The sequence below is a fragment of the Anguilla anguilla genome, chromosome 10 (assembly GCF_013347855.1).
Source record: "Anguilla anguilla isolate fAngAng1 chromosome 10, fAngAng1.pri, whole genome shotgun sequence".
Classification (NCBI taxonomy): Eukaryota; Metazoa; Chordata; class Actinopteri; order Anguilliformes; family Anguillidae; genus Anguilla; species Anguilla anguilla.
The window spans coordinates 35,545,532-35,830,631 of record NC_049210.1 but is presented as its reverse complement, the minus strand read 5'-3'; the positions used below and the strand labels follow the sequence as shown (position 1 = coordinate 35,830,631).

General features: G+C 46.0%; 10 protein-coding genes across 24 annotated transcripts; 4 read left to right on the top strand and 6 right to left on the bottom strand.

Annotated features, from left to right (window-relative positions):
* The first annotated feature begins 2,138 nt into the window (after positions 1-2,138).
* On the top strand, positions 2,139-6,283 carry LOC118206331 (uncharacterized protein C2orf81-like). 2 transcript variants are annotated; one of them, XM_035378935.1, is made up of 4 exons: positions 2,139-2,217; positions 2,891-3,126; positions 3,866-4,075; positions 4,997-6,283. In XM_035378935.1, exons 2-4 carry the CDS (start codon positions 2,893-2,895, stop codon positions 5,885-5,887), a joined length of 1,335 nt encoding a protein of 444 aa, XP_035234826.1. In that variant the 5' UTR covers positions 2,139-2,217; positions 2,891-2,892; the 3' UTR covers positions 5,888-6,283. The 2 variants fall into 2 exon arrangements, with proteins under 2 accessions (XP_035234826.1, XP_035234825.1); XM_035378934.1 differs by having other exon boundaries at positions 2,156-2,231.
* On the bottom strand, positions 2,797-12,861 carry LOC118206328 (zinc finger protein 660-like). Of its 2 annotated transcripts, none has more exons than XM_035378930.1 (4): positions 12,625-12,861; positions 8,135-8,896; positions 3,587-7,565; positions 2,797-3,408 (listed from the first exon to the last, which is right to left on the bottom strand). In XM_035378930.1, the coding sequence occupies exons 1-3, from the start codon at positions 12,665-12,667 to the stop codon at positions 6,661-6,663; spliced, it is 1,710 nt and encodes a 569-aa protein (XP_035234821.1). In that variant the 5' UTR covers positions 12,668-12,861; the 3' UTR covers positions 2,797-3,408; positions 3,587-6,660. The 2 variants fall into 2 exon arrangements, with proteins under 2 accessions (XP_035234821.1, XP_035234820.1); XM_035378929.1 differs by having other exon boundaries at positions 3,822-7,565.
* Positions 12,862-15,622: 2,761 nt separating this feature from the next.
* On the top strand, positions 15,623-20,899 carry LOC118206335. Of its 2 annotated transcripts, none has more exons than XM_035378941.1 (5): positions 15,623-16,303; positions 17,816-18,313; positions 18,831-18,983; positions 19,088-19,178; positions 19,382-20,899. In XM_035378941.1, exons 1-5 carry the CDS (start codon positions 16,255-16,257, stop codon positions 19,593-19,595), a joined length of 1,005 nt encoding a protein of 334 aa, XP_035234832.1. In that variant the 5' UTR covers positions 15,623-16,254; the 3' UTR covers positions 19,596-20,899. The 2 variants fall into 2 exon arrangements, with proteins under 2 accessions (XP_035234832.1, XP_035234833.1); XM_035378942.1 differs by having other exon boundaries at positions 15,655-16,303; positions 18,855-18,983.
* Positions 20,900-21,497: 598 nt separating this feature from the next.
* On the bottom strand, positions 21,498-26,445 carry LOC118237149 (tektin-1-like). Its single transcript, XM_035435612.1, has 8 exons — positions 26,277-26,445; positions 25,289-25,584; positions 24,849-25,014; positions 24,262-24,384; positions 23,877-24,020; positions 23,018-23,237; positions 22,179-22,375; positions 21,498-21,657 (listed from the first exon to the last, which is right to left on the bottom strand). The coding sequence occupies exons 2-8, from the start codon at positions 25,476-25,478 to the stop codon at positions 21,498-21,500; spliced, it is 1,200 nt and encodes a 399-aa protein (XP_035291503.1). The 5' UTR covers positions 25,479-25,584; positions 26,277-26,445.
* Positions 26,446-40,166: 13,721 nt separating this feature from the next.
* On the bottom strand, positions 40,167-46,656 carry LOC118206336 (aquaporin-3-like). Its single transcript, XM_035378943.1, has 6 exons — positions 46,484-46,656; positions 43,406-43,532; positions 42,908-43,045; positions 42,572-42,690; positions 41,976-42,193; positions 40,167-41,533 (listed from the first exon to the last, which is right to left on the bottom strand). The coding sequence occupies exons 1-6, from the start codon at positions 46,589-46,591 to the stop codon at positions 41,353-41,355; spliced, it is 891 nt and encodes a 296-aa protein (XP_035234834.1). The 5' UTR covers positions 46,592-46,656; the 3' UTR covers positions 40,167-41,352.
* A 15,464-nt stretch (positions 46,657-62,120) lies between these two features.
* nol6 (nucleolar protein 6 (RNA-associated)) lies at positions 62,121-77,280 on the bottom strand. The gene is made up of 26 exons (XM_035378889.1): positions 77,043-77,280; positions 76,292-76,510; positions 75,393-75,509; positions 74,606-74,785; positions 73,947-74,115; positions 73,360-73,494; positions 72,900-73,063; positions 72,258-72,378; positions 71,905-71,963; positions 71,639-71,740; positions 71,423-71,538; positions 71,142-71,319; positions 70,850-70,972; positions 70,328-70,476; positions 70,044-70,119; positions 69,792-69,932; positions 69,569-69,686; positions 67,577-67,731; positions 66,973-67,136; positions 66,722-66,874; positions 66,538-66,635; positions 66,061-66,185; positions 65,689-65,778; positions 65,102-65,302; positions 63,231-63,332; positions 62,121-62,532 (listed from the first exon to the last, which is right to left on the bottom strand). Exons 1-26 carry the CDS (start codon positions 77,085-77,087, stop codon positions 62,383-62,385), a joined length of 3,450 nt encoding a protein of 1,149 aa, XP_035234780.1. The 5' UTR covers positions 77,088-77,280; the 3' UTR covers positions 62,121-62,382.
* A 787-nt stretch (positions 77,281-78,067) lies between these two features.
* On the bottom strand, positions 78,068-84,945 carry arsk (arylsulfatase family, member K). Its single transcript, XM_035378933.1, has 8 exons — positions 84,055-84,945; positions 83,671-83,800; positions 83,262-83,421; positions 82,241-82,523; positions 81,615-81,786; positions 81,217-81,441; positions 80,539-80,754; positions 78,068-78,645 (listed from the first exon to the last, which is right to left on the bottom strand). Exons 1-8 carry the CDS (start codon positions 84,181-84,183, stop codon positions 78,377-78,379), a joined length of 1,584 nt encoding a protein of 527 aa, XP_035234824.1. The 5' UTR covers positions 84,184-84,945; the 3' UTR covers positions 78,068-78,376.
* Positions 84,946-85,068: 123 nt separating this feature from the next.
* On the top strand, positions 85,069-112,558 carry ttc37 (tetratricopeptide repeat domain 37). Of its 2 annotated transcripts, XM_035378885.1 has the most exons (41): positions 85,072-85,415; positions 86,251-86,342; positions 87,298-87,441; positions 87,963-88,054; positions 88,247-88,322; positions 88,439-88,588; positions 89,542-89,640; positions 89,963-90,071; positions 90,204-90,344; positions 90,494-90,595; positions 91,105-91,235; positions 91,453-91,539; positions 92,141-92,247; positions 92,621-92,747; positions 93,338-93,517; positions 93,703-93,827; positions 94,058-94,308; positions 95,022-95,124; positions 95,545-95,727; positions 96,195-96,333; positions 96,568-96,646; positions 97,333-97,394; positions 97,501-97,557; positions 97,788-97,856; positions 98,029-98,103; positions 98,309-98,450; positions 98,819-98,912; positions 99,128-99,205; positions 99,436-99,560; positions 99,771-99,894; positions 100,259-100,474; positions 101,255-101,327; positions 101,767-101,820; positions 102,683-102,794; positions 103,372-103,500; positions 105,578-105,702; positions 106,745-106,909; positions 108,994-109,146; positions 110,458-110,588; positions 111,219-111,348; positions 111,909-112,558. In XM_035378885.1, exons 2-41 carry the CDS (start codon positions 86,253-86,255, stop codon positions 111,978-111,980), a joined length of 4,701 nt encoding a protein of 1,566 aa, XP_035234776.1. In that variant the 5' UTR covers positions 85,072-85,415; positions 86,251-86,252; the 3' UTR covers positions 111,981-112,558. The 2 variants fall into 2 exon arrangements, with proteins under 2 accessions (XP_035234777.1, XP_035234776.1); XM_035378886.1 differs by lacking the exons at positions 105,578-105,702; positions 106,745-106,909; positions 108,994-109,146; ... (1 more) ...; positions 111,219-111,348; positions 111,909-112,558 and adding an exon at positions 105,177-105,537 and having other exon boundaries at positions 85,069-85,415.
* A 331-nt stretch (positions 112,559-112,889) lies between these two features.
* On the bottom strand, positions 112,890-122,268 carry fam81b (family with sequence similarity 81 member B). Its single transcript, XM_035378937.1, has 9 exons — positions 122,094-122,268; positions 121,503-121,573; positions 120,611-120,818; positions 119,817-119,935; positions 118,527-118,656; positions 117,459-117,565; positions 116,228-116,363; positions 115,564-115,759; positions 112,890-113,528 (listed from the first exon to the last, which is right to left on the bottom strand). Exons 1-9 carry the CDS (start codon positions 122,190-122,192, stop codon positions 113,395-113,397), a joined length of 1,200 nt encoding a protein of 399 aa, XP_035234828.1. The 5' UTR covers positions 122,193-122,268; the 3' UTR covers positions 112,890-113,394.
* Positions 122,269-128,748: 6,480 nt separating this feature from the next.
* Positions 128,749-281,577, top strand: LOC118206315 (multiple C2 and transmembrane domain-containing protein 1-like). Of its 11 annotated transcripts, XM_035378897.1 has the most exons (23): positions 157,533-157,633; positions 158,304-158,414; positions 177,567-177,681; positions 195,578-195,720; positions 197,593-197,672; positions 200,375-200,486; positions 202,687-202,725; positions 206,121-206,291; positions 207,003-207,133; positions 210,338-210,524; positions 218,793-218,886; positions 226,604-226,706; positions 228,600-228,702; positions 229,092-229,193; positions 229,629-229,703; positions 231,357-231,476; positions 242,687-242,806; positions 256,378-256,434; positions 264,117-264,218; positions 273,538-273,647; positions 274,893-275,002; positions 275,467-275,564; positions 281,266-281,576. In XM_035378897.1, the coding sequence occupies exons 2-23, from the start codon at positions 158,373-158,375 to the stop codon at positions 281,335-281,337; spliced, it is 2,286 nt and encodes a 761-aa protein (XP_035234788.1). In that variant the 5' UTR covers positions 157,533-157,633; positions 158,304-158,372; the 3' UTR covers positions 281,338-281,576. The 11 variants fall into 11 exon arrangements, with proteins under 11 accessions (XP_035234783.1, XP_035234782.1, XP_035234785.1 ...); XM_035378892.1 differs by lacking the exons at positions 157,533-157,633; positions 158,304-158,414 and adding an exon at positions 128,749-129,807 and having other exon boundaries at positions 206,124-206,291; positions 281,266-281,577; XM_035378891.1 differs by lacking the exons at positions 157,533-157,633; positions 158,304-158,414 and adding an exon at positions 128,750-129,807 and having other exon boundaries at positions 281,266-281,577.
* The last annotated feature ends 3,523 nt before the right edge of the window (positions 281,578-285,100 follow it).

The window sequence follows — 285,100 nt, the reverse complement described above, 5'->3', positions numbered from 1 at the left end:
ATTGAGATCTGAGAAAATTGAGAAGTCTAGGGATGGAAAAAGGTGAGAAACACATTTATCAGCACTTCCCGATGGGGGCTCTCCGCCAAACTTGTTTAGGGGTGAAAGTGTGGAGACAGAGGAGAGTGTGAGAACTGTTGAACTCCTGGGTTATAGTACATCTACATCCAGTCTGTTTGTATTGCAACACATTGAATTTGAGCACAAATGCTGACTGTTGCTCTTAGATCCTCAATTTTGTTCACTCTTGCCAAGTGTGCGACGTTGAGCTGAGAGCCACATATTTTCACAGTTGCACTTGAATGTTGTTACTTTTATTCAAATACCATCATTACTTTTCTCTGTCGGCATTTAAGTTCCAAACCGACCACAAACAACATATCTATCTGTACATCATTAGGACACATCCACACAGTGTGGTATTGAGTCGTCATTTTTTCTTGCATTGCATTCTGCTGAATAGCATTATTATAATACAGCTGAATAGCACAACGCACCAGAGCGAATGGACCAATACAGCAATAGCTATATTGTGCTGTGAAGTGGCCCGTGGCATTGACCTGCAGTAGAACAGCAGAGAGCATTATTGAATTTTGCACGGAATTGGATACTGCCGCCAGTTCATTACTCCTGCCGTCCTCTGAACACAGTGACCTTAAAGCCGTATTTATGGTCCCGTTTCGCTGTTATGCGTTACATAATGGTATTAAAAACACCAGCGGTTGGGGGGTTCCCATCGATTCGGCTTGTTTTCCTTCCCTTGCGTATTCCATGAACCCCCGCCCCTCAACCACCCCCACCATAATTCTGTCTGTTGCTGCCTATGTGTGCTATGACCACCCCCAACAGCATTAAATTATACTGTGCCAAGGCATCTATACAGCTTAACCCTCATAATAATGTAGTTATCGTGACATGTAGCGCAGAGCTAATGCACAAAGCGCTTGCCTGTCTCGATTAATCCCTATACTACTGTAATGCTCTTTGCTTAATAATTCAATAGTCTGAGTCTGGATACATGACCAGCCTGACAGATAGCATTCCCTGCTGTGTTAGTGCCATGGAAATAAAATTGATTTAATATAGAGGAGGGAGATGTGATACGTTTTCAGTTTCTTTTTATTTTTTTATTGCTCAGATTTTTTTTGCTGCCGTATTGTTGTAACTTTTTTTCTTCTTCTATTGTTCATGTCCTGTATCTATTTCTATGGTCATTGTAGCCTTTGTCTCCGTGACTTGTTTGTAGTAAGTGCATGCACACACACATGCAGGCACATTAGATTGGATTTTAGTCATTATTCATCTGTTGAAAGACCTTTGCCTTAACTTCTCAGCATGGTCTCAATTTCACGTGGAAACATCCTCTTCAGTGCGATTGTGACAGATCATGAATTATGTTCCTATGAGGAAGTCCTTACAAGTGACAAAAAGTAAATATTGAAGCAAAGCAGACTGTTATATACCATATGAACCTGTAAATCAGGGTTTAAAATAATTTAAAAAACCAACCAAATAATATTCAGTTATGGCATACCATTTGACAGAAACATGATAAATCTGTCGCAACTCAGCTTGTAGTAAGCACACTCAGGAGCCTTAGCAGGTTTTTAATCAAGTGATTGCAACTTCATAGGAACAGGGTATTCCATCTACCGGTGAAAATGTGAAATGCACTGATCTCACAGACGCCAAACCTATCGCACAAAAATGGTTTTGTTTTGTTTTGTAATGTTATGGAACTGCGAGGATTTTGGTAAAAAATATATTCTTAATCTGAACGACAACAATAACAGCAGCAACAACAACAACATAAATAAATAAATAAATACAGGCTAAAGTGAGCGTGTAACAAATATTTGGTTTAAAAAATAAAAAAAACACGTGAACCAGCGTCAATGCGTTATGTCCCCACGAATGGCGTGAAATCACCCAAGACATTGTATTGAAATAAAACCATTGTACTGTAACACTAAATAAACACTCTCAAGAGACATAGTCTGAAGGTTAAAATTAGCCACATTTATATATTTATATGTATTATTAAACGTTTTGTAAAATATTTTCTCTCATAACAAATAGCCTACACATTGTTTCAAAACGTTTGGTATTGCTAGGCAACCTCGTTACCATGCGTCACGGTAAAGTGAAAGTGTCAAACAGCGTTAGCCCTTGTGCCACCTTCTCAACCATTAACACGACTTTCACCAAACTTTAGAGGTAATTAACCTATGGTGAGTGAATGCTGTTCCATTTGATTCCTATGGTTACGATGAGTATTTAGCTGTGCATGTGACAAATTGATTTACTGCCGGAGGAAGTTGTCACAAACTGCGCTGAAGAAGCATCCAAGTAAGATTGGTTTAACGGTGGGAGGTAGTAAGGAATATTATTGTAGGTTGTTTGCATACATTGGGCAGCAGGAGATGTAGATTAAAGGAAGATCCAAGTTTAGTATGAGACCAAGGCCCTTCTATATAATGTCTTAAGAGAAAAAAAGACAAAGCCAGGAAAGCAGATTTTCGGTAGCTGACAAATCTACATGAGCAAGACGAGGAGAAGCCAGGATGAGGAATGGGGTTGATTAGGGTGATTAAAAAGTGTAAATCAAAGGTGCTGCAAGGACACAATTCTATCGTTGCAGCTAATGCAGCACCTTTGCTTCGTACTTTTTACAAGCTTGCATGAAAATTATCACAATTTTACTTCACTGCAGGTCACTAACCAGTTTACACCACTGGCGAATTATCTTACACACTTGCGCGCGCACACATTCAAAAGACTCTAAGTGCAATAATACAACTTTAACATCTCTTTAAAAACCACAACCAGAGAAGTATGTTCGATTTAGAGTAGGCTATAATCATCAGCGATGGCCCCTTTCTGTAAGCAGCAATGCCTCCAACCACACCAAAGTCCCGGACGAGAAGGGGGCGCGCTTCCGCATCTCCAGCGCCTGTCCCGGCGCCAAGTCCTGCCACAGGGGATGTTGTCCCGGGGCGTCTCACCAAATCCCAGTGGCTCACAATGGTGACGGGGGAGGAGGGAGAGGAAGCCGTAGCGGAGACTTTGGATGAACTGATGAGCTGCGTGATGGAGAAGTGCTACAGTGTATATTTGTACAGACAGGTAAGACTAACGGCTATCTGGGTGACAAGTCTTAGGCACTATTTTGTGCCGTTACTATATTTTCTGCCCATTAGTCGAGGTCAATTGAGTTCAGAAAGGGTATTCACACAAATTGCTCAGTATCGAGTTATTCTTTCAGTTCATTAGTATGGTGGCAGATCTTGACGGTGATGCGAAAGAAATCAATGTCTTCTGATAATGGTAATGAACCTGTCCTTCAAGCAGCCGAGTATGCTGAAAAGATCTGAGTCACAGGAATGAGGTAAATGTGCTTGTAAAAGCCTGTGGATAAAAGGAAATCCCTACTTCAGAGGGATACATGTGGTCAATTTGCATAATTTAGTTCTATACCTGTTTTAAAGTTTCATGCCATTTCTGGCTTGTCGTTTAAATTCTATGCATTTTAATAAACTAAATATTACCTGCTGTTGCAATACATTAAAAAAAAAAAAGTATTTACCCCCTCTTTTTCATCATCTTTGTTCATCTGCCTTAACAAATGAAGTCTTTCCAAAGCAGGGATCAAACACACAACTACCAAGCACATACTTGAACAAAGAATTAAAAACATATATAGCCTTGTGGCTGCATATTTGTGTATTAATGCCAATCCCTAAATGTGGAAAGTTAAGAGACGGATTCACAAAATCCCAGCAGCAGACTGATCTCTGCGACCCCCACAGCAGTGGGAATACCTTCGAGCTTCGCCATGGAAACGTCTCCCCTTCCTCTTGCCCAGCTCATTCCATTCACGGTGTCCAGAGCACGAGACACCCTGGTGCGGGTGCTGGAGTGGCAGTTCCTGATGCAAGACCGAGGCGAGGGACAGGATGGCGCCCCCTTGTGGGCGGAGGACGCAGAGCCCCAGGCGGGTGTGACCGATTCCTGGGCGGAGGGCTCGGTTCCGGTATACTCCAGCTCACCTGCACCACCAACCTCCACCGCACAGGTAACCACACACTGTCTCAGGCCGCTTGTGTGCCAGAGAAAACCATGCACACCACAGATCCCAAACTCAAATCCTACAGGGTCGCTGTCTACTTGTTTTTAATACACACCTGCACTTAAGCACTTAATTTAAATCACTGATTGGGTTAAGAGTTTGCATACCTTGTTTTCGATTATTAATCTGGCCATGATTGAAAGTAAATGACAAAAACCAGCACAGACTGTCCCTCCATGACCAAACGATCTTTGGCTGAGGATCTGATTGCGATGCAGCTTTATTTCTTGAAGACAACTCAGGTTCGAGCCAGGTTAGGCAACACTTTTTCCTGAAGTGCCCAAAATATTTCCTAATTTTTTTTTTCTCCATCCAAACTTTTAACAGCACAACTGAATTACTAGGCTTAATGAATGCAGGTCCAGGAGATTGCCAGCACAAATTCTTAATATAGAAAGCTGTTATCAAGTGAGATCAAAACTAACACGTTATAACCAGGGCTGGTTTCAGACTGAGATGCATTTAGAAAACATCTTTCCTAATGTTAGAGGGGAGAGGGGTGAACTATTGGTTTATGGATTAGATCATGACTTTTCCTATTGGTAATGCTTGTAAATGCATTAGCTCATTGATTCATGTTAATGTACATTTATTCAGACTTGGTGAGAATGAGACTTTTTGCTTTAAGTGATACAAAGGGTGCATTCTTTTGGAAAATAAAGGCGTCTTAAAATAAAACTGATTATAAAAATTGTTCCTTATAATGAGACTTCATTCAGTTCTGCGAAAACATTTAATCGAAAGACGTTTCCTGAAAATGAATGATGCTGAAACAAAAAATAAAAATACAAACCTTACTGAATTTATTAACAGAAATAAATAACTTGACTCGTGTAGTGAAGAAGCTCTCTGACGTTGTGTCCACAGGAAGGTCCACATGTACCAAAGCCACTGCAGAGGATAACAGCGCCCCCTGTTGGTAAGGCAGGAACTCCACAAACTGAAGACAACATCCAGACATTGAGCATGGCCACCGCTGTGCACAGTGATCCTGATAAAGAACAGAGGGGGAGGGCAGAAGAACCAGGTGCCGGGGACAGCAGACCCACAGATCCGTCACCACCCGCCCCCCCGAGGAGGAGGCAAGGGAGGGGGAAGCGGCAGCCCCCACTTGAAGCCACGCTGCCCCCACCCGAAGCAGCGCTGCCCCCACCCGAAGCTGGGCTGCCCACCCTCAGGACACCCCGCTCTCCCCTCCTGGGGGGGTCCCTCGGCTGCACCCCTCGCCCGGACGAGCGGGACCCGACCGCCGGCGTCTGGAAAGGCGCGCCCCTGCCCCGACCCCCGGGCGCCCCGGCAACACAGAGGCTGAACCCCGCCCGCCTTCCGCGCCGATACCTCTGCCCCGGGTTCGAGGTGCTGAAGCCCAGCCCCGTGCCATTGCCCTCCAGGAAGAAAGGGGGCCACGATGCCCAGGCTCCGATGCCCTACGAGGGGCTTTCCAAGTGGGGTGCCCCAGGCGGAGCGGTTTGCGTGTTCTCCACCAGAAACATCCAAGATGGCGGGCTGCCCCAAGGCTTCACCCCCCTCTCCGCCAGCCTGCTGCTGGACGCCATGAAGCTGTCCCCAGGGGTCTCCATCCGGGGCCCCGCCAAACCCCCGCGGGAACGCCCCTCCCAGCCCGAACGGAGAGCGGATCTGGTGCCCGTCAGAGGTACCCTCCCCGTCCCCCCGCTGAGGCGGGACCTGCCCATTTTGGGACCGCCCCTACAGGCCGTCCCCTTCCTCTCGGCTGGAGGAGTGGCGGGGCCCGTGTGAGGATCACGACTGATGATTCGCCGTGCCTCGCTTAAAACGAGACTCGTGCGTTGCTGTGGAAACGGCAATAGGAAAAACCAGCATTTCACCACTACGGATTTCCTTACTGCTAAATGATGATTCCATTGAGTTGTTTTAGCTCAGCTTGGTGATATGTCAACAATTATTTTCCCCACATGAAATGAAATGTACTAATGTAACCCACCGGCTTTATTTTTCTGTCAGTACTTCAATGGGAGAAGCTAACATGCTAACCGAACGTTGTTGAATGGTAGAGCAACTGATCTGTACAAATTAAATATTCCAGCAACTGCAACGAGTGACTACTCCAGCTCGGGTGGTCCAATCATGGATTGCTTGTACCATTTCAGAAATATCATTTACAATATCAAGTAACATTCAACTGAAGTGCTTTCAATTGCCCTTTTACGTTCCTCTTTATAGAGGGTTAATATTTTTCGTACCCGGACAGACATCAATATAACAGACCTCAATCCGTATCAACGACAAAGTTTTTTAGTTTTTTTTTTTTTTTTGGTTTTTTCAACCAATGAAATGTGTGCATCTTGCCTGAAGAGTCTCCCTTTAGCAGCATACAATGCAAATTTACACCAACTTCACAGTTTTATTCCCACCGATTTGCCTTTTCAAACTGTGCCTCTTTGGTTTGGCCTCTCGGCACACAGCTGGTTTGGTGGAAGCAGATACATCCGCCTGTCCTCGCGTCCCCCTGTCCGTCCGTTTCTCCGTCCGTCCGTCCATCCGCCCGTCCGTCAGTCGCCGTCGCCGTGCGTCCGGCTGTGCAGCTGGAGGCTCCTCATGTGCTTGTAGAGCCTCCCGCACTTGGGGCAGGGGAACGGGGCCTCGCCCGTGTGGATCATCAGGTGGGCCTTCAGGCTGTTGCTGTGGCGGAAGGTCTTGGGGCACTGCGCGCAGGCGTAGGGCTTCTCGCCCGTGTGCCGGCGCAGGTGGATCCGGTAGGCCCCCAGCTGGCCGAAGCGCCGCCCGCAGCCCTCGCAGCGGTAGGGCCGCTCGCCCGAGTGCACCAGGGCGTGGTTCTTCAGCACCTTGCCCTCGCGGAAGCCCTTGCCGCACACGCCGCACACGTAGGGCCGGGCCCCCGTGTGGCAGCGCTCGTGGATGCGCAGGCCGCCCAGGCCGCGGAAGGTCTTGCCGCAGTCCTTGCAGCCGTAGGGCCGCTCCTGGGTGTGCACGCGGGCGTGGACCTTGAGCCCGCCCGGGTGGCGGAAGGTCTTGCCGCACTCGGGGCACTGGTGCCGCCTCTCGGCCGAGTGCACCAGGCGGTGCGTCAGCAGGTTGCCCGGGCGACTGAAGCAGCGGCCGCAGTCCTCGCAGTAGTAGGGCTTCTCGCGGGTGTGGGTGCGGCGGTGGTCGTGCAGGTAGACCAGGCGGGCGAAGGCCTTGCCGCACTCGGGGCAGGGGTACGGGCGCTCGCCCGTGTGCGTGCGCTCGTGCAGCTTCAGGTGCCCGCTCTGCCGGAAGCCCTTGCCGCACCGGGCGCAGCGGTACGGCTGCTCGCCCGAGTGGATGCGGCGGTGGGTGGCCAGGTTGGTGGCGTGGCGGAACCGGCGCCCGCAGTCCGGGCAGGGGAAGGGCAGCTCGCCCGAGTGGATCAGAGCATGCGAGCGCAAGTGGACCGAGCGCCGGAAACTCTTACCTGGGGTGGGGGAGAGGGAGGGGGAGGGGGAGGGACAGAGAGTGAAAGAGAGGAGGGTTAAGAGGGAGGGGGGAGAGGGGAAATGAGAAAGGGGGCGAGCGAGAGAGAGAGGGGGGAGGGGGAGAGAAAATTTACACAGTTAGCCAAAATGTGCTGGTGAACAAGCTCTGGAAATGGGCAATGGAACTGGGATGTTTTGATTTTCTAAATTGACATTTAAATTATTATTATTATTTTTTTTTTTAAGTGCTCTGCAACTATTCTTGAATAAACTTTGCAACACTAACTGTAATCATATTTAACGGTAAAGAAACATTTACATAAGGTATATGAACATTATGATGCATGTACGTACAATGTAATTATCAATGTGCATTTCCATTATGTGAAGTACCAGGTTAAATAAAGGTGGACTGAAAACTGAGAATGTCTCTGTGCTTCATCATGCACACATTTTAAGACAAAGGAGAAAAAGAGGAAAATAAATAAATAAAAGTTAATAAAATTGCTCACAAATTGGACTACCCTAGAAGAATTCCAAACAGGACCAATCCCCCCCTGCCACTCACCGCATTCGGCGCAGCCGTACAGCCGCTCCTCGGTGTGCGTGCTGGCGTGGCGGTTCATGTCGCAGCTGCGCGCGAAGCGGCGGCCGCAGTGCACGCAGGCGAAGGGCTTCTCGCCGTTGTGGATGCGCTGGTGCGCCCGGTAGCTGGCGTTCTGCGTGAAGCGCTTGGGGCAGAGCTGGCAGGCGAAGGGCCGCTCCCCGGAGTGCGTGCGCAGGTGGTTGGTCAGCACGCACGAGTAGCGGTAGCGCTTGCCGCACACCTTGCAGGCGTAGGGCCTCAGGTCGCCGTGCGCCTCCTGCTGGTGGTCCTGCAGGCCGGCGACGCTGGGGAAGACGCCGTCGCAGTTCTGGCAGGGGTACCGGCCCGCGCTCCACTTCTTCCGCTCCTCCTCCTCCTCCACCGCCCCCCTCCTCCTCCTCTCTTTCCCGACCTTCCTCGCCGCGGGCTTTTTGGGGGCGGCTCCCTTCTTCCTCTTCGCTCTGGCCTTCTTGGTCGCGGTCGCGGCGCTCGGCCTCGCCTTGCGGTTCGCCGCGCTCGCGCCGTCGCGGTCGCCTAGCACAGCCGCCGCCGCGCCCGGCCCGCGCCTCCTCTGCGGTCCGCCGCTCTCTGGCCTCCCGTCCCGCTCCCTCTTGACGTAGACGAGCAGCGACTCGCACTGCTCCTCTTTGATCTCTGTGAGGTCGATGGGCTCCTCCTTAATCTGGGACAGCTCTTTCCAGATCGTGTCCCCGACCTCGCCCAGCTCCGAGAGGCAAGCTCTGCCTGGAAGGACGTATTAAAAACCACCAATCAGCTGCAATTAAGCCTAAACCAGGGCTTTCACGCTAAAATTGGCGCACACGTTACTGAAGCGCAAAACACCCATGTCTGGTTTGTCAAAAATCTTCGTTGGTTCCTTAAAGACGTCCAGGGTGTTTGCGAGGCATTGCTTTCCCCTGCTAAAACAGCACTGACCATCCCTTAAAATAAAGTTTACTTCCTGGAATAATTCTTACTTGTGCCTAATGAGAGGTTCCAGGATTTTACATGAGATGGAAGTTAAAATAACAGGTCTGTAGATTTCTGGGTCAGCATGATTCCCCTTCTAACATATTTGTATAATACTCCCCTGTTCCCAGTCAGACACTATTTCTAGAAACTTCTAAACATGCCCGTCAGTGTTTTTTATATGATAATCCTCTTGAATGTGTGCCATCAGGCTGACCTCATCTCACTATCCTTAAAAATATCCTGGATATTGTCCCTATAAGCTCTATCAGCAATATTCTTATTACAAAGCAAAGCAAGAAAAGCTTACTTATTTCAAATGCAAAATGCAGTTCTTTACTTTGCCCCCTTTCAACTGCAATATGAAAAATGCTTAGAATTACTTTTTGGATGATTTGCATTTCAAAGAGAATTTTAGGTACCCTTATTCATTTCAATAACCTTATTATAATATACTTTATGTCGCTCCAAACTGTTTTTAATAGTCTGCACATTGTGAAATTGCTTGTCTCCAACATTCCTGTAGATTTATTCATGGACTGTGGAGACCCTATATTTCTGAACTTTCAGAATGAATTTACACAGTGCATAAAGAATAACCCCTTTGAGTTTGCTACAATTTTCTTTCACCAGGTTTGCTACCTAAAAGTTGTAGCTGTTCCATTCTACTTATATACTCTCATCTTGTCAGTTTGCTTGAAGTTAAAAATGTGCAGCAAGCGGCCTCTTTTTACATCCATTTAGAAGCTATTCATAAAAAATGGTGACTTATTTCACAGATCGAGTGATCACAATGTTCTTGATTCAAATCGATTCATACCACGGGGAAGAATCTATTTCTAGAATGCATCTTGCACACATAATATCAGGACCCAAGTTCCCATCATAAAGTTTTAATGCTTACAGTGCCAAACTCGGTCAGTGGTCAAACATTTTTTTAAAATCCACAACCAACAATTTCGGTGAAGGCTGAAAACCAACAAATAATACAAAAATAATACCCCTCGACCCCCGTGATTAATCTGTGCTCCTCATTTTAGAGACTTAAAAACACAGAACCTGCACACACCAATTTTTTCCAGGCCATCTATTTTTATTTCATTTGAAAAAAGTTTCTCCAAAAGAGATGGACAGTGGACAACAGAAATAAATTTCGAATTGGTGTCAACACAGATGCACCGGATTTATCTGAACAGCTCACGTCCATCTGTGGTTCTGTAGTCTCTGGTCAGGCCACAGAAATGCATGATCTCATTCCCATCTAATGCCCACGTCCTCATTTTCGAACCTTTTTCTTCTGCATATGAATGGGCTCGCATGACAAAAAGAAATGGACTAAATAAAGAAAAATCTCGATCCCCACAAAATCCCAAACGCTGCCTCGCTGTCTCGCAGCTTCTCCGTCTCTATAAACCCCTAGGCAAGGTGCCCAGCAACAACTCGTGTGCTTTTCTTCTGCAGTGTTCTTTGCTTGATCCCCTCTCACCAGGGTTTCACTCTCCAGTTTCAATTACACAGGCAGCGCTCCCATGCTCTCAGTAACAGATTCTCTTCTCCCTGCCATCAAACCACTCCTTCTCCTTGACTTCTCTTGCCTACCTGTGAAACAACCCCCCCCCCCCCATCCTCTTTCATTCACATCCTGCAGTGCCAGAGAGACTGATGCGACAACCGTTTAGTTCTTAAAAAGAACTAAAGGTAAAAAATAAAATAAAATAAAAAAAGACAGGAGGAGGACAGTACTGTAACCAGTGGGGTTGGGAATAAAAATTAAAGAGATTTTTAAAAACAGATTTACATTCCTGAGTTAATAGGTTTGAATGTCAAATTTTAGGCCCTATATCCTACTTGAAACATAAAGTAGCACAGCTACTTCTTGTTCGGATTATTCCAATCAGGCTCAACCTGTAACCATATAACACAGTGGATATTGTAGACCAGTGGTTCCCAACCTTGGTCCTGGAGTACCCTTGTGTATGCTGATTTTCGTTCTAACCACAATTGCAAGCCAATAATTTTAATTTGTTAATTTCTCTCAATTAGGCACTTTTCACATCTAGAGGGATTATCTACCATCTTAAACCACAGTCAGAAATAGCTATGTGTGCCATTAAGAATAAAATCCCCATGGTCATACTGTGCTTATTGTGCTAAAAATCCTGCTGGCTTTCATAGCAGCTAAGACGACAGCAGAATTCATTTTCATCATAGTTAGTGTAGTTCCTTGGAAATCCACAGAACAAGCCTACAAGGTCATGACTGCATGAGACAGATGCCAGCAGCTTGAAACCATAAACATAAAATTGACCAAAAAAAAGAAAAGAGTGAGAAGACAGATTGCAACACAATGACATTCTCGTTTCAATATATGATTGATTATTATTATTATTATTAATAATATTATTACTACGTGTAATGTTACTCTGTTTTAAGAAACTGACGAGAAGAGTAGGAAATGATTCGTTGCGTCAGTGGCAGAATTTGGCATGAGGAAAATAACTATGAGAATTGCTTGACAAAAGAGTAATACGGAAATGCATTAACATTCTCCCGACAGACACATTCACTAAACTTAAAACGCTATGATTTTTTCGTGTTTAAATCATGAGCCTGGATTCAACCAGTACGTTATAGGTTCGAATCTCAGGGTGGACGTTGCTGTTGTAGCCTACTCTCGAGCAAACCGGTACGCCACCCAGCTAGCTCAGAAAATATCACTGGAACACAGCTGAAGGGGCCTAAGCCAACTGATAAATCGTCGATTAAAAAAAAAAAAAGTTCCATTCTACCGGTGCCCTGTGAAAGAACAAAATAGCGGTGCCCCACCCAGAATAAGAAACTCCAAATCTAGCCAGCTTCTTGGGCTGGCTCCTACGTACCACTAAATGCATGCAGAACTACATTGCAACTAGCTATATAGTTAGCTTCAAACAAGAGTGTGTAGCTAGTAGGCTAATCGTAGCTACCTGTACATCCCCAATAAGCAAGCACAATAAGAACCGGACCGACGCCAATGAAGGTAATGGCTATCGATGGATTCGCAACATGTTTGCTAAGATGAATTAGCAAGATTCCAATTTAATTGAATTCGCCAGCTCCCGTGACAACTTTATTGTCTTATGTTACACATAGACGGTTCATTGCACACGAGGAATTTTCCAGCATGGGACATAAACTAGAAAGCTAATGTTTGCAAATCTGCAGTGCAGACGGTTCTCCAATGGGGCGCCATCAGCACGTTCAGCGACGCACTTGCTAACTACAGATTCTACCAAAGCATTACTTTCACAAAAATATCATAATTTCTCCAGATAAGAATCAGGTTTGTCAGCTGGCGACTTCGGGAAATTACGTCAAACAGCAACAAAACAGCTTCATTACCGATCTAGCTAATTGCTGCACTATAAATTACACACCCATGCAATGGATTGCAAACCAAATACGCGTTAAAGAACAGCCGGCAACAATTCATTAATACTAATATTTTAGTATACTAACGTTACCTTTTGGGTTTTTAATCGGATGCTTCCTTTGCCTTGTCATCATTTTTCTCAGTATTCTGGGGGTGCCTTTCTGTCCACGCGTTTCGCTAACTCTAAACAGGACTAACGTTGGCTAAAACGCATGCATTCCAAGAAGCACACCGCGTTTGCCCCCGAATCCTCGTAGAACGCTCCAGCTTCAAGATAACCCTGACCAGCCATGTTCGTTTTAGTCTCGTCAGTGTATCCGTAAATCTAAACCACCCCCTCTACCAATCACATATTATCGACACGTTTCACGTAGGCTACTCACCAAGCCCCTGTCACGCCCACCATCCGCAGATGTATAACTAGATTGCCAATATTGCAAATAAAACATCTGAATCTGAAATACATTCCTTCCTACTTCTTTAAGTGTCTTGGAAAGGAGCCTAGCCTGGTGCAACTGACATGATTTGCCATTTTCCTCAAGATTTCATTAGTTTTACATGATCAAGGATATTGGACACCAGACAACAAAAACAACCCAAGGATAAATAGTAAGTACAGTGAAATAAATAATAATAAAAAGAAGAACAGGTTTGTGTCAGTCACATTCTGAAATTTGGCACCTGTAGCCTGGACCGAAATAATATTTCTTTTTTTTTCTTTATAGGAGAGCACATTTTGGCATTTTTGGATTAAAAAACCTCGTCCTTATGCACTATTAATGTGTAACAATAGACCAAATATTATTTTGCTTTAAACCAAAACGAATAAATATGAGATTGTTTCTTTTCATGAAAACAGCATTCATCTTCCTATACCTCTTGCTGCAGTTGTGAATGAAGCTGCAAACCTCGGATAGTATTGATAAATATGCTTGATGTGCTATTGATGTGCTATTTATTTTTTATGTCATAGTTATCACACTCCGGAAGCCTGCTTTTCCAGCTAAAAAGTACAGTAATGTCATGAACATTGTGAATCTTTTATCTGCTAAAAACAAATGTTACACTTCACAATCTAAACACTAGGTGGAAACGACGGACTGTTTTGCCTCTGAAATGGACCACATTTTTCAAACAAATCTGCTCCCTTTCTGCAAGCCCTTTAATGCCAAGGATTCAAGCTATTATTCTTTTCTATTTAAAGACTATAATACTGCCAAGTGCCTCAGGCCAGAGCTAGATGGCAGCAGAAGATGGGTCTCAGTAGAGTGCATACCTCCTCCAACACTATGCAATTGTCTAGATATGCCAGTTCCAAAAGTCGATCATTTCTTCCGTATCCTTCACATGAGGAGATGCACATATTTTGATGATTGTATCTTAGATTGGACATGCGATATGCCATTTTAAAATCTAGCTACTCTTAAGCGTTTTAGTCCGTTATTACAAAACCACATGGCCAATTAACACATTTGTTCAGTGGCTGGAAATGACCTCTCCACCCCCTCCCCCCCCCCTTCCTGATAGTGCACAAAGGTGCATGGTGTTACATGAGTCCCTTCAGAAGTAACATGCCTTTTTGTTGTTAATAAGCTCTTTCTTGCCTGATGACCAAGTTTCCCACAAAGTTTCATGCAAATCTGTTAATAATTTTTGGAGACACCCTACTAACAGACTGACAGACAGACACATGGCCAGGTGGAATGGAGCAAAAGTAACTGTTGGGGGACATAATTAGATTTACTGCACAAGTCAAAATATTGTGGGGCTTGTCCACACACTAGAATAACGCCTTAACAGAAAGAGCAACCTCACAGTCCCCTATTTGATGGCATTTCAGTCTTTATATTTACATTTGTAATATTATGTTTTATGCACCAATGAAGGTCCATCAAACAGAAACATTTGCATTTTTGTCCATTAGTCCTTTTCTCTGACATTAAAAAAAGCACTTATGAGTACTGTCATGCAAAAAGACTAATCAGTTATTTAAATGAGGTGCTTGGCATGTTTACTGTTTTTGGAGGAACTCTTCTTTGTTGCACAGAATTTGACTTCTCCACAGGCCTTGAAATTGGCAATACTATCGTCTTGTTGACAGTGTCCAGTGTGCATTGTGCAGAAGCGTCAGCGTCCAGCTTTTAAACTTAAAAAATGAGTGCAGCAGGTCTTTCCTCTTCCGATTGCATTCTTTGATCAATGTTATCCCTTGTCTTTGTTTGAATAGTTTGCCCCCCGCCCCCACAAGCTGGATCATTGGGGAAACAGTGGCCATATCCTTCCTTTCCCTTTTGGCTGCCGCAGAGAAAGATGAAAGACATAGTCCTGCAGAGTACCCGGTGGAAACCCACGTGGACATGGGGAGAACATGCAAACTCCACACAGAAAGGCCCAGGCCTAGGATTCAAACCCAGGACCTTCATGCTGTGAGGCAATAGTGCTACCCACTGCACCACTATGCACAACCATTTTGTGCCTAATTTTGAGTGCCCAATTAAAAGGAAATGGCTCTTTGTTTCAAACTTCAAAAATCATTACTGCAACTAATATAGGCCTATATACCATAAGCAAAATTACAAATAAATATGGTGCAGGAGTTGCACTTACATTTCACTGAACAGCCCAGAGGTAACCGCATGATTCTGATAATAACACTCGAATGATCGGAACTTCGTTCAATTTGGGGTCGAGGCTACTGTAAAATCCACTGTCTAGTAATGGGCGGCGCCACCACCATGCATTTTAAGCGTTACAACCTGTACATCCGCAATTTGATTCGCAATAGGTGACAGATGTTGTCAGGTACTGTCATCTGGACTTCTGCACTGCAAAAATTCTGCACTGGACTTTGCGATCTTAAAAAATCTCCAAACAAAAAGTGCCCATGAGGTTACCTAAGCATGCTGGCTGCGTTTCAAACGGTTCTCACCCAGAAGCCCTATTTTAAACGGACTTAAATCACCCCTTCCCCCTTTAATTTAACCACAGTCCTCACGAAGACAATAGATGGCCCATATATCAACCGATGGTGAAGATTCCATTTAGAGTTCCACTGTTGAGGGGTCTATGAACATCGTTGCCAAATCGCTGCATCATTTATTCCTTTTCTTGTGTCGTTGGAAAAGATACTGTTTCTTTTTTTCATTCTAGTGTACTCTGAGTGTACTACGAGGCGGCTGGGTTTCAAAGAGGAAGGGGAACGCCCCCCACCGAACTGTACACAATAGCTTACTGAAGAACAGACCTTTCGTGATGTGTGCAGTTCATGTCTGAAAGCAGACGTTTCACTCCTGTCTAATTAGCATTCTGTTCTCGTCCATTCATCGTACTGCCCATTATTCCAAAGTCTTCAGCCAAAGCATGGACGTACGCTTTAAACGTGCGAGCTTGGTATATTTCAAGACATTCTGCCGCAAGGAAAACATTGTACTTAACAACAGTGTAGCCTACTAGTACTGCAGCTGCAAAACAGTGCACCACTCTACACTCTTAGCTACATAGCTAATCAAATTTATGGTTGTTTTTAGTCTGTTTTTTTTTTAACTAATGAGAAAGGAAGACAGATTCACATTCAGGCGGAGTGGGAAGAAAATCATTGAATAATCAGTTCTCAGTGTTTTGAAACCGTTTGAACTTTTTCTAACCAATTTTGCCTCGACTCGCTTTTGCATTCCCCCACGGAGAGCGGTTGCCACGGGATACACGTGAAGTTTCCCCTGTCATGGAGAGAGGAGTTTGTATTATCCCTGTGGTCGTTCTCATTTTCCAGGGTAAGAACTGTGTCTACGTCTTATAATAAGTTGGTGCTCCGCGTTAGTTAGTACAGAATTTAACTGTAATTTCCTATTTGTTGTTTTGAGTGAGCTAACCTAACTTGCGAAATAGAACGGTGACTGCAGTCAGCCGAGAAACGAAGTGCTTATTCAGCGTTTTGCAAAACACGGGTTTATTGTCTCACACAAAATAAGACAACTATCCTGCAAAACCTTCTGTAAAAATGTGCATGTTTTGTTGTGGTTACGATAAGTTGGAAGCGCACGCAGCAACGACGCCGTTCCGCGGAGGGATCAAAACAAGTTAACAACAACCATTGTGCAAAGAGGATAAGAATGGGAAGAGTTGCGAAACGTGTGTATTCGCTGTTGTGCAGAAATGAAACGCAGATTTATTTATTTAAATTAAGTTACAGTGCACATGTGGTCCCTTTTTGAGACTTATAGACTCTGTTGCTGTTAAATTAACACTGAACATTTTTACCCTGTAGCAAAATGCAGGTGCACTGTGTACAAAAATTTGCTGGCAAGAAATCACTCAAGCTTGAGAATTATTTTGAAATACCATATTGCTTATAAATGGGATACAACTATACTATTCCATTAAATTTATGGCATTGTATTTTTCAAAAGGCTATAATGAAATATATTTTTATTGCAGGATATGTCAGAGGAAAATAGCCCATTTATTCTTCCAGAGAAATATCATTTTTATGTGTTAACTGAATTGCTTTATATATTGTTTATTTTGATTGCACCTTTTCCAGGCTGAAATAAATGTAAAGTCAGGTTCCATTTTAAAATGTAAGATAACAGGTAGATTCGACGGGGTGCCTTGCTGTCATTTGGCACTTACACTGTGACAAGAAAGATGCGTGCTGCAGTAAACTAGGATAACAGTTGAGGTTTAAGGCCTTAAGACATACCTCTCACTTTGCTGTCAGACTGTTCACCATGATTTGTAGGAGCTCAGCTAATACTTGGGCTAATTCCCATTTGATGCCCTTCTGGACCACAGCAGGGTGTCCTAAAATAGGATTGGGAGATTCTGACTGTGTTCCTCTTTATCACCTCACCTCAATGGCCACCCAATCTCCAAGATTCCCTCAACGGATCGTGAAATGAAAAGTGTGTGGAGATGCTAGGCTTCTCTGTTGAGTCAAGCGTGAACAGATAGTCATTTAACAACTTCTTCGTACCAAAAACAGTTTGTTTTACCAACAGGAGTTCTTACAGACCTTTATACAGTCGTTGAGACGGTTTAAAAGGGGAAAAACACAGTTTATAGCCGAGAGTAAATATACACACTTAAGCATTACTCCCTTTCATCACTGCAGCACACTTCGGCCTCATAGGTTAATAGGGGTTTTCCGCTTAATATACAGAGAGGTGCATAATGTGTCCTATGTCGTAAAACGTGAAATGAAGTATGTAGGCTACTGTACACCAATAGGCCTCAGGTCATTACAAGCGCTTTGTCACATGGCTGTGTAACCCTTTTTGTCTCAGAGGCGGTGGGGTTTAGCATCAGGAATGAGCAGCTGGGGAGGTGTATGCAGGCCCTGGGGGGTCGGCTGGTATTGGAGGAATGCAGGCCGGACTCAGGGCCCCAGCAGTGGGAATGGCGACCCCACACCCAGGCCCTGGTCAGCGTTCAGACGGGGGAGTGCCTGAGCGCGTTGCAGCCCCAGGAGCACGAGAGCGTCCGTCTGCAACCCTGCGGGGCAGGGGGTGGGGAAGGGGGCGGGGAGGGCCAGGCCTGGGGCTGCTCTAAAAAGGGCCACCTCACCCTGTCGGGGACCAAGGGGCTGCACCTCAGCGCCCACCAGGACGGCGCCAAGGTCCTCCTCTCCCAGGAGCGCGGGCGGGGCAGCAAGTGGAGGACCCTGGGAAACCGCACCGTTTGCAACGAGCCTGGGGGACCGCACCACTGGCATCGCCACGGCAACAAGCCGACCCCGACGCCCGCTGCCGACACCAGCTCCGCTGGCGCTAATGCCGGGCAGAGTAAGAGCAAAGCGGCCGGAGTCCGGCCGTGGGAAGAGGGACGGCGACGTAGATCTCATTCCCGCTAGCATTAGCGGCCTCACGGCTAACCGTAGCATGCTAACCCTGTACTGTCTCATCTGGCTGTTTAGACGAACCCTTCACCCACTAAAGTAGAACGCCATTTTGAGGATGTCAGTAGACTTGGCTTTAGCCCTGCTCCCTCAAACCTCATCATCATTTAAGCACTTGACACCAACCTAGGACATGTGACCTGTCTCCATGCACAAACAAAATACGTTTCAACAATCTGCTACGGATGGCAGCTTTATTAGCGGCTGCATGAGAACTAATGGGACCAATTGTGGTGCCACTTCATTTAGGCGCAATAGATTTGAAAACAGTCCTAAAAAGTAGAGAGGAGGAGGTGAGCACATTTTCGACTAAAATCTATGAATTCTGGGGAAAGCAAAGAAAAATGTTTCTCAAAATCAAATGGGCGCACATCTTCTGTGCCCTGTTCTTATTTTCGCTTTAGGTCACATTCTTGCGATTTTCACAGATGCTGTGGCTGCCCCAAACCCAACTGAAAGTGACCCAGAGAAGAAGCTCCGCTCTCTGCCTTACTCCACCAGAGACCCAGGCCCAGACCCACGCCCGTCCACCACACCTTTTTTCAGCCAGGAGTACGGTAGGTCCCCCCAAGGTCATGGGCTAAGTCAAGTCAGCAGTAAGGCCACTGTGTAGGTATTCTGATCTGATCCTTCTGCCTGCTCCCGTGTGTTGAGTTTACAGGGCTGGGCTGGGAGGTGGCTATGCTAGTTCTTACCTCCTTGGCTCTTGTGATTGGACTGCTCGTCCTCGTCCTCAGCATTTACTACAACAGGTGAGACAATGACTGCAATGCTTCCATCCGTAAAACTTGAGGGAAATGCTCCAGGTTGTGTCTGATAATAGGGCCTACCCTTGCTGTTATTGTTTTACTCATAATAATGGTTCCTTTGATGGTTGAGCTGCTATGATGTCATACCCGCACACAGCCCATCTCCTTCTCCCATTGATTATTTTCTGGCCCGTTTAACCCCTTAGGAAGAAGAAGGTGATGTGCGTGGTGAAGTCGTACACCCCGACCGGGGAAGCCAGCCTGCAAGGGTCCCCGGTGCCCAATGAGAGGGCACCCCTTACCCGTCACCCGATGAAGCCCCCCCGATCCCCCTCACTGCAGAGAGGAGAGATCCTCATCGAATGGAAGGACGGCACCGTCACCCCCCTCTTCGACACCCACACCTATTTAGCAGACTGAGTAGAGCGCACACTATATGTAGAAATACAGATTAATAGTGTTACATACCTGCCTGAGTCTTAGTTTATGATATGCATTTCATCAGTGCGGACTAGTAGGCTTAAATACCATGTTTAATTTGCTTTCTTCCAGTTTATTAACATTCACATTTGGGCTTGTGTCTGGGAAACATTCCCAATGTTCTCAAAAAAAAAAGGGACTAGGGCAGTTTGCGCAATCAAAATACAGAATTTTTTTTAAAAATAAGGAAACCTGTCTCCATTGAATTGTGAAACGCCTCAACATGAATGTAACATGATGCATGTCCTAGTCTGCCGCCATTTTATTTGTAACGTGAAATGAAATGAGTTTTTCACTGTCCTTGTGGGACTGTTCGTGTGGATCCTCCAAGATCCTGAGACTACTCCAGTAGTGTCGTATTTTTACTGTTGCCATTGGTTGGCATGTGGAAGCTTCAGCAGTATTAACTTTTTAACAAACTGACTGGTAGCATGTAAAGTAAAGGCAATAATAACAAAAACTTTGCTTTAACATTGCTGAACAGAAGTTATTTAATACTTGTCTCTCCTGCCTACAGTATTTGAGTTAAGATGCACAGAAACTGTTCAGAATAAAACTGGAAATGCTGTAACCGAGAACGTATTTATATGTGGTGGAAAAATTACTCCAAATATACCACATACGTACATTTCTAATCGTTAAGTAATAATCAATAGTAATATTAAATCAGAATATTTTTTTAAAAAATTGATTATTTTAATGTGTATAGTGTTGTAACTAAAACAATCTACTAAAACATAACTTATACCAAGATTATATAATGCAATTATTTTGAATAATATGCTGTTTTTACACCCTTTTCTTTTTACACTATATGGTTCTTACTGTTGTACAAATAATTTTTTTGTAGTTTATGACCCAGGTGAAAAGATTAAAAAAGTTTCCTTTATGCTTTTTTGCCTATGCTTTAATAATAATTTTAGAAACTTGTCTAAAGTCTTCCTTGTTATTTTCATACCAAGAGTCTACTAAGGGTGCTTTTACTGCAAACCACCCTGAAGAGAAGTGAAAATGAATCTAAATTCAATAAAGGATGTGCTTAAGTAAATTTAATAGGCAGTCTAATTGTGAAAAGCACTATTACACAGAGCATATGGTATTTATACATCTGTTAATACGTACACGTGAACATGTGAGCCTTGTATTTAAATGCTGGACCAGAGCAAGAAAGAAGAACGCTTTGACTGTCCCGATATTGGAATCATTGTAGCCTAATTACTTAGTTAAATTTCACTGTGACCCTTCTCATGTACTGTACCTTTTCCATGTGGGTCTTTGGGGCCACATTGCTGTTTTCTTTATTTTCACTTTTGAGCTCCTTAATCTCTGTAGGCACAAGCCTCCCAATACATTCTCCCATATTCGGCCATTTTAACGTAATACAATTCAGTTTACCGTGTGTAAAACTCATAATGGATAACAGTGCAAAGCAAAGGAGATGTGTTGAAATGTGCTCACTATGTCAGTGCAATGGAAAGACGTCTAAACACGAGTCATATACTACACCCGAAAACTCACTTTATCTAAATGAACAGAGGGTAAACGAAAAGTCATGCATTATAAATGCCTACATTGTCATAGGTCTATTCATCACAAAAGGCAAAAATTGAAAATATATTTATTTCTACAATTCAAAATCACAGTCATTTAAAAAAAATAATATAATCAGTCCCACTGGTTTCATAGATCTCTGGGACACAAATTTAGATCCAGTTAAACAAACCTGACGTGATATAAAAAACAGAAAATTTACATTCAGAATCAGGCGTTAAGTAATCGGCTATATCCTTTCATTAACAATCATTTGCTAACACAAATGTCCGCATCCTCTCATGGTCCTCTTTAGAAACTGTGACAGTTGGCTTTCTGCTGTAGCAGTCCGTAGGTCGCCTCGTTGTTCTTAAGGGCGTTTGCCCTGATCTGGATCTGCTCCTCCAGGAACACCTGGCTTCTGTTCAGGGATCGAAGCTCTACTTCCATCAGAGAGAGGCTCTCACTTAGCCTGTGGATGGGGGGGAGGCGGGGTCCAAAGTGTTGTAATAACAGTGAGAAAGACATAATCAAACACATACGGTGACCTACATACGTTTGGGACAAAGTCATATTTTTTCTTAGTTTAGCTCTGTACTCCACAATTTTAGATTTGCAATCAAACAATTCACATGTGGCTAAAGTGCAGGTTCTCAAATACCAACTGTTATTAAAGAGTATTTTTACACATTTTGGTTTCACCAGCACTTTCCATTCATACAACCCCCCTATTTCAGGGAACCATAATGTTTGGGACGCATTAATGTTACGTAAAATGAATTAGTCATGTTTAGTACATGGTCGCATATTATGGAGGGCACTGTACTTCAGTATATATATCCAGCCGTAATCCTGCAATGTAAATGCTATGTAAAAGTTGTGTAAGTCGCTCTAGATAAATGCCTGTTATGTAATTTCTCACTGTACACACAAAGTGTGACAGTGAGTGGAAGAGGGTTAGGAGAAATGGATAAAGCTCTGCGTTCTCCTTACCCGCTGATGTAAGCAGACAGCTCCTGGACCATCGCTAGCAGCTGGACCTGCGCAGCGTCCTGGCACTGCTCTATCCCGGGCCTCTGACTGCGCGCAGCCAGCTGCACCTGCGCAACGCTCAGCTGCCCCTGCTTGGCCTCTATGCTCTCTCCAAGAGATGCCATGTTGTTGTCCACGCTTTCAGTATCTGCCAGCACCTGCAAAAGACCAAGAAATATCATTAGATATTATTAGTAATCAGAAGGTTGGTCAGGGTAATAACTCAAATAACCATGTACAGATGTCTTGGGGAAAATGTGTTCCGGCACAAAAACACATGTAAATATTAATGAACACAATGCAAATATGGCAGTGGTGTATGCTTGTGATACAATAATAACACACCTATACTGTAGGTCTAACCATATTTGTATACATTTGTACACATTTTCCTGCAAGTGAGCATCCCCATCTGCAAAAGTCAACCGTTAATCTCGGTTTTGGAACTTAAAAAAACCTTAAAGCAGCCCATCCCACTGGTGCAAAATCTGCCAAGCAGATGTTGCTTTTAGCAGCAATTCACCAGTTACTGCACAGGACAACAACACAGCATAAGCAGGTGGCACAAGCAGATTGGGTGCCTGATTGGCCAAGGGAGTCAGTGTAGAGAAATGAGGCATGGAAGCACAGCCTTTCCTCGCTGGGCAGTACTTATCGATAAATATGTGTCACCCTGCAGGTATTCCTGTCCACAGTTTGCAGACGCATAAACAGGATTCCTCACTTATTGGAAAACTAGTTTTTAAGGTGGATGAGCCCGCATTTCCCCCCCTAACATCTGAGAGCCTCTTTCCGCGTACTTTGGCTAGGCTTTCTTCCATCTCTTCTTTGGCCTTCCTATTGTCTTGGGTATTTTCCTCTATGGCGCCCCCTGTGGCCTGGTGCTGCCGGCGCAAGTCCGTGGCCGTCCGCTCCAGCGTGCTCTGCGCCTGGGCCCTCAGGGATATCGAGTTCCTCCTCTGCTGCTCCAGCTTAGACACCTTCATGTTGGTGATAGTGTTCCAATCTTCTGAGCTCACGCTGAAAATATATAATTCAAATAAATAAATCTTTATTATTTTTTTCTTGTTGCAATGCCTTTTCAACTTTTTCTCCTAATCCAGAACGCCCAGTCTGTCATGCTAATTACTGAAATCTCTGCTATTGATTCAAGAGGGTAGAGATAAACATGCGCTCTGCTGTGAAACACATGACATAAAGCCTCTTAAGACAGTGGGGCCCATCCATGCACTGAAACGTGCCTTAACAGGATTCGTCTCCCAGCTTCAAATCGTTTAAAATGTACATAGATTCAGTACCATATATTCTTCTAACATGAGTGTCTATGGGGGATTTAGTGTACAGACAATAGTCCCTTCATTCAAAGTCCTGGAAATGATGTGAAAATAGCTCAGTTGTGTAGAGCGTGATGAAATAATCTGAATACTTAATGAACTTCATTACCCACACTCACACAAGCTCTTGTTTTTGTGAAGTCTTTTTATTTACCTGCTGTTACCCCACCCAGAGAACTCAAGATGGAATGAAAAGTGTGAATTCCTATGTGTTCTTTAGCAGAACTATTTCAAATGCTTTGTAATTCTTGGTTAACAAACTCAATTCTTCCAGGTGATTGACACTTTGTCACACTGTATTAGGCCACCTATTCTCCCTCTTTACCCAGGAGTAGTGAGGTCAGGCTCCTCTGCATAGACCACATTAGGGGGTGGTTTGGTGAGGATACAGCAGAAACTATCAATCTGCTCAGCCTGGAAGTTGTCCTGTAGGTCCCTCTCCAGGAAGTACGTTGCAGAACGATTGAGCCTAGAGGGGCATTCACAGACATGGAGAAAAATTCAAGCAACTTTTCCTGACAATTAAATGCAAGTTGCAAGTTTTAAACACAGTTTCTACAATCACCAAAACTGACTAACCAAAATATGTTTGTGAAGAAAAAGAAAACACCAGAATTAAAGAAAAGTGTTGACTGAATCCAGGTGAGTACTTCATTATTATTGTATTAACATCCCATCCCCCCCACCACCAAAAGAAAAGCTTGATTCACCTGGTCTGCTCATTGGTCTGTTTCAGTGTGCAGTGTAGCAGTGAGATCACTCTCTCGATGAGCTCTCTTTCCTTCATCAGTTCACTCTCTACCCTGTCAGGCGATGCCCCCACATATTTTTGCCTGCGGACACACACAGGCTTGTCTCTCCACAGGGTCGCCAGAGTGAAAAAAATAATGCAAAAAAAAAAACAACCAAAAAAATAAATAGTGCCTGGCTTGCTTGGTCTCGTGTAAAGAACAGTTGAATGAGTGTACATATGAAGTCAGCTCGATGTAGTGAAGACTAGCTGATAGCTTGAATCAAGAATTATCCCATCAACGAACAGCAGGGTTGGCCCAACTGACCACAAACAAGTCATAAGAAGAAATGAAATGCATCCTATTACAAACATGTATGTAATTATCAGTGATTCAGCCTGTAATTCATTTTAATTATACACCCATTAAAGGCTGTGTTAGTGTGTCCTGTTGATAATGGCAGCTGCTGATCAATAAGTGGATGACCAGAGCGGGTGATAACTGACCATTCAGAGGGAGGAGGCAGATCTGCATTATTAATGTGTGACACTGGGGGGCGCTGTCACCTTTCAGCCAAGCACAGCAGCGTGATCGACAGGGCCTCAGAGCAGCTCTCGATCGCCCTCTCCAGCCTGGTCCCGAGCATCTGGAGCGCCTCGATCTCCTCCACCATCTCCTCCAGCTTCCTGTAGAGCTCCCCCCTCCACATCCGGACATCCTGGATCCTCTGAGCTGAACGTAGAGAGGGAGAACGGTTGGACGTTTACTGGAATTGACTATTGTGCCATATTAACACGCACAGCCCATTCCACTAACCTACTGGATAAATTCCCAGGGAACAGACATTTTATGTTTGACAGAGCAATTACCTGCAGACTAAGACTAAGTCAGGATTGTATATCATTTTCAGTGACTCAGCAGTGTATTTATATTTACCGCTGAGTCACTGCCTCAGATCTATGGACTAATATGAAAATGATTTCCTAGCGGTAGCATTGATTGCTACCAAGCTTCTTGTTGATGTCCTCTTGCATGCGCTCTGTAGCCTTGTTGGTCTGGTCCACCAACTTCTGGGTCTCAGCCATGACACGGTGGGCTCGCAAACGAATTCCCTCTGGATATCCATAATCCCTCTGGCCTCTCAACACCCATTCTGGGGCCAAAAACGCTGGCGGCATCTCATTCATTTTTGACATCGTCTACGTGTCTTTTCTTCTGCTGTGTTTGAAAATTCTGAACCTTGTTTATCAGACAAGGTTTATCTCCCCCAGAATTGTATTAAAGCTTTATCTGGTTTTCTTCCTGAAAAACAGGTGACACAGTGGTTTAATGGCAAATCTGTAAGGTGAGATAGGTGATCTGACATTCTATTGCCCTGTGTCCAGTTACTTTAGTGCTTACACCTTGGGGCTGGCCTGGATATCAGATCTGGGTAGTGTACTACATGCACTGTACTGAGGGTCAGAGGTTTTGGGATTTGGATTAGGCTGGACCTCAGATGCTACATAGTAGGCTACTCAGATGTCTTGTCAATGTTATGTTTGCTAGCCTATTAAACACAAACTACTTCAAAACGCCCTCTCCTACGATATTGACACGCAACATTGCTCAATTATTCATGTTAGCTACTATTCCTATTAGGTTAGCCGGCTCATTTACAGCTGACTTGAGACATATTTTCAAATAATACACTTTCATCATTCCAGTTGATCAAAACTTTTTTTTTTTTTCACCGAACCTAATTTTCGATTATTTCGTTATAATATCGTGCGGGTTTCTTTAGGCCACCAGGCATTTTATGTTTCATTTATTAGGCCATCTCTTTGTCCTACTTTCTTGTATGAAAGATGCTACTAAAATAAAGTTTATAAATCAAGGCTATTTATTATCGTGAAAATATTAAAATGTTGTTGATCTTTATTTCATTTTTTAAACGTTGCACAAAAGTCGGCCTACCCTCTATACTAGGGATGCTTTGACAATTGCCTGCTTACCTTGGAAAAGTCCGTTTTCAGATAGAATTCTTAATTTCAAATTTAAATCGTTAACCATTTGTTAATCATTTGACGCGGCAATGCTATGGAACGCTGGCATTGTAACGTAGCGCTATCACGCAGCTGACTGCAAATATCATCGAACGCTATATCGACGGATTTTTGTGATGCATGCTTGGTTAGGTCAGGTGACATGGAGTACGTCTGCAGCCTTCTAGACGGGGCTTGTGAAATTTAATTATTTTATGAAATGCAAAGAAAATTAAGTTAATTGATATTGTGTCATAAAATGTAGGACTTGAAACCCCCAACAACGAGCAGATACGTTAGTGGTCAATCAATGAAGCTTTTAATAAGAATCAAATGGACGGATATAAAATAATCGACTTTAGGCTAGAAGCTGGGGAACCACTCAGACAAATGGTTTGAGGCTTATTGAGAGCTGTCCCTCCCACTGGCCAGATCAAGTGCATAGTGCCCCGCCTTTTAGCCAAGGGCACCACCATCTCTCCTTCCTTTAACAGTAGAAGAATCAGAAAGTTCCAATGTTTTGAAGGGGCCCCCAAATAATTTTTTGCCTAGGGCCCCTTACACTTGAATAGCACGCGGCTAATTCCTATTTGAACAATACAAAGAAAATTTCCCCCTTTGAACCACCAAAGGTAACAGTGTTACTGTCATTGGCCATGTACAGTATAATGATCTTTATACATGGTGAATGGAGATGGATTAGCAGTTATTTGATTTATTTGCCTAGCCTTATACTCATTTATGCAATTCTGAATGTGAGTCTTTCACTCTGCCAGTGGTACTCTTGGTGCAATTTTGCCTGTGTTGTGTCCACATAGTGGTAATGTAGAGAATTATTTTCGTTAAGGGAGCAACGCTTTATAGCCACACTAAATGTTAAAAATGGGATTACAGTTTTGCTTTTAATAAATCTCAAAGAATCTTGTAACACACTTAAGCAACCATGAGATCCCATCTGGATGTTGCACTGCAGCCTTGTTGCAAGAACACTGATCGAAAATTATCTGGGGTGATGAGGGAGGGCTTTGCCCTAATTTTTGGTGGGTTTGTTTACACCATCAGCTTTTGGGAGCTGTGTCTCAGTGCAGCCAGTTCTGTTGCACAATGCGAGCAGCCAGATGTTAAAGTATTAGCAACACAAAAATGTTTCCCTCAAAGGCTGAAGAGAGTTGGCCAGGTTTGACCTTAAAAGTATTTTAATCCATAAAGGCTGGTTTTGCTTGAATACCAGCTGTCCTTATGCGAAGGAGACATGAGGACCTATCTAGTGTTTCTTGTATGTGTTTCCCTGGTTAGGTCACATGCTGTACATTCTGTGGTAGCGATGCTGCTGATTAATATGAGTGGATGTATGTGCCTGTGACACACGGATAAAGGAAAAATGAAAAATCCTCCATCACCTCATAAAACAAGATCAAACACTCATCATGTTGCCTGGCAAAGGAATTTCCCCACATGAGGTGAATGGTAATGCGTGTGTGTTTGTGTGTGTGCAGTGTGGTGTATAAATAGGATGGACAGTGTAAAATGTTTTGTTGTTTTGACTCTGTGCTGCAGCATATTGGATCTGAAATAAAACAATGTTTGTGAGGTTTAATTTGAGGGCATTATATATGTCATGTCATGTGACAGATATTCTGTTAAATGTAAAAGTACTGGAATGGTGACAATTTTAGACAGGTGTGTGTGTGTGTGTGTGTGTGTGTGAAAGAGAGAGAGAGGCAGTCATGTGGATATTACATTGCAGTACAAGATGGAATGACATGGGTATCGCTCTACCTCAATATTCACTCATTTTACACTACGTGCAATACTCTGAAATCACCCAAAGAGGGCAGTCAATCGCTGTGACCAACCTAATAAGCACACATGCTAATGCCAGTGTTGATCAGTGTTGATGTGGTACAGCCTACAAAGTTATACATGCTCAAACACAATAAACATAATAATAAACATAATCAACATAATAGACCTCAGGAGCCTTTACACAGTTTGGCAATTATTTACCTGTAGAGTCGGTTTGTACACTGGTATTTTGCAGTTAGACAATTACAATCAATGACTTCACCTCAATTACCTAATCTGACAACATTGTCGGCTGACAACATTGTGCTCATAAGCAGCATGTGAAGCGAACCACCATGTGTTCTGTAATAAATCAGCAATGTAGAATATTGGTGTAAATGTGAAACTATCTCTTACCAGTTTAATGCTAATGAAATACCTTTAATGCAAACCCCCACCCCCAAATAATTGTAAACATAGACATCAGGGCCTCTACATTTTTCAAATATTATGCAGCTAACTAAGTGAACCAAATCATTGAACTTGTTGTATAAATAGGTGAATGTTCCACATTATGTTTTAGTCTTTTTGGTGAATAGTACAATACATCAACACTCAATACATTGGCAGGAACTACGCATACCTATTAAACCGTATTTTCTGGAAGAGAAAAAAAAAAACTTTTAGATTAAATGGACAAACGAATACGCATATTATGTGATGCACTCCACCAGGACTGTGTTTATCCTCAAGTACCCCTGGACACATTCCGCGTATTATTCTGCAGCGCGTACTGAACCAGTTCCAAGAACCGTGTGAGAAAGCGCCTGCCGCCAGTGGAAAAAGAAGCATGGTAGGCGAGCGTGATTCACAGCCGTTGAGAGGGTGGCACATGGGACGTCATTCCCTGCCAAGCAATGACTGCCAGAAAAAAGGATAAAAAGACAAAGGAGGACAGGTTTCCGAGACTAGAACACCCAGTCACACGCCCACAGCACCGAGCAAGTCCACGCAGGGGTTGGAAGGCGTGGAGCCCTTGTCGAAACTCGGTTCGACAACACGTGTAAGGTGTTTGGCTTCGCCCTTAAACTGGGTAGATTTAAAGTGAGTGCATCACACGTGATCTCGGTATAATGTTCTATTACACATGAGGGGTTTAAAGATTATACTTTCACACGTTTTTCCTTTAATGGAATATATTTACTTTATTGTTTTCTTTCATGAAATGGTCTATGACTGATTTTTGGTTCTCGATTGCTATCTCTGAGTGATTTATCTGTTGCTCTTTTTTTCCCCAAAACCTTTCAAATCATGTTCAGATTATCTGGTGATTATCAGTGGCCTGCCAAAGAAAGTATGTATGTCAAACAATTTCTAACAATTTGTACAGATAAAATCAATTCATACACTTGATGTTGCATGCTGGCAATTGCCGAAGCCTGCATAATGTTGTGGAAATATTTTTCCTTGTTTACATGACAAGTAACTGCCAGCATTCAAGGATCATGATAGCACTTGCATTTCTAGGAAACTAACACGTGACATATTTTTTTCTATACGCCAATTAGACATTTACTGAACAGGCAAACAGACCTCTCCTACTACTTACATTTGTTGCTCTGAACCTTAATCGACCGTTTATTTATGTAGTTTCCTTTATTTAAGAGGAAAGCATGAGAGAGTCTGTCAATGAGATCACTCTTGAAATAACAGCCGGGATTTTGAGAATGGAACCAAGGAAAATAATTTGTTGGGAATATTCTTGGTCAGCTCAGTGAGCACTTTCAACAAAAAATGAAAAATTTGTCGTAACAAATTCACAATGTACGTGTTAAGTACATTTCTTGTGACTCTCTCTGTATTGTAACAGAGCCTAACATTCAAATGTGGAGCTGGTGCTTTGAACACGACAAAACACTAAAGTGTGTATTACGAGTATTTAAACAGTTGAAAATATTTGACTCAAATCAATACCTGTGAAATATTTTATGCAACTGCTGTAAATGTCAATGGAATTTGCTAACTCTCACGAGCCATCTAAATTCCCATGATCCTCCAGTGGGTCCCAATCTACAGTTGTCCCACTCGACTGTAATGTCAGAAAGCCTCAGTTCACGCAAAGGCTGGAGCCAAAAGACGTAGACACTTCCTGTGATGGCATGGCTCTGTGAATTATTGTCATTTTCATCATTAGGATGCGCAGTCCCTTGGTGAAGCACCCACTGATAAGGGGTAATTGCTCCGTCCTCCACCCTCTGGCCGCTGTCATGGTCCGGTCAGATTCCTGCAAAGCTAACCGAGCTCTCCCTTACCCTCTTGACTTGAGCTGATGTAGAAATTATTATTTAAGGGTTGTGAGTCAGACGTTCAGTTATTGCAAAGTACAACAGCAGGTTATTAACGCCGTTGTATCTGTCAAACTGTCTGCCTGGAACTGTCCATAATATATGCACACATGTGTGCACGCACGCACACACACACATGCACACACGCACACACACACACACACACACAAGAGTACTCAAGAGCCTGAACTCAAATAGATCCTATATTTGGGACTTTAGTCAGTTGTTTTGACTTCTAACATTGACTCTGAACCAGTACTTTTTTTTTCCAAGGTTAGAACACAAACAAACAATGAAGAGCAAAAGAAAAAGTATATGCGGATGAAAAAGCGAGGCATTGAATGTGGAATTTGACAGAGACCACACCCTATCATGCTGTTGCAGATGCCCCATTATCAAGGGCTCATGGGTGCGGTAGTCAACTGTCTGGAGACCAACAGTCTTTTCAGGAAAAAAAACAAACTCCATTTCGAGGTTTATTAAGATCAAGCAGAAGCCTGTATTCACTGAATACAAGCTTCTGCAGACTGCTGTTTTGATACATGTATTGCCTTTGGGCAATGTTCAGCAAATCTTTCAACTCCGGTTTCTGTGAGTCCAGAAATGAAAAGGTACTCTACTAGAGTTACACAGAACATTTGTTTTGTGTGTAAACAACAAAAGGACATGGGTAACAGGTAAATACATACAGTACCTTATAACTGGTATAACTCTGAGAAACTCTTTGTTTCAAACCGGATATGGCAAAGACGAGCATATTCAAATAATATTGCCTCTAATTAATTTGGTATCAAAAAGTACATTTGAAATCCCAGTGAATGGATGTTTGTCACTATATGACCAAAAGTATCTTGACACCCATTGGTCTGGGGCTGTTTCATGGTTTGGGCTAGGCCCCTTAGTTCCAGTAAAGGAAAATTGTAGTGCTACAGCCTACAATGACATTCTAGATGATTCTGGGCTTCCCCAACAGTTTTGGCAAGGCACTTACCTGTTTCAGCATGGCAGTGCCCCCAGGCACACAGCAAGGGCTTTATAGAAATGGTTTTGTCGAGAACGGCGTGGAAGAACTTGACTGGCCTGAACAGAGTCCTGACCTCAACCCCATCCAGCACCTTTGGGGTCAATTGGAAAGCCAACGGCAAGCCAGGCCTAATCGCCCAATCAGTGCCCGACCTCACTAATGCTCTTCTGGCTGAATGGAAACAAATTCCTGCAGCAATGCTACAATATCTAGGCCTTACCTGAAGAGTGGAGGTTGTTATAGCAGTAACAGGTGAACCAACTTCATATTAATGCCCATAATTTTGGACGAGATGTTGGATATCAGGTGTCCACATACTTTTGGCCACGTAGTGTAGATAAGGGCAAAGGCTGCTCCTCTGGGTTCTCATTACGGGACCGGATGAGTACCTTTTCCTGGAACCCCTGGCCACTGCCTCCTCTCCCTTCCCGCCCTCAAGAGATTAGGCAACCGGACATTTCCGAAGTGCGCCTTTATCGACCGTATTACACACGCCAGTGAGCTTGCCCAACGGCACAAGTCATTCAGAGTTCACTCAGACAAACAAGCAGGCCTGGGAGATATCCAGGCTGGTTATTACGTTCAGCTGCTCCCACCAGCGACGCAAGCTTCCAGTGGCTAACCCCAGCGCATCCAGGCTCTGTTTCAGCGCTGCAAGGATTCACGGATTCACTTAAAAACTTTATTTTCTGCTATTGCTGCAGAAAAAATTCATTCTGAATCTCATTAGTGCAGATGTTATGGCCCAGTCACCTTCCAATCATCCTGAAAAGACAAGCCAACCAATGAACACTGTTAGTGTACACAGCTATGTCAGGAGTTTGCTGAACAGGTGAGATAGGTTCCTTCATTCACCACTTAATAAGACTAAATGAATTAATCTCCACCTAGAAGACAGATACACTATCTTCAATGCATTCGGTCCCCATGAAGTTTTCTTGCACTCGATGACCACTGAATCAGTTAGTTGAATATTTCAAACCACCAAAACCTCCCTCTAGTCCAGCCAAACAGAACATATCTCAACCTATACCTTTGTAGCAATCAAAATGAAGAGTCTGGTTGTTTACAGACAACTATTGCAGATATTAAATGGAATGGGTTCACTTCATTGAGAGGTTAATGCTCATTGAATGCGAGGCTTTAAAAACAGTCTAGTTTCTAGCTCCTTCCCCAGTCGTTGGGAGGAACTCTGATAAGCATGAATAAAAAGCACTAAATTATTTTAATTAACAAGAAATATTTGAGAATTTTTTCATATGAAGTGGAATTTCACAGATTTTTCTGGAGAAATCCTTTCCAAATTGGTTATAGAAAAGAAGAAAAAGACATTCCTTTATGACAGCAGAAGGGTAGTCCCATCCTCGGAGAGGTACATGCCTGTCACCCTTAGGCTGCGTAAACCTGTAGCCTAAGGGTGGAACAAGTAAAATCCACTGAAGATTTCTTAATCCACTTTAACAAAAAACAGAACCCACTGTGAGGTCACCGTATGTACAAGTAGACAGTGAAGTCAGTGTTGGTGTGCTGGCAATGCCTTAAGGATAGACCTTTCTTTGTTGGAGATGTAGCAGCCACCAGAAGCTTCTCTGTGTTCTGAAATGGGGGAAGGGGGGGGCGGGGCCTAGGGGAGCAGAGTTGTGATATGTTGTCAGATATGTTGTCAGATATGTTGGCGCATTATGGAAATTAGCAGAAGGTAAATTCCGTACAGATATTAAGAAGAGTTTGTGGAATAGCCTACCAGGTCACGTAGTAGAGGCAGAAACTCTGGGGATTTTCAAGACTAGGCTTGATACGGTGTTAGATACTATCTAGTCTGTAGTTAATCAGAGCACTAATTTAGTCAGGAAAATGGCAAGCATTGTTGGGCATTATTTTATCATGGCATGCATTCTAGCTGTAGCCAGAATCTAACTGAGACAACTCCTCAAGTATTGGTGCTCACCTATTCTTTGGTGCCCATGAGGATATGTTTCTGAATAGTTTAAAAATGAGGATCTAGGGGTACAGAATGCTTTTGAAAATAACCTGATTTTGACATAACTCTATTGAATTCTTTTTTTTTTTCAATTGTGGGTGCAGTTTTTAAATTGAGGTTCATTTTAGATTATTTTAGATTGTTACTTAGAAGGGTTGTGGGATTGAGACCTTTTGCCAGCAGCTTGCCTAAAAGAGGTATTTATGACATGTGCAACCAGTTTTGGCTTTAATTTGATTCTAAAAAATCACTAATGATTGGAAATTGAAGTCCCAGTAAAGTCTTATGTACTATGATCACCAAAAATGTTCACTAAGTATTGTTTTCTCAAGGAACAATGATAGAAAGTTTGAGATGTCAGAATGTTACAAACGTCAATGCAACCACCACGTCCGCAAATGGCCTGTCTTCCATGTCTAAATTTGTGTGTTGAGATTATCACGTTATCGGGTCGTTGTGACGCCCGCTATTATCCTTTTGTCTGTTTATTCAGTCACGGAGTTGAATAAACACAGAGCCAGTGGCGATGTACGCAGCCCGATGCAGACCACACGTGTTATTGGATGTTTTAGTTTACATTATCAAGCCAAGATTGTCTGTGAGTGGTCCCAACCGACACACCCACAACCTGTAAAAAAAAAGAAAAGAATTGGGGAGGGCAATAAGGTTTATGCACGGTTCACTTGAAAAGCAAAAACTTCTATTAATTTTTTTTCATGCTTTTTAACTGCATATAAGTGTTATGCCACATCATCTCTTGCGATCGCCTAAAATCCAACCAATCACATTTTAAATTAGATCAGAAACATTTAAGATTCCAAATAAAGTTCCATTTTTTTGAACTCCTTAGAAGATAAACAGTGGAAACATGGTGCCCAGGGGGATGATACAAGGGGTAATGTGGGGCTGCCATAATTGCAGACACAATTTGAATGGAGTTAATTCGTGTTCAGAAAAAAACATGTGCAAAAATAAATGCACAGACAAATGGCACTGATTATATCTGCACAAGTATGCAAGAGAACAAATAAAATCATGTTCTGCTGCACTGTTAGCTCACCAGTGCATTTTTGAGGAATATCTAAAGATGTAAGCCAATTCAAAACCTCCATGCATCTAGCCTCCACTATGACAGTAGTGACTATAAAGCAACTTACTTCTTTGGAGTGAAGGTCGGTATCTCAGGGAAAGTGATTAGTTGGACATACTAAACTGGACATATAATAATTAAATCTGTAAAATGATACAGACCTGGCTCATCCAAGCATAAACTGCCCAGGTTTCATTTTCTAACAGTTTCCAGATTATTAATGGTTATGAATCTTTCTTGCCAATCCTGTTAAGCAAGTGTAGTTCGTGTTCAAAAGCGGATTCGCACTTCAGTATTCAGGGTTCACAGATTAATCTTTTCTGACCTTTCAAAGGTTACAATTTTCATACCAGGTTTACTGTCTGCAACAAAAGCAAATCCAGATTAAACTGGATAGATCAGGAATGCTGATCATAGTCCAAAATAATATTATAGGTGTAGCAGAGCGAATATCTGTCTAATGGTACTTTCTTTTGTTACAATTGTGTACAAGTCACGCACAATACAAAAACAAGGGCAACAAGAATTGGAACGCAACCTAAAATCCCTTGTGCCCAAAGCAAAACATAACAAAGAATTTCTAAAGAAATTTCCTCCAACATACTATAAACAAACTCTTTTATTACAAAGACACAAAAACTAAACCCAAAAACCACAAAATACACGTACAAACGGTCATAGGTGTTGGACAAAACAGGTAAGGCCAAAGCCGGGCCTACAGAAGACTACTAACCCTAGTCTGCAATAAATAGTCATCTTTCTCCCGATGAAAACAAGAAATGGCAAGTCTTCCACAGGCTTCCTACTCTGACCTAAAACCTAACCAAAACATGCACATTAAAGAAAAAGAACATTATTCGTCCAAACAGCATAGATAAAAACACAAAGAAATAACTAAAACAATGCCATGAGTTTGTATCATAGCACATGGTCCAGACACTAAACTGCTCCACAAAAGCCTCTCCTTGTTCTTCAGCTGCAGCAGGCTTATATTGGGCCACAGGTAGGTGAAGTCAATCAGGCAATTAGTAGCTCGTTGAGGTGGAGCACAGGTAGGGAGAGAAGCACAGATCACATGCAGGGGGTTAGGTTCAGCACCTGCACATAATACAATACAAACTGTGCTTTCTGAGGTTAATATCACACTTATCAATTAGCATTGGTCCTCTGTGCATTCTTGGTGATACTGCATTCTTGTCTTTACAGTGATGTTCTACACTACTGCATGTCGCTGTGGACAAGAGTGTTTGCTAAGTGACCATGATGTAATGTAATGTGCAGTCGCACATGTGTGATCTGGTTCACGGAATAAAGGAAGGTACTCAAGTTATTATTGTTGTCTCGTTATTCTATCATTGTTCCCACCTGTGTCTTGTTATCCCCTCCTTTTCTGGGTTGATTGTTTTTTGAGTTCACCTGTGTCTTGTTACCCCCCTGTCTATTTAAGTTCTTTGTTCCCTTAACTCGGGTGCTGGTTCCTTGTGTTTGTTGGACTTACATGTATCTGCCTGCCTGTGTTTTTGACCTGCTTGTGTTTGTTTCCGACTTGTGTTTGTTTCAGACCGTATGTACCTGCCTGTGTTTTTGACCTGTTTGTGTTTCTTACTTTGTTTCCGCTTGTGTGTTTCTGTGCGTTTCTGCCGTTTGTTTTCCGTACTGGTGTAGTTCTGTTTTTGTATTTTTTTTAGTTTTCGTTTTATGCCCCTCGTGGCTCTTTGTTTGTTCTGCTTTTTATTTTTTAGTAAAGTCTTGTATCAACTTTTTGAGTTCCGTGTTTTTTCCCACTCTGCGCCTGGGTCCCACCCCCCGTACCGTGACACCTGTCCAGACTTGATATCCAATGACTATGTATAGATTTGGCATTTGAAAACATAAAACCTTAAAATACAAAAATATAACCCTTTCATGCTATGATGATGGTCCCCTGGATGCCTTTGAGTCTGGGTGGGGGTCCCTGGATTACAAAATGTTGAAAAGAAGTGAATATCTAAAGGAAAGGAGCTAATAGTCTGGGTGTGTCCCTGTGGTGATCCCTGACACAGAAACAGTGTCTGTGTATGGTTGTTTATGCGCTGTTCTGTTTCAAGAACTACTAGAACAAGCTGAATTCATGTTATTTCTGTCTCCATGGCAGCATGCTACAGCTGTTTGGAACACAAATTGTCTTTGGCACAAAAAGACAGTTCATGAAGGCCAACACGTCAATCTTTGGTCTGTATCCCACAATGGCCTCTGCATATATTACATAAGACTCGTTGGAGGGCCAGTGCTATAAAACTGAACTGTTACGCATTCCTACACCCCCCCTTCCCCCCAAAAAAATCTTCCATCTGTATATTTCAGCATATCCCCAAGAAGTCCTAACAATGGCCAGTTAGTTGTTTGTGTTTCCCCTTCCTCCCAGTTTCCTCTGAATGCTTAGTAACTATTAATTTGAGATCTATAGGTCACATGAGAAAGATGTAGGATGATTTGTGAATTGTGCCATCCAGTTCAGATCCAGGCTATGCCACCCAGAAAAAGGTAGTAAGTCTGCTATTAGGGTGGCAGGCCCCAGCTACTCCCTGTGTGTTTAAAAAAAAAAGTAATGGACATTTATAGAACAAAAGATATTAATGAATGTGGTACTTCATAAAGAAAAGGGTTTGAAAATCCATCCTCAAATGTTTAAATGTTTCAAATGTAATAATTTAATCCATTTTCTTGGAAACAGGTTGCGATAAAACCACTTCTGCTGCAGCTATTACAAATAACTCAACAGTTCAACGTCGACTGTATGCGCAAATATCATAATAGATGAAGACCAAAAAGAACTGGAATATGACAAATGCTAAATTAATTGACACATCTGACTATATTCCTTTTCACAGCACATACACGCTGTAACATGTACCTTTTTAGTTCAGTGACCCACACATTTTGAATACAAAAAAAGCAAAGCAGAATCTGTTTCGGCAAGTACTGATATTGGCTTGGGGATTTACTGTGGGTCCAGCATTATTTCAGATTTCCGTTGAATGTAAGGCCTGATACAGGAATTAAATGCCACTGCTTGCATAGACTTGATGGTATGAAGCCAAACAATAAATTTCGGTATTAGTATTATTACCGCTGTCTTTATTAGGATGATTTTGCATCATTCAGCACCGTACATTACACCGTATGAAAAACCCCACATGCTCAGACTGGCAGGGTCATTACAATCACAAGAGCAAGCCCAGACTAAGCAGCTGGCTCTCACAATGCCCAAGAATGTGCCATTCCAGCGTTTCAGACACGCCGGATGATCGCCCCGAAGATACCCTGAGCTTCTAGGAAAAACGCTCGATTAGAGTGCGGTGGGTTTGTGGGTTTCCTGAACTCCAGCATCGAAGGTCATCCCTGGCATTGGTTGATGTTTCTTCGCCGGTCAGTCGGACCGGTTTAACTGTATCGAGATATTTCGCAAGCAGTGCGTGAGTAATGCCGAAGTCTGAAACGGGTGGTTTTTTTTTATCACATTGTGCAATCGCTCAGCCCTAAACTGCCCTGTACTGTTTTCTCTCAGTCTTCCAATGTTTATTCTTTATCTTTGTCCCCTTTTTTCTTAATAAGATCCCCATTTTGTTAGGCCCGTGAGTGTCTTCCATCGCAGTGTTGATGCAGGAGAGCGCAGAGTAGAACGGGTTCTCCCCAAAAAGCGCACTCCCTCCCCAGTCACTTGTTCCTTTTTTACATGCAGTCTACAGTCAGCTAGCTAATCCCCACAGCCACTGCACGGCTGAAAAGTACTTTTATTACACGCTTAGTGCAGGAGGCTGCGGGTGCAGGTCGACCTGGGAGGACGCTATCCACTAACGTGCTAGAAAAAGCTGAGCCAAACCCTGCCAACTTAAACAGCCCCTCCCTGGGTGATACAGCAGCCAATTATGTTGCCCCCAGGGAGACCCCTGGTACCGGAATATTTGAGATTCAATTCCAAACCGTTAGTGCACTGGGGCGTTACTGCACGAAGGGGCTGGAGCTTTAGTTGGACTTCAGCTTTTTTCACCTGCTATACTTGCTTGCCCTGTTTCAGATGTGCCAAATTTCCTGTGAACAGCTTACTGTGAGGCTAAACCCATGCCCAACCGCCTACACACTAAATAATTGTATGTTTTTTGCTGGCTGCCTTCCCCAGAATTGCCAACTCGATTAACTGACTCAATTTGAGATCACAAACTGGTGTGGGAGGGCAGATTTTAGATTCTATGGGTTCTGTCAAAGATGGGTAGCCAATCAGCAGTCATCTCCGTGATCTTTATGAACTTGCGACAGGTTATGTAAGTTGTTTAATCACAGAGCGGCCTTGTTTTTACTTGTAGTCGTTTTACTTGGCGAGAGATGTGTTCAGGTAGCGTGAGAGAGAGAGAGAGAGAGAGAGAGAGAGAGAGAGAGCCCGAAAGCGCATATCTCATGAAGAAGGTGTGAGAGTTGGCAAACGTGGTCTTCCCTGCACAGTGAACAGAGTAACTGTGATGCATGCTCTAGCGCATCAGATCCTCACACGGCGCATCTGCATGCACTCACAGCGCAAAAAAGAGCAGCGCTCAGCATTAAACCGGGTTTAAGGAGGACGGTATACAGGCGGCTTTCTTCCAGATGCCGCATAAAGTGCGTTATTTACGGCGGTGGAAAGGGATACAGGGAAGCATGGCAGCGAATGTTAATGTTCACCTTGCTCGAAGCAGAAAACCATTTCATTCAGGATGATGCACCACACTTGGTTTGACTGATCCAGATTGTGGGCGGTTTTCTGGGACTGACAACTTTGGTGAAAAAATGACCAACCCAATGAATTCCCAGGAAATCCAGCTATTGGGAATAATGGCAGTGGGGGAAATTCAGAGGACAGGTACATTTTTCTTGGACCCAGACATTCAGGGCTGACTTGAGGTAATGCCGTGAGGAACATATGTTTTTTTTATGCACTCCCTGCTATGCAGAACTCACACACATCCTTACTTATGCAATTGAGATAAGCAATGGCTTATCTCTGAAATGGGTTGTGCTGAACATAATTAGATTTGCTCATCCCATCTCACGTCAACAGGTGGAAATTGCCCCGAGTTCCCTTTCCGTTGCTTTTCCTTCCTCTATAAAATTAAAAAATAAACTGCAATTTCCTTTATGGAAACCCATTATTTGGAGCCACAAGACATGGGTAACTTTAATTATAAAATAGCTAAAAGCTTATATGCCCTGCGATAGATTGGCGAGTGTCCAAGGTGTATTCCTGCCTCCCAACGCACACTGGGATTGGCTCCAGCATGCCCACAACCTTAACCAAGATATGCGGGCATAAATAATGAATGGATGGATGGAAGTTTATACGGTACATTTAAAGCGGATTTTTTCAGTTTCTCAATTGCCTAAATCCCTAAATTAAACTACGGCTTGTAAGAAACAACAGACCCAGGAGTACACTTAAACATAGGTCTTACGAGGCACACTTTCATTTGTAAAATGATAAGGGAAAGGCATTATCTTGAGTTGATGAATAACCCCACCTGAAGGTAAAGAATTCCAAAGATGATGAAAGGTGAGACAGATGGGAACAGCACAGCCAAACAAAACAAGCCTGAAACTTCATCCCAAACTCTCAACTCAACCCACATTTATAAGAAAAAAAAGCCTTTATTGTAACACAAAAACAAACAACAAAATCTCCCTGGCCCATTAAACGTACAAAACATTTTTCATAAAATACAAAATACAAATGCATTGCATTGCAATAGAGCTCACGATAAATGCCTTTTCGTTTAAGTGAGAATCAGGAAAGTATACAAACTCTGAGATTAAAAGCAGTAACAGTATTTACAGCTTTGCCAGGAAGCTTTTCGAAATGACTTTCCTTGGCATGGCCTCTTCAGAGTACAGACAGCAAGCAAGGTAAAATGATTTACAAATCTTTGAAATTAGCTCTTTTACATGGGATGTGCTTTTTTGGTCATTTTAAGCATAAACACTTGACATTGACATACTAGCTTTGGAATCCAAGTTGATAGATATTTTTTTGTTAGAATTAGTGCTGAACTTTTTAAACATATTTTGTACTGTTGTGATTATGGGGGAATATAGATCTATTTTTTCTCTCTCTCTCACTCTTGACCAGGACACATTCACATACCAAAACTCAGTATGTCTACACTTACCTCATTAGTCAATCGAAAGGACACAGCACCATCAGTCCTTTAAAGCACTACCAGGTGAAATTTAAAGGATTCAGACAAAATTAAAACCAATTTGTCGCAAATGTTAACAAAAACGATTACGTTTTGCTCTGGAAGTTTCGTAAAGAAAAGCATTTTCTATACAAATATATATAAATCTACTATACATTATAAAACAGAGAATACTGTCTGCACAGGGATTCAAAACTAAGTTACAGGATTTCCTTGTTTTTGGGAGAATATCAGATATCAGAGAATTAATATAATTCTATGTCAGTGCAGACAGGGAGCAACCATTTTTTTTTAAATTGGTGGAAAGCCTGGATTGTGATCAAATCAGGAAAAAACCCCGCCCCCACAAATCAAAGAGCTGCAAGAAGATGAAGTGGGTAGAGGAAACGATGGGTTTGTGCATTGTCCACAGGCACTGAAGCTGGAGAACGGACACACACTCTTCAGGTGTTACTGCCCCAATCCCATCAGGACAAGTGACTGCAGTTTGAGTTCAGTGAGCCAACAACAGGGGGCACTGCCCAGTCAAGAGGTAAGGGCGTTTATGACAGGTGAAGGAGGGGCAAAACAAGGAGGTGGGGTAAGGTTTTGGATAAGACCCAAGGCTATGTGTCGGTCTCACGCCGCATCTTTGGTCGCGACGTTCGACAGCTTGATACGCTCGTCTTCTGTCGCCTCCATCTTGTCCCGCGCCTCTCCCTCCACGTGGAAACCCACCGTCAGCTGGTACACCAGCACCCCTACCACTGTGCCCAGGAAGGGGGCAAAAATGGGCACGAAGAACCAGTATGAATGGGCCCTGTGGGTGGAAAGAGAGAGAGAGTGGGTGAGACAAGCAACGTCTATTTCACAATGTTGCCTTGCTAAGTACAGGAAGGGAGGAAGTTGGGTGTTGATAGTGCACTATTCAGTAGAGGGGGTGAGGATAAGGTTTCACTGAAAATGAGTCGATCATTGGACGCAGGCTCAGCTATTTTTACTTCCCATTAGATAGAAAAGCTGTTTGTTTATGGGTCGAGACTGGGCCATATTTTCTTATTAGCCAATATGATTTCCAACACTCCCATAAAAAAGCATCTTTGTATCTTTGTTAAGAGGACTATGCAAATAAACTATGTTACTGAGATGGGATGGACATATGCTTTGTTTGGGAGGTAGCGATACGAGGGGCTATCCCTCCCTCCCAAACAAAGTGATGTCGGTGGGTAAAGGGTTCCAGAAAAAGAGGGGAACACACTCACGTGAACACCTCCCTGCCCCAGCCTGCCAGAGCGGTGAAGAGACGGGGTCCGAAGTCCCTGGCCGGGTTGACGGCGTATCCAGAGTTGAAGCCCATGGACAGGCCGATGACCAGCACCACAAAGCCCACGGTGAAGGCCTCCAGGCCCCGGGGGATGGGGTTGTTGTAAGGGTCCACGATCGCCAGGATGCACACGATCAGTGCCGCCGTGCCAATCAGCTGCAGCCACAAGCCAAGTGTTCAAATTCTCACAAAACTCTATGAGCTAGGGAGTGGCTACAACATTGTTCCCACTTGTTTGACATTTTTGGTTGCCGATCTATTTTTATAACTCATGCCCCACCTACAACTGGGGTAAAAATCTATTTGTTACTCATGCCCTACATTACAGATTACAGTGAAAATGTGCAAGATAGATACAATTTACCACAAAAATGTAAGGCAAAAATGACTAATTTAAGGGCAGGTAGTCATTTTGTTATGAGTGATAAACTAATAGTTGAAATTCTATTATCATAGATGTACTCAGGAGCCAGGAGGTTGTTGTTGCACTCTGAGGAAAGTGCCTGTCTGACATGTCAAAAAAAAAAAACTTACCTGGTCAAAGAAACCATTGAGGAGGGTCAGATGATTTGAAGGGTAGGTGGCAAAGATCCCGGCTGTGGCTTTTTCCCCAACAACAATGAGATCGTTTTTGCCGAAGTCCCACATTGCATCTGGAGAGAACACAGAAACATGAGCACACGGTCAGAGCAATTCAGTAATTGCACCTTTGTGATCTTTGTCTCATCCCAAAGAGCCCAACTCAATTTGACCATATGAACATGCACCATTGTATCAGGGACCTTATTTAGGCTGAAGCCTAAGATCTGAATTCCCTTGTTCCTCCACTCAAGTCCCAACTGTGGTGTCAATCACCCCAAACAAACTCACCGTAGTACAAGCCGAAAATGACTCCAGAACCCAAGAAGGCCCCCAGGGTTTGAAACAGGAAGTACACTGGGAACTTTATCCATGGTTCTCTCCCGAGTAGGCACTGGGCGAAGGTCACAGTGGGGTTCAGATGGCCACCTGTGGGCCAGAGATAAGGGGGGGGGGGGGGGGTTAACAACAGAACTCATCCCTCGCTCTCCTAGAAAAAGAGGCTCAGATGGAGGCCTCTGGTCTCATCTCAGAGCTTGGCTGGAAACGTATTGAAGGCCGAAGATGCTTTCTTTGACCCGTGATGGCGAATGCCTTGTGCTAGTGGCTGAAAATGGACCGCCATACATGTGTTTCTATGCATGTTGTGCCAGTAAACCAGCATGTGTCGACCAGAAAGCCTTAACATGACACGCCGAAGCATGAGCTTGTGTTTCTGTGCTCTGCTCATTTGAAGTGCTTTCAGATTGGAGACATCAGAGGAAACGCCTGTAGCGGGAGATGACTCACCTGAAACCTGTCCGCAGACCAGGATACCCAGAGTGGCGCCGAAGCCGAAGGCGAAGTTCACCGTGAGGAACAAGCCATGAGAGCCAGCGCTCAGCACCACCTGGGCCACCGCGCCACAGCCGAACATCTGCAAAGGTGGAGGTAGAGACCCAGAACTGAGTGAGGATCATCTAACACTAACACTCAACTGTGTGTCTTTAACATGGAGACCATCTCATTCCAAACACTCAACTGTGTGTCTTTAACATGGAGACCATCTCATTCCAAACATTCAACTGTGTGTCTTTAACATGGAGACCATCTCATTCCACCTACCAGCTGTTTTGACTTTTTTTTTTAGTTAATCTTTCAGCTTAGTAACATGTAATTCCACACCCTAAACTGAAATAGCTCAAATGGGTTCTTGAGTCACCGCACTAACAGAAGTGAGAATGATTCACTGTTGTAGACTGTGATTGACATGAGTCAGTAATCAGAAAGAGTTGTAAACTGTTAAACTGGGAGTTAAGTGGCCTGTGTGTACGAAACTGAACAGGCAGAGGGATTTTTGGGAAAATCAGCACTACTAATGCCCAAAGACTAGGCTAGCTGTTGGTTTACTGCTTCGTACAGGGTCCATCCGCTAAGGGAAAACAGAGACAGGAAAACTGTTCAAGGGAAGGGAAGAAGGTGGAGGCATTGGAAAATTTTGTAAAATGAGTATGATTGAAAGATCTTAGGATTAATTTGCCTTCTATTACTTAAGTCCCTTCGACTGAAAGGCATGCATTGGACTTAGAGGACTGACAAGGCAGACAACAATGACCTTTTCTGTAGACCTGAAGGACCTTCCTGGGCCAGTAGCCCCGAAGGCCAGGAGGGGCGTGCCAAGCATGAGCCCCACCGACAGGCCACCCTCATCAAAGTGACCTCCAGGGACAAAGAGCGCTTGTTCGGGGGATGTTTAACCATCACTACCCTTGTTCTGTGTAATGCAACTGACCCACCCGCCCCCCCTTCGGTTCATACATATCGCACCATGTGATTGGCCTCATCCGTGTCAGGGATAAGGTAACATAGGGGCCCATTATCTTAGCTATCCATTTTGCAAAATTCCCGGAAAATGAACACCATCCAAGCATAGTTTTAGTCATACTTTCGAACATCTACCGTGAATCACATGGGATGCTGTTCAGCCCACTGCCCACATGCAGGAGAACTAGCAAGATGATGCACCTGATGTGTGCACACAGTCTGACCTTACTCTCTTACAATTAGCCTGTCAACACTATATTTGTGTGTGTGCATGAGTGCGCATGTGCGCTCGTGTATGTGCATGTGAGCGAGCGTGTGTCCAAATAAATAATAGAAGAACTGGGATTAAAAACAAAAAGAATTAATCGTCCAGCCACACCTGCAAGCCCTGCCATGCATAAGGCATGACGGGACGTGATTACACACGCTTCGGTGTCACTCTCCATTGTGCTGGATTCAGTGCGGTCAACAAGGTGAAATAGTGCATGACTGAGGAGGATTATTAATTCTTCTATTTCAGGCGTGCATCTGCTTTCAGAATCCTGGCGTGAGCCACACCTTGAGAGTGAGGGTCACGTGGAGCATCAAAACCGAGAGTCTGCCATTTCGGGCAGAATACCTCAGAGTATTAATACGTAGACATACCCAAAAATAAAAAGCTGCCAACAAATTAATACAAAGAAATGTATTAATCACAGGGGTGCAGTTTCCCCCGAGGGCGAAAGATGGGGCGTGTTGTGAATCATTCTCTAATTGCCTTCTGATGGGAAAGTGCAGAAGCAGAACCCTAAAGATGTTTCCGGAACAGTTTTAGGGTGCATTAAGTCATTGACTTACAGTAAAGGGAACTCAGCTGAACTGGGGTCAGCAGTGCACTCAGCTCCTGAAAAGCTTCGTCTACACTCCAGAATTATTAGTGATGAAGCAAAACTACACCGTCCGCTCCAAAGCGTGATGAGTTAGTTCATCGCGGTCCGCGGCCGGGAGTCTGGATTTACTTATTTCAAAAGATAAAAGGAAGATTTTTATCTCTGTAAATTTTGATGATGATGATCGAATTGCACCCCGGGGGCAATTGGACGGCTCCCTCATCCAGCAGAGCCTGGCTCTGCACGCCCAGGGGTTGCGCAAACCGCGCGAACGAACGAGCGCGGACGCACGCGGAGAAGCTTCCGTCAGAGCTTCAGAAGCTGCCGTTGCTACGGGCAGCATGCGCAGACGCCATCAGTAACACCTGTCCATGATTATAATAACCCTCTCTCTGTGTGGGAGAACTTAACATTATATTACATTTACAGGCATTTAGCAGACGCTCCAGAGCGACTTGTCTACATTGTATAATTTATATTGCATCCATTTATACAGCTGGATTTATAACGAAGCACAGTAGAGAGAAAGAGGGATGGTCATAATTAGTAAATATTTTCCCTGGAAGAGCCACTCCCGTACTGGAATATCCAGCTGCTCTTCCCGTTTCTCATAGTCTGCCCATTGCCCTTCAGTACACAGGCCAACACTTCTTGTCTTGGCTTAGCCTCAGAACACCTGGGAGCATTGAACTACATAAGCAGCCCAAAAGCCATGCCTGTGCACGTACATATAACTGTACCACTGGAAATATGAGAGAGAGAGAGAAAGAAATAATCTGTTGCTGCACTGATTGGCTAAGATTTGCAACAAGCAGTGCGGCTGTGCACTACGAGACCTTACCAACCAATCTGAGCATCACAGAAATAGTGTGCATTGCAGATTTATAAGAAAATGTAAAAAATAATAATTGCACATTTCTGTTCACTGTGCATGCTCTTTGATAACACATGCTACATGCCAAATTGGGAAAAGTACTGAAACATTTAAGATGACAATATCGCTCATTCACATCATTGTATTACAGCTAGGAGGAAAAACACAACCGCAACAACATGCATGATATGCACATTTGGTACAAAAACAAGCTTTTTAAACTGCATAGTAGAGAGTCATCTTCACAGACATGTCGCTGTGCGCCAGGGGCCAGCGTGTCGGGACAGTGGTGCTGTCGGAGAGAGGACGGCGTTCGCTCACCACCAGGATGAGGGTCCCCAGGCACTCGGCCAGGCCTTGCCTAAGCAGCCGGTTGCGGATCTGGAACGTCCGGGCCAGTTTGTCCAGGTAGAACTTCTGCTTCCCCATGGTGCAGCTGTGGTGAGTGACTACCAGTGACAGTGAAGTTATCTCCAGAGGATTTCTGTTTGACACGGGTGATGGAGTGGCCTCTTATAGGGCCAGAAGTGACCCTCCCAAGAGTCAAAGCCGGCCTCCTCGAACAGTACACACCTCCCTCTCTGTCATTATAGACCTGCCCCCCCCCCCCTCCTCCCCCACACCATCACCTCCACCCGTTTCCTCCCTCCCACACCACACCTTAATACATGTTTTACCCTCCCACAAACACAGACTCTCTCTCTCACTCTCTCTATCGCTCTCTATCTCTCTCTCACTCTGATCCTATCTCTCATTCTCTCCGTCTTCATCTCTGTCTCTGTCTCTCTCACTCACTAAATCTATATATAAATTCTCACCTTCTCTCTGTCTCTATCTCTATATCTATTGCTCTCTATTTCCCATCTCATTCATTTTCTGTAGGACTGCAGATTATTCTTCCCTGTTTCCTATTTCTTTCTTTCTTTTGCGTGGCCACAGGTGTGACTGCACCTGTAGTGATGTATTGAATATTCTGGGAAGAAATGTAGAGACAGACAATCGTGGCACAGCTGATCACTTTGTGCAAAAGGTCACAGTTGACTGGCAGTCAGTGGCTCACTGTTCCAGCAAAAGCTGCAGTCAAATACAGGGTAAACGCTAACCCAGACAGCTTGTATACGACTTCACAGTTTTGATAGCAATCGGGGAAGTCTGGCTACCAGCTGTGTGGTGCTGTGTAGAAGAGCTATCGAGACTGACAAAGTAAATTTCCAAGCGCCACGGTACTGCCTCGGGGCACTGCCTGACTCATCTGTCAATCAAAGGCAACATCATCTGGGTTTACATCAGTACAGTGACAGTGTTGCGCAACGTCACATCCCACCAGCAGGAAGGAGGCCGTTTCCCACCAAATTTAAGGCGAGGCTCGGTGACGAGGACATCAGGGAATGAACGTGCCAGACGTGCTTGCCGGGGGTTGAGGGGACATGAATCACAGAATTAAGGCGAAGTTCAGGGCCTGCGCCTCGCTGGTCCTGTAGCGTAGGCTACCGATTCTCCTCCCCGGCGATCTGTCTACGTCCGGCCTGATGCTGAAGTCGAACAAACTTCAGTGTGCACACCACTGACAGCGGCCTGTTGTGTCCTGGCCGTCGAAGGCACGGCCAGTGTTTGATTGGTTCATCCATAAATCCATCCATTTCCGCAATTGCTATCCCCCCCCCCCCCCCCCCCCGGATAAGAGCGTCTGCTAAATGCCTGTAATAACACCATTCAGACTGTATCTTTAAAGCAGATGCAGCCTGAATGCAGTATTCATTTGCTGTTTATGAATGCGTAAATGCTAATGTCTGCGTTCACGTTAGTGCCTTGTGCTCAGCAATAGCAGGGATAGTAAAGACATATTTATCTTGTCAAATTTAGAAATTTTGGCCCATTTATCAATTTATCATGGGGAGTAATTATAATAGAATCAAACAAAAAAAAAGCATAACCAAGCAGTTATTTAATGCACCACAGACACACACATCCTTGACTCCTTTTGTGATTTGGGGCTTTTTAAGCCCCAAAGTGTGAAACTGCATAATCTTAGCCACCACAGTTAGCTTATTGCACAAATCCTGTGAAGTAGACCAGGATTTAAATTTGATTTTGATAAAGCCAGCGTACTCAAACAACCATCTCAGCTCCACAGTGTCACATTACTTCCAGCTTAGCAAGTGGACTGCAGTCAACACTCAATGCTACACTAAAATAAATAATAAATCCAGAAAAGCTACGTTGCTGCACAGTCTGACCATCTCAGTAACACTGACTGAATGTGTACTATACAGTAGTTGATGCTTTCCCTCCCGGTGCCAGTTATAACCTGACAGAACAGGTCGTAACGGACGCGCACACAATGCCTTGAGAAAAATGCTGAAATCATATTGCGTCAGGCTTTTCATATAAATTGTATGATCACAGGCGTCAAACCAGTGCCCGCCGGTTTTTGGCGTGTTCTCGGCACAAGTCTTTCATTCAAGTCATTGATTGGCCAAGGAATCCACACGCCCTGTTCTCAAGGCCTTAATTTGGAGCTGATTGAAAGAAAACACAAAAACCCGCAGACACTGCGCCACCCTTGTGATTCAGTTTGACACCCCCGTGTTAGATTGGAAAAATTATACAGAATTGCAGTGCCAGTTCTTTGGTTATTGAGAGCATGTGCCTTTGCTTCCTAAAAGGGAACAAAGGGTTTCTGCTGGGTTGGGGTGTCAAGTAACACCGTACTGTCCCCTGTCCCGCCCCCCCCCCCCCCCCCCCCCCCACCCCATTGAAGAGGAATCCATTTCTTCCTCATTCAATGAACTTCTTTCTACCTGGTTAGGACATACATTTCTTTACAATACATTATGTTACATTTAGCAGACACTTATCTAGAGCGACTATAATGTAAGAGTAGATAAATTAGATTCAACCTGATTTATATTTGCAATACTGTCAGTACACAAGTCTCTGAGCAGCAAATGTATATGCATATGCATGTATATAAATGTAATGAGTAAAGCACTAAAATTAGCTATGCTATCCAAGAACCAAATTTCAGAACCCTGAATATATATTTATTACATCCATAACAAGCCCATAAAAAAAACAATCAATAGAAATGCCATAGATACAGTAGATAGAAATGCGAGGGAGTGGAGATGGGAAGAGAGACAAAAATGAAGTCTGAAGAGGACATGCCAAGCATTGCCCATGTGGAAGCATTTAAAGCAGTGGCAGCGCAAAACCTGCATTTACGCACAGATATGCTTCAGTAAACACAAATAAAAAGGTAGGGAAATTCAAACCAAACACAACAACATGCGGACAGCACATGGGGAGAAAACAGCATTACGTGCCACAGGCTGCCCCTGGTGGTTATTCTGGGATGGTAAATCCCCGAGCAGGTGCACAACCGACCCATGAAAATGATGTTTCCCTGGGCATAAACACAGCGGGATGTAGACAGGAGGAAAGAGGGTGGGGAGGCGGGGCTTCTTGCTAGCCTGCCTGACCAGTTCTTACGAATCAGAGGTAACTATTGACCCAGAGTTTAAGCCAGTGGGAGGAGCCAGAGGGAGATGGATGTCTGCCGCGTGACGTAGAGCTGCTCCGTACCGAGTGGCGAAAGGCGAAACTTCTGCGCATCGTTGGTGGTTGACTCACACCATCACCAGGTAAACATCTTAGAAAGGTCAGCAGCATCATCATTCATTAAAAGATCATTTGTGACCCTAATGAGCGCTGTCTCAGTACTTTGATGCTGGTGAAAACCTGACTGAAACTTTTCAAAGATATGGTTGTTTTTTTTGTTTTTGTTTTTTACAGATGCCAAAAGTTTTTTCCAGAATTTTTCAGATAAACGGAAGAGTAGAAATTGGCCTGTAGTCACTGCAATTTGACAAAGCCTGGTTTTTTAAAAAGAGGCTGGACACAAGCTGACTTAAACCAAACAGGGACACAGCCAGAGGATAAGGAGGTATTAGTAATAGAAAGTAAATTAGGGGCTACTACTTCTAATATGTCTATGAGAAATTTGGAAGGTATAATGTCAACAGGACTTGAGGAGAGTTTCACAATGTGTGACACAATATCCATTAGGCCATGATAAGAGATTGGAAAAAATTGGTTAAGAGTGGTATGCTCAGGGCAAACTATGTCAGCGAAGGACACAGAACAGAGATAATAGGTCAGACCGCAAAAAGGATAAAACCTTCAAACATTTCTCACTTGAAGATTCTCATACTAAAAATGGCTTGGTTTAAAAGCCAATCAACTGTGTTGAATAAAAACCTAGGGCTATGGATTAACATGGATTAGATCAGAAAAGCTCTCACGTTCTGTCAGTAATGGCACTGGAGTTGAGTGTTCCTTCACCTACGTTCCACCCTCCCACATTCTCTTTTCCAGGGAGAGGGACCTGTCTTCTGCTTAACTCAGAGGAGCAACAGTATTTAAAGCTGAGGTGCAGACAAGCTTAGAGCAGCTCACAAATCTATCTACATCAGCAATATGGGTGAGTTACTAATAAAAAAATTCAAGAGCACATAACACGTGTGTGGTCCTTTATGACATCATGGAGGATAGTATCAAAAACAAATCTGCTGAGTGATCAGCAACATGGAAATCTACCAGGTTCAACAGAGCCAATATTTAGACCATAAGTAAACACAAGCTCTAAAGTATGTACACAGTTATGTGTCAGACCCAGAACATGCCGTGTAAAGCTGAAAGATTCTTGATATTTAAAAAACAATCGATAGCTAAAGAATTAGATGGAACATCTATATTAATTTTTTAATTGCCGGCTATGATGATCCTTTTGAAGGGAAAGTACCACAGAAGAAAGAAACTCTGAAAATTTTGGGAGAAAGCCTGTGTCCGGCCTAGGATGGTACACTGTAGATGACCAGGCAGAGGGTGGAGGGAGTACAAGTGATCTTAAAAATAAAAATCTTATTCAAGTGGGATCTTAAATTAAGGAGGCTCAATTTCACCCTGGTGCTAGGTAAGGGGTCTAAGGATAAGGATCAAGTAATAGGCCTAATGTAGACAACCTCTTTTTGGTATTGACAACATAAATGCAATGAGATTTAAAAGGTCTGTGCCCCAGGATCACTGAGATGACAGCATCAAATTTAGAATATATATTTAAATATATTTAAATTACATTTTGTCGACGGAGTGACATCTTAGCTGTATGTGAAACAACAGCCACTATTGAAAGTGGAACTAATCAGCTAGGGACTAGGACCCGGGAGACATGCACCGGTCAGTACGTATCCAGTTGCAATTAATAGTACCTAGCAGGCAGCTGGACAGATGTTCATGTGAATGGCACATGCCACAAATAAAGTTGTCAGACAACATGAGTGCCCCAGTTTTGTTTGGGTTCAGTCCATCAGTACCAAAAAGATGCCCTCGTTCCCAGAAGAGGTTATAATAGTCAATGAAACCCGTGCTGTGAGTGTCGCAGTCAAGCCGGGTATTTAATTTCAATAGTCTACTGAAATGGCCAATTCCATGCCAAAAAGTGGGGATTGGACCAGAGATGAAAACTTTGGAGGGTGTTGAAGAGGCTCTCAAAGTCACGTTTTAAATCCTCATATCACTGTTTGTGCATGTTGAATGATGATTTTATTGATGTTAGGATGGGTTGGGACAATGTCTGGTATAATACTTTGGCAGCAGTGTCTTGTACTTTGGCTCCAGGAAAGCAGTTTAAGTGCCCTGTTCACCCACGCATTCCTGATAATTGAGTCCCAGATGATTAATGTCGTCTGGGAATCCGGCAAAAGGGGGTGGGTAGGGGCCCCGCGTGGTGTCAGCCTGACAGGAGGCTGAGATGGAATCCAGCCGTGGGACCTCTGGGACTGGACATTTGCTGGCCCCAGGGAAGTAGGTGAACGAGGGGGACCAGATTGAGGCTTATGGGGGGGGGGGGTGGGTGGGAGAGGGAGGCTTCTCCAGCTCTTCGAGAACCTAGTAGCAAGTTCCCCAAGCAGGAGAGGCTCTGGAAGGGAGGCACGTGGAGAATGCTTCCCTTGTTGTTTTTCCCCCCAGATGAGGATCCATTGGACTGGATCAGAAGGTGTCAAGCAGGCTATGGATCTGGGCTTCGCTCCCAGCTTCAGCCGAGGATCCTCCACCAGGGATAGATGGACATTGGTGGTGTTGGTGCCCTGCCAAGGGAGGGTTGTGTCCATCTCTGCCCCTCAAGAGGTTGCCGCCAGCAGGAGGGAGTCGATGAGCTGCTCATCATCTTTTATTTGGCGAAGCGTGGATATTCTGCCTTTGACTGCTGTGATCTGATGATTCCAACAGATGCAGCCAGCACAGTATGGAGGTGAGGTAAGTGAAGGCATTGTGTTATAGTCCCGGTTTGGAAGATGTCACAGGACCCAACACTGGCCAAAAAACTGGACCCGATGTGATGATAAGGTTCCGGTAAGCTTCTGTTGTCAGGATCACAGTCTCCTAGTAATTAAGCTTCTCTTCCACAGGCTAGCATGAAGGTAAACTGCGAGCCCCATAAAACGGTAATCCATACGCAGTTGCGTATAATTACATCGGTTTGGCAAAAACCAAATAAAAACTGATGAAATCCCTGAACGATCAGTTAAAAACAACAGCAATGGAGGTAACAAAAATGCTAGAATTGTGGTGGTTGCTTAGCTGTCAAAACCAATGCCAGCCAATTCAATCTCCCATGGGTCCTCCATGAAGCCTTTGCCAAAAAGTCAGTTTGCCAGAACGTGATTTAAGCTGTTGAGCCCTGGATCATTTTGACTAACACAAAAGAGGGGAAAGATCGTGCAGACTGATATCTCTGATGTAACTACACACTGCAATATGCAACTCAATGTTTACAAAGCACACCTGCAATCAGAGTAGCCTGCAATCTAACCACCTGTTTTTCTGGCCTTTTTGTGTTCTTCTCCCCTTCACCTGATGACGATTAAACATGGATTTGTGTGTCATCCTTTTCATGGATTGCTCCATTAAGCATTGAAGTTCATGTTAAGCTTTGGCATGGGTTTTGACCACAGCTAAGCCGGGAACACGATACAAATTGTTTCTGTGTAAACACACTTTCTCAAATACTGACTGAGTCAATAGAGGTGTGTATCACAAAATATTGAATGATTTACAGCTGATACACAATGCAGTCCCCTGACCTGGTATCATGTCTAGCAACAGTAAGCGTCTTTGTGACATTGTGACACCTGCTTTTGACCAGCATCAAAGGTGCAAAAAATAGTGTGAGAGAGAAAGACCAAACATTGTATTATTATGAATCAAATGGACAGTTCAGACAACTTCGACTTAGTTCAGACAAAGTGCAAATTAAAAGCAGGGTGTTAGCCTGTCTCATTGGAGGTTAGTATTTCCTCTGCACCAGAAGCAGTGGTGGACTCACACTTTGGAGATCACACATGCTAATTTGGTGGTAAAGTCAACCATTTTCAGAAATATTGTAGTCAATTCCATTCCCTCAGAAATTACAGTGATGGTGTTTTTGATATCTAAATTACAGTTTTGCACCTCCTCCTTTATTTTGTTATGGACCAAGAGTCATTCTTATAATAGCCTATATGACCAAGCAGCAACTCCCTCAGTCACGTCTTGTTGATTGAAACTTTGCATTTGACACGTTCAGTCTTGCAAAGAAAGTTCTACTCAACAGGTTGTTTATTGCTTTCAGTCTTTTGCCTTGTTTTGGGTGATTCACTGGTTGTTCTGGTAAAGACAATGAGGCGGAAGTGAGTGAATCACAGTTCTGACTAACAGTCACAGTTGCCGGCAGCTGCATTTGCATGCAATCAAATAAATCAAATCACATCTTGCACGTACACGAGCCCTACAACCACAATAGCTAAGCATGGTCTTCCAATTCTGTTACAGAAGGCTTTTATCACTTTACTTTTATAATTTTATAATCATAGAATAAAGCATTTTACTTATTATTTGCTGTAGCACAATTCAGTGGAAATCTCAAAGCACAAAGGCACAGTATCATCCAGCTGATTTCAGTTATTAGTTATACTTCCTGGCTGAAGAATTGTGCTAATTAGAAAATCAAGGTGATTGGAACAAAATACAGGGGAGGACCCCCCGCGCCCCCGTCGTCGTCCTGCGTCACGGCTACCAGGCTGATTGACATCGATTCATGTTGTGACTACCTATAATAGATCAGTGTTATGTACTCATTGAATTACTAACCTTAAACAAAACGTCTTTTTTTTCCACACTAATTGATGTTATATCGACCTCCTTGTCCAACATTGATTAAATATCTAACAGATGTCAAAATGTTTTGTGGATTTACTTTCTGAACCTGGATTTTCCACCTGTGCCTGGAGGAGTACCAGCATGCACAGCTTCAGAAATGTATGAAATCAGCTGCTACCCTGCCAGAGAACAATGCGATATGATTGGCAAGTGGAGACACGGTAGGGAATGCCAGCCCCTCCCCAGCTTATGCTATAGCCAATTGTGCTTTGCTCCGCAGAAGTCATGGCTAACGTTGGCATGGTCCAACCCCGTGAAAGATCTGTTAGCAGGATCTGTGGTCAAAGTGGTCAGTTAATAATGCTTAAACATTACATTACATTACAGACATTTAGCAGACGCTCTTATCCAGAGCGACCTACACAACTTTTTACATAGCATAAAGGGTCTTCAGGTCTTGACAATAGTCAGGTCGGGTGGTTTAAATCCTTCTTCCAGCCAGAACTTCAATCTTTAACATCCAGAACAGAGAACAGCTCCTTTGGACAGAAGAAGACAGCTGGAATATTTCAGGCTGATATGGCGTGAGAGTCTCCATACTGGCTTTGCATCTGGGAAGAGGACCAGTGGGAAAGCTGTGCTCGTTCATGATCAGAGCCTCAGGCCAGTTCAGGGGTTGGATTGCTCACCGCTGGGCCACTTCCATTCACTTTCTCCTGATTCAGGAACGGTAATTAAACAGTTCTGAGGTCACTCAATCCATGAACCTCCTCCCCACCGCCAGCCTCTCTCCATCACACACATACATGCACACACTCTCTCTCTCTCTCTCTCTCTCTCTCTCTCTCTCTCTCTCACACACACACACACACACACTCTCTCTCTCCCTCTCTCTCTCTCTCCATCACACACATACATGCACACTCTCTCTCTCTCCATCACACACATACATGCACACTCTCTCTCTCTTTCCATCACACACATACATGCACTCTCTCTCTCTCCCTCTCTCTCTCTCACACACACACATACATGCACACTCTCTCTCTCTCTCACACACACACACATACACATGGCACACTTGTCCCTGCTATGCATCAGTTTTTCTTGATGCGCACACATCTCATTATTGCTGCAATGTGTTTAAGTAAAACTTTCCACTGTGTACAGATGTTTCAGGCAGCTGATCTATTTGTCATCTGTTACGTACACAATGCGCTGTCAAAGTAAAGTATTCTGAATTACGCAACACAATTTATTAAATGCCAAAAACCCTCTGAAACATCAGCAGCACAGTTTATTAATGGTGTTTGCTTTAAAAAAAAAAAAAAAATACAGTTCTTGAAGTCATATGCTATTAAAAGCCAATTTTTGGGGTAAACAACCTAAGACAGTGGCTCCCAAACTTGGACCTGGGGCCCCCATGTGTATGCTGGTTTTCGTTCCTACCACAATCGCAACCCCATAATTTTAACTAGCTGCTAATTTTTCTTGATTAGGTGCTTTTCATGTTATTTACCCTCTTAATCCATATAATGTCAGAAATAGCTTGTCACAAAGAATTAAATTGCCATGTTGATATTGTGCTACATTGCAAACAATTCCATAAAAAGAGGTAACTTTTTTTGATCAAATGAAAAACAATTCAATAGGCTCCCAATTCGTTTTTTGAACATGTTTTTATTTAATAATTTTTACTTAAACTTATTAACATAATGCAGGTTTGAATCATTATCATTTTTTTTGTCTTTGAATACTGCATAATCTTCCAGATGGTTAATTTTAGTGGCCAGATGTCCACACTTTCAGCACTTAGAAGCCTATTGATTCACCTCAGTCTTTAATTTGAAGTTTTATCTATTTATTTATGAAATCTTTTGCAATATGACACAATGAGCACAATATCAACATTTTTATGGCACGCAAGAGGGTAAATAATCCCTCTGAACATGAAAAGCACCTCATTAAGAATGAAATGCTGGTTTTTGTGGTTTGAATGAAATCCAGCATACACAGGGGGCCCCAGGACAAAGTTTGGGAACCTCTGGCTTAAGAAGTAGCCACTGATATAATTTCAAGAATCTAAACTATGCAAGTGTCCAGCATCCTTTACTATTGAATAATTATAGGAGCCTCTTTTCTTGGTATCATTTTAGGGATCCAAATTTTATGTATTATTTATTAGTGACAAATAAACTATTAAGAATGCACGTTAGGTAATGTGCCAATCACAAAGTGTACAGAGATTTACTTGAAACATAGTCACAAGATGTCGTGATACATTTGACCATATATCCTGCTTTGACAGGGCAAAAGTTTATTAAAACCCCATTTTTTCAATCAACTGAGAAAGGAGTTTTGAAACTCTTAGAGACCTGGTTTTTCAAACCCCCTAAATTTGTAGCAGCACACTGTAGCCCACACTTAAGGGCTTTAGAGTGCTTAAGAATGCTTTATTTAAACAGTATGTGTGTTGAGTCAGGTGTTATGAAACAAGGAACTACACAGGTACAGGAAACAGTGTGGCAAGCACCAGTGTTCGAGTAAAATCGATCTGTCTCCTGATGCCGCAAGTCAGTCTTTTTTTTGTCATAAACAAACGCGCATCAGGAATCACAGGAAAGAACAAGACTTACTGGACCTCTTAAGACCGAACACCTGTCAGTCTACACCCAATTATGTGTTCCAGTGCCTGGAAATAATGGGCAGGAATAAAACTTTTGGTGTTCTTTTCCGTCCAAATTCAGAGCCTACTGTAATCGAACTCGAAGGGCAGTGATCTTCTCTTTAACATTACAGTATGTGGTTTTACAGGAAATCTGAGACAAATTCCAGCAAATTAATCCCCCCAGCTCCCCCCCCTCCCCCCCTTTTACTCCCTTCTTCCTAATCATTACTTACCTTGTCAGTGGTTGTCCCACGCACAATACTGAATCATGTATTTGGAAAACCCCGTTTTTTTAAAACACACCATGAATCCTTCAATGTTAAGCCAGCTCAGAGTTGAATGAACATTGAAGTTTATGAAAAGACATAAAATGTACTATGTATGTATAAAATTCACCCTATCACAGTTACTTCAACACTACATTTGCTGTGCTCCTTTCACTTGATAATCAGAGCAGTAGGCTGCCACAGATTATGTGGTTAACCCTTAGTGATATGGCATAGACTGCAATATATCCTACAGAACAGGGGCTTTCTGGAAAATATATATTTCTCACAACAGTGTAACATTTTGTAACATTTTAAAGCCACAATAATGAATACATTTAACAAGTGCTAATATATGTGATAAGTAATAAGTGATGGTATATTTTCACAAATATTCAGTTTCCATAAGGAATTATATATGGACAAGGGCTTGGATTGTATATGTAGAAGAGTGACTAACAACCATTCCCCTTGAATATACAGTAATGGAAATGATATGCACATTCTGTACTGACATTACAGTGTGAACTAATGTTTACATTATGAAATGTAATCATTATCAAGTGTTTTTTTTTTTACACTGTTTTCAATGCGTGGAACAACGTGTCACGTTACAGAGTAGAAGCAGGAGCACCTGTGTTTTCAGTTCAAGGCTTGATGTAGTGTTGGATGCACTGGTGTTGGACTAGGTAAAAGATAAAATGAAGTTCTCTAATGCTCTTGTGTGTGTGACTTAGGGGAACTAGTGTCAGTATAAGAAATTAATATTATTAATGATTTGTTTGGCAAAAAAAGAGCTGAAAAGTTCCTTTTAGTCAAAATCCCAGCGCACAAATATGCTTGTCACATTTTAATACATACAGCACTAATGTGACAGGGCACAAGCATTTAAACATGCAAAAAAAAAAAAATTATTTCAAAATAAACCACCAAAGATGGGCATTTGAATTAATTTCTGGAATGACTGATAAAAAAGCAAACTGTGAAAATGCTATGGTAACACAGAAATAGATCTGTAAATGCAAAATAAAACTATTCCTTCTGTGACAGAAACAATATTGGCCACCTTTGTTCCAACTCATTCGTTTCAAGTCAGGAATGTATTTCTAGTATTTTGATTAAAACAATATGCTAATCGAATCAGTGACAAGTAGAAAAAAATATGTACAATTTGCTCAATCCCTCCAAATCACTTTGGAGACCACATGTAAAGATTGCCAGGTGCACTTGAGGGTGAGCTCTGTCCTCTTTCCCTGTTAGACGCATTTAAGAAAAATCAGTTCCCCACATAAAGGATAAAATTTATCCCTCAAACAAAACCTTCCTGACAAGCGTATGCTTATGTTACGTCAGCAAAAGCCCATTACACGCGACATGTTCATGTTTAAAAGACAAAAAATAACAACAGTCACAATTGCCAAACTGTCAATTTCCTGATTAAGGCATGTATGATTTTCTTTTTATTGCTGACTCGAAACTTTGCTAACATGTAACAACAAACCGCTCACCCAAGCTGTAATGCACGGTAGGTCCGAACATATTCGCCTCTGGGGAGTTATGGGTAATTGTGCGGGTGTCCCCTCACAATAAAGGAAGACATTTTTCGGTGTAAGCAAGACAGACGGCGCAGTCTGAGAGAGAGCGCAGAGTGCTGACGGCACAAAGAACCGGAGATGTGTAAAAAGAGATGTGACATCCACACCTCAGCAGCACACCTGCAACACTGAGATGGAACAGGGATTTTTCCCAGACACACAATCAGGCTAATGCACACAGTCTCCCTCCCACACACATGCTCTCTGTCTCTCATATTTTTCCCATATTCCCAGGTGTCCAAATATATGTGCACACACAGACTAACACACTCTCTCTCGCTCTCTCTCCATCAATCTCTCTCCCATATTCCCAGTAGTTCAGCTATGTGTGTGTACACACAAAAATTGCCTCGGTTTTCTTACCCAGTTCAATGATCCCAAATATTTTATCTGAGGCCAAGTGAACCAATGGAGATCAACCTAGTTTTGCAGGTGGACTGCATTCATGACCTGAATTCTTAAGACTGATATTACTTAAATACACAAGCACACACTGCTGAAGCCTAGATTGGCGGCCTGTCCAGGGTGTATTCCATTACATTACATTACATTCATTTAGCAGACGCTTTTATCCAAAGCGACGTACAAAAAGTGCATTTTCATGATCGTAGACAACTGCTGAACACGGGTTCAGTAAGGTACAATTACTTATTTTGTAAAGCTATTTCTAGCCGAGAACAAAGAACACTATCCTGGTCTAACATCTGCAAAGCCAAACTAGGCAGAAGAATAAGCTAGAGTATTAGGACAAATACAATTTACCAAGAAGTGCAGGGATGGGGCAACATGTAACAAGTGACAGGAAAAAGGGTTTTTTTAATTATTTTTTTTATTTTTATTTATATATATACACAGCGTGGTGGTGGTTATTCTAGGTATAGTCTGAAGAGATGAGTCTTCAGGCCACGGCGGAAGATGGATAGTGAGGGGGAGGTTCGGAGAGGGACGGGGAGTTCGTTCCACCACTGGGGAGCTAGGGTGGAGAAGCTCTGTGATCCCTTTGGGCGGGTGGGAGGGGTTGCAAGACGCCCTGCTGCCGCAGAGCGGAGTGGTCGAGCAGGCACATAGAAAGTATTCCTGCCTCTCGCCCAATGCATGCTGGGATAGGCTCCAGCACCCCCGCGACCCTGCCCAGGATAAGCGGGTATAGATAATGGATGGATGGATGGACAGTGCTAAAGCTCATCTGCGTGAGTAGTGTAGGTATTAAAAAAACAAGTCAAAGGGTTGCAAAACGCCAATGCAACGCACCCTAATAACAATGCTTCAAACCACACATTACCTGGGAAACGGTTGAGTTTGAGAAAATGCTATGTAATTACCTTGATCTGGCAATAATAAGTAGACTCATGCACCTTCCTTAATGTAATGCCAAGAGCATGGTAAAATGCTTCTGGGCTTCTGCGATGCGTCATTAATGGACTTCCTGGCTTTCTGATAACATGAAGATGTATATTTTATGAAGGCATCACAGACTACTAGTTTGTTAAGTTTTGACAAACAAGCAAATGTACACACACACACCTCCTGCCTACTCAATTATAAGCAATGTCCCTTCATTTAAAAGTAGTCATTAGACAAATAGGCTCATCCCTGTAACAAAGGGCAGTTGAGCATGTCTCCAAACTACTCCTGAAGCCCCGACAATTTCTCTGAGCACTTTTATTAAAAAGTCATGACTTCAAAAAAACATAAATTTAATACAGGGCGGAGCAACAATAATTTAAGTGATTATTTTTAAAATTCCTGTCCTTTTTGAAAAACAACTATAAAATTTAGGTTGGAAGGAAGGTCAGGAAATGTAAATATTTTCAGGCTTTTCTTTCAAAAATCTGCAAGGCCTCATTGTTGTGTTGTGCTGGCCAGCCCACTGATCGCCCTCAAAGCCCTCCATGTTTAATGCCTTTAGAAGAGCAGAGAAGAACATAAAGGATCTTCCCCTAACATTAACATTTTAATCACTGTTGTAGTTACGAGGATTCATCCATTTGCAGCCATCACTCCGGGCCTAGGAGGGGCAGTAACTGCCAGGTGGGACTGATCCACCCTACTCTGCTAATGCCACTTATGATTCGCCCACATACTCAGGTATTAATACTTAAATGTCCCATCTGTGTCTATACTTGCCATTACAGGTTACTTTCATTTTTAATCACATTACATTTAAACTGTTCTGCATTGCTGTAAACAAACCAAGAGACAGACAACGTAACATCACAGACTAGAACAGTGACATCTGCTGGGCTATTATGTAATGGCAGTTGGACACTGCAAGCTGGTGCGAATATCAAGGATTTTTTAAATAAAAAAAACCACAATCACATGGTAGTTTAGTTCATAATGAATTCAATGCAACCCAGTTCAGAAGAAGCATAAATGCGGGCTTTCCTTAGACCAAACTGCTGCATTCTCCTGGCTGGTGGGTACGGGGTTTTCCAGTTCATGGTCTGTTGCACCTCCTTGCACAAGCGGGCATGCTACAAAGACACACTCAAAGGATTGTGGGTAATTCATGGAAATCACAGAACTTGCCAAACAAGGAGGAAATACGTCATTTTCGCAAAGCGATAAGAACCCATAACAAGGACAGAGACAGTAATCCCCAGGGGCATAAGAATCATTTGCAAAGAGAAACTGCGATGGAGCAATCATCCGTAAACAATGCCTGGGACAAGTTGCTTCTTGCCATCCAAAACTGGCTTTGAGCTGAATATTCGCATGCTGAAACTTTTATGTTGTCTTAAGTGCTCCATATCTGTGTGCAATCAAGACATTCCAGACTACAGACATGGCGAAACAAAGCCAAACCTTCTTTGTTCGCATTCCATCTCTGCAGGTCATTCATAGCAGTAATGTTTAGGCCAAAATCAAAATCAAGTGCGACTGAATTGCGTGCAAAACTCTTGGACGACACAATCACCAAATACAAAACAAAACTACATTTTGTCCAATATTTCTAACCACCAGTCCTTAATTACTGGTGTGCAGGTGCTTAAACTTACCGCAAGTCCAGTTTAGCAGTGTGACCTCACCAATGGTGGCGGAGAGTGACCTCACCAATAGCAGCAAAGAGTGACCTCACCAATAGCGGCAGAGGTGAAAGGCGTAAAACGTTGACACCAAAAAGCTAAATCTCCTCTTAACTAGATTCAGACTCTTTATATTGACTAATTAAATATTAAAGATGGAGACATGGACTGATAAATATTTAATTCCACACTAATAGGAAGTTTTTTTTCCATGGTTTGTAATTTTATTTGTTTTACAAACGTCACTGATGCACAACTGCACGATATGGGATGGTTTTGGAGAGAATGGGTCCTTCCACATTAATCTAAATGATAAATCACAAATCATGACACAAAAAATGAAAAGACAAACTCCTTGCCGAAGAAGAAATAAAAAGTAAATCAAAGCACAAAGAGAGTAGTTTCTTCTGGAACATGGTGAGGGGTCATGGGTCAGAGGGACAGTGGGTAGTGGGCTACATCCTCACACCACCCATCTCTCAGTCCTCGGCTCCACCTTTTTTACAAGCCCCTCCCCCAAGATGCGGATGTCCTCCAAGATGGCCTCCACATTCGGGACTGTGCGCGCCTCCTCTCCAGTCACCTCCACTCGTCGGGCACTCATCTGTGAGGTCTTCAGGAAGGGGCAGAGGCAGAAAACATTTTCATTATTTATTGTACACTTTTTATACTCGACATCAGACAACAAACTTTCCCAGTGAAGTACCCAGTTACCTGTATAGGTGTCTTAATTAAACAGGGCTTTGAACTGCACTTCTTACTGCCAAGTTTTCCAGGACAATTTTGGAAAAACAATCAAAATATCATTTTCTGCCCTGATACTGCAAATAGTTATTTTTAGGCAAATCAAATGCCAATGAATTCCCGAACTCTGAGTTTCCATTATACCCATAGCAACCTGAAAACATGGGAGACAACACCTTAAAGCACCTCTGAACACTCTGCCCAAACCCTGAAATTTCCCCTTTCAAAAAAACAAAAAAAACATTTCCCCACGGATTTCCAGGAATCCGTTGGGGAGTTCTCGGGGGCAGACATAGGCAAATACGTCATCCAGCCTGTCAGTCAAGAGGTCCTCTTCAAAAAGTTCAACAAAGCGATCACAGAGCCTTATCCACAGAAACCAAACAAACCAAACAAAAATGAATAAAGGTAGCCATTTCCATTTACAGACACCCTGTATACTGTATTTAAACGACTGCCTCCAGCTTTGACGGCGAGATAATGAAATGCGGTGCTCGGAAGCCGCGTTTTTGCACTTCCTCGTTTCGAAAGAGCGCAGTCTTGTCCCGACAGGCCCTCTGCTCTTACCTTAAACGGCAGCGGGGCGAAGGCCTGCGGTTTCCACAGGACCGCAATCACCGTCCCGCCGTACGGATCGCAGAAAAACATCGCCAGTTCCCCGAAAGAGTCCTGGGAGAGAGGAACAGACACCAAAAGCCTTTGAGAACGGGCGTCCCCTAATAACCCGACAGACAGGCAGCTCAAAACAAACCACAGAGAAGTCTACGTCTTTGTGACCCGGTAGACTAGGACAAAGTGCAGTACAAACAACAAGTACAGTAACATGAGATTTAGACAGAATAAAAAAAAAACGCAAAATAAAAGCAGGTGATACCATGTAAATATCAGGACCAGGATAGTTTTCTTTGTTCTTGGCTAGAAATAGCTTTACAAAATAAGTAATTGTACCTTACTGAACCCGTGTTCAGCAGTTGTCTACGATCATGAAAATGCACTTTTTGTACGTCGCTTTGGATAAAAGCGTCTGCTAAATGAATGTAATGTAATGTAAATACCTTTGTAATTATTATTTAGAGTTATACATCTTTCTTTCACCATCTTTGTCGGCGTGATTTTCACTGGAACTTCAAGCGGCTCGCTAGCATGTTAGCGGCGATACATAAACAAACGCCTCCGCTGCCTCCTTGCTTTGTGTTCCTTTTGGTTAAGCCAGATGCATGAGCTGGCCAGCTTGCAGGCTGGGACATTTAGCCACTGGAAACCACCTCAGCACTGTTAGCTTAAAGTTGACCTACTTTATTTGCATGTACAAGCGTTGTGGATTTCATTCAGATGAAATACTTGATTGTGCCAAATGGATTGTCGACACATCTATTAAGTCTACAGATCGTGTCATGTTCTGAAATAGCTCTGAAATCATCAGAGAATCACCATAGAACTGGGCAGTTCAAGACTAAAATAATTCCAACATGTGACTCATTTCATTTAGGAGGGAACTTAATAAATTAAAATAGAAGATGCCAACTGAGTAACACAGGGCTTTACCATTACAAAGGGGCAGTGCGGGGATGCTCACCTGAACCAACAGTGTGCAACTGAGTGAAGCATGGTGGCCATATTGTTTATTGATTTTATATTAATAAAACAACTTTTACTCACTGCTCGCTGGAACAAGCGAGTTCATGCAGACAGATATGGCGAATATGGCTTGCGATGGCTTGCTAAGGGGACCGGAGGGGTGCCCCCAAAAATCACCCAGCTTTAAAATCACCCTGAAGGATTCCTAAGGATGAGTACACCTCAGGCCCAGTATGGGGAGGGCCACGGACTGCACCAGGGGGTACAGGCAAAACGATCGCTTTCGTTTCACAGAAACACGTCTGCCCAAAGCCGCTTTTGGAGGGAAAACTGCACTTGGAGGGAAAACCGCTATCGATACCAACAGCCCTCGCTGAGGATTTACGAGACGGTGAATCACTTCGGTGGAACGAAGCGCTTTGTTCTGATGCCAACTGAAACGCACACCTGGCACGAGGCGGTCGGGCAGAGACTGACAGGCAGGCAGGCAGGCGGCGAGCTCCCCGCATGTGGATCTCATTTGGATGCCAACATACAGGCAAGCTCTCCTCCTTTAAGAGCGAGCGCAGCTGGAGGCTTATGTAGGCATCAGACACATCACGCTAGCCCACGCAACCGCGCTAAATCAAATCCAGCCTTCTCAGAAAACCTCAGGCGACCTTCCCGGAACACAGAAACATTCGGTCCGAACCGATGCCCACATAGGTCAAAACAACACACACGAACACATACGCACGCAGGTACATTATTTCGGGTTGCCTTTGTCTATGTGTGAATGGTGTATATACAGCTGGGTTGCGCTGCTGGTGACAGTGCGGAAACCCCCCACTGTGGGTGAGTGACGCTCGTCTCTCTCTCACCTTGAGCTCGGCCAGGTAGCGGCCGACGGGGTCGTAGTCGACGACGGGGAGGGCCCCCCCGCCGCTGGCGGCGTCCCCGGGCGCGGCGCCCCGGTGAAAGGTGGCGTGGGGCGGGTCCACTGCCTGGGACAGCAGGGGCACCTGCTTGGGGTTGAGGTGGATCAGGACGTCGTACGCGTCCAGGGGGGGCCGCAGAGCGACCTGCTCGCACGGCGGGAAGAGGAAGGGGGGGGGGGGGACAGATATCGGGGTCAGCATCAGTAAGAGATAACAGACATGCACAGTTCCCCTGCCCCCGTACACACAATAAAAGCAGTCATAATGCAGCAAAGACGACTGCAGTGGGCAGTCTCACACACACGCGCGCACACACACACACACACACACACACACACACACACAAACACACTCACAGACACAGCCACACGCATACAGACACACAGACAGATACACACACACACACAACTGCAGAACATCGCTGGCCAATCATCTACGGGGACAAACCCCAAACCGAGCCACTGGACCAGAGGGCCCGGTGTGGACCGGACCGGCCCGCGGGAAGGACGGTTCGGGGCTGCGGTACTGACCCGGACGTCCTGCGGCTGGCTGGGGTCCACCAGCTGCGCCTCCAGGACCCGCAGGCTCTCAGCGGCCACCACAGTGAGGCGCTGCAGCATCTGCAGGGAGCCAGGAGAACGCAAAGCGGTTACAGACAAGAAACAGTAGCTTTTCAGTCCAAAAACGGAGACACAGAGTCAAATAAGGGCCCAAGTAAACAGAACTAGAATGCTAAATTTATTTTGAGTTGTCACGCAAGGACAACTTAATTGATAGCTGCTGTTAAAAGTTGAAACAAAGTCAATTTCCACCATTCAGTCACATGTGTGGTAAATGTAAAGCTGAAACACTGCCAGGTGAATATGGGCTGGCTGGGAGAAGCTAAGCGCTGAAATGCTAACCTGTACGGACGGACCGTCCTTGGTCCAGACGGAGAGCTTCTTATCTTTGGGAGTGGCGATGAACATGACCGGCAGGGTTTCCCTTGAAGCGATGAAATCGTTTTTAATCTCGACGTAGTCAGGGGCTGTGGAGGGCACGAGAGCGAGAGACCGAAATTAAAAAAAAAAAATCACACACGGACAAAAGAGCCTGTCTCAAACCTGACCGTCTAGACCAGTAACACTGCTGAATTCTTTCTTCTTCTGCCTGATAGTTAAGTTGATTGACTAATGCCACTGATTAGCCAGATATCTAACTCACCTGGTGTCCCTGGCCTAAATTAGTACTGGTTGGAAGGGAAGAATCAAAGCCAGCAGTACTACTGACTACTAGCCTCAAGGGCCAGATTTGAGTATTCGTGGCCTGCATGAATTTTGAACCGGTTCTGTAACCTTGGGCCAGAGCAGTAGCCACTGCTGACTGCGGAAAGCACTCACCTGTGAGCTGGCCGTTCAGGTTGACCACCAGGGGGCTGTTCTTCCAGTCGAAGGTGGAGAGCAGGTGGAGGAATCGCAGGAGGCCCACCTGAGGGGAGCTGTAGAGACAGCAGATAGTCAGTGAGTGGGCTGGGGCTCATACACTACGGGGCATGATGGGAAATGTAGTCCGGTGCGGAATTACCCGGGAGGGGTGAAGGGAGCGGCCTGCAGGAACAGCGAGGCCACCAGGAGGTCGGCCACGTCGTCGCTCACGTCCCCGCTGAGCAGCTGGGAGCCCAGCCAGCGCTTGGCCAGCCGGCACGCGCCGCCGAACGAGGGGTGCTGCTGCTGGAGCCTGGGAGGACGGAGGAACATAGAGGTTAAAGGTCAAAGGTGAGAGGTGAGGGGTCAGGACGCGTGCTCTGCGCTCGGGGGGGGGGGGGGGCGCCGTACCCGTGCAGCGTGCTGGTGAGGTACGGCCTGTGCACCGTCTCCAGCTCCAGCGCCTGGGCCTCCGGGTTGTCGCGGTAACACAGCATCCCCTCCGGGGTGACGGTCTCCCTCAGGACCTGGGGCTCGCGGTGATAGGCCACCTGGATACGGAACACCAGCCCATCCTGGACAGAGAGAGGATTCTCACTGTCATTATTACTCTACTGTACATATATATTTTAATTGGCTTCTGATGCTTTGGCTATATTTACATATGTACTTCCCGCCAATAAAACAACTTATTAGGAGAGAGAGAGAGAGAGAGAGAGAGGGCAACACTAAGCGCACACCAATATCCTCTGATATACACAGGATTCACCAACGTAAGCACACACGTACACACACACACACACACACACACACGTACACACACACGCACGCACACGCACACGCACACGCACACGCACGCACGCACGTAAGCACACACGTACACACACACACACACACACACACACGTACACACACACGCACACACACGCACACACACACACACACACACACACACACACACACACACACACGCACACACACACACACACACACACACACAGTGTGACGGCGGTACCTTGCACACGTCCAGGTGCGCGGGGCGGGCGTGGCAGGTGTAGCGGTGCTGTCTGCTCAGCAGTTCCCCCAGGCGCACGTGGAAAGCGGCTCTGATGTGGCGGATGGCCAGCCGCTCGTGAGGCCACTTCCCGCTGCCCTCCATGTGACAGATCACTGCGACGCAAGAGCCACACAGAGAGGGGGGGGTGAGACCGGAGCAAACATGCATGAACACACACACACACCAGGGATCATCACCTCTGGCCCTGGAATCCAAAGGGCCCTCGCCCCAAAGGGGGCGATATAGCTCAGGAGGTAAGACCGATTGTCTGGCAGTCGGAGGGTTGCCGGTTCAAACCCCACCCTGGGCATGTCGAAGTGTCCTTGAGCAAGACACCTAACCCCTAATCTCTAACTGCTCTGGCGAATGAGAGGCATCGATTGTAAAGCGCTTTTGATGATAAAAGCGCTATATAAATGCAGTCCATTTACCATTTACCATTTACCAAATCCAGCCCTGGTTTTCTTTTCTCCCGGGTAATTAGCGCTACTGATCGGCCAGACTTGTCTTCACACCTGACTCCCAGGCAAAGGGAGGGTGGAAAACCAGCAGTACTCGGCCCTCGAGGGCCGTGAGTTGCTGATCCCTGACATACACACACACACACACAGGCACGCACACGCATGCACACATAAGCTCACACACACACAAGCACACACACACAAACACACTTACACACGCAAGCATCTGCGCACACACGCGCACACACATATATACGCAGTCACGCACATACATACACACAAACGGACAGGCAGGGACACGTACCCACAAGCGCACACACGTACACACACATACATATACACGCACGCACATCCGATGGCTTATCTGTCACGTTTCCGGAAGGAAGAGATAATCCGCCGGTCCCACGGAGCCAGCTAACGTAAACAATTAAGAGAGTGGCTGCGCAGAACTGGCACTCAGCCAAAGGGAAAAGGGACCGGGGACATTCAAGGTGAGACGAACGAAATACATTTCCCAGCTCCCCCCAGCGTCACAAGCGTGTAACATCAAGCCAAAGGAGGTCACACACAAGGCCCAGCCCGTTTCGCGGAGAAAGAGCACCAGAGGATTCTAAAAACCGCTCGGCGTTTTACCACGCCGGAGGCACTTTCGGCAGAAGCAGATACGAGCGGATTAACGCAGAACAGACCGAGAGAGACCATTTGCCCTTTTTACAGTTCGGGTCCTCGGCCAGATTTCTTCCTCTTTTTGGCAAACGGGGGAGTTTGGGGGGTGGGGGGGGGGATGAAAAAAGTTCGCGATTTAAAATTGGACCTAAAACTGGAGCCCGGTCGTTATTACCGTGCCAACGGCGCAGATGCTCCTCGGCGGCGGGCGGAGACGAATCGGGGAAGGGGGGGGGGGGGGGGGGGGGGGGGCGCGGGCCCGAACCCGAAAACAAAGCCGTTTTGTGGACGGAGGTCCGCGTTGTGCGGGAACACGAGGAGAACACTTAAAAAAAAAAAAAAAGGGCCCGGAGGGAAACGCAAGCCTGCGCTCGCAGCAATGACCCCGAGGGCGTGGCTTCGGTTTCGATATCGGGTGGGCCGAAAAAACCCTGAGAACTGCAACCCACTAAGGGGGGGTCCGGGGCCTTTTTTATAAGAACAGTTGTGAAACTATCAGTTTGGCAAATTCTAAGGAGGAAAATACTTCAGACTACTGATCATCAAGGCTGGCACGGAAAATATTGCATGAAGTTGCGGAGCAGTCATGGCTATGTTGTTGAAAATCACGGAAAACTGGATCCCTATCACATCATGATATCCCCATCTTTATTATATAAAATAATTTACATCATCATGCTATATTACTGGGCAGGTTATTTGGCCTGTTTTGTAATAGGCGTAAGTTACGCCTTTGCATGACGCCACAGGGACGAAACATGCACTCACTCGTCAGGTTACGCGTCAGGGCGGGGCGGGGGCGGGGCGGGGGGGCAAGACGTACCTTTGACGGGGGTGATGTACACGGGACAGGGCTTGTCCTCGGACGGGACCAGCGCACGCGACACCTTCTCCCGCCCGAAGAAGGAGTAGTCCAGCTTCACCGGCTCCGGGGGGAACACCTGCAGGGGGCGGGGTCAGGGGGGCGAGACGAGAGGTCAGAGTTCAGAGGTCACGCCGCGGCGCTCGGGCCGAGTGGGGCGGGTCCAGTGGGCGGGGCCGCTCACCTGGGTGTACCGGAGGGCGGGGTGGGCGCCCTGCACGGCGGTGATGGACAGCGGCAGGCCCTCCAGCTGCCACAGCTTGCGGCTCAGGTCGTCGTAGGACTGCACCACCTTGAGGCTGGCCTCCTCGCCCGTGCTGCAGGCCTGAAACGCAGCAAACAGCCAGCCGCGCTTTAGCCCGCGGTGCTAACCCCCCTGCTGAAAAGCACTCCGATCTCACACGCTGCTGTGACTGCTATCCGCTACGGCGCTCACCTCCCGTCCCCTGATGATGACATCATCGAGCAGGCCTCCCGTGTAACGCACGCTGGACTCTGGGATATCGGCATGACTAAAGGAAAGAAAACGAGGACAGATGAGTGTGAGAGTGGAACTTGCCCATCCCTTAATAGGAACAAAGACCTTCACACACACACACACACACACACACAAGTAACAATGTCACCCATAACGTAATTTTACTGGCTCCAGAGACAGACAGATAGACAGACACAGAAAGAGGCAGACAGAGACAGACAGCCAGGCAGGCAGGCACTCACAGCTGCAGCAGGTGGGTGATGATGTCACGGGGGACCAGTCTTCTCTGATAGGCGGAGGCTCCGGCCCACAGCACCGCCTCGGTGATGGACCCGTCCTGGAACCGCCGCAGCTCCGACCGAGAACCCCACAGCTGCCGGAACTCCACAGCCTGGACACACACACACAGAGGGGTGAGAGAGTACATACACACACACACACACACACACAGAGGGGTGAGAGAGTACATACACACACACACACACACACACAGGGGTGAGAGAGTACACACACACACACACACGCAGAGGGGTGAGAGTACATACACACACACACAGAGGGGTGAGAGTACATACACACACACACACACACACAGAGGGGTGAGAGTACACATATATACACACACAGGGGTGAGAGTGTACATACACACACACACACACACAGAAGTACAGAGTTTATATGGAAGGAAGAGACATACAAAAGCACCCATGGTAGGCCATGACACACAATGGCGGATACAGGCACTTTGGAGGTACGCTGCCTACCTTCGGGCTGTCCGCCGGGGGACCCTTCTCCAGCACTGAGGCAGCAAACTCGGGGTTCAGCAGGAGGCCGAAGGACAGGGGAGGCTGGTCCTTGTGTTTTGGGGGTTCACTGTCCACTGGCCACTATGACATTGAACACCCAAAAACATTTTAAGAGCCTTAATACTAGCAAAATGAAACATGTAAAAGCTTCTAAAACAGCAACACGCATGATATGCTGTTCACACTGGCAATGATATGAACAGACTTCAATGAGAGCTTGAACTGTCAACTTTATTGCTGATTGCCTCACCTCAGGATCAGGGGACAGGGAGTGTGTCAAAAGGAAGACCCTTTCTCCAAGTCCTCGTTGCAGGAGGGACAGAATAAAAGGGAGCGCAGTGAGAACGTAGTTCCCGCTGTGGTCCATGAGTTCATTGAGAAGGTTGAGCTTCTTGCAGGAGGCCTGGAGCTTCACCAGGCCGCACAGCCTGAGAGGAAAAAAAAAGAGAGGTAGTGTGAGCAGCGGAGCTCCTGCGGTACACGCAACATCCTCCGGGGGCAGTGTGGAGCAGCGCCCGAGAGCACACTTACTGGAACAGGTGGTCGTAGGTCCGAATCAGGGGCTTGGGCGTCATCAGCAGAGCCTGGAAGCCGTCCAGCGTGGGGTCGTCCCAGAACTGCAGGGAGAGCGTGGCCTCGTGCTGAACCTGGACTCAGGAGAGAGAGAGAGAGAGAGTCGTCCAATCAGAACGCTTCATTCCAAACTGAGCGGCACAAGCCCCGCCCGGCACGGCCCAGCCCGCTCACCTGTTTGTAGGTGTTGGCCGTCACGTCCGCGCACAGGTTCAGGTGGCCAGAGGGGTCCACAAAGACCACCGGGAAGGCGCTGTGGAACTCAGAGAGGGAGGGCTAGAGGAGGGAGAGGGAGATTTCATCATCATTACGAGACACAGAGAGAGAGAGAGCAAATAAAGCACATTTGAATTTAAATTTCAGACAGAGACAGACAGAGAGAGAAAGAGAGAGTGACAGAGAGAGAGAGAGAGAGAGAGAGAGAGAGCCCTGTCACTCACCGCGGTAGAGTCGGGGTTCTTCGCCAGGGTGATGCCATTCTCAGTCAGGTCCGTTGAGGCTGTGAATAATAACGCAGAGCACAAGTTTAAATACGTGAAACTGAATAACAGATAATGTGACACCTACACTAATTCAACATACACGTACAACACAACCTCGTGAGACACCATTGACTTGTACCTGCAAACCTTCGCAATCATAATACACTCTTTGCCTGCTTTCCAAATTTTAAAAATGATTGCTCTTACAAGAAAGATACCCCAAAGCCACAAAGAAACACGTTATCTTGATATCCTAAAAAAAAAAGAAATGAAGGACTGTTGCCTAGCAGCTGCCCCCCATTCCCTCTCACCCAGGAAGTGCAGGCAGTTCCTGAGCAGCTGATAGGCCGTCATGGTGTTGCTCACTCTGTGAGTGGTGAGAAGGTAGGCCACCAGCATGGAGCCCACAAACCCACTGAAGGACCCGGCGCCCTGGACAGGAAGAGATCGCCGCAGGGAGGGTGAGCCGCTGGAGAATGAACGAGCGTGCATGCGAACGTGCTAACGCAGGAGCACACGCAAACGTGCTAACGCAGGAGCACACGCAAACGTGTTAACGCAGGAGCACACGCAAACGTGCTAACGCAGGAGCACACGCAAACGTGCTAACGCAGGAGCACACGCGAACGCGCTAACGCAGGAGCACACGAAACGCGTGCATGCAAACACAAAGTCGGACGCTCAGTCACGCAAAATGCAAGCAAACAAGCACGAAGCCAGATGCGCAGTCGCAGAAAACGCATCTTGCAAAAAGTACGCTAACATACACAGTCAGATACACAATCGCACAAAAGTGCATGCTAGCATACACAAAGTCAGGTACACAGTCGCAGAAAACGCACGCTAGCATTCACCAAGTAAGACGCGCAGTCGTACAAAACGTAAGCTAACGTACGCAAAGTCAGAAGCACAGTCGCACGAAGCACAACGGCGACGAAGTCAGACGCGCGTACCTGGTCCAGCTCTCTCTGCCTCAGCCACACTTTGAGCAGGGCCACACCGTCAGCGAAGGCAGCGCACTGAGCGCTAACAGCGGACAGGAACTGCAAGTGCACCCTGGGTAGAAGGTCCCCGAGCAGCGCGCTGTTGTAATGGGGTGTGGGCGGGTCACTGAGATCTGGCGTGGGAAACATCAGACCGTCAGTCACGCAGAAGCCCCTCCCACCATTTCCCCGCCAACATCTTTCCAATTAACCAATTTCATCGTCTCCTGTCCGAGCTCCCGTCCGGCAACTTCTTGGCATTGTTACAGGTGCATTGTGGGAGAAACAATGCAGAAACAGAATGTGTGCGGATTCTTTAGCCAATCAGCGCCTTGTAACTGAAAAACTGAAGTACGTCTGAGACCGTGACCCTCTGGGACACAAACTGGTCTCTTTAGATCACCCCCCCCCCCCCCCCCATCCCTCTCACCCGTCTCCGGGGCGGCGACGCCCGTGTACCAGTCGGCGCGGACGTTGTTCCTCTGCGGGTGGAAGCGGCTGGCCTTGAAGAAGCCCGGCGGGGGGCAGGCGTGAACTCTGAGAGTCAGGCTGCCCGAGTCTTTGCCTGGAGGGAGGAGCCAACGCGTCAGCGAACAGGACTCCGCCCCCGAGCCCGCAAACCCACAAACGCTCCCTTCGACGTGTTAGCGAGACGCCTTCTCAGTCAGATTTCAAACCGCAGGCTCTCGTTCAGCCCGCCATCGTCATCATACATTTCATGTACAACATGTGGGACCACACGCAGACGACAGATATAAGATGACAAAGGGGTGAAATGTAATCTACACTTGCACAAACACAATTACAAATTTCCTCATCATGTGGCATTATAAAACAGGGAAACATAACAAAACCCCAGCCAATTAATAGTCAAAATTTGTACTGGGAAAGTTAATATCTAAAGCCTTTCTCACTGCCACAAACATTCTGACTCCCACCCCACTTCACTGCAACCCTCCCCTTTCACATTTCGCACCATTCGGTCCCTCCCTCTTCCCTTCCCGCCCAATCGTGTACCGGGGGGTGTGAGCAGCAGCAGCGGGCGGAGGCGGTTGCCGTGGAGACAGGAGTAGCGCATGGTCCCGACGTCGGGGGAAGAGGAGAGGTGCTGTGCCAGGCCGGCCAGGTAGAGGGCTCTCTTGCGCGGGTACCTCTGGTTAAGGGCATCCTTCGGGTGCAGGACACCCTGGAGACATGGGAGCAGAGGTCAGCATAAAAATTGGCAGTGTCTTTTTTACCCCCTGGGAGGTCAGCTATATTTTTATTTACAATTATAATTCACAGAAACTATGTGCTGAAGCCTCTAAGAGGGATGGGTATAACAGAAACAAAAAACACATTAAGCAACATTGGCAGTGTCCGGTAGGTCTCAAACAGCTGAAGCTATAATTCACATTAACTACAATATTATAAAAATCTAATTCAATTCATTTTTATTGTGCTGTTTACACAGACACTGTCATAAAGATGCTTTATAGTGGAAAGACAAAAAAGAAACTGGGACAAAAACCAGGACAAAACATCTCTCTCAGTCCCCCCTCTCACCATCCCGCTCTCTGTCTCCATTTCTAACTTTCCATCTTAAACCATCTCTCTCCCTCTCTTCCTCCATTTCTCTCAAACTCTCTTTCTCTCTCTCCGTTTCCCACAAACCCGAAAGCTGCCTCCAAACTCACGGCAGGGATGGTGACGGCCAGGTCCACAGAGACCCGGGGCTTAGTGCAGGTGCCCAGCGGGTAGCTGCCAATCAGGGAGACGGAGGCAGGGGGCGCCATGTGGAACTTGCCCTTCGTGGCCTTGGGCACCAGGAGGAAGGGCACCTTCACGTCCTCGGAGAGCCAGGACTGGTCGCTCAGCTGGACAGAGAGGTTCGCACCAGAGGTTTTCAACACGGCCGCAACACAACGAGCGCTAACAGACAGTGATCAGTTTAATACGCTTACTGCATATGCCTAAACAGAGTGGTAATTACAATTCCACTTTCCTTACTGCCAGAGGTTAAAAATTCCAGGTTCAGAAAGTAAAAGTCCACCCCAGTACTTTGTTCCAATCACCTGGATTTGCTAAATAGCCCAAATCCTCAGCCAAGAGGCAGAACTAAAAAGTTAAATCAGCTGGCTGAGTTCATGGGTAGAAGAAATGCATGGCAAAAGTTTTACTTCCTGACCCCTGGACTTCCCACCTCTTTGTCCAGGCGGCAGATTTCCTCATGTATAAAGGGCGTACAACCGACCAAATGTTGCACAGGGACCCACTACATATTGATGTGGTTTTATTTGTGGTCTAAAAGAGCCTAATAAGTGCTGTAAGCCTGTTATTTTGTCAAAGCGCTTAACAGGGACAATGTCGGTATGATTTATTTTATAATATTGTGTCTCTGCGCTTTCACTCCATTCCGCTTAACACTTTTCTGTTACAAAAAAAAAAAAAAAAACAGAAAGCAGGCCCTGGGGCGGAGCTGACCTCGACCTCGTCCGATTCCGGCACGCCGTGGAGCAGCTCGGTGACCTTCAGCACGAAGGAGTCCACCAGCCGCTTCCTGCGCTCGCTCAGGGCCACTTCCTTCAGCAGCTCCTCCATCTGCGGGCGAGGAACAGAGGGCGGTTAATCCTCCCGCCATGCCACGAGGTTCGCCAGGCCTAGAGGGCACCGCCCGGAGACGATCCCAGAGAACCCAAACCGTGTTTTCCCCACTATCGCCCAGACTTCATGGAAAACACCACTCCTCACATTCAGATGCACCATTCGCACCTCACAAAGAGAAACCACTACAGGGCTCTACACTAACTTTTTTTTCTATTTATTACTTCAACCTGAAAAGTTTAGAGGCACCCTAATGCATCCCAATTAGAACACGTGTGTGAACTGGACAAATAATTTACGAGTACATCAATTTTCAGGAGCAAATTCTCCACTGTACAGCCCTGCACTACAGCCCTTCCCTACCCCAATCACACATACACACTATTCACTGCACTGTTAACGTTTACAACAGTGAAAGACACACTCTATGCACTGTCTGGTCTCTCTGGTCTTCACTAGGCAGGGTTTGGACAGGTTTTACACTTTGAAATACAATGCGTATACTGGTATGTGAAGGTTGGTCCAATTATCCATTCCTAAGTAGTTGAAGTGCAGCTGCCTTGTCAAACTTCTGTGCAAAACAGCCATGTTAATAATTCAAATGTAGGGGGAAACAAGACAGAACCAAACCAAACCATAATTACACATCAGCCAACACAGAGCTGCGTTTTATGATCTTTCCATTATGAGTGGGCAAATGCCATATATAACGACCTGATACCATGACCAAGGCCGAGCCACAGAGCGTCTTGTCCAGCCAGTTCCCTTTGCCAACTGACCTGCATCTTCAGCAAGCTGCAGTGGAACAAGTTCTCCGCCTCTTTCAGCTGGTTCAGCTCCTCTGCAGTCGGCGGTTTGTAAAGTTCGCCTCGGGTCATCTTGACGGGGCGCAAGACCCCGTCCTCAGAAACACCCTGCTTCATGCTCCTCTTCGTCCCCTTGCGTCCTTCCTCCTCCTCCTCCTCCCCCTCGCCATGAGAGGACTCCTCTTCATCCATCTGCGAGACACCGAGGTGGGAGATATTACTTGGGATGATAACGCGTTTCTCGTATTTAAAAACAGCTGACAGGACACCTCTAGCTAGGGGACGCCACGTTGAACGTTGCAGCTGAGCTACCAGAAATATACAAGATTGGATTTTCTAGCTGGCTAAGTAATGCGCTTTGTCAATTAAACAACATGCTAAAAGATCATTGCTGATAAGCTCAATTATGTGTATTGATAACTTAAATTATGATTTTATTTGTGTAAAGCATGCGACTTGGGTGGGTAGCAAACTGGCTAACATAAGAGCACGCTGCAATGAAATGTTCCTAGTCGTCACTTAGCTATGATTGCCGCATGAAGTTACGACGACACGCATTTGTTATTACAGTATACTTGCATTAGTTTCCGCATTGGTCTTGAAAACATGTATGATAACTACAATTAAAAAATCCGTTGATGGCTAATCAGCCGGCAGTACGAAACATTGTATTTCTTAAACATCCACGTTAAAACTTTGTTTGCCTTTAATTTTAGCGACTTACCCCTCTCTCTGATTCAACCGTCATTTCATTTGTCTTTCTCTTCATTATTTCCCGACAGAAAAATAGAATTTTTTTCAATTAATGTGCCCTTCTCTATGTAGTTGTAGATTCAAGATCCATCTCACATGGACACACAGGGTCACACAACCCCCCGACACTTCCACTTCGCTCTGATTGGACAAGCTGTCGATGAGAAAGGTTATGATTGGTCGAATGGTTTTCCCAACCTATACAGCCCTCCCCACGTAGTCAAGCTACTATGCGCTGTGTACAAACTCGGGTAGTGGGGGAAGTCACAATACTGTGGTAGCCTATACCAAAGAGCTTAATAGTTTCTGACTATACACTATTCGTGTATATACAGTTCTGGGGGGAAACAAACAAACAAATAAATAAAACATGAGTTATAATGACAATCAGCAGCGAAATGTTAGCTACAGTAATGCGGGGACCATTATAACCTGGGATAAAAACGGCAATTAACTTTGCACGTCATTGGTTGCTCCTTTCTGTAACAGAACTAGACAAATCTGAGTGTTTAGCTGAATACATTGCATGATTTAGCCATTTCAAAATTACCTACTGACACCTGGATTTCTCTCTGTAATATGGGATATAATCCACTCAGTGGCCACTTTACTAGGTACACCCATGTAGCAACCTATGGCTGAAAACAGCCAAATGGTGGATTACATGTCTGATAATATATAATATGAGAAAGTACTCATATTTTTTTTCTATTTCTACCTACAATAACACAAAAAGAGTTTTACTTAAAAAATAATCGTAGAAACGACTTTCCTCAAAACAGCCTTTTAATTACAATTAAATTATCAGAAGTCCATCCATTTTGCAAAGTGGGAGATGGAGGAGTAATTAAATTGACTGAAATCATACCTACCTTAATTTAAAGAGGGTTGCAATTCTCAGGGTCTATGCATTTCAACCCCCAATATTCAAACCAAAGTCAACCCTTGAATTGTATCTTACAACAAACATTTAAAATAAAGTTCAGACAGCATAGCCAACGGTCAGAAATCTGTGTTGTTCACATCCCTACTCAGTATAGGCCTGCAGTTCATCCTCAGCAAGGAACAGTGAAGTAAAACTGATTTGAATGCATCCCTCCAGCTAATTTTGATCATGGTAAGCCAAGGAATTGAACACTGAAGTCATTCCATTAAAATAAAAAAGAAATACTGAAATTAAAGCCTTGGCTCAAATAGTTTTCCGATCATGGAGGACAGCTAAGTGCACATCATCAAGAACATCAGAAAGTGGGAGCATGGCGCGGACGACACGAGGTTTGTGCGGCTCTGTAAGAAGGGGCGGGGCTACGCTTTGAGCCACTCGTCGATGGCTTTCTCGTAGAGGTCGGGGTGCCTCTGCCAGTCCAAGTGCCAGCGGAGGCCGGCGATGATGCTGGCATAGCTGTCCCCGAGGCTCTGCCTCCAGCTGCTGAACTGCTGCCTGTTGTAGCGCTGCACTTCCTTGGAAACGATGGGATAGTCGACCACGCTGCGCAGAAGTTTGTCCAGGTGCTGGCAGACTGCGGGGAACTGGGCCGCCACGTTGTGCAGCTCATCTTTGTCACTGGAGAGGTCTGGGAAATGAACGTGAGGTCAGTCAGAGCACACACACATACACACTGCGCTCTCAAGAGCCTGCGGAAAAGGGAAGGTACAAATTGAGAGACACATTTCATGCAATGAGGTCTACCAAGGTTTATGAGCAAAGCACACCCCTGGAATTTGACAGATTTATCTTACGTCACTGCCAGCTCTGTCAGGCGCATAGTCGTACTAAGATGTGAGTACCAACGCTTACAAATGAGACTAGGGGCTGGGCAATACGGCCGAAAAAAGAATATTTTGAAGCTTTTTGGCAATATACGATACACATCGTGATATTAATGCATTCTCTGAAATAGCTAAACAGAATGATTTGCAATCAGAATAATATACTTAATTTAAACTGTAAATCCTGCACAGTATACCTTTAAACTACAGCAAATAATAAGATACCTTCAAGTGAAATAGTTTGGTTCATTAAAGATACTTTAAAAGAGGAAAGGTTAAAACATTATTTTGAAGTCAGATAATCAAGATAACATTAAATGAATCATGTTCCAGTAGCATCAGGTAAGACTACTACACGTTCCTTCGCTACTCTGATACTTCTGCTGTTTGGTGTATCAGAGGGTTTTTTTTTTTTACACATTCATAAATAAAAAACAAATTACCTAACCTGAAATTTTGACAAGAATGTGCCAGAAGAGTTGTCTAATGACTTTTAGAGGTTTTGCATCTGCTACATGAATCTAATATAAAGTAACAACCGGCAGCACCAGCGAATATATTATATACTATATATTATAATTATATTATATATTACCACCAGCCCCACAACAGTGACAATTATTTTAATTGAACATAATATTGTGATAGGCTGGAGTTTACAGTGCGGTTTATTTTTGTTCAGTCAAATTCCAAAATGAATTCCTGGCTACATTGCCAGGCTTAGAAAACAAAACCTTTGAAAGCAGTGACTTGGAACGTTTGGCCAACTGATTGAGTGCAAGAGACAAAAATAACTCGGGTAAAAAAACGGAGAGAACACTTTTTTTACACATTGTTGGATGGGCTTTAAAGTGCTGACTTTTTTGTAAACTACTGCCAATCTGTAACAGCTCATATATTTAATGTCTGTACTGCAAGCTGCCTGTATTTTTCTTTAGAAAACAAAGACTTCTTGTTTCTGCATTTTTTCCCCTATCTTGAGAACATTTAGAACTGTTCTCTTGCACAATTTTCAGGAACTCAGGACTTCAGGGAAAATATTACACATTGATAAACTGTATATGTACTTGAGCTATTTTTAAATAACCAGGCGGAACACAAATACTTCTCACTTGAAGTGGTACTCCCTTTTAAAAACAATAGTTGAACTTGGGAAAAAATGAATTCAATCTGGTCCCAGTAGCTGCATATGAAAGCTGGGTCCTATAGCTGAATGTGACTATTACAGCTGGGTGATATAGCTGAATGTGACTATTACAGCTGGGTCCTATAGCTGAATGTGACTATTACAGCTGGGTCCTATAGCTGAATGTGACTATTACAGCTGGGTGATATAGCTGAATGTGACTATTACAGCTGGGTCCTATAGCTGAATGTGACTATTACAGCTGGGTCCTATAGCTGAATGTGACTATTACAGCTGGGTCCTATAGCTGAATGTGGCTATTAAAGCGGGATCCTATAGCTGAATGTGACTATTACAGCTGGGTCCTATAGCTGAATGTGACTATTACAGCTGGGTGATATAGCTGAATGTGACTATTACAGCTGGGTCCTATAGCTGAATGTGACTATTAAAGCAGTGTCACATCAGCATTAGAATGTTCAGTTGAGAACATCCTAATGAAATATTTGCGATCTCGCACCTTAAAGGACTAGTCGTCACCACGTCTTTCGGGTTTGTGCGCGGGACTCACCAAACAGCTGTGGAGGGACGCTCAGCCCGTCAGCGTAGGCTATGTACTTCCACTTTCCCTGCCGCAGCATGTACGTGGAGGCGTTGGCATTGCAGCCGTGGTACTCGCTGAGCACCCAGTCGGGGCGGGGCTCCGCCGGCGGGACGGCGCTCCGGGACAGCAGGGGTACGAGCGAGTGACCGCTGAGATCGCCCGGGGCGGAGACTCCCGCCAGATCTGCATGAAAAAAAAACAGGGGGGTGTTGAGACAGGATGTCTAACCTAACCAAAACTACTGTTCTTTGGCTATATTGGCACAGTTTGAATTACAAGATATGTGCTTGCGCCCACAAATATACATATAAGGAGTGTTCATTTAGTTTTGTTTATTGATAGTGTCTTTGTTAAATAGCGGTCAGGTGGTGATTCTCGGTCCCCATATGTTATTTGGCTAACAAAGCTCATGGCTAACAGAGAGTGACTTGATGTAGAGTGCTTTGAGCATGGCATGTCCCCAATTTATTACATAATTTCAGGTGAGAAGCTCAGCAGGCCTCGGTCTAAAAAATGCAAACTATCCCTTTAAGTGCTACAGCCTCTCTTACACTTTATTAAAGGGTAGATGTGCTGGGCTCTGTACCGCTCTAACCCAACGCTGCCTCCCTCTTATCCAACACTGACAGGGAGGGGAGCTCTTACCCAGCATTGTGGGGTAGATGTCCACCAGAGAGACGGGCTCGTGTAGCCGGAGCCCCGCCTTCACCCCGGGACCGGCCACGAGCAAGGGGACGTGCGAGCTGCCCTCGAACATGGACATCTTGTAGAACTGCCGGTGCTCCATGGCCAGGTCGCCGTGGTCCGAGGTGAACAGTAGGACCGTGCTGGAGAGCAAGCCCGAGTCACGCAGGGCTTCCACCACCGCACCTGTAGGGCCAACACATTCACCTGTGTTCACCTGGCCAACACATTCTCCAGTGTTCACCTGGCCAACACATTCCCCATCGTTCACCTGTGCGATTCTCAAAAGTGTTTCATTCAGACAGATGGAAGCGGTCTCAGTCATAACACTATCTTTATTATTAGGCCGTTCAACTCACCCAGCATGGCATCGGTCTCTGCGCACATGGCGTAGTAGTAGGCGCGGATGTCCTTGACTTCCTGTTCGGTGAAGTTGCCGCTGCAGTTCTTGGTGTAGGTAGAGTAGTAGTCAACAGGGTGCATCTCTGAAAAGTGCAGCCATTTTGGTACAGAGACGTTCTGATGAGACACCTACAGGTACAACAGAGCAGACAAAATATCTCAGTTACAGAAAGGAATGTCACTTTTGGCAATTGGCTGAATTGTTGTGAACAGTTATTGGATAATAATATACCATAATCATCAACCGGGGGTGTCAATTTCAGCCTTTCTTTAGGGAAGGAGACTGCGTGTTATTTTTTTTTAATTTAGACTGCCATGCTATTTCTTTTTCTTTTTTTTAATCTCTAGTGGTTTTACTGATCAAGGCAGGATTTTTTTACATCAAAGTGTGAAGAGTCTAAGCTTTATAACAGTATAAGGGTTAAAAAGCAATAATTTAAAAGAATGTTGTTGTTACCTCCCAGCATCTAATTTCATGGCCATTGAGCTTCAAGGGTTACATTTAAAAAAAAAAAAAAAACTTTATCACTATATATTAAAATAAATCACATATTTATGCTTTAAGAAAAAAGAGAGCACTTGCCTTTTTCAGCCAGTAGGGGGAGGTGCGGAAGGTTGACCCCCCAGCAGTGGGTCCCAGGGAATCTGTGCGGTAGGGGTGAGGCAGATTTAAACCCAGGTAGAGGGCAAATGGCTGGCGGAGGGACGCGGCGGTCTGGCGGATCCACTGGACAGCGATGTCCGTGGTTTTCCAGTCCTTGGTCATGACCCTCTCTGTGGATGCGTTGCCCGTCAGGTCCGTCACGGGACGGCCTTCCTGCCGCAACAGGAAAGGCACGTCCCGCGTCCAGGCCTCCACGCGATTGCTGGACATTGGGATAGAAGAGAGCCGACAAGCAGTAATGCGGTGGGGCAGTCAATCAGGGTGTTAGCTGACTATCCCCTTGTCTGTGGTAAACAGTTATAAGTGCACTGTTTACATTAGCAATCCTCCTAAGTACCGCTATCTTAATCACTAGGCTACCTAATTAAGACATCTTAACTACGGCTTATTAGATACCCAAATGCATTTCCTTCATGTGAAACTCTCAAAATACTGAGGCGGAGCAAAGTACAGGCAAAACCACTCTTAAACTGACAATAATTCCACATATTAATTAGGCCACAACCAATTTCAGTGAATGTCAAGTACCATATAATTGGATGAGCATGTTTCTCAATGGAATCCAATATTTTTTTAACATTTCGTCTGCACTCAGTATGGATAATTTTATTACTTGTTTTGTGTGAACATTTCAGTTCCGGTGGAACCTCCCTCAGCGTGCTAATAGTGATGAAACTCGGAAACTGGTTGAATTTATTAGCATAATTATTTGAAACAATTGCACATTCAATCAAAGTCAATTACAAATTACTTCATAGTTACATTCAGGGATGGTGTCCAACTACATGCCACACAAACATAATTAAAATATATTTTTTAAAGAACAGACACATAGACATATCCTATCACATTCAAATACCATCAATCACATGGACTGCAGTTCGTGCAGAGATGTATGTGACAGTGTCACAAATTGTGACATTATTCATGCCCCGCCTACCTCACAGAATGGCCACCGGATGTAAAGTCCAGTTTTCCCAAACTCCTGGTGTGATATCCATTTTCCTGCAGAACGTCCATCCATGTGGTGGCATTACCCTCCAGGCACTTGTAATTGTTCCATGACTGAGTTAGATGAACAAAGCGACCACTCCACATGGCTGGTGGCAAACACAAGAGATTACAGTTATGTTGCAATAATTACGATTCATATACTAACTGGAAACTGCACCACGACAGTGCATAATAACTTCTTATTTATCTCTATATTTATCTCTTAACTGTTTTATCATACAAATTGCATGTGTTGGGAGAAGTTTGCATATTACAACATCTTTAATTCAGTGGATGAAACTTATCCAAACAAATGTGGTTCAGTTCACATTTGTACCGGAGCCTTCTTTTGGTACCTGCTCTAGATGGACAGCAGATGGGAGAGTTGGTATAGGAGTTGAGGAAGACAGCCCCTTGTTCCCTCAGGTATTTTGTATAAGGGAGCTGCACCAATGTACTCCCAGGGTCAAAGGTCAGCCTTCCATCCTTTTGGACAAAATTCAATGTTTTTCTTTATATTTATCACCCATTCAATATAAAGTAAAATGTGAAACATTACATGCCACATATCCTGCTGATCAGCAACTTCCACACAAAAAGCCCGTATCCAGATACTTATTTCAAATCATTAATTTCTTTAGAACAGAAAATGCATATGCGTGTATTATATGTATTAAACAGACATTCGCAACGTAGTTTTACGAATAGTTGCACAAAAAAAGCTTGCAACGGCTACTTACAAATGCATCGGACATCACCATCACAAAGTTGGGTCTGAACTTTGCAGTGCGGTTAAAACCAAAAGCCAGAACATGTAGTTGAGCAAAAATAAAAAAGGCAGTACAAAACACTTTCATTTCTGTCGACATTATAACGGAATCTTCATTTTCCGGAAATAATTTCCTCTCCGCTGACAGTTGACGACGCAGCCTGAGCTGGCTAGCGCGTTAGGCTGGCCAAAATGAATCCATAGAGAACTCTTATCTAGTTCTATTCCAGGTCTAATACGCAAGATGCGGGTTGCATATATTCAGAGAATATTCGATTGACTGAATTACCGTTGCAGCTTCATTTTCTGTCCTTTTCATTAGTAATTCTGTAAAATTAACCTCATCCATGTATCCTAAACTTTATCCATAACGCCTCCAAAGCAGAACAAACCCTTTCCTTATATTATCAATTTTGCGGGCTGTTGTTAGAAATCCTGACAACTTGAAAACTTTGCTACCAGTACCAGATGAGTTTAGCACTTTAGTAGTAGCATTGCGTTTTCAAGAAGCACTGTGTCTACTAAACCACGGTGTTCTGCGATGCTTGGAAAGTCATTAAAAAAATCTAAACTAGAACGATTATAAATATGAAGCAAAAGTAATCAGCAACTTTCCCTACTAAATAGCTAACCAGCCACGAACATCACAGAAGTGCTCCGATCGAGATGGGTTAATTGATGGATGCTGAGCAGGCGCTGCAGTTTAACAAGTGTGTATTTGATTGCGTGGGCCGCTGTCCTGAAGTGATGCCTGAGAATAAACTGTAGACTGCAGAAAAATAACAAACATGCAAACTGCTGTCAAATCTCACTATTCAGCATGTTTTCTGGTTTCCGGACACGAGTTTTGAATTCTACGTCAGCTAGATCTATATATTAAGATCGGCGTTGGCTTAAGGTGACAAGCGATTGGACTACTGATTCCACATGATGTACTTATCAGTGAATTCCGTGCAGCTATTACAGCAGTTTGCTTTCGTGTCATGTTACTGAGATTGTGGGTTGTTGCCGTTACTCAGGGGTAGAGAAACCCAGTCTTTAATCATTAGAAAGTGAATTACATTTCTTTATTTGTATTATTTAGGCTGGATAATACAGAGTAAACATCAGTGGTTTTTATTTTTTATCAAATTATTTTTTTACCGATTGAGGGCAGCACGAACCGTTTAGTCCAATATTGCCACGATAGACGCAAGAAGAACAGAAGAAGAAAGATTGTTGGTGCTACTGCTGAGCATGATGGGATTGAGCGGTGGCAGTAGCTCGGGAGTCAGTCCACTTATCTGACTTTTGTGTTAGCTGGTGAAGGCATACTAGTTTTCAAATGAACAGGTAATCTTGACTTTGCTTTTCATTGTGCTTTCAGAGTTAAAACAGAGTACTGTCATGCTGTTATTAGCTGTGTTATTAGCTATCAGAAGAAGCACCCTAAGTTAACGCATTTCTATCTTGGTAGCTATGCTAATGGGGGCTAGCATATCTGTCATTTTTGCAGAGAATTGCTACACGGTTAACAGTCAGGATAAATACAGAAGTAACGGCACGTGGATTTATACAGTACAACTTGATAATGCAGTGTCACAACACAATAGATAGCTGGGCTACCAGACGTGCTGTGCTAGCCAACTGTTAGTTTCAAACTCCCAACTTAATTTAGCTAATCTAGGTTGCTGTCCTGTTGACAGCAGTGGCAGGCCAGCAAATCTGTCTCAACTAAACTGTTAGAATTAACTCAGCAACTAATATTAGTTAGCTAACTTAGCTAGCTTGCCTAACCAGACAAGCTCGACTGATGCAATCGTCTCACAACGTTACTAGCCCAAACTTATCTCTAGCGAAGTATTTTATTTTATTATATTTCGGAAATGACACTAACCCTTGTTTCCCCAAGGCTACTTTTTTTCTTGCATTGCCGAGACAGAAGTCTAGGCTGACGTGTTTATTATTCATTTTATTCGCGATGTTCGCAGTTTAGCTAATCGTATTCATATTGATGCACTACAAGCAGTTTTTGTTCCAGCAAATGTAACATCAGAAAGTTGGTACAGCTAGAGGCTTTTTTGTTGTTGTATATTTGTCTAACAAAATTGATTGTGCAGAACCATTGTATTTTTACTATCGCTTTTAACTAATGCTGCACTGTGCATTCTTTCACATGGGTTTTCAGAGATGGCGAGCAAGGAGGTTAAGTCTGCGTTGAAAAACGCCAGGGAAGCCATCAAAAACAAAGAGTACAAAGAAGCCTTAAAGCATTGCAAGGTAAGTGAAGAGTGTCATTGCTTTGACTTGCTTGATATTTTTTAACCACTTCCCATTGATGAGAGTGCCTCGTAAAATAGTTCAGCAGACATTTAAAATATCCAGAGATGGAACAGCCTCAGGGGCACGCTTCCGATGATGTTAGTGTTACTGAGTAAAGAGATCATGCGTGTTCATGCATGAACGTTGATCCACGAATAGAAACAAAAAAAAAAAACACAATGTGTTTTACTATCAAACAAATATCTCTCAACTTGTGTCTTGTAAATTGTTATTTAAATGAATGTGCTCTTATTTGTACTAATGCATTTGGGAGTACATATTTTCCCTTTTGCACAAATACCTCATAGTTTGTATAAGAAAACCAATAATACCCTACATGGCCAAAAGGATATGGACATCCCTTCTAATTAGTGGGTTTGGCTACTTCAGCCACACCCATTGCTAACAGGTGCATAAGATCACACATACAGCCATGCAATCTCCATAGGCAAACATTGGCAGTTGAATGAGTCATACTGAAGAGCTCAGTGACTTTCAACGTGGCACTGTCACAAGATGCCACCTTTCCAACAAGTCAGTTTGTCAAATTTCTGCCCTGCTAGAGCTGCCTCGGTCATCTGTAAGTGCTGTTATTGTGAAGTGGAAACGTCTAGGTGCAACAACAACTCACCCACAAAGCAGTAGGCCACAAACTCACAGAATGGGACCGATGCTGAGGCATGTAGCGTGCACAAATCACCTGTCTTCAGTCGCAACACTCGCTATCGAATTCCAGACAGCCTCTGGAAGCAACGCCTCTCTCCATAGATGCAGACACCTGGTTTGCACATGTTGTGAGTGCATTGGGGAATCGTGTTTCCCTCCATGGTTATATAGGCAGTGCTGAGGGAGTAGGGCGTTGAGGGGGCATTGCGTTATTTGGTTCACTACGTTTCCCTCCATGGTTATGCAGGCAGTGCTGAAGCTGGAGAAGAGTAATTACAATGCCTGGGTTTTCATTGGCTTGGCGGCGAGCGAGCTGGAGCAGCCGGACCAGGCCCAGTCAGCCTACAGGAAGGCCTGTGACCTGGAGCCCGACCAGCTGCTGGCCTGGCAGGTGAGGTTTTGGGCTGGCTGGGTTTGTGGTGCTGGTTATGGGGCTGGTGTCGTGACAGTGTAGGGCAGTTAATGGCCTGTGCATGTAAACCAATGTTTGTGACTGACTTTCAGGTGAGGCACTGCTGTTGGCAGTGGCAGCCCCAAAACTTAGAGTAGAAATAGGTCTTCTACTTGATTGTGTTGGCATCTGTAATTTTAACATATGCCCCTTCTCCCTTGGCTGTTAACAAAATGTTAAAACTAAAATTTCTTCCAAAAGTTTGTCCTTGATAAAACATTTTCCATGCAAAAATATTAGTAAATAATATCAGATTTATGTTTAAAGGGTCAGTATATCATCCAAGAGTTAAGATTCTGGGGATATTATTTTATGGAGAGCGAAAACATGAGCCATCCTTCTTAATAATTCAGTGTAACTGTTCTCATGTATTAGGGTTACTTTTCTACAGCGAGCAATACAACAAAATCCATGTATAAAAGGATATGCACAGTTACCTCTGTGGTGTTCCTCTGTTATAGGGGTTAGCAAATCTGTTTGAAAAGAGCACCCAGACAGATTTCAAAGCTGAACTTCCGAAGGTCTACCAGAAACTCATAACGCTGTATGAAAGGTAAGCTACAAAATCCATTAAGCATTCAGCTTTTGCGTGACAGCGAAATGATGTCCATTAGGGGATATATATTCTCTCCATATATTTCAGAGAGTAGACAGCCCAATGTGTGACTAAAATGGTGTTCATTTATTGCATGTATTTGATTTGTGTTGATGCTTTTCTTTTTCCTCTCTTTGTTTCGACTTGTAGTTCGGACAAGGTGAAATGTTATGAAGTGGGAAAGAAGCTGGTCGAAATTTATCACACAGAGAAGAATCATTTGCAGGTCTTTACTATAAAATTAAATTATCAATTGTTGGTAACACTTGAAATATATTTCCATCTTCTGGGACATGGATCTTATGGGTAATGTAGTTCGCTGGGTTTCTCCCCTCCCTGTAGGTGGCGAGATTGTGGTGTAGGCTGATTCAGCTGAAGGAGGATGCGGAGGAGGGGGTTGTGGGGAGGGCGGGGCTGCAGAAGCTGTGGCAGGAGATGACCCAGCTATTGGCTGACAGCGTGGAGGAGCAGGATAACGAGACCCAGCAGCATGTGAGTGGCTGGCTCTGCCTTGGCTCAATTTCACCCTGCAGCTTGTAGTTCTTTTATCGTGTCTCTTGTAATTGTGCCTTACGTCTATCTTAAGACTTATCCATAGCTTTATTTACTTCAGCTTTGGACTTAGGCATAGCTTTACCAACTTAGCCACATCTTTACTGACTTAGCCATAGATTTAGTTACTTAGCCACAGCTTTACCAAATTAGCCATAGCTTTTCCGACTTAGCCTTAGAGCTTAGCCATAGCTTTACTGTATGAGCTAGACTTGATAGTCATTGCTATGGATAGCTTTTTACATGGGTAGCTTTTGATAACTTTATAACAGAATTGTACTTCATCTGACCCGTGTTCGTATTTTTCCAATGTTCTTATCCTCACGTCGGTTTGGATTAAAGCTTCCACCAAATTAAAATAATACAATGTAGCTGAGACGCTGGCTGTATATGATGTACTGTTTTCAAATATGGCCACTTTCAGTATGTTCCTGCACTTTCCTTATGTGTACATCTTGTCATTCTCTAGCATATCTCTTCTCCGTTCCTCCTGCAGCTGTCTTGGAGTATGTAGCCTAGATCCTGAAAAGAATTCTTGATAGAAGTTTAAGTACAAAAGTGCAACCTCATTGTAAAATCGGCTGGTCTTGAGTACATCTGATCTTTTAATAAAATGCGAGCGGTGTTTGCGAATGATTTCTCCTGACAATGTGCCCCTGTGTTCTGAGTGCATCATAGTTGTACTACTGGAATGACGCACAAATCTTGTCCTGTTTTCCATGAATAACTTAGCAATTTTCTCATGCAATGTCATAGTTTTTTGATGCTTGATGCCAAAACTCTATTAGAAGACAGGTAGTAGTAAGGAATTTTGACCTTTATCTTACCTCTGTCTGTTCTGAACGGACAATTTCAATTCAAGTTAAAAATAACGTAATGCGTTCTCTTCGCAGTTAATAAACGCTTTTGAGAAGGCCATGTCCCTCATGGACAACATACCATCAGAGGACCACAAGAAGCTCTCAGCCAATTACATTACATGCTTATCAAAAGTAAGTTTGAATGCATAATTTCATGTAAATCAACAATTCTGCTGGATGTTTCAATGTGTGTTGGGGCATCTTTTTTAACCCACTAATGGAAAAATGTATTGCTGCACTCTGCCTGAACTTTTTGCTTATTTGTCTAAGTTTGTTAATTTTTTAATCTTCGTGGAATGGGTTTGACATGCTTTTGGCTAAATGTTGCCTAATTTTCTACATGCTGATAGAAGAACACAGTTTTCTTCTTATGCGGGGGCAACAGCCCCTGAAAAAAAAGCGCTTCCGTATGGTGTTGTAGTCTGAGGAGTGTCATGTTCCGTTACTCCCGCAGCTCCCACACGAGGAGGCGAAGCTGAAGGAGGCCTGTGAGGCCATGCTGTCCCTCTACCCCACGCACGCCTTCCCCCTGGAGGTGCTCGGCACGCACTACCTCCGCTCGGGTGAGTGGGAGCCTGTGTCCCATTGTGTGCGTTAGGTATGTGATCTAGTCCAGGTTATGTACATTAGGGATGTGATTTTGTCCAGGTTGTGTGGGATGTGATGTAGTCCGGACGGCGCTGTGTTTGTGGCAGGCGTCTGCAGCGAGGAGGCCGCCGGCTGCTTCGCGCGGCTCCTGGAGCTGGACGCGGACAGCGGGCTGGCCCACATCGGCCTGGGGGCCAAGGCGCTGGAGGAGGGGAGGTACGAGGAGGCCGTGAGGAGCCTGGCCGCGGGTGAGTTCAGAGGAGACGCCCGCGTCTCCGGCCCGAGCGGGCGGCTGAAGATCTCCCGCCCGGCACCGGGCAGGAGACGCTAGCATAGCCGCAGCCCAGGACGGTAACGGTGTAGCGTTTACGGTCTGACTGGCTGCGTGTTCCTTCAGGTCTGAAACGCGCGCGGTCCTGTTCGGTGGGGTGGCTCAGGCTGGCCCAGGCCCAGCTGAAACTGCACAGATACGCCGCCAGCGCCGTCTCCTGCAGACAGGGTACGCCCCAACACCCCTCAACACCCGTCAACCCTCTCCCTCACACTCTGCCCCTCCCATGGGCATCTCTACTCCCCTCTGTCTGCCTGTAGCAGATGCTGGGTTTGTGTGTGGTTTTGGTAAAGTCTTGGATTTTAGAAATATTCAACCAAGAGGCCCATGTAAGGTGTTAGATTTTATGTAGGTGATAAGAATGATCTTAACTGAACATTCTAATGCTGATGTCACAATCACTGAAAACAGTGTGTAAAAAAATAAAAAAATAAAAAACAGTAACTGAAAGCAGTGGAGTTCTAGAATACAAACTTTGAAAAAACATTCCAAAAAACCTACTCTTCAAAGGGTTAAAGGACTTCCTTCAGTTGAGGAAGCGAGAATGTTGAACGTTGAAACGGCGGCTTTTGTGCAAAATGTTCGGCCCTGTTGTCCTGCCGTGTTTCTTGATCATTGTGGCCTGCCGGGAAAGAGGGTTCAGCTGTGTTCAGACCTGTGCTGCCTCTCCCCGACAGGACTGAAGGTGTTGGACGGGGACGCCGGAGGGGCGGAGCCGAGGAGGAGGCTGCTGCGGATGAAGGCGGAGGCGTTGGTGAGAGCCGGGGGAGAGCAGAACGCGGACGAGGCCCTGGAGGCGCTCGCGCAGGTACGGCGCTCTTCCTCCACAGCTGCACCGTCCTCATCCTCGCTTTCAGACCTGCCGGATTCCTGTGCTTCGGAAAGACCTGTTATCCTTTTTATTCTCTGATTATTGCCTGTTGTGCTAACCGCTGGCTTTGTTAGACCACTTTGTTAGCATTGCTCCTGTGTCACCCATTGCATCAGCATAAAACTGATTATGGTCCCTTGTCTTTTTTCCCCAGCTGGACGATGCTGATAATGACCCTGATCTGGTGTCCTTAAGAGGAAGGGCTTATCTGCAGAAGGGGCTCGTCGACAAAGCTCTTCAGGTACGACCCACCACACTATCTCCATTCTTCTGTTACAGCTAACATGCCGAAATGCAGATGTCCCATGTATGTAACAACATTAATTACAGGTGATAAAGTAGATTTTCTATACAGAGGGCACACTTTTATTATTCTATGATCTTGGGTGGTTGTTGTTTATGACATAAGGAAGGTGTGCTTGTGGGTCTCTTGACTGTAATGTATGCTAAATGGATAGCAGCTGTGAAAAAGAGATTAACCTCAGCGCTATTTTCCCTATGCAGCTAATGTTCTGTATTAGTCAAATCTGTTGAACTCTGGAATGGGTATTTATCATTTTCATTACAGTGCCTGTGACTCCCTGATCATTAACTTCTCTGGCTGGTGTCAAATCATGATTACTTTTTTCTTTTTCTTTTTTTCCCATCTTCTTAAATTACCGGAATTCCATTTTTAAAATGGGTGCAGAGGTACCTCAGCCGACCCCTCTGGAGCTGTTACTCACACATAATTGACTCCCTGATCCTGCAGTCTTGCCGTTTCGGATAGATGAGATCTCGTAGTCGCAGAACGACGCTCGTTTTTTAAAAAGTTTTAATTCAGTGCTGCGTTTCTCCGGCAGGTGTCCTCGGTGCTCCCCCCGGAGGCTCACCCGGGACAGGCGGAGGTCCTGGTCCTGAGGGGACTGGCTCAGCTCGCGCGGGACGAGCTCCGGGAGGCCGAGCAGAGGTGGGCATGAGACCCCCCTACACCCCCCCACCACCAACCCACCGCCCTTATTCCTCAAAGAGCTGAGAAGCTTGTTCCTTTGACATCAGAGAAAGGCTCCCAACGTTACACACGCCTCTTTTGTGAATGATTGTTTCTTACAAATGCAGGGACTATTCACTGTGGTCAAATCATTTACTCATTTAATACCTCTTTTTGATTGAGCATATTAATTAAACAGTGATTTGTGATATGAGTGCACAGATGAACTGGAATGCATGATGCATCCAAACATGATGATTGCTGATAAACCAATGATGACGGATCAGCTCTTAAAACAAGCGATTGTGCCCTCCCTCCCTCCTTCCCTACCTCCCTCACTCCCTCACTAAAGCTTCCTGAAAGCCCTGGAGCTCAGGCCAAGTTCGGGGGAGTGCTTCTTTCTGCTGGGACGGCTGTACTGGGACATGGGGGAGGAGACGCGCCGGGACAAGGGCAAGGCTCACACCCACCTTCTGAAGGTCAGAGTTCACGCATCCCGGGACAGTGGGTCACATTTATTTAACGCTTTTCATGGACCCAAAAGCTGATAACAGTGAAGAGCAGGGGCATTGGGTGGGGGGGTGTGACTTTCCTCAACCACCACCTTCCTCAATGTAGTGGGCCCTTCTAGGTAATACGTGGCGGCCTTGTTTTTCCCCACTAGACACCATTCCTCAACCAATCAACTGAGCAGGCCATGTTGCCTGGAGACACCAAATTGGTCTTCTCAACCTCTGACGAGTGACTTGGATTTACAGTGAGCAGACTGGGGTCTGGAGTGAGGATGATTGGTGGAGATGGAGGGTAGCTTTTGGCTGAGAGGAACTTTGGTTGTGTGCTTCAGCTGATCATTAAATCCAATCAGGGACTAGCTGCAGCTGGATCTGGATGGGCAGCTGTTTAGCGAAAACTCATAACAACGCTAGGGCATCTTATTTATCCTTAGAGTTCCCATAATGCATAGCAGGGTACATAGCATCTCCTCCGTGACCTCTGTTATAATGGGCAAAGCATTTCAGTTGAATGTAAGAGTGACCCAGAGTTCTGTCGGTTCGGTTTGGTTTGCCAGGCCGCCAAGCTGGACCCGCACCTGGGCGTGACGTTCCGGTACCTGGGGCACTACTACAGGGACGTGGCGCGGGACCCGGGCCGGGCCAGGGGCTGCTACAAGCGGGCGTTTGAGCTGGACGCCAGCGAGGCCGAGGCCGGAGCCGCCGCCGTGGACCTCAGCATGGAGCAGGGAGACATGGTGCGTCTCGTTCTCCCATCATGCACCTCTTCCCTGCTCTCATTTAAAGAGCTGCACAGTGCCCTAATGTGCACGTGTGTGTGTGTCTGTATGTATCTGTGTGTGTCTGTCTGTCTGTCTGTGTCTGTGTCTGTTGTGTGTCTGTGTCTGTGCGTGTGTCTGTGTGTGTATAATTTCTCTTGCAGGACTCTGCCCTGGCCATCCTGACTGCGGTGACAGAGGAGGCCACGCCGGGCTCGGCTAAGTGGGCCTGGATGAGGCGTGGACTGTACCACCTGAAGATCGACCAGCCCCCGCATGCCATCGATGAGTAAGAGCTCCTCTTTTGGATAAGATTGGGCACTCCTGGTGTAATGGAAGGGAAGAACATGGCAGCCTGCCATTGTAATGAACATACACAATGCTTTTCTCTCCGGACGAGCTGATTGGCTCCTTTCTGCCCCACAGCAGAGATGATTAGCTCCTCTCTGCACTGTAATTGAGGTGATTGGCTCCTCTCTGCCCCATAGCAGAGGTAATTGGCTCTTGTCTGCCCCGTAGCTTGCGGGCAGCGCTCAGGGCCGACCCCCAGGACTGGGTGTGCTGGGAGTGTCTGGGAGAGGCCTACCTGAAGAGGCGGTGCTTCACGTCTGCGCTCAAGGCCTTCGACAAGGCCCGCCAGCTCAACCCCGCCTCCATCTACAGCCTGTACCAGATGGCGGCCATCAAGCAGGTCCTGGGGAAGTTCACGGAGGCCGTCCCAGAGTACATGCAGATCATCAGCCAGGAGGAATACGTCCCTGCGCTGAAAGGTGTGGGCGGAGCCACGGGGGAAGGGCGTGTCCTTGTTTTCTGGGCGGAGCCACGGGGGAAGGGCGTGTCCTTGTTTAGGGCCAGATCGCTGCTGTCTGCTAGGGCTGGGCAATATACTGTTATCACATGCGTCATTGCCACCATGTTGTGCGTTGCCTTTTTTTGGTCGATTTTTCTTTAATTATATCAGAAGTGGTTATGAACATCCAAACCTCAGAGGTTTCCTGAAATGCTTTTGGGGAAATAATGTCACCCCTATTCTCTATTAGGTTTTGATAAGACAGCCAGCAAGGCCAAGTCCACATGGAAGATTGGTTGTTGGAAGATTGCTGCTGATTGGCTGTCTTATCAACCCATTGTAGATATCAGTGGTAACGTTTTTACACCACATGGTGGCGACGATTATTGAAATCGATAGTTATCGTTGATCTACAATGGACCTGGGATGGAGCAGGAACCCGCAGCCATTGTGGCTCTCCAGTTTCAGATCCCTGTTCTTCAGATGGATGGCATAAACTAGACCGTCACCCTGCGTGCTTATTCCAGTTTCACACCTCAAAAGCAGTTTTTTCGCTCCCTCATCAGTGTACAGAGTGACCACGATGTTATCTGGGATATTTAAGCTTTAGCTTTAGCGAGCGCTGTAATTTCCTCAGAACCCTTGAGCTGTGAGTGTGTTGTGAGCAGTCTGCGTTCCTTCCTCTCTGCGTAGGTCTAGGAGAGTGCCATCTGGCTTTGGCCCAAGGGGCGATGGCAGACTACCTGGACGGCCGAGCGGTCGACCTCATTCAGCTGGCTGTGGAGTTCCTCTTCAGGTGAGAGCTTCCATATTACATCATAGATCCACCTCATAGATCCTGTTCCAGTGGGATACTGTTTCCTTATTCAAGGGCCATGAACCAAATCCATTCAATGTGTCTGTGCTGTACAGTGGATCTTGCTGGAATAGCCTGTGTTCACAGAGCTGTGCAGCTGGAATAACCTGTGTTCTCACCCTGTGCGCACTGAGCTGTACAGTTGGAATAACTTGTGTTCTGACCCTGTGTTGCATAGAGCTGTACAGTTGGAATAGCCTGTGTTCTGACCCTGTGTTGCATAGAGCTGTACGGCGGGAATAGCCTGTGTTCTGACCCTGTGCGCACTGAGGTGTACCGTTGGAATAACCTGTGTTCTGACCCTGTGTTGCATAGTGCTGTACGGCTGGAATAACCTGTGTTCTGACCCTGTGCGCACAGGGCTCTGCAGCTGCGCCCGGACCTGTGCTGCTTGTGGAAGCTCCTGGGGGACGTCTGCACCGCGGCCCACGCCGTCTCTCCCGCCCGGGCCAGGGTTCTGGTGCCGGGCCCGCTGGCCGGGATGGACCCGGCCGACCAGAAGCACACCCTGGACCAGACCCAGGTCCTCAAGCTCGGGGAAAGGTCTCTTTCTCATTTCATATGTTCTATGTGCACCATAGGTAGACATTTTGGGCATCGGTAGGACTTTGGCGCCAATTAATTTGGTTAAAGTTTTGGTGTTGAAACCCGAGTTTGGCACAGTGCTGGATTCTCTATAGAAAGCAGGCTACCAGAGGGTGAATGGCCAGTTCTTATTATCAGTCACTGTTTCCAATTTATTATTATGTACAGTTTGATTTAAGCTTTCTACAAAGCAATTTGCTACGCAGTGGTGAAGACTGAAGAGCTGTTGCTCGGTTTTGCTTCAGGAACCAAAATGAAAGTACCAACTCATATGCCAATAAAGAGTTTTTCCTTACAGTGTTCTGAGTTCATGTCACTAGTGAGGAACAGTAGAATGTTAGATGTATGCTGCTCATTTTACTGTGCAGCAGTAGGGTGTGTCATGTGCGCTCTCTTCACACACGTGTGCGCGCGCGTGCCTGCAGGTGCTACGGCCGCGCACTGAAGCTCATGTCCGAAGCCCCTAATCTGTGGCACGACCTCGGCCTCAACTACTACCACCAGGCCCGGCGCCTGGTTGGCCAGGAGGAGGAGAGGGGGGCGTGCCTGGATAAATCTCTGCAGGTACTATGTTTGCCCACGGAGAGCTGTGTACTCAGGTTACACACCTCTTATTTACTGGTCTTCATTTATGCTTTATGAATGGAAAATCCCAATTAAAGAGAATCTACTTTTCAAGGAATTTTTAAGCAAAATGTTACGCAGCGCCTTAATTTAAAAGCGAGTGACAGGACTCAGTAAGCATGTGGATACGGTTTGCTGCAGATCCGTTACTCACACGCTGTCTTTCCTCCTCAGTGCATTAAGAAGGCCGTGATGCTGGACAGCACCAAACACAGCTACTGGAACGCCCTGGGCGTGGTGGCCATGAGCACAGGTATGGCCAGGACCTCTCTTTGGGTTTTCACTCCTAGTTCAGAATACCTGTTCCTAACTGCCCATTGGCCCTGTTGGACTACCTGTTCCTAACTGCCCATTGGCCCTGTTGGACTACCTGTTCCTAACTGCCCATTGGCCCTGTTGGACTACCTGTTCCTAACTGCCCGTTGGCCCTGTTGGACTACCTGTTCCTAACTGCCCATTTGCCCTGTTGGACTACCTGTTCCTCACTCCCCATTGACCTAGACTGAGACTGGAATTGAATGCCCTTGAGTCCCCATTGGTCCAGAATTCTTCATTCATTCATTCATTTATTTATTTATTTATTTTTTGAAGGTGAGGGTGGAGGGAGGGTGATGCACAGTTGTTCTGAAGTGGCTCTTCTCTGTGGTACACCAGCTGAGCCTGTGTTGTATGACCGTGTGTGTTATGAACCAGCTGATTTAATCCTGTTCTTAAACATTACTTAAATATTGAAGTTTTTTAAAAGTATTTCCGTTCATTAGTACAGATGAAGGAGAGACTGAAATAAAATGAACTTCATGTGAAAACGGTCACCATACAGTACTGGCAGTAGTTTGATGTGTTGTGTAATTATTATTAAAGGCCAGGTTGGTTATTGTCTGTTGACTTGTGTTTATTATTTGTTGACTTGTGTGATTTGACTTTTGTTTCACATTACAGGCATTGAAAACTTTGCTCTCGCTCAGCACTCCTTTATTAAATCTTTGAACATGGAAGCCAATGTAAGTGAATCACACTTGGTGTGTTTGTATAAAAATAGAGTGACACTGTGTACAGTCTGTGAAGTTTGCACTCTTTGTCACACCTGCCTGTTATTCTCTTCTCCAGAATGTTGTAGCTTGGACAAACCTGGGAGCATTGTATCTGAAGAAGGAAAATATTGAGGTAAGTTCTCACAGCTGTTAAAGAAAGTGCCATTTTGTTTAGACACCGTATATATGCCTGCACACTGTGTGTGTGTGTGTGTGTGTATATCATGTGTTCATCTAAAAAAAAAGGATGAAAGAGAAGAAAATATATGGAGGAAAATGGGGGAAAATAAACTGAGCTTTTGAAGAGGTGTATTTTTCTGTTCTACTCACCTGTAATGAGAAATCCTTGGTTTCATCTCCCAGCTCTCTCACGAAGCATTCAAGATTGCCCAATCACTGGAGCCGCTGTATGTCAATTGCTGGATTGGACAGGTAAGTTATCCAATCAAAAGGTCTTTCAGTTTAGCTAATTTAGCTGCATTTGTGGTTTGGCTCATTAATTGACAGTTGACATTAGCGGTTAGCCTCGGCCTTGCTGCTCTGAGGCATTTGAAGCGTTGTTCGTTAGCCTCTGTGGCTAATATTGGCGCGTGTGTGTCTGCAGGCTCTGATAGCGGAAGCGGTGGGGAGCTACGACACCATGGATCTGTACAGGCACACCACGGAGCTGAGCACCCACGTGAGTGTTAGCGCCCCCTGCTGTCTGCCGCCGGAACTTTCCGCTGCTTGTGTTTGCTCCTCCCCCCTTCCTACATTCCTGCCTCTCCTCCTCTGTCCCACGCTTTCTCTCTCCCAGCTGTTCCCCTCTCTCCTTCCCTCCTTCCCTTTCTCTCTTCCTCCTTACGTCTCTTCACCCCTCCTTCCCTCCCTTTCTCTGGTTTCAGACGGAGGGCGTAAAAGGCTATGCGTTCTGGGTGTGCTCCACGCTGTTGGATAAGACCAACAGGGAGTCAGAGCTGTATCGGTACAACATCGTCCAGATGAACGCGGTGTCTGCTGCTCAGGTGGCCTTGTGCAAGTACGCAGGTGAGTTTGCTCACGTTCGTCCCAAAACCTTTCGCGCCCCCCTTTTCAAAAACAAAAATGAAGCTCGCTTAGATATTTAGACAGTATGTTTTTTTTATGGTCCTAGAACTTGGATACTACATGGAAATTATAAATTAATGTAAAGTATATGACGGTATGTAGTGTGATGAAATTAAAATGGCAAACATGATTGCTTTTGTACTGTTGTCTCAGTCTACCCCCTGTTGGTGTTAGTTTGGTATTGCAGTTCAGTTGGGGGAATTGATGAAGGTCAGTGGTTGATTCATTATGATGAAAGACTCAAACCTTGGCCTTCAGCTGTGAACACTGCAGTATCTGCTATTGCCTCTCTTCCTTTTCTCCCGCAGAGAGAATCCAAACGGATTCCAGCGCCTTCACCATGCTGGGGTACCTGAACGAGCACCTGAACCTGAAAAACCAAGCCGTTTGGGCCTACCTGAGGTGAACCGCCTGCACCAGCCCTCAATCCCAACCTTCTGTCGGTGGTGTTCGGTCTGTTTGTTCTGCCCGTGGGGTAACACTGGTTGTGTTTGGTCTGTTTGCTCTGAGTGTGAGGTAACGTTGGTAGTGTTTGGTCCGTTTGTTCTGCCCGTGGGGTCCGATTGTTCGGTTTCTGCAGCTAGCCTGATGCCTCTCTCTCTCTCTGTGTTTCTCAGAGCCGTGGAGTTGCTGCAGCCTGCAGGGCCCTCAGAAGAGCTGAGCTTCGCCCTCAGGAACTACGGCCGCGCCCTTTGGTAACCCCGCCCCCTCTCCTGCCCGTGCGCCACGGTGGTTTCACTGGTAGAACACACACCGTGCGCCTGGTAGTCTGGTTCCATAGGCTTCCTCAGCTTCATCCTTTCACTCCATAATACCCATGCTCCTTTGCCCTTTCAATTACAATTGCGACATACAGAACAAACGTTTCAAATAATGGTCCTCCACCGACCGACCGACTATGACGCGCTAACTGTGTCTCCCGTAGCAACACAGGCCAATGGGAGCAGGCGGTGCGCATTTACTCCTCCACGCCACAGGAGGAGCTCTACGACATCACAGGGCTGGCGCTGGCCTACTTTAGAGCCGGACTCCTGCAGGACAGCGTGAGCGGTCAGTGCTGCGTGTGGGGGTGTGTGTGTGTGCGTGTGTTGGTGGAAGAGGTATGAGGATGTCTTTATGTGTAGGCAGGGTGTGTGCGTATCTGTGAATGTGGCTGTGCAAGTATTTGTGTCTGTGTGTGTGTCTGCAAGTCTCTGTGCAAATGTGTATCTGTGTGCATGTTAAAATTCCTAAAGCTGGTCCCGCCCCTTTCGTCCGCAGCCTATGAGAAGGCTCTGGGCGTGGCCTCCAGTGAGAAAGAGAGAGCCTACATCCTCACTGCCCTGGCCCTGCTTCAGCACAGGATAGGCAACATGGACGCTGCCAAAACGCTGCTCTTCAAATGGTGCGTGCCTGAACCCGATGGCCTCTCTTCCCCTTCCTCCTCCTCCTCCTCTTTCTCATGTCATCTTTCATTCCTGCCCTAAAGTGAACCAGCCCATCCCCTGTGGTTTGGCTTGGCTGCCTTTACATGCCCCTGGCCCACTGGTGACACCCAGAGGAATTCATCTGATCTGCAGGACTGATTTAATTTGCACCGACCAATGTTTTTTGTCAGACTGACTGTCTGATTGATTGACTGGCTGACTGATTGACGGGCTGATTATTTGACTGGGTGATTGATTAATTCACTAGCTGATTAATTGATAAGCTCATTGATTAACTGACCGCTTTGTTAACTGACTGCTTCGTCACGCCTGTGTGCGCAGCTCGGTGCTGAAGGAGCCCATCGCGGAGAGCCTGCTGTCGCTGTGCGCCCTGGGCCTGGTGCGCGGGGACGCCACGCTGGCCAGCGCCGCCCTCGCCGAGCTGCTGAAGCAGGGCGGGGCCGCCGTGGAGGAGCGCTGCCTGCTCACCTGCGCCCTGCTGGCCCTGCAGGGGAACTACAGCGCCGTGCAGAGAGAGGCCGCCCGTGCCGTCCACAGGTAACAGACACGCGTCACTTTAACACGATTTACCCGTCTGGTGCTAATAATCCTAGCATGCCGGCTACAGCGGTCTCTAGGCATTTCTACGCTTCTTTGTGGTTTTCGGCTGGGCCGCAACAGCGGGGCAAGCCCTGCAAACGCGAATGTCTGTGACTGAGCGACTGAATGAGCGATGAAGTTGGTCGGGCGAGTTGTGAAGTCACGCCATTGGTCGACCGGTCCAGCCATATACTAGGTTTTGACCTGGCCTTGTTTGTGGTTTTTTTTTTCACGCGATGTAGAAACCGAAAAGGCGGGAAACTCCGAAAGGTTTTTTTTTTTTTTTTTAAATTTGGTGTTTCAGACAGTAAGCCGGCAGGAAGGTCAGTTGAGAAAGTTCCTGCGAGCGTTTTATAAAAAAAAAATTAAAAAAAAGGCATTATGTAACATTTTTATTACGCACGAGAAGAGGGATGACGGCAAACCAGGACATTTTTGTTAACCGCCGTTTCCGGTCCGGCGGACTGACTGCCTCGCAGCGCCGAGACGAAGGTCGAGCCGGTCAAAGCCGGCGTTTATTAAATCGCATTTTTTATGTTTATTGCCAGGTCCTAGCGTTGTTTCCCTGCTGTTTCACCCGGCACATTTTCAGGTGTACGGGTCAGAATCACGCCACCTTTAGTCTTAACGAGCCTCCGCAAATTCACAAGCTTGGCGTTTCTGTATTTTTATTTGCATGAACGTTTAATGGATGAGTGCGTTGTTCTGTTTGTAATGTTTGTTCTGTTTCCTGTGCAGTAACCCGGGCAACCCCTCCCTCTGGGCGTTACTGTCACGACTGGTACCACGGTATTACCCCAGGAAGGCTGCTGTAAGTGTCAGAGAGAACTGGGCCAGAAACTCAATGCACCTTGTATGTAATGTGATTATAATGTTCTTAACTGAACATTATAGTGTCCTTAACTGAACATTACAGTGTTCTTAACTGAACCTTTTAATACTGGTGCAGCAGTCACTACTGGTAATTGAAAGCAATGGAGTTCTAGAACACTGACTTAAAATTTAGAAAAACATTCCGTATGGAATGTTAAGGAATCATAAGCTTTATTTTCTAGTGGGTGAAAGTGGTGAAATGTTGAATCTGCGTTGTTAACCTGGAAAAGTTGAAATGGTGTATAGTAAGGAACTGTGATATGAAAAGTATGGTGTGTAAGGCCTGTGATATTTGTCCATGACTCTGCTAATAAACATTTTCATATACTTGCATATATTTCATAAAAGGGCTTATGTGTTGGGTTGTGTGTTTGCAGGGTGGTGCGGTAGCTGGTAGTGTGGCCTGTCACTCCAGCATGACTCTGGGAAAGGTATTGCGTCACACACACACACACGCACACACCCTCGCACACACACACTCATATGCCTGAACCCTCTGTTCCTCCTTCCCACAGACATAAAGTACACCAAGCGGCGATATTAATATGCATGAATATGAATATTTTACGAACCCGAAAACCTCATAAATGTTTGTGTGCTCCCATCATCAGCAAAAGGCCAGACTGCTCACTGTAAATAAAGCATCATAAAAATGCGCAGAAGGCTTAACTACCGTAACTATGTCCTGACCTGAACCTTTTATCTGTGTCACAAAGTAACTTTGTCCGCCTTGTGCTTTTAACAAAGCTCACAGTACACAGGGCATCCGAGACCCATAAAAAAAAAAAAAACGAGTTTAGTGCGATTGGGTCTGATGGGAGACTGAGACCCTGAGAGGGCTATCCGTCTCCTCCATGGTGCATGAGGCTCAGCCATCCCTATCGTGACACTAAAGCAGAATTGGAGCTTGGACCTGCTGTAAGTCCTTGTGCATGGATGAGAAATATCACCGCTGGCGTGAGAGCTCCCTGCCTCACAAACTGAACGATTCTACCAGGCAAAAGGGTTTTTTTTTTTAGGATCTCCAGAGACAGGAAAACTGCTGCTGTTTGTCTTAAGATGGTGGTGTTCCCTCTGCATTCTGTTTGTGACTGAATTCTTTCCCCCATTTTCATGTCTTCGATAGAAAGCCAGCAGTTAAAAAGCTTGGCTGTCCCTCCTCTCTGTGATTCTATCCATTTTAGTGAGGGTTTGGGGGACCATTTTGTCACTTCTGTGTGATCCTTAGACCTGTCTGCTCAATGGCGGTGGGTTTGTGTGCTCCCGGGTGACGTCGCTCCTCTGTCCCTGTAGAAGGCGCTGTTGTACAGCGGCGTGAACCAGCTGGCCCGTGGCAGACACTCTGGGGAGGACCCCCGCAGGAACGCGCTGAAGACCATCCAGAGAGCTGCGCTGCTCTGCCCGGGTATGACACTGCAAAACCCACACACGCTGCGTGTAGTGAGCACACATGCACACGCACAAGCTCGCTGTGTGTAATGAGCATGCTTACACCCACACATACACACACGCTGTGTGTAGTGACCACACATGTACACACACACGCTCGCTGTGTGTAATGAGCATGCTTACACCCACACATACACACACGCTGTGTGTAGTGAGCACACATGTACACGCACACGCTCGCTATGTGTAATGAGCACACATACATGCACACACAAACGCACTCCCGTATTGCACATACACACCACACAAACACACACGCCCATATGCACACACACATGCCATATGTAATGAGTACGCATGCATGCATATACCCACACTCCACACACTTACCCACTCACATACAAACCCCGTGCATAATAATCATGGACACACACACATGCATGCAAACATATACACACAGACAAACGCTGTGCGTAATGAGCACGTTAACACACACACACACACTCTCAGACACGCACAATACCAGCAACACAGACGTGGAGTTAGGAGGTTACGTCGAATCGACTCCGAGCCCCTCCCTCTCTCTCGGACAGATGACCCGGCGGTGTGGGCCGCCCTGATGGCTGCCTGTCACACAGAGAACACCGCCTGCGTGCTCTCTGGCTCCGCCCCTCGCCGCCGGGGCCTGGAGGGCATGCTGATGAGCCGCGTGGCCGAGAAAGGTCAGTACCAGCCAGCGCCGCCGCCACGCCCGCCTGGCTCGTCCTGGTGCAGGTGCAAATTCCCCATGTTTGTTTCCATCATTGACCTCATATCCAGAATGATGTACGTGAACTCCAGACTGACAGAACTTGAGCTGTTGGTGGCACAGCTTGCTATGAGAGCAGTTATGTGTTATGTTTTGAGAGTGTTTATGTATTCACGGTGTGTATTTATGTGTTCAGTTTGTTTATGTGTTGAGGATGTGTGTTTATGCGTTCACTGTGTGTGTTTATGTGTTGAGGGTGTGTGTTTATGCGTTCACTGTGTGTGTTTATGTGTTGAGGGCGTGTGTTTTTGTGTTGAGGGCTTGTGTTTATGCGTTCACAGTGTGTGTTTATGCGTTCACTGTGTGTGTTTGTGTTGAGGGTGTGTGTTTTTGTGTTGAGGGTGTGTGTTTATGTGTTGAGGGTGTGTGTTTATGCGTTCACTGTGTGTGTTTATGTGTTGAGGGTGTGTGTTTATGCGTTGAGGGTGTGTGTTTTTTGGTTCAGGGTGTGTATTTAGGGGTTTAGTGTGTGATTCTACTGCTCTCGTTTTAGTGACATGTTTAGAAGATGAGGAGAAGCTGTTATCTGAGCAGGGTTGTTTTCTTATCCTCGGGTGTTTCTTTACCCCATAAAACTTTTGTTACTGATGTAACTGACGCACTGTTGCTGATGCCGTGAACATGGGATTTATCCCACACAAGTGAAAAGCCATAAAATCTGAGAGTCTAAAGGATACCTGGGGTCATTCTTTGAGGGAAATATCACAAGTCGTGATGAGAAATGTTTGTCTGATTTAGAGCGTGAAATTACTTGTCATTTTTCTGGTCGGTAGATAAGGATTTAGAGAAGCGGTTTACTTAGACGCACCCAGGAAACGCCGAACAGATGCCTCTTTATCAAATGTTTGGCATGACCAAACAAAGCACGGTCCTTTTATTTCCTCAGTGAACTACAGCAGGCCTTTTAAGCGTCACCTTTTAAGGCCCCTGAGAGTGTTCTCTGAGGAACACTGAGCAGCTGGAGTAAGGTAGATCGAACAGTGCAGTGGGGGTAAAAGGCATGTGCACAATTTTACTGCTGTTTAAGTCTCACTGACCTTCCCAAAAAACGTATTTTCGGGTTGAGAGATTTGACAAATGCGCCCGGTCTCTGTCTCTAAATGCCTGTCAGAGGTTTGAAAAATGTACCTAGCTACACTGATGTGTTTGAGATTGTTGGTCCTTCCATAGGTCTGCTGTGTGTGTGTGTTTGTGCGTGCGTGTGCGTGTGTGTGTGTGTGTGTGTGTGTGACAGAGGGAGACTCCACTTTGAAGCCTCTGGGTAGATGTGTTTGTGTTTATGATTTGTGTTTATATATTGAAGGTGTGTGTTTGTGCTGTGGATGTGTTTATGCATTGAGGATGCATGTTTGTGTGTTGAGGGTGTGTGTCATGTATTGAGGGTGCGTGTTTCTGTGTTGAGGGTGTGTGTTTATGCATTGAGGGTGCATGTTTGTGTGTTGAGGGTGTGTGTTTATGTTTTCAGGGTGCGTGTTTCTGTGTTGAGGGTGTGACACTGATGCTCTCTCTAGTGAAAGCGCTAGAGGCTGTGTTTTTTGGAGGAAGGTGTGTATGTCTGGGTGTAGCGTGTGACACTGATGCTCTCTCTAGTGAAAGCTCTAGAGGCTGTGTTTTTTGGAGGAGGGTGTGTATGTCTGGGTGTAGTGTGTGACACTGATGCTCTCTCTCCAGTGAAAGCTCTAGAGGCTGTGTTTTTTGGAGGAGGGTGTGTATGTCTGGGTGTAGTGTGTGACACTGATGCTCTCTCTAGTGAAAGCTCTAGAGGCTGTGTTTTTTGGAGGAGGGTGTGTATGTCTGGGTGTAGTGTGTGACACTGATGCTCTCTCTCCAGTGAAAGCTCTAGAGGCTGTGTTTTTTGGAGGAGGGTGTGTATGTCTGGGTGTAGTGTGTGACACTGATGCTCTCTCTAGTGAAAGCTCTAGAGGCTGTGTTTTTTGGAGGAGGGTGTGTATGTCTGGGTGTAGCGTGTGACACTGATGCTCTCTCTCCAGTGAAAGCTCTAGAGGCTGTGGAGAAGCCGCTGGGTCAGGCTCTGCAGAGCTGGGTTCTGCAGCAGGCTGTGATCGCCCTCAAACAGGCTGGCCAGCACTCAGAGGCCGAGGCCCTCTGTACTCAGGTATGATCGCATGCGAAATCACTCACTCACTAATACTGACAATAATTCAGTCATCCAGTCATTCACTCAACCACCCTGTCGCTCACTCACTAATACTGACAGCCATTCACTCATTCACCCTGGCAGTCAGTCAGTCAGTCCTCCCCACCTCGCTCCCTTCCACTACCCCCCCCCCCCCCAGCAGTCAGTAAGACGTCCCTCATGGTTTGTCCAGTGCAGCCTGTCTGCCTGTGCAGAGTAGTAGTGATGTCATTCTCCCCAGCCTCAGTCAGCATCATTCTCCGCTCGATAAACACAAGTGCACATGTCCGTATTGATATTCCAGCTCTAACAGGGGCCTACGCAAGCCCTTCAGTGTAGGCGCAACAAAGGCATCGAAGCTATCCTGTCAGCAGTGATCTACCTATTCTGATTTCTGCCTCTCTGCTCTTTCCTTTGTCTCTCGTGTACCCCCCCGTGTAATGATGAAAGAGTACACAGCCCTGTCTTAGCTGGGGTGATAAACCAAACGAGCCTGAAACCAGCCTGGCAGGGAAAGATGCTCGCTCGCTCGCTCGCTCACTCTGTCTCTCACTTTATCTCCTTCCCTCCCTCCCTCTCCCGCTGTCTCTCCCCCACACTCGTATCATGGTCTCTCCTTCTCTGTCTTTCTCTCTCTCTCTCTCTCTCTCTCTCCCTCTCCTCCTCTCTATCAGTCTCTTTCTAAAATTCAATTAAGTAATGCTTTCTGGGCATGACAGTATATAAACAATATTGCCAAAGCAATCCACAATTGAACAATTAACATTGGCACTTAAGACATATATATTAATACAGTGGAATAAAAAATATATAAATTAAAAAAGTAAATAAATTCATAAATGAAAGTTTGGTTTATTCTGATTTGCATTTGTGAAGCAGTGCTGGTCTGAGATGTGTTATTGTTAAGTGTGAGATGATTAGTTGGTTTCAGTACCCGCTGGCTCGGTGGACTCTTTTCAGGGTTCTGCTGTTGCGTTTGAAGTGCATGACCAGGGCCCTGATTTGAGCTTGTCTCTTTCAGGCGCTGAGCGTGTCTCCGGAAGACCCCGCCGTGTTCCTGCTGCTGAGGCAGGTCCAGTGCGAAGCCCTCCTGCCGTCGGGCGCTGGCACCAGCCTGCCCGCCTCCGTCCTGGACCAGCTCAGCGCCGCCGTCCTGGCCAATCACAGCTCGGTGTCCGCCTGGCACGTGAGTTCCGCGCAGTTCCCCCGCTGACCGTGACCGTCACCTCGCACGCACGCCCCCGACTTCATTTGCGTAGTCATGATCAGGAACCGTGCCTTGAACAATCTGCACGGTTCGTCTGCTACAATGCACTTGGACTGCACTTTACTGCTTAGAACAGTGGTGTCAAACTCGTTGCCATGGAGGGCCGTGTGTATGCAAGTTTTCATTCCAGCCTCAGATCTTGATTATATAATTAGTTAAATTATTTGCTGAATTAGGGATGCAGGTTTGTGCACAATGGTGACCCGACGTCTATGGTGACCCGCATTGTCTAAATAAAAATTTTCTTATATTCTGTGCTTCAATGCAGTTAAACGCATATGGCTGAATGAGTAATTGGACTCAATTAAGGCAGCATTAATTGGTTGGAATGAAAACCTGCATACACACGGCCCTCCATGGCAACGAGTTTGACACCACTGGCTTAGAATCTCAGATTGATAGACTTCCCTAAAGCAAGTGAAATAAGCGCTCTTGTGATGCGAAACAGCGACTGTTCTTCGTGTCGCGACATTTTTAAAACAGCCTGACTTGCTTTCCAGAACCGAACCCCCTCTGGCCTCGGAAGATAATGTTGGCAGTAAATCTGCCATTGATGTCGTGCTCTTTTAAAGGCTGCAGAACAGATGCATTGTACTTAATGTACCTGCCAATGGGGCTCTGCGTAATTTTATCATTGTGGCAGTTTACTTAGCGCTGGCCTGGAGAAGGGTTGCAAGCGAACGGGCGTTTCAGGGGTGGATCGACTAAGACGAAAAACAGAGGGCAGATCATGCTGGTGATTGCACAGTATCCGTGGGTGCCCTCCGCGGCCCATTAACGACCAATTAACTGAAAGTATCGATGCGAATCTGGTAACCGCGCAACCGCTTGTAAATAATTAGCGAACGCAGTTTAAAAATACGGTAACGGGTCCTGTTTTCTGTTGCGGAACGTGGAGTTTTGCCTTCCTCTCTGCTGTATTCGTTTACAGTTGCGGCTGCACCACACCTCAGTTGTCTGAGCAGTTTTTTTCTTCTTCTTTTTTTAGGTCTTGCTGTTAGTTTATGTCCGTGCGCACAAATTAAGTAAAAAGATGATTGTGTTCGCATGTATTTTTGAAGTTGAGCATGCGCTAGTTGAAATCGAGAACTTGCCTGTCGTTTCAAAAGAGATTTATTATAATTTGGTGTCCAAATATTGGTGTATGAATAATTTGAGCCAGAGGCAAGAGCTGTTACCTGTCCAGCTAATGGACTTCTTCAGTATGACTTGGAGCAAAATGCCTCAGTTCATAGAATTTAGACCGTTTGAAGTGAATGGTTTTCATTGAAGTAGCATGGTTACCTGAGTTGTATAAATATTTGCCGGTATAACAGCCAACTGAAATTCAAGAAGAAAACAAAATACAGGGGGCAGGTTCAGTGCCATCTTTGTCTTCAAGCAATTCTGGTGTGTCTGTAATGACGAGTAATTCGCAGAACATCTGCGGTTTCGCATGCATAAAAACATGATAGTGGTCTCTTCCTCTTGTAATTGTGAAAGCTGGCATGGTCATTAGCGAGTCCACACATTGTGTGGCTTTTAAATAGACTGTGCCGTTTCAGGTTATTGTAAAAAAATCCATGCTCATCCGGACTGGTAATTTGCGATCATCATTTTGAATTGGCCGTGCCTTATATTGAGCCGCAATCCGCATAAAATATGCATAATTTATGTTATCCTTTTGTGGATATGAGCGGTGTTGTGTAATGTTTTTACACCAATCTGTAACCGGCATGTTTTTAACAGTGATTTCTCTCTGCTTTTTTTAATTTAATACTTGTTCTCAATCTGTCTCTCTTCCTCTCCCCCTCCCTTCCTTTCTCTGTCCCTACCTCCCTCCCTCCCTCCCTTTCTCTGTCCCTACCTCCCTCTCTCCCCTTCTCTTCCTCTCTCTGTCTCCCCCCTCACTCTCTCTCCCTCCCTCTGTTTCTCACCCCCTCTCACTTGCTCTCTCCCTCTGTCTTTCCCCCCTCTCTCGCTCTCTCCCTTCATTCTCCTCCCCCCCCCCCCCTCTCTCTCAGTGGATGGCGGAGGTGTACCGGACGCAGGGCCTGCTGGTCCAGGCTGTGATGGCCTACAGGCAGAGCCTCCAGCTGGCCTCCCAGCAGGGCCTGTTCAGCGGGAAGCTGTCCAGCCTGCTGCGGCTGGCGCTGCTGGCCCTCGGGCCCTGCATGGTGGGTCACGCAGCCTGCCCCCCTCTGGCTGTAGATCTGGGGCCTAGTTTAGGGGCCCAGTGCTTTTTCCATTCCCCTTTGTAGTCCTGACCCCTCTCAGAGCAGCCTGCTAGCATCATTAGTGCTGGCTTATGTCCATTGCTGCCATGCTAGGCAACTGTGTCACCAGATCAAGAAGCTAAAGATGTTAGCATTAGCTTATTGATCTGGGGAGATGTTAGAATTAGCATGTGTTAGAATTAGCATGCAGTGACACATGCCGCGGCTCTGGTTTGTGGAGCGTGCAGTGGGAAAGCAGGGATGGCGCACGAGCATGAGTCTAGCCAGAATTGGCTCCAGCTGCTGTTAGCCGAGCTCTAGCTCTGCAGCGGAAACGCACACAAACAACAAACACAACCAAGTCAAAATTTACAACAGTGCGCAGAGACACACATACTAATACAGCCACCACACACACACGCACGAACATGCACACGCATACACGCGCACACACATGCAAACATATGTGCCCGCACACACAAACACGCACACACACGTACATACACACGTGTGCACGTGCACATGCCGTTCTACCAGGCCACAACCGTTTTGTATGTTTGTCCCTCTTCTGCGAGCCTCCGTGCAGTCCAGCTACCACCCCCCCCCCCAAATAAACCTCCATATAAAAGAATCCAGATGTTAAAGAGCCCCAGTCTTGGTAATGGTATGCTAATTTGAGGCAGGGATCGCAGTGTTCTTTCAGCTCTGTGAACTGATGCGGTTTGCGTAGAACCAGCCGGTTGTGCCTCAGCTCAGAGCCCCCGCACCCCCCGAACCCGTGCGCCCGCGGTCATGGTGACCGACCGCTCTCACATCCCCCCGTGTGGGAACCGTCCCGGCTCTGAGCCTGTCCTGGCCCGTCCCGTCCCGTCTGGGGACCACGGGCTCCAAAATTGAATGAAAATGATTTGGATAGAGGCCTGAGACCATTTCTGGGCCTCTGTGGGTGTTCTTGATTTATCATGGGACTTAAAGCCATTTTTACTCCTTTGGTTCTCGTCCCAGAGCCATTTTCCTGCACCCACACAATTTCATTCTGTTATTTGTGCTTCAGCCCTGCTGTTGTTGCTTCTGTCTCTCTCCATATATATTGAAGTATTACTACATAAAATGAAGAATGTTCCAGAAAGTCGAGCCTGTTGTTAAAGATCCAGTTGGACATCCACGTTTTCAAACAAACCGAGCCTTGTCTTCTGAGCGTGTGCAGTGTGTGAGCCCTCAACGACTACCTTGGAGACTGTTGCTAAGGACCCCCTCTCTCCTCTTTTCCAGGCTAACGTCCCAGGCAGCGAGTGGAAGGACCTGGTTTTGGAGGCCACCACAGAGGCGCTGAAGCTGGGCCCCTGTCCCGTGGCCCAACTCCTGCAGGCCCTGTTGCAGTTCTCCCTAAAGATGGGGGCCAGGTGCGTGTCCCGCAACAGAACTGGGTCAAATACGTATCCGTTTTGGATTCAAATGCTTTTCTACACTTTACTGATCTTGTCTGGTGTATTGGAATCAATTAAATACTCTCAAAAAGTGCAAGCCCTGCCTTCTGGTCATATTGGCAGGCTCAGTCACACCAGGCAAGATCAACAGAGCACAGAAAAGTATTTGAATCCAAAACAAACACGTATTTGACCCAGGTCCGTCCCGTAGCGACGGCATTCTCACCGGTCCCTGTTGGTGACCTCAGCCAGGGGACAGCGGCGCTCCTTATGAATCACGTGCACTCTTAAGTGCTCGTCTTGACATCCTTGTCACATTGCTTTAGCTTTGTTTTTATCATCCGTTTTTTTTTTTTTCAATGACTCTCTTTTGTCTCGGTTTATTTTCGTTTGAAACGCGCTTTGTATATTGTGAAAGGAAAGCGCTGGATGAGCAGGTTTTATTGCCGTCGCAGGGCCGGATGTAGATGAGAGCTCCAGGTTTGAGTATCCGTGACGGGGAGTATCTGTGATATGCAGGATCTAATTATCCCAACTGGGCTATTATAAGGTAAGGACCGGGCTGCATAAAACCTGTGTGTGTGTGTGTGTGTGTGTGTTCCCCAGGGAAACTCGCCGTCTGTTGGAAAGGATCGTCTACCCCTCCGGTCCCGGTTACCCGGAGACGGTGGCGTCGGTAGCGCGCTGGTACCTCCTTCGCCACCTCCACGCCAAGGACGACCTGGAGCTGATGGACGTAAGCCCCCCCCCCCCCCCCCCCATCCAACACCCCAGCAATGTCTGCACCACTGAACTGCATAAGAACTGGTCTGCACTCAGAAGAGCTGGCACTGCAATGGGAATTCGAGGGAGGAGTCGCAAATTACAGAGCTGTCCTCAAGGGCGGGGGGCGTGTCCTCACCTCATCTCTTGGGGGGAGGGGCTGTGGGCGTGTCCTTATCTAGCCTCCTGGGAGCGGGGCTGTGGACGGTGTGTCCTTAAATGTTGTGCAGATGAGTGCGATGTAATGAATCACAATGAGGGGATTTGTAAGTGGACCAGGATAATGCAGTGAAAGTTGGTGTGGGCAGCAGGTCATCAATTATTAAGCCTTCAAGAACCATTTGCCGGCGCTGCCGTCCTGCTTATGACAGATGTGGTTTTAGATCATCTGAATTGCGAAGGCAGGAAATAATTAATTTCCTTAGCCTGTGGTCAACCTCGGTGTTGTATCACTGATGGTCAGTGGCTGAATATCAACTCTTATGCTCTCAGAGTTGAAGTTCACTGTGCGTCTGTCCCTCTCTCTCACCGTAGACCTTGCTGGACCAGGCCCGAGCCGTCAAGGACAAAAGACTCCTGGAGTTTCACGGGCGACTCTGCCCTTAACGCTGCACCACGGCGGGAAGATGTCGGGGATGATGACATCATCAACCGGACGGCCATTCGGCAGCCAGCCTCATGTGTGCGTGTGTCTGCCGCACCGAAATCGGTGTTTAACCTTTTACAGCTGGGCGAGGGGAACCATGTGCTAGCTGGAGCCGTCCGGACGTAGGAATGAGCACTTATGAAACAATGGAACATTGTGGCTGTGGGTCCAGTTTGGAGAAGATGGCCGAAAATACTTGGAATTCTTCTCTACGGACATCTTCAGATGGCCTTAATGCCTGATACGTTTTGTCTGCAGCTGAGCGCTTTCTCTCCTGTGCAAAAGTGCTTCGTGCCTCAGAAACGCAATCGCTCTCTGCTTATTGCAAGAAAACATTGCAGAATGTTTACCAAAAATGGGGTTTGGGGGGGGGATGGTGGGGTACAAGCAATGGGTTTTAGAGTTAGGGAATAAGTACTGCAGTACTGTAATGGTTAAGTGGAACTCATGTACCATTGTGCTCTTCGTGGGTACTGCCTGAAATGAGTTGAATTGCAACGACGTCAATGAAATTAAACCAAAACAAAGGGGAACAACACCAAGGACTTCATTTGTCGTGTTTCTGTGACTCTCCTCAAACTTTTAAGTGTTCTCTTTGTACGAATATCCTTGAGCTGCAGATGCGTATGCAAAAACATTCTTTAAATTCGCTTTCATTGAATGACAATGGTGATTTAATGGTCTGAGTCACTCATCACCCAGAGCTGTTGGGTATGACTTTGCCTTCTGTTGAGGTGCTGCCAGTCAAGTCCTCCAATACTCACTGAACTTGTAGTCAGAAATTGCAGATAGATAATAATGGTCATTGCATGTAATTGAACACCTCAAATATGTAAACGAGCATCCACAAGACCAGAACTCCAAGGCCATTTCAGGTGGGGGAATGAATAAAACACTTTATTCGGCACATTCAAAAATTTGAAGCTTTCGGTAAGAATTCGATGAAGTGATTGGGTAACTTTTAGATATCAGATTGTCTTATCAGGGAAGGATTACCACACATCTGTTTTTCTTGTTCTTCACACAATGACAAACATGATTATGTGCTAAAAGATTGTTGCACAAGTTTGTTTTTGCACAAGTTTGAACCCGAGCCTCAGAATAGTAAATTATGGGGAAAACAATGTCGGGTATTTAATACAAAGTGAAGGCATTTGGTGCTGATGAATTTGGTAAAGTACTTGGTGAAAACTGCAAAGCTTCCGCATTTGAAGATCAATTTAGTTCAGCATTCGATCGACATGTCGGTTCGGTAGCGCTTCTACCTGGTCGGTCTGGTTATCTGAGGGCCAGACGTTACTCCTGACGGTAAGACACGGCCGCGGCGTCTGCGGGGGGCGGGGGCGAGCGGCCGGGTCGATGGCGGCGAAGCGCTCACGGGTCTTGCAGCGCCACCATCTTCCTCCGGATGCGCTTGAGGTCCTTCTGCAGCTGCTCCTTGTCTATGCGGGCCTGGGTGTCTCCGATCTGCCGGAGGGAGCCGACCGCGTCGCGGATCGATTGGAACCCTGTCCGGGGAGGGGGGGAGAGGGGGGAGGGGGGGGGAGACAGAGTGCGAACGCTCCGTGAATCCACGCGCCCTCCTCTCCCTCTGTGAAGGCCGGGCCCCGTCCCGCCGTCTCTCGGGAGTGCGGGCGGGCGGGCGGTGGATAAGTGATGGCCGCTCATTCCCCTGGAGACGGCCCCGGGAAGGTGATTCACTGCTCCGCGTTTTTATCTCCCCCTGTGTTTACCGTGCGGACGCGGGTGGAGCTGCTGCGTCAGGCTCCTGCCGGCTCCCGTTTAGCGCTGGGTTGCTGATGGAAACGGTTTGCTGTTCCGCTCTAGGGACTCGCAGCCCTTTACCGTTGCTCTGTCTTATAATAGTTTGGGAGTCCGCCTTATATTGCCTTTTCCATACCTACAGTGGTCCTTTATTTTATTTAACCCTTTGAACATTAGATTTTTTGGAATGTTTTTTTCAAAGTTCTAAGGCAGTGTTCTAGAACTCCATTGCTTTAATTACCAGTAGTGATTGTGACATCTGCATTAGAATGTTCTGTTACAGGGTAACTGTACCAAAAAACTATTTTCCTGTGTTATTTGGCTGTAGTATACTAAAAAAATCTGGTTCGGTCCTATAGAACAGAAATCTATCCTGTAGAACAGAACCATCACTAATATTTTGACTAGCCAGATGACGCTGAACGCCCAACATTTGAAGTTGTAGAGCAGTGCATTGTGGGTGTGGAATAATGGGGAAAATATATTTTTTGGGTGCAAAGAACATTCTCATCACATATTTGTAATCTCATAACTTAAAGGGTTAATCTCATCAGAGGGGTAAGTCTGCTTTGAGTTCCTGCTCTGTTGTGTATTTTTTTTGATACTGTATATTATGTATTTTATGTTGGCATAAATATATAGCCTTAGCGGCTCGCCATGCAGTCGCAATAAGATCCAATAAGTGCCTGCAGCAGCAACAATCAGAAGGCCCGGTAACAACGGCAGCAACGGCAACGTTGGATTGATTGGGAGAACGATGAAGGGCAAAAAAACCTCAGACGTGCAGAACCGAGCCCCTCGGGCACTGCGGGCAGACGATGCCCCACAGAGACGTGTCGGCCTCCATTACCCCTCTCATCTCAAGCATCGCCTAATCAAGACCTCTCCAACGATCGATCCTTACCGCACACGCACTTTGCGCTCCAAGGGTACGTCTGGAAGACGGCGTGCCACAAAACTTTCCACGGAGAGCTTAATGGGAGTTGGAGCCCAGGGTGTGGGGTTTTGAAGCGAGTTTGACAAGCTTCAGACTTGACTACCTTCCACCAGGCCCCTGAACGAAAACATTTTGCAGCACTTAGCAAATTGAACGGCGCTATTTCACAACGTGGGACGGAGGAGTTGGCCGGACAATTGTCGTAACCATTTCAAATTAAGACTCGGGCTTTCATCCAGTTCAAAACATTTCCAGAATTTAGCTGACTAATTCTTTTACCCTGTCTCTGGAAAAGCACGCCCTGTCACTGCAATACGAACCGTCACAGTGTGTGTGCAAACAGCGGCTTCCTCTTGCATCGTGTTGGGAAACTGTGAGCAAGAAACCCTCCGCCAGAGCATTGCTCTGTCAGATAATGAATAAACATCAGAGTACATTTGATTCCTGTTCGACTCTGTCAGGGCCTGATTTACTAAGACCTTCAGCATGTACAAAACCTTCTCCCGCACGCAAAACTGATAACACGACCAAATGCTAGAGGAGGAAAGTCACAGGGGTCAGCAAGTAAACGGTCTGACATGTCTTCCACCCATGAACTCAGCCAGCTGTTTTCTCTAATTATTTCTACTTCCCGGCTGAAGAATTGTGCCAATTAGCAAATCCACGTGACTGGAACAAAATACTGGGGAGGACTTTTACTTTCTGTCAAGTTGGTCGTTGACCATATTGTTGATTTTGCGTGTATGAAGAGGCTTTGCACATACTAAAGGTCTTATTACCTCAGGCCCTTAGAGTTGAATTAACGCTGAAGGTTTTGCTGTGCGTCACTGAGCCAAACTGACCGGAGTGGTACTCGTCCCTGATCAGGTCCAGCTCCGCCCTCAGGCTCTTCTCCAGGGCACCGATGCGGGCGGCCATCTTGTCCTCTGAGCGCTTCACCCTGTTGGCTTTGTGTTCCTTCTCCATCTGTCGCTCTGCTTTCTCCACCCTGGCGGACAGCAGCTCCGCCTGTTCCTGCAGCCTCCTCTCGACCTCCTCCTGTGGACGCATCCCCCAGAATGTACTTCATCAACCATCATCTCCAGGCCAGCCACGGGTACAGCCACCCATGTGCAATGATGTCGTAACAATACTGACTATTTATTTATTGTAATGTTGTGTTCTCTTTACTGTGGGTGTTGTGTTCTTTTATTTTTTGCACTGTGAGCTATCATGCTGTACTGAAAACAAATACCACCTAGCTGTTTGGCACTAAAGTTTCTTGAAGCCTTGAAGTCGAGCGGAACATTGCTTACAGTACATCTAAGTAAATTAATTGGCTGTTTTTATGAATTAGATGGGATGTTGGCTGGTTACATTAAACAGATCCTGCATTTGAAGCCTTCCGATGGTACCTAGAGTTTGTGATGGAATAGTAAAATGCGCAGTTTTGAAGCGTGACCAAATGCATTGTGGGTAGTTAGGGTCTCACTCATGTAACCCCCCCCCCCCCCCCCATCCGCTCACCATTCTGTTCTGCAGCTGGGAGCCCAGCTGCTCACTGCCCTGCACCTGCGTCTGCGCAGAGCTTAGCAGTTGTTGCTCCGCCCACTCCTTTAACCTTTCTATCCTGTCACCCAGCTCCTTCAGCCCACTGGAGGTCCTGTGTGTTTGAGGAAAATGCGCAGCGCTGCAGTTAAACCGTATAGCCAGCGCATACTGTCCAGGCAGCTAACTCTTACTTTGGCTCAAAGATTGGAACAAACTCTCTGTGCCCACTGCTCAAACAACTTTCTGTGTGCTCGTATTGCATCTTAAAATAGTTTTTTAAACTATATTAATGTGATTCATCTATAATTTACCTAAATGAGACCTCATTGGAAAATGGTTGATATGTTTTGGCCCCGTTTGCTCAGTAGAGATTCTCAGTTCAAACCGATAACGTTTTAATATTTCATGAGCACAATGTGCCATTTCCATGCTTCTTTGGTCTGTAACTTTAAGTTCTTGCATGCAGTGTTTGCTCTGCAAGGTCTTTCGAGCTGGTATTGCACGTGTGGTACAAACACCCTGTTGCAAAATCATCGACTGTTTTAGCAACACCAGGTATCCTTGTCTTAATGCAGACACCTCAAAGATCAGGACTTCATTCTCTGACTTGACTCATGTTGTTACCACACCTTCTACACAGCTCAATAGATCAGACTATTTTACATAGCGTACCATGAAGGGAAAATGATGGAGGATAGACCTAATTTATCCATTTTATTAAAATCGTGTTTATTGTAGGTCTTACAGATGCAAGAGTCCTTAAAAAATGCCCAGTCATTTCTCAGTGGTAAACCAGCAGCCTTATCATGCCTCTAACAGGAGGTCCTCTGAAGAGATTAATTCATCTTCCTCTTCAGTGGTACAGAGGTGGGGTTTTTGCCCTGTAGCACTCTCCACATCCAAAATAGCATGCACCGCGCGGTGGAACTTTACAGCGTGGTGTGATGTAATGAGAGAGGCCTGTTCTGAAATGAACGCATCCACTGTGGGGTGGGGTCACTGCTCCAAGGCATCCACCACGGGCTAGTGTCTGTGCCCCAGTTCAAACTCTCTGTCTGTCTGTCTGTCTGCCTGCCTGTCTGCCTGTGTCACTCTCCCCAGGAATAGATTGCTAGAGGTTGAAAGATCAGTCCTAGTCAGATAAATTGCCTGGCTCTGTGACCTGATTATATTCTTATTTATAGAATATGAAAACATGAGAACAGACCTGACGCTGAGGAGCTGTGTCTCCTTCTGCAGGTCTCCTTGTGTCTTCCTGAGTCTTCCGCTGTGCTCCAACAGCAAGGCTTCCAGCCTTTTCTCGGTCTTGGTCAGCTGGACAGACGGACAGAGCGTGTGTGGTCATGAGAAAGGGGCAGAGAGGGAGGAGAGGTGAGGGTGAGATTCAGAAGGAGGAGTGCGGGAAAATGGAGATGGTGATGGTGAGAGAGGATGAGACGATGAAAGAGGGAAAGGGAAGAGAGACGGGTGATAGAGAGGTCAATGGGGTGAACGGTTAAGAGAAAAAACAATCAGAAAATCAGTCGCCAAATAAAACAATATTTCCCAAACAAGTATTTCCCAGCAAGCATCACTTTGTTCTGATACAGACATAACCGAACTGTGAGCAAAGAGCAAAAATTACTGTTGGAACAGGACACTCCTCCTGCATGGGATCAGTAGGTTTACACCCATCCCTGATTCTGCCACTGGGGTAATTAAAGACATAAATATGACTCCTCAGATGCCTTAGTGAGAACAGTGGCCCCACTTCTGCACCAAATCACCAGATAATGCAGCTTGACAGCTTTATTTTATAATCAGTCAGTACTCCAGCCAAGATCAATGGCATCCGTGTTACCTGGAAATCTATGTGATGTGGCCAGGAGAAGATTTTTGAGCGCTGCGATCATTTCTCACGGGCGACAGCCGTGAGTCACATCCAGTTAATTGCAGATGGATGCAGAGATTGCCCACCGAGAGAAGGTGCTCTTAAGGGAGAGGATAGACCAGCAATCTTAACAGACACAGAGTCTGCTATTATTTGAGCCCAAGCATTTCTGTGTATCTGAAATGTTTTTCTCATATGAGAAACTTTATTTTCCTGGCTTAAAATGTCCAAGCAACCCATTTTTGACATGGCACGGAAAGTTAAAGCAACGCGAGCATTAATCAGAGGATTTCAGCTGATGCCCGTTGAAAGTCTAGAGGTGATTGGCTGTCTCTATGCCCATCCCAAAGAGCTTAGCTGGATCTTCTGTTTTATGACTTTTATGGCTTCCACGAAACCTCTCACCTCTAGCTCTGTCTCCTTCAGCTGGACCTCCACACCCGCCCGGACCTCCAGGACCTCCTGGTGGAGTTTCTGGATCTCAGCGCCCCCAGCGGCCACGTCACCAGACAGCTTGGCGATGCTCGCGTCACATCTGAACGTTAAAGCAGCAGTTATCTCTTTGTTCTAAAATACTCTGAAATGGTTACCTTCTCCTAAATGAAGCTGTCATCATCATACTGTAGTAAATGGACTTCCTGAAAGGACAATTTCAATATTTGCCTATGTAATATTATTCTTAACCCTTTAAATAGTAAGATCACAAATACATGATTAGAATGTTGATGCATGAACATTCTGAGGCTGATGTAACAATCACTACTGATAATTGAAAGCAACAGAGTTCTAGAATACTGAATTTTGAGATATCAGGTTGATATCATTCCAAAAGACCTGCTCTTCAAAGAGTTAATCATAGAAAAATAAGTCCAGAATTGCATTATGGGAATAGACGGCTTGCCCTTGCTTATGAAATTAATGAATAAATGGAGTATGAAAAAAAACATGACTACGTGGACCGTAGTTAATATGAGGAAATTTATTAAATTGTGGGTATCATTTTAACCATAAACCATGGCAGAAAGCTTCTTATTATATTCACATCCCATTACAGAGTTTCTATTAAGATGGTGGCTTGCCACATAATGCCTCCAAATATTTTGTTCTGAGCTCCAGACATACTGTACATAAGTAATGTGAACACAAAACAATACATTTTGCGAATATTATATGTTCATGAATTAATTTAGCTGTGTACACATCCATGTTTGCATGGATATGGAAGAGGCAAATGTTTTTTTTACATAGCATCTTTAGGGGGAACGTGCTTGGCAATATGGCAAAATGATGAATGAATTGCTCCAAGGAGCAGTAGCCATAAGCACGCGCATTGGATGGAAAATCAATCCGGAAATGGAAAGTCACTCAGCCATTGGCTGTCTTTCTTCTCCCCAGTGACCTTCCCTACAACCGACTGTCCTTTAATCATGTCCACGTAACTGCAATAATACGCAGCATGACCTACAGCCCTGAATATTGGAGCAATCCATCTACCCGACCATACAGATGGGGAAAATGGAGATTAACTGTTGTAGTCGCATATGCCTGTGTGGAGTACCTTGGTCATAGACCCATGAAGGATTGTGGCTTTCAGGGATTGTGCAGCAATATTATTTGCCTGATGTCATATTACAAATACAGGTGCTCTTGACATAAGGCTAAACACGATATATATGAAAGGAGATTCTGTGTTACCTGGCAACCCTGCCTCGGAGGTCCCCAATCCCCGCCAGGTTCTTGTGATCCAGGCTCTGGACAGCAAAACTGGTCCCTGAGGTGATGCCGTCCCTTTGGATGATCTGGCCTTCCAATACCTGGGGGGTCAACAAATTAGGCTGAGTAGGTGGGGTGAAGCATGAAAAATTGATGTGTCCTATTACTGGGCAGCCTATTGTTACACAGCTATCTTTAATACAATTTTCAGTGCAGAAATGATCAAAAAACTGTATGTACTGTTGGACCATTCCAGTTTTTCAACTTATGTCGGCAACGTCAAAATAAATATTGATTTTAAAAGCAAAACAGTTATCTGTTCAAATATTTAAAATGTTTGTTAAGGTTTTTTGGCCTGACAGGAACAGCGGAAGACTGAAGTACCCTGGCTTCTTGCAGGATAAATCTACCAGGCTCTGTTTATTTCATTAGACTGTCCAATAGCACTTTGCCAATGGCCATTCTGGCAAATCAGGTAATTGGCATCGATTCACTTAATTAATTCCCCTTATATGGACCATTCCTATATTACATATTTATTCATCTAAATGGTCCTGTTGGCATCCATTCCCAAAGCTGCCAGCCATATAAAACAGAATTAGACATCGTGAAAAAATTTGCTTGTCGTGCACAAAAAGGCCCAGGGGCGGAGTGAGATATTATGAGGCCTGGCGGTTGTTGTGCGCTATCTCCAGGCAAGAGTGGCTACAATGCTAGGCTTGCTCCATGCTAGGCTAGCTCGGTGAGACTGAGCCTAGCATGGGGCAGAGACATGCCTCGATATCTTTGCTCAGTTGCTTCACGATTTGGGTGATGGTCTGGATGTGATTCTCCAGCAGCCTGTGGGACAGGGCCTCTGATTGGACGGAGCCTTGGGTGGCGTGCAGGCTGGCAACGACCTCATCCTTAATACGGAAAGCCTGCTCCAGCAGTTTGGCCATGATGCGTTCCTGATTGGTCAGTCTACCCTCCAGGAAATTAGACCTGTGCAAAACAGAATATACTGAGATTGTTGAAGTTTAAATTATCGGCCAGTAACTGCTCTTAATGTTGACTATAAAATTCTGACTGGTCATTTGTAAAAGTAAATTTAAAATAATTTTAACCAAAATGTGCCCAGTGCATGTCCATCAGAACTCAACAATTACAGTGCTTTTACACGGTGAAAAACTCTTTCTTTTTTGTTTGTAGGTAGAATAAGTAAAAATGAAAAAAATGCAGCAAAGCAAACACTGGAATTACACATTGCCATTACACATTAGTCCTGATCCAGAGGATGCTATCACAGCAAAAGTGAATTCGTTTAACTTCAGGATGGATCTTCTGCATTCCTTCCAAGCTATCCTGCATTCTTAGCTTCCCTGCAAGCCACACTGACATTGGTTAACTTTTGTTTGCAACCCTCTGGGGAATTTTCAGAACAACATTTTGAATTGATTAGCTGCCTGTGCAGTTTGTCATGCTCTTGAATGTTTTTGTAGAGGGGCAACATCCAGGGGAGGAAAATAATCAAAAGCCTGTAGTCGGTGTTTGTGGCTTTTTGCCTTAGCATTCAAAGCATGCAATAAGATTCAGCGACAGAACTGTCTTCATGCAAAAATACAGGGAAAATGTAATCGATTCATTAATTGAGTTGTAAATCCACACTAGACTGTTGCTTTAACATACTTATCAGAGTGGGGTTTAGTAAGCTGCATCATTGCCTCCTGTGACATTTTTCCTCTTGGAAGCAAATCTTTCTGTAAAAGATAGTAGAAAGATCAGCAGATCAAAATCCTTCATACCATTAATCTGTGATTGGAGGAAGATTTAGACTCTGAACTCTTTTTTTTGAAAAAATATTGGTGGTGTTATGTTTCCCTTCACACAATGACATTAACATTTCCTTTACGTACTGATACTGTGGTGTTGTCATACCTCATTTGGACATTTGCCTCTCATACCTATAAAGAATTTCATAATCACAGCAAATGTGGTGGACATACAGTTTATGATTCATTGTTGTTTGTTAGAAAATAAGTGTCAATTTAAAGTATTTATAAATGCCTAATTAAACTTTCTTAAACTAAAGCAATCCCTTGCAAATATTTCGATTTCACATAAGTTATTAGCACCTAAATTAGGTATTTCTCCTTCCTACATGGTACCAATAAGAATAAATTCTCACTTCAAGCATTTCTGTTAATTTAAATATAAGAAACAGTCCTGAACTAAAATTATCATAAAATATCCAGTTTTCCCCAGCATTTGTGTACTTACAAATAGTGTCAGTAGCAGCTCCCTTGATAGTACACAATGTAGAATGTGTTTGAGCTGGTCACCTGGTAACCCCTGGGTAGGGTGTGTCTGACACTGCATACCTGACAACCTGATATCTCAAGAAAAGGATGTTGTTAAAACCAGTTCAGGGGTCAATTGTAAAATGAGAGAGAGAGAGAGAGAGAGAGAGAAAGAGGAATTTAAAAAGCGGTAAAGAGAAATGAGGTAAGAGACGTGAAGAAAAAAACAGGGAGAGGAAGAGAGATATGGAGAAAGAGAGGGTGAGAGAGAGAGAGAAAGCCGCAGAGAGAATGAGAACAAAGTATACTTCATAGGATAAATAATAGTTGCGTCCTGGCGTTGCTCCTTGCTCGTCATGTCTCCTGGCGTATCTCTCGGAAGCAGGGAACGCAGTCGTTTGCGCCTGAAATACTGTTCTCGCTCGTTCCATTGTTCAGTGGGAGAGAGACAGATGAGAGAGGTAGAGCGGGAGAGCCAGGGCAGGAGAGACAGGGGGAGAAAGATATTTCGTAGTCTCCCAGATAAAGGGACACACAGCATACACCTCCCCAAATTCACCAGACAAGTAACACGATCTCCACCTCGCCATGAAAAATTTAAGATTTTTATAGAAACGCAGACCAAGGTGGCCAGTGCAATGTGTAATAGCCTGTCACAAATTGAGTGACAGTGTGTTGACCTGTGGATCTGAAATAGGGAAAGGAAAGAGAAGAGGGAGGGGTCGGGGAAATTGCTTTATTTTAATGGCCATGAATGCTATGGCAACACTGGATTCATAAATTAATAAATGAATACTTTGATTTTTGTCATGCACAGTGAGGAAGTCAGTTACAAAAATCAGAGCTGTTTTCATTAGAGAGCAAGAGAGGATTTTTATATCGCTGGGAATGAAATTAATGCAATGTGTACATTTAAAACGGTGAAACAAGACCTTTACACACTTCTACAAGTTTGCACAGCCATTAAGTACTATCTACCACAGCTACTGCCACTTTAATTAAATATGATTGTACAAACAAACTCCATCCATACACAGAAAATTATCATTGACATCATAGCCAAATTTCCTGTCTGCCCAGGCGTACTTTTAATGAAAGTAGAGAAAGGTTCTGATCCTCTGGGTTGTTTGATCATTGCAATGAAAAAAAAATCATACCTTGTTTTTCAAAACTCATTTGTGTTTTGAGCCACTCAAGTGATTGCTATTGGATGGAGGTGGGGGATGCAAATGACATGTTTCCTGTGCAAAATATCAACTCATTGATTTGCCTTTTAGAGGCTGCAAAGGTTCAATACGGTGAATTACTGGGGATGTCTGTAATCCCTGGAGACCTCTCTCACAGCTGAAAGATGCATTAGATGAGGTGGTGTGTCTGTCTGCCTGCAGTATGTCCTGCTTCCATAACCTCCTGAGGGAACTTCTGAAGGACTAGTGATAGCGATAATTTACGCACATCACATAAATTCCCTGCTAATGGCACCAGGAAGAAAGAAGAAGCTGTAACCCCCGTGTTTTTTATGGAGACTGTGAATATTTATTATTTGAACTGTCTGCTCCCAAGTAACACTTCAGTGAAGAAACAGGCTGACCATTGCTGTTCCTATAAGGCCAAGGAACCCCAAAGCAGAGCTATTGAAAATGTATACAGAAACTCTTACATGATGTGTATGCTCCCATTGCAAGTCCCTCTGAGTTTTTCACACACCCCCCCCCCCCCCCCCCCCCCCCGAACTGAGCACAGACCTGCCTGCCTTACTCTGAGATCAATAAACTAGCCATTAAACACAAAACTCAAAAGTCCTCGAATTTAATCCACATAAAAGCTTTTCTGTTTCCAAGGGAGATCTAAACTGTGGATTGCATACAATTTCAGTCCAGTTTATTTTTTGTGTATTGTTTGTTATTTTCTTTGATAAACTGAACTATAATAAACTTTATTTGACTTTGTTGAAGAGAATTGCTTGTCAAATTGTTGATTGTTCTTTGTAATCATACATGGGAAAACAAAGCCTCATATTTTCTCCCTTCTGTTTGAAGCACCAATCCTCCAGGTTATTATGACAGCAGAATTTAAATGATGTGCTGTCCCTTTAAGAACAAAAGCTGTGCTAAAAGAAGAGGGCTCTTGGAGAATGATGGATAGATACTGAAAGTGACAACCAAGGATGAAATTGCACTGTGGAAATAATGAAATCTACCTAAAGGGTTTCAACCTTTCATACCAAATGTGAATAAACAATGTGTGTAACAATCGTCAACTAATACAAGTTAATTTGATTGATAGCATACAATCAGGTGTTACATTAAGGGATACCAATACATTACAAATATCCTTTATGCTGTATACAGGTACAGTATGTGCATCATCAAGGGATTTGATATTATTCCAGGCAGAATGCATACTCAAATTGTTGTGTGGTTGTATATATGAATTTGAAAATGTTTTATAGTGGAAAAAATAATAAAGGTGGAATGCAAAACATGAAATCTATATCTCACAGGAGGGTGGAGAAAGATTGCAGTCACTCTGCTGTGACAGACGAATACATTAATAAATAGCCAATAACTCTTTTCTGTTGTCTTTTTTTAGCCAATTTAATCAGAACTCTCTTAGGAAATCTTAATAGGAATTCTGTTTAGGAAAGTCAAGCAGGCATTTCTTGGACAAATCAAAAGAGTGCGCTTTTGGCTTCCGAAATACGTAGAATCGGCCGAACTCTTTCCTCCGGCAAAGTAGGCCATATCCAGCAATATTAATGGGTTGCCTAATGTAAAAAAAAAATTAAAGCATATGAAGGATACTATGAAGAAAATAAATAATGAAAAGAATCAATTCTGCGTGCCGCCGTTATGTAAAACGCCGGTTTTGCAATGCCCACTCAATCAGTCAGAATCACTGCGTCAGTGCGGCTTTTCCTGCGGATCGGTTCGCTCGCTGGGAAGCCTCCAAGTTCCTGTCCCTTTATGCGTGCGGTGATTTTTATAGTGCTTTAAGCATCACGGCAGCCCCGCTTCTTGGCTCACCACAAACATTCGCAGCGATGCCAAGCGAGCAAAGCATTCAAAAGGTATTAGAGAGGCGATCCCGGGTGTGTGAATGGGTCACTGTTAAGGCTAGTCAACCGTAGAGCAACCTCGTAACTTCGTATCAAATCTCTGGAAGTGTTTCCCTTTCGATGACGATGAAAAAGCAAACACTTCTGTTTCATTTGCATGAAGCGAAAATTCACATTTCTTGGCCCACTGATTGCACAGGGCACTTCGGTGTATATGTTTGGCGAAAATCCACCCCATTCCCTCTTCAAAAGATAAAATACTTTTGTTTGAACCAAGACAACCGAAAGCTTCTCCTAACACAACAGTCTTTAACCATCTCTGAAAAAAAGGTTTCGCGGAAAAGTCCTGTGTGTCAATAATGAATATACACTGAACCACCTTTTAATATGGTTTTGAGTTTGTAAACTGGAACAAAAATACAAAATCTGTCAGTCTCTATGGTTACATGGTGTGCATGGGTATTTCCCAGATTGATAATGGAATGGTCCTATCACTTGAAGACGGGTAGCCAGGAGGATCACAGCTCAAGCCTCTCCCAACCTCTAAAGCAACACTTCTGTCACTGTGCAATGACTGCTGTTCCACAGCGTTGCATATTACCTGAAAGCTGCTCTGCAGAATTGGCTTTACCTCAGGCGTGTGGGCCAAAGGAGATGTCTAAAGGTGGTTTTGAAACGAACAATATTTGACTGCATTAGTGAACAAAATGCACAAGATTACTTGTTTTTTTCATCCCAAGGATTTGATGTAACATTCATCTGGCTGTGAGCTGAATAAAAAAGGATTTCCAAAAAAAAAAAAAAAAGAGAGAGAGAGAGGGAGAGAGAGAGATTGCAATGCTTGATGTAAACACTGTACAACTCTCAACTCTTCAGACCAATCTCATCTTGATTTGAACTCCTGTTCGGTCCATGATGTCTGTCATCGTTTCTCCATTTAATTTTCATTCATAACACATCCTGCTCTCTGTGTAAGCTGTCACACCTTAAGTGTCATTTCATTGCTGCTCTTTACTTGACCTTGTTCAAGAACCGTGTTCAGTACCACACTCGGGCTTTTTTAAAAAAAGCCTGCAAAATCAAGAGGACCTTATCAAGTTGCTTCGAAGTGAATCAGACAGAGAAACAAGCACCGCAGTGGAAAAAATCCACAGTTATCAAGGGTTGCGAAAAAAGACACAACAGTAATGAACAAGAGGTTGTTAACACAGGGGTCACAACCCTCTAATCACATCTCATACTCACTTTACAAACTGAATGGTGAAGGTTGCCATGTAAAATGTGCTCCTGTCTTTCGACCCATGCACCTATGTCAATTTAGCATGAGCTTTACATTTAAATTACAGTCGCAGAGGGAATTGCTCTGTTATTTGTGCCTGACATATGTCTGGACTGCTAGGGTTATTTCTGTTTTAAAGATAACCACGTCAGCCCTTGTCCAGCATAGATGCAATTTCCCAGAGGGCAAATGCTAATTTGTAGAAATGCATTGGATTTCAGCAATGAGAGCAGAGACACAGCTAATAAACCCAAAGTTATGTGTTTGTCTGAAATTTGCCAACTGACTTCAGAAAGGTCAGCTGTGTTATTTCTGTTACATAAATTTTGTTATTTTGTACCAACAATCCATCTATTGGCAGTTCTGACCCAAAACTAATTAAATGTACAAGATTGAACCATGTTATTCAAAGGAAAGTCAAATTTCTGCGATATTTCGAGATATGTTTCAGTGTCCTTTGAAAAGCAATGCTTCTCTCTTGTTTCAGGGTTTAGTTTAACAAAAAGCAGTCACAGTAGTACGAGGAAGTCATCCATCACCCAAATTATATTACACATGTAATATTCTTGAATAAATAAAGTAAAACCTTGGAGTTTGGTTTATTTAACTGGGTAGCAGCCAGAGACTTGACATACCCCTCTGTGTCTGTGCTTGCCTTTATCAATGCAATATTTAACCAGGGACCAGTGAGCAGAAGCATTGGGTGGGGGACTCCCTGCAGCACCCCCCTTGTCCAACCCTCAACACAAGCAGAGTCAGTCGAATGTTTAAATTGTCTTTCAGAGTAAAAGGAAAACACAGAATTATCTAACTAGCGTTCTTCACAGTGTATTGTGGTTAGAACGTCTCCTGAACCATGTTTCCAAACAAGCCCTACGGAAGCCTCCCAGCCCCATTCCCTCCCCCCCTCTCCCAAAATGTTGTTAATGCATTAGATACTTGGCTCTTGGCTCTCACAATCAAGTTTTGAGTGCTGTCTAGGGCATGTGTAAGGTGCTGGAGAGAATGTCCTCAGAGCTCAAACCCCCTGCCCACGCCTCCCCCCTTCACGGAGTCCGATGACACCTCACTTTGAGGTTTTACATTAAAGGGCCGCTTCACCTGCTTCCTACATCACACCTCAAACATCTGCCGTCGGACCCGGCTCACGTAGCTGGTGAATGGAGCGGTGTAAATAAATATTTACGCAGTCTCCTCTTACACATCCCTGTGCTCTGGGCTTTCCGGCTAGGTCCGCTAGCACATCTCCCTCTGGGGTCACGTCACCTCCTGTGTCGTGAGGATGAGCTCATCTGATTGGTCAGATATTACTCTGAGTTATGAGATGCGAAGCAGTCAAGCATTCTCATATACCACAGTGCCAAGGGCATACTCTTTAACTGCAAGGCCACTAAACACTACTACTGCGCAATGACTCATCCATGCAGGGGCTGTGACCTTTTGGCATGAATGTGAATAAAATTCATAATTTATTCGCTTTTGTACTGTCTGTATTTTAATCCTAATATATTCTCATCAGATGTGCCTATGGTATAACTTGTGCTGAAGGGATGCGACTGATAATAGATCTCATGCTTGCATTAGAGGAAAATGTGAACTATACCTTGTGATTCCAGTCGAGAATAAACATTAATAGAATCAGCATTAGGTTACATTGGATCACTGGCTTCAAACGCTCCTTAAATCACTTTCCTGCAATTGGTGAATCTCCGGCAAACCCAGTCTTGATTAGAGTGACTGACATAAAAATCACAAGCACCCAATTAGAGTGAAGAAATTAGCTTATTATTTTCCCCATTTGCAAAACATAGAGGCATTCCTCTGGCTCATTAGTTTAATTTAATTTCATCAGTTAAATTTAAAGAAGCAAAGACATTTGTTTTTTTTTTTTGCTTATTGTTTTTTAAGGTGGAACAAACTTTCTGAATACATAATATTCGTGCAGAATCAGTGTGCTATTATAGTCATTACTTTTACAAAATTACAGCGATAAGAACGGGACTTGTTGCAATGCGCAATAACAGTCAATATAGTGAATACCTGAAACCAGTTACATATTGAAATATGGCGCAAAAATAGCCTATATCAGCTATTCTTCCGTCTCATCACTGCCAACTAGGCTGATGCCCACACGGTAATAATGTTATATTTTCTGTCATTGCAACATTCGGCCAGCGGGAGGCGAGCCACAGCATCCTAAAGCAGGCTGACAGTTAAAGATGCTCGGACCAAGGTAGATGTAACTTTGAGCAAGCTCCAGAGCGTGGGTACAGGACCTTGCACGATTCATTGGGCATAGTACGAAAATCAAACACACATATTACATATAACGCACTATTCCGTCAGTGAATTCGTTGATACATATGATAATGCTACTTCATTATGCATTGATGATAATGTGCTGTAGCTATCTATTATGTAATCTCTCAGACTCCATTAAAATATGCTTAAGGCTTTATCGCTGGTTCACAGATGCCACAGGTCAAGAAATTTACTTCAAGATCATGTAAAACTGAACCGTCATGTAGCACGTAACAGTTTTCACACAACACGTTGTATTATTGGGGAAAAAAAAACTTTGAGGCGCACACCACCAGATATTTCACTACCTTGCTTAGGGCGACATAGGAAAATATTTGTTGATGTTAATCGCAAAGTTAACATTTCTCCCTGGGTCTAGAAATTGAGGCACACACGGGACATACAGGAATAGACACCCCCTCCTTTCGTCTTGAACTACTTCTTCTTGGCGCTGGTAATCGATCGGCGCACTGTTCCACTTCATAGTGTCATACCTTCTGCTGCACGCTTAACAGACTGGCTGGCTGCTGTTTGTGGAGCATGGAGGAAAAAACAAGGGATGACAATAGTGCCAGAGAGCAAGAAGCGCTGTCCTATCAGAAAAGGATGTGGAAGAATTTTCAAGAGAGAACCAAGCCGTTTTTAAGCCCTAAACTGGGCGCCGAACGTCGGAGTGCGGACGGGAAAAAGGAGACGGGAATATGGATGTTCAGGAAGAAAAAGAAGCAGGTTTTGGACCGTGTCTTTTCATCGTCCCAGCCAAATCTTTGCTGCTCTGCCCCAGTGCCTCTTGCCGGCGACAAGCCCCTCTGCGGTAAACCGGACCCTAGTTCCAGTCAAGGACAGGCGCTGCACCCGCTCGAAACCACGGCCGTAGAGACCGCCGCGAAATATGAGCTGCCGGGACATGGAAGCCCAAAGCATATCGTGTCTCATTTGGTGTTGTCCCACCAGAAAAGCTCGTCACTTGGGTCGGCTTGCTTTGAGAAATTGGTGGTGGGTGACTCTGGCGCCGGCGGCGCAGAGGAACAGCTGCGTAAGAACGCCAGCGATTCTGTGAGTAATAAATATATAGCCAGTTCGTTTCGAAAAGCCGGTGGTAAAAACGCGATTAGCTACCGGTTAAAATATGCAAACCAGGCACTCAGTTGGTGTAAATTAAAACACTGGAGGGAGTATGCCGACTGACCTAAAGCGATAATCGTGATTTAAATGCTCGAGCCACGATAATGCCTTACATTTTTATCCACAAATATTGCTAGCCTACTACTGCTCAGCATTGCATTTAAGGACCTAAGATGATGCACATTCGTTAACGTTGCACCAAAGAGTGAGACCAAGTTATGTTATGCATCTTGTAAATGCCAGGTGTTCATTTATCTATAGCCCACTGTTGTACACACGTGTCACGGTGTACGCTACAACTTCACCTGCAACACCGTTATAACTTTTATCTTGTCAGTAATGCTTTTTCATGTTATGCAGTTTTATCTTCGTTTTTATTGTTTATTACTAATCTGTACATGTTCGTTTTTATGTGCGTATTTGCGTGGACCCCACGGAGATTAGGCCAGGTGCTGTGTGTGCAACTAAACAAATAACTAAAACTGCATTTTAAGGTGATTCCCTGTATCCAAGGGCGTCTGTTTCTGGAACATTAGCTTTGAATTTAATTCAATAGTATCTGGAGTTTGTTTTGGTAGCTATAACCTCCATAAGAAAGTAGCCCATTAATTCTCTGAATTATAGGGAAGGTCGATTTTTGACTAAGCGGGTCTTAAATCTAACGTCATAAAGAAGTGATATTTTTGCAGAGCATGATGGATGAGATAACAAACCTGTTTGGAGGATAAACCCGAGAGGTGCAATTAATCATTTTAAAAACGGCTTAACTGGGATGTGGTCTGAATTAGAGTAAAGCTAAGGTCGTGTCAACAATTCCAAACAAGTAGATCCTTTTTTAATGGGACCCGCAGTGTTACTAGCGTTATGACGAAAGAGACTTTCACGGGATTACTATGCAGTGGCCATGGTGTGGTGCTGATGTCACATCACTGAAGTAACCTAGGGACGCCAACAGAAGACGCATCCACCGTCCAGCCCCGCCCCCTCACTCAAAATTAGATTCCACTTTACTTATTCCCTCTGCTAGATCTAGGCAACCACATGCCCACTGACAAGCGTAGACGACACGACACACAAACGATCCTCTCAAGTCTTAAAGCAGCAATCTGTTTCCCTACGGAATGAGTCGATTGAACATGGAACTTGTCTGGTGTATATTTCTTTGGAGTACAGTGTTTAAAATAGAATTCTTAAAACGGTAGGGGCATCCCTAAACTAGAGGGTCTGCTGAACGAATAGCGCCGTCTGAGGTGCTCTTAACCTGGTCATTTATCACGTGCTTCTGTTTGAAGTGAACGTCAGTTGATGAGATTGATATATGACTAATTTCCTGCCAGCTGCGCCAGTCTTTTGACTGTCCATCCAAATGTTTTTCTAGAAAATCAAAGCGCATCGGCCCTGCTCTGTTTTTAGAAACTAAAACAACCTATTTTATATATGTATTGCATATATGGAGCATCGCGTAGTTCTGGCAGGTCACGAGAGTCAAGCGCTCCGGCCGAATCAGCTGACGGCTCAGCTGAGTGATGTTCGCCTATCACAGTACATTCACTAACAGGGCGGTCTACTTAAACAGCCTCCCTCTACTCATTCGGCTGCTCCTCCTGCATGCAAGCGCTGCACGTTGCTCGTAAAAAATCCCCTCCACCACCCCAGCTCCATCCCCATGCGTCAAGAATTTGCATTCTCCATTCCCATGTGTTAAGAATTTGTATTGCTCCATCCTTATGTGTTTAAGAAATTGCATTTGCTCCATTCATATGTGATAAAAACTGCTTTTGCTGCTGGATCTGTTCTGTGTGTACCCCTCTAGGGGGGTTTGGCTGCTGGCCTCCCGGCCTTATCCACGCGGGCTGTGTGGTTGGCGGGAGAGCTCCAGAACAGAGCCATACCGCCAAACATAACTGTATTGCCTTTATTGTCAATAAAGTTCTACTTGATGACAGTGGTCCTGACAGAATTGTATATTGCATATTGCATATAACATATGACATATTTTCCTCTTAGAATTCACCAGAAGTGATCATTTCACAGCTGTTATTTTCTTCTGTACAAAGAATAAGAAATTTTAAAGAATTATTCTGGGTGGGGATGGGGGTCATGCCCCCGGACCTCCCTAGTGGGTTGCAGTTCCTGGGGTCTGCACATTTCAAACCCCCCAGTTTTCAAATTAAAGTTTCACCCTTTTGCTCACTACCTTCCACTGACTCTTGGGATGGTAGTCAGGAGATGCCCCTGTGACGTGAAGAATCTATGCTTTCTAGAAGGAAGTAATCTAGGTCATGTCATCTCCTTGGTGAACAGAGTGTTGCCAGATCCCAGATCAGCTCAATCCATTATTAAGCTCCCTCACCGGAAGCTCCTTTGGTGTGGCCCTTGCTTTGGCCTAGGTTGCCAAGGCTATCAGTACTCTGAGTGTGGGGGCCTCTAAAATATTTAATGTTCTGAGAGGAGGGACTCCACCCCCTGACAAGTTTGCCAGTCAGAAATGGACATTATGTATTTTCCTTGCGGACTGAAATTGTGTGTAGGCCTACCGCTTTTTTTTCACCTGGGATGTTGCTGAAAAGCTCTGTGAACACAGGGACACAGGTGCAGTTTCCCACAAACCACTTCTCAAACTCAGATGACATTAACCCTCTCTCAAAAAAAAACAGGCAGGTACATTTTTTATGGCACCTATTAACCGAGGTCCTGGCAAAACTGCTGCGGCTCTACAGCGGCTGCTTCTAAAGCGGTCTGCTGCTCAGTCCGGAGTCTTACACTGTCCGCCACGCGCGAGTGTTCCTTCCTTTGGAGTTTCACAACCGGGGAAGCGGTGGGAATCCGGTCGGGCCTCCTGGGAGACCAGGCACGGCGGGGAGATCGGAGCTCGCAGCTGTATCTGGGTCACGGGGAATAAATTGAGGTGGAAAAGTGAAGCTTCGCCCACCCACCGGGACCGCCTCGATCGTGGATTAAGTGGAAGAAAGGTGATGCTGGAAGCAGCGGTTCTCTTGAAACGAGAGCGGGAATGAGAAAGCTGAAATGGGTATAGAACACACAAACCGCAGCAGACCGCCTGTTCTGGCTGCTCCCTGGTACGCATGGCACCTCAGAAGTCACAGCGTTTACCTTTTGGTTTCATTTGAAAAGGATCTTGGTGGCTTGTGGTCTTTAAAAAAAATTTTTTTTATCTTTTGGGCTTTTTCAGCTTTATTTGGATAGAACAGTGCAGAGAGACAGGAAGAATTAGGAGAAAAGAGAGGGAGAGGGAGAGACGTGCGACAAAGGTCGGCGGTCGGATTCGGACCGCCGATGTCGCGGCTCACATTGAGCATGTGGACCACGCCCCTAGAGGCCCAGCTTGTAGTCTTATTCCTACAGCACAGACAATCGATCGGCCCTGCCTCAGGTCTCCGACGTGCCGAAAGGCCCTACGAAGGATTTTCATTTGCGTAGGCGATGGCCGTTTTCCTCGTCTGATTATTGCAAAGGTAGTCACGTGACGTCCACCTGGCGGGCCTTTGAATTGACGAGCTTCTACGGCTCCCCCCCCCCCCATCACCTTGAATCCTTTAATCTGCCAAACGTTGGCGGTGAGGCTTTCCCAGAGGCGCCCACCGGCACGACTTCTCCTACAGGGTTCTCGTCTCGCGGGTGAAATCCTCCCTCGAAACGAGCTCTGTGACTCAGGCGCTTCTGATGGCGCCTTTATGGTTGGAGGAAGGGAAATCTGTTCTGAAGGGAAGAGAGCGTTTTAGCTGGCGGAAGACAGCGAGGGGGGGGCGTGCCGTCCTCTCCTTTCACCAGCGGCATCGTGGGATTTTTTTTTTTTACCTGCCGCAGCCTATAAGGACAGAGATATAGGATTACACATTACACCGCTGGGGGAAATCGATGCACTGTTTATATGCGGGAGCAGCACGCTTAAAGAAAAAAGGAACGGGGTGTGGCCGGCTTCAAAACGCTGCCATCGCCGCCCCCCCCCCCCCCCCCCCCCCGCTGCTGTGACGCTTATGCTTCAGAAGTCTTTGATGAAATATATGTTCTTTAAAAATGAAAGAGGAACACATTGTGCCTTACTTTGCGTTGGCTGTGTCTCTCCAGTGTGCTCACTCTAGAGAGTCCCTCTGAGAGTCCAGACGTGTCACAGACTCCGAGGTTCTAATCTCTTTTCGGAAGTGCGCACCTCTCGCACGCGGCTGTCTTCTGACTTCCTGTGCGAAGGTGTTAAGCAGTAATGGTAGAAAAGAAACCAAGAGGCCTGCAAACATTGTCGTTTATGAATGGAACACAAATGACTCCTGATACATAGATACCCTTTGTTAACGGCATTTCCCAAGGCACTAGCTGTAGGCTGGCAGTGGCACGTGGCTTCCTTCTTGGATGGCTTCCAGGGCACGTACAGTGTGCTGTTATTTTATTCAGCACATCCCCTTTTAATGCCCGGAGAGTAAATGAAATGCGTACTTGTCACGTGGATTTGCTTTTAGTCGTACCAGAATACTCTTGGCGGACAGCGAAGGGGCAAAACTGCAGCACGGCGCACTGTGGCTCTGGGTTGTATGTCAGGAAAGGGCTCATTGCATATCAACGATTCAAGCTCCTGGGACCCACAGAAAAAAATGTTTAGTATTTACATTTTTTGGCATAATACAAGTGTCTTGGATGACAAAAACATGTTACAGTAAAATATTTTCATACATACATAAAAAACTCTTATACATTTTATTTTTGTTTAATGGCCCTTAGTAGTAGTAGAATATATGTTTTTTTTGGATTAAGACCTCTGGACCCATGTCCCTTGCAGGGGGCAAAATGAATTGCCAGGTCTTAGGAGGATATATCCCTGTATAACTTTCAGACTACCATTAAAAAGCTGTTTTGCAAGCAATTAAGCTGGTGGCAATTTAGCTTTGAGTGGAGCCATTGGCAAAATAGATTAAAGAAAAGAAAAGGAAAAGTGTAAGAAAGTGATTAAAAGTAATCTAGAATCTAATTAAGAAAGTGTGTGTGACTGAAGCAGAATAAAGAAGTACAACAGTGTTTAAAAAATAAAACACAATCGAATCCAGACCGTAGCAGTGCACAGTGTGGCCATTAGCTTCGAAGGGCAACATGCAATTTGATTTGATTGAGGCACCTTAGGGTATGGGAGGGTTCAATCAGCTAGGGGTCTGCGTTTCATCACTATCTAGCGACCCCTGCTGGATAGCAATGGTATAATCGGACGCCCATGAACTGCATGCTAAAGCTGTGTATGGAAGGTCTTCCGCTGACTCCACTCTATGTGAGCACAGCTGTAGACTGCGGCTTGGAAAAAAAGCAGCTGGCGACACCATCATCTGATTTGGAGGAGAGCCACAGATTCACAGTCTTCGCTCTCCAGATTTGGCTGTAGGATTCATGAACGTGGCTGCGGTTGCAGATACTTGGAAATTCCAAAAGAGAGTGGGAATTGTATATGTTCAGCCCCATAGCGGTCACCAAATATTTATCAAAGATAAATAAAACATAGTATATTTTATTTATTCACATTTATGTGCAGTTAACTCGATATCAACCATGAAAATGACAGAACTACTGATAGAATCAGGTTAAAAGTGATAATAATTTGGGCAGTGCATGTTAAAGTATCCTACATCTACTTTGAGCAGTAACAAAAGTGCTTTCGTGTTGAAACCTCTAGTCTCCAAACTGAGCAAGCGATGAGGAAATTACAATACATTTGCATGAATTGGAAAATATATTTGGAGTGCCTCTATATATTCAAATGTATTATTCAATGTATCAGTGTATTGCATTCTTTTAAAAATAATTATATTAGCGTTATTTATGTAAGAACGAAGCAATGACCGATTATACGTTGAACCCTGTGGTCAGGAGCCTCTGGGCCTTTTGTACACACCTGAAGGTATGACAGCGTTATAGTCGCTGCGCAGAACAGGCCTGTTGTGGTGCAATTTCCATACGGTTCATCCCTGATAATAACACCTGATCGTAACTCAGACCGATGACGAGAACACGCCCACGATCCGTTTCATTTTTCATTGCTGCTCGCGAAGAAACGCAATTCAGAAATGGAAATAAAGTAAGGAAAGCTGGATAGCGGTAGGACGTTGTCCATAAATCCCCTTTCCCTTTAATTAAATGGAACGGGAGTGCCTCTGGGTAATGAGAGAAAGGTTTCTCTGAAAATTCGTTACAGGTTGGGCTCGGCTACGTAGAAGCCTGGTGTGCATGGGCTGGTATGATTCAGTGTTCAGGAGGACATCAATCCCATGCTTCAGCAGGGTGTGTAATTCACTCCTTCGGGATGAAAGCCACGTGCAAGCGTCTGCAGGTTTTGTTGCGTTTTTCTACTCAGCGGCGGGTACTATGCTACTAACTGATCACGCTTGCCGTCAATCCGCCGTGAGCTACGAGGAATGGAAGGTCTGCCTGTTTAATGGTTTGTTAAATTGAGAATCATACATTCGGCAATAATTTCGCAGACGGTTGCTGTTCGACACTTTTAAAAATGCTTCTTTGAAAAAAATAATTTACAATTAGGTTTGTGGGATGGCCTGTGTCAAACTGTTGGCGAAGAATGTTTTTATCTCAAATAAACAGGAGCCATTGTGGTCCTGTGTAGATTGTCCAGTGTAGTCGCTTGTTCTGAGTGCTGCGGCTTCCATCCAAACCGCACCTGCTGTAGCCGAACATCCCATCGTATGGTGTATAATTGGCTGTAGTGTTGCGCATGGGGGCACGCTCCGCCCCGCCTCATCGCTTGGTAATGGTTCCAGTTGATAGGGTGCCCGTGAACTGCAGTGGCTGTGGGGCTTGACTGGTGGACTTCGAAGTGAAAAGAAGCGGTGGTTGGCTATGCGCCAATACTTTGCGTTCCTTCACAAATTTGCAGAAGAAGCTTCAGTGAACAAACGGCCCTGTGGTCACTTCTGGGATTTACAATTTGGGCTAGGAAAGATGGATCATTAAAAAAATTATATTAAAAAGTCACCAGGTGAGCCTTGATTAATGCCTGTGTGATTCTGGGAGGGATAGGGGATAGGAACAGAGAGGACTGCGCTCATCTTTGGCTGCTCCCCACTGTTCCTAAAGCCCTCCAATGCCTGATATGAATTCAGGACAATGGGCAGTGGTGACCTTTCCAACAGGGACACGCCAGAGGTTGAATGGTAATTAGCCTGGGTGTGTCACATTGTGTTTATCAGGCCAGATATGGAGGCACAGCCAGTTGCTTTTTCTTCTGTAATATTTTACTTTAACAGTGAAAATGAAGTGTGACTTGTCCTTGCCCTGCTTTTCTGTTCACCAGCTGGTATGGAGGCCTCAGCCAACACTGTAACACAGCCTAGTTTTCAGGCTTTTGGGCCCCTGCTTGTGCCTTAAAAGTTCTGCCAGTGAATGCCAAATAACTGTGGTCTATTTGAATAATATATTTGGATGTCATGTGTCCTTGGCGAATTTTACGCACACTGTCTTGTTTTAGGCTATAATGGCTTCACATTTAGGTGCAGTCATTATACCCTCCATGAGTAATTCTTCAGACAATTCTTTCATTTCATGACAGAAGCATTTGTGTGTCTCAGTGGACAACATGTAATGCGATGCCATGTTAAATTAAGCATTCTCCCGGTAATAAATCCATATCGTTTCAGTTTGTAGTGTCACATCCTGTACTGTCGGGTGACCCCAGGTTCTGCAAACGCACGATGAAACCGAGTGAATGAAGATGTTAAAAGGGGTTGGTTGTTTTGACACCCCTCATTCTCTCTCCCCTGTTCTCTACTTGAAAACGAAATATATGCGCCTGTTTTCGCCATCACCTTCATCCCGCGGTGAATAAATTCGGCGGCGATTAAAATGCACGCGCCAACCGGTACAATTACCACATCAATCCTGCAAGCCTTAGAATGGACCTGGGACGGTGTAATTGGGACGGGTTTTAAATTACAGTCTTTTGTTAAGGATCTACTATTCCGTAGCTGGAGCTGCTTAAACACGAGCGGAATGATAACCTCTAATTAAAGCCTCGCTCGAGGCATAAGGTAGGCTATGGTTATCATTGTGCCCATTGTGCAGCCGAAATAATCAATTCCACGATTTATTTATCCAGACCAGCAATTATGTATTTCATAGGTGCAGCAATGACCTACCTTCTGTTCTTTCGGAGATTCTGATAGTGAAGGGGAATTGTGTGTGTATTCAAGTGAATAAGTAGCCAGTGTATTCTGGTCCCCTCTGTTCATTGAACCATACGAACATACCGTTAAATTCATCATTTTTCTTCTCAGTGTTTATTGCGTGAAAGATTGAAAAGAGCGAGAAAATATCATTTTAATATTTGTTCTTAGTTTTGTTACACAATGACAAAATAATATATGTTTTATGTGGATACTTTTTTTTATTACGATGTTTCTTTAAAGTGCAATGCGCAGTAAGCTGTACTGGTGTCATTTATTCTGTACTATACCGCCACTTTAACAGGAGAGCCACAACTGTACACTTGACCCCGAATTAAAGTGTACACAGAGTAAAAGCAAATGTGGCACCACCTGCTGGTGGTAAGATGGAACAGACAAGCTCCATGTAGTCGAAATGGGAGAGAGCCGTCGTGCCTTCCAGTGCAAATCAAATCAGGTCAGGCTTGATTAAGCCACTCAGTGGCCTCAAACATTGATCAACTAACCAATTATCTAATGCTAAGTAATTTCCTAATAGGCTGATGTAATATAATGTCTAATATTATTTTATGTTTTAATTAGCTGAAGTAATGTAATATTCTAATACCTTATCCTTCTGCTGTGGGCTATCAGTGTCGCTACAAGGTTTAATTTAAAACATTCACAGCTCTCTTCTCATGGATTCAGGTATGTGTCTGGGTGTCGTGCAAACCCCCCCCCCCCCCCCCCCCCACACACACACACACACACACTTATTTAATTTCCATGTTATCATTTTGTGTGATTCTCAGCTATTGAGTCATTTGCTTTCTGCCTTGCTTGCGTTTGATATCTGTCATATAAACTTGAACCACTCCCCAGTAGCACTGGTTTATTTACTACACCTTACTAAGAGCTCTGTAATGTATAATAACTGTTGCCGTGAGAATATGCGAATGCTATAACAGTTTTATTGCGATATATTTTCAAGGTACATATTGTGTTGTGGTACTAGTTAGGAGTGTGTTATATGAAAATTCTGGGTGTGTTATCAATGAGCTAAGTTTTGTTAGCCATATTGGCCAGTAGCAACATCAAAGTTGTTTTGCATTGTAGTATAAATTCAGACTGCAACCAAGTTTCCACATTCCTGAATGAAGCAGCTGAGCTCAGTTGTCAAATAATTAAGGAAATAATGTAACAAATTTACAATAAAATATTTCAACTTTCTTACTTTATTCTTGAGTAGAGGGCATGAGTCTACAGAATTACTGGTTGGCAAAAATAAATAGTAAATAAAAGTTGACAATGACAATGGAATTTCATTTAATTTACTGATTCAGCTATGCTTCTTTTAAATCGCCCCTCTGTCTACTGCGTCAACCTACGGGCCTTTCATATCAACCATAGTCTTGCTTTATTAGCCAATGACAATAATATTTAAGCTATCATCTGCCAATATATTATCATGCATAGCTTGCTCTAGTGCCATAATGCTTATATTATTCATACATTTGTTTCAACTGTCAGGAACTGTTTATGTCATAATGAATATATACAGTATATGTTTATGACAAGGGTTATGGCAACTATTTTGAGCACATAATGGAATTGTGAGTCATAAAGACCGCTTTAGCTAAGGCATTACTAAATGATCCTTAGCCACTCCTGTTAGCATAAACGGAGCCAAGAACCGTTGGAGTGGACACACGTCCACTGCTCCCTGTCCTGTAGCTTTTATTTCTGGAAGCAGATGCCTGCAGTCTGGGCTGTGGCTTCAGAGGAGAATGTAGCTCCGGGCACTTGGAAGGCGTCCCAAAGACTATCGTCTCCCAGAATCTCCCAGCTTTTGGTTTTCCTGTGATGAAAGAGGGGGTGTGTACTCGGTAACGTTCCACTGCTGTCGCTGAGAAGCAGACAGCGCACTGCCCCCCCCCCCCCGACAGCGCACTGCCCCCCCCCCCCCCCCCCCCCCCCCCGTATTGCGGCCTGTGTAACACAAATGCTACGCTGTATTCTTGTCTTGTGATGTGTCATGGGTCTCTGTGTATTTACAGTAGTGCTGAATACTGCAAACATAGTTTTGTGACATGTAGACCTAGTACAAATTATGTGTACTGAGTTTTGGGTCTGTGTGTACTACTTGGTGCATTATTCCTGGTGCTGTGTCCTGTGTGCCCACTACTTGTCTCATGTACTCCACTGTTACCATACACTAGCCTTGCATGATGTATTGCGTACTTTGCGCTGTGGACCTATATATTTTACTGTGCGTTGTGTGCAAAGGACTGTATGTACTGCTAGTGTACTGTATTCTTTGTGTAGTAGGTGCAGGTACTCTTGACGTGATTGGACATGGATTGTACCCAGCACATTATTTTAAATTAAAGGTTAATGTATTTGTGGGAAAAACTGTTTGCACCCCTGATAATATAGACCCCAGGTGCCATAAGATGCGTATAAGAAAAGGACTGTGATAAAGGAGACCGTCCAAAACGTCTGTCACAATGAATCATGTTGCCAACTAGCGAGATATGCAGCGTTGCAGAGTTTCATTCTCCTTATTAAACTTATTAAAGTTTAGTTTGAAGTGCTTTTTTGCGAGATAAAGATGATTCGGGAATCTCACCCCCAGCTCGGCCAACTGCAGTGGGGGCAGATTTTCCCCTCTAAAAGCAAACACTTACTGAATAGACCCGTCCCATCCCCACCCCCCCCCCCCCCCACCCCCCCACCCCAACTGGTTTTTGGCATGAAAAACAGTGCTGACTCAAATATTGCAGGCCGGTGTGCTGCCATTCTCTGCAGTCTTTCCGACCCAGGCTGGGTGAAACTACATTAGCGTCAGGCGTGCTTCAGGGCTGGTGTTAACCTGCCATGACCTCATGGTGCCAGTCACCTAAGACAGACGGTGATTGTTGGCTTCAGGTACACTGCCCTGTAATGATATGCACTGACTTTGTAGGAGGTTGTGGATTGAACTCATAGGACGGAGTGTGGCACGGTGGGTAAGGAACTGCGCTTGTAACCGAAAGGTTGCAGGTTCGATTCCCGGGTAAGGACACTGCCGTTGTACCCTTGAGCAAGGTACTTAACCTGCATTGCTTCAGTATATATCCAGCTGTATAAATGGATACAATGTAAAGTGCTATGTAAAAAGTTGTGTAAGTCGCTCTGGATAAGAGCGTCTGCTAAATGCCTGTAATGTAATGTAATGTAACTCCTAGAACAAGACTACTCAGTTCGAGTTCCGTTCGAGTCAGAGTGCTTGCAGGTATTAATTCCAGCTCAACATACACTGTAACCAATTGAATAAGGTAATGTGCTTGACCCAGCCAATATACAAATATATGTGCTTTTTATTATCCCAGAGGAAATGATGAATGCAATGATCTATAGAGCACTTCATAACATAACTGAGTCAAGTATGGTATTAGGAATGCAGAGGATTATTGTATCTTTGCAATTTAACTTTTACCTATTACCTTTACTGTATGAGAGATCCCCCCACAGGTTGTAGAATATTACATTTGACACATCCCCATGTTGGTATATTTTTTTTATTTTATTGAATAGGCACACAACTGCACACTCCAAATGCTGTAGACAGACTGCTCTTAGTTTGCTGGGCTTTTCTGTGTTTCCCAGTGCATTTTGGGTATTGCAGGCAGGCATGTTTTTCAGGCCAATAGCTGAGCCTTTATTATTTGTTCAATACTGTGTTTAATTTCTGGTTAAGGGCTAATGAATACGATATTAACACCGATGGGTGGTGAGTGTAAAGCTATTCTGTTCGTGATATGAAAGCTGTTAGAGGTTAGATGTATCTTCTCTCGTAATCACACATTGCTATATGCATCCGTGTAATGGTTTCCTGTCGGTTAAGCTTCAAGGAGGTGTATTACCGTAGATGATGTTACCTCACCTCCCCCTCGTGTCTGTTTTAGGAAGTTGCCCCCCCCCCCCCCCTGCACTTCCACCCCTGCCTTTGGTACCCAATTGAGGTAAATGAGTGAAATAATAAAATAAAAAATGACTTTTAACTGACTTTTTGGCTCCGCCCTGGAAGGGTCAGTAAAGGGCCATTTGTGGCACACTTGTTGGTCGCGTGTGTCCACTTTCAGCACTTGAAGCTGCTTGGCTCGGCTGACAGTCTTTCCTCATGCACGCTGCCTTTCTGCCTTTCTTCACTTCCTGATTGGCTCGTCGTCACTCCGTCGACTACTTCTGATCTGTGTGTAAGCCTGTGCTGCTGTTTTTGATGAGCGGTGTCCTTATCAGACTGTGGACTTGGAGAGCCTTGCAGCTTAGCTGTTTACATCTGTTTGTCCTTCTCCTGTTTGGACACTCCCTGAGTTTCGGTAAGTGCTAGGGAAACATTTCATTCCTGTACTGCAAGTGTTTTGAAATTTGAGTTAGCATAACGCTCACTCAAGCACGGGTGTAGGTTAGTTTAAAGTTCTCTGTAGATCCTTGGGCAGGTGACATTAGCCTGCTTTTGGTCTCATTTCTTTCTTTCTGATATTTGTCTTGCTTCAGCTGTTTGTCATGTTGAATTCTGTAGATCTCACTGAATTGATTAAAATAACTTCTCTCTGTATTGTCTCAATAAAAGCTCAGTGGATTCTTCATCTTCCTCTTGCGCCCTATGGGCATTTTTTTACTTGCATCTTGTTGCTATGGTTTCGCCCACTTCCCGTGAGAATAGGCTAACGTTAGGCTACGCTGCACAATGTTGGGTTTTTGCTGCCCGCTAGTGGTGCTCTGTGGTTGAGGCGACTCGTGACTTGTGGGTTGTCGAGCAGAGTGTTCATAGCTGGTCCGTGCCGAATATGGTTTCAATATATGGAACGGCAGTAAACACCATAGCAAAGACAAAGCAGGTTTGGGCAGGCTATTATCAGCATTCATCTGGGGCTAAAGTTGTACTTTGTTTTATGCTCAGTGTTCGATTGATTCATTCATATTGACAGTCCACAAGGTCTAGTGCATAGCAGATATGAACTTTTAGGGTGAATTTTACTCTGCAAAACTACATTATATTAGCATTATACTTGCATTTACTCTTTTCGAGTTCTAGTAGCTGTTAGTTTTTTAACATTGGATACTTTGCTGTGACACTACGGATGGACTTCAGTTATACACTTGTCCATTTCACAGTTTGACTAATTATTCTGTCTATTATTATTATTATTATTAGACACATTTGTTTATTTCCTGTTCATGTTATTCAGTTATACTGCAGCCATCTGCTTCTGGAACTCCGTCCTTCATGGGCAATATCAAATTTAATCCCTGAAGGATAGTGTGAGTAATGTGAGCTGCGATGAAGCCGATGGATCATTGGGTGGATTGGGCTTTTTTCTACTTGGAGAATACATTTTACTGGCAATATCCTCTGAAGGGGCTGCCAACTGAAATAAAATTAGGCATTATAACAGGAAAAGTGATCTCACGCAATAATATACCCAGAACCAACAAAGTATAGGCATACTCATTTCAAAGACACTTTCCAAGACAGCCTTTTCCTTGCCGTTAATTGGCCGTAACCATAGGATCCACAACAGCATCTTTGTTTTTTTTGTGTGGGTTAGGTCCTGTGCGGTTGTTTTTTTCTTCTGTAAGCCGTCTCCTGAAGTCATAAGGTGGAGATGCTGGTGCCGGAGGTTTAATAATAGAATTTACAATGTGCGATTAAGGGTCTGGTTTCTGCTGAGGGTGACCTTGTTGCTTTCTTTTTTTTTTTTTTTTTTTTTACGAGTTTCCGCCTCTTACGTCAACTTGACACCAGGTGAAGCCAATCGCAGAGCTTATTCCGGACACACTGGTACAGGAAGTCTGGTGCGGCTTTTTCTGTAGGTAGCTATAGATCGTCCCCCTACCCTGCCCCCGCAGATGTGTGGGTGTGTACGGGTTTGTTGTTGAACGCGCGGTGGATTTTTCTCTGGTTGTGTTAGCGGGTGTAGAGGGACGTGTGAGGCCGCGTGAGAGGCTGAAAGGCCGCGGTTGTGGGCGGCGTCGGACGACCGCCGGGCCCGACAGGTGTGTTCTATTTGTGCCGCTCTGAGCCGGAGCACGCCACCGCGGCGTAATTCATCGGGACCGCGAACAAAACGGAGCGGAAAATAACCTCCACCCCCGCGAACCCGCCCGACCCCCAATGTCCCCATCCGCTGTCGCTCCCCCCGCCCCCTCTCTCCCTGGCTCCACCCCCCCCTTCCCCCCCTCCCCTCATCGGGAGCGTATCCCTCCTCCTTTGCCTCCCCGCCTCTCCCCCCCACCCCCCTTTTTTGGCTGCAGCGCCTCTCCTCTCCTCTCTATTACCCTGAATGAAATGCTCCCTGTGTCTCCTCAGGGAGTCTCCTAGCTTCTGTACCGCTGACTTCATTGACCTGCACTTATTTCTCGTCTGGCATTCTGGGATTGAGACACATCGCTAAATTAAGGGGCCCCTCAGGACATTATACTATTTTTCTACTCTTACTGTTACCTGCTTTCTTCATCCCTGTATGGAACACCAGGAGAACCTCCGTCTCCTCGGGGTGTGCTTGGGGGCGAATGTCCTGGCGCACCCCACTTCTGTCACCACCCCAGTCTTTATACCCCCGTCATTGCCCCTCCCGCCATTCCAGACAACCAGTGACTGACATCAACCTACAACCCCCCCCCCCCCCCCCCCCCCCGTCTGTCAGGGAACCGCGCTGTGGTCACGCTTTGTTACTCAATCCCCCGCGGCGGGACGGGACCGCTCTGAGACCCCTGCGGAGCGTTCGCTACGGGACGCCGTCGACGTCGTCGCAGTGCCAGGCTGCCCCGGGGAGGTTTTGCGATTTTGCGGAACCCTCCTCCCGATTACAGATGTGGGATTTTCCGTTGGTGAGCGCATGTCCTTGTTCCCTGTGGAGAATGTAGTTTACGGGAAGTAGAGAGCATTTGTCTGTATTCGGATTGATCAAGGACAATTGCCTTTATTGTGAATTTGCATGCATAGCACTCTAAGTGATATGGCCGGTGTGTTCTCACTTGCCAATGCAGAAGTATTCTTTTTAGCACTGGATCTGTTACCACAAGGTGACATGCGCCTTTGTTGATGTGTCCTGCGTGTTAAATTTAGTCACATTACTAACTCTGCCATCAGCATTGGTGAAGTACTGTGTTGATCCAAAGGCTGAGAAAAAAGACTAAGAAAAAAGACTAAATAAAGTTTCCTTCTCAAGTAGGGAGTAGAATGTCTGTGTTCTTAGGCCACAGAGTTTGACCTTAATCAGCTTAGTAAATATCCACCGGTATAAATGGATAAAATGTACATAATAAGCTTGACATGTTGCTCCTACAAAGCAAACAAGTGATAGGATGTCATAACAAGGAGTGCAAGAAATATTGAAGATGTTCTTTGTCCAGGTACATTAGCCTGTGACCTCTGTTGCTTTCAGTGTTAGCTGCGTGTTACATTAGTCTGTAAGTATAAATTAGAGAGGAAATGGTTCTAGACAAACTCCTGTGACTGAATCTCAGTTGTTAGGTGGGCAACGATCAGATTTAGGTTATTTTTAGTGACTGAAGAATTTAACTGTTTGCAGTATTGTTTTACACAGATTTCATAGTTGTCTAGTCTGGTTGTCTTTTGTCTGCTCTGCTGTGCTGTGACTGTTCGACTAATTTAATTTTAAACCTCAGGTTTGCATGCAGTGAAGTGGCCCTGATTGATTTAATGTAAGGGATGTCTTAAATCTTAACATTGTCTTCGCATTTAGTAACAACTCGTCTGTCATAATCGTCCCACCGATTGCATAATCAGTCAGCCTACACAATTGCACAATTACACGCACGCACACACACACACGCGCGCACATAATTCTGGGTGCTGTTCTATACTTGTAAATCAAGCTGAAAAAAATGTTTTCATAAATCTGACACACCATAATAAACTGCTTGTTTTATAAGTATTTCTAGTCACAAACTGTCAATTATGCTGTAAGCAAGACCTCCCTGCTGTTACTCAGATGCTCGCATTAGATGTGGTTGTGCTAGAGCATGAAATTAGCTTTTCTTTGGAAATTAGATTTTTCCCATGATTTTGACTGGTGTGAAAATATGGATTCTGATTCTATGAAGTTTGCCTGGCAGTTATATACCTATTTTCAGAAATTCAGAAACATGTCCTCCAATAAAAGCTGAGAATATACACTAGTCTAAATATTGGGGAGCACAGAGCAAAATCAAGAAAAAAAAGGTCTATGTCCCAAAAATTATGGAAGGCACTGTATGCTGTACCTTTGAAAAGTGCTCTATTGAAAACTGTGCCAGAGAGTTATATAGTTGCTGTCAGTACAATCACAAAGTAAGCACTGTAAAAAGGCATGTGTCAACATTTAATGCACACATCCCATGACCCAGTGAGCAGTTCCCAAACTTAAAGACACACGCCGTGCTGCAGGAGTGCTAGCGATTTTAGAGGTGTATCTCTCACAGGCCACAGCTGGTAACCTGTAGCAGGAGACCTCTAGCGCCATGGCAACACAATGAACCATGGTCAATTTAAGCCTGTGAGTCGAACGCCTCCCGCTACTGTTGAGGAGGTTCTCATTTTCACTTTGTCATTGTGAGGGGCTAATGTGTGGTTTTGATCGACGGTATAGCCGATAGGTAGCCTTTAACGTGCCACATTGCCATCGTTTACCATGGCGCTCAGCTGTGCGAGGTGGATTCAATTATGCAGGGTGACAGTCGACAGTGCAGAGCTGCAACGATGCTAAGAATGTGCTTCTGCTTGAAATAAAGATTGTGTATGTGTGTGAGTGTGTATGTGTGAGAGAGAGAGAGAGAGAGAGAGAGAGAGGGAGGGAGGAAGAGAGGGAGGGAGAGAGCTTGTGTGACAGAGACAGAACTTGTGAGAGAGCAGTTAGTGCATGTGTGAGAAGGAGAGAGACAAGATGCATAGAGATTAGAGATGAGAGAGAAAGGTGGAAGGAAGGAGATGAGAGACAGAGGCATCGAAAGAAAGACAAGAGGATTTCAGTCATGCCTAGTGCAGAAGTCATGCTGAATAAATGCGGCTATAATAATGAATTTGTATCCATCATTCGGATATCAGGACATTATTAAACCCCCGTGATATCTTAAATTGTTGAAGCATGATGATATTGTTGTGTACATCTTTTGAGCTGTTATGTGCTGTCAGTTGCACTCAGATAAATGAAAAGCTACCATGTGAATGGAAGTGGTCTGTATGTAAGCATTAAGACTTCCATTCACATCAAGTCTGCCTGCCTGTGTCACGCGTACTGTACATTGGGTCATGAAGGGCCAATAAAACAAAGTGGTGAGAATTAATTTCGCCTGACTTTTTGGTTGGGCCTAAAGAACAGGCTGCATCTGAAGAACTATTTTTTTGTCACCTGGATAACACATTCTCTCGCAAGCCGAAATAAACTCACACTCTCTTTTGACACTTTTGAAGTCAAACACTTTGTTCTGTTTGTGTCGTTCTGTGTTTTTTTTCCTGGTGTATAATCAAGGTACTTTTATTATTAATTTCACAAATATATATTCTGTGAAGCACAGTACGGAATGTGCTAGATGAGATTCGTTTATATTTGACTAATAGAAGGAAAACGAGTGGGTACATGTCCTATATGGCAATTTGATTACCGGGAAACAGGCCTGCACAAAAAGGAGCGATAGGGGCCCTCACCCCCCAGTCCCCCCCTACCCACCACGCAGGCGGTGCCTCAAATAAAATTCTGTATAGTGCCCCTAAAAGGTCAGGGATGCCACTGCCAGGAGGATAATGCCTTTGGTATACTTGCATTATTTAGCTGTAAACATGGCGAAGCACAAATATTGAATGATCTGTCAGGTTAAGATGGCAGAGCTGGCTTGCATTGGATGTTGGCTCTCACATTTTCTGAGGGAAAGTCCGTGGACGCGGAGCGACGCGGTTGGGCTTCGCAGTCGCCCACACGTCCAGATTTCAGCTGAGAGCCCCGACGTGTTGCATCCGTTCCCTGGGAAATGGAACACAAGGTTTTCCTTAAACGGTTTTCCGCACGCAAAACCTTCTCCCTGTCCTTTGCCATATATGCCATTTATGTCCACATAAATGGCATATATGGCTCGAAGCCAGGTGACATCGTGCCACGGTGCCTTTTTACATCTCCTCTCTCGCCCGCTGGGCACGGGAGCTCGCTGCGTCGCCATGTCTGTCTTCCTCTTTTTTAATTTCTCTCCTTCTCCAAACTTATTTCATTCTACTGAGGGAGGAGCATCTGTGTTAGTCTCTTGCCACAGGCGGGTCAGAGAGAGGCAGAGCTGGGTAGTCTTCCAACTCAGCCACCAGGAACTTTCACTGCTCGCGACCCGCCCACATTTCCTGTTATCTTGCGGTCGTAATTATCTCTTGATAAGGATTCATCAAAGGTGAACTTACAAGCTTCTCTGCGGACGCATTGTTTTGTATGTGTTTAATTCTGTTCGTTGGACTTGGTTCACTTTTGCAGCATTTCTGTTAGGGAATGAGATGTCAGTCACAACTCAAGAAGGAAGTTTGAATGACAATGCAAACATATCCTGGTATGTAGTGTTATTTTTTTGTTGCATTTGTCAATATCAAATATTTATTCTTCGCTTGAAAAAAAACTGTTGCTCAGTGCAAAAGAGAAACTAGTATTTTTGCGGTTCATAATCATTTCAGTTGCTTTGCGTTTATATTTAATTATATTTGTAACAGGGACCCGTGTTAATGAATTCTATCAATACAATTGTGGTTGTTGTGTTCCAGCACAAAACCATGAATTAAGGCATTTGATATAGGGTTTATATAGTTGTCTGATGAACAACTGCAAATGAGCAGTTGTGAAATAATGACTTCAAAAACACAAATGATATGCAGCATTAGTTTTGGTATTAGTTTATTTCACGGACCAGATGCGTGCTCTATGTGTTTAATACAAATCCCTGATTGTTTTGTTGGATCAGTTTGTTTGTGGGATCATTTAGTGCAATCATCAATTACCCGAGAGCTTGGCAATCCACAGTATTGACTCTGTGTGTGCATGAGTTAACTGTATATTGATCCAGTTATCCTGCCATGATGGATCATTGAGAAAGTGGCCACGACTATGTATCTGACCACATTAACATATTAACTGTCCGGTATAGTATCTTTAAATTCAAGTGCACCTCTGTGGCACCAAAGGGGTCAATGCTGTTGTCACAGTTGTTACTTCCCATAATCCTTCACTCCCTCCCATCCCTCCTGCCCTCATGCTGAATGTAATGTGTATCCATCTGGTCCTGGGTGGATCAGTCCGTGAAGGCAGGTCTCCGCGAAGCTGATAGCAGCCGCGATTAATGTGAGTCTGCAGGCCTTAAGTAACAGAAACAACCTTTTGCCAACTTTTTTACAACTGAGCCTGGGAATGGTTCATGCATTTTCCAAAGAGCCACTGAGAGGTTTCACTTTTTTTATTGTATTTGCTCTTTATGTGAAGGCACCTTGCAGGCTCGGGCTTATATTTTTGTCTTGTTCTCATTTTTCGGTTGGGACATTTACTGAAACACAATTTTTTTGCATTGTGACTTACTTTGAGGCCCAACGGCAGTTCTCTTCCTGGGATTCAAGCATATAACATGCTGGTTATAAGGACCCGCCTTGCCACCAGTGTCCAGTGGCTCATGGGATCAGATTGGGGTTTTGGTTCAGGCTGAAAGCTCAGATCGTTACAGGCTGCGATACACTGCCATGCTGTGGAAGTTATGCACAGATAAGAGCTGGGCCACTGCCCCCACCCCCCACCCCCCACCCCCTTCGCTCCACACCCAGATATTTGGTAGGATGATCCAAATCATTTATATGTCAATGCATAAACAACAGGGAAATAGGTTTTTAAAAAATAATCTAGATAGCTGTTTTTTTCGAAAATAAATGTTGAGAAAAGCTTCTCTTTGCTTCTGTCTTTGAGGCTTTTTGCATTTTAGTGAACTGATCCAAGGCCTTCTCAACCAGCTTGCAGAAAATAGCACGTTTTTTCATTTCTTCAATTACATTTAACATCCTAATATTTGAATGAAATGCCCCTGATAATAGTTTGAGGCATAGTATCTTACCTTTTTGCGTGCTAACATCTTGTTCTCTCTCACTTATGTGAATGTATACTTTCTCTGTTGTTGCCTTCGGCGATGTTCAGCCCTCCGTGCTGTTTATGGAAATACCGGGGGAGAGAGAGAGGAACAAATAAACAGAACTTCAAATGAGTCAGTCTGAGTAAAAAAAAATGTTTTATCTACGTAATAAAAGTAAAGTGGATGGATGTGTGACTCAAATAAAGTCAATTAAACGGCTTTTTTTGAGGAAGTATAGCCGATTCGTTCCCACATGGGCAACATTTGAAAAAACTGTGATCTGAACGAGGTCGGTAAAAATACGGAAACTCGTAAATATACGATCTGGGGTCGTGACAAACGTGGTGAGTGGTTTTGGTAAATTACAGTGTGCTGCTTCGCGGCGAGTCCAGGGATATTCATATAAGGAGTGCGCGATGATTAAGTGTTTCAGGGCTCCTGTGGGACTGAGTGTATGTCTGTCATGCGGAAATAAAGAGACGATATAAAGCTGTTGTTTTGCATATGAAAGCTATCAGTATTCCTCTTTGCTTTTTTCAGAAATATATATATTTTTTAAAGAAATGCGTAGAACCCTTAGATCTGATCAGTGAAAATTTTTATTAAAGGTTTGAAAACATATTATGTAAGCAATTCTGAATAATCCGCGTAGGTGGTCCTCTATAAACCTAAGCTGTTACGTGTAAAATTCCAAATTCCATTCAAAATTTTATGGTGAGGATTTATTTAACTGAATAAAAACAAATTATGGGATCTATAAAAATGTTCTCACTGAATTAACTACAATCTGAGGTGTTTTTGATGAAAGATGATTTGCAGAAGCATTACATCACGGGCAGATTTTGTCCTGAAGTATTTGGGCTCTGAAGCTTGTATAAACTCGAAACTCAGACTCAAACTTTATTTATTTTTTTCATACACAGGGCAGCTCAAAGTGTTTCACAGTAGGAAAAAAATAAAAACACATATGAATGGCATAAGCATAATGAGATACAAAAAAGCAATAAAATCTAAATATGTATATGAAATAGAAGATGAGAAGCAAAATCAACATGGGTGGAAGGAGGTATATTAAAACAGCATCAAAATAATAAACAAATAAAATGCATAATAAGATAAGTCATATACACAATCAAATAAAAGGTTATATAACAAGGCTAGGTAACGTATAGTTCCAGAAAGGCTCTCCTTGCGCCCCCTGGAGGTGGGTTTAAGTGAATGAGCTTTCATCTGTGTCCTGGTGACTCGCTGGGAGAATGCTGTGAGGTAAGATGGCCGAGGCCGCGAGTGGGCTAGTGTTCGCCCAGTCGTAGCTGAGCGCCTGCAGTTCTGTACCCTACCCGTCTACCTCAGCTGGGCCTCTCTCTCCTCGCGGACGTGCTGCCTGCGCTTAATTGCCTGAGATATGACCTCGCACCCGACGGCGAGGGGGAAACCCACAACTTCCTGCTTCTTGTGCTTTCTATTCCAGACCAAGAGGTTCATTTTAAATGTGTATTTTTTTTAAACCTGCTCAATTAATCAGGCGTTTAGAAGATTTAGATGTGATTCAAGGACAATTTCGCTATGGAGAGGCACCATTCAGTGAGTGGGGATTATCAGATCCGCTTCGTTTGATCATTTTAATCGAAACTCTGATCATAAGCACTGTGTTCTGGCCCTTAGGTCCCGATAAGTTTCATTTGGAGTACATCTCTTCCCTCGCTGATCTCTTGTGTGTGTACACTCAGGGTGATTCCACCTGGAAGAGGCTGATCTGGTGCACCGCGTGCCGACAGGCGAAAGCCATCTGGCTCTATCTGTTCTTGGCAGAGCTTGTCGCTGACATGGGACACGGGTTGGGGGGGGTGCGCCACGTCTCGTTACGTCCCTATCGCGGGGCACCAGATGGCGGACCGCGCCTGGTCAGAGGGCTCGCTGCCCTGGCACCGCCATCGTCCACCAGCCTGAATGGTGCCTGGGGCCTGGGGCCTGGGGCCTGGGGCCTGGGGCCTGGGGCCTGGGGCCTGGTGCCTGGTGCTTGGTGCCTGGTTCCTGGTGCCTGGTGCCTGGTGCCTGGTGCCTGGGGCCTGGGGCCCGGGGCCCGGGGCCCGGCCCGGTTCTTGGAAATCTCCCAGAGATCAGGCACGTGGCGTCTCACCACTGATCTTGGCCGTGTCACTGACCAGGGTGTGTCTCTCTGCTTGGGCTCTCAAAATTTTGAAAAAAAAACAACATTTTTTTCACCACTACTGACTGCGTACCCATCTGATGATCTGATTCGCCAGCCCCAGGGCGTGTGCGGGCCTCTCAGACACCGCTTCGGGGCGGTCAGAAAGTTCCGGGCCGGAGGCGAGACAGGAGCTCCTGTGAGACGGGACGGCGCGCCGCTGATGGGCATCGTTCTCGGCAGGCCCGAATTTGGCTGCGGTTCGGGGGTAACAGAATCTCTGCTGACTCAGCTCTAATTGGATTAGCCGCTCTGAGCAGTGAATATGAGCTCCCCCTCTTCCCCTCCTGCCCCCGGATGTTATTTTACTCAGAATCGTGCATTGGGAATACACCAGGCTGTGGAGTTTTATAGAGATTGATGCAGCCCATCCCCCTCCCTCTCGTCCCATACTGGGCTCCTTGCCCAGGTAATTACGGCACTTCCCATTGCTGTCCCACCCTGCCGCGGGGGCCCTGGGCATGGGACAGGGAGTTTGGGGGTGGGGGTGGGGGGGTGGGGGGTGGGGTGGCTCACGGCTGCCCCTCCATCACACAGAAACAGTAAAAAGCATGTGGGCATGGAGTGTGGGAGCTTGTCCAGAATACAGATGGTAGGAGAGGGAAAGAGGACGTGACATCACAGAAGTGCCAGCATTGGCCTGCTCTTATGCCTGGCATGCAGAGAACTCAGAGAACGTCGTCTGCCATCCCAGCCAGTTCATTATTTGCAGATGCTACCGTATCAGTTGCTTGATTATTTGTTTATTGACTTGTGTATTTGTTACCGCTTCTTTCTCATATTTTTTTGCCCTTTCTTCCTATTTTCAATGTAAAATGGTGTGATGTCACTGTAATGTCCTCAGTCGGGTTGGGACAGAGCAGACAAGCGCATGCGCCGTAAGTACTGTGAGGGGTTTGGCGCTAAAGGTGAAAGCAGGATATGGATAGAAAGCAGGATATGGTTTGTCTCGTACAGGCTCGATGGTAGCCTTAGACATCCGAGGACATTTTGCATTTTGCCTTGCACTGCATGCGCCGCTGTTTTCATATCCGATGAGCAGCCAGATGGCGACCGCGCCGGTGCGGCAGAATTACGAACGCGTCCCTGAAAGCCCGCCGCGGGCTTTGTGTGTGTGTGTGTGCGTGTGTGTCACAATCCGGAGGCGGAACCGGAGGAGAGAGCGCCACCCGCTGTCATGCTCGCTGAGCCGCTCGAAGCGTCATTCCCCGGGCTTCCCCGCCGCTGTCTTAAGCCCTCCCCACCCGCTGCTCCGACTCGGTGGGTCTACCCACGATGCCTTGGTGTTATTTCCCCTGTGCGCTCGAAAGCTTTTCTGCTACTCTGAATCCCTGAGATGTGTGGGTATTCACAGAGGCTTTCCTCCCCTCTCATAAGTATGCAAAGGAAGCGTAACGGGGAGAACTTTCTCCTCGACCCATAGTGCCTCGCTGCTTGTGAAGGTGGCGAGCTGTGGCAGAGTTACTTCACGCTCGCTGAACCACCCTCCTCACCCGCTGTCTGCCCCCCGCTGGTACCCACCGTCTACCACCCGCCCCGCCGGCGGGAGGCGGGCACCACCCGCTGCAGCTGGCAGGCTGGTGCAGGTGGGCGAGTTCAGAGAGTCTGTCAGGCTGTCTTTAGAAATACACAGACACGTGTGGTACAGAACAGACACGCATGCACGCAGTACAGACAGACAGACACACACGCACAAAACAGACACAAGTGCACACACAGTACAGACACACATGCACATGCACACGCACATTCACACATACACACACACACACACACACAGCACAGACACATAGACACACACACACACACAGAATAGACACACATGCCCGCAGTACAGACAGACACACATGCACACTCACACACACACACACACACACACACACACCAAAGACAAACACATACAAACACACACACACACAGAATAGACACACATGCACACTCACAGCACAGACACACACACACACACACCAAAGGCACACACATACACACACACACACACACACACAGAATAGACACACATGCCCACAGTACAGACAGACACACATGCACACTCACACACACACACACACACACACACACACACCAAAGACAAACACATACAAACACACACACACACAGAATAGACACACATGCACACTCACAGCACAGACACACACACACACACACCAAAGGCACACACATACACACACACACACACACACACACACACACACACAGACAGCACAGGCACACACACACTGAGGATTATGTGCCATTTTATTATTCACTGCACGGTTGCTCAATTTGTCTCTATTACACATTCTTAAGAGCGAGATAGAGAGAGCGAGAGAGTGAGCGAGCGAGCGAACGGCTTTCTTTGCCAGGCTGGTTTCAGGCTTGTTTGTTTTGTTATCATCCCAGCTAAGAGAGGCGTTTATGTTCTTATGTCATTAAATATGAATAAATACCGTGTGCATACATTAATTGTCTTCATTTCTTATGCGCTCGTGTTGTGTTCGCCTAAAAGAAGAAACACTCCACATTGTGCTTGACTGTGTAGCAGGGACAGAAGAACAGTGTGGAGTCTTAGCAGACCCAGAGCTTCAGCTGATGAACTGAAGCTGACTGTCGCTGTTCACGAAGCTGTTGCACCATGAAACTGGGTTCTTAAAGCAGGTAGCATCAGCTGTCCTGTCTGACGTTGGAGGAGCTGTTTTAAGACCCTGCCTTGTCCTACTGAAAGGGTTGATAGCCTGATAAGCCATATAAAATTGCCTTGAGAACTGGAGAATTACCTGAGGTTTCACCTCACAAGCATTTTGCATGTAAACCAAGGAATGGGAATCTAGCGGGAGCTTGATTTTATTAAAAACAAAAAACACAGCAAACATTAAATACAATAACTATTTTTAAAAGTACACCAAAGAAAGTGTTTGTGCGGATGCACTCAGCAAAAGCCTTTGATGATTATAAATGATTTTCGTGCGCAACTGGACTTTTTAATAATAATGCCTGTGTGTCATAGGCCCTTTGGGCATCATTTAGGGTTGTGTTTGCTGTGTTTGCTGGTTATAGTTATTAAGCTGACCGATCAAGCCTACTGCTGAGAACACAGAAAAATATAATCTTTGCGTGATGCTAGTTGTGTAACCTTTTGGGTTCTGGGAGTATTTGTATCCCTTGATGCAATGCTCTCCCCCCACCCCCACAGCCGGCAGCCGCAAGGTGTGTGATCCCCTGCCTGCACATCCTCCATAATGAGCGCGCTCAGTTCAGCTTGGAGCTGAGCCAGAATGAAATGTAAAGTGAATGAATCTGCCACCTACTCCCCCCCTACCCCTCCCCCCCCTTCCCACCCCCTCACACTTCCGCCATGTCCTTCTGTGGTCTTCGTTCCTCCCTCCTCTTCTCCATCCCTTGAATTCACGATTATAGGGACCATCAAATAGATTTACTGGGCCCCTTGTGTCCCCAATGTGATCTCCATGTGCACTCTGATTCAGAAGGGTTTTTGGGGGGGGTGGGATTTATGTGTGATATAAGATGGCCTGGAACATCCTGACCAGGGTTTAAGTGTGATTAACACTCCTGAACGCATCGTCTGCGCGACGCATAATTAAGACGGCCTCCGGGAGGCGCTGCTGTAGATGACGGGCTTCTGTACAAAGCTTTGAAGCGATCGATTAGACTTTCAAATGAGAAGCTCGAGTCGCCGTCCACTGCTTCTCTTTGCCCGTTTCTGTTTTGTGCCACCTTAGATCACAGAGAGTGGACGTTAAACAGCATGCTAATCAGCTAGCACTCAAGTCGGCGCGATTCGTGCGGTGTCTGGTTCCCGACCCACGTTGTGTTTCCTGAAATGGAGCTGAAGGAAGGAGACATTCGCTGCAAAGATAACGCTCGTCCATGAGCGACACTGTACAAAACAGTCAGCTCTTGTCCTCTTTGAAGTGAATTTACCTTGACTTCTAAAACCTATTCTCTGGTCACCTGTTTTTCAGTGACGCTTTGAAAGCTGTGAGGCTGTCATATTAAAGAGAACATTATCTGTCTGCCAACCACAGAAAAACTAACACATTGACTTGAGCTTAAACCCCAAATGATTCATGTAAGCCCCAAACGTTTTTGCATACGTTCTGCAGGATAGTATTACGTTCGCTTTATGTCACATCAGCTATGCAAACTCAAGATGTTCTCACACTTCGTTGACCCTTTGAAAAGGTTAATGGTTGGAATAATTGGAATGACTGTTGAGTCAACATGGGGTCCTTCCAACAAGGAGGCAGGGCTTTGGGACCAGAAAGAATCCCATTGGAGAACAGCTTTGTGACCAGAGGATGATTGACAGGGCCAGGTGGATGGATGGGCTTGAAGTCAGATAGGATAGAGAAATGAACTGGACAGACAGACAGACAGACAACAGGAAAGACAGGGAGAAGTGACAGACAGGGTCAACAGACAGCAACGGAGAATAGAAGCATGGCGTACAGAAGAAAGAAAGAGACAGACCGCAGGAGAGGACAGGGTCACAGAGAGGTTTCTGACAAGTGCACAGTCTGGCACCTCTTAACATTTCTCCTAATTAATAATGCAGCCAGTCATATTGAGCGTAATCAAACCTGTTTCAATAGAGATGCCACATAACCACTGGTGTGGGGTTCACTTGAACATTTTACAAAATTTGCAGCAAAGCTCTGCTTGAAATTCAAGTGAATACCCTCTCCTGTTTTCCTGGCGTTGTGACGGCCACGCCTGACGTTAAGAACAAAGACGCTGGTCTTTCTCTTTCACGTAACCGGCGCAAACGATTTCTCATCAAGCCAGAAAGCCAAGCGATTTTTGTCTTTATTCCATGCTGCAAAAATGAATAATATCTTGATTGAAAATTAGTTGTGTTGTGACTTTTGTCTGCTTGGGAACGCGGACAGACTCGACTGTTGGATTCGGTGATGCGTCGGGTTGTTGGCAGAGACTCTCCTCCTCAGTGGAATACATGTTAGCACGTTAGCTGCAGCGTCCTTTCTTTCCCTGGGAGTGTCTCTCAAAAGGCCATTGGAGCTGCGCTGTGACGGGCCAGTGGTCTCCCTGTGTGACAGGAGGCGAGGCCTCTGGCTTGCCGGGGGGCGGGGGGCGGAGGGGCGGAGGGGGGGGAGGGTGTAGTGGGTGGGGGTTTGTGGCTCTTGGCTCTCTCGGTGCTACGGAGGGTGGGGTGTGCACTGCGGGGTGCGAGTCTGGATAGAGTGTTTCAGGGCGCTGCTGGCGTTTCTGATTTCAGTCCCTCTCGCTGGATTCGAAAGTGAGCATTCCGTTCTTCCTCTTACTTTGATAAGTGCTTGTGCGTGTGCGTGTGTGTGTGTGTGTGAGTGTGTGTCAGTGCATGTGTGTGGGTGTGTCTGTATGTGTGTGTGTACAGGAGGTGGAATGCTGTGTGTGTGTGTGTGTGTGTGAGTGTGTGTCAGTGCATGTGTGTGGGTGTGTTTGGAGATGGCTGTATTTGTGTACGTACATGGGAGCAGTGGCTTATCAGTGACCCCCGCTCACAGTTTATTGATTGCTGTTTGCTGCGTATGTGTGTGTGCGTGCGCGTGCACGTACGTGTGTGTGTGTGTATGTATGTGTGTGTCTGTGTGTGTCTGTGTGCGTGCACGTGTGTGTGTGTATGCGTGCGTGCGTGTGCGTGTTTGTGCATGCGTGTGGGTGTGTGTGTGTGTGTGTGTTTGTGCGTGCGTGCGTGCGTGCGTGCGTGTGTGTGTGTGTGTGTTTGTGCGTGCGTGTGTGTGTGTGTGTGCGTGTTTGTGCATGCGTGTGTGTGTGTGTGTGCGTGCGTGCGTGTGTGTGTGTGTCTGTGTGCGTGCATGTGTGTGTGTGTATGCGTGCGTGCGTGTGCGTGTTTGTGCATGCGTGTGTGTGTGTGTGTGTGTTTGTGCGTGCGTGCGTGCGTGCGTGCGTGTGTGTGTGTGTCTCAGGCTTCCCCTCATAAAGGACACTCAGCCAGCGGTGGCGGCAGCATCAGCAGCGCGTAGCTCTGTGTGTGGATGTCAGCTCTGCCTCTCTCCTCTCCGGGACGCAGCCTGAACGTACGTATGCTCGCTCGCTCGCTCGCTCACTGCGCCTCTCCTCGGTGCCTCTCTCCCTCTCTCCTCTGTACTGCTGGCTCAGGTGGGATTTTTAAACCTTTTTAATTTTATGTGTTTGATTGCTTTTGGCCGGCTGAATTTGGATAGGAAGTCTTTCGGGTGAAAAGAATCACCCTAACACCTTGTGCATAGATAATCTCAGTTAAGAAGAATTTTAATTTCAGTTAAATATTATATCTGCATCATGAAGTATTAGTAGTAAACTGCTAGTGTGAGTTACATGTGTTTTAGCTAATTTAACTTTTTGTGGTGCTACTGTACGTGGTTGTGTTTTTTGGTAGATTTTGGTAGATTTCCACCTGATTACCACAATCAGGGGTTGTGTGCAGTACATATTCTGCATCTTATCTTTCTTTGTGTGTGTGTGTGTGTGTGTGTGCGTGAAGTCAGAACTGATTGTATTGAATTCCAGATTTTATCTGGGACTCGAACGTGACGCTGAGGCTCACTCACAGTAAATGCACGGGACTGTTGGGAATAGTTGATCCAGACAGTGAACGTGTGGAGAAAAGTGGCGATTTCCTTTAGGTCATTTTCAGGGAGATCGCAGAGGCATAAATGCAAGGTGAAAACCAGGCGGCTGCAATGGAGTGCAATTCTGTGGTAGTCTTGCAGCCCTAGTGCATGGTGTTAAAGTATTTGTACAGAATGTGGTTACTGAACACGTTTATATAGTGTACAGGAAACAGCCGGCATACTGGGGGATATTTGTGTGTGAGGCGTTGGACGTACTGTCGACTGGTTCGGGGGGGGGGGGGGGGGGGTAGCGTTGGATATTGGCTGGAGTCCCAAGCTGGGCTCCGACTTCGTAAGATGAAGAGGAATGTTGCTTTTTCTTGTTTTTCTGCAATGCACATTTATCTGCCTACAAGGTTTCCATTTCAGAGTGTACAGCAGAATCGATACAAACGCAGAATCACTTAAAAAATCCTGCAGTGACCGAGAAGTCTTACACTCTAGTACACTAGTCTTACACTAGTCTGCTCGCTGATTTGTTTACATTTAAGAAAAGAAGTCTTTCTATGATGCATTCTATATGATCATTTACATGGTAAGTTTATTTTTCGATATGCCACGGTAGCCTGTACTTTGCTATATGTTGTGGGGTGCAGCTGCAAATCTGACCTTGTTGTTGTTGTAATTTACCATATGGAAGCCATTCTCTGGCATTCCACCAGCCAGTTTTTGCACTATACGCTCGACACTGTTGAGTAATGGCACTATTTATGTTGGCATTAACTGCTGAAATCGCTTTCGAATTCAGCGTAAATGTCTCTGTACACTTAAAGAACACCCCACGCTGTTCCCTTAAAAATTGATCGGCGAGGTCCCAGTCCAATTTCACAATGTACTTTTATGGAACGGTTTCTAAATATTTAAATTGAAACCTGGTGCAAAAGCGGCTGTAGGATGTGCAAAGCACGCGTCAGGTGTCTTGCATTTTAGGGGCACTGATTAATGCTCTGGTTATCAAAACCAAACACTTCCCCCATTGTCTCAAACAACAGCACTAGGCGCCTTTTCAGCCAGGCAATAAATGGTCTTCAACCAAATTGTTCTGGAAAGATCTTCCATCTGGAGGGCTTAAACAGGGCGGCTTTCGCTGCGCTGCATGTAAATGCTGAGCGCTGCGGTTACTGTTCGGCCCGATTCTGGTGTACGTACAGCAGCCGCCTCTTTTAGATGGTAATCATGACTAATTTCACTTTCAAATCCGTCCGGTCGCTCTTCGCGACGATGGCACTGAAGCGCGGCTCTACCTGTATCCGTAGAAACCCGGAGTGCGTGTGCCAGGCGAACGGCCCATGCCTTCCGGACCCCCATCGCCCCCGTCTCCTCGAAGATGAAAGGCTTTTCACCTTCTCTGAGCTGTTGGCTGTCTCCGTACAGCTGTGCGATCATTGATTTTGCTGCCTGCCCTCTTTATAGTTCAGCCAAAGCTTGGCAAGGCCACAGGGAGTCTTGCAGTAGAAGGATTCAATCACCTTTTTGAAATTCAGCTGGTTCAAGGTCAAGGTCAAGGTCAACTTTATTGCCATTATAAAGTCCAAGATTGCACCATGAAATGAGGTGGTGGGTCTCATCTGTGACAAACAGAGAGAGAGGCGCAATAAAAATGATAAATACTGTACACATATAACCCATTTTAAAACATTTACAAAGGGGAAGGGGGAACATGGCCTAAAGTGCAGTTTAAAAAAGTTCAAAAGTGCATTACACAGTAGTCTGATGGAAAGAGTCTTTTGATTCTAGTCTGGGGAGTCTGGAGTTTTTTCAGCGCAGGTTATTTCGATTTTTTTCTTCAGAAACTATTTATGACCTAAAGTCATACATCCTATATACTTAGTTTTTATTATAAACTAAAAATGTCTCTCAAGCTGTTATTTTTATCATGACTGAAATGTCTCTCACGTCTCATTCCTATGCTGTAATAACTACACAACATGTTTGTTTGTTTGTGTGTGTGTGTGTGTGTGTGTGTGTGTTTAATTTCCTCATTATTAATTCAAAGATTTGAACAGCATTTCTAGAATTAGCGAACAGAATGCTACCAGAAGGCAGTTGCATTGTGGAGCAGTGGCCGCATCTTTAGACCGTCTGAGCAGATTTCCCACTTGGCCCGGTGCTGGGTGTGAGTGGCGGGAGGGTGGGGGCGGGAAGGGGTGGGGGCGGGGCGGGAGGAAAGCCGCAGAGGTTTCGACAGGAAACCCTCTGCAGTGTCAGCTGCACCTGACACCCCGGGGGCGACCTTCACCATCCCGTCCCCCGCCGTCCCGTGCCGGGCGCTCTGCCAGGGCGCGGCTCCGAAGGGCTCCTCCCCCGCTTGTTTATCCTTTTAGGTAGGGGGGGGCGGGGCTTCGAAACACCGTTTCCGCCCCCATTTCTCTCCAGCAGTCGGATAATCATCTCTGATCAGTGTGAATTAATGTCCTATAGCTTATCGCATTGTCCACTCTGGGTCACCTGTGTGGGTCTGTCTTCTCCTGCTTCGCTGTGGTGATGGTACACTTGCAGCGCTATATATTGCCATATATGGGCGCCACGCCGTTTGCTGAGAATAGGTCACCGCCATTAAGACGGTGCTTGTGTTCTCCACATACCTGTCATTATAACGCCTCTCCCCGGCCTTTTCTCTTTATTTATAAAGAGGGTGGGTGTGGAGGGAGGCTTCACTGACAGAGCCGAAAGAGTCGGCTGTCGCTCATGTCACTTTGAGAAGACCTTTGATATCGGTTGGTGTTTTTTTGGCACGGGCGAGGTCCCACAGATCACAGTAAAAGGACTCAAAGCGCTTCTGTCGCCTTCCAGAACCTCTTACCGCAGGTAATCGCTGCAATAAGAGCCTCAGCTTCCTGAAGAGGAGGAGGAAAAGCGCGAACACCTTCCTCTGCGCTAGCGCCGTTAGCGAGGGCAAAGCCTGGCTAGCCTTGAAGGTGTGTGAGGGCACACCCTGCAGCTTCTGCTACCAAGCTTCCAGGGTTCCCATGCATCCTGGAAAACCTAAAAATGCAGTTTTCCAGCCATGGAAAAGTCATGGAAAATAACAAAATCTCACGGAAAACAATTGCTTGTCACAGAAAATGTTTTTAGTGTAGTATGAAAAGTTAGTCTGCGACCACAATCTCACCCCCTAACCACCGGTCCATCACAATCCACCCCCACCTGTCTGGTCCATAATCGCAATCTCCCCATCTCTGCATTCACATTCTATGTCACAGGTCTTGGTCAAATAAAATGTTCTGGAAAATAATGTCTTGGAAAGAGTTGGAACCCTAGGCTTTGAGTGGAGAATGAGGCCCTGCGTCTGCTCAGGTATCTGGGTGTCCAGGTGTCCAGTCAGGTGAGGCACTGTGGGCCAGCGCTCAGGATTCTTACACTACTACTTCCTGAGGAAAGATCCTCTTTTTAAATGGCGCATAATAGCCATCCCTATTCCGTGTACTATTTCTAAAACGGTGTATGAATAATTGTGTTGCACAAAGTAGATACCTTGTGGGAATATGAATGGAAATATACCTATTTGTCATTCTGTCACAAGCGGTAGGTATGCTGGCAGAACTATTGTAGACCTGAACCTCATTCATAAATCACAATTTTGGATGCATAGTCTCAACATTTTTCTTCTCAGTGTTGAAAGAGCTAAGAATACTTCTATAGTGGCCCCAGTTTATACCTCTGGCTTAAAGACTAGGGCTTAACCATAAAGTAATATGTTTAAACCCGTTTTAAACCTGAATTGTCTACTGTGTGTGTGTGTGTGTGTGAGTGTGAGTGTGTGCGTGCTTGTGTGTGTGTCTGGTGGTTAGGGTACAGGGTATGTGTCCATTAGATTACAGATTAGAATCCCAGGTGGGTAGCACGGTGATTGTTTTGTAGGGCAGGACCGCCATACATCTTCCCATAAAACCGTAATGGAATTACAATTAACGTTAAAAGGGGCAAGCTATGTAAGTGAATCCCAGATAGCTGTGTCTATTAAGCTAAAACATCATGTGCTCTACAGGTATCCCTTATGTACGGTTGCTTATTGTGTGAATAAAATAGATTTATGACATATGTGCTCCCTCACCCACACTGAGAGGGTAATTATAAGCTGGATTGCCAAAGGCTCTGAAGTCCATTATGGGAAGCTGGTCCTATATGCTAGTGCTTAGTGCTGCACTCATAGTTCAGACTGGGCATGAAACTAACTCTGCAGTAACCTGGCCAACACGGCAGGTCAAAGTTGCCAGTGATGTCAGAACTGGGGCGGCAGTGTAGTATAAGGGGTAAGGAGCTGGTCTTGTAACCCAATAGGTTACAAGAAAGGTTACACAAAAAGGTTACACGGGTTCACAGGTTCGAATCCCGGTTAGGACACTGCCGTTGTACCCTTTGAGCAAGGTGCTCAACCTGCATTACTTCAGTATATATGCATTGCTTCAGTATATTTGTATAAATGGGTGCAACTTAAATGCTAAATTGCTTTAACGGGAGGTAAGAAAAATGTACGTATGGAGAGGGATTATATTGGTGTGAAATAGGCTTTGTTGGTTTGTTCAGAGGGATTGGTTTCCTCATCATGTAATATCTGTTGGATGTACTCATTTCCCTGTCCTGCTTGCCTCGCTCCTGTACGTCTGGGCTGTTCTAGACTAAACTAGCCTTAACGCCGTTCCATCTCGAATTCTTTAAAGACGCTGACATGACAGCAGTCGAGCCATTCGAGGCAGACTCAAGTGCGGCCAATGAAATGAAATGGCTTGGGGGAAAAAAAATCCAATATTCTCAGGAAATGTGCTGTTATTATCGAATGGGTGATCAGACCAGACGGAAATCCAGACGTGTAGGTAAGTGGGATTAATAGTTTGGTCGTCGGGAGAGATATTGATCCAGAACTGGAACAGAAACTTTTTTTTTTTTGCCTTTGGGCAAATTCCGACAGAACTTCAGCACCATTTCGCCAGAGACTGCTAATGCATGCTGTAAGCGTGTAAGTGCTTATTACATATTTAATTGGCCGGTCGGAGTGGTACAGGGGGGACCTGTCTAATGGCCGACCTAAATTGCCTATTGATTCTTAAACCAGGAGTGCCTATAGATGACAAGACCGAGGGGAGTTTTTTTTTCCGTTTTGTTTTTAACTGAAAAGGTATTCACGCTATTAAGCGCTTCTGTACTTCCTGCTCTTCACCGCAAACCCGCCGCAGGTGCACTTTGGATCCGAGACGCTTCACTGTCTCCTGGGTCCGGTGGGCTTCTGGGAGGGACCAGTCTATACGGCTCGTAATGGGATTACAAAGTTAGTCTGATATGTGAAAAGTAACTGCTGTAGAACGGATGCGTTGCAGCTTCTTCGGACAGTGGCATCCGTTATGTCGTGCAAGGCCAATGCGCGCCATTGCCAAACGACTAATGGAAACGGTTCTAGTCTGTCACATTCCTGTCGGGGTTCCCATTGGATTAAATAACCTCAGCCTGTTTACAGTTCATTATTACATTCATTAATTTAGTGGACACTCTTATCCAGGGGTAATTTAAAAAGTTAGAGTTGCATTTGTGCATCCACCTTGTTGTTGATTTTATGAGTAACGGCTGTCAGCTTTCCCAGAGCAGTGAGTTTAAGTGCAACAAAGTCATAAAAAATACACAGAGCTGTAACCCTAGTTGCGTAATGACCTTGCCATGTTGCCTCCAGTCATTCAGCTGTGACGGAACCAGTGAAGTTTTAAGTCCCATGGGGATAGCAGCAGATCAAGTTAGCTCATGCTGGGCCTTTTCTTTGACCATGGTGGGTCTGCTGTAATTGCATCACTTTCATAATGGGGTGAGAGGGAGATACGTGTCTCTGTCCCCCAACACAGCACGTAAACAAGGAGTAACCTCAGCTCTGAGCTCCTGTTCATGGTCGTTTGTCAGATGGTCCCCTTATTTACTTGACGGTACTACCGTTGAGTTGTTCCCAAAGCAAATAAATAGTTAGAAAATAAACACATGGTATGAATGACATCATAACAGTGATGATTCATAAACATAAATAGCAGCAATGAAATTGCTCATATGTTTTACATTTTAATATATTCCTGTGTAATAACACTTATCTTGGGACAAGTGGTCCTGTTGTTGAAGGAATCCTCTCTGTTTCTCTCTCTCTTAAGTTTAATTAAGTTCAGTTGACATTATTATTGGTATGGCTGGAATTGACCTATGAAATGTGATGCCAAACCAAAGGCTTTATTTATAAGCAAACAACAATAGCCTAGACCGTAGCCTAAAAAATACAAAATAAACATAAAATCTGCACCTTGGACATCTTTCAGCCTCTATCCCTCCACTCTCTCTCTTCCACTCTCTTTCTCCAGAGGGAGTTCTGTCTCTCCTTGCCGCTGTCAGCGTCTCTCTCCCTCCTTCTTTGATAGATTAGACCGGTCCTCATTAGCACTGGCTGCCTAACTGACAGTCTGACTCAGCAGAGCACTGCAGAAATGCACAGGACACCCTCTATTACAGCACTGGCAAACCACGCAACTCTTTAAACTCTCACTGTGAAAGTCACCCAGCCCACACTTTACAGCGATACACTGATACAAGCCTTAATGTGCAAATTCACACACGCGCCGGGTTGTTCCCTGTAAAATTGTGTTGAATCTGCCAGTCTGTGACCACCGCGAAGTGGGGAGTTGATTGGGCATTTAGCTGTCTAAAATGCCCGCGTCATTGTTCCACATGGAGGAACGCCCCCCCTGACGATGAGTGACAGGAACCAGCGTGCGGCTCCATTTCCTGCCCTGCCCTGCCAATCCGCCCCCCCCCCCCCCATTCCGAGCATGTCGGCACCAATAAACACCAAACCCAGGAATGGAACCTCACCATCTGCTCCGCTCTCAACATTGTTCGGGCAGATAAGATTTCTGACAAGTGTGAAACCCCATGATACATACGCTCCCAGGAGTTCCAGAAGTTATTACAGCAAGGAAGTGAAAATCCCGCCCCACTAAGGTGCATCGCTAATTAGAGCAAGCTATATGCAAATTAGGAAATTTACGGCCCACATAAATACGACCTATATTTTAGCAGCGATAAGGGTCAAGGCCACAGAAAGTTCCCTCCGGTTGAAGCTGCCTTTTGTCGCCTCTCGCTCCCGCGTGGACGGTTCTTGTGCAAATGTAGCGGTTAGGTCCTCCGTAGACGAGTTAGCATCAAGCTCCACTCATTAGCCCGCAGCCAGGCTTGTCCCCTCAGAGGACTGAATTATGAATTTCATGTGTCTAGAGGTCACTGTTTGGCGGCACAGTCTGTCAGTCAAACTAACATTTTGGCGGTGTGTGGCGTCTCGGCGGTAATGAGGTCACACCTCATCTGTCTTCTGCTGGCGTGGAAGATTCTGAGGGAGGCTTGGATCTGGGGTTCTGAGGGGAGGGGGGTCGTCTTTATGACTAATGGAAGAGCGGGATTTACGCAGGACATTTCTAAATCTGGGAACCTGTAGGAGAGCAGCCCCAGAGGAAATGACTCACCATCATCAATCGCTCCGTTCCTTCACCTCTACCTGTTGAGAGAGACTGAAACTTAGGGAAAGCAGAATAGAGAAAAACAGGCTATTCTGAGTTTTTGCGTGTGATTTGATGGGCAGGCATGGTGATTCAACTCCTTTCGTTTGCACGCTTTGAAATATTGGGATACATTTTTAGAACACCCCTCTTCTCATGTGTCTTTTGATCATCTCAAGAACAGTGCCGAAGGATTATTTTAATGAACTGAGGAGGTGTTAGAATCCGGCGGAATCACAATATTGCATTTGATCTCTTCCCTTAAGTGTCACTGCTTGGCATCACTGAAAGAACCAACAAAACTAAATGCAAAAGCCCCTTTTCAGTCATCCGTCTTGTCATTTTTAAAATATCACTTTTGACTTCTGCTAATCCTCTCTGTATAGGTGTAGCATCCTGACTCTCTGAGTGGACGTGCCCTTTGCAGAAATATCTCTTGAACAGGACTGTCGGAACTCAGGGGTGACGCGGTGTGGGCGGAGAGATGGTGGATTTTACTGCTATTTTTACTGCTAGGAGGCCCGAGAGTTTTGGGAAGGTCCCATGTCCACATACCACAGAGACCACCGTTCTACATTAAATTTTAAAAACATCACAGAAAGCCAACTCTAAATTCAGCCAAGCTGTAGAAGAGGACTGTTTTCTGCACTATGGACCCAGAGTATGCATACTCCTTTGGGGAGAAGACTGAAAGAACCAGATGGCCACAGTTAGCTAACTTTAGTGACTAGCAAGCGACGGCACTCATTTTACACAGGACAGAACTTTGAGAACATAACACATGAACGATTGTGAGAGAGTAAAATGACTCCCGACTCTTTTCTCCAAACAGGGGCCATGCGATATTTGCGTACTAGCAAAAGAGGACAGTGTTCTCAGTGTCAAATATTGTCCAGGGAAATGTCTTACTGTCAAATTGTGTCCAGGGAAATGTCTGTCAAATTGTGTCTAGGACAAAGTGTTACTTTTTCCTGTGATTCTTGTTTTCTTTCCTGTAGAGGAGGCTTAAGGTTTATAATAGAAAATGTCATCCGTGTTCTCTTAATATAGAGGCAGCTGCTCGAGTAGGCAATTTCTTGATTGAGAAGGTTTGTCATTCTTGGTATTCAGGCTATATATTCATGTACCTTGACATACAGCCAAAAAACGAATTTGTCAAAAGTATGAATGCAATTATGCCAAATTCATAAATAAATAAACAATTTATGTCGCGCTTTTCAAAGCTGCTCTAGCGCAGCTGCACAGCAATGCTATTGACCGGCGGGTTAAGTGAGATTGATGGATGAAATGGTTGATTACTTGATTTGTGGGACTGAGGATTTGAATGGCTGATTGGCCGTAGATCATTCCTGCAAGGGATAAGGGATATACCGAGGAGACTTCTCCTTCTTGTGGCTTGTGGAGAGCCACAAACCTGGCTGGCTTTTCTCCTTACTCTTCACTTAATTGACCAATGAAAGCAGCTGATTACACAGTTAACGGCCCTCACCTGGTTTCTTGGCTCTGAATTTCTTCCTTACGGGTAAAAGGGTAGATTCTTCTTTGGTGGAATCATTGTGAACTCCTCACACCAGGTGTAAATTGTAATTGATAATGACTGCCTGAACAATTTTGCGTGTGTAGTAGTGACTTTGAGCACCTTGCTCCTTGGAGGAACTTGTGATCTGTTACAGCTCCATCATGCCTGTTTGCTCCCTGCGTTAAATTTTTTACTACTGCGCTTTTCCACATCTTCTAATATCCGTAAGTCATCCTCTTATATTTTTCATGGCTTTTATGCTTCTTTTTGGCTTCTGTTGTGGTTTTCGTTGCCAGAGATATAGCCTAAAAACCTCAGTGCCAGCGCCAAACCCCTGCTATTTACCGTGTTTTCCACGGTTGCTCACGTCTTTCTTATGGTCATTCACAATGCGTCTTTATTTATTTCTTTGTCTATTTGATAGGGACAGTGGGTAGCTGCTTGGCTGTCCCAGAATTAGCTGTCAAGCTAAATTTTACCTGTTGTCCCTAGGCAGGTAACAGTAAAAGACAGTGTACATAGAATGTCAATGTTAAAAGATAGACATCACCACTATTAGTAAAAAATAATAATGAGCACCATGCATCTTTCTCACGATTGCTCATGATGTGTACTATATGGCTCCTTGTTTCTGTGGCACTGCCATGTGGTCATTTCTCTTGATCCATCATGGTGGTACATTTGCTGTGTGTTTCTTCTTTTCTTGTGTTTTCCTAGCACAGGTGTGTGCATTGTGGACATATGGGTTTATGTTTTTGGGAAGATGATTGCGGATCTAAACGCCAAAATGATGCGGTCCCTATTGTCTGCCCCTTCCTGTGCCTTGGAATGGTTCTCCGTGGTTATTAATGGTCCTATGGTGTGCTAGGGGTGCTTATGATATTCTATTAAAAAAAACTAAAACTGGTTTTCTATTTCTGGTCACATAATCATCCCTCAGCACCTGATTGGCAGATTTGATTCCCCATGTCCTCACTGCCAATGAGAATTAAAATATAAGTTGACTTACTGGGTTAAGTGGAGGTCAGATAAAGATAAATAAATCAATATTGGTGAAATAACTCATTTGGTCATTTAAATTCAGCCTATGGACTTTTCAGTCTTTTCTGCAGGTGTTGATTTTTGAGGTGTGTTCATGTATTTTAGATCCTCCACAGGCTCTGTTCAGCACCTCCCTTTTCTCCTGGCTTTCTGGCTTCACAACTGGCCACCAATTCAAAGACATTCTTGTTGGCCATTGACTGTAGCAGCTGAGAAGACAAACTTGCATCTCTGGTTGTGTGGCTATTTAATGTGTGTGCACATGGGCGTGAGTGTGTATGTATATATAATTTGCGTAGTGTGTTCGTGCGTGTGTGTGAGTCAGAGAGATGGGGGATGACTGAGGACCGAATGAACTGCACAGCCCTACGGAGGAGGGGAACACTCGTCCTGATTGCTGAGAGGACGGGTGGAAATGAATCGGTAAATAAATAAACAACAAGCTGCGTAAATTATGCAGTAACATTGAGAAGCAGAGATCGGTGGATGGCTGCCCCCTCCTCTTTTTGACCGAGCCCCTCTCTGTGGAGAGCTGCCACACCGGCTGGAGATTTGTGGTGGTGCGGTAAGCCGTGATGGGGGAAGGGAGCGAGCCGGGGGTTAACCCTTAAATCGTATTCCGGTTCATGCCATAATTTAATGCTGTGTCATCTTGTGTGCCTTCAGCAAACAATAAAACCTGCTGGCCTGCAAATAGTGGAATCTCATCTGCTGAGCGTTTGGCATGTGATGTTGATTGTTTTGGCTGGTGCAAACAAAATCACTTTTGATTTCGGACTTATCTTTTTTTTGTTGGACAATTTTATTTTTCATTTTTTAAAGAGGCATGCGGGTGGAATTTGGACTAAATCGTGGGTGTGCGTCAGATATGGCACTGGATTTTCTTGCTCCTGGTCAGCACTTTCTGTTTGAAGGGACTTTTGAAAATGATCTTGCTTTAATGGAGGATCCATGCAGGGACAAAATGACATACTTTTCCCCTTGGGGTCCTGTGGAATAAATATGATCCTGTGTGTGCTAAATAACAAATGAGAATCCATTCGTCATGATTCCCATTTCTAAACAAAGGCCGTAGCTACTTCTTTTTTTTAGAAAGATGGGAGATGACAGGCTTGATATGATGATGATGATGGTGATGATGGCTTGTGATCTGTATGCATGAGTGACTGTAGGTATTATGATGTTCAGTTGTGCAGCAATTATGCATCTGTACCGTTGGTCATAAAGCTTTATGTACTGTTCTGCATGTGATCAGCTACATGAGTTAATGTAAAGCATGAAACCACAATGAACATTCAACATCGCATAACCACAGGTACTATAAATACTCAGAAAAAGCAGCCATCTTGGCAAAGGCTGTTGGAGTAATGATAGAAAATACAACGTGAGTGACCCCAACCTCGGTCACTGATATAAATGGATAAAGGAGTGTTCTGATTGGTTGGAAATGGCCCTCGGAGGCTCTGGTATGAATAGACTTATGCACATGTATAAATTAGGGTTGCCAGATTCAGAATTTGTCAAAACCACCTTGCAAATGAGGTGGGGAGATGTCGAAAACCGATGGCACATCGGGGAGTAGTTGGGTTGCAAATTTATTACTAACTTACAGAAAATCTTTTCAATCAATATCTCACACCAAACATTAACCAAGCCACACCAATAACCAGACCCTCAGACCAAACCACAAACTAGACCTGAACAAATTATTTGAAAACCGGACATTCTGGTTGAAAATTGGGATTTTGGTCACCCTAGCATAAAGGTGAGTGAGCTTATCAGAGAACCCATCCGTTTACACCACGGCTAATGGTGCAAGAGGCAATCGAGCAGAATCTCGAAATAGCTTGAACTGCTAGAGTCTTGAGTCTGTGAAGGCTGCCTTGTTTGTAGTGAGGCTGCCCGCCGGCCAGCTAGCACATGCCGCCTCCTCCGGCCAAATTACCGCCACTTTCAAAGATGAATGACTCAAAATATTAATGGCGGGAAGCTCAAACTTTTAAAACATTCCTGTGGAAATGATACATTTTGTTGCATTGGATTACTGGCACTGTGGTACAATTGTTTTGATATGATGCAGTGCTTGGGAACAGATAACTCAGAGGTGACGAGTTTGATCCCCAGGTGGCAGTGTTCGATACAATAAAAAGATTTTAAAGTTTTCCTCTTGTGTGTGTTGGTGTCACATTTTTGGATGGAATGGGTGCCCAGACAGAATTCTGTATTTGGGTGTCACAGCTGCTGGTCAGCAGTGGAAGTTTCCAGGGGTGCACACTCAAGAGTTGTGTGTGTGTGTGTGTGTGTGCACAGTTGATTGTAGGTGTTTGTTTATGACTGGCTGTCACCATCACACTGAAGTTGGTGCTGCAGGCAGCAACACTGTGGGTGAGGGGAAGATAAAAATTATGTAAAGAGTTATGTAATTAATTACTGCTGCATGCATTTGCACAAGGCACTTAGTTGGACTCCTGATTAGCTGGATTCCATTTGGTTACATAGAGCCTAATTATAAGGATTTACAGACTTGTGACACTTATATCGATTAATTTGTGTGCATATGTGTGGTTGTGTGCGCTTTGCTGTCTGTTTGTGTGTTTGCAAATATACTGTGTGGGTGTGTGTGTGCATGTGTGTGTACAGTGTGTGTTCTTGCATGGCCCATGACGCTGTCCCGTGACTTGCAGCAGTTGGTACACGCTAGCATGTGAAATGGAATACTCCTAGATGAGTGCGTGTGATGTCATATAATCTGACATTTTACGATATTCTGCGCCAGAGCCCTGGAGACTGAAACTCCATCACGATCATTTCTAATTCATCGACTGTAATTAATTTCCAAGTGACTCATCTGAATACCTCTTACTGAATAAAGAGGTAGATGGGGAAAGACAAATATGCAAGCCCTTGAAAGTTCCCAAAAGAGAGGGTTTGCTGTGAAACTCTCAAAAGTACAGTCAAAAACCACTACAGGGCCTTCTTGTCTGTGTTTGGAGTGGTTACTCTGCCTGAAATACATTTTCAGGAATGAGAATCAGGTGAACAAATATGATGGCATTACAAAGACAACCAAGTTTTAACCAAGATGAAAATGTTAACATTTTAGAACTGACAAGACCTATGAGGAGCAGTGCTAAGGTCTGGTTTTCTAGTGCTGCATCTGCACTACAGATTAAGGTGTTGAAGCTGTGAAAACAAACTAAGATGAGAGAGAAAGATACTTGTAGTTCTGATAAGATAGTGTTTATTTGACCTTTAACTTACCAGAAAATCTTCTGGAGATAAATATCTTCTAGAGACGCCAGACTATGTACTGGATTGTTTCATCAGCCGAGTGATTACAGAAGAAACAAAGGAAAAAAATAAACTGTTAAAGCATATTTGTTTTTTGGGGGTGTAACTGTGTGGCTAAATGCCGGTTTATCAAAGAACATGGACATTTGGAGCACCAAGCTTTCTATGACTGCTTCGAAAGTAATTTAAGCTTGGAAACTGTAGTAATGAACTGAAGGCCACTGATGATGTGAGAATGAATGTAATGAGTTATGATGCAATAATGACCGTGCTTTGTGTTCTTCTCTGAGGGCAAGTTAGTCACAGGCATGGTAACAAAATGAGTATTTAATGGGAACCAGCAGCACTGCTGCCCTAGACCAAATCCTCTAACGCCTTCAAAATGAGGTTTTAAACATGGCTGCAGTTGAGCTTGTGTTGCTGACATCACATAAGGGTCAGGTTTCTCTATTGATCAAAGGATTCACCTTTCTTCTCTCGGTAAACATTGATACTGTGTTAATGAATACTGTATAATATTCATTACTCTTTTCAGTTCCTGAGAATGCAGCAATCATCTCTGGTGGTTATTATAAGAACGGGCCTGTCTATTATTCATGTGATTGTATGGTGCTGTAATCACCTGCGTTCTGGTTGTAGGTATCGGATTCTGTGTGTGTGTGTGCGCATGTGTGTGTGTGTGTGTGTTGCATGCGTATACAGTGTCGTGAGGCATTCACGCAGAGGAATTAGGCAGGGGACTCTGTGATTGGCCGGGGCAGCATGACGCCCGTTCCTGAGTGCATTTCCATTGAAGAGCCGGCCGTACCGCGGGTGTCTCAGGGCGTGTGGAGGTGTAATGGAAGTAGCCTTGGCTGACTAACAGCCTCCCACCCTTCCCTGCTCCTGTCTCAACAGACCGCCAAGAACTGGCTCAGTCAGAGCAGTTATTCCCCATTTTCAGCTCGAATAGCTGTACTGAACGTATGAATTTCCCGGTAAAGATATTGTGGTTATGAGTTTGCTTTTTAAAAAAAAAAACTTGAAGAATAAAGTAACCATCAAGGTGGGCAATTGCAGGTCTCGTTTCCTAGAAAGGAAGAGGTGTTTGTAATTGGAGGTGTCTGCCTTCGATTTATTCACAATGCACCCAAAGTGTTGAAAAGATAAATAACCTGGCGGTGACAGAGACATAGGCGAGAAACAAATTTGCCCCCCCAACCCCCTCCCCACTGACTCACTTTAGAAGGTGGAGGTGGTGTTTGTCTGGATACGTGCAAAATTACGGGTAGAGATTGATGTGTAGTTTATTTCCCTCGAATGTAGTTTGTGTTGTGCATTCATCACAGTACAAGTACCTCAGTGCAATTACATGAGATGCACACGATGTACAACAAGACATTCATAAAGTGAATAAGTGGAAAGTGAGTATGCCTACGGTGTCTGCCATTATGCAATATTTGGTTTGGTTTCTATGAATGGCCCATATAAATGCTCAATAACACCTCCGCAAACACTGCGTAGATAAATGCTTTTCTCAAACACTGCGAGGTGGTGCATACCATATGGTGTATGCCACTTGGCATGTCGTGGTAATGTCCCTTGCTGTATCAGTGGTGACATAGTGCACCATATGCCTATTTTCTGTTATTGGCATAAACATTCATCAATGTATATGTAGTGCTTATGGAGTTACTGCTTGTCACAGAGTTATGTAATTCTTACGAAAGACCATTCACAGAAATCGTTGCCCACTGTTCAGTATTCTGTGCGGTAGTGTGCACATGCATTGTACAGAAAAGAGAATTTACTGGGAAAAGCTGGAGAAAAGAAAGGTAACTTCATATATCCAGGGCTACGATTTCTGTAACTGGGTGGAAGGAGTGTGTATCGGTTAAATCAGTGACTCAGGTTTCCTGCTATTCGCCTGTTTCTGGCCTCATTCGCTGATTTACTGTGTTTTTGCTTTGCTGGGGGCGCCTTTCTGTTGATGGATATCAACAAAGCCTAATCCCCCCCCCAATCCAAGCTCTCAGAACCTTTGGGTCAAAGAATACAAACTTGCATGCACATGCTTTTATAAGAGCTGTTGGAGAGAGCTGGGGGAGCTGCTTTTTTTTCAGGACTGACTTAAAGGGAACTTTAACAACATTAACCTCATTTTACGGATCAAGGCATAACTGATTCTCTCTTAATGGCTGGCCAAAGCAATCTCTACAGAAATGGCAGCAACAGGCAAAAGCTAATTTGATAGAGTTACATGTCAATGTGCTAACAAGTGACATTAGCCTCTCTCAAAGAACGGCTTCCCCTCTGTTTGTATTCTGTAGGAGTGGCAACCTGTGACTGGCATTGTCTGACACACACCAGTAGACTCTAAGTGCCCGCCCCTTTGTAGTCCATAGTAAAGGGGGAAACTGGAGCATGTGCAGTAGTTTGGGGCTATATCTCACTACATGTAGAGTTGGCTGCGAGCTCATTTTAATCAGGAGAACTGGTACTCTTCAAAAAAAACAATAGAAACGCACAGAGCGGTTTTTCTCTTTGAAATTGCTGGAATTGTAGTCCTTCTCTGGGCTGAGAAAATTATACTCTCCTGATCTTGATATCGTGAAAATACCTCTTAGGCCAAGACGATGGTACTTGAAAAATGAACCTGACAAATTATGGGTATCGACCCCCGCCCTCTAGTGTCTGCGTTCTTCTGAAACCATAGCCACTATTTCTCACATGCACGGCTATAGTTCTTCAGGAGAGCATGTACTGAGTGCAGGAGAATCATCCAGCCTGCGCCCAATTCAAGTAAACTCATCATGGTCAACCAAGAATAGTTGAATCGCGTTTTTCCTGTGCTGGCCTAGAGACAAAAACCTGCACAGACACCTAACCTTTTTGCCTATGAACGGACACCCCCTGGTATAGAATTAACAGTTAAGTTGGTCCTTAATTACAGAATTGCAATAAATGTTCCTTTGTGTACTTAGCAGTTGACTGCAGTGAGTGGCCACAGTCACTGAAGTACAGGTTAAATGCTGTCCCGGGTCACATGTTCATTAATAACTTGTGGCCCTGTCAATAGGCCTTGGCCTGCATTTGCGGTCAATATGTTTACAAACTGCGCCGCATGGGAGCTGCTTGGCTATCGATTATCCACCGGGTCTTTCTGAATGAGGCTCATTCAGCATTTTCACTGTGCCTGCAGACTGCAGACCAGCAACAGTCGATCATCCCTCGCCCCTCATTTTCTTATGAATCGATTTGATCCCATTTCATGAAAGCCGGTCCCATGCACGTGACATGAAGCGGGCTTTCGTAGACGGCTCCGTCTGTCTTTGGCGAGCGCGGGCCTTTTTAATTGGCCTCACGCCCGACGAATTGATTGAAAGAAACGGGTGTCGCCGTCGTGTGTAACACGGGCTCCGGTGTTACGCGACTGCCTCTCCCGTCATGTGACGAGAGGCTCGGCTGGAAGCCCCTGTGACAAGAGGACTGTCTCATTGTGTGTACCTGTGTTTACATGTGTCTGTGCGCACATGACTGTGTGTGCGTGTGTGTGTGTGTGCGTGTGTCTGTGTGTGTGTGTCGCAGTTAGAACCTGGCTTAGGGATAAAGAGACAACCTCAGTTCTCCCTTCTCTATCTTTTTATCTCTATTTCTATCCCTTCCTCTGGAGTGTGATAACGGGTGATCTACAGTATGTGCCACTATGTGGTCAGTGGGGGGGGGGACAGCTATCAGTAGCTTTTCTGCATCCTCCATCCTCTCTCTTGTCACAGTGCTGTTGTAGAGCTATCGTGGGATCTCCGAGCAGGAGAAGACCCACAGAGTTTCCCTCCGAAAAAACACACACAACATGAAGTGGAGTATGTTTTTTTAAAATTCTTAATATAGCCCAGATTCCGAGCTCCAAAATCAATTGAGAGTGAAGCAGAGCTTTTCTGTGTTGCAGTTCGAAGGGTTTGTTTACACTTTTGATACAATAACAGCTATTTATAGCACCTCAAAATCAAAGTTTTAGTGCTCAGAGACGGTAAAAGGGAACTCGTGCAAGTTGTCTACCTTGAGATCTCCAGAGCGCTGCTACGGCGGATATTCCCTTCGGCACGGTATCAGTTACAACTCGTGCGTAGAACCGCGCAGGTTTTAATTAACATCCCGCGCAGCGTCAAGGCTTAGCGCACTGAGTCAGTCTGACGCTGGTAGGCGCCAGTGAAGCAGATTATTAGCCAATTATTTTTTAAACAACTTCTTGTCCAAATACTTTTTTATTCACCCGTCTTGAACACTCATTTTCAATTAGAAGCCCTTCACATCTCTGTGACGTATGTCGAGGGGGGAGGCTCACGCGTGCCATTTAAAATGGCTGCCAGTTCTTGTCAATCTGTGGGGTGCTTGTCCTGGACTGCATGTCCAGCAGAGCTGCTGTGCTCCCCTACCTCGTGGGACACTGTCGCCAATCAAGCATCGCTGCTGGGGTCCTCAGCCACAGTCAGCCTCTGTGTTCATTGGCAGTTTTACTCTCGAGCAGGATACATATGGAATAAACAGTGCCTGTATGCAACAAGCCATTTGATACTGTAGCACTTTACATTAAGTTGTAGCTATATCTGTGTAGCTGAATTGTAACTAATTTTGGTTAAAAACTAAAAAAAAAAGTTGTTACTGAGTAACTCTAACAAAGGTAACATGGAATAATTATGTGTGAATATTTTTAAAACATTGTATATACACTCATATGCTATATCTTCATGATACAGAAACAAACAAACCTTGTCTGTAATTTTCACTGCCTGTAATGTGTCTGTGTCTGTAATGTGTTTTAGCAGGAGAGATGTAACAGGGCTGACCTGTTTCACATGTAATTAAGAATACCACTGTTGTTCCATGTCACCTAAGTTGGAGTAACTCAATAATTACCTCATGTTACCTAAGTTGGAATAACTTGTTACCGAATTAGTTACAATTGAACTACACAGGTATAACTGCAGCTTAATGTAAAGTGTTACTAACCATTTTTCACTGAAACACGGGATGTACCAGCTAACATGGCACCTAGTGCATTTATATATATATATATATATATATATATATATATATATATATGTGTGTATATATATATATGTGTATATATATATATATGTGTATATATATATATATGTGTATATCCTATACAGAGGCTGTGTGCAGTTTGCTGGCCCCAGATTAAACGTACTGTTCCTTTCTACCCCACAGGGCATCAACATAGTTGGACCAAGTAATGTGTTGCCCTTGCCTGCCAATCTGGGAATGTACCAGCTGGACATTGTGCTGAAGAGGGGAAATAATCTGGCCATACGGGACCGGGGAGGTAAGAGCCGAAATCGTTTTTTTTTGTTTTTTTTTTGCGTTTTTTCTTGCGTTGTTGCGTTTTTTCTTTCAGCGTCAAGGAACCAGAGGCAGCGTTCTACATTGTAAAAGGGTCTGCCGGCTGAATGTAATGTTGTGTACCGACGGAGGTTTTATGGATTACACCAGGGGTCTACAAAGTGAACTTCAAAATGTCTTCCAGTTCTTTCAGTAGAACAAGGGGGGGGGGGGCCCTAGGTACAAATTAGCTGAAGGTAAGTTTCTCACAGATATCAGGAAGTACTTTACTTAGCCTCATAAGTAGAGGCAGAGTGTCTCTCTCTATTTAAGTCCAGGCTTGATACAGTGCTGTTTACTGTCTGGTTTATAGGTAAATGGCCGGCCTAGATTGGCTGAATGGACTGTTCTCATCATTGCATATTTTTATATTTTGTTCTTGTGACTGTACATACTCACATTAATTAAGTGTAAACGGACAATCTGCAGCCTTCTGTTTCATGCTTAGCTCTCAGAGTCTGTTCTGTCAAGCACAAGGTTCTCCCTGCCCTGCCATCCTGTTTCATTGGCCAGGCTGTGCTCAGTGTGCTTGTGTTTAATTAGAATATAACATTGCCCCAGGTTCAGCATTCTACAGTTTACTACTTGTGTGGCTTTTTCATTGCTAAAGTCCAAAGTGTATATTGCCCCATTTCTTTTAATACTTATCAGGCCGTTGCTGGCCTTAAATGGTGGGGATTTGAACAGAGTTCCTTGTTAAGTGGTAAATGAGGATTCCCGGACTTATTGTTTTGAGCATTAAGGATATTATTATAGCCTTGTAATGAAGACAAACTTATTTTTGGATGCTAATAAGCAGTGGATATTGGTAATTATTCCTGGAATACATGTCTGTAATGAGCTTTAGTATACTTTTTTTGCAATTCAGCATTCAGGATTTCTATTGGTTATCTCTATAGACATCTTTAAGGCTTATTATGGCCCATAACTCACCTCCGTATACTGTATAGGTGTAAATATGCAACCTGGTCACTGTACCATTTCTTTCCTTTTTAGCTATTTCTACCAATATTTTTTCTTTACTACCAACTTCTTCTTTTATTTGGACCGGCATTTGAAAGGCTTGTCCCATAGCTACAGCATCCTCTGTAAATATTGAAGCGTGTAGATTATCACACACATCCTCAGAGATGCAGGCAGCCAGTCTGTCTGCGCAGTTCGGCTGCGCAGCGGCTGGATTTCTTGCGCAGCCGGGGCGGGCAGAATGCACACTTTGAACTGCAGGTATTGCTCTCGCTTGAAAAGGCGATTCAAATGCTGTTGACCACATCCCATCCGGCCTGGGAGATGCTGTTTCCAACGATCCTGCTCTCTGTGAGACTCCTGGCAAGCTGATTCTAAGCCATTGGGTACACCACTGCACAGAAAGCCAGTGCTTTTAGTGTGAAATCCAATCTGAATGGGCAGACAATGTTCTTTTAGTCTATGCTTGTAATAGCATAGACATTAAGATGTAACTTGAAATAAATAGTCAAATAGAAAATATTTATTATCAACTGAAATCTTAATGAGATTAATTGATGTTGTACCAATTCAATTTGCTACTTTTATTCCTGCTAATGTCTATGTTTGTGCTCCTGTACCATTGGTGAAGTCTGCTGCCTCGAACCGTTCTGGAAATTTGTTGTTAAAGCCTCGATCCAGCAGTACCGCCACAGCCAAATACGTATTTAATTGTATTGTCGTATGGTCCGCAGTTAAGACCAGATCATTTGCGTGTCTGTGTTTGTTTTAACGTCATAAAGACGGGGCCAGGTGTTTTAGATTTACCCCAGCCTATGGCACAAGTATTTATGGAAATGTTTGGTCATCTTGTCTCACGCCTGTAATCACTCAGTCTGAGCCTGTCGATGGCTATGTAGTAAAAGAGCATGGAGATTCATTAAGGTTCATCTGCACTGTAAGTGCTGCCAAAGATTAGCTCTGGCATTGGCCGTAGTCTTTTTTTTTTAATGGGGGTGAGGACTGTGGCGCAATCTGCTGTAACAAATGGTAACTTCCAATGCTCGCAGAATAGATTTCCGAGCTTTGAACACATGGCTGTTTCTGGATCCGTAATTGATGGGATACTTCAGTGTTTGAGTATCATACTTCAGTACATTACTACTGGTTACACCATATTGCGAGTCAAAGCTTTATTGCTTACAGGGATGGAACATAAATGTGAACCAGAATCACTGAGACCCCTGCGTCAGTACTGCATCTATTGTGTTAGTCACTGAGCCGATAAAATCATATAGAAATGTAACTATGGTAAATACCTTTTCCCTGCGATGGATTGGCAGTCTTTGCCCTGCAATGGATTGACCCTGACCAGGAATAAACGAGTGTAGATAATGGATGGACGGGTGGTGAATTTCCCCTCTGGTGGATAAGCTTGTGGCTTTTCATCTTCCTCCCATCTGTGTTCAATCAAGCATGCCAAAAAGTTATTCTGAATACAGCAGCCCGGATTAAATTCACAGTCTGGAGAGATTCTCCTCAGAATAGGCCTTCCTACCAGTGAGCTGCCTCCTAATAACATTGGGTAAATCACTGCGGAGCTAACTCGGGCAAATGAGCCGTTTATCCTTTTTTCGGTGGCTTCCGGAAGGAATTTGCAAGACCCGCCGAGCATCGGATGCTCGCCGTGTGATTGTTTACTGTGGCGGGACTGGTTTTGCATTCGGTACAGCTCTCACCTGAGTGCCTGCAACTGTCACCGAAGTCAACCTTTTAGGCTAACGTCTGGAGGTAATTGGGGAAGCAGTGTAGTGTAGTGGGTTAAGGAGCTGGTCTTGCAACCTAAAGGTCACAGGTTCAATTCCCAGGTAGGACACTGCCGTTGTACCCTTGAGCAAGGTACTTGACCTGCATTGCTTCAGTATATATATATCCAGCTGTGTAAATGGATGCGGTGTAAATGCTGTGTTAAAGCAGTGTAAGTCGCTCTGGATAAGAGCGTCTGCTAAACGCCTGTGATGGAGGAGGGCCTGACTACGCTCTGCTCTGAGAGGTCCGTAGCACAGAGCGCAGCGCTTATTGGACTCTTCGCCGTCTCCGAAGCCGCAGGCCGCACGCGCCTCGCCATGGAGTGGAAACGCCCCCGTTTTCTCCCGAATCGAGCACAGGTGTGTGTGACGGCTGCCGGGACGTCCCGATCGCGCCAGGCTATAAATACCCCAGCTCGTACCCGCGTCGCCTTCGCCGCCTCTGATCTCCAACGCTGCGTTAGCTAACCGACAAGCGTGACTAAAAAAAAACTGTCCCTCGCCAGCTGTTCCAATATGCCAGCTAAGACATGGCCTGCTGTAGGGAGAGGGGGGGCAAGTCATAAGACACGGAGCGGATTTCAACGGCCGTTAATCCGATTACTGAGAACGTCCTGGAAGGCTGAATGGTAGGCATGCTTAATTTAATAAGTAGCACTCGCTGATTATGAAGCCGGTCTTCACATTTCACCACGTTTTAAACGTTAAGGGACATGCAGCGGTCCGTTTAATTTCACACCGAGCTGATTTTTTACATTGCGTGCAATTTCCTTTTTACCCGATGAGGCAATGTAGCCTACATATCGTCAACACGATATGCCAAATGCATAATTCTGAAAATAGTCTTATGAGGGCTCTAACTGCTGTGTGCGGTCCAATCAAAGAGCCAACGCACTTTGTGTTCTTTTTTTAACTCAAGTCTTACTTTACTGAAATGCAGGTATTGTTATACGCATAATTTTTTTTTTTTTCCCCTCTGGGAATAATGTAGATTGTGTACTACTGTGAGTTTTATGACTGCTGCAGCTCCTGCAGTTTGAGTGTATCTGGAATACTAAGCCTGTACAGACTGGTTTACCTGCTCACCACCACTCCAGAATGGGCCTAACCGGACCAATGAATGGGGCAGATTGCTCCAGTTCAGAAATCGGGGGGTGGTGTGTGCGCGAGGGCAGGAACCACATTTAACGCGCGAGTCAGGTTGTCAACACCTCTCTACTGTGCGACCCTGACCCAGTAATCTTCCTATCAGATCCCTCTGTGCCGAAATGAGGTCTCCCGTAAGCCATATGATGGGGGGAGGAAGGGCTCTCCCTCTGCCCTCTGTGCTCAGGAGCAGGTGTGTGGATTACCCAAGCCCGGGGGGGGGGGGGGGTGTGTACCTGCAGGAGGCTGTGTTTCGGCTTGCGTTTTTATGCATTGCATGATCATCTGATACCCAGATATGCATCTTTCCCCACTTCTGTATCTATATGGTTATTAATAGTTATAAACAATTTTTCTTTGCTGCTATCTATGTCTAATATTTTGTATATGTAGTATATTAGGTGTGTATCTAATCTAAGCCCCACTCTTTTTTGCCCAGCCATCATTGTAAAGAATTTGTTCTTATTTGACCCGCCTGGTTACATACAAATTTAAATAAATGGTGCAAAAACTTAAAATGGCCTGTAACTTTACAAAGGCATAGCAGATGTCCTCCCGTTTGTAAACCTTTAGGAATTGAGCTTGTAACCCACTGATTGTAGGTTCAAAACCCATACGTGGTATAGAACTGTAGAGCAGATGCTGTAACAGCTTTGCCTAAAGGGAAAAGTCAAAAATATTATAATATTTAAAATATTTGCCAAAGAAAGAGCAAGCAGAAATTAGAAAACTATATAAATTCATAAACCTTTTGTTCACAGACCACTACAATTATCCTCTGAGAGGAAAACAATCCAGGAAATAAATGTGTCAGCTGAAATGTCACTGCACGGTTTTAGCTTTGTGGAACCAATTGGAGTCATCAGAATTTCAGATGAAGGCTAATTACCTGTCATTTTCTTAGCGTGTTAGCGTGTGATAACTGCTAACTCAGTGGGGAAGTGCAGTGCATTAGCGACCTGCGCTAATGTGCAGGTTCTGTATTTGCTGTATTTCTTTACATGCACGCGCACACACACGCACGCATGCGCACACACACACAAAACACATGTGCGCATGATGTGTACGTGAAGAAGAAACACTAGCAAATACAGAAAATCTGTTGTTACAGATGTGGGGAAGATTGGGTATCCTTGGGTATCAGAAACATGCAATGCATAAAAACGCAAGCGGAAAAACTGTCTCCTGTAGACACTCTGGGAGTCACACCCCCCCCTGACCGGCTTGCTTAATCCACACACATGCTCCTGTCACAGGAGCACAGGGGGCAGTGTGTGTGTGTGTGTGTGTGTGTGTGTGTGTGTGTGTGTGTGTGTGTGTGTGTGTGTGTGTGTGTGTGTGTGTGTGTGTGTGTGTGTGTGTGTGTGTGTGTGTGTGTGTGTGTGTGTGTGTGTGTGTGTGTGTGTGTGTGTGTGTGTGTGTGCGCGCATGCGTGCGTGCGCGCGCGTTTTCCCACATTGTGCGTTTGCATCTGTCACAGGAGCACGGGGGCAGGTGTGTGTGTGTGTGTGTGTTTTCCCCACATTGTGCATTTGCATCTGTCACAGGAGCACGGGGGCAGGGTTGTGTGTGTGTGTGTGTGTGTGTGTGTGTATGTGTGTGTTTGTTTTCCCACATTGTGTGTTTGCATCTGTCGCAGGGCCAGTGAGTGATGTATTAACACAGCAGGCTTCATCTCTATGGGAAACTCATATAGAGCAGCCTGGGGGAGTGGAGGAGCCATTCCAGCTAGAAGGATGAGGCAGCCCACATAAGACCTGGCCCAGATCCAAGCTTCATTTCTGAGCACAACAGTACAGATCAAATTGTGCTGAAATATTGTGCGCTGTCGGCTAGCGCTACGTATGTCAGATTGGATTTGTACCTGTGGATGGAGGGGCAGCTCTGGGAGAATTGGGGGGGGGGAGGGGGGGGGGGGTTGGGAAATGGATTTGTGATGAGGTGGGGGCTTTCATCTGGAGAGAGCTGCCGTATGGATTTTCCCGCTAAACAACCATCCATCCTTCAACCAGCCCTTCGCTCTCCCCCCCTCCAAACCCATATGCCAATCCAGAAATGTGCTGCCGGAACAGGATGCTGCCATCAATCAGGCACATACATACAGTACGTGGGAAACGGCTCGTCATTCAGATCCGGTGATTTCAGATGCCCACTGTTCACTGCATTGCTCGGGCATTCGTCATTAAAGGTTCCTGTCAGTTTTTGTCTCACACTCTCAATATAAATGCTGGCCTGGCAGGCTGGCTTGAGATTTATGTTCCTCGGTGCCAGAAAAGAAATGATTCTATATGTCGTCTACCGAGTTTTGTAATTCATCAGATTTTATGAAGACAATTTAATTTGACTTTTCTCAGACTGATTCCAAACTGTGAACTGAATTTGGAAGGACTGGCTTGAAGCAGAAGAGGACTGAACAATTAAACTAAAGTTATACAAAGTTGCCTCTTCTTAACTGTGTGCGTAGTTTTATAAAGAAACATTGAGTTTCAGTCTCTCTCTCTCTCTCTCAGGTATTACAGAGCGTGGGGTTTCTATCCACCACCACATCAACACAGTTTATCCACTGTGATTTACAGTCTTTTCTTTGACACACAAGGTTGGCGCAGAGCAAAATATCAACTTCCAATTTACGGGAGCCAACAGAGGAGAGCGTTGAGCGAAAGCGAGGCGAAGACGGAGTCAGAAATAGGCTCTCGTCTCGCCTGATGTTGCGTAACATGCAAACGCAGTATTCCCAGCGCTGCGTACAGGTGGCCTAAATGCATATTCATGAGCTGTTTTCCATCTGCCGCGTAATTTGCTCGCGTCTTGTAAATGTATTCCTGCGGTTTCCGGGCTTCAAGTGTCGGCGGTGCTGTTCGCTTTGAAGTGGCTCCCGAGCGCCGGGCTCGGGAAGAAGGGGTTGGCTGGGGAGTTTAGAGTGACGCACAATTAGACCTGTCGCTCTCTGCGATAGCGTCTTAGCGGGCTCTCGTCTGTCCCTGCCTCGGCGCTGTGGCGCATGAACGCCTGAACTGCCTCCCCCCCCGAGGCCCGTCGTGTGTGCGCGTCACTCCTGCTGTAGAAATGTAATTATTCTGAGGTGTCGTTATGTTGGTTGCACATTGCGACGGATTGGCGGCCTGTCCAGGGTGTGTTCCTGCTCTCTCGCCCAATGCATGCTGGGATGTGCCCCCCCCCAACCGCGCTGTGGAGGCCCTGACGACGAATAACAAGTTTAGAAAATGGATAAGAATGGATAGATCATGTAGTTGTAATACTGCAGTGAAGCATTGCAAAGCCGTGCCTGTTGCTTGGTCCTCCATGCCATTGTTGTCTTTCATAAAGATCAGAAACCTCTTTTTCTTTAACTGTTTGTTTGTTTCTGTACATTTGCTATTCTCTCCAGGGATACACAGTCAGTAATCTTGTATTCCGTGGCCATATGTCTCCGTTCGATCTCTACCTGACCTGTTTCTTTCCTTAATTGGTCTGCATTGCACCTGTGCGGGACTTATTTGTGGTATTGGCAAGGTACTTCTTTCCTGTGTTCTCACTTGGCACCTTCGAGTTCCTTCCCCCGCTCCATGTTGGCTCTGATCCATTCACAACCATTCTGATCCATTCTCTTTGAGTTTTCCAGCCTAACTGCCTTAGCTGCTGCTCAGCCTACCCCTATATCAGCATTCTGCGTTGTCAGTGTGAAGGCTATCTTTATTGCCGAGTATTAGCAGCTGTTGTTGGAAACCAAATGATTGAGCTGCAGCTTGTCTGCTTTTATATTCACGTCTGAGCGTTTTGTCTTCATTGAGTTCTGCGGCAGCTAGACTGGACAATCAGTCTTTGACCGTGGTTTGACAACAACTGGTTCATTTTCAATAGATTTAATGAGCCTTTTAGGGCAAACCGAGGGTAATTAGCTGCATCAGTACTTAAATTAAATGAGGTTTACTGAACCCCTGTGTAGCTGGGAGGCCACAGTGCAGGTCCTTGACATCTTTTCTCATACTTGTAATTATTTTCCAAAACTTTCTTTACTGTTCTGCGTTCTTTGTGAAAGGTATGTTTGACTCTTTCCTGCAAAATACCTATTTTGCTATTTTTGCTATTTCGCTCAGGGTGGAAATTAGTCACCTGGGTGCATCGGAGAAGTGGATCTGTTTTGGGTGGAGTGCTGATGTACTTTTCAGTTAAATTTGTACGTGTGTGTGTGTGCGCGTGCGCGTGTGAGTGAGAGAGAGCCCATGCAAGGTGTAAGCCTTGTAGGCTGTAAGCACTGAATCGCTGCATCCAGTCTAATGCGACCGCGTATTTTCGCGTTGCATCCTGGAGTAAATGGCATCCTCGTAACGGTTAATGGATGATCCAAGTGGGCCATCGCTTTTCTGACTCATGGGGCCCACTGCCTCTGCAAACGCGCTATTTTTATTCCCGTCTATATCTCCTGCGCCAGGCCTTCAGCTGTAATTATTTGATTTTATTGCAGGCTGGTATTTTAGGCTTGACAGATTTCTCGCACCTTAGATCACAATATTATTTTAGTGCTGTCTGCAAATCGTCCGTTTGGGAATACGAAGCGCGGTCAGAACCAAGCGCCGTGTTTGTGGAGAGATGCACTTTTTTTTCAAATCGTCTGCTTTAAAGGTCAGCGTGGCCATTCAGTCTTGACTGATGAGAAAAGTGATCGTGCTAATTGTAGCTCATATCTCCTAAGTGTTTGGCATAGATGTTTTTGGTATTCTGTGCTTCTCTTAATGTGGATTCCAAACATTACAGTGTGTGGCAGTAGCAATGATCACTGGGAACTTTCTCTCGCTGTTTTTTAATTATGCAGTGAGGTAATGTCTCGCAGAAATTTGTGTTACCTTTTGGTAAAATTATTTAACAACTCTCAGTGACACATCGGGGTGACACTTATGAGTATTGCATAAAGTGTAAAATTATTTTGAGTTCATTTGAAGTTGATTTTATTGAAAAACAATGTTCAGTTCAATAAATGGTTGGCTGTGGCTCTGTGACGAATCTCGGATACACCCAGATGATCAAAGTAAGAACCTAAAGACAGATTAGGTTAGATTAGATTAGATAAGAAGATTATGTATTTGTTCTTTTGTGGTTCAATATATAGGCATTCTGCCAAAGAAAATTGTGAGAACCACAGTTTATTTTTAGAGTGCAATTGCAATATTGATAGAAAAATGTTTCTCTGTTATTTTTAGAATCAGATTTCACTATCACTATTTTTTCCCCTAGATTTTATCCAGTAACAGTTTTTCTGTCTAGCCTGTGTATTTCCATACTGCTTTCCCCATTTTGTTTACTGGAAAAATACTGCCAAGCAGGGAGAGGGAAATAACCAGAAACCCATGAAGATCGATTGATTCTATGCACTTGTGAAACCACGCTGAGCTTCAGTTCATACAGCGTACACCCTCTCCCGGGCTCTCAAAATGATCACAGAATTGCATACTGTGGTTCTGTGTGAGGGATGAGGTCCATCATCTTTTGTTGAAGGCTGGATTTCACGTGAATATAATCAGTCCTATTTGGAATATACAGCACAGACTGTGGGGGAAACAGTTCTATGTTTGTTTGGGGACATAAAGCAGAGAGAAAGAGAGAGGGTGTTTGTGTGTGTGTGTGTGTGTGGACGTGTATGTGCATGTCACTATGCATGTGTTTGCGTGTCTGTGTGTGTGTATGTGTGTGTGTGCATGTACGTGTGTGTGTGTGTGTGTGTGTGTGTGTGTGTGTGTACGTGTGCTTGCATGTATGTGTGTGTGGGTGTGTGAGCATGTGTGTATGTGCATGTCTGTATGTACGTGTGTGTGTTTGTGTGTGTGTGTGCGTATAGACACTTAAAGGACAGGCGACAACATGATGAGAGTATTATTGATGATATTACTCTTGTGATTCTTGTATGATTCTTAATTAATTTACTATGCACGTGTAATTGGATTTTGTTATAGTTTCTGTTTTCCCATGTCGAATGTAGCATCCAGCAGTAAGGTGTGCCGAGCCTAATAAAAAAAAATTGAATAGCCAATGAACAGGAGACTTATTATATTCCAGTGGATAGGTATCTGTGGACAGCCCTCTTCTCTCGTTACTGTGATCCTGCAGCTGAATTAATGATGATGGTAATTTGCTATGAATGTGCAATAAACGAGGAGACATCCACATCCTGCAATCTTGGGTAAAAAGATTTTTGCTTGTGGGCCAGACCTCTCCAGAACTTGATTTTACACCCCTTTTGCAGCAGCTGACTGTCCCATGGCAGCCTCCCTCCCAAATAGACGGCCCATTCATTATTTATAAATCGTTTATTTTCATTTGCGGTAATGGCCGTAGTTTGGCGCAATAAAGCGTGTTAATGGAAGCCGTTCGACGTGCCCGGTAACGAGGTGTAACCGCCGCGGCGCGAAAACGCAAACACGGCCGCAAAAAAAAAGTTGCCGGAGCCGTCGAACGAGCCGTCGCCGGAAAGACCGCCGACGTAAATTACCGCCGCGTGGGGAAGATAAAATCCCGCTGCGCTTGCGTCTTCGTGCTGCTCGGTAACGGGGTTTCAGTGGGCGGAGAAAGCGGGGAGGCTCTCGTGTGGGTGAGCAGATAAACATCGGGCCGCCATTATAAGCTGTGCTATGGCTGATAAACGGGGGGGGGAGAGATGCAACCCTTCTGGCTGACTACAATTATCTTGTCTTTTCAGTGGGTCTTTGTACGTACCAAAAGGCAGCACGCTTAGCCTATGCAGACCGAGACACCTCGACTCCTGATTCGCTCTGTGACCTTTGACCATCGTAGGCATCCTTGTCTCTCTCTCAAACTTCTGGTTCCACAGTTTGTTTTTGGGGGTTCAGGCGACTCAGTCTTGCCATATTTTTCCTGTACCTTTGTTTTCCACAGTCTCTGTAAAAAGAACTGATTAGAACTGAAAAAACAGAACTGATTTTAATCAAATTGTTTTGGGTCCTGTTTATCCTATTAACTTTATCATAAATGAGCAAGCCCCGCTTTGAAATTCTGCTAAGAGTGAACGTGTTGAAAAGAGAAGTGTGCAGTCGGCTTTCTGGCACGCACAGGGACTTCTTGAGTCCCTAAGATGATAACCCGAACAAACTTAATTACTCCAGATTCCTATTGTCTTGCAGTCTCCTATTGCATGAGACATCTATATAAGGGTGCATGAAAACAGCAACAACGCTGGACAAGTTCAGTGTTCTAATTGGACAAAAAAAACAATCTAACAGAATGTATAAATAATTCTCTTTTTAGTGCTGGGTAAAGATAATGTGGAGGCTCCACGGCAGTTTGCAAAGAGCAGTTCTGTTTTGTTCTTTTGACTTTTGCCTTGCAATGCAGTTGAGTAATGATATGTTAACAGCACGGTTGCTCCAACGCCGTACTGCCTGAGCGTATTACTATGCGTGCTTTAATTATTAGCTGTTGTAGCAGCAGTCCCGGATGCCTTTGCCCTTAACGTTAGGCGCTATCCCTTTTGTTTTGCTTGTGTATCTTGTGCGTCCCTCTGAAAGGTAAAACAAGGTAAAACAAACACTGACTGTGTGTCTCTGTGACCTTCTGCCGCTGCTGATTGGTCTTTGAGTAGCACCGTATTTCTTTGACGTGTTTTGGAGATGCAGCCTCTGTCTTGGCTTGCCTGTGAGAGAGGTCTTGAACCGAGTCGCCGCAGTTGAACGTAGCTTTAGCTGAACGTTAGCTGAGCAGTACTGTGGTCGGTGGATGAAAGGGAGGTGCTCTCTGCGTGACCTGTAGCTGAAATAAATTGACGTTGCCCTGTGGAGCTGTGTGAAATAGTTGGATTCTGGTCTGGAGAGGTTCCCTAGAAATAGTCACCCTAGATCAGTGCTGCTGTTTCTTCTAATGGGACATCCCTGAATGAGGGTGGCAGAGTCTCACTCCCATACCACTAATGTCTTTTATGATTTTGTCATTCAAAATCCTAACAAAGTCCTAACAACTTTGAAATTGCCGGTATTTCCAGCCTAGGAACGCTCACACTACACAAGTAGGCACAGGCTATGGTCACAGGGGTCACATGCTACACGAGCCATGCCCAAAGACATCTGATAAAGTCGAATCGGTCTGATATTTTCGCAAGAGTCGCAGACTAGCTTAGGACTGTATCGGGAGAGCTGCGACAGTTTCGCATTAAACAGCCAGTGTGCACAGTGATTGTGCGAAGACTGGGAATATTCTTAGGATTGCTTTAAGATCTTTGAAACTGCAAAATATTGACTAAAAATCCTGTCATGTGCTGTAAGCTAGGCATTAGCAATATCTCAAACTTCATCTATATCCGAATGAACGGAGACTATTGTTGTGTGCCAGCTTTTTAGCCTTGCCTAGAGTTCAGAAATCTGAAAAACAGAAACTTGCTTGTACTTGTTTTCATGTATTAAGCTCTCCCTGGCCCAGGTAGTTTCACTAATGGGACTTGGCTCTCTGTATGGGCAAAGGCAGAAGTGGTTATGGAGTTCTCTTGTTGCAGATTGCTTGTGTGATTGCACCAGAGCTTTTTCACAGGAACTTGCTGTTCTGTTTCCACACTTTGCGCTGAACCGCAGACCCGAGAAATCTGTTTTTGGGGATACCTGGCCCTCCGTGTAATTTCGAGCTGTTGAACCACAGGATGGAAAATATGGACCACTTAAAAAAACAAAAAAACAACGGTGCTGCGAGACAGCAGGACTGCGTGTCTGGACAATATTGATCCGGCGCTTGAAAAGGAGGGAGGGAGAGAGGGGGAAATGGAGAGAGAGAGAGAGTGACCATTATGTGGTCAAGGGGCCCAGCTGCTTGCAGTTCTCTCGTGTGGTTGAATTTCCCCGGGCGGATAGGTGAATCGCTTCTTGGAACATTCCGCTGATATATTATGCACATTCAAGGCCAGCGTCCAGTTGCGGAGATGGATGGTGACCTCAGATCAATGAGTGATGCGTTCGCTATAGGAAAACATTTTTTCCCATTTTTGGCTAGCTCAGGAAAATCAGACATGGGGGGCTGATTCCCTGCGAATGAGTCTCTGACAACAGATTTTTTTGTCTTCCATTTAACATTCATCCTCTGAGACTTGGCAACCTGTTCTCCTGCCGTGTACTACTGTACCCATAATTCCAAGTGGCACTGCATCCCCGTGCATTTGCCCCGCTAATGTTTCGGAGGTCCACCGTGTGCATGTCTTGTCCCAAAGGCCAAACTGCTGAAATGGCCCATAATTATGCCAGTGATTTTTTTAAAGTGCCCCTCTAGCCCCCTCCCCAATATAAGTTTGGGATACAGGGTGTCATGTACTGTTAAAAACATCAGATGCCTTTGCAAACTGTGATAGCGCTCAAACTCGATGACACTCAAAGGTTCAAAGAGTCTGTGGCGCTTCATTTGTTATGAAGCCCTGTACACTCCAGTGTCTGAGGTGATTAACCTATCCAGGTCCGAGACCACAAATATGCGATTAGAATTTTCCTAACATTCTAATGCTGATGTAACTATCACAACTGGCAATTGCTCTAGAATCACTGACTTTGAATTTGGAAAAAATAATTTTGTCTAAATGTTCAGGCCTCTTAATTGCAAGTGCAATGAGTGGGGAATAAGGGATCATTAAGATCCCAGTCTGTACATAATCCATTGCCTATTTACTGAAGGCCCATTACTGAATGTCTGAAGTGGAAGAGAAGGCAGTGAAAGTCCAGGCATATTAAAGAATATGTTAATTTCCCTGCTCGTTATTGCTCAGGGTTTGACCTCTCTTGGCTGGCTTCAGCAGTGATGAGATCAACAATCAATCATAAGTAAATATGCAGGAAAGGTTGCAGTCAGGATAGCCTAGATTTTTCCAGGTCTTTCCCTGACGTCTCCTGTCGAGTCTCCCCAAGCCAGGGGCGGGGCCTAGACTAGGTTTGTGGGAGGGGCCTTGGAAAAGTTTGGTGCGGGGCCTAAGTGAGTGTTTGGAGGGAGGGTAGGCATGTCCCAAGCTGGAATAAAGACGGTGTGCAGGAGCGTTTAGTGTAATTAATTAAATAATCCTTAATTTAACTAATCCTGCTGAATTTCTGCACATGCTCAGCTTCACCCCAGAAAGCAGCATTATGGAAATGTATTTTTTTACGGTTTGCATTTGCACTGTCGTGGTTCCTTCTCTCATGTCGCTGTTCGGTAGGCGGGTGGAGGGAGGCGGCCGTGCGCGCGGTGGTTCCTTTAAGCGGGCCCCGGGGCGGTCACGATCACGCCGCCACCGCCACCCGCCGAGCCACTAATCCGGTTCACCGGCAGCGGCCGCCCTGCTGATTCAGACGGCCGCGTGCTGTTTCCTCCGGTCTCTCGTTCTCTCTGCCACCCGTGTTCTCTCCCGCCCCGCTCCCAGGAAGGACGATAATGGGGGTGAAACCTGTCGAAATGCGCTGGAGATGACAGAGCGCTGTAAATGTGGAGAGAATGATTGAGCAGGTCGTTTCTTGCCGATCCTTAGAGGCTCATGTGTGGGTTTTTTTTTTTTTTTCTTTTGTTCCCACTCCAGCATATTACTTAACAGAAGCGTGATGCTGTGTTGCGGTGCATTGTGGGACGAGCCCGATGCAGGAGTGTGATGCTGTGTTGCGGTGCATTGTGGGACGAGCCCGACGCAGGAGTGTGATGCTTTGTTGCGGTGCATTGCGGGACGAGGCCAACGCAAGAGTGTGATGCTGTGTTGTGGTGCATTGTGGGACGACACCAACGCAGAAGTGCGATCCTTTGTTGTGGTGCATTGTGGGATGAGGCCACCCCAGATCCTTGGAAGCTGTGGGATGAAAATACCCACGGGCGTGTTTCGGCACAGATCCTAACGTGCCAAATTCGCCTCCATGCGAACCCCCGCCCACTGCTTTGTCGGTCAATTCAGGTTGCGGTGCTGAGGCTGATTTCACTACGGTACCAGGCTGAGCACTGCGCTACCAGGCTGAGCACTGCGCTACCAGGCTGAGCACTGCGCTACCAGGCTGAGCACTGCGCTACCAGGCTGAGCACTGCGCTACCAGGCTGAGCACTGTTCTACCAGGCTGAGCACTGCGCTAGGCCCGTCTCTAGGTCTCCAAGCGGCTAAGTGACGGTAGAGGGCAGAGGTGTTCCCCCGCGTCCCCTGGGCCTGGTCACGCCTCGGCCGGACCGAGCCAGATCCCGGGACGATCTCCTGCAGTTAGGGGTGTGTGACGGATTTGGCGGCAGGGAGAGCAGCAGGGTTGACTCAGAGCACACCGGGGCTGATGTCCTATCAGGGGCTGGGCGATGACCAGCGATACTAATCCCATTCCAAACGCACTGATGTTATCAAAGCCCTCTGCCTTTACCTTCCCTCCTTAGAGCTGAGTTATTTTTTTAGGAGGACACAATATTTTAAATGAGAATTGTGGTTTTTAGCATTACTATTAGCTTACACACACACACAAGCATGAACATGCACAAATACAAAAACATATACAAATATGCATAAACATAAATACACACAAACACACAAAAATATACCAATATACACACACACAAATACACACACACCTAGACATACTCACACACGCATACACACACACACACACATTCTTGCACTCACCCATTTGCACACTCATGCACACACACACACACACACAATGTGTAGTCTGCAGCAGTTGCTAAATCAGAATAATGAAAATGAGATCAGTAGTCATGACTCTATAGTACAGGTTGAAGGTGACCGAAAAGAGTCACTCCAGTAATTAATTTCAATGTTTATTATTTCTGGGTAATGATTTTGGTTGTGGTCAATTTCACTTCAGTCAGTTACATTCAAAAAATGAAAACACAACCATCTCAATGTTTTGTTGCAATTTCTCAATTAACTGAATTGAAATTGAGCCGACCCCTGCTCTGGTGTTGATATTTTTTCCGTATTATTGTAAGAACACCCAAACCGTTTGTGTGGTTTGAATGGACGAGGCACGCAATGCTGTAAACTTGATTGGCACGCTTATTTTTCTGTCGTGAAACTGTACTCTTTCCTGATAAAAAAAAAATGCAATGAGAAGGCAGTAATGCTTCGAGTCATGCAAGTCATGCAGACTGCTGTGGCAAAGTTAATTATACGTGGGACTACACTCAGAAGTCCGTTGTATGCATAGATATGAGTGCTTGTGTGTGTGCATACGTGTCCTTGCATTTGTACGTGTGTTTGCACATGCGTGGCTGCCTGCATGTGCATGTGAGTGTGTGCCTGCTTGTGCTTGTTGAAGTGTGCACACACGGGTTAGTGAATGTGTTTTTATGCATTTGTACATATATGGCCTTGTGCGTGTATGCATGCGCATGCATGTCCCATATATATGCTTAGTCTTATTTCCTTCAGGCCTTGCTGACCTGGCCCCTAGGGTGTTTGCTCCATTGATGGCAGAATGCTCCAGGCCTTTTACATTACATTTGTAGAGCAGCCAGCATTAGCCCTTTGAAGAGTAGGCTTTCTGGAATGTTTTTTCCAAAATTCTAAGGCAATGTTCTAGAACTCCATTTCTATCCGTTACCAATAGTGATTATTACATCAGCAATAGAATGTTCAGTTAGGAACATTCTAATCACTTGTGTGTGATCCCACACTTCAAAGGGTTAATCCCCAGAAGGCCACGCAGTGTGTTCCTACATTAACTGGACGTCCGTGATAAAGTGCCCTCTGCAGTTTTCCCGGAGGGGGTGGGTGAGAGTCACGTGTTCCATTTCCGAGGAGCCCACCTTCACTTTGTTATGGAGAAACAGTGCCACCTAGAGGATGTGCGTGGGTAGTGGCTCTAACGCAGCATCTGTACTACACTCTCTAAACCACAGTCCTCCTTTGAGAGAAAGACTGAGGGGTATTGAATCGAGCGCACTGGATGTTGATGGATTTTGTTTTTACATGTGTGTTCAGCCCCTTCGGTCTCCCACGGTCCTTGTGTCCGAACGGCGGGAAACGGAACACGCCGGAAAGCGTGTGTGTGCAGACTCTGCCAGCTTCGAGCGCGCCCTGTCGGGTCTTCATATATTATTCAGTGCGACAGCTTTTAATTGGCCTCTCCTGGGTTTGAGCTCAAAGGCCGAATAAGACCCACAGTGGAGGAGGGTGAACTGCTCAGAGAGAGAACCCTGCACTGTGAGTAACCAGATGGCCCCAGCCCTCTGAGGATCCTGACTGGGCCTGACCCGTTTTGGTCACATGACTGAGTGATGCGTGAGTCACATGATGCGTGACCTCACGGTAGAAGAATCACGATGGGTGATGTGTTCTCAGAGGCTGTGCTTTTCTGAGTAAGCTAATAGAATTGAGGGGACCGCGCTTTGTTTATTTTTAATAAATTTTCCTGTCCTTGCAGGGCTGTGGGCGATGCAAATGGTTTGCAAGAGGGAGACACAGCATGCCCCCCGAATGAATAATGAGCAGTGGAGTCACATCTCATCTCCACGGGGGATTTTAAACACCCACGCACTGAGCGCAGAGCAACGATTTCAGTGTTTCCTTCGATGTGAGAGAGGGAGCTCTGGGCACAAGTCCCATGGGTGGGGACTTTCCCCTGATTTAAGCTGTTGAAAGTCAGCTGTATCAATATGATGCTGAATGCCCAGTTGTGAACATTCTGCATTATTTTGGATGAGCGCTTTCAGCCTGAGGGCAGGACTATAATTGCCGTGCCAGGCATGCTCACAGTCCCGTGCATCATGCTGTATATTTCAAAGCCTGGAATTGAAGCACTGTCAGTTTTGTTGCTAACAGAGTCCAATTTTTTTTTTTTTTTACTAATCACACTTCTCAAAGCTTTCAACAACAAGCTTTTCAACTGTAAAGATTGTTCCACTTCCGCAGTTTCACTCCTATCTCTCTCTTTCATCATCCTTCCTCTTCTCTCTCGTTCTCTCTCTCCATCCCTCCTCCTCTCTCTCTCTCTCTCTCTCTCGCTCTCTCTTTCTCAGGAACAAGCGACCCGTATGTGAAGTTCAAGATCGCGGGGAAGGAGGTGTTCCGCAGTCGGACGATCAACAAGAACCTGAACCCCGTGTGGGAGGAGAGCGTGTCCCTGCTGGTGGACAACCTACAGGAGCCGCTCTACGTCAAGGTACCAGTGGGCGGGGCGGGGCTATCGGAGAGGGGGGCGGAGACTGGAGACCATGATGCACTGAACGGCTGGGACGGAATGAAATGTGACGGGTGGGAAAAGACAGCAAGCTTTAAAAATGTGAAGAAGTTGTGTGTGTAGATCCACCGAAATTCAAGAGGTGTGGGGTGCAGCAGTGGGCAGAGAATTAAATCTGGACACCCCATTGGCTGGGACTGAGTTTGAGCGTCATGGGTCTGCATATGAGACTGAGTTAAAAATGTTAAAGGGTCCTGCATATGGGTATATTGATGCGCACAGAGGGGCGGGACACAGGGTTTGGGGGTAGGAGATGTTGTTGGGAGTGTAGTGGGCCGTGTAGTGTGTGTGACTAAGATTTACATAATGTGACGAATGCATGCATATAAGTACACTAATTGGAATGGTGCAGTCAAGATATTGATGATGTGTCCAGGGAAAGGTCATGCTGCAGTGAACTCTCTCAGGGGTGGATTGGTCAGTTATGCAAGTTTTAAAGAAGGCCAGGACCAGGGCTGCTGGGTGGCTCATCCCGATAGGACACTGTTATAGTGTGCGGATAGGTCCCTGCAGTCTGGTGTCAAATCTAGACCGTGGCCAGCCGCCCCACAGTGTGACATACGGTTGACTGTAGCGTTGCCAAGGAAGGAAGGATTCACCTGACTGGGGAATCATGTCTCATCATTACTGACTGAAGTGTCTTCCTGTGACTCATAAGCTCAACTTGTGTAAAGCAGTCAGTTCACATGTTTTGGAGGGGAGCACGTGTTCATCTGCACTTTAACTGATGGGGAAAAGGCAGAAAAAGCCAAAGGCCAGATTGCCAAACGTTGAAAAAGGCTGTTGGTTTTAATCCCCTGAGAAATTCTTGCTGTACGCTTGAGTTGGCAGTGTTGCAGTCTTTGAACTAATGCACTTGTTGTACGTCGCTCTGGATAAGAGCGTCTGCTAAATGCCTGTAATGTAATGTAATGTAATGATCTATGCAAGTTCTTCAATATGCAATTAAATTAATTACTCTCTATAGAAGATCAAGTTGCAGAAATGCTGTACTATTAAATTCAGTATGGTTTTTTAACTGAATACCTGAATTACAGTATTTAATCATATTTCAACCTGTTCTTTGATTTTTGAACTTGCAGCCTTTTGTGGCTTCACAGTTTGCTTCAGTATGCTTGAATACACATCCAAAGCCCAGAATGCAGTGCTTCAGCCTCTCCCACTCTGTGTGGGTTGACAAATTTCATTTTCAAATGGCTTCATTATGCAAATATTCCAGACAGATTGACCTGCTGCTGCAGTCCTGTGCAGATCTGATTCATAGTCCTGTCACCTGTGTGTTCTGGCCCCCTGGTGGTGAAATGAGGGTCTTGCAGCGGTCAAGAAAACTGCTGACCATCTCGCCACTTCAAACTGAAGTTTGGCTGCCCCAGCTCTGAACATCTTTTCCGATACTTATCCAGACTTTAGCCATTTTCATTAAGGGTACGAGCTCTTTCTGTTGCAGTGTATCGAGAATGGGTGTCAAATGTCTTTTGAAATCTACTGATTGGTCTGTTCCATGAGATCTGCTAAACTAATGTAATGCAATGTTCCTTATGTGGCAATATATTCTTCCCATGTATGTACATCCAATAATTTAATATTTAGAAATATATTGTGAATATATATTCAGAAATAGAACCAATTATTGTTTCTTTCACCTTATTTCAATATATCTTAATAAAAACAAAAATGTATTAAGATGTATTGGCATGTTCATGTTCACATATTACTTATTATAATATATTTTTTAATGTTTGGCAATATATTTTATTACATAATGGTTAACTGTGATGTAATTCTGCCCCGTAGGTTTTTGACTATGACTTTGGTCTTCAAGATGACTTCATGGGTTCGGCCTACCTGTACCTTGAATCCCTGGAGCATAAAAGGTTCCTTCTTATTGCTAATTTTTCTAAGCTGTCTCAAGCATTCTGTTTCTTTATATATTTTCTGAAATTCTCTTATCTCTGGATATTTTTAATCCAAGGTACTTTACTGTTCTTCGCTTCTCCAAGACCTTATTTGTGGTTTCACAGTGCCATCTAGTGTGTTTATTTGGTTCTGCATTCAGATTTAATGTGTTCTTATGGCAATGTCAAACCTTTAGTCAGTTTGCTTTGGAATCAGTGGATCAGCTGTTACTTTGGGTGTGTTCACACCTACCTTGTTTAGACCGTTTGAATCGAACCCTGGAGCATTGCCCTCTTGGTGCGGTTCGTTTGAGGTGGTATAAGGTAATCAAACCCTGGTGCAGACCCAACAACCCCTCCCTAGTCCTTCTCGAAGACATTGTCTCAGGCTGCTTCCGAGTAAACTCTGGAGTGGGTCATTTCTTGTGAGAACACCATTTGAACCAATTGCAGGAAGCATAGCACTTACGCTAGATTTTATTGGTTAAGAACAACATCTTCACTTCACACTGTTTTCATGACTGTTGAAACATAGCTGCGGACAGACTTTCTCCGAATTCTTGTAGTATTAAATTAATTAACATGCGCATTCTCGACAGATGATTATACGTGCAGTCCTCTACTGTTATCTGATGTGCCTCAAATCAACACCAACATATAACCTGAATAAGCACATCATTTATGGGGGGATAGGAGGTTACAACCCCCCAATATATGAAACCGGCCAAATAACTACCCCCAAATAATATAGCATGATGATGAGGAAAATAATTTCATATAATACAGATGGGGATTTCATGATGTGATTGGGATATACTGGTAACGCTGGGTGTTTGTCACGGAAGTCGCATGTGCCACAGATTCCTTAACTCCCCATATCTTCTCTGTTTTAGTGCTTTCCGTGATTGATTTTTTGGCAGTTTTGAATGGTAACTGTCAACCTTAATGTAGCCTGTGGTGTTGTGTGCATTGGCCATTGGCCAAATGTGTCGAAAAAAGTGTCTGCCGGTTTTTGGCGTGTTCTCGGCACAAGTCTTTCATTTGAGTCATTGATTGGCTGAGGAATCCACACACCTTGTTCTCAAGGTGTTAATTGGCAGATGATTGACATGAAGACACAAAAACCCACAGATACCGTGGCCCCCTTGGGATTCAGTTTGACAGCCCTGGTATTGGCTTTTACGCATTAACGTATTAATAGCCTACTGCAGGGGTGTTAAACTGAATCCCAGTATATGCAGGATTTTGTCTTTTCATTTCAATCAACTGCCAGTTAAGATCTTGGAAACAAGGTGTGTGGATTCCTCAGCCAATCAATGATTTGAATGAGACACTTGTGGCGAGAATGCCCCCAAAAACCAGCAGGCACTGCGGCTCTACAGGGCTGGAATTTGACACGCGTTCTATTGCCAAATGCTGGGAGAAAAAAAAGATTCTCCTTCTTGTCAGTTGTTGTAATCAGACGTTTGACCGTCCCTGTCAGCAATGTTGATGCCCAACACTTTCCCCCTTTACGATAGCATCTGTGACAAGAGGCACTCATCAAAGACTGAAACCTTGCGATGTACAAAATATTGGACCAAAACAAACTTTAAAGACACAAAAGCGGACATGCGGCAACCACGCTTTGTTTTAGCAATGTAAAAGACAAAAGCAGGCTGTCAACAGATTTTGTTTTACTTCAAGCACTTGTTACTTTTGCTACAGTTGCACATCTTATTTCAGTATTTCCCTCTGATGTGCATGAGGTTTATTAATCAGTTTAATAAATTCATATTTAAACAAACAATTCTTTCAGTTTTTAACGATTTTCAACAACTTTGCTGTTTGCTGGTCAGCAACGTATGTCAATATTTTCCGTGACAAACACCTAGTCTTGCTGATCAGTAGCCTAATCTGTAGTATTTTCCTATGGAATTCACCTTAAATGATCACTTCACCAGTTTTCTTTAAATAAAATTTCTAAATTGAACAAAATTTCCAACCAGGTGACTTTGTTTACAAGTTCTGGCCCGTTTGATTTTCAACTTTTTGAAAAGCAAACCTGACTAATTGAAAAACGACGCAATGTCTCATTCTCACATTAGGTTCAATTAAGGAAATAACCTTCAGGTGTGAAAGTGCCCCAAGACAAATACATTTGTTAAGTGGGCTTTTTCGAAGACCTTATTTGTGATGAGATGGCTCCATCTGGTGTTTATCTCAGGTGTTGCATTCAGTTGGTTATATTTCATAAATGCAGTCAATTCTCAATAATGTTGGATTATTTTCTGCATGAGAATCCCATGTTCATCCCACTGACTTCACTCACTCCTATTGTGTCTAAGTACTGGGAGAGAGAAGCCAAATTACTGAAATGTTTCGTGTCATGGCTTTTGTTCCTTTCCTTTGTGTATATTTACTGTTCTTATTCATCCTCAAAAACTGCTATTATTGGAATTTACATGCCTGTTTACAGAATGCAGACCAATTTGTACTCCAGTCCATTTGATCACTTCACATAACGTATACAGCTTAATATTGTGGAAATATTATGCGTACATTATGCAAGTCCCATAGTTCTGAGGATAAAGCATGCAGGCTCAGAACTGGCTCATATATAATCTATTTCTGTATGCAGTGAACTACTTGTAAGCCAGGTGTTGCTGTCCTTATGTTCACACTCTTCAATGCTGCTGTAGGACCCTGGATGTGACCTTAGAACTGAAGGATCCCCAGTACCAGGACCATGACCTGGGGACCCTGGATCTGGCCATCACAGTGCTGCCCAAAGAAGGGGACTTCAGAGAGGCAGTAAGTGACCCCCCCCCCCCACCCCCTCTAACCAATCAAACATTGTGATTGGACTGGTATCTTTGAAATACAGGGTTGTTCTATTTTGAGAGCACCAGGAACCCCGATCCGTGCAGGTGTGTGCAAAGGGGACTTTTTCTCTATGCGGTGATAGGTGTGGCAGATGCTCGGTCTTCCTAAACCATGAGCTGGATGAGTAAGTGTTACTACAGCCTATCTGATTCCTCACTGACACAGACAGTGTCTCTCCCTGCTCCTGGCATTAACCCTTTAAGGTGTGAGATCACAAATATGTGATTAGAAGGTTCGCAACTGAACATTCTAATGCGGATGAAACGATCACTACTGGTAATTGAGAGCAGTGGAGTTCTAGAACACTGACTTAGAATTTTGAAAAATCAAATTCCCGAAACCTGCTCTTCAAAGGGTTAAAAGAACGACTGAAGGGGTGTAAAGAGGGGAACTGTAGGCAAAGAGGGGAAGTGTACGCGGCTCTGGGTGAACGCGATGAGTACGTTACGCCACTCCATACTAACTGTGCCACCTAACCCATGTCCAGCCAAACCAACCTTTGATTTCCACGTCTTACACTGTTTAACGCATGGCTGGCAGTGCTGTACAGTAGGGCGCTGAATCTGGCGGTGTTCCCAAACAGAAAACGAAGGCCCGAAGTTTCACGGTGGAGGCTTTACATGGCGACCGTGTTTTCGGTTGTGGATTTCGGTTGTCCGCACTTTCCCAATCGGTCACTGAAGAATGCGTCCTCTTAAAATGAATTAGAAAAAACACCTCCTAGTGTGCCACATTCCTGGACCCTGCCATGTTTCTTGTAGAGACAAGTAGATAAATGTTAAGTGTATGTTTCATAATTGTACTTTATTGTATTGCTGTACTACATATGTACTACTCTAGATGAGTTGGGGCCTATATATTGAAGTGGACCTGTAGTTCCAAACTAGAGGATGCTGGGAAAAGTAGCCAATCTTTAGTTATGTAAAATTCAACCAATCATAATGAATCAAGGCAGTCTAACAACCAGACGTTTCATTTTAATTTGACTTTGTTTCCAAGAAGAGCATACCTTGCCAAATGTTGATGGGCCTCATCAGTTAGACGTATGGTTTACTGCACTTAAGTTAATGATGGACAGTTTTCGAGATGCCTGAGGCATTGTCTCACCCTGGAATAGGTCCATCTCTCAATTTCTGGAAATGAGTTACTGTGCTAAGATTTGGAGAGGTCCCAAATGTGTATACATATGCTGCAGAAGTCGCTTGTAATAAATGTGTCATAAACAGCTGCTTTGATCCTGTTGTTCCATCTCTGGATTAAGTTGGTTTTGTTTTTTTAAACCAAAATTAGGCTTATTTTTAATTCCATCCCATGTATTTAATCAAACATGGGATGCAGTCATGGATATATATATATTTTTTCTATTTGACATTTTTTTCTATTGTGTTTTAGAAAAAAAAAAACTAAATGCAAACTAAATCAAAACTATGCCTGCTTTGGAATACTCTCATGCAATACCTGCCCTGTAGCATCATCTAGTGGCCAAAATGAAAGCAAATGACAGTGTTGTCATTATACTACTACTGCAGTTCAAAGTATGGTTTAAATATTTATGTGGTGTACCCATGTAAACATTAAAACCATATTGTCCTTCTCAAGTCAAATTTACAGTACACCACAAACATAAATTTGACTATAAAATTGTTAAGGAAATGGTTTTAAGACGTAAAAGATGTTTCATTGTTTTATTATATTTTACTGTTGTACTGTAAATTTAAGGGTTTGTGAAGGACAATGTGGCACGCATCTGGAAGCTTATTATTATTAATGTGCTATATTTAGTCTAGTGCCCAAACTAGAACATCCAGCCGATACCTCTAGCAAAGTGCTCTTTTTTCCAAATTTTTCAGAACGGCAAGCAACTGACAGAAAATGTCGACACGTTTGTCTTCATGAAGGGGTGATCCGAAGCGTGTTTGCGTTTTGCGTGTGCTTGCGTGCGTGTGCACATCAGGCGAACGTATATACCTGTGCCCTTGCGTGTGCACAGTATATATGGGCCGTAGGTAGTGACGTGTTGGCTGCGTGTGACCACCTGCTCCACCCGGGCTGCCCATTTGACCTTTGACCTCCCCTCCCCAGCGAGGAGGGGGTGGGGGGTTATTAAACTGCTTTATCTCATTTACAGAGCATGCTATTGAGGAGGAGCTGGAAAAGATCCTGTAAGGTAATTCCTAGCATGCCTCAGCCTCATGAGGAATCATGGTCTATCCTCACGTATTCCGCTTGTGTCTCCAGCCAACCTCCATCCTGATCAGTCTTCAGTCTTTTTTTTAATTTTTTATTTCCACGCTGTTTATTTTCGACAAGCTGCAATATATCACGTGCAGTCACCAGAACACCCCCCCCCCAAAAAAAAACCTTGTCAATAAAACTGTGTGCATTCTGTTATGAGTTTCAATTGAACTTCATGCATTATTAATCTAGTTATTAATGACATTTTTTGTATGATATATAGTTGAGTGGACAAAAAAATTGTCTAAGTAATCTTGAAGTTCACACTTCATTATTAAGTTCAGAAGGTTCAGACAATGTAAGAATTGTGATGCATTTACCGAGGAAGATCTCACTTCCGCATGAAGTTGGGTACATTTTCTGTGCTGTAGTTCTTCATTTCATGATTACTGCCATATTGAACATAATATTAATGTAATTCAGCTCTATTCAGTTGAAAAAAAAAAAAAACCCCACACAGTGCTGAAATAGTTGCACACCTCTGCTGCACAGGGCTGGGTTCTCTGTGGAGATACGGGAGCTGCGGAAGTCCATTAAACTCGAGGGCTTAACTTTAGTTTGAATATTAGGGGGGTTGAAATGCATAGACCCCAAGAACTGAAGCCCTCTAGTGGGATTTCGGGGCAATGCTCCTCCAGAAATCTTTTTTTTTTTAAAAGAAAAAAAAAGAAGCTGTGTATCATTTCTGCAGAATTCTTCAGGGAAATTGAATATTTCTTCCTGTTGCTTTCTTAAATGAAATGATTTTTCTCATCATCATGCTGTATTATTGGAGGGGGGAGTTATTTGGCCTGTTTTGTAATATTGGTGGGATTGTTAGCCCTCTTCCTTGGTTAAAGCCAGTGCGCAGTATATTGCAGCTGATGGTTCTGAAAATAAGGCCTTTTTGCTCAGTTCCGCTGTTGTTCTCACACCTCTCTGCCTGCAGGAGAACTGCGCAGCTGGGGCAGCTGAAACTGTCCTTCCAGCTGACTGCGCAGCTTTCCTGCTTGGGGCTTTTGGGGGGGGGGGGGGGGGTTGAGCGGGGCGGTGGTGTCAGGACCACTCCCATTCCCAACCTGGAAAAGGAAAGGTTGAATTGTGAAATGCAATGAAAGCAAAGGTGGTGTATGAGAACATGGTATCCAGAGGTGGGGGCCACGCCCAAAGAGAGCTTTTAGGGAAGGGGGGGCGGGGCAGTATTGCTGTGTCAGTTCAGAGTTCTGACATGTGCTTCACACCGCACATCCTATGATTTCCCATTGTGCTTTTGCAAGTTTATCCTTTGTTTCTCATCCTGCTAATTCAAATATGTGATTTTTTAAGAAATGTATTTGCTTTGGTCCATTTTCTTTCGTTTTACCAAGAACAACGATGATGCAAGGGTCACTCCCCCTCTCTGGTCTCTGCATGCAGAAAACTTGTCTTCTTTACTGGTGGTTTCATCTGGGTCCAAAAAAAAAGATGTTTCATTCAAATCAGTCTTTTCAACCTTCGAGGCATCAATCACTGGTGATGATGAAAGCAACCCTTCCGTTACTCTCTCCTGCAACCACCGTGATTGTGGTGACCTCACCATTTGTGCATGTTCATACTGAAGTAGTTAACTATGTGTGGTCGCTGTTTTAGTTACTGTCTTTGGTGTCGAGGTCAAATGATCTTCGCTACATTTGTGATGTAGCTTTGCCAAACCACACTGGTGGGGGGGAAAAAATAATAAATAAATAAAAACATCTTTCCACACAGCAACGGAGGACAATCCCGCTGAATATCACTTTGAAGTTGTTAATTGGGTCATCAGGGGGCTTGATAGGGGAACTGTGCCCAACACCGCCAAAAACCTCCCTAACAAACGCTACTTCAGAGTTCTTCTCTTTATTTTCATACACTTATCCTTTTTTTTTTTTATGGAGCCCAATACGCAGCTGTCTTAATAGACACGCGGGCCACAATAGGAGAAGGAAATCAGCACTGGGCCAGTCTACAGACTCCACACCAGCCCTCTGTTTTCAAAGTGATACTTTCTTTCCTAAGTTGAAGAGTTCAGGCCCAGAGTTAGTTCCTAATTAAATGTTTTTTTTTTTTTTTTTTTTTTAAATGTCATTATCATCATTATTATTATTGTTGTGTGATTTAAATCCGGCTGGTATTTATAATTGCCTTTCTTGGCCTACTTTGTCCCAGGTTTTTCATTTGGAAATCCGAGTCTTTGGCGGTTGTTGTTTACGTAATGAGCAATCTGTAGCAACAAAACAATAACAAGCCCTTTCAATTAGGCTTTCACTGGAAGATGATCCCGTCTATCTGCGATTTGCATACCGTGTGTTCGTGCGAATAGCATTTTGAGCAGGAATATTCATGTTTGAGTCCCGCTCTGCCTCTCTCGGTGTTTAATGTCTGGAGAAAACGAATTAGAGGCTTGCTGGAGATCAAAGCTCCCCGATTCAAGGGAGAGTTTGCTTAGAGTTTAATCAAATTCATTTGAAACAAAAACAATGCAAATCAGTTTTTTTTTTTTTTTTTTGTCCGACAGCAAAGGAAAGATAACTTGTATAAATGCTTTTGTTAGACAAATAAGAGCGGTACTTTTTTCCCTCTCCTGAATAAATACACGCAACGTGTGTCTTCTGCGAAGGTTAATGCTGCCTTTTTAAAATCTGCGTGAAATGCCGCGAGCTCAATCAAATCAACTTGACTCTTCTTTTGGAAAAAGATCAGTGGCAATTATGCCTGAATGTCACACGTTATGGCTGAGGAACTCAAGGAAGCAATTTGGGCTAATTCTGTGTGTAGCGGGAGTGCCCTTCTTGTGACTGGTAACGACAGCACGGAGATGACGTCGTAATTGCGATTACAAAGGGACGTTGAGCTCCGTTTGCCCTGTTGTGGCTTCTCTGCTGTGTTCAGGCTCCGGTGCTGCCACACAGGAAGTGTGCGCACCTCACTGCACAGAGAGGAATCGGCACAATCTGTTTTACACACAAACTGAACGGTGTGTGAAGGCAGCACTGTGTGAATTAGACTTCGTGTGGAGTGGTGAAGATATGTGGCCCCTGTGTGTGCGTGTGTGTGTCTGTTTTGTCTGGCAGGATGTTGTGTTTTGTAGCTGAATACTGATGCTTCTGGGTTCTGTTTGTGTGTGTGTGTATGGTGTGTGTGTGCACGTGTGTGTGTATGGTGTATGGTGTGCCTGTGTGTGTGTGTGTGTGTATGGTATGTGTGTGTATGGTGTATGTGTGTGTGTGTGTGCGTGTGTGTATGGTGTGTGCGTGTGTGTGTGTATGGTGTGTGTGCGTGTGTGTGTGTACGTATCGTGTGTATGGTGTGTGTGTGTGTTTGCGTTTGAAGCAGCCGCACCAGAGCATGCGCCTGTCGGACGTGCACCGTAAGGCCCAGCTGTGGAGGGGCATCGTCAGCATCAGCCTCATCGAGGGCCGCAGCCTCCAGCCCATGGACTCCAACGGCTTCAGCGACCCCTACGTCAAGTTCCGCCTCGGAAACCAGAAATACAGCAGCAAGGTGCTGGTTCTGCTCTCGCAGGACCATACAATTACACTGGTGCTACTGTTGTGCCAGTGTCAGTAGTGTAACCAGCAGTGTAGATAGTTTGCACTTTTGCCTCGTCTTATTTTTCGTGCATAAAACCAAGTATGTAGTGCAAATGTAGAAAAAGAAAAACCCACACTGGTTGTAAAATGGAAAGAAAATCTGAAAAGGAGGCTACAGAAGAAATCTAGTTTATAATAAAGTCCGTAATGCTCAAGATAGCGATCAAACAACAAACGCTTTGGTCTTAGACCTTCATCAGCGTCTGCGTATACAAAGAAGATACTATTCTAACGCTATACTAGTTTATTGGTGGCATTCTACTCTAAACTAGTACTAATGCTTCAGCTGCTTGTGTTGAGAGGCTCCAAATACTGTACTCAACTTCCCTAATCAGTATGCCCTTCTGTTATCATAACCCATGTGAAACATTTGTATGCTGAAATATACTTGAAGTATACTATTTTATACTTAAGAATACTTGAAATATAATTCAAGTTTCTATCGAGTATGGGTACGGTAGAACATGTTCAGAAGATAGTTTTCCATTCTGATTAGTTTTTAATATTTGCAGTCCTGCCTTTTCAAAATGAGTCATTGGAGACACTATCTGACACTCATCATGTTTCCTCCTTTTCCTCTTCCTCCTCCTATTCTCCTTCTCCGTGTGCTTTTGTCCCCCAGACTATACCCAAAACCCTGAACCCCCAGTGGAGGGAGCAGTTTGACTTTCACCTGTACGAGGAGCTGGGCGGGATCGTTGACATCACTGTCTGGGACAAGGATGCAGGCAAAAAGGATGATTTTATGGGCAGGTGGGTAACTAGCTGGCGCTAGGAAACTGTAGCATCTCACCCTATACGAGGGCACAGGACATCGCCATTTATACACTGTGGGTCAGGGAACTCGAATTCTAATCCTGGAGGGCCGCTGGGTCTGCAGGTGTTTGATGTGTTTGTGCACTCAGGTGCTTAATTCAAGTCATTGATTGGCTGAAGAGTCTCCATACCTTGCTTCCAATGCCTAAATTGGCTGCTGATATAAAATAAACCACAAAAAACCAGCCGACACTGTGCCCCTCCAGGACCGGAGTTTGAACCGCTGGTCTTAGATTGTCCCAGTGTCCAGAAACCCCCATCGGACTGAATTATTCAGGAGGTGAAACGGATCCAGGAATTCTCGCTCGTCAGGCGGTGCAATTCACCCGGAGGATGCTGTAAAGTAAATGCGGGCTTTTCCACGAGTCTCTGTGATTGGCTGGTGATGTTCACATAATGGAATGGAGCGATGGTACCCCTGCTTGTCCAGGAGGGGGCAGGAGAGTCCATGTCAAGGTCACTGGCGCCAACCGCGCCAGCCCTGCACACAGACGCTGAGAATCTCTCCAGGGCTAGTCGCGTAACTCAGCAGAGCAGCGCGGCGTGGTGTTTGAACACCGTCGCGTAAGCTAACAGTTTAGCTTCTGTTATGCTTTATTAGCCTGGGCCGGAGACTTGAATTGAGACGCGCGCTAATTAATTTAGCCGTCACAGAGCCGGCTGTGCGCGCGCGAAACTTAAACAATTTCCCTGGGAGTGATTTTCAAATATTCGCTGACCTTTTCCCACAAAGCCACCAATTAGGCACATGGTATTTGTAATGCAAAACAGGGGTAATTTTTCAAACAGTGGAATTAAGCACCTCTTTAACGAGTCGTATAACATGGGGGGGAAAAAATCCAGAGGCGGTCTTGTGGGGCTTTGGGGCTCCCACCTGAGAGACTGATGGAGATGAAAATCACGGGTGTGCTTGAGGGTAGTGGGGGGTGTAAAAAGGGGTGGCCAGTGCATTCTTTCCTACGCAACTCGAAATGCGTTTGTCTCTTTCCCTCCCTCTCTGTATCAAATCTAAAATTAAAACCTTATAGCAATTCTCTCCCCCCGTGGTATTTTGTTAAGGCATTGCCCCCTGGTGGTCCACAGAAATGTGGGGGGGGGAAGCCCCATGAAGTTTGTCTGGGAGTGTAAAGGGTGAGTGGAAAGGGTGTGGGGGGGGGCCTATAGGAAAGTTTTGGTTTTGGGAGGGGAGGGGCGGTGGGGCACGTTGGTTTTTACAGCCCCGGAGGTTTATGGGTACGGGTGTCTCCTGTATACCCATCCGTGGATGTATATTAGCTCAGTGGCTGGTTGTACGCGTGTACCGGAGTAATAGTTCCATAAATCACAGAGGGCTGCGCCGATCCCCGAGAAGAAGGCCCGGGGCAGTGATGGATCGCGTACGGCGTCGCCCCTGACGTCCGCCTCCCATTCGCTGCGCCCGCCGCGCGGCCCAATCAGGAACAGGCTTGGTTTCAGGTGGCTCTTCTAGGCGGCGGGGTTAGCCAATTACACGTGCCGGTTTTTGAGGCGATTGGGGTTAAACCTCGGTGAGTGGCACTGCTGCGGTGTAACACACGGAGGGTTCGAAACATGCTGGTTGCAAGTCCGTCCCTCTGACCCCACTACGCATCGCTTCCCTCTTGGTTTGTGTATTTGCACCTGAGGCAGAGCGTGCTGGGTAATTCTGGTTTGAGTCAGGGGGCTGTGAGCGAGCGTTGGAGGAAGCAGGAGGCGCCGTTTGCATCTCAAGCAGGTTCTTGAATCTGGACCCCAAAGGTCCAGAGAGAGAGAGAAGAAAAGGAAGGAGGCGGGGGGCCGCTTGTTTAGCCTCACACCCCTAATAGCCAGTCCATTGGCTCGTCGGTCAAAGCAAACCCTTATTTGCTTCCTTTTTTAGTGATGTGCTCTCGACAGCGAGGGGGCCGGTTATCCCTGGTGCTGAGAGAAAAGATCCCCCTCTTTAGCCCGGTGGAAACCTCATTATATTCTGGCCTCGAACCTCCCGGCTCCGCGCAGATTGTGTGCGTCCCTCCACCTGACAAGGCCCCATTAAATCCGAGAGACAGAAGCCCTAATGGAGCAGGAGAGAGAGGGGATTGGACCTGCTAACTTTGCACTCCCCAACCCCACTGCACCCGCCCCCCAATCCACCCCCCACCCCCCACCCACCTGCCCCCTCTTCATCCCGTCGCACCAGCCACGCTGCCAAGTGACACCCCGGAACGTTCCTGGGGAGGGCTGTCGGGCCGCTCCCCGGGCTCCCCTAGGCTTGTAATTGGCTATTTCCCATCTTTAAATGCCCATTTATTTGAGTCTGCCCCCTTTTGGCCCGGGCCTGCCGTTCCAGGGGCCAGTGCATTATCTCCCTCTTCAGGATCAATTGGCGTTTTCATTAAAAGACACGGTTAGCCAGTTAGCGGAAGTGGCGCCGGACAGCGGCGGGAGCTCGTCAAGTTGCGGGAGCCGTTGGAAGTGACAGTCCGGCGTGCGCTGGAGGAGAATGAGCCTCTCTTAGTTTGGGGGGTGGAGGGGGTGGAGGGGGTGGGGGTGGGTTTTGTCGGGGGCTCGTGTTCACATTAGGCGTGGCGCCTGTTTTCATTTCCGCGCTGAGGCCGCTTCCCCGTTCCCTTCGCTCGCGACGTCCGCGGAGAATTGCGCGCACTGCGTCCGAGCTACGCGCCGCGTTTACCTTTCACTCGTTTCGAAAATCATTCAAATTGCAGCAGGGAGCTGGAGGGAATTTCAGATCCCTATGTGTGTGTGTGGGCTGGTACCTTTGTGTGTGTGTGTGTGTGTGTGTGTGTGTGTGTGTGTGTGTGTGTGTGTGTGTGTGTGTGTGCGCATGCGCGTGTGCATGTCTATCTGTATGAATACATATATTTTGAGTTGTGTTCCTTGAATGAAGTGTACGTGTGCCCACATCTGCGTGTTTGTGTGTAAGACCACAGAAATTTCTTCCAGCAATTGTGTGTATGTTTGTCTGATTTCAGGCATTTTTCTATTTGTGTGTGACTATAATTGAAAGAGACATTTTTCATCACCGTGTTGTGTGTGTGCTTGTGTGTGTGTGTGTGTGTGTGTGTGTGTGTGTTTGTGTGTGTGTGTGTGTGTGTGTGTGTTTGTGTGCGTCTGTGTGTGTGTGTGTGTGTGTGTGTGTTTCAGGTGTCAGGTGGACCTGTCAGCCCTCAGTAAGGAACAGACCCACAAGTTGGACATCCCCCTGGAGGAGGGCGAGGGCATGCTGGTGCTGCTGGTCACGCTCACTGCCTCCGCCGCCGTCTCCATCTCCGAACTGTCCGTCAACATCCTGGACGACCCCGACGAGCGCCGGGAGATCCTCAACCGCTACGTGAGTACGGCCGGCGCCCTGGGGGCGGCGCACCGCACCGCACGCCGCGTTCGGAAACCGCCTGCGAGGGTTGGGCTGAGCTGGCGGGAGACTGTTCTCTTCCTGCCCGGAAGCTTCCGGAGCTTCGGTTATTAAAATGCAAATAACAGGCCAGACCCGCGTAACAGCTTCTATTCGAATGCTTTAGCTCTCTCTCTCTCAAAACACACTTTCTGTAACGAGTGTTTCAGCATCGACGGTGTCTCCGGCTGGCTGTTTCACGGGCGGGGCGAGATTGGTGGGCCTTGCGCTGATGACGCGGAGCTGGTGCTTCTTTCCACGGCTCCCGTGCCAGTCAAAATGGCCGTTCTGAATGCCTACAGCTTATTCGATGGGAACGGCAGTCGGTTGCGCTAACGCTCCTGATGATTATCAGCTGTGGAGACGCTAAGCAGAAGTGCTGTTAGGGCCGCTTGCTCCCGCTAGGCTCACAGCGGATTATGTTAGCGGGCCGGAATTTTGCAGCTGTGTACATGACTCACTCTCACGTTCCGCCGGTTTGTCTTTAAGGAAAGAACTTTCCGGAAAACCTCGGCGAGGGATGTTCCCACCATCTCCCCGTACCCCTCATATTCTAAAGGAAGTCCCTGCTCTTTGCTCCGCCCCCTTGAGCGGCGTTTGAGAAACGGCGCCTACTTCTGCTGATTTGTGGTATTGCCTGGGGCGAAACGTGGTGTTGGTACTGTATGTGTGCATACGCTACTGGAGGGGGGGGGGGGTGTAGGAGCGGTGTCCCCATTGGAGGACCGGCGGGCCAGCAGCGGGCTGGCAGCGGGCTGGCAGCGGGCTTGCCGGCGTGGCTTCTGTTAAAAAAAAAAAAAACGAAAAAAACGAGGGCCAGTTCTGGGAGCCGGGATCGCACCAGCTGCCGAGAATTCAGGGAAGGAGCAGAGGGACCCCCGAAAGGAAGTAAGGAAGGTGGTGGTGGGGGGGGGGGGGGCAGGGGGGGTGCTTTGACAGGGTCTTTTCAGCGCCATCCGAGGCTGAATGGTGCTCCCCTATCTGCTGAAAGGAGCCCGGTCCCCCCTCCACGCAGCCCTTTGGCCCCCGGCGCCCCCCGGACCCCCTTTCTGGGGCGCACAATGCCCGTGGCCGCCTCTTTTGTCTTTGCGGTGCGAGACCCCTTTTTTTGGGCGACCGTCGCTCCGAGCCATCGGGAGAGCGCAGAAACGCCACTCCGAGCCCCGTTGCCGCTCTCCGCACCACTTAGCGACCGCCCCGGCAGCGGGGTACCTCTCTAAGACAAAAAAAGAAAAAGGGGGCTCCCTTACGCCGCCTCGATTCCTCAGCTTTTTTTGGGGGGGGGGGGGGTACCCCTCCGAAACCTCGGCGCGGGTTCCGTCCCCGGATAGAGCGCAGAACCTCCCGGTTCTTCCGCGGCACGTCGCGATTCGGGGGCCCTAAGCCGCTGGCCACCGCCTGGCCTGTCGGCGGTAGCCGCCGAGTTCTGCTAGCATGTGTGTGTGCGTGTGTGTGGGAGTTCGTGTGTGTGTGCGCGTGTGCAGATTCAGTTCTAATTTAAGTTAAAAGCCATGCTGGGAAATCTGTTTGATCTCTAGTCTAGCAGCAGTGGAAAATACTCCACAGGCCAAGTGTGGGACGCGTGACCTACATACAGTAGCCGAGCCGAGAGGAGCGGAGCAGAGCTCGCTGGCTCCCTCTCCCTGGTACAGTACCTTCTGACTCTCAGAGAGGGGAGCTCTTGGACCAGGACAGGCCTGCTGTACACTGGTGTGCGCCAAGGAAAGAGAGAGAGAGCTAGAGTGTGTGTGTGTGTGTGTGTGTGTTTGTCTGCTTGGCTTGAGGAGGGGGCTTCTAAAATGAAAAGAAATGCTATTTCACCTTCTCTCTCTTTCTCTCTATCTCTCTCCCTCTCTCTCTTGTGCTTTTTTTCTCCCTTATTCTCTTGACCATTCACTCTGTCCTATTGCCCGGTCTATCTGTGCAGTATGTCAGCCAGTTTTTCTGTGTGTGTGCGGGTGTGTGTATGTGTGTGTGTGTGTGTGCAAGTGTGTGGAGAGGTACTCTTTAATTTTTTCCCACTATTACCGTATTCCTTTTCCCTGTCTGACACCCTTTCAATAAGTGAATTTAATAAAGATGTACCTTATCGGGGGAGAGAGATAACATGAAGTACTGCTACTAATGCCACACAATGCTCCTCAAACAGATTAGCGCGGTGGTGGTGGTGGGGGGGGGGGGGGGGGGGGGGGTAGAAGGCTTCTGCAAATTTATTCTCGCCTCTATCTTTATGGAATCAGCTGTCTGCAGACTGCAGCGGGAGTCGCGCGCGAATAGCGTTATCGTGGTCACCCCCCCCCCCCCCCACCCCCACCCCAATCAGCCTGGGGAAATAAATATATAAGTAACGGGCACAAATACGGAGCATTGTGGTGGCTCGGGACCGGCTTGTTGAAGGCAGACGCTCCCCCGCCCAATCGTCACTGTCCCCTGCAATACGCTGGGTGGAGGGGGGGTGGGGGGGGAATGCAATTAAGCCCCTTTAATGTGAATTCTTACTCGCTCTATTTAAAGGGCGCCACATCATTAAAGGCATAAAGACCTATCAGATGACTTTCAGCTGATTTCTCTCTCTCTCTCTCTCTCTCTCTCTCTCTCTCTCGCTTTCTCTCTCTCTTTTTCCGGCGAGGAAACCGCGTGTTGAGTCACTGGGTCTGTTGTGCGGAGACGGGCTGTCATATTGGCCGAGGCTTCAGTATTAGCACGTAGCTTCGCCGTTGAATCCTGTCTGTGTACGCAGTCTAAGGTCACATTAAACGTTTTCCGATGTGTTGCTGCAAACACTTACGTAAATGCCTCAATGTGTTTAACACATAAACATACCTAGGCATTTACATGTAATCAGTTTTCTGAGTCTAATTTCTAAACTTTCACATTTCTAAAATTCATAACATACAGAAGTGATGCTTTAGGGTGCTCGCGCTGTAATTGCCGTTGTGCGTGGATCTAGTCTCTCGTCTCTTCTGCCACACGCGGCCTGCTGCGTTCTGTGTTTGGCCTTTGTTTGGTCTGTTAAATATCGGACTGGAATAAAGTGCTGTTTATCAATAGCGCTGTTTTATGGCCTCTGCATAACAGCCCGGCCCAAGTGGCCATCGCTGAGCGCGGCGTATCAGGGGAAGATAAAGGACTGGCTCACCGTGTAATGTATTGCAGGGATAGTTGAGGAGACAGGGGGGGATGATTACTTGGCCAATGGGGAGAGGGTTATCAGGGAGAGGCTTCGCCCGATGGACCGGGCCGAAGGGTTCATCGAGCCGGCCCGCGAGCGCGCTCTCTAATTCGTATTGATCTTCCGGCTCTCCGCTCGTTGCTGTTATGAGGAAATGGCCGCTTCGATCCCAGAGGCCTTTGCGGTGCCCGAGAAGCCGTGCTCGCGCGTGTGTTTCTGCGTTCGCACGTGTGTCTGCTTGAGGTTAAGCAGGCAGATGTTCATTTGTGTGAGTGTGTATGTGCGTGTGTTTGTGTGTGTGTGTGTGTGTGTGCATGTTTGCGTGTGCGTGTGCATGTTTGCGTGTGTTTGTGTGTGTGTGTGTGTGTGTGTGTGTGTGCATGTTTGCGTGTGCGTGTGCATGTTTGCGTGTGTTTGTGTGTGTGTGTGTGTGTGTGTGCATGTTTGCGTGTGCGTGTGCATGTTTGCGTGTGTGTGTGTGTGTGTGTGTGTGTTTGTTTGTGTGCGCATGTGTTTGTGTGTGTGTGTTTGTGTGTGTGTGTGTTTGTGTGCGCATGTGTTTGTGTGTGTGTGTTTGTTTGTCTGTGTGTGTGTGCGTGTGCGCGTGCATGCTTGTGTGTGTGTGTGTGTGTGTGTGTGTGCATCTGTGTTTGTTTGTCTGTGTGTGTGTGTGTGTGTCTCATTTCAGGTAAATCAGTCTCTCTGGTGCCTATCTTCGGTGACACATTAACAGCTGATGAAATGACAGACTGCCATTATCACAGCACGTCTCAGGGCGCAAATCCAGCGCTAACAAGTTGCCGCGGCGTCACTCACTGTCACTTCATCATTAAATCAATCAGCTGATTTGTCATAGCCGAGAGTTTTCTGTCAGTCGCCCCCACCGCTGGTCTTATAGCGCCGACTGGCTTTTCCACAATTAGCTCGGAGAATGTCTGTCTACCCAGAACACAAAAGTGAGTGTCAAAACAGGAGTGGGGAAGGGGGGCTATGAGAGCCACATCAGAAAAATCAGGATCAGACTCTTTCATGGCTCTTGGCAGTGAAGAGGGGGGTGAGGTGGGGGGCAGGGCACAGAGTGAAGGAATGCGGGGGGGGGGGGTTTGCGAATCTTGTTCTGTTTGCCGAGCCGTTAACGGCCGCTCCCCTTCTTCCGTCCTCGAAAGTTTGAGAATAAGAAATTAAAAAAAAAAAAAAAAAAACAGATCACACCGGTCGGTGCTTTAAACCTTTCTGTCACCAGTGTGAAGTCATGTGGGATTGCTCATTATAATGAGCTATAGTGAGGTGAGAGAGAGAGAGAGACAGAGAGAGAGAGAACTTCAGTCTAATGGATGTTAATGGGTGTCAGGGGCAGGGTGGATTTTGCTAAAGAGGTGGGAACCAGTACTTTACTCTCCCTGTCATTTGGCCCAAAATCGGCAGAGGCCACGACACTACAGTGTGTGTGTGTGTGTATGTGTGTGTGTGTGTGTGTGTGTTTGTGTTGAGGGGGTGTAGAAAGAGAGTCCGGTAAAAGGTAGAATGAGACGGAGAGAGTGAGGGGAAAATGGAGGGAGAGACAGAGAGAAGGGTAGAACAAGAGAGAGCGAGAGAGAGAAAGGAGAGGAGGAGAGGAGGAGGAAGCTGTTAGCGTTCTGTTTTCATTATGACATTTCACAGTCATCCGATTTAATGTCCCCTGACCGGTTTGTCCAGCACAAGGCGGTGGGCTTGAAATGTTATTTAGAGCAATGATAAAAGGTGAGGGCTTCCAAGATGACAGCGAGCCATAAGGCTTTGCGCTGTGACATTAATTTTCTCCACAACAGAGATGGAATAAGACGTCACGGTGACAAGCTGTCAATCAGCTGGGGGGGGAGGTGGGGTGGGGGTGGGGGGGGCGTACGGGGGACTGCACGTACCCCCAGTCTGGGGACGGGGGGGTATTGCCTCTCCACCCTGTAATGGAGCTGAACTCCTCAGCCTGCCTCTCTGACAGATTTGGCGGTGAGGGACGAAGGACTGGGAGCGGGGGTAGGGGTGAGGGGGGTTGTGGGGGGGGGGGGCAAAGGGGATTTTGAGAGAGGTGGGTTTGGGGGGGGAAGGGGGGTGGGGGTGGGGGTGGGGGTGGGAGGAATGGGAAAATATATTCTACAGCCTTTCATTAAAAAAATAAAGAGGCCTCATCTCTAGAGCTTTTCAATCTCTTTGCCTGTCTGTTGTGAGGCCTGAGAAGGCAGCTCCAGCAAATCAGAAATTCCTCTGCTATGGAAATGTTCCGGCTTCAGAAAAATCGGCCCGGCTTTCCGAGGCCCTCGTCAGTAATCATAAATAACAAGCGCCCGTATCTGCCGAGAAATCGTGTATTAAAGTTGTGCGTGAAGGGCTTTCTCTTCCCCTTTTTCCCCCTCCTTTCTTTCCTCCTCCTCCTCCCCTCTTTTCCGAGGGTCCTCGACAATAATATCACACGTAACAGACTGAGGCTGACAGAGTTTATAATGAATTAAGTCTGTAGCCCGGCTCCGACTCGAAAATTCAAATTATAATTACTCCTCTGGGTATCCGAAAGGGTTATTGCCAGAAAGAAAAATAAATTGAAGGAGCTGCGTCTCCTCCGCTTTAAAGAGACACCCGCACTTTTCTCAGTCTTTTTTTTCGCCGGGGTCCTTGTACCCCAGAGTCCCCCGTAAACGTCTTCATCAAACGGGGACACCGGGAAAACTGTTTTGGATTTGCACGCGTAGATGCGTTCCTTCCTTCCCTCCCTCCCCAGCTCCTTTTTTTTCCCAGTTAAGTCTTCCTCTTTTATGGAAGCCAGTCATTTGCCTGTCCGTCAAAAGCAAAAAGCAAACACTGTCAGTCTGAATTCAAAGCCGTCCCCTTGCTTAATGTGCGCACGTATATGCAAATGGAGAATATTAAATTGGGACTAATTAGGTGGCAGTAGAAAGGGCTGTTATCTAACATGGCGGGCTGTACATCGATGCGGTTAAACATGTCAGGATGTATAGATCATCACTGTCACACCCCACAGTACAGGTCTTCCTTTCTTTTTTTAAATTGTCCTCTGGCCAAAGGCGGTCTTTCCCGCATTGACGGAATGTTCCGGAGCAGGCTTGTGTTTGTAATGTAAAGCGGGTTTGTGAAGGATGTGAGGAAGGAGCTGTAGAGTTATCTTCACAGAAGCGCGGACTTTATTCCGCGGCGTGTTAGCGCCATGTTGCGAGGCGGCCACTAGGAGCCCCCGTTTAGCTGCTGTATTATCCCCCGCCCCCAACAGTCCACAATCTCACCCCCGCATTTCTCCAAGTCCACAATCACACTGTCCACCCCCCTCCCCCACCAGTCCAGAATCTCTCACCCTCCCACCCTGTTTTGTGATAATATTCCCCTCCAAAGTTTGCAATCACACTTTCTCCCCCATCCCAACCCCCCCCAAAGTCCACAATCACACGGTCTCTTTATTGTAATTGTACTACATTGTGTAAATATGCTGTAGACTGTCTGCATGAGGGCACTCTTTTTGTTCACTGTTGGGTTGTTGAACAGTTTGTCATTAGCGGTTTTGGTTGCTGTAGGGCTTTGAGAGGTGATCGTTTTAGCCGACTGAGCAAAGCGACCGAGCTTTCGAAGTGCATTACCGAGGAAACGCGGTGAGCGTCGATCGACAGTTGGCCTTTTCCGTTTCGAGAAATCGGCGGGTCGGCCCTTGAGGCCTTTCCGACACGCGGGCGGCGCCGTTGCGGACGCCTCGTCCCCCGTTTTCGCCGACAACTGTCAACATCGCCGAACGGCCCCTATCACAGGTGTGCCCCCATGATTCTGGGTTCTGCCTAGCCTCGTGCAGCCGGGGGGTGCGGGGGGGGGGGGGGGGGTTGGCGGCAGTGGGGGGGGCAAGGGTCCTGCTGACACCTGCCGTCATCGTGGGGCGGATGCTGGTGGACGCTACGAGGCGGCGACAGGAAATGGAGGCGAAGGAACGCGCGGCGGAGAGGCGAAGATTGCGGCGAAGGAAACTTCCCTATTATGCTAAATGTCACCCGTGAGACAGACGCTAAAATGGCGCTAAAAGCAGCCCTTTAAAACAGCGGTCCTGCGTGCGATCACAGAAGGTGTGCTCTCAGCTTTTATCTTCATGGACGGTAATTGTGCTTGTTCGTACTGTAAGTGGCCATGCAGTTACATTTGCAAAAAAAAATCAAATAATTTTGCTTTGTTCATACTGTAAGAGTCCATCCAGCTGCATTTGCGAAAATAAATCTGTTTTCTCTGAATCCTCCTGAAATGCAGTGCTGCTCTCACCTTTGATAAACAAGTGAATAAGAATAATTATTATTTAATCAAAGTGTCGATCCTTAATTTCTCCGTACTAAAAATGCCATATTTGCTGCCTTTTCACAATAGCATTTTTGTAACAATATCGATGCAATGCGTTTGCATTGTGTAACCGCTTCTCTGCATGCTGTTTTCCACTGGTAGGGTCGGTGTAATGATCCCATAAAAAGTATTCAAATATGATGACGCACGCACAGGAACACGCATGCTGAATCCGAAAGAGCAAAGCCTAAAATGAGAAAAGCATCTTTAAAATTAGGTTTGTCATATTGCTCAATATTACCGTGTCAGATAACATTGTTGGTTGGCTCTAGGCAGTCTTCTTTCTCCTAAATACACTACCGCTGGATTATCTTCTAAGGCAAACAAGCACTAATATGTTCCTAGTAATATCTTCATTTTTGAGTGGAACTCTGGTATTTGGAGTGTGAGAATGAACTTTTGTGACCACAGACCAGCCGCCACAGGTGTCACCAAATCCACCAAAACTGAAAAAATAGAGGATAGAGAGTTTAAGCATGATGTATAGATTTGGATCCTGCTGTATCCTCCAGTTTAACTGAGCAAGACAAAAACACTTCAGTGTTAGCCTCCAAAAATGTAGTTTTTTATTCATCGAGCCAAAGGTGCCTCCTGCCTTCCTATTGGTCAATCTTTTACCACGTCAGCCAGTCTTCGGTATTCATTGGCTCTCTCTCCTGTCTGTCTTTCTTCCGCAGAGCCTGCTGCGGTCCTTCCACAACCTGAAGGATGTGGGCGTGGTCCAGGTGAAGGTCATCCGCGCCGAGGGGCTGATGGCAGCCGATGTCACCGGTAACGACCGCACGCATTTGCATTTTGTTAATGTATTCATTACGAGACACTCTCGTCTATAGAGGCTTCCAGAATGCACACAAACAGGAACACATAAAGGCATGAGTACTTGGATACACACAAATGGCACACACACACACACACACACACACTGTACATACACAGTTACAGAAAAAAAACAGACCTTCTTAACCATACTTGACATTTTATGAGTGGTGCTAATTATGTTCTTCATAACTTCAGAACGTGGAAATGTGTCAATGCGCGAATGCTATTTACCTGTTTTAATTTCATTAGTCATTAAGTATCATTCTTCTTCTCCTGCATTTCTACAGGCTTAGCTTGAGTGACAGGTACTCCAAACAGCCAGTAAGATCCCAGAATTAAAGTGTTGACTGAAATAGAGTCTCAACAAACTTTATTTATATCCATCATTTTTTTTTTCTTAGTGCAAAGACTTCTGTAAATCCCCCAGTCAGGCATGAAGTGCTCAAAAACACTTCTCTTAGATGCTCACTTTTCCACAAATGCTCAGTTTTAATTAGGTCTACAGTGGACAGGCCTACTTTTCATAATATATATTATCTACTTGAAAACAACCGGGGGTAAATATAGCAAATTTAGCCTTATTCACAAGCGAAGACGGATATTGCATTAATGCAATATTGCTGGGTCATTCGTTTTTTTCAGTGTTGGTGCCCAGACGCAGACTGGAGGGGTGGTTGGGGGCGGGGATGGGGGGGGGGGGGTGTCTGGCAGAGAACAGATTTCTTTCGGATTTGATGTTTAAAAATGTTTTTAAAATCCCACAGAAACTCTGCGACCTCCTTTTCTGAAGCGCATTCCTCTCTGAATTTCAGTTCGTAGTTATTATCCTGTTACTCTTGGAAAGATCTTTCTTTTTTTCACTTAGCCTATATTAATAAGAACAAAGCAATTGCCGTCACCGTTAGAATGTAATTGAACTGCGCGTTCATTTTTTTTTTTTTCTCGCACCTTGTTTCAACAACGGCGTCGTGGGGCTCTCTCCGACGGTTTTTTGGCGATAACTCGCGCAGAAGAGGGGCACGGGCTCAAAAGGGACCCCCCCTCCCCTCCCCTCCCTCTCCATCTCCAAATTAGAGGCATTTTACCCACCCTTTTGTTGCGACACATTCGGTTTGAAACACCCGCTATTAACTCTCCGTGAAAACGAGGGCAGCTCAAAAGCATCCCCCCCCCCCCCACAACGAGCCGTTTTTTTTTGAGGGGAAAAAAAATGAATAAAGAAAAAGGAGGGGGGGGGGAAAAGAAGCATAAATTGGGTTTTAATGAAACCCTCGATCCCTTTCACTTTGTACTAGTTCGGGTAGGGGTGGGGGGGCGGGGAAGGTGGGGGGGGGGTGCTTTTTGTCCTGCTCTGAATGCCACCAGTGAGCTGCTGCAGCTCGGACCCTAATAAACTGTTGATTGCAGAAGGGCCCCGCTTTGTGCCACTCTCAGGCCGGGCTGTTGAGACTGAAAAGGCCCAGTGTTGGGCAGGGCCGGTCGGGACAGAGGGAGGTTAATGACTCTAATAAAGAGATTAGCTGTAGCGGGGTTCAGTCCCGGGCCGGGATCTGCCACACACCTTGGCCGTTTCGGGTTGGAGATGAGGCGGTGGGTGGGTGGGTGGTTTGAGGGAGGGTTGGCGGGCGGGGAATTTAGTTGCATCTGTGAACGAGAGAGTGTCACATTCAACATGTCTGTGTTCGTGTTTGGATAATGAATGTGAAGTGGCCTTCACCTGGGAAAACTGTGGCTTTTATAATAATAATAATAATAATAAGGCTGTGTTGTTGTATTAGGAGTGCTAGTATTAGTAGAATGATTAGTGGTAGTATGTCACATGACAGAAGTAATAATATTTTGACTTTCTGAACAGCATATGACTCCATTACATTGATGTGGATGAACATAGATCAAACGCAGTTGTGGTAATTAGTGTAATAGTGCAAATTCATTGTACAAATATGCCAGACTGTAGTCAATGTGTAATGTGTGATCAGTGTGTAGTCAGTGTGAAGATGGTTTGTGCTCACTGTGTGTTCAGAGTGTTTTCAGTGAGAGGTTGGTTTGTGGTCAGTGTCTGTTCAGTGAGAAGTTGTTTTATGGTCAGTGTGTGTTCAGAGTCGGTTCAGTGAGAGGTTGGTTTGTGGTCAGTGTCTGTTCAGTGAGAAGTTGGTTCGTGGTCAGAGTGTGTTCAGTGAGAGGTTTGTTTATAGTCGGTGTGTGGCTTGTTTCAGTGCAGGTGTCGGTTCGATGGCAGTCTGGGGCTCTTCAGACAGCTTCAGACCTTGCCATGCTCTTTCTGCCTCCTGGCAGACTGTCTCACCCCCGGGCGGGGTGGGGGGGGGGGGGGGTGGGGGGAGTCTGGGGCAGGAACGGTGCCCCTGTAGACTGCAGGCCCATTAGAGACGACAGTGTGTCACACTGGGACCCCAGGAGTCCCAATTAGAAAGCGTGTCGTCGTGCTCCGAGCGCGTCCGTCTACGCACTAATGAAGCTGCTGACACTCACGACAGGAGAGATTACAAAAATAATAATAACAACGAGATCTTAAACAACCCATGCGTTTTTTCTAGTTGTCTGTAATGCTGAAGGATTTTTTTCTTTTGGAAATATTTTGTGCCAAATTAGTTATAATATCCGATGTGATATTTAGTATATACCACGGCATATCTTTCTGTGTGGTAAAGAACCTGACAAATAGCATATCAGCTCTACTTACGGTTTTCTTATTGGCCCTAATGTATAGTGATAGATGGAGAGGGGGGAGAGAGAGAGAGAGAGAGAGAGAGGGATAGAGAGAGAGAGAGAGAGAGACCATTATAGGAATGCTAAATTGAGGGCATGGCTTCTGCTTACAAAACAGTCTGTTTGGCTGTGGTCTCCACCAGGCTTTAATTAAGATGTGTTCAATGGCAGGACCCCCCCCCCCCACCTCCACCCTGAACCATTGCCACCCCCCTGGCCCAAACCCCCCTCCCCCCTCGCCGGCCGTGTCACAGCCCAGCAGTCGCGCGCTCTCTCAGACGGTCCGGCCCGCGGCTCTGACCTTGCGCGCGCGGCGTCCGGCGTTCCCCGGGGAACGGGCCGCCTCATGAGCTCTGATTTCACAGTCCCGCGCCGCCTCGCTGCCCCGGACAACCACGGGAGAGACAAAAGGCCCTCCGGAGCGCGCCCCGCGCACTCAGCGCTCGTTCCCATTGGACGACCGGAGAGGGTGTCAGGGAACAAGGTTACGGGCTGCGGAACAGCGCCCGCTAATAAAGAGCTCACACTCTCCCGTTCTGGCGCTGGGAAGAGGCTCTCTCTCTCTCTCTCTCTCTCTCTCTCTCTCTGCTCCCCTGTTTTCTCCATGTCACTCTCCCTTTCTCTCTCTCTCTATGTCTCTCTCTTCCACTCTTCTGTGCTCTCTCCATGTCACTCTCTCTCTATGTCACTTTCTCTCTCTCTCTCTCTCTCTCTCTCTCTTCCACTCTTCTATGCCCTCTCCATGTCACTCTCCCCTTCTCTCGCTCTCTCTCTTGCTCTCACTCTCTCTCTTCCTCTCTCCTCTGTGCTCTCTCCCTGTCACTCTCCCCCTCTTTCCCTCTCTCTATCTCTCCAGCTCTCTGTCCATCCCCCTCTCCTTGTCTCACTCTCCCCCCCCCCTCTCTCTCTCTCTATCGCTCTCTCTCTCCTCTCTTACTGTACTCTGTCTCCCTTGGCGCGATTAATTGAGGCGTTTATGTGGAGTGGCCGCACTCTGGCCGGCAGGATAAATGAAAATCGCCTCTAAAAACAAACACTGCATCGCAGTGTGGCTCTCTGGGAGCCCCTGGGCTGTGGAGGAGCCTCGGGTGAACACGGGGGCCTCCCTTTCCCAAAGTCCCGGCATATGAGTGGCACAGAACGGGGGAAATATCGATTAGAAAATAGCGTTCATTGAGCCATCTCGATATTGTTATTCCTTCTCTGCCATTAAAAGTACTGCAGACAGACCTGTACCTATAGCGAAAAACAGGCCAACAGAAATTAGCTGGAGATATGCTACGCAGTAAAATGTTTGGTGTTAAATCAACTCTTGCAGAGTACATATGGTCCGTATTGGACTCGTGTATAGTCTGTTAGAGTTGAGTTAACATTTGACATTTTAAAGTGTGCTACCTCATTCTCTGCTGAAGATTTACTCACAATAACAAAAAATGTGGCCCGGAGGACTTAGAATATGTGACGTGCAAAACTTGTTTTTAAATGTGTGGCATTTGGAATATGGACTAGCCTATCACTTAGGCCATTTAAGTTAATTTAATTACTTGAATGCTTAGTAATTATTCGTTTTTAATTACGAATGCAGCTGAGGTCAGACTTTAGATATCTGATGTCAGAAAGTGGCCTTCATCTGGGAAAACTATAGCTACTGCATGTACAGTAAATGAAGTTCGAGGGCACCTATGCCAGTTTGCATGCATTGTGTTTAATCATAGGTTTGCTTTCGAATTCCCTTAGAAAGTGATTGCTATAAACTATAATTACTTTACCTAACCTTGAATAATTGCTTTCTCTCTGGCCTTAATAGATTGCTTTTCTGAACCTGGAGTTTTCAGTTTTAGGCCCAAGTATATTTGTTTGGACTCAATTAGTACATGACTCTTACAGTCAGGTGGGCAAAAGTCCCTTATGAAAAAAATCATGTGAAATTTTTTTTCACATGCAAAAATCTCAGTTTCACATGTGAATTTAACATTTTCTCATGTGAATGAAAATTTCCACATTTGAAAAGAAAATCGGTTACATGAAGTCATGTAAAATTTGCATCTTTACTTTTTTCAGCGTGAACTGCATTTTGCACATGTGAAGACAAAATGTGACCTGGAATAGCATAGGTTACTTTTTTCTGCTCTCATCCTATAATTCTTTATATAGTTCACATGTGTACTCTTCACATGTTGGGTGTTCACATGTGGTTTTTGGACATGTGGTTTTTGAACATGTGATTTTTTTTCGAAGGGACAGTTCTGTATCTATATGAACTTTTCTTTATTTTCCAGCAAAAAAAAGAAAACATAGATGCCCTTAATCCATTAATTTTTATCACCACAGATAGATTGCAAGCTAAAAGTAAGTGTTATTATTTCAAAATTGCATATAATGTGATCCAATCATCCTCATCATAATAATCGTAATATTAACTAAGTGCAGTTGCATTTTGGCTGATAGATCAATTCACCATCAATGCCTTGGGCGTATAGTGATAAACAAGATTAATTATAGATTGATAACAGACCATTTGTAAAGCAAAATCGACTCATAGAATGGCACAATGAAATGCTTTTGCCTCATCTGCTTAAAAGCCCTGCAAGTGCTGCAAGAGTTCACATTCAGCTGTCTCATCCTTAAATTTAGTGTGTTTGTTTTAAAGAGGTCAGTATTTATATAAAGTTAGAAAATGTTCAAACACACTCACTAACAAAAGTCATTTTTTGTATTTAAAAAAAAAAACTTGTATATGTAATAATATCAAGAAAGTGAAATGACTACAATTGAAATATGAATATGAAACCTGTACGGAACACAGGCAGTATTTTAATACTCTTTGGATCTGTATGTTAGAATGCAAATCTGTTTATGCAGAATGCATGACTCTGTGTTGAGGAACAGCTTTTGAGAATGTGCTTGGTCTATGAATACGCTGCGTAAACTTTGAAAATGTTTGTTTCATTTCTCTGAGGGTCTTTAAATTCATTATTCACTGCATTGTCAAAGTCCTCTCTGGTAAACACTGATGTCCTGCAAATCTGCTTCTGCTCCTCTGGATTAATGGCTAGTTTCTACTCTTTTGGGTATTTGTTTGTCATTTGAATGTGTTTTGGACCTTTATGTTCATGCTGTCATATTGGCAGGTCTCTATTTGATTGAGAGATTTTTTTGTTTACATAGTAAAATAGAGTATGAATAAAAATTCAAATAATAAATCATGTATCAGTAATTCAATTTAAGTATGCAATTTTGGTTTACTCCTGTGTAGTCTGTGATTTTCTATCAGTGTGCTTCACGCAATTTATCAAAATCAAAAACATGAAATCACAGCATAACGGAACCCCATTGTAGAGCACTGCAGTGTTGTTTTGCTTCTGTTATTTCAGTCATTACTCACTCTATCAGTATTTCCATAATTGCACGCCACGGAAGTTAATATGCACATTAACCTCTCGCATAACACCAGATCGATATGTGCCAGAAATTGAAATGCATGCAGACGGATTGATCAGGGTGACATTTATTTAGTGCATTAGCTAAATGTCCAGACACTGCCATAACGTTTGGATAAACTCCGCAGAATCGATGAAGGTATTCTGTGCAGTGTGCACGTCTGGGGCTGCTAAATAAATTATGCTCCAGAAGCTTCAGAGATATATATTTTTTTAACGTGTATATTTTTTTACAACATTCGTATTGTCTCACTTTTTACAATACCATTTTCTTTGCTGTTTACTTTATTAAATAGTGTTAGATTGCAGGTGGGTTTTTACCATGGGAATTGTTTGTGTGTGTGTGTGTGTGTGTGTGTGTGTGTGTGTGTGTGTGTGTGTATCGGGAGAGAGAGAACAAACAACAAAAATGTTCCAGATTGTTTGGATAAAAGTAAAGATCAAAGCTGGAGCATTAGTGTGTTAGAAATATTTTTTTTGGATCAGCCACAACACCTTCATTTTTACAAAGAATCAATTTGGTGTTATTTTAGCTGAATATAGGGCATCTTTTTTCATTAGTACACTGCATAATTTTGTGTTTGGAAGCATGTTATGTATGAGGAGATTTTTTTAAAAAAGCTTTTTGCTTTAGAATTTACATTTGTCATTGACATTGGTGATTTTTGTACTTGTTGAAAAAAAGAAAAATGTTAATGTATCATCATTGTCACGATATTTATCCAGTTATAACTACATAGTTTTATGTCAGCAGTAGAATTTTGCAGGACTCGCATGCATTCTCTTTCATGGAAGGTTAATTCTGTTATGGGGATGTGTTGCCTGTCATTCCAACAGTAAAGAAAAGGAACTTCCTTGAGACTCATATCAGCGAATTCGCTCTCATAATGAGAAAGAAAATAAACCCAGCAGGTAAAACCTGACGAAATAGCAGTTCATCGAAATCGTTGGTGAAACTCTGATGTGCGCTACGTGCCCAGTTATGTTAAACCGATTATTTTGCTCAGTCTCCTGCGCTCTGAATGAGCGATCGTACTCGCAACGACATCTGCAGGCTTCACCTTTTGCATCCGTCTTTTTTTCCCTATTGGTGCGTCTTCCAGGAGCGCGTCCTGCACGTGCGTGTGCCGGTTTCCGCCGGAGACGATATCCTCCGCCTGCGCGCGATTGCGCCTGGGGCAGGGTTACTCATGTGCTTATCTCCTGCTGTCCGAGCCTGCCAGATTCGCGTTCCCGGGCAACGATACCCAAGCAGGCTGAAATACATATATAAAATAATTAGAATAATGATACATTTCAGCTTAACCAAATGTCTTGTCAGGGCTTTAGCAGGTTATACTTTTTTTCCCCACAGCAGTCTTTTGACTCTATCTGCGGGAACGCGAGGGTTTGTTCGGACGGGGCCTTCTGCTGGATTAGGAGGAGAGTAAATAAGGGGACAGGGCGATAAAGTTAATACATCTCTTTATCTGGTGCCGCTTCTCTCTCTTCTCCCCTTGTAGGCAAGAGTGACCCCTTCTGCGTTGTCGAGCTGAGCAACGACCGTCTGCTGACGCACACCGTCTACAAGAACCTCAATCCGGAGTGGAACAAGGTCTTCACCTTGTGAGTGCACCCCCATGCGCACCCCCTTCTCCATGCAGAGGTCCAGTTTAGTGTTATTGTGCATGCTGCTCACCCTTATGCATGCTGGGAGTCTCTGAGGGGGTGGTTTGGAGTTTGGAATTGCCCACTTCCTCCTTTATTTTTTTCATTTTCCTTTGTTTTTGTGTTCAGTATTTCAACAAATGGAGAGACAGTTGTTACCTAGGCGAAGAACATCTGGATATTTGTGCTTGGTTAAAGGTGAAATAGAATGTTCTGTAGGTCTGTTCTCGAAGAATTAAGAGCAGATGCTTCCTGTATGGTATAAAGAAATTATTTCATTAAATTAATTTGTCATTTTAGGAAAAGAAAACACTAGCAGTGGCTGAAGTCACCACTGCGTTTTGCATGGAACATTGATAGTCAGCTTTCAGAACGGACTGAAAAACATACTAATTGCTTACCAAATAAAAATAAATGAATTTGACTTAATATGCTATCATATTAGACTATATTAGGAAGGACAATGACTTTTTGGATTATAGTTGCATCCAATATGATCTGATTATGCTGCACAATACACTGAATTTGACAGTGTTTTTCTATTCTTGTGAGCATCGTTATTTGTAATGGGGGGGAAAATACATTGTTTTTTATTGTTATGATTATCGAAAGCAGTAATTTTAATGATGATTCTGTGCCATCTCCTCTGCTTTTATGAACTATTTTATCTTTTGTGTAACTAAGCAATTGCACTGACAATGTGCAATGATTTTTTTTTCTTACATTATAGGAACCGTTCCTTTTGATTTGCTTTGATCTCTCATAATGTGGTTTGAGGTGCTGAAAGTCGTCTTTTAGATAATAAATTCATATAGGCCAATTGTGCTTCCCCCCTACCACTGAAGATTAAATTGCTAATTTTGTACTTAATTGAAATACTGCCTATGCATGTTCCTGTAAAAAAAAAATGTGAAGACGAGATCTGGATTTATTTCTTACACAGTTTTAAAAATAGGATTTACTGTACCTTGATATTCATTTATTTTAGTTTGTTTGTGAATGGTTTCTGATGGTTATTATAATACACTCAGACACGTATTACATCAGAAAACATTCAAACAGCTTCATAGTGGTTTACTGAGTCTCATTTATATCAGCTAATAGATTGACGGTGTCATAGTTGACAAGAAAAGATGGCTAAATATATTTCATTATACACATTCGATCCTTAGTTACTGCATTGTGTGTGCTTTATACATAATATATTAATTGTGCCAGGAAGTAATTTTTGTGAATTCATACAAATTATGGTAAAATGTAACATAGATTCCAATGTATATGCTATGAAAAAATCTTGTGTAGGCTATGTGAGAGATTTTAGTATTGGAAGAGTCATTCTTTTTCCCCTTAAAACTGTTTTTTATTTTATTTTTTTACCATACTTACAAGTATTAACATCCTTGCTGGTCATGATAAGTAATATTGTTGTGAATATAATGATCTAGCAGCATATAGAATATTGGTTCCAGCCATTTTTAAAGGTTATTTCTTTGACATAACTTATATAATTCATCACGTTCACTTCAAGATTTCAGCAACGGAAATCCATTTGTGAATTCCCATGGAAAGTGCAGTAATCTGGCCTCGCACAGAGCTCCAGATTCTTTAAGAATAACCTCAATTTCCTTCATTAGAGTTGTCCTCGGTAGCCTACTTTTCAAAGATAGCGTTTCAGAGAGAGAATTGCTCCTCTGTTTTTTTTTTTTTTTTTCTTGCGCTCTATGCGGTCAGACACAAATCATTTAATGAATTAATTTAGTCTGGACTTTAACGATCCCAGAGATGTTTATTTTTAGTCATTGATAACTACCTCTCCTTTCCGTCTTTTTTCCACTGAATCCCATCTACCAGCAATGTGAAAGACATCCATTCAGTGCTGGAAGTCACAGTCTTCGACGAAGACCGGGACAGAAGTGCCGACTTCCTGGGAAAAGTGGCCATCCCCTTGTTAAGAGTGAGTCCTGACCAGACTCTGACCCAGTCTTTTTTTAAACTTTAAAAAAAAAAATGGCAAGTTAAAAAATAATCAGCTTGTCGCTTCTAGGGGTGCTACGGTTTTATAACCGTAAAACCGAGAGAAAGAGAGAGAGACAGAGAGAAGGAGAGAGAGAGAGAGAAGGCGCTTAAAGAATAAAAAGCATAATGCATACTCGTTGGCTGATTCCCCAGGATAGTTAATTTCTCTCTGACACTGGTCTACTGGTAATGAACAGGTACTTGTCAGAGTTGCCACAGTTGTTTTGGGTTCTCTGTCAGATCCAGCAGCTGGGGGTCGAAGGTCAGGGAGGGAGTGTATTCAGCTGGGTATTGGAGACAGACGGCTGTCATGTCCTCTTCCCGCAGATTCAAAATGGTGAACGGAAAGCTTACGTCTTGAAAAACAAGGAGCTGACAGGGCCAACAAAGGGGGTCATCTTTCTCGAAATAGACGTGATTTTTAATGCTGTAAGTCTCTTTTCTTCTCCTCGTTTTTTTTTATCCTTTTCCCTCCTCTTCAGCGCTGTCGCCTCCCATCTCTTCCCCTGTCCCCTCTCCCGTTTCTCTCTCTCTCTTTTTTCCCCCCGTAATTGCCGAAGATGAGAGCGAGCTACCCGGAATCGCCTTTGTTTGTGAACGTGGCGAATGTCCCTGAGCGTGTGTGTGTGTGTGTGTGTGTCTCCGCCGCCATTTTAGGAGGGCGAGAGAGAACGCCCCGCCCGTGTTTTCCGTACACGGACGCCATGTTCATCGCGGCTTTCTGTACGTGTGCACGGCTTTAAATTCACTGTTATTTCATACGTTTGCGTATCGTACTGACGAAATGTGGTATGTCTGTCAATGCCATGCTAGGGATTTTACAGTACTGCTTAAATCTTTCCACCTATTTTTCTTTCCTAACAGGTGAAAGCTGGTCTCAGAACCCTGATACCGATAGAACAGAAGTACATTGAAGAAGAGCCCAAAGTCTCGAAACAGGTAACACTAATGGGTGCCTCATAGTTAACACAGAACCGCAGACCCAAATTCACCCAAAAAAAAAGAAACCTTTGGACTTAAAAAAAAAAAAAAAAAAATCTGTGAGTGACAGCAGACAGTGTGGGACACAGGAGCGGGGGCGTGAAAGCGAAGAGGAGTTTTTTTTGGGGGGGTATTTGTTTTTACCCTCTTCTTCCAGCGGTGAATAGAAACGTCAAGCTGTCAGGGACACGGCCTCAGGAGGAGATTGGCCGCCGGGGCAGGGGCAGGGGGCGGGGGGGGCGGGGGGGGGCGGGGGCAGGGCTGTGCCACGGCTGCTAGGCACTCCATTGTCCCCCCCCCCCCACCCCACCCCAGCTCAATCTGCCCGGGCAACAAAGACCTGAATCGAAGGGGCCGGTCCAAATCAGACCTGTCACAAAACGCTGTTTGGGACAAAAACAGACATATTTCCCAGGCCTTTGTCCCCCGTCTTTTTACACTGGAAGATGAGCACTCTGCACTCCTTCTGTGTGTCCACCGCTTTGTCGTCCCCCCTCCTCCTCCTCCTCCTCCTCCTCTCTCTCTTTCATTCTTTTTTTTCAATTTCTGACTCATCGAAAGGACTTCTGTCAAACGACTGAATGATGATGTCATGGGTTTCCTTTTCTCTTTTTTTCTCCTTCCCGAAGAACGTTTTGTTTGAGGCTAATGCCCGCTGGCTTCGCTCTAAACGAGGCTGTGAATTTTAAGTAAAGAGTTAAAGGAGATACGTTCATATAAACAAAAAAATAAAAGAAAAAACAACGCCCATAATATATCTGCTTGCTGCGTATGCATTTGTCTCTCTCTGCTTGTGAGCAAATCATCCCGGTAGTTGGCGAGCGTGTAGCAAACCCAGCGCTGCTTGGTATTATTTGCAGCCGTCGAAAAGCTGCGGGTCGAAGGCCATCGTCATACGCGCCCGGTGTTGTTTCCGCGGGGCTGCGACAGAGCGGGCGCGGTCGGCGGTGAGTCACACCCGAATAGCGCCACGAACTGTGGATGAGCGTGATCATTGCGAGAGCAGGAACCGCTTCCTTAATGTCTGGCAGCCGGCTCTGTTAAAGACAAGGGGAAGAAGGCTGACGTTCCGCTCTCTCCGGGACGGCCGTATTTAAAAGCCTTTGAGTCGGCTCCCAGGTCTGCCCCGTGTTTCGCTTCGCGGTCCCCTCAGAAAAACCGCCTAGCCGCGGAATGGCGGTAATCTTCTTACCGCTGGTTGGGATGCCAAATATCAGCGGGGAGTTAAAATCATCTCTTGAAACGACGGTGATCGTCTTGTTCCGCTGCGGAATTTGCGGTGCCTTCAAAGAAGGCCGGGGTTTAAAGAGTTGTGGGAGCGGCTTGGCGGAGGATCTTGTTCGAGGGTCCTTGACGCCCTCTTCTCCGCAGTCACGTATTCAAGGGATTCAAGTCCCAGCTCGCTCGTGAACCAGAGAGATGAATCGGTGGACAAAAATGTTCTGCGTGATAACACTTCTTGTGACTCTAGTTCCCTGACTCTGTTTTGGGCACCCCCACACACTGCAATCACGGTCATGTAGATTATATAAGAGACGTGTGGGGCCACAGGCTGGGTCTGGCCGTGCTGGAACCCGCGCCCGACGCGTGTCTGTCTGCTCTTCCCTGCAGTTGCTGCTGCAGAACTTCAACCGGGTGAGACGCGGCGTCTTGTTCCTCATCAACGTGGGCTGCTACATCAACAGCTGCTTCGAGTGGGAGTCCCCCCAGAGGAGCATCTGCGCCTTCCTGGTAGGAGAACCGTCCCGGTCAGGGTGCGGTCAGAGTGTGGTCAGTGTGGTCATAGTGCCATTTGAATGTGGTCTGGGTGTGGTCAGAGTACCGTCTGAATGTGGTCAGTGTGTGGTCAGCGTACCGTCTGAATGTGGTCAGTCTGCGGTCAGAGTGTGGTCAGGGTACTGTGCCAATATGGTCTGAATGTGGTCAGAATGTGGTCTGGATTCAGTATAAATAACCTCTTAGTGTTGTCAGAATACAGCGTGGATTCAATATGAATGTGGACCGAGTTTAGTCAGTATGCGGTCTAAGCACACTAAGAATATACAGCATGTACAGTACAAGTGTCTCTGTGTGAAATCAGACCGATTAATATGTTCATAAAATCCAAGTGAAGACATGACATTTGCTTTTACGCTGCTGTGGCCAGGTCCCACAGCTGGGTTTAAACTTGCACCAACCTCAGCACTTTTACAAGTATGTGGTTCCTGCTGGTCATGTGAGGTTCCACTGTGGTTTGGTCTACTGGATCTCTGGACTTTTGACGTACCCTTCTATGTAGTAACAATGGAACACACATGAATATTCAGACTTCCCTCAAATGGTAACAGTTATAGCTTCAGAAAAGCCAGAAACAAAATGTCAAAATATTTAAGTCAAATAAAATATTATACATTATGTATGCTAAATATATATTGTATGTTTAGCATACAGAATGCATGCGGTCTGAGGAAGCAGTTGGAGTGGAATGAATGGCACTGTCTGGCAACAGAACCCCCCTCATGTTCCTAGGGTTTGGTATAACCCAGAACAGTGACATCGGTGTGACATCACTACTTACTGTAGACGGGAAGGGGCAGCAGATAGCTTTGGGTCACATGGGCTGTCTCCAACGAAACGTTCATTTAAGTGGTCTGGTATGACTTTTGAGTGGAAATATGAGCAAGTGTATGTATTGCCATTGAGTCAAGTACCTTATTACTTTTGCAATTCACATTATCCAAACAAAAGCATTCAGCACTCACTAAAATACACTGTGTTAATTGAAATCATAAAAACTGTGTCATTAATGCAAAGAGGAATATCTGGTCTTAGCCCCCTGGATCGATCTGAAGGGACACAGTCACTTAGTTGCTCTCTAATACTGCTGAACATCCATTGTGAAAGGTTTTGCTTATTTTGGATTGAATAGAACTTTTACTTTAGTGTGACTTGGCTGTTTTGATTGAATCCAGGGTTCAGCCTAAATTGAGTGAGAGTCTTTGAGTTTCCCCCCGAATCCCACCTGGAACTCCTGTTTCATTTAGGGCTTCTATAAAGGGAGTGTGGGATTAGCAAGGATTTACAGTGGTTTTCCCCACTTCCCAAAAACTACTGCAGGAAAAATAACTGAAAAACTGCATGCTTAGCCTCTTTTCCACCATCCAGAACATTTCAATGGATGTTTTCTACGTTGCATAGACGTGCCTTCTCTTGCTCTGGCAACAAATTAGTTCATCTCCCAGATGGTGAGTTTTTTTTTCCTCAGTATTGATCAATTGACCCTTGCATCAATATTGTTCATTAAAATGACCGCTGTGACATGCTCATAATTATACGCTTTTATGTCAAAATCAATCCTGCATTATTTGCATTTTTATCTTTCTGAACAATGAACAGATTGCCCGAGTTGTCCATCACAACACATAACTGTAGCTTACCTTTTGGACAAATTTACTTCTTGTTTAAATTAGCATGTTCACTAAGAGGCCATGTGGCAGACAGTGGCAGAATTAAGCCTTATCACATATTGTGAAAAATATATACATAATAGAATTATGATGCTTATGGTGTAAAGATTGTGATGCATCCACAAAAAAAGCTGTGTTAATTTACCTCTTGCAGGGTTTATATGGGTGTATATCAGGGATTATATCTTCTCTATCAGAGTAAATTTAACCCAGAAAAATGTTCCGTATAATGAAGCCATATGCAGACATATTGCATGTTTCCACATATAGCCAATACAATCTCTCTCTTCTCCCCCTCTCCCCCTCTTCTCTCTCTCTCTTTTCTCTCTCTCTCTGTTATTTAGTCATCAGCCTCACATTTATAAGACAGGATTTGGAATGCCGGTTGCTGTCATGCTGAATCCGCGCGAAACGCTTTCAGCCGCTGTAATAAATAATCACCGCTCTTTTCTCTCTCTCCCTCTCTCTCGCTCTCTCGCTCCTTCTCTCCCGCTCTTTATCTCCGGCGAGGACACGCGCCGCGTCCCTCTCTCCCGCCGCGCTGTCAGCCCCCGCGCCCGCGTCAAAAGGGAGAGACGCGTAATTGGACGGCCCGAGCCGCCGTCGAAAAAAAAAAAAAGGGGACGGCCTTTTCCCCTAAGCTCCCAAATCGCCGAATTGCAGCGGGAGACAAACTCCGTAATCCCTCGACGTGATCCTGCATAAATCGACGCGGGACCTGTCCGCTAGCATCGGCGCTAGCCTTTTCGCTCGCCCCGGAGAGCCTCGGCGAGTCGCGTTAGCATTTGCCGCGTGACACTTTTTCGAACCCTCTGCCGCACGGCGCTCTTAACCGGGAGAGCGGGTCGACCCCTGCCAAACCGGAGAGAGGGGGACGGACCCTATCGATCAGCTAGCATTTTGATTCTCGTCCCCCCCCCCCCCACCACACACATGCACCCCCTCGCCGGTTGTCGCGGAGAAAAATTAATGAAAATGTCAGGCGAGAATGTCAAGAGAGTAACCTAGAACAAGGTTGCATTTGAATCGTCTGCGTGCCGTGACAGAGATGGGGGTGCCGGCAGTGTTGTCTAAGTGGCTCCTCTCTGTTGTGAGGAGCCATCATAGTTTGTATAAATTTTATGAGATTATTATTTTTCAAAATGTACCTTTAGCCATATATATGATGTTTGAAATGCACACGTGTTGAAATATTGTGCAAAAAGTAATATGCATTTGAAATCTGTGCTGAACTGTGCGTTACGTTATTTTCTAGTACAGGTGTTTACTTGGGGTGTAAACAGTGTATTTATTTAGCATTTCTCTATAGTTTGATCTGGCGGAGTTCTACTCGAGAGACGGCACTAATACGGTTCGTTTGAGAATACGGATGCCGTTTCTCCCCTGGGATTCGAACCCGTGACCCCGCGCCGAGGGACTCGCGGGAAGGTTACGCCGTGGCCTAGTTCCTGCGAGCGCGGCGCTTTATGCTCTAACTGGGCTTACTCCCAGGGCGACACCCTTTACCGCACACCCAGGTTTACCTGAAGAATAGGCGCTATCGGGTACAGGCAGAGCATCGTTCGAATATATATCGCAGAAAGGTATTCACATCGACGCCATTTTGTGACTTTCTTTTAGTGGGCCAAATGGCAAAGTTTCAAAAAGCATAATTGTGTGGAGGTCCACTGGCATTATCACATTGAGTAGGTGGTTACAAAAGAAGTTCATCCCCAATCAAAGTTCCTCGACGATAAAAATCTAAAAAAAAAAAGAGTTAAATGTCAGAAAAATGTTTCCCTTTTCCGGTTCAGCCGTCAGACGAGCTCAGCCTCTCTCTCGCGCCATTCGTCTGGGGTCGCCACGTTAGCGTCCGCCGCGCGGCGGGTATAGAGCCCTCTCTGCCGTCCCCACCCCCGAGCCGTCTTTCCACGCAAGCCGGCGGTAATTACGTTTCTGTAAGCTGGTTTTTTATCGGCACCAGCTGGCTCAGGTGAGGCGCTTCAGGAAATGCGCGGCGTGTCTGTTTCGGGCCCGTCCCCTGTAAAAAGCTGCGAGAGGAAGAGGGAGGGACCCGGGAAGGGAGCGGCCTGAACCCTGTCGCCAACCTCTGCGGGACGAACGTCGCTCTTCTCCAAACGATCCTGCTCACCGCCGGGTTCTGGATGTGTTCAAAATCACAGCATTCCGGGTCCTGGTTTTCACTGCAACATCTTTCCTTTTCTTGAGTTGTTGAGGAGGTGGTTCCTTTCTGTAATATGCTCATGTGTGTTTATGGCTAGAATTCAGTTTTGTTTTGTTTTTTTTGTTGAAAATTCCTCCTAACTAGTGATCCTATCTTCTGTCTACAAAAACATTCATTTCTTACTCAGCTGTTATGTTTTTACTTGTTATTGCTATCATTTCTTTTTCTCTCAAATAGAATACAGTGCATATCTCTTTCTTAAACCTTGAATACAGTCGGCTTCACAGAGCAGAATTGTTGAACTGTTCTCATTAGACACCCTTGATGTCATTACATGCGCAGACACACACACACACTGACACACACACACGCACACACACACAGGTACACTACCTGTACAAGTCTGTAAGCTTGTAATAATCTCACGATCGTTGTAGCTCCACCTTGCTCACAGCGCGACCGTTACATATGGTGATGACAGATCCTTACGACTGACCCAACCCCCTCTTAATCCCAAAACTCCCCCCTCACCTCCTTCAACTGGCGTCCACCGGGGAGCCACTACGGTGCCCCCCCCCCCCCCCATGACACAGACTCTCCGCCCGGTCGGAACCACACCCGGCCCCCTGCGCGAGGAAGAGGAAGAGGAAGATGAGGAGGAGACGCGCAGAGGGTCAACCGCCCGCTTTACCTTTCTACCTGAACACCTGCAAGCTGAGCGCGCTCTCCCACGCGGGCCCCCAGAAGAAGGGGCCCATTGTGGGGGGCCCCCGGCCGGCCGGCCATTGTCTCCCTGGCTGGGGCTCCCGCCAGCCTCTCCGCGTGAATGAAAGACAAGGTTGTTATTGCTCCCGGGAGCTCAGGCCTCAGTACCTTTTCCACCAAACAAATTTGCAGTAACTCCATCTCCAATTTGGCCCTGAATTGGGAGCAAATAGACCGGGCATTGTGTGGCGCGGGCAGGGACACCGGAGGAGAATGGGGTACGTCGGTTATCCAGGGGGGAAGCGATACTGTGGGGAGGGTGCGGCTTTTTATGTTTAGCAAAGTAGGACTGTTATCGTTGGGAGAGCCCAGACAAGGGAGACGCTTCTTTCGGTGGAAACTGGAGCAGCCATCACCTGCTTTGCATTTAGATCAGGTTCACCCCCTCGCTTTAAAATAAAAGGGGAGACGCACATCTGCGTGCGTGTGTGCGTGTGTATGTGTGTGTGTGTGTGTGTGTGTGTGTGTGCGCGTGTGTGTGTGTGTGTGTGTTGGCACACGTGTGCCACTCACATGCTCTAGTGTTTTTTGCTTTCCAAATTTTTGTGTGGTGCCGGAGACGTGACCCCTGGCTGGCTTGGGGTCCGACCCGACGGTTTCTGTGGTCTCTGTGAGGTCGGACCGCTCTGCCTCGACCGCTTTGGGAGCTTTCTGCAAAGGATTACCTCTCGAGAGGTGCAGTCCGCTCGAACCCGAGGTCAAGGGCGGGGTCATTTACCAGCTGGAGCAGGGGTACGCCATTTTGTTGAGCTTTTAAGATTCCCCGAACATAATGGCCCCTAAGGTAGAGAGAAGCAGTTGTGATGCACACTCGCACAATCACAATGACTTTATTTTTCTTTTTATGTTTGTATAAAAACATAACTTGTTAACTAAGTGTGAATCCTGAGCATCAAAGTTCAGTTTGTCTTTGGCTTTCATTTGTAAGAGATGTTTATCATGTTTTATGTTAATATTTGTAAATACCAGTTTCAGGTCTTTCCCTGGGTAAAATGCAAGCTGTAGTTCCCTCAGTGTGCAGGAGGGGGCACTACTTCACCACCCAATCACCTCTAGATCATCCAAAACTATGATCATCAAATTTATCAAAGCAAGCTCTGCTAGAAATTCCTATTCCATTTCCTATAAAGTATTGCGCTTCAAAGTATGTGATAATTACAGGGTTTTGTTTATAAATGAAGTAATATGTGTGTATCCTACATGTATTTTAAATTCCGTTCGGTGGACTTTTGAAACATTGATACTTAAACCTCCTCCATATACTGCTGTCGTAGATTAAGTATTGCTGCCAAACTATCTGAAATTCTGCCTGATTGTTTGTGGTTAAATTAACTAAAACGGATACATTAGCCAGGACTTTAAGATAGCAAGTATTTGCAAATTAAATGCATCTGTGTGCATGGTAGGAAATTTGTGTTCGTCCATCTGTCCCTGTACACAAAAATGTTAGATGGGCACACTTATATACAGAAATGCCAGAGGAAAACACTTTTTCTTAAAGGCAAATGTGCATTTACTGTAGTTAAAACACGGCGATACTTTATTGACAGTCTGTCGGGAAGGAGTATTCGTTCACTTACAGTCTAAATAAAAGTAACAATACTATTAAGAAGGAATGCAGTCAACAAGCATACAAGAAGAAAGCAGAAACAGTTTATAACTAGAACAGCAAAATATTTTTACTGTGGAACAAAAAATATATATTATTTTCTAGGTACTTATCATAGAATAGAAATAGAAAGATATGATATAAATATGATTTTCCAGTCTCAATTAGGGGATTTTAGACTTGTGTTGATTTCTTGATTTTAGAAATGTATTCATGAATCTCCATTTTCGTGAGACTAAGGTGACTCTTGAATAATATTTCTCTGGAGCTTTCACTAAACTGTTGTTTTTTTGCTGATTATCAGCCCCTCTGTGGCAGTGTACTGTGTGTGTTGCGTCTGAGGCTCTGCACATAGTCCGCTATTGAGGACAGCGCGAGTTCTTTCAGAACGCAAATTCACAAATAATGTGCATCCTTTTTTTACCTTACTGAGATATTGGGCACTACTAACAATATTCATAACCTATGAAATCAACAGGACGTTTCTGAAAGGAACAAAAAATATATATATATATTTTTTGGATACATTATATGGTAGGGCTGTGCTTAAAGAAGTGCAGTTTGTGTTTGTGTGTATCTGTGTATGTGTGTGTTTGTGGGTTCGTGTGCGTGTGTGAGAAGAGCCTTGGCTTTTGACAGTGCGTGTGTATTTGAGTGTTAGTGTGCGCGCGGATGTGCATGCGTGTGTGTGTGTGTGTGTGTGTGAGGGAGAGTGAACCAAGCCGGGGTTTTTGAGTGTGTGTGTTTGCGTGGGTGAGCGCTAGCTAGCGAGCGAGTGTGTGCTAGCACACACGAGTGCACGTATCTGAGCCCTGAGTGTGTGAGGTTGTTATTTGAGCACCGTGGCGGGATTCTACGGCGGTTCTCAGCGGGTTATGGAACAGGCGCCTCGCGGGAGGGTTCGGGGGCGGGGGGGGGAGGAAGCGCGGCGGCGGCGTCCGATACAGGCCGAGTAACGGAGCCACGGCGCACCGTGGCTGCTTCTGAGCCGACGGTGGGCGCTATGGCGACCACCCGGCTGCGCACCAACAATAGCGCGTGCATGTGCGCGGGGTTCCGCTTTCCTCCGTGCTCTTTCTTCCCTCTCTCCCTTTCTCCTATCACCCCATCTCCCTCCCGTCTGCAGTGGGGGGTAGGGGGTGGGCGGGAGGGGGGTGACACGGTCCCCCGGCTGGAGAGAAAGGCCCCCGAATCCCAGGGCCCCGGCCCCTAGCCCCCTAGCCGCGGGGCGCGCGAACGCGAGAGGAGGGCTTCACCTCTGGTGGGCCGGGGTGTAGGGTTCCGTCCCCCGTCAATCAAGCCCGGGGCCCGGAGCGAAAGAGAAAACAGACGGCGAGGGAAAGGAAGGAACGGCGACAGGTTAAACATCCCCCGGCGAGAGGGAAAGGAAAACAAACGGAAAGCAGCGGGGGGACCGTTCCGGGAAAAAAGAGAAGGAAGAAAAAAAAGGAGGTTCAAACGCAGATATTACGCGCTACGGCACTCAAACGACGACTCTGGGAAAAGTGCGAACGCTCGTGTCGGCATTCCGCGCGCGGGGCAGCGTTAAGTCCTCGATGAGCACACGCACGCACGGTCACACAGACACACACAGACACACAGACACACTACACAGCACAAACACACACGTACACACGCATGCACGCACACGCACGCACAGTCACACAGACACACACAGACACACTACACAGCACGAACACACACACGTACACACGCATGCACACGCACAGTCGCACAGACACACAGACACACTGTACAGTACGAACACACACACGTACACACGCATACACACACACACAGTAATGCTTGAACGTTTATGACAAATGCAGAGTGAACATAAACGGAATGTTACCAGAGTCTCGTCAATTCAGCGTGAAATTTTTTTTCTTTTTTTTTCAAAAGTTGTAAAGTGTATTTTGATGTTGTTTTCAGCGGAGGGGGGAAAAAAAGCTCTGCAATTTGGAAACGTTCTAAATTATGTATCGCAAGGTCTTGCTTTTTTACGGTAGCTCGGTGCTTGAATCACAGTGGATGAGCTGGTATTCTGGGGGAGGCTGAGCCACTGCGTGAGCGCGGCTGTGTTTTTAAACGCAGCGCCGTTGAAGTTCTCTGCGCTCACGCCTTGTGAGGAAGCTCGGTTTCAGGCTGCGTCGGAGCCGGACGATAGCTAGGCCGCGGGCAGGAAGCGTGTCCGTGCGCAAACGCCGCTGAATAATTGAAGATCCGTTTCGCGCGGTCCCACGCAGCCTTTATTAAAAATCTCTAATCTGTTGTTTTGCCGGCCGGCTTGGCGGGAGCTCCGTGCTGGACATGCCCATTAGAATAAAATATTTTGCTGGAAGCGTTTATGCAAATGCGGTGCCCATTTAATTTATTATGTATTATTTATGTCTTTGTTTTGTTTGTGTACACACGGTGATGTGCATGTGTGTGTGTGTGTGTGTTTCTGCATGGCTGTGTGCGCTCGCATTAATTGTTAATTCTCCATCAGGTGTACATTTTTAGCCCATCTTTAGGCTGTGAATGTTGTGCCTTTGTGTCCGTCTCTGCTAGCTCAGGGGTTTTTCCACGCTGAAGTGAAGCACAAAAACAGGAAGATGTAGTTACTGTCAGTGAGAGATTATTTTCCGTCACATGAATAGGTATCCCGTACAATGTGTGTACCGCTTGTCAGTGCGCACAAATGTATGTGTGTGTGTGTGTGTGTGTGTTTGCACGCGTGAATTTGAGCTTGAGTGCCTGTGAACCCAGGGCTCCCGAAAAGTGATCCGTGCCCCGGTTGAAGGTGTCTGGCACCCCCCGCCGCACAAAGCCACACCTGTGTTGGGGTGGGGGGTGGGGGGGTGAGGGTTGAGCCGGAGTGGTCCTCCCTGACCGGGAGCTAGCAGACACCGCAGCTTGGATTGCAGCCCCCGAACAATAGCCGCTTTTGGGAGGACGCACCTGCCCCGCTTCTCCATTTAAAGAGATTTATTAGTCCTGGGGGGCGAGGGGAAGGGCGGTCACTGGGCCCCCCCCCCCCCCCTCCGATTGGTAGCACGGTCTAAAGCTCGGGGAAGGCTTACCGTTATCTGACCGTGTAACACGGTCCTTCTCCCGTACAGGTGGACGGATATGCCGCCCGGTGAACAGAGATACGGGAATATCAGTGTCAGATTCTGATATTATTTACATGGCAGCACATGCAGCATTTAGTTATTTTCTACAATGCTGAAAAAGGATTAAAATGTAATTCCTGTACTGGTATTGATACGTTTTATTTTCTTATTGCTAATGAGTCGTATGAGAAATCTTTAATTAATGCATTTTTGAGTGGCCGCATTTAGTTTAAGTGTAAATCCATGTAATTATTCAAAAATGATTAAAGGGTACTTTAATCTTGTTTACTGCTTTATTATTTTTAAATGAGATTATTTAGCAGTTGTTAATGGCTATCAGGTTTAAAATACGCATTTCCATAGCTTCTGATTATTTATTTTAGGAATCCTTTTATTTTTTCTATGATTTTGAATTTACGTACAAAACTGAACTGAAATGCTGTTTGTGTGAAATTTTGAGCGATGCGAAACATAGAAGGAACACACGCATTAGGTTCACTCTCACGTAATGTTTTGTATTTTTTTTTAAAATCCATTAAAGTATTATATGCATTGTAATGCATCTATTAGCCAAATAGCGAGCGTGCCATCGGTGTGACATTTGTATTTGCATGTTTTCTCCCCGATCGGTGCCTCAAGTAGCACTCATCTGCTCTGGCGCAGGGACTAATTAAGTCAAAAGTAACCGCAAAGTGCGTCCGCAAATGAAAAGGCGCGGGCAACGCGTCGAGAAACGAAACGTTTTCTACCCATGAGGAAATTGGAGAACGACCAGCTGTTGTATTTTTTAAATCAATTTTTAATGTGTTTTTATTAAACCCCAAGACACGATTACGGGGGGGAAACGGGTTGTGGGGGGGGGGGCGTTGAGGAGGGAAGTTGGGCTCCTCCGACCCCCCCCCCCAGCCCGAGTGGACGTGCGTAGCATTGTCCGTCAGCAAGCTATTCGCTCGTTACCTCCACCCCCCTGGTGCAGTTACTCGTCTGGGGGGGGTGTGAGCAAGCAGCCCCGGGGGCTAGTCTGGAAGGGGGGGTCTCGGAGCGGGGGGGTGGTTTCATGTGAAAAGCGGGGGGGGGGGGGGGGTGGGAGGGATGGGGATAAGGCTACAGGGAGAAGAACATACTGGAATGTTATCTCCACACCACACAACGCGCTGCTGTGGTGAGTTTCTGGGACGGGGGTGTGTTCGCGGTGCCCGTGGTCACCCTGTTCCCATCCGCGGGGACTGCCTCTCCTCACAAGACAATGAGTCCCGGCAAATGCCTAAATTCTCCCAGTACCGCAGCACCTGTCCCCCAGGCACGGCGATGGGCAGGGGATTGTGGGCGATGGGCATGTACGTGGAGCCCACAAGGCCAAGAAGCCTGTCCGTAACTCTTCTTTCACAAAATTCTGACAGCACGGAGAGTCTGTGGTCAGCGATTTCAGCCGCTGGAAGCTGTCTGTAGGTTTTAAGCTGCTTTCTGTGGCTGAAATTGGACAGCGTTAAGAGAACATGGCAGATACAAGCGCTGAACAAGAACAAGGTTTGTCCCGCGGAAATGGCTGTCGTCGTTGCCGTTGAGTAGCTTCAGTGGGCTGGTTCGCACGAGAGTTGTTGTGCGCGCAACGTCATCTTTTCAGCCATAAATGCCTCATTTGCCATGTAAGACCCCCCTAACCCCCCCCCCCCCCCCCCACCCCCAGGCTGTCCACACCAGGGGGGGGGGGCTGAGGGAAGAGCAGAGCTGGGTTTGGGGTCTAACAGATTGTCTCTCTCTCTCTCTTTGTCTTCTTTCTCTCTCATCTCTCTCTGTCTTTCGCTCCCCCATATCTCTCTCTCTCTCTCTCTCTCTCTCCCTCCCCCCCCCCCCCCCAGCTCTTTATTGTGGTGGTGTGGAACTTTGAGCTCTACATGATTCCGCTGGTGTTGCTGCTGCCTCTGGCCTGGAACTACATCCTGATTGCCTCGGGGAAGGACACCAGGCAGGGCGATGTGGTGAGTTGTCCCCCGGCGCTGGCCTCCCTCCGCACACCCCGCTCCAGGCGCACCCCCCTGTAGACCCCGCTCGCGTAGCGCCTCCGCTCGCATTCCCGAAGGCGCCAAGCGGTCACCGCCAAAGTCAGCTCGCTTTTTTTTTCTCTCTCTCTCTTTTTTACATCGTTTTATCTCTCTCTTCCACCATTTCCCTTTCTGTGTTCATCGCAGAGCTAATTCGCGTATACAAAGTCACGTGAATAGTTCTGCAGTCCTAACGCACTGCGGTATGTTAGCTTTGCTAAAACTACCATGAAAAGAAAAAGCATCTAAACCACACTGCTGCTGTCCACGTTATTGAGACTGGGGGGAGGGGGGGGGAAACTAATTTAAATGTAGTCATTTTACTTTAAGCAAGAGCAGCAGAATGCAGTCAAACGTGAAACTTAATCATCAAGGTATCTTCTCTTACTGAAGTAGCGGTGATGGCCCTCTATTACACTACAAGTAACAAAGGATATTATTTGGATTTTTAAGTATGCAAAGCACGCTATGCAGGTGATGGCTTGACACCACACTTCCTGGGGCTGTGTTTTAGATGCATTTATTTTTGGCTTTATGAAAAATGTTCCAGCGCTTTGTTCTTCAGGGTTATTTTTTTAATATTGTTTTAAAGAAAACTTGATTTGTATTAAACTTCAACCCATCTTGAACAACGCCGCTCGCACGAAGGTATATCTTTAACGCTGGCTCACTTACCTGGTAGTTTATTTTGTCGTTTTTTCCAGTTAAACGATGTGTCACGCAGAAGTTAATGTTTTTTTAATCACGCCGAAGCGCTATCCTGAAATGGAGAGAGTTGGAAACTAAGCTGAAATTGAAGCTATAACATGAACAGTAACCTGATTAATTTTAATAAGACCCTTTTTGGGTGGGTGTAAGGATCCTAGTTAAGCGCCACTGTTTTTAATACGAGCCTTAATTTTTCATGAACGCACGGTTAAAGAAGGGGCCCCCGATTTGTGCGAGATAATGGGCGAAACAAAAATGAAATTTTTCACACCTTTTTGAATTTAAATAACAAATTATCTTTATGAAACAGAATGGAAATAATGTATTCTCAAATGAGACGTGAGTACAGTTAAACCTGGCGAGGAGGGAGTCTGGCTGGTACGTGCGGCTTCCAAATACCCGTGAAAAATACCTTTAATACATCAATAAAATAATTCTGTGCACGTGCGGGTTGTGAAGGCATTGATAAGCATAGAAATTAAAACTTTTGAGTTTGTTTAATAAACGTGATCAGCTCATAAATAGCCCGTAACAATTTCTGAGTTAGTAGCATAGCATGTGCTGAAGCCATTATGATTAAATGTGGATAACTGATTGTAAATAATAGCTAATAGTCCAGAATGGAATTAACAGAAAGAACAGAATGGCATTTTAATTAAGGCAAGTTTGTTAAATGGGTGCATATGTGGATAAGTAATATAAGGAGCATATTTATTTGAGTGTGTCAGTTCTACAATGTGTGTTGGTTAAATAGCACAGCACACCATATTGGAAAAGGGTGCATACTACATCACCATGTAGATTTTACACTCTTTACTCTCGCTTGTTGATTGCAGTTGATGTGTCGGTACGATGCGTACATCTTCTGAGTGTACGGATCCCAATACAAGTATTCATCCCTGAAAGTGGCAGAGGGATTACAAGACCCACTCCTCTCTTCTGCTGTTGTCACACTGTGGGCAAGACTCCATGATTGCACAACTCTTCTCCTTGTGGAGTGTCTTACTGCACATCTCTCTCTACCCTAACTTTTGTGTATCAGATGGAAGGTCGCAATGCATGATGGGTGCTGTTACGCCGACACTTTAAATGTACTCATTCAGTCATTAGGCACTGCTGCAGTGGTGACATGGCTCAGGAGGTAAGACCGATTGTCTGGCAGTCGGGGGGTTGCCGGTTCAAACCCCACCCTGGGCATGTCGAAGTGTCCTTTAGCAAGATACCTAACCCCTAGCTGCTCTGGCGAATGAGAGGCAACAATGTAAAGCGCTTTGGATAAAAGCGCTATATAAATGCAGTCCATTTACCATTTACCAGTGCAGGTTCGCTGTTACTACCGACTTAAAAACAGAGATGCGTCAAACGATGGCGTCCGCTAACGCCGCTAACTCGCCCTGAGCTCGACCGGAGCCGAACGTGCTATTCGGCACGTACGAGAAGCGAAGGTTAGCCGCGCGCGTGGAAAAGGTTCATTCGACCCAGACGCCGGTTTGGTGCTGAAGCGTAGCAGTGCGTGAGGGAGCCGGTTGGGTCTCCTCAGAAAGCCCTCTCAACGCCGTGTGTTTTCGCAGGTGTGTGTGTGTCACGCGGGTGGAGATCAGCCGGATCAGTAGCGCGCTGATGAGACCCGGGGTGCGCGCTGTGTGCGGAGGGGTGTTGGGTAGCCCTGCTTTCCCAGTGCACCAGCCCCCTCTCGCCCCGAACACCCGGGACATCAGTTTGCCCCGGCAGCCCCTAACACTTTTTTACTCCTTCCTGTAGATGGAGACATTGCTTGCCGAAAAAAAAAAAACCCGAAATGCAAAACGTGTTCCCTTTTTTGCTTTTATTCCTCCCTGTGCCCTGCGTCTAATCGATCGAATTTAACCGTTTGCCGCATGAAACGTGTATAAAAAAAAAAAAGACTGTGTGGAAATATTTATTGTGCGTCGATGTACATTTCCTTTTCGGCGTTCTTGGCTTGCCTTGCGAGTGTGCCATTAAGCATTTCCCTTGGCTAAGAGCAGACATTTCTGGAAAGCTGCTGGGTAATTATTGCCCGCTAGCACATTTCAGGCCTTTTCTGACTGTGTAAAATTGATCTTTTTTGTGTTGTGTCTGTTGACATCAGAGAGGTAATAAAGCTGGTTTTGGGGTTCCTGGGAAAGGGGAATCGGGCGACCCCCGGGTCCAGTTTTTTGCTGCGCTGAGGTTTTGAGTTTTGGGTTCGAGCCGGGGCTGTCCGATAAACGCATGACCGCGAGAGCTGTCGTCATGGCAGCCATGCATCTCTCTCTTTCTCCACCCTTTCCCTCCCTCCATTGTTCTGCATTTTGACGACTGTAACCACAACAGATGACTTGTTCGGGGCAGCCAAAGCTGTCAGTTTTGCTCTCTGACTCAATAAACCAATCCCGGACGTCTGCTCTGAATTATTTTCAGCTCAGCTGATAAGAGAGACTTGTTTTTCCGAGTAATTAAAAAAGGTGGAGGGAAGTTAGTTTATGTGGAACTCCAGAGGAGGAATTTGGATGTATTTCCATGGAAACATTGAGGGAAGTTTTGTGGACATCACAGAGTAACCTGTTAAAGTTTAGTGCCTGAACAGAGTTGATTGATTTCCACCCATTTGAGGTCACCCCGTTGCATTTTAACCCAGAAATGTTTCTCTCCCTATTTTTATCTCTGTCATTCCATCGCATGTGATTTAGGAAGTACATGACAGGCATATGGCATCTCCTTCTTTTTTTTTTATTGGATTGAGCTGAGCTGAGCTTTCTTGGCGTGTGATGTACGCATCTCTGATGAAGTCTGCTTGCGGAGGAAAGTAAAAGTTGTTTCAGAGCGTCTTTTTTTTTTGTGTGTGTTTTGTTTTCTTTTCTTTTTCGGTTCTCCGGAGCTGAAGACAGAACTCTTGATCATGGCGGTAACAGACGCGGCGCGCAGACTACCCCCCGTACACAGATAATAGGGCCCTATTGTTACGTCCCGGATGTTGTTTTTGTAACTTATTGCCTGGCCTGAGGTGCCTGCTTGAAAGAGACAAGCGAGCAGTAATTTAAGATTCCCCTTACCGCGGCACACGCCACTCGCGGGTCACCTGACGCGGTCACCTGACGCGGTTCGAGAGCGACTCGACCCAGCTCCAGATCGAGTTTCGGAGACTGAGAGGGGTGTCGCATTCTTCTCGAATTTCATACACTTGTTTTGTAAGACGTAGGAAGATTAGCATCCGCGCATTTCATGCGGTGGCACAAACATGAATTACGCTAAGAAACCTGATTTTCTCACGCAGACAGCTGCCTCCCTTTTCATTTCCCGCCGCCGTCGAGCGGCGCATATGGCGGGAAGCGGTTTACGTTTCGCTCTCTTCTGCTCTTTGGGGGTTTTGGTTCCTTGGATTCCCGTGTTTAGCGAAAAGCCCGATTCGCTGCCCGAATCTGTGCACAGCCACCTCTCCATTGTATGTCCGATAAAGGTCGAACAAACAGAAAATGGCGGCTTAGAGTCTCGGGTGGGAATATGCCCAAAAGAAACCGGCTTGCGCCAGTTTCTTTCCTTTCTTTAAATCTTGAACCCTTATTCCTTGATGGAACTGAACATAGTTTCAGCATGCGGGTTTGTTGTTGTGACCATGCTTGCCCCTTGCGCTAAGGCACTTTGTTTTGCTGTCAGTTGACGGGATGGTTACCCTCAACTTTCACCCCTGGGCTGACCCCCAAACTCTCTTTTTCACTCCTTGGATGATCACCCGTCATCCCACGAACAGGCTGGGACCCCTCTGTCACAGGTTTTTTTTGTCCTTGCCAAAGTGTGTTTTTAGCATCTTTACATGCTAGATTAACATGGCAGAAGGAGACTGAAACCAGGGTGTCTAAAGGGCAGTGTAGAACAGAAGGAACATAAGAATATAAGAATACATAATGACAAGGAGAGGCCATTCAGCCCATCTAGGCTGACAATTTAACAAGAAACGTGTACCAATGACTGACAGATCATCTTCCCTATTTAAATGCGAGCTATTTGATCTGTTCACTAAGAAAAGTTTAGTTTGTCTTGCAGTTCGCATTTAACCATTTAAAGATCACAAATTTGTGATTAGAATGTTCTTAACTGAACTTTATAATGCGGATGTAACAATCACAACTGGTAACTGAAGCAATTCTTGATGCTCTAGAGCATGGACTTTTTATTCTAAATTTTTTTTTTTTAATCTAAAAGACCTACTCTTCAAAGGGTTAACATATTTACAAAATGAGACCATGCTTAATTTTCATTTTTTGTGAACTTTTTAAAATTGATTTTTCAGGATTTACAGAACAAGTGTAACAACTACAACGTTTAAAAAAACAGAACACAAAAAAAGAAAAAAAAAGGGGGGGCAATGTGTTAGTGTTGGGGAAAGTGTGTTTGGAGGCACCGAGCATGCAGGTCAGTCACTCCATTGTCCAACTTGTCCCAAAATGCACCTGAGGAAACGCTGGAGGCCCTGATTCTGAATGCTAATGTTTTTATTGGTCCTAGTTTTCTGTTCCCATCTTGGCGCTAATTGGTTCTTCCCGCTACAGTAGCCAAAGCTGCCTCCTTGGACCATTTACAATTCACGGCTCTCAAAAAGGATCTCTGCAGCAGTTAAGTATCCTGTATCTCAATTTCAGGTTTTTATGCTCATCCATTTGCCGTCATTATCGTTAATGTTTTTAAACGTAAAACTGGCTGCGGAATTTAAATGCAAAACTGAGGCTTCAAGAACTGCAGGAAGTGGAGCCAATCGGCTCCCGGCTAGTAAGGAGGAGGGTGGACCAATAGGGTGCTAAACCTAAAGTGGGGGGAAGCTTCCAGAGCACCCTGTTCCAGAGATGCTTCTGAGGGCAAAAACTAGCTAGCCAATGGAGCCTCACCTGGCTTATTAATGCATGCTCGGTATGTCCAACCAAACTCTTTCCCTGGGTTTTATTTTCTCATGTTACCATCACCCAAGGTGCCTGTTACAATGGGAAACCTTTGGACCGGATCCAGCCGAATCTGCACAAGGTTTTCTTCAGTTATTTTTAACTGTCAGACATGGGTCCGTGAGGTGGTGGGCTGGGGGGGTCGACGGGGGGGGGGTATGGCGCAGACAGGCTGTCCGCACACCTGCTGACACGCCGTTAAACCCCCCCCCCCCCGAAAAACCCCTCAATCGCCGCTTTGTCTGGAACCTGGAAACGTTCAGTCAGGGTGGTGGGCGGGCGGGCGGGCGGTCGGGTGGAGGTGGTGGGGCGGGCTGTCGGTGGGGGGGGGGGGGGGGGGGGGGGGGGGGGTTAGGGGGAACGGTCGGCGCAGTCGAGCGTCAGACAGCTCAGCTGGAACGGGAAAAAAACCGCAAGGCCCGGAGCCTCCCTGGAAGACCGCGGCAGCCGAGCCAGCGGCCCGGAAAACAGTTTACCAGATGTGAAGGTGTTAATTATAGCCGAGATTGTCATGCTAGAGAAACACACCGACGTCTCTCTCTCTCTGGCGGGCGCGCAATTAAGCCTGTTTACGCTGGAAAGCTCTTTCTAACGGCGCCGCGAAGAGCGAGCGCAGCGCAGAGGGGCCGTAATGATCTCCGAACACATTTCAGATACCTATTTCTGCTCTGCCAAAGCCAGGCGAGAATTGAGGCTCGTCTCTGAGCTGGTTTCGAATTGATCGCAGAAAATACTAAGCAACGGTCAGGATTCTTTTTTTTTTTTGGTTTGTTTTGCACAATATCTTGGACGTCCCACGGCCTTATTTTTGATCTCTCGCTTTACGTTGAAAAATGTTCAAATCCCTGATGTTGGGTTTACAGTGAGACAAATCTGCTATAGATTTGATTTTAGTCAGACCACCATGTTTGCAGCGAGGCAGGGGAAGCGTTAATGCTTCTTCCCCGACAAATCCATCGTCACGGGCTGCAGTTGACTTCACCTCAGAGTTACCGCTTGCCCGTACATTTATGAAAGCCCCCAAAGTTTTTGATTTCTTTCCACCTTATCTTCTTCGCTCAATCATAATGGTCTTGTCTGTCTTGCTGGCAGGCGCGAGACAAAAAGAAACCGAACCTCATCGTACAGGTAACTCGTTCCTCCTTCGCCTTGGCGGAGAGCGTCGGTCCGCCATCGGCCGCGTGGAATTTCGGTTGAGAGCTGCGACCCGAGGCCGGCGGCGCTAGCCCTGTGAACGGTAGCCGAGTTCAGGAGAGCGTTTTTGACGCTCCGAAAAGCAGCACTTATCTGGAGAGGGGGCCACTCGCGTGGATAAAAATCAGGGGCTGGACCGCCTAACGGCGAGCGAGACCGCATTGAAATCGACTGCCGACGGAAAAACTCTGACACAAAACAGCTGCGTCAAGTAGAGCGCTTGTTTTGTGTTTTTTTTTTTTTTCTTCTATGGTAGCGTGCGGCGATAGGATGTCGGGCCACCCATTACCCAGCTGCCCCTCGCGAAGATCGCATGGGGGAATAACAACTCGCATATTAACTTAGCGGGAGCCTGACTGTAAATGGGCTGTAATGATTGATAGATGTCGGACAGGGGCTTGTAAAGAACTGCGGGGATGTCGGCAAGCTATCTATATATATACACATTCCCCAAACAAACAAACCTGCATTTTTGCTCATATTTATTCTTTTTGTGTATTCAATCAATATCTAATTTTGCCACGAGGGCACTGGAGTGTAGGAGACCATCAAAACTGGTTATTAATATGGAGAGAGAGTCCTTTTCCCGAGCAGTGCAAATATTGAGTGGCTGTGTCGTTTGACACGCTTCAAACAGAGGTAACTCAATCAAAAAGGCGAGCCTGTCTTATTCCCTGAGCCGCCACCTCTCTGTCTATTAAGCAAGGCGGCGCGACTCCGGAATGAGGAGAGGGGGGCGGTTTTTTTCCGCAAATATTTTTGGCTTCTCGTGGCTTGTAACGCTTTTTGAAGCGGCTGACATTATTTTCAGGCTTAACTTTTTTTTTTTTGCGGTCGGGTTTTTAACGCGTCGCACGAGGTCGGCCAGCGACTCCCGACGGCCTCGTCCCGCTACGCGAGCGTTCGGAAGCCGGCTCCGCCCGTCGCCGCGTGAGCTTTACCCCCGGCCTCCCGGCTGGAAACAAAATGGCTGAACGAAGTTTCGGTTTCCGCCCGATTTCTAATTTAAAAGCGAACCGTTCTAAGAGGGCCTCATGAATAAATGATGGCGCGTGTTTGTGTTTTGTTTTAGATTTATTATTTTTTGTTTTTGTCACCTGCGCTACCGTTGTTGTTGTTTGCGTCTCAAAGGTGGGGTGGGGGGGAGGACCTGTCAGGCCCCAACCGCCAACCCAAACAAAACCGCCGCCGCTGCCGCGTCCCGGATCAGTCTGCTTTGAAGCGCGCCCTTGTCAGGCCCTCAGATCCGACGCTCATTTAGGGCGCGGCGGCGGCGAGCTCGTTTTCCCCGGCCCCTCCCTCCCGGTGAAAAACAGGTGCGCGGGAGTCGGGCGGGTCGACGGCGGGCGCGGAATAACGATGAGCGGTGAGGAAGTCGGGCTTTTAATCTGGAGGAGTGTCGCTTTTCGCGCCGCCGCGTTTCCCGTCGCCTCGCGCTCCGCCCGCGAGATGGCGATGGGGGCGGCGGGCGCGGGGTTGGGTTGGGGGGGTTGGGGGGGGTGGGGGGGGGGCACAGGGAGAAAAATAAATCTGCGGCGCGGCGGCAAGACGCGCCTCTGCCTCGGAGCTCGTGACATCCGCGTCGCTTGACAGGTGACAAAATCAAAAGGTCATGTCACTTTTAACTGGGAAACATTACAGGCCCTGCTGATTTCCCCCGCGCCTCCAGGCTCCCCCCCTCCACCCCCTACCCCTACCCCTGCCCCTGCCCCCGCCCCCACCCCCCCTCCCCTCCCAAGCTTGTAGCGGCATGTTTAAAGCAGAGACAGAGAGGGAGCGAGAGGGGTGGGGTTCGGCATCGTTTCATCGTCGCGAACCGCGTGCCGGTCTCGTTAATGATGTCGGCGCTCGATTTGGCGTTGTTGTTTTTCCGCCGTCGTCGGCGTAGCGTGTTTGTTTTGCTTCCCGCCCCCCCCCCCCCCCCCGCCTCACCGTGTGGTTGAGAGAGGGGGGAGCAGGTGCACAACTTTTGGGCTGAAGGAGCGGGGAGCAGCCTCAGCTTCAGTTTAGCCTCTCCACCGGGCCCCCAAGCCCTCAGTAACAATCGACCACAGTCGTTTCAGCTTTCTCAATTCGGCTTTTTGGGGGCGACAAACAGGACGTTTTCTTCTGGATTTTTTTGAGGGACACTAACAGTTCCACCCAAGACAACATGGTAATGGGTGGGGGGACCGTTAGATGTTTTCCCAAAGTTGGCGGGATGTTCTTCCATTCTTCCATCCTCCCCTGAAATGAGTTGGAAATTTGCACATATGAGCAATATTTGTGACATCACAAATTTGTCAAACCTATCATGGTCCATTATGCAAGAATATGCAAATTAGACAAACCTTAGCACACTGAAAGCCGGCCAGTTAGTGACAGTGTTGTGACAGTTGGTGTGTTGAACATGGCAGACTGCGCAGTTTCACTCATTATCAAAGAGCCCATTCTGAAACAAAAATGAGTGGAAGTTGTTTATGAAAATGACCTGACAGCATCGAGGGAACATTTTACAGATGACTGTTTCCAGAACATCATACAGAAGTCGATGGGTTTCATGAAGAAATAGATTTTGAATATGGATGCCATGCCTGCTATATATCCTGGGACCACAGCAGCAAGCGTTGGCAATTAGCATATTTATAGATTCCGGTATTCTCAATGAGTGTATAGGTGCAATTAAGCCATTTTCAGTAGTTTATTGAACACTTTTGATGGAAAAACCATATTAAACAAATTATTATTTAATATTGAATATTTTTTTACGTTTTAACATACATCTGGAGGGGTACTTTAAGAAACACTGCAGTAGACTGTAGTGCAGACCTTTGGTATGCACGTATTGTACATCTCTTTGGATAAAAGCATCTGCCAAATAAAATAAATGTAAATGTATTTAAATTCATACCATAACACCTAGAACCAGTGCTTTAGTGGTTTATGAAGGTCAATGATGGTTTATGATGGCTTAGTGGTTTCAGATATTTCAGCATTGGCCTTTAATTTGCAACAACCTTCCATTTGCATTTGTATCTCCACATCTGCCACTACTGGGTTTGATAGTCGATATGGTGGCAGATGCAGATGCCCCCTCTCTGCCGTTTGAGTCCAGAAGTTGTGCCCCGTCTCCAGATGGGATCAGCAACCCACCCCCCCACCCCCCACACACACCAAAACCCTCCTCCATCCCTCCGGTGCCGGTTCTGGGTTCTGACAGCCTGCTTAGGGACACCCACACAGATACGTGTATTTTGGAGGGGGGAAAAAAATACTATCGAAGACAAGCTCTCCTTTCTGGGGCCTCAGGTCCACACACAACATGCAGAGCTGTGTATGCCCAAACAGCTGGAGAGGCTAAAATGTTTCTCCTTCAAAGATGGAGCTGGTGTGGGGGGAAGGAGAGGGTGGGCATTGGGGAGGGGGGTGGAGGGGTGAAAGACAGAGTATAGTTTGATGTTTTGGGAGGAGGAGAGCTTCAGTCCTGTCATTCTTAAGGTTAGGGGTAACGGCACACAGCCGGGACTAGCTTCCTCCTGCGCTCCTGCCGAACAGAACTCGTCCGAAAGAGAGAGAGTACAGACGGCGGTAAGGGAGTTGGTGCGGCGGAATGAGCACGAGTACGCGCACGTTTTAATCTGCATTCGATCGACGTCTGCCCTTCGCTTTCACTCGCATGTAAACGCGAGCGCCACACCTTTTCTTCGCAAACTGCCTGGCCAGATTGCTGTAGTGGTGGCTGCACTTGCCAGGCTGCGAATGGGAAGACCGAAACATTTCTCTTGCTTTTAATTGGTAGGCGAAGTTGATGCCAAGTGTTGATTGCGAAAGGATTTTTTGTGATTATGATGTACTGATTTCAGACATGCCCAGTGGTCATGTGCTGCACATTTCTGTATGACTTATGAATATGAATCACACACTTGCGGTGTCGATCCCTCCGATAATAATTTTGTCAAAACTGCCTATGTCTCACCCCCTTTGCCAAAAACTGTGTTCGGCTGGGGTTTCTTGTTTATGTGCAAATTCAGATTTTCTATTAACACATTATTGATTTCTTCAGTCTCTGTTAGAGTTGATTTAATCCTGAGAATTTTGTCCTAATGTTTTGTGATCATAACACTGACGATGTGACGAACTGCAGTAGACACACTTAAGATCAGTAATGCACTAAAGGTGCATTAGTATCAATGAGAGATTTCTATTAACTGAGCACTCCAGCAGGCTACTGGACGTAATGAAATGCTGCTTTCCGATGACTTATTTATCTCTGATAAGCTTCAGACGTGCTGATAATTCACGGCTGTGTACATTTCATCATTTGACACACTTATCCCGTAGCATGACAACAACCCCCCTCTATTTTCCACGGGCGAGAGCAGAACGGAGACCAGAAACATTATCCCGCACCTCCTCTCTGTTTCCTTTCTACCCTTTTTTTTTTTTCATCCGCGGGGAGGCAGTTCACGCATTTAAAACGCGGGATGCGACGAAAAAAGAGAAAAGGTAACGCTAAATTGAGGACGTTATCGACTGCTTTCACGCCCGCTGCGGCGCGCCGCCCCCCCCGTGCGGACCGCAGCACGCTGCGAGAGCTGAACTGCGCTTAATTTGGGGTAATTATCCGGCCTGCGCCGAACGCAGCCTTTCACAAACCGGCCCGCGTCCAGACTGCCGCCGAGCCGCTCCGTGCTATCGACCCTCGCATGCGCAGTTTCCGCAGCACCGGGGCTGTTTACCCAAAGCAGAGTGCTACGTAACGCAGCAGCCCTGAACTCTCATTGTTCCGCAAAACTCATTTGCATAAGCAGCTTTCCAAGGGCAATTCTTCTTTAAAAAAAAAAACTAAAGAACAAAATCTTTTGTTTGCTCGTGACAAATCTCCGAAACTTTTTTTAAAATAAAAAGACGTCGGGTTTTTAGAACTCTTGACCTTGCCTGATTTTGATTTTGTAAGCACCATCATGTGATGCGCACGTGTCAGTGGGAGCCCCTGGACCTACGGTCTAAAGCCGCTTTTCCACCGCATGGTACCGGCTCGACTCGACTCTACTCTACTCGACTTTTTTGGTTTTCCATCGGGCGAAAGTTGTGGAGGGTACCTGGTACTTTTTTGGTATTACCTCTGTCGAGGTTCCAAGGGAGCTGAGGCGATACCAAAAGGTGACGTGAAAACACTGCAGAGCACTGATTGGTCAGAGCAACGTGTTTCATGCGGCGTCGCTAATGACGACCAGCTGCATTGACGGGGGTAATATCTGCAGTGGAAAACGAAGTACCTGGTACCAAAAGCGAGTAGAGTCCAGCCGAGTTGAGCCGGTACCATGCGGTGGAAAAGCGTCTTAAGGCGTCTTAAGAGCCCCTCCAGAAACCGAAGCGGCGAACAGACACGCCAACCCAACCCCCCCTGCCGCCCGTGACCCTTCCTCCAGAGAACTGGCAGCCGTGGAACTGAACCTTTCCAACTGACGGAAATAAACCTTTTTTTTTTGCCAACACATACCCGCGATGACCGATTTTTAATAGTAGGGCTGCTGCTCTCTGCTTAGCAAACGAGGCGATGCGAGATTGTAATTACCGACAGCCCAAACCTGGCATGACCTCTGTGAGATCAATCAATGAGAGAGAAATCCCCAAAGATTACTGTAACTCATCTATGAAGGCCTATTAAACCAGGGAATCTGTATTCATGTGTGGATCCTTAACAAATGACTGTTAAAGGATGCCTTTGTTTGTTATTGCTTTGGGTGTGCTTAAAGACGATTTTAAATGCCGCCTTTGGATACAGGTTATTTTGTTGACGTCACTAGCTTTGCATACCTGCACTTGTCCACCATAAACAATTGAATCTATTAAAGCTTTAAGCTGCTGTAGGTGATGCTTACACTAAAATGCTGTAGGTGACGCTTATGCACAAATACTGGATGCAATCATACAGGGCAGCCAAGTGAACATCCTTCATTGTGAACTGTATCAGCACAAATACGCCTTTTCAAAACAATTATACAGTGGGAATGAGTCAAAACATCTGCCCGACAAATAAATGGGAAGGCTCTATTTAACAGAAACCTGAATATACTGTATGCTTTGTTCACTTTCTCTTTTGTTTTTCCCAGTTGAATGTTTCTGCATTTAGCATTATGCGAGTGTTGAGTTTAAACCTGCAAAGGAGTTCATTCTTCTTTTTTGTGTGTGTGCTTTTTTTGCGTTTGTACTTTTGCTTGATGCAACAAAATGAGACTTCATTTTTAGATCCTCGCTTCCTTGTAGTAAGCGGTATCAAAAAAAACCCTCTGAAACTGATGATGGGGAGGCTGCAAGTCAAAAATATCTCATTCACACGCAGAGGAAAGCTGGGGTACTGTGGTACACATTTTAATAGTGATGATAGATTGAACTTACGTAGTGTCTTTTATTACGGTCTCTAAAGTGTGTGTGTGGGTGGGGGGGATCTCAATCATCACCATTGTGTATCGACCACCTGGGAGATGCATTTTATGTATTGTAGTATTTATTAACTTATAAAAGGGGCAGTTTCATGGGATGGAAGCTTCTGGAACTTAGCAGAGTGACAATGAAGCACACTTGCTTAAAGTATCTTAATTGTGACAGTCATTGGTGCTTTGCTTTTAAATCTCTCCCCCACCCCTCCTCCCTCTTTTTTTTTTGTCATTCTGGTTGCGGCCATCCCATCAGCAAGCACTGGAGGATCTGCTGGAGGACGCAGAGGAGGAGTTTGACAAAGATGACAAGGTAATTATCACCACCACCAAGGGACGGGCATTTTTAGACATGACACTGTTTCAAAAGACAGGGGGGGAAAAAAACAGACAAATTAAATCACTTTCTCACCTCTCTCTCCCCTCCAAACACACACACACACCCACCCCTTTTTTACACTCTACCTGACTAAAACATCACTGTGAGTTTCAGCCATCATTTTCCTAACAGGTTTTTTTTTTTTTTTTTGAATGTGTGTGAATATATTTCCTTTTTCCTTATTTTTTTTTTTTAATGGGATTTTGCTTTCCTCCCAGAATGAAATGAATCCTTCCACTCGCAAAAATCGCAAAGTTGGTAGCACTTAGAGGAAAAAAAAAAAAGTGCTGCTGCAGTAACGTTGTCCTCAGAGCACAAGCTTTTGTCCGACTGCAGAAACGCTCGTGCTCTAGAACCGGCTTGCGGGTCACACTGACGAAGAGTGTTATTTAATTTTATTTGTTTTTTTTATAAACCATCTTTTTCTCAGCTCAGACAAAAGTAGAAGAAAGCCCTTATTGAGAGAGAAACCCCTTGGGGCTGGTGTTTGTGGGTGCTGGGGTTCTGATATGGTCCTGGTCTTTGAAGTAGAATTGGTAACACTGAATGGATGGAAAAGCACCTTGCATTATTAGCAAGTGTGTTTACCATCAAAAACAAAAAGAGGCGTAAGGAAGTCAGTAACAGTAATCCCAAAAAGGGTCGATTTGGCCCATGCATGAGGTTCTCCAGAGCAGGGGTTCCCAGAATTTGGATCAAGTGAGGGGCTGACAAGGGTCACAAGATAAAAAAACGAAAAGTAGACCCGCAGAGCTTATTATAAACCTCTCATCAGCATTCTCGCTGGTCACACGGTAAAATATCCAGTGTTAATTCAACTCTGACAGAGTACACGTGAGTCCTCTGTAAGAGTTGATTTTATACTGAACATCTTATTGTGCAAATGGAGCACTGCACCTGGTACATGATGTGCTATAGTTACAGTGTATGCAGAGTTGTTTTGTCACATGTCGAGAAACATTTTATCCCTGTGAAGAGTAGGTTTTTTGGAAGGTTTTTTTTTTTTACTATCTACAGTAAGTCAGTGTACTAGAACTACATTGCTTTCAATTACCAGTAGTGATTTTTACATCTGCTTTAGAATGTTCAGTTAAGGACATTCTAATCTCATCTTTGTGATCCTTCACCTTAGAGAGTTACTTTAATATCTTGATAAATTTTCTGTGCCCCACCCCTTACTAAAATGTATTTACTCATGAGGTGCATTTTCACCTGTGGTATCACACATATAACAGGGATTTGTGGTGCGTGCTGGGAAAGGGGAGGAGCAGAGGGTATGGGGGTGGAATCTAAAGATTTGTGGGGTCTACAGCACTGCAGTAAGGGCTGTAGTGTTCCTCCCAGTGCATTTTGTTTTACGGGAACGCAGCCCACTAAACTTTATCTAACGTAACACAGAGAAACGGCTATGTCATAACGTCGAAGAACGAGCAGTTTTTTGCTGAGACGATCATTTAATTGCGCGACCGTTAGCAGAAGAAACGGGGGTAGCTGATTTGTATCGACCGAAGGCGTTTTCTGGCCATATTGTAAGTCGACTTCCTTTCAAGCTCCGTGAGCAGCAGCTATTGCCATTGGCATGCCAGTCTTGAGAATCGCAGGGTTAAAAAAAAAAGCGAACGGTACACACAGTTTGCATACGTTTAACATCCTCTCTTCTGCAAGCACTTAGGGAGAAAAAGTTCCATCACTAACAGGTACGTACCTTCTGAAAAACGGCAGGACATGTCGGGCGGGGGGAAAAATAATTCTGCAACAGGGCAGTTCATTCACCCTGTGTGTGATTTTTTTATTTATTTTATTTATTTATTTATTTTTTTAACAAAACAGATGGTTGAAAAGACGAAGATTATCATAAGCGCGTTTTTTCAACTTTCAAATTCAAATGAGGGTCGGTCCGCCTCAGCCCTCCGCCTGCCAGGCCCCTCCATCAGATTCGGGCCCCGGCCGATTATTATTCCACATAAGAGGGGCCCATTATTGCCGCGCGTCGAACCCGAGCAGCCGGCGAATGGCGGGGGGAGACCACAAAGACTACAATGCACCGACTCCGGCTTCCTGCGTTCTGATCTATCGCCGCGGTCGCTTGTTAGCGTTTCATTCGAGCCGTTGGGGAAGTTAAAAGGACTGTATTTTTCTTCATTTCCTTTCCTATCTCTCACCCAACACCCTACACTCCCCCCCCACATTCCTCTTCCCTCCTCCCTCGCTCCCCCTCTCTCCCTCGCTCTGTGTATCTTCCTTCTTTTTTCTCCTGACACCCCCTTTCTCCCCCCCCCCCCTTCGCCCCTCATGCTTTATTCCTGGTTAAGTGCACAACAAATGGAGTTTTAAGGCTGAACAAATTTGTCTTTTTTCGCGGTTCGATCGCAGGTAGTGGGGTGACCCGCCGCACTCGTTACCTCGTCTGTTTGCCGGGATTGTGAAATATTAAGGTCAGGTCAGAGGGGGGGGGGGTGCTTTTTATGAGATGAAAGTAAAAAAAGATTAATAAATGTGCCAAGGCCTCATTTTAATTGAACCTGAAGCATATGTTGCGAGTGTGCACAATATGTCCCAGATGTTTAACCTTGGCTGCTGCCTCACTCTGCCCCCGTGAGCCGCTGGGCAGCTATTAGCTGGGTAACCTTTGGGCCCCCGGGCTAAATGGGGGGATTACATGGCACAAAAACCGGAGCACCTGTTTTTCATTGGACGAGGACCCCTCCCGGGCACCTCCTAAGCTCCCCCCCCCACCCCCACCCCCAACACGTGTTTTCACTTTGCAGATTGTTGGGCGATTGCGAATAGTGTCTTTCTTTGGAGCCGACGCAGGTATTAGTCACTTACTCTGAATCAAAGTCCGAGTCCAGGCTAATTGATGGGGACGGCTCGGTGGTTAAACTTGAGTGGATACCTGAAGGGAGGAAGGAGTAATGGAGCCCGACTCCTCCGTTTTTCTCCCTCTCTCTCTCGCTAGATGGATAGTGTTCTTGTCTTTCCTTCCCTCCTGGACATGCGGGCCTTCGGTGAACACACTCTTTACTATTTGGAACTAATTGGGGGTTTCCAGTCTGAGATTTATTAACTTAAAGCTCCATTTTGGCACAAATGGTTGTGGTTTTCTTAACCCTTTGAAGATGTTTTTTTTGGAATGTTTGTTTTTAAAATTCTATGTCAGTGTTATAGAAACTCCATTGCTTTCAATTACCAGTAGTGATTCTGATATCGGCATTAGAATTTTCAGTTAAATACATTCTAATTCTATATTTGTGATCCTTACACCATAAAGGGTTAAAACGTGGGTGCCTGGGATTGAGTCCTCTTTCGAAACTGTAGCGGACGTTTTTGCGAAGCGTTCAGCGCTGGATACATAAATGTTTATATTAGATTATAATGAGCTTTACCTTGAGTGGTGGAAGATGACAGATGGCGTGACTATCATTGTGCGGTTTGGACAGGATGAAAAACCGTGGACCAGCATATCTCAGTGTCTGCTGCACGAACACAATTCGGCATTATTCAGTGTCATATTGAATTCACGAAACTGTGAAATGAGCTAATTAGCGAAACGGGCAAACGTGACGTCTTCGAGCTACGGCTAAGTAGCTTTCCCTCCAGTTTACAATGTGCGAACAGGCAGGACGCTAGTTTAAAGCAGAAAGCCCCTACTTGCCTAACCCGCCCTTTTTAACGGTGTGTTAAATACACCAGAATGACACCAGGCCTCTGCTGTAGCCCCTCCTATCCCATGTCAGAGAGGCTTGTGACCCGCGCGGCGACGCCGATGGCGGTAAACGGCGTTCGCGCAGACGCGCCGGGCCCGTCTCCCGAGAACCTGTCGTCTCGGCCGCCAACGTCAACAGCGACAACACCAACTATGGAGGGGTGGACGGGAAGAAAAGAACAAATGAAAACAAACACTTGTTTGTCATCAAAAACAAACACTTGGGCGAAGTTTCGACGCATCTGCGCGTCACGCGCTAACGACGCTAACGGAATTTTGACGAGCGTGTCGTCGCCGTGCGTCGGGCGCTCCCGCGGGCCCTACGGGCACGGACAGGCCCGCGCCACACCCGTCACAGACGGGGCCCGCGCCACGCCCGTCACGGACGGGGTCCGCTTCCTCGTTCCGTCGTCCTCGTGTGCGCTAGAGGGAGGGGAAGGCGCGGCGGCGGTGGGAGGGGCTGCGAGGTCACACCCGCGCGACGGCTCCCCCTCGGAGGAGGGGTTCGCGGCAGCCCTGGCGCCCCCGTGCCGACGCTCGTCCAGATGCCGCTCCGTTTGTTGACTCTTTCCCACAGTCTGTCGCTTCCGATGACGGGCGGCTTGCGTCGCGAGCCGCGCACGTCTGTCACGCTTCGGAAGTCCCATCATGCTTTGGGCCCCCCCCCCACCCCCCAGCGCCGTTCTCTTCAGCAGCTGGCCCGGAAAACACACAGCCGATCCGTCGTCAGGTTCTGTCCTTTTAAAAAGTGGAAAATCAGAGACAGCCGCCATCAGAAAGGGACAACAGGAGCTCCAATACATTCCAGTCAACCAGAGATTCCATACAGTGTTGCAGAAGGAGAGGATTTGTAATTTGATTAATTTCTCTTGAAGGGGTCATATTGGTTTCCTTTGTTTTTGGTTTACAGTACAGTATATAAAACTACATTCAGCGAGGAAACATCAGTTTTCAAAGGAATGTACAAAGTGAATGTGTCAAAATGAGTTTAATTCATAAATACTGACAGGAAACGGTTTATGAAAAAAAAAAATATATATACAGGACACTTTTTACCATGATTGTTATTGTGCCATGTTATTTAGTAATGCACGTGAAATCGTATGAAAGAGGCCGTAGTTCTGAGGTATGCTGTATTTTAGTACGTATCGTGGAGTGGGCTGTGCAGTTAACCGAACCTGTAATTTTCGTGAGGATCGGCAGGTCATGCCGATGTGTGCCGCAGATAAGCAGTAAAAATGTTGAATCTTAAATGAACTTTGATAGACTGAATTTTACTCCAGATTGTGTACAATTGATCCCTCTTGGGCTCTATAAGCTGTTCAAGTTAAATTTACACTGAGAATTTTAGTGTAGGGGACCGTAAGATAACTGGGGTAGTGACTTCCTTCTAGTGTGTGTGTATGTGTGTGTACATACATGTGTGTGTGTGTGTGTGCATGCGTGCATGTGTGTTTGGGTTTGTATGTATGTGTGTGCGCGTGTCTGTTTGGGTGTGTTTGTATGTGTGTGTACATACATGCATGTGTGTATGTGCGTGTGTGTTTGGGTTTGTATGTATGTGTGTGTGCGTGCGTGTCTGTTTGGGTGTGTATGTATGTGTGTGTGCGTGTCTGTTTGGGTGTGTGTGTGTGTGTGTGCGCGCGTGTGTTTGGGTTTGTATATATGTGTGTGTGTGCGTGTCTGTTTGGGTGTGTGTGTGTGTGTGAGTGTGTGCGCGTGTGTTTGGGTTTGTATTTATGTGTGTGTGTGTGCGTGTCTGTTTGGGTGTGTGTGTGAGTGTGGCTGGATGGGTGAGGGAGATGGAGGAGCGAGATTATTTCCAGGCATGGTTGGGCACTGGAGTACTCAGCTCCAGAGAGAGAGAGCAGCGCTGCAGGTGAGATGGACGTGGTAATCATGTCTCGCTCGTGGGGCTTTGGCTTCAGCCCCAGTCTTTTTATGTGCTGAGCAGCTGTTCCTCTCCTCACGTAGCTGGGTGTTTACCGCGGGCCTGCGATGTCTCTCAGTCCTTTTCTTCACAGAGGAATGTCTTAATGGCAACACAGAACCAGGGAAATACTGGTTGTCTGATGCATTTATATGCCTGGCATACACCCCTAATTTAGGTGACTTACGCACATTTAACGCATTATTCATATAAAAACTTGATTCTTGCGTCAGAACTGGTATGTTGTTTCAAGCCCTCTTGCACCTTCTTATATTAGATGTTGCACCTTGTAATTCTGAATAAGACCGTATATTGGCTAAAAATGCACATATTTGAAGAGAAGTTTTTTGGAATGTGTTTTTTTTTTTCAAAATTTTAAGTCAGTGTTCTAGAACTCCATTGTTTTCAGTTACCAGCCGCGATTGCTACATCAACATTAGAATGTTCAGTGAATCACATATTTGTGATCTCACCCCTTAAAGGGTTAACGCATTCGGAATGTTTATTGCTCACCATGGGGGGAGAGAGAGATGTAATACGCCTTCCTGGCAGAGGTTCTGGGTAATGCTGGAGGTCTTCCACAGGCGCAGCATGGAGGGATCGCTCCAGTGCGTTGTTTTTGTAATGCGCGAATGTGCCGTTTATTTTGTTTTTTGAGCAATAGGACCGCTGACTTGCCTCGCGGGGCCGCCTACCCCCCCCCCCCCCCCCCCCCCCCCCCACGACAGGCGGGACAAGCGTTCGTCGCCAGCGTCTTCGGGGCAAGGCTAAAAAAAAGAGGAAGGAGACGCTATCTGCAAGGAAGCGGCTAATCTTGTCCCCCCATTATCGTGTTGACTCTGCGATTGTGAATCTAATTGGTTAAGGCGGCGGCTGCGGCTAACTGATAGCGGGGCCCCCCGCGTTTATGGATGGGCCCCGGCAGGTTTCCCCCGACGACTGACGCGGCCGTATCGCCGCCCCGGGGTGCCGGGCGACAGAGTCCCGTCTCCGTGACCGCTGGATGAGATGCCCCTGCCCCCCACCTCCCCCCCCACCACCAACCCCCTCCCGTAATCACAGGCACCCCCATTTCAGAGCCTGGATCTGGCCCCCTGTCCCAATCGGTGCGTATTAGACGGAGGAAACCTCACCTTTTAGCACCACGAAAATGCAGAAATCAGATCCCGACTCATGCACAGTCATGTCAGTGGGTATCTAAAATTACAGTGAACCTTATCTGTAGATAACATATGGAACAGAGAACCTGAGGGAGAGACAGACCCACCCCCCCCACCCCACCCCACAGCACCCCACTTTACCCCCCCACCTGCCTCACAAATGGCACAGATGTATGTAATTGGACTAAAAAGTGCGGCGGGATTATTTTAATACTTTAAAAAGTGTGGCGGAAGAAAAAAAGAGAAAAGAAAGAAACTTGTTCTGGGGCTGTTGAGCTTGTGATTGGACACGCATGTCCTCAGGTAAGAGATTTTTTTATGTGCTGAGGAGAGTGAAGGGGGGAGGGGAGGGGGGGGGAGTTTTGGCTGCCTCTAGTTCTTTTCTTCTTTTTGCCACCAAAAGATGAAACGCTTCATGCTCTTAAAGACACTTTGACTCTTGCCTCTTTTTTTTTTCTTTTTTTTTTGTTTTGTTTTCTGGGGCGGCGCTCGTCGTGACCGCGTCTTAATCTCGTTTGGCTAATGGGGACGAGAAAACGAAAACAAAGAGCCGAGGAGGAACAGACGAAGGGCATTGTCTCCGCGTAAAAAAACGAAATAAAAACCGTGCCTACATTGTCTTCATTTCTAGCGAAATGCACACTGTTTATCCTTCTCCTTCCCTCTCTCTTTCTCGCTCTCTTTCCCCCCCCCCACCACCCCCAAGATACACAATCACAGGCTCAACTGCTGGCTTTTGTCTGCACTCATTGTCTCCCTGCCCGTTTTTTAATTTTTTTTTCTCTTTTTTAAACAATCTCAATTTATTCTGGTCCACAAGGTCCCAGGTTCTTTTCCCCCCGAAGGTGCCGGTCTGCCCGCAAGCCGTATCCTTGAGGATATATTGGCTTCCTGGCACTTTGAGTGGATACACGTGATGGTGGTAAGTCCGGCCGGTGTGTTGCAGTGTGTCTCTTTCGCTCATTGTGCGTCCGCGCCCCGTTCTGTCGCATTCGCTGTCGTGTCGCCCCCCCCCCGCCACTCCCACCCCCACGTGTCCCCCCCCCGCCCCCCCAACGTTGGTTGTCACTTCCTGGACATGAGGATGGGCTGTGAAACGCATCCTCATGCCACTTCCTGGTCCTCCCTAACTGCGCTACTCACCCCCCCCCCCTTCCTTGAGGACCCCCATAGTCTTCTAAATGCCATCAACCCCCCCCCCCCCCCGCCCCCTTAGCGATAACGACCCACCCAATAACGAAAGAGGGCCTCTCTGCTGTCCCTTGGCTAGGTCCCCTTAGTTCGGCTCCAGATGGCACTGGTGTCTGACAGGATTGGCGACGCCGGTTACAGCCATCGCGTTCTCGCCAGGACGCTTTTAGTGCAGCGGCAGTCCTTTCCGCGCTCGTGCTCATTCATGCTTTCGGTTCGTGGAGTCAACAAGGGCACGACCCTATTTTTGTTTCAGAGCACATTTCGCACCCCTCTCTGGGAGTCTGATGTCATCAGTGTAGGACCCTTATGCCCTGGGCCTCTCTCTTGGAGTCTGATGTCATCTGTATGGGACCCTTATGCATTTGGCCTCTCTCTGGGATTTTGATGTCATCAATGTGGGACCCTTATGCCTTTGGCCTGCTGCTGACTGCCATTTTGTTTTAGCAGTGTGCTGCTGTCAGTGAATGTTTTAAACGTTCAGTATCGGAATATTCTGTGCCGACAGATACATCTGCGTTTCCAAATTACAAAAGAAAATAAAGACACTTTACATCCAAGAAAGCAATGCATACCTCTTTTAATCGACACCGTAATCATAAATATATGACAATAATGCATTTTTGGCTAATCAAAATTTAAGTGGAGTGGTTATATTGATGTGATGTGTATTGAGTGTCAAATATTGAGACACTTGTTGCAAAGGTTGGCATAAATTGTCCAGTATTGTTTTTGTGAGTATCTGAGCCAGAACAAACAAAACAAAAGAATCATTGGAGTCCTTTATGTTAAAGAGGTGACCTGCTTATGTGCACCCAAGTTGCAGACAAAATTAGACATGGCTTCATTCAGGGCAATTATCTAAATACACGGTTCTACTCTGGGGAATAAGGTCACTTTACTAGTTTGTATACCGGTCTCACGTGCGCACTCGGTGTATGGCTTCCCACAAAGTGTGACCGTATGAGCGTGTGCCATTTTTTGTTAGTTTTTTTTTTTTTGGACGGCCTTGTTTTCCGGAAAGCTCAGGGGTTGGGGTGGGGGGGGGGGGGAGGCAGGCCGGGAATCCAGGCCAGCGAAGGATGAAAGTAATTGCGTTCCATTCATCAGCGTCGACACTTGGGGACCGACCGGGAGAGGACAGAGGAAGGGGAGCGCGAGAGAGAGAGAGAGGGGGCGAGGGCGAGCCAGGGAGCGTCTCGCGGTGATGAGGTCACGGGGAGGCGGGGTCGGCGGCCGGCGGGGGGGAGGACCCGCGGCTGCCCCCGACCTTGAGGTTGATGGAGTGCCCGTGTGCCAGGGTGGCAGACCCGAGGAGTAATGGCCCGGGCGTGCCACGGCAAGCACAACGGGCCCCATTTACCAGTACATGGGTGCCCCAGCTGTTGTTTTTTCTCCGGCATCTGTGGGAAGGAGAGGTCAAACTGAAAATAATCTCCACCCTCTACCCCCGCCACCCGCCATCGCAGCCGAGGCGTTTACTGCGTATTTTTAACCGCGCATCGCGGAGGCTGAGCGCCCAGGGACGGCTGCGGGGGAAACGCCATTGTACCGCCAAGAAGCTCCGCCCCCCGACCCCGGGGCCCCCGTCCGCGCTTCTCCGCATCCGCGTCCGCCCCCGCCCGGTTGAGAGTCGTCAGGGTTTGACATTGCCGTCGTCAAAGCCTCCGGTCCCCCGAGCTGGAGTCGGAGCGCTTCCTCGAGCTGCCGAACGCGCGGGCCTTTTGTGTCGGGGTAAACAGCTTGACTAGGGGAGGAACGTGTGGAGAATTACCGCGCCGAGTTAAACAGATATTTACGTGCTTGTGAAAATGCGGGAGGGGGGAAAAAAAAATGAGAGGAGAGAGATGTGTTCCCCGTATTCACCCAAGGATTACTTGTGAAATAAATAATTTATTAAAACCCAGCTTCAAAACGAAACATCTGCTGCTTTCATGTGAGTCTGGCAAGGAGCCAGATGCTCGGGCAATACTATAGCCGTCTGAAGTTGTTATTGTTTCTTAATAGAAAACTCTCTTCCACCAGGATCTGAGCCTTCGATAGCATCTCTTAATGTGGGAAGGGAAATCTATGAACTTTAGCGGTGTGGTTCACGGCACGACAATATGTCCAGATTTTGGCCTACTACCCATGAGGGACTGAACGAGGAAAGGTTCTATTACTAGGTTTGTTTGTTTAGTGCATGTGATAGTCTGGCTGGGGACACTTTTCGTCTAGAAGGTTATGAACCAGCCGCTCCAGACGAAATGTTGTGACCCTGGTTTTTTGGGGGGATTTGTTCTTTTTGTTTTGTTTAGTTTTTTTTCCTCTACTTTTCGTCTCTCCGCCGCCGTTGTGTTATGCGTCTGGTTTTACACGGGTGATTCCGCTCACGTTTTCCCCCTCGTCTTTCCCGCCCGCGACGGCGTCTCATCCGAGCGAAGCTCGTTTGTAGGATCTGTCTTGTTCGGTATCCGTGTTCCACTTTTCGGTGTTTGTCACCGGCGCGCGGGAGCTGCCAAAGAGAACTCAATTATTTCTGAGGGGGGGGGGGAACTTGAGTAAGCCGCGCCGCTCAGGTGACGGGTTGAGAAGGGCGTCTAACTGCGGGTCCTGCAGGATTGTGGGTAAAAAAAAGGTGCGAAGCGGGAGCGGATCAAAATCGGGATCGTCGCTAACGAGTAGCACCTCTGCTCTTTGCCGTATCATCAGGGGACTTTTGAAAAACGATGTTTGCCGTGTCTCTATGTTAATGTTCACACCTCTCATGTGCACCTCCATTTTAGGATCGGTCTCGCTAATGTAATGATTCTTCGGCAGTCGAGAAGCACCGTATGTAATTGTTGCCCTAGATTCCCTTTTTCAGAAGTTTGCGAACTAACTCACTCCCGCTCGAGTGCTCACAAAACACACTTTTTAAAAAGTTAAACAAAACGACACAAAGTAGAATTACTTTTCTAACTTTCACTCCTAGTGTCAGAACAGGAGCGATTGGGCTATAATACGATACTCCTCTGGTACTGGTTAGCAAGGAGATTTACCAAAACTGATTAATCATTCAACATCCTGTGCTGTCTAGTTCTAATTGTAGCGCGCATACTTTAATGGGCAGCGATGTTTTCATTCTTAATGGCTATCATTTTTATGTGCTTTTGAGAAAGCCAATACCTCATAGAAGCATCATATTTTAAAATTAAGAAATTGCTATTTTTTCCACTCTAAAGTTCTTTCCAGCACAGTATTTTACTGAACATTTTTATGTGTTGGAAGGACCAGTCGAACAGGATGTCTGAAGTTACAAAATAAAGAAGGGCCATTTCAAATGCCCACTGGGGCCCTTGCAATAGCATCCAGCCAGATTTTATGTGACACTTCAGTTTTTGTGTGCGGCTCAAAAAATGACAGGTGCAACTTAAGCACAGCGATAAATGGTTCCAAATGTATTAAATGAATTTGGCGGACAGTGAAATTAAGCAGTGTGTAGCACATTACTGTGTCAGTACACGTAAAACTCAAACCAGTCACCAATTCTTTATAAAACGCAGCGTTTATGATGCGTTTTACAAAGTAGTAATACCACATTCATAGAGTTGTGTGAATTTTTTATGAAGGACAGTTTAAAATTGTCAACAGTTTTTAAATCATTTTCTTTCCTTAATTTTTAGTAAATCTATGAATTATGGGGGCAGGGGAACCGTGGGGTGTGAATGTTTATTTAAATATTGATTTAGCAAAAGAGCAAGCGATGCCGCTGTCCAAATTAAACTGGAGCTGAAGCCACCGGACTTGTGAAGGATTAAAACCCGAAACGTTTGCTGTAGATTTCCCATCCTTGGCACATTCCTGCAGCGCGTCTCCGTGGCACCCAGTCCCTTTAGCATGACAGTGCCTGCTCTGTACGGTTAAACATACAGTACGTGCGCAAACCAAAGAGCTGGTGAAAATTCGGCTGACGGCGCATCATTCATCAAACCAACTCCAAAAACCCCCCTCCAACACCCCCCCCCAAATTAAATGAGCAGCCAACTCTGCGGAGCCAGCTGTAAAAAGCTGAGTTAATTGACGTCAGAAAGTTTCCCCCCGTCTCCTAAAAATGAATAGAGTTTTTTTTGTTATCATAGCGGAGGCTTTCATGTACTTGGCTGAGCTGAATCTGATTTATTCTGTATACAAAACTGTATGGCACCTTTGAAAGCTCTGTTGCTTTGTTTGTTGCAGACGCTGCTGTTGAATTGGACTAAACTATCTTTTAGTGCTAGAAGTGTTCCAGGTTTCCTGGTTTGGGAGTTTCCTTTCACACCGCCTGGGAATATTGTGTCTTGAGTTCATTTGAGTGACCCCCTTGGGCTGCAGTTGTGTTCAGTTCATGCAGACAGCTGTGGCGCAATGAGGAAGAATGCGGATTGGTTGTAATCGATGGCGACTTTATTTAATCCATCAACAGTGACCTGTTGGCAGGGAAAGCATAGGATAGCCTCTGTCCCCTCGGCTTCTCTGAAGTGCACTTACTCACCGAGTTCCTTGTGCCATTTCTGTGCCAGTAACTGTGGCTGCTTCCATATTTACTGGAAATGTAATTATAATTTTACCATCATTTTAGGTTTTTTCTTTTTTTTCCCCATGTATTTATTAAATGTACCGTAACTTCCTGGCATCTCTGCTTTCTGGCACAGCTTTGTTCAGCCCTGTTTTTTTTTGGGAGAGGGGAGGAGAGAGCGAGAGGTTTGGGACGGGTGGGGGGGGGTGCTTAAGGGTGGGTATGAGGGCGGTCGGGGGAGTTGCTCCCCCTCTCTCCTATTTTTGTGTGTGTGTGTGTGTTGTGTGTCTATGCGTGTGTGTGTATGTGTCTGTGTCTGTGTGTGTGTCTATGTCTGTGTCTGTGTGTGTGTGTGTGTGTGTGTGTGCGTGTGTGACACCCTGGCTGGAACTTAACCACAGTCTTAATTAACCTCTCAAGTGCTCCGGCTCGGAGACACCGGTGGTCTTGCCGACAGCGCTCCTCGTTACGCCATTCATTATGGATAAATCTCTAACGACATCACTCGTGGAAAATGAATGGAAGGATGAATTTTTAAAAAGTTTTCCTTTTTGTAAAGTCTGCGGGGGGGAGGGAGAGCGTGGCTGTGTACGGCTTTCGCGAACTTTCGCGGCTTCGACCGTGAATCTCTAAACGCGGTGCACGCTCCAGCATCACGCCATCTCCCCCCCCCCCCCCACCTCTCTTTTTCGGGTTGCGCCGATATCATCTTAAGAGCGGAGGGAGATGTTCCCGACAAATAAGTAAATATTGGAAGTGTGTGGGCAGCTATTGTGGCTGGAGAAATGATTTGATTTTATCTCTGGTTTTTTTTTCCCCCCCTTGGTTTCGTTTCCTTTTTGTTCCAGTCACCTTTGCTTATGGAAAGATCAAAGACGTTCTTTTTTTTTGTCGTAACAAGTTGAGCGTGGGCAGGGTGCGAATTATCCCAGTCGGGGGGTCAGGCAGACCCGTTCTTGGCCCCGGTTTGATGTAATTGAAGTGTCCACCCTCCTACCCCAAAAACCCCCCCGTCCCTCCCTGTCCCCTCGATTTCCCCCTCATACCTGCCCGCTCTCACCCCCCCCCCCCCCCCCTTAACCGCAGCGCAGCAAACAAAGGGCCTCGACCAGTTCCCCCCACTGGCCCACGCCCCCCCCAGTCCCGGCCAATAACGGCCTCATTATGCACCCGGGGTCCCGTTGCCGTGGTGAATATGGATTTCCTGGCGCGGCGGTGAAGTGCAAATAGCCCATCGCCGGGAGACGGCCGCGGTGATCTGCCTCCACTTGCCTCCCGAGCGGCTGGCGGCATTAGCGGTAATAAGAGCGGGATAATGGGAGAGCGCCGGGGCGTCCAGCTCGGACCCCGCCTCCTCCCCCCCCCCCCCCCCCCCCCGCGCTGCTTAATTACATCATCACTGTGGGACTTCCTCCACTGACCAATCCCCTCTTGGCGTGCGACAAAAGCCCCGTCTTACCGGGAGAGAAGCTGCAGACGTCAAACGGCGAGGGCCCTTACGCCGTAGGGACGGCGCGTCCATGACGACGCCGTGCCAGTGCGCTGCGGTCGAACCGTTCACCAAAGGACAAATATTTACACCGCGTGGCGTGATCCACAGACGTCAAACCGGCAACGGGGTCCGACATCAAAAGACCTCTCTCCTCCTCCTCTTCCCCCACGTTATGAGAACAGCGTTTATCTCGTTTGTTTTGCAAAAGGGCCCACACGATAAATCGCTGGTCCATCAAATAGGCTAACGGAACAAAAGAGGACACACCTGTAGTCCTGAATTCCTGCCTGTTTTGGATTATCTTTGCTATCTCTGGCCTCTGACTCTGTGGAAAAATAAAATAAATGCTGTACTGCGTTGTTGATTTTCTCCACAGATGCCTTTGTTCAAAGGCATATCTGAAAAATTATCCAGCCTATACAACTAGTTACTTGCTGAAGAAATTTTTAGTACTTTGTTCAAGGGTACTGTAAAAAGGCAGTGCCCTAGCTAAGATTCAATCCCACCTTCTGGTTAGGACTCCATTTACCACAGTGCACTTGCACTTGACAGTTTACTATCACCATACAGTAAAGGAGTCAGACTCCAGTCCTTAAGGGCCACAGCAGCAGCTGCTTAATGTAAGTCATGGAGAGACTGAGGAGTGTACGTAACTTGTTTCCAACACCTTAACCGGCATCCGACAGGAAGTAAACAGCAAAAATCCGCGTCCCTTCGGGATTTGGTCGTGACCCCTCCCGCTATTCCGCACGGTCTGAGTTTTGTGGAATCACAGAGGGGGGGGCGCCGTTGCGTGAGCCGCACGGTGTTTGCAGGGCGGGGTCGTTTGGCTGACCGAGCGGCAGGTCGCTTCTCTGTGCGCGGGGGGGGAAGAGAAAAATAAGCTTCCCCTTCGGCCCGTGTTATTGCAACCTCCCGCTCGCCAGGCCTTCCTCAGAACCCAGGAAATGGGAGTCAGCCCGCGGTCCGATGGGGCATGTGGCAATGGTTTATATCCCGCCGACCCCTGACCCCTGACCCCTCCTGCCCTTCGCCCTCCGCCCCCCTCCCGCCTCCTCCCGCTCCTTTTCTCACACCGCTCCTCCGTTGAAAAATTCCCCTCCGACCTTCTCTTCTGAGCCCGTTCAAAAACAACACGGCGCACATGCACGCAGACCTTTGTTTTAATCAATAATATAAAACAGATGGGTTTGTCAAAAAAACGGGGGGGGGGGGGGGGGGGGGGGGGGGGGGGGGGGGGGCAGCGAGTCTTGTAAAATATTTGCAAGGAAAAATAACCCTAGGACACTATGTCTAATTATATCTATTTGTCTTGCGCTGTGTCGGGGAGTTCATGTGGGTTCAGTGGTCACGCTGGAATTTTCATTTTTCAAACATCTGATTGTACGTCAGGGGAGAAGAGTCGTGGTGGGTGGGGTGTGCCTCGTCAGAGAAACGAGGAGACAGAGAGTGGGGTCTCAGTTCAGTTCTATTACCCGTCTGTTGGAGATGCCTCTTTAAAAAAAGAATAGCATGGCGTTCTTCACCTTTAAAAAACCAAATAATTACCGGCAATGTGAAGTGCTCGGTGACATCATCGGAGAGCTTCAGATTCCCACACTGTAAGCTCTGTGCATAGAATTACATAGAAAACATTCAAAAGTCAAGAGACTTCCCAGCAGATACATTTTTTTTCTGAAGTATAATCTATTTCAGTTTTATCTTATGTTATTAACATTTCAGTTCTAAGAAAAGTTCTAAGCTATTTAACACGTTAGCACCTATTGCCTACTGTTGCGATTCATTGTAAGAGTAACATTTTTGAAGCTGCACACAGACATTCCGGGGCACACAACTCAGTGCTGTCATGCTAAACCTGTTCGCTGAGGATTCTGGGATCTGGTCTGGTAAAGCCGAGTCCCATGGCAGCATAAAATTTTTGGTTTTAGCCTTTTGAGAGAGGAGGGAGAGATACTTGGTCTCCCGTGGTGAAGTGTTGGATTTTCTGGAACCCCTCATTTCTAAAGTGCTTTGAAAGTGCTCCCAGGTACTTATTCAGGCCCTCCTGAGGAAACGTTCACCTGGAACCTGGGAACTGAAGGCTGAAGCCAGTACTGCTCCTCATGTTCCTTTGAAATGGTGTTCCTGGTGGTATCTAGAGGAATACATACCCATGTCACTTATGCAAATTTGCAAAGTAGCCATTCAGATTAAACACAAGGCCACCATGGTCTTTGGGCTAGGTTCCCGGAGAACAGATTGGAACTTACCGTAGATAAGCATACTATTTCTGGATACTGAAATATCTCCCTATAAACAACCACTCAGATGGCCTGAGCATCAAGAATAAAGGCCGTTTGACACCTTTGGTTAGGAAACTGAATGGAAAAATGTGAAATTGTGCTGTAGCCTTTAAGACTGAATGGACCTGTGATGGCCACACAGAAAGCTAGCCCTCATGGGCCTCATGGCAATGGAGGAATAAAGAAGAGGGTTACATTTTCTGTCCATGCAAACGCTCCTAAAAACTTAACCAAGCTGGTCTTCCCCCCCCCCCACCCCCACCCCTCCCCCCCCCCCCCCCGTTTCCCCTCCTGCACTAATAGTTTAAACACAGCTTTAGAGTTAGAGCTGACAGGGCTTGTCTCCGCGTCAGCATGGAGAGCTGTCCGCATCGCTCTCTGTTGTCATCACCCGCTGTCCACTAATATGTTGTCAGTCTCAACACGCTCCCGTTCGTTTGTGTCTTGTTCTCTTATTCGTTTTAGGGTAAGTATTTTTCACACAAGAGTTCAACTGCCTGCCTATCACGTCTGCTGTTTTTGTTTCCAACCGTCAAAACCTGAAAAAGAACAATTGTGATGTTGTCTATGATGATGATGATGAGGCCCATGCCAGTGAAATCAGTGCGATTGCATTAGAGGGTCGGAATTCTATCTTTCCTTTCCTGTTCCATTTTCAGAGCTAGCGCAAACGAAGGAAGCATCCCTTCACAGCCTCCATGTCTCTCTCTCTCCCTCCCTCTCTCCCTTTCTCTCTCTCTGTCTATCTCTCAATTTGCAGGACTCGAAGAGAAAGGGCTTCATGAACAAGCTGTACGCCATCCAGGACGTGTGCATCAGCGTGCAGAATGCCCTGGATGAGGTGGCCTCCTATGGAGAGAGGATAAAGAAGTGAGTAAAGAACTTGCACCCCCCAGCCCGCCCCCCCCCCACCCTTGGCTGTTACCGCACGCCAGGGTTGCGGCTCTGCTCGCTTGTTTCACCCTGTCACGTCCCGGGGGTGGGGTGGGATCGGATTCCGGGCAATAACGTAACACTCACGTTTGACCAAAAGAGCAAAGATAACCGAAACCGAAAATATAACCAAACGTGGCAGCTCCCAAAAGCCAGAATCTAGGCATCAAGGGGGGTGCAAATCTAGGTTGAGAGAAGTTTTGACATAAGTGGACTATGTTAACCCAATATAGCTCAGGTTTTACCTGGATATAGCCTGGCTACGTCCTAGTCGGCTACAAAACCTTCACATTTGTGAAAAGTTCATGGGTTTTCGTCCTTAACGAATAGAAGCCTCCGTTTTGCCACAAAAATGTTCGAGTTACCTGCAACATGTAGTCTGCTGCTCAGTCAGTCCAGAAGATTACCTCATAAAGGCTTATAAAGCACTTGGAAGTGGTCTGTAATCACATGTGTTATAGATCCTGGACTTTGAAGTACATCTGTCACACCACGTACAGTATGTATATCAAGTACAAGTGATTAAATCAAAAATATGGACATGTCGAAGTTACTTGTCAGCTGTAGCATGCTGTTTGATCTGTGCAGAAGATTAGCTCCAAAGTTTGTTTGCTAGTTATTAATAAGGGTTCTAGAATTATCTGTGTTGTAATAGCAGAAATTCACCTTGGTAATCCTGGCGGTGAAACCAGAGTATTTGTCGCCGTATGGCGCACTGTAGCAGTGCTGGAGTGACCTTGCAGGCAGAGGTTTATTTTAAGATGGAAATGGCCACTGTGGGCCTCTCTGGCGGGGCGAGCTGTGCCAGGAGGATCATGGGGGTGGAGGAAGGGCAGCCAGCGAGCAGATCGCAAGGTCCCGCGCCTCAAAAGACACCCGCTCTGTGCAGATGCGCTCCGTTTCCTGCATGTCGAACCGCAGTCCCAGCATGCCTTGCGTGCTACGTGCACTGACATGATTGCCCGCATGGATAGTGAAGAGTCAGGGGCCTGACAGTCCTGGGAGCTGACCTCCCCGAATCCTGTGTGGCCCCTCCCCCTTCCCTGTCCGTCTCTTGCTGCAGCACTTTTAATTGGGCCGCGGCTTTCCAGACCTCTACCACTGTCTGTCTCTCTCTGCAGCACTTTTAATTGGACCATACCTTCCTGATCCCTCCCCCTTCCCCTGTCCATCTCTCTGCAGCACTTTTAATTGGACTGTGCCTTTCCTGAGCTGGCTGGCCATCGTGGCTCTCTGTGTGGCCACTGTGGCCATATACGTCATCCCCCTCAGATACATAGTGCTGGCCTGGGGTGAGTATGGAACACACATGGGAATATTACTCTATCTGTCTCTAGATAAGTACATAAGATAAATAGGTACGTAGATGTGCTGTAGATACAGAATTGCACGATAGACAGGCAGACAGACAGACAGATAGACACACAGATCGATAGATAGATAGATGGACAGACACACAGATAGATAGATAGATAGACACACAGGTATATAGATAGATAGATAGAGATTGTTATTGGGTATAAGAAATTAAAGAAAGCCTATGGTGGTGACCCGCCTAAGACATTTCAGTGCAGGAGAAACTCTGTGTGTGTATGTGAGTGAAGTGGTGAAATGGTAATTGGTACAGGAGGAGAGAGACATGGCTACATGGGTGGTTTCAGAGAGGCCTTTGATGGTGGCAGACCCCTGTGATGCCCATGTGAACAGCTGTACCCCCCTCCACACGGTGTGAGCAGCCTCCTCTCTTCCCCTGCAGGTGTGAATAAATTCACCAAGAAGCTGCGTGACCCCTACACAATCGATAACAACGAGCTGCTGGACTTCCTCTCCAGGGTTCCTTCAGATGTCCAAATGGTAGGCGCTCTCTCCCTTCCCTCTCCTTAACGCACTTTCCCACCAGAAATACAATGCGCCCAAGATGGCCCCCGTGGGGCACTCACAGTCGGAATTCGCATCTCTGTGCCATTTTCCACGTTAGTGGCGGCAGTAACAGTCTGTGACGAGCACACTTACCCCCACAATGACTCGGCTGTGTAGCAGAAGAAGCAGTTGCATTTTGTACAGTGAGCCCACACAAGCGTTAGTTCCATTAGTTTTTTTATTTTGTCTTACGTCCATTGCGCATTGGAAATTAACTGTAGCTACACATTGCATCAGGCACTTGTTAATTATGAATCTGCCGATGTTCAATTGTATTTTCCCTTTTCAAATAAGCAAACAAAAAGCACAAATTAAAACAAATAAACAAACGAATCGTTCCTGTTGAATTTTGCTCTAATACCTTTCTTCAATTTCCTTGATCACTACTATTATCTTTTATTTTCCCTTGGGCACATACTATAATGCAAAGGCTGAGATTTAATGAAACCTTTTCCCCCCATGTTGTTTGCTTTTCCTTACCGGCCTTCTGCTGAATTGCAAATTGAATCGTAAACAGAATTGAGTCACGGATGCTAATTGTGTAACTTGAAGGATTAACGATGGGCAAAAAGTGTTAATTGGGGTGTGCCTTCGTTAGTGCCAAGCGCAAGGGGGCGGAATCCTTGCCTGTTCTGCAGCTGTTACTTGTACTGGGAGACTGAAAACAACGATGGCTTGAGCCTGGATTTCTCTTTAAGTTTTGGGTTTTGAGGTACATTTACAAGCCTTGTTCTAACTGTATGTGTTTTTTGTATGAGTGCTGATTTATCGGTGCCTGTCAGAGGTTTTCAATAAAGGCATGTATTTTTTTTTTTTTTAAAACGTTACAGATATACAGTACGTGGCCGGGGAGTACAACGGAAGAGTTTTACTGCGTCTTAAACCGTGCCGAGGTTTTTAATGTGTTTATCGCCGCGCTCTGGAAGTCGGCGCTCGAGGCGGAATGATTACGATTGAACCGCGAGCGACCTCGGCGGCACGAGGTTTACGCAAGGTTTGTGTCCGCGGCACTCGAAAGGTTAACCGCGGGACCGACCTGTTCGCGGCGCGGGGTTTTTTTTTTTTTGTACCGTATGGGGCTTCTGTTAAAGCCCAGTTCGCGGTAATAAACTAAAGCCCTGGGCGATTAAGCCCCCCCCCCCACTCCCCACTCTGTTATTTCCCCCCATCGCTCCCGACGACACGGGGTTCTAATTCGGGAGCCAATCCCCTGCCACGCCAGTGCGGCTAGCGCTTGCCTTTGATCAGCTGTTGCCGGGCAGCGCTTTGATCTTTACAGGGCTGTAATCCCAGGGTCCGGCGGCTCCCCGCGCGTTTTTTTACACTCCCAGTTCTTGTGGCGGCAGGTCGCCCGCTCCTAGCGACACCCAGGGGCCTTTCCCGCCGGGTGGGAGGGGGCGGGGCCCCACCTCACGCACCTGGCAGGTATGAGGTTCTTACGAGCCCCTAATGAGAGGGGGCCGGCTGGTGGGGGGGGGCGGGGGGGGGGGGGGGTCTTCGTGACCGATCGCCGGCAGCTAATCAGGCCCAGGTTCCCCGCGTCGGGGCGGGGCATCCCCAAGAGTCCCGCCTCCTTCTGTTGGTGGAGGTGGACCTCAGTCCTGGCGAGTGAGAAAAATGGATGCCGCCTGAACTTCCTGTCTCACGAGTTACTGTTGGGTTGAGAGTAAAGCCTTATGTGTGTCACAGTGCCCCCTCAAGTCAGGGAGGGAGACTGCATGTGAGAAATTATCCATCTTGTGTGTGAGCCCATGGGTAATGGATGAACTGGACCAAAGTCAAATGAGGCTTCTGGTGTGGGGCAACTTCTGGTCCCTCTTAAAAGTTTGTTTGGAGGTGCAGAGTTACAGAGCTCTGCAAACTGATGATTGTATGATGAACTTTTCCTTTATGAGAATATACTGCTGTAAACATAGGAGCAAGGCATCAGCCTGTGTGTGTGTGTGTGTGTGTGTGTGTGTGTGTGTGTGTGTATGTGTATGTGTGACTGTGTGTGCATGTGAGTGTAAGCAGTAGTAGTGTAGCATAGTGGTTAGGGAACTGGATTTGTAACTGATGTGTTTAGTGTGTGTGAGACCCCATTTTGTTGAGCACGGTTACAGTGTTGGTGTGGTAAAAGTGGAGAAAGCCGGGAGGGGCCGGATGACCGACTGTCCCAGGCTCGCTGTGAAGGGTTACCTGCGGACTTTCACAAGAGCTCAGGGGGTGGGAGGGGGACGGGACGCTTGGGAAATGGGGGTCATGCGAAATGCGTTTCGCAGCCCGCTTACAGGACACCCCTGCTGAAGCCCCCATTCTTCAGTTCAGACCAGTATCAGTGGGGGAGGGGGGGGGGGGTTTAAATGACAAAGCTACACTGCACTGCTGAAGTCTAGGCACAGCCCTTGATTGAAAAGAACCCGCACTTCGAAACGTGCCCTCCGGAGAATAGCAATGTTTTTTACTGTTATTACATTTTATTCAGTTATGGATATTACAGACACGATACAGATTGTTAGCAATTGCCTTTAAAATGCGTCTTATAAAAGTAAAACGTTTGGGCTTACAATAGAGTAAGCTACTTTCTTAGTCAAAGTGATTCCTTTACGGTCGACAACTTAACATGAAATGAGGCCAGCATCTATAATCAACTTAAGTATTTCCAACCTGGCATTTCGAACATTTCTGTCAACAAGCCCTGGTTTATGGCGCCATTAACCATTTGAGCGGGGGAACGCAGAGGCGGGAGGCGGGCAATTTGCATGCCCGCGGCTCCTTTACGGCCATTTAAGGTGCATATTTCAAACGGTTACGCGGCAATTGAGGAGATTGTTATTGCGGTTTGCCGTCGCGCTCATATTTTCTATGAAAAAACCGAGGGCTCTGGCGGAAAACAATGGGCTCTTTATGGCTCCTTCGCTCTCGCGCGCCGTCCCGATCGCGCCTGGCTTGTTAAGGGCCGATGTCCAGGTACGGGACAGGCGAGGTCAGGGGGTCGTGTTGTGTGCGCGTTGACGCCCGGCGCTCTGAAAAACGGCGGCAGAAAAACGGACCGACGGGCTTGGTGTGTTTGGCGTCTGAGCCTCTGCTACCTGCACAAATGTGTAAAGCAAGCAATTAGCCCAAACCCGGCTGCTCCGAGAACTTTCCGGAAAAGTTTTCGGATTTGTTTTTTCCGTCTCCTCCTCCTCCTCCTCCTCCCCCGTTTTCACCTTGACGTGCTTTTTCCTCTCTTAGCACTAGATGTGAAAGCTGAATCCTCCTATCTGCGGGAAGCCTCTGTCTCCCTCTCCTCCGTTTAATAGCCCTAATGCTAGGTTTAGGCGTCGCAAGAGATGAAGCGGCCCTCCTCTATATAAACAGAATAGCATAGCATCATTAGAAATGTTCGCCTTTCATTTACTCATATTTGCCTAGACTCGCTGCTCTTGCTACTTTTAACACCACCCCCCCAACCCCCCCCCCCCCATCCCAACAGTGGGGAGACAGCTAGCGCCTCCACACGTCAGAGTCCCGGGACGTAGGCTGACATCGCTAAACGAAAAGCTCTTGTTCGCGGCGCCCCAGCAGAACGCTCGCTTCAAAGGCTGTTTTTGTAGTTCAACTGTCAACACGGGGAAACGAGGGTGGAGCGGTCTTTGCGCGGCTCGGAGTTTTTACCCAGAGTCCCCGGCGGGGGCCTCCACGCTGTATCCACTCGTTCCAAATTGCTATCACACCGCGTTCCCATGTTTTTTTTTTTTGTTTGGCTTCTTTCCTCCCTTTCTCTATCGTTTTCTTTTTGTTTTAGCTAGCTTACCGCCGTTACCCGCCTCAGAACAGCTATTCCCTCGCATTGGGGGGGGGGGGGGGGGGGGGGGGGGGGGGGGGCGAATGCTTCGCCTCGCTGTGCCGGAAAAAGAACATGGCTGTCGCCTGTAAAAGTTGGACGATTGTGTGTTTTTTAAATATGATTTTCTAAGGCCCCATAACCCTTCTGGTCGGCCCGTTTTGTCTTTGCATCCTTTCTGTTAGCATTCATCACATTGATTGCAATCTGGCCCTTTGTGACCTATAAACTTATGTTTGCAGTGTTCTGAAGGAGAATACCCATTTTAATATAAGAATTTAAAATTCCAGACTGGACCAGTGGAGTGAGATCCAGATAAGATAAAGTAGAGGGCATTGTCTTTGGCTCTTTAGTCCTATCTTAATATCTGCATGTGGTGTGAATGATTCGATCTTGGTCTCAGAAGAGTCCAGAAATTAGATATTTATTATACTGTCTCTCAACTAAATGTTTTTGCTGACGGGGAGTCATGAACAGGATTCTGCAAATGCTGAATGTTCTCACAGACCCCCGTTTCAAAAGGGCTTCAAGCACAAATACTGTTATCGTTATTACTAATATTTAGATTATTGCGTTGCATTCTTATGGAATTGTCTCATGTAATTCCTCCATTCCATTGCTGTAAGAAAGAATCAGACTCCTGGAGGATCCTGAGGGGATAGGTCATAGTGTATTAGACCAAATGAGAGTGCAGCCACACCTCTTTGTGTCATGTGATTAAGGTTTCCCCCCCCCCACTGTTACTCTGCCAGTCCTCCTCCTCCTCTGTCCAGGGGTCTCAGAGAAGCAACGTTTCGACAGCCGTGTAAATCGCTCAGCCTGGCCCCAGGGGGCGCAATATAAAAATGCGGATATTCGATACGCGGAACTCGATCGGGGCGGCGGGGGGAGAAGCGTCGCGTTCAGCCTTTCGCGGCGGCTCCGGTCGGCTCCTGACGTTTTTAACGGGCCCCCAGGCGGGAAGGATCTAAAGCGGAGACCCGGGCCCCGTCATGGCGCGGGGGCCCCGCCGCCGTCCCCGCGTCGCGGATCGTAAAAGCCGGCGTGTCGGCGCACAGCGGACGGGCCCCGCGTGAAACGTCCAGCCCCGGCGTCTCCGTTCCAGCTGCCAGGCGCCGTAAAAAACCGGCGCCGGCGATGTCATCGCCCGCGGATTCCGACGCTCTCTCTCCCTCGAGCTGGGCTTCGTCACAACCCCTGCACGGATGCTTTTTAAAAACCAGGTAGTCTTTCGGAGTAAGTGTCGCGGCTCTGGACGGCGTTCGGAGAGAGGGTACGCTCTTCCTGTTCCTCTTCTCCGCCTCCTTTCGTTCAGTCCAGTCGCGCTAAGCCCAAAATGGCAACGTACCGTATGATCGATAAAGTTGCAAAAAGGGGGGGCAGCACTTTGCATAATCAGCATAATAATTTAGTTTTAACATGCTGTATGAGCCAAAGGAACCTCCGTGAGAGGACAGGTCATATATACCTGCAAATCCTCCCCCCCCCCCCCCCCCATTAGTCTGAGTCCACCATTTGGGCAATGGCCGATAAACCGACTAGCTGCCCTTAAACAGAGGCCACAATGAGCCTTCATCATGCTCCACGAAGGGTTAAACTCCCAGCTTCCTCTATTGGTTGCTTTTCTCACCAGCAGCCCCCCCCCCTTCCTTTTGCCCCCCCCCCCCCCCTCCCCGAACCCGTTATTTTGTTTGTCTGATCCCGTCCCCAGCTGCGCCTCCTTCACAGCTGGAGGGGAGAGGCAGAGGATTCCCAGGCTATCCCATCGTCCTCCGCTCCGTCACCTGACAGCCCTCCCCCTGTGTGTGTGTGTGTGTGTTTAAACAGGTGCAGTACCAAGAGCTGAAACTGGACCCCAGTCAGAGCCCAAATAAAAGGAAGAAAAACAATCCCGGGTAGGCCTCTTCCTCCGCCCTGGGACTCCTCCGCTCTCCTCGCTGAGAAGGGGAGAGGTGGTCCGGACCAGCTTCACACACCCCACTCTTCATTTTCTCGTTTTCATTTAATTTCATCTTTTTTTTTTCCTCCCACAGTTGCAAATGATGTACGAGCTCATACAATTTTATCATTGTGTAAAAGAAGAGCAGGATAACTTGTCATTGACATTATTTTGTTTGTTTACTCGCGCTGGTAGGTGTGTGGGCAGGCAGGCGGGGCGGGCGGGCGGGCGGGGGTACGGAATTGGTACTTGACCCCTTTCGGAAGCGCACGATCGATTTTTGGGGGTCGTTTATTTCACGGATTTAAAATCCCGACTTCCACCTTCCGACACCCGCCCTCCCCCTTCCACCATGTGACCCCTGGAAACACTCCGCTGACGTCGAACGGCGGGTTCAGATGGAAGATTTGTGACAGGCGGGCCGTAGCGACGTTTAATCTGCTTCCGAAACGAACTCGGCGGTCAAACGCCAATTCCACCTGTCCCGGGCTACACGGGGGGGTCATTTTCCTCCTCGAGCCAAAAACGGTCTTTAAGTGATAGCGAATCTCACCTCTGAGGAAAAACAGGTCTGCTTACTGCTCAGTGCGTGGCACTATTTGTCAAATGTTCATTAGAATGTTAGAGTAGAAATTTTTTTAAAGTTAAACTGAGGCCTATGGCATTCTACTAGCCAAAATGACAGCGAGGTAGGGGGAAAAACAAACAAACCCTTTTTTTTTTACCCCTCAGTTAGTGACAGTCATACCCTGTGGTCTTGGATTGTTCTTTATGATTTGTCATGCAGCAGATGAAACCAGTTTTTCGAAAAAAAATATATTTTAAAGTATACATAAGGGCTCTGTTTTAGACTTTTTAATGTTTTGACTTTTAATAACAGGCAGGCAGTTTAAAAACGCCTGTAACCCACACACAGACACTTCTTTTACAAGAACGGGCCTGGGTTTTTACAAATGAGCTGCCAGTTCAGCTGGAGTTGAAAAAAGCAGCGATGGCCATCACCGTGAAGCTCAGGCCGCAACGCCTCACTTGCTGTCCACTCACACAGGAAACCTTTCTTCAGCCATTTTGATTTCTTTCAGCTGCTTTTCTAAAATAGCTCCGGCTCCTCTTTTAACGAGCTACCAAATGGAACATTCCGGAAGCCGAAATTTCCACCGGCCTTTCCAGTCCGCCTGCATGACGACCTATGGTCTTCCCCCCCCCCACAGAGAAAATATCCATTTTTAAATATGCTAGAGAATCTCTGGTTTTTGTAACGTGTCGTGTCTTGTATGAATCTCCGAAACCTCTCCCTATTCATTTTGGACGAGAAGGAAATGTCACGGCTGTGATAGAGTGCGCGGTACCGATGGCGTCTGCGTTTTTCCTGTTGCTTAACGTGGCCTCCTCAGCCCTGACTGGAGTTGCTGCTAACCCACACCCACTGCAGCACTGCTGGGCTGGGTACAGTAGCCAGGCTCACACGCGATCACCCCGGTTGGGTTTGATAGAGATGTCACCGAGAGAGAGAAAAAGAGGGGGAGAGAGAGAGAGACGGCAAACTCCGGCAGCCAGCTCGGTAATCTCGTTTCAAAAAGCCGCCGTCCTTGTTGCTCGCCCCCCCCCCCCCCCAGTGCGCGCGGGGGGGAACTGGACAGCAGGCTCCGCCCCCCGCCACTCACCCGGGGGACAGCGCCATCAGGGCCAGCCCCACCTCCACGTCCCCAAAACAAACCCAACTTTGATCTGCTCTTTTGAGAAAGCGTTTGCGCCCGGCGCTCACGTGCCTGGGAGCTCGCTCTCCGAGCCGCCCCTTTGCCAACCGCGTTCAACGGCGGTTCTTCGGTCGCCACGGAAACCGCCGGAGCGGTGAACCACGTCGTGAAGACCGGGTTTTTATTTCTTTTTTTTTGGCGAGGGGACAGAGACGGACAGAAGGACAAAACGGACGGACCGTGAGAGAACGCCCCAGCCGCGGTTCAGCGGGCAGAGGGGCGGGCCTGTTGTTCTGGAGGATTCCGGCCCCCGCTTTTTCCGTCCCTCTCTCTCTCCGTTTGTTCTGCTGTTGCTCTTCCCTTTCATGTGCCCGCGAGCGAGGTCAGGCCGCAGTCTGCAGAGGCTCTCTGGGGTTTCGCTGGGAGCATCTGTCGAAAGATCACAGCGCAAAGCTGCAGGAGAGGACCGTCCCACAGCTTCCTGCGCTTCCCAGACAGAGAGAGAGAAATGGGAAAAGCAGGGCCCTTTGGCCCTCTTGCATTACATCTGCAAACACGCAGTGAAGCGAACGCTGCTTTGAAGAGCACCTACCCCCCTGCCCCCCCCCCACCCCCACCCCCAAAATGATCCCTAGAAGACAAAGAAAACAAAAAAAATTACCCCCTCCAGGTTACGTACAATTTTCCTGCTTCTTGAAAGGGAGATATTTGAACTTGAATGTGTGTCTGTATGTATGTATTTATTTTCAGTCAATGTTCGATGGGTGTACTGTGTTGTCTTGCATCCGAATGCTTGTTTTTCTTTTTTAAACGTATGCTATGTTTGCAAGCAAACCAAAGTGAGAACTTTGATTTTTTTTAAAAAGCAGGAAAAGGATCTTATGCAGAATGTATGTCAAGGATGTATATGTGGGTGCAGGGATATTTTCACTCATCTGTATATATCATCTCATTTTTGGTCTTTTTTTCGTTTTCAAATCATGTAAATAATTTGATGACTTAATTTATTACTGTGTTTTATATGCTCATGAATGGGTCACGTGTTTATGATCTTGTATAAAATGTGCGCGTTTCATCCTAGAGATCTTGGTTCTGCGGTATTGCCTGCGTCATAATCATGCTCAGTCACTAGCCAGGTCATTACAGAAGAGCAGGGGAAGGGAGGGAGAGAATGGGGAATTGCAGTACGTTACGATACGTAAATTAAGTACAGTAAAATAAATGCATCGGTTGTAATGGCGAAGGATTTTGGAAGAAAAGGGAAAAAAAAAAGATTAAATATTTTTTATCATCTTTCGAGGTCTCTGTGTTGTCAAACTGCAAAGAGGGTTTAAAGTTTTCTTGTGTGTGTGCTCAGGTTGGTGGGGGGGGGGTGGGGGGGGGGGTTGTGGGGACCCGATCGTCCATCGAACTGCGATTTCGACTTGCCCCACCGGGGCGGTGATCGACCCCCCCCCCCCACCACCCCCGAATGCTTCTGTTGGTCCGACCCCCCCAACCCCCACCCTTACCTGCCGCCGCCTCCCCCAGCACTCCATGGAAAGCTCCAGCAGACCGGCCGCTTTGATGAAGACGATGGGAACGCGGACAGCTGACAGAGGGCCACTGTCAGCCCTCTGGGGGTCTGGGCAGGGGGGTGGGGAGGATGAGGGGGGGGCCTCCATGCCTCCTGCACCCTCTCCGCTCCGCCGGACCATTCGTCAGTCTGGGAGTCGAACCCGAGCGCAGGCTGTTACTCACTTCAGAGTGACATCAATCCGGGGATCGGTACAAACGACCCAGGTTCTCTCCCTAATCACAAACCATAAGGGCTTTACGGCACTAAAGCTGAGAGCCACTTGGTTATTAATTAGTCTGTACACCCAACCCCCCCCCCCCCCCAAACTCATCTGCTCTAATGGGCTCAGACAGCCCCTCCTGTCCCGCGTTCAAATCTTTCCCACCCCACCGCCGTCAACACTCGCCAACCGCACCCCCACCCCCCACCCCCGTCCCCCCACCCCCCCCTCCCCCATCCCACACACTC

Excerpts from the sequence above, each read along its gene's own strand:
- LOC118206331 (XM_035378935.1), top strand. The coding sequence starts at position 2,893 with ATGCCTCCAACCACACCAAAGTCCCGGACGAGAAGGGGGCGCGCTTCC. Across the intron at positions 3,127-3,865 it reads GTGTATATTTGTACAGACAG|CTCATTCCATTCACGGTGTC; the intron begins GTAAGACTAACG and ends CCTCTTGCCCAG. Across the intron at positions 4,076-4,996 it reads CACCAACCTCCACCGCACAG|GAAGGTCCACATGTACCAAA; the intron begins GTAACCACACAC and ends TTGTGTCCACAG.
- LOC118206328 (XM_035378930.1), bottom strand. The coding sequence starts at position 12,667 with ATGATGACAAGGCAAAGGAAGCATCCGATTAAAAACCCAAAAG. Across the intron at positions 8,897-12,624 it reads TCCGATTAAAAACCCAAAAG|GCAGAGCTTGCCTCTCGGAG; the intron begins GTAACGTTAGTA and ends ACGTCCTTCCAG. Across the intron at positions 7,566-8,134 it reads GTACGGCTGCGCCGAATGCG|GTAAGAGTTTCCGGCGCTCG; the intron begins GTGAGTGGCAGG and ends CCCCCACCCCAG.
- LOC118206335 (XM_035378941.1), top strand. The coding sequence starts at position 16,255 with ATGGAGAGAGGAGTTTGTATTATCCCTGTGGTCGTTCTCATTTTCCAG. Across the intron at positions 16,304-17,815 it reads GGTCGTTCTCATTTTCCAGG|AGGCGGTGGGGTTTAGCATC; the intron begins GTAAGAACTGTG and ends TTTTTGTCTCAG. Across the intron at positions 19,179-19,381 it reads CTCAGCATTTACTACAACAG|GAAGAAGAAGGTGATGTGCG; the intron begins GTGAGACAATGA and ends TTAACCCCTTAG.
- LOC118237149 (XM_035435612.1), bottom strand. The coding sequence starts at position 25,478 with ATGTCAAAAATGAATGAGATGCCGCCAGCGTTTTTGGCCCCAGAATGG. Across the intron at positions 24,021-24,261 it reads CAGACCAATGAGCAGACCAG|GCTCAATCGTTCTGCAACGT; the intron begins GTGAATCAAGCT and ends ATGCCCCTCTAG. Across the intron at positions 22,376-23,017 it reads TGGAAGAAAGCCTAGCCAAA|GTGCTGGCAGATACTGAAAG; the intron begins GTACGCGGAAAG and ends GGTCTTTTGCAG.
- LOC118206336 (XM_035378943.1), bottom strand. The coding sequence starts at position 46,591 with ATGGGGAAGCAGAAGTTCTACCTGGACAAACTGGCCCGGACGTTCCAG. Across the intron at positions 43,533-46,483 it reads TGGGGACCCTCATCCTGGTG|ATGTTCGGCTGTGGCGCGGT; the intron begins GTGAGCGAACGC and ends CCACCTTTGCAG. Across the intron at positions 43,046-43,405 it reads GGTCTGCGGACAGGTTTCAG|GTGGCCATCTGAACCCCACT; the intron begins GTGAGTCATCTC and ends TCTGGCCCACAG.
- nol6 (XM_035378889.1), bottom strand. The coding sequence starts at position 77,087 with ATGAAGAGAAAGACAAATGAAATGACGGTTGAATCAGAGAGAGGG. Across the intron at positions 70,973-71,141 it reads CCCTGTCCCCTGATCCTGAG|TGGCCAGTGGACAGTGAACC; the intron begins GTGAGGCAATCA and ends TCAATGTCATAG. Across the intron at positions 69,687-69,791 it reads CCGCCCTCCGGTACACCCAG|GTGTTCCCCCCGGAGCCGGT; the intron begins GTGAGCGGCCCC and ends CGCCCCCTGCAG.
- arsk (XM_035378933.1), bottom strand. The coding sequence starts at position 84,183 with ATGTCGACAGAAATGAAAGTGTTTTGTACTGCCTTTTTTATTTTTGCT. Across the intron at positions 82,524-83,261 it reads TCCGGTGGCCATTCTGTGAG|CAATCGCGTGGAGGCCTGGA; the intron begins GTAGGCGGGGCA and ends CCCAATGTCCAG. Across the intron at positions 81,442-81,614 it reads AGAGACCGATGCCATGCTGG|GTGCGGTGGTGGAAGCCCTG; the intron begins GTGAGTTGAACG and ends TTGGCCCTACAG.
- ttc37 (XM_035378885.1), top strand. The coding sequence starts at position 86,253 with ATGGCGAGCAAGGAGGTTAAGTCTGCGTTGAAAAACGCCAGGGAAGCC. Across the intron at positions 90,596-91,104 it reads CGCCGTCTCCTGCAGACAGG|GACTGAAGGTGTTGGACGGG; the intron begins GTACGCCCCAAC and ends TCTCCCCGACAG. Across the intron at positions 92,248-92,620 it reads CTCCGGGAGGCCGAGCAGAG|CTTCCTGAAAGCCCTGGAGC; the intron begins GTGGGCATGAGA and ends CCCTCACTAAAG.
- fam81b (XM_035378937.1), bottom strand. The coding sequence starts at position 122,192 with ATGCAGTGTCAGACACACCCTACCCAGGGGTTACCAGGTGACCAGCTC. Across the intron at positions 121,574-122,093 it reads AGCTGCTACTGACACTATTT|AAAGATTTGCTTCCAAGAGG; the intron begins GTAAGTACACAA and ends TATCTTTTACAG. Across the intron at positions 118,657-119,816 it reads CTCCGAGGCAGGGTTGCCAG|ATGTGACGCGAGCATCGCCA; the intron begins GTAACACAGAAT and ends TTTAACGTTCAG.
- LOC118206315 (XM_035378891.1), top strand. The coding sequence starts at position 129,292 with ATGGAGGAAAAAACAAGGGATGACAATAGTGCCAGAGAGCAAGAAGCG. Across the intron at positions 177,682-195,577 it reads GGCCATACGGGACCGGGGAG|GAACAAGCGACCCGTATGTG; the intron begins GTAAGAGCCGAA and ends TCTCTTTCTCAG. Across the intron at positions 226,707-228,599 it reads TGGAACAAGGTCTTCACCTT|CAATGTGAAAGACATCCATT; the intron begins GTGAGTGCACCC and ends CCCATCTACCAG.